Source organism: Lygodium microphyllum, chromosome 26 (genome assembly GCF_053477565.2).
Source record: "Lygodium microphyllum isolate KBCC chromosome 26, Lygodium_microphyllum_v1.1.10, whole genome shotgun sequence".
Taxonomy (NCBI): Eukaryota; Viridiplantae; Streptophyta; class Polypodiopsida; order Schizaeales; family Lygodiaceae; genus Lygodium; species Lygodium microphyllum.
In genome coordinates, this window is record NC_141160.1 from 94,791,989 (window position 1) to 95,080,346 (window position 288,358).

The 288,358-nt window shown below is 41.4% G+C and overlaps 2 protein-coding genes and 1 non-coding gene across 10 annotated transcripts; 1 reads left to right on the forward strand and 2 right to left on the reverse strand.

Moving 5' to 3' along the window:
• Positions 1–23,120: 23,120 nt before the first annotated feature.
• On the reverse strand, positions 23,121–189,080 carry LOC148013560 (proteasome activator subunit 4-like). Of its 8 annotated transcripts, XM_087667578.1 has the most exons (39): positions 188,470–189,074; positions 168,091–168,193; positions 160,893–161,005; positions 160,650–160,772; positions 129,040–129,153; positions 128,786–128,957; positions 128,427–128,546; positions 127,815–127,882; positions 127,606–127,707; positions 127,293–127,518; positions 126,581–126,796; positions 126,374–126,501; positions 122,636–122,741; positions 122,301–122,519; positions 122,068–122,217; positions 121,857–121,933; positions 95,071–95,285; positions 94,752–94,974; positions 94,560–94,639; positions 94,351–94,468; positions 94,031–94,204; positions 93,744–93,912; positions 93,309–93,352; positions 93,113–93,155; positions 92,726–92,880; positions 92,532–92,632; positions 91,558–92,450; positions 73,190–73,444; positions 72,999–73,094; positions 72,620–72,798; positions 72,360–72,441; positions 72,146–72,273; positions 71,961–72,056; positions 71,042–71,195; positions 70,846–70,888; positions 38,699–38,788; positions 38,492–38,616; positions 37,923–38,133; positions 23,121–23,971 (listed from the first exon to the last, which is right to left on the reverse strand). In XM_087667578.1, the coding sequence occupies exons 1-35, from the start codon at positions 188,685–188,687 to the stop codon at positions 70,847–70,849; spliced, it is 5,502 nt and encodes a 1,833-aa protein (XP_087523704.1). In that variant the 5' UTR covers positions 188,688–189,074; the 3' UTR covers positions 23,121–23,971; positions 37,923–38,133; positions 38,492–38,616; positions 38,699–38,788; position 70,846. The 8 variants fall into 8 exon arrangements, with proteins under 8 accessions (XP_087523704.1, XP_087523706.1, XP_087523708.1 ...); XM_087667580.1 differs by lacking the exon at positions 38,492–38,616 and having other exon boundaries at positions 23,121–23,885; XM_087667582.1 differs by lacking the exons at positions 37,923–38,133; positions 38,492–38,616 and having other exon boundaries at positions 23,122–23,971; positions 91,558–91,793; positions 91,926–92,450; positions 188,470–189,075.
• On the reverse strand, positions 75,619–75,721 carry LOC148013561 (U6 spliceosomal RNA). Its single transcript, XR_015688982.1, has one exon. It is a non-coding gene; the product is annotated as a U6 spliceosomal RNA (small nuclear RNA).
• On the forward strand, positions 76,248–78,238 carry LOC148013562 (uncharacterized). Its single transcript, XM_087668671.1, has 4 exons — positions 76,248–76,621; positions 76,874–77,196; positions 77,353–77,536; positions 78,104–78,238. The coding sequence occupies exons 1-4, from the start codon at positions 76,295–76,297 to the stop codon at positions 78,236–78,238; spliced, it is 969 nt and encodes a 322-aa protein (XP_087524797.1). The 5' UTR covers positions 76,248–76,294.
• Positions 189,081–288,358: the final 99,278 nt, after the last annotated feature.

Sequence of the window (288,358 nt, forward strand, 5' to 3'; positions counted from 1 at the left end):
CCAAGCAAAGTGCAGAAGGTCCTAAAAGAGATCGTCGATGATAGGCATCAAAGAAGGCAGAATCAAACGGATTATGTTTTGAAAGATAAGCTAAGAGATCCATCCTCAGTTGATTAGTACTATGGGCATAAGTAGAGGTTGTGTTTTGTCTTTGATTCAGGACCACAGAATCAATCATGGTATGCCATGAATTATCATGACAATCAGCCACTTTGGAGGAGTAACTCTGAAAGCCCCACTCCATCCATCCTCTGGAAGAGGTAAATCCATCGTAGAAAGCTTCATGTAGAAGGCCAACTTCTGTAATTGGTAGTGGACAAAGAAAGAATGGTCTGGTGGAACATATTCCTGAAACTGCTCAAATTTCAAACACCATCCTTACTACCACTGTCAGTAACTCAGCAGACCAAGCCCCACTCCATCCATCCTGTGGAAGAGGTAAATCCATCATGAAAAGCTTCATGTAGAATGCCAACTTCTGTAATTGGTAGTGGACAAAGAAAGAATGGTCTGGTGGAACATATTCCTGAAACTGCTCAAATGTAGACCATAACAAGTCCATTCTGGACTGCAATCTTTCCACTTTATCTTGGAATAGAGGGCACAAGGTAGCCTCTTTGAAGAGCAGCCAAGTCCTGCTGTGAGAGAGAAGGAATCAAGGGAACATTAGGGCTTGGAGGAACAGATCGTGACTTTGCCAGTTGATCTTGCAACTGCTTGATTTGGGAGGCTTCGGATTCCACTGTGTCATTAGCAGTCTGTAAGGCTGAAAGTTTATCATCTAAAAGAGTTTGGAACTCCTGCGCTTCTCTAGACATCCTCTCCTTCTCCTCTGAAAGGCTAGTAACCTCTGATTGAGCCTCTATTAACTGGATCTTTAAAGAAGAGATCTCATCTCTTTGGGTGGTAACCAGTTGGGTTTGTTGTTCCATCTGCTTAAACAAATCTGCTAGGGTATCCTTAGCAGAAGCTAACTCGGATGTTGCCTTATGCAACTGGTCCTTAGACTTCATGAGTTCTTCATAAAAGGAAGCGTACAGCTGTTGAACACAGGCTGTCACTGACAATTCAATGGAACTCTGAATATCTTTACAAAGGAAAGGAATTGCATCTCCTGAGACTAGACTGTTCAGTGAGGGAACTGATATGTCCAAGAAACCTTCGCGATGTGCTCTGAACAGGTTATTACAAGTGAGATACCCAGGGAAATCACTGCCAGAGGTAGCAGGAATGGGCACTGAAGGAAGTACTGAAGGAGCTTTATACGCTGCCCGCTTCAAGCGTTTGCGCTGTATGACCAGGGGAGACGGAGAATCATCATCCTCTATATCAATGGGTTCTGACTCATCTGAAGGGGGAGGAGGTACTGGATCTGATGGAGGAGGTGGAGGCACACTCTTCTGTAAACCTGAGTAGGTCAAGAAGGCAGACAAGTATGATCCATAGGTGACATTGGTAACATTACCCCTGGTGACTTTGACGAAATGTTGATCCATTTTAGTGAGGAGGTAAGTGATCCAATCAATAGCAACTCCTTTCAACACCATCCTGGAAGCTGTGAAAAGCTCTTTGGACAAGTACTGGGATGGCGTTTTGGCAGGCATAAACCTGTCCTGGAGAAATTGACAGACCATCTTTCATACGGGATCAGTGATCATGGAAAAGGAAACTCCTGAAGAGTTTATCACCTTCTTAACATCCAACATTTCCCTTGTCTGTTTTTGTAACAGCTTCAGAATCTCTTCATTAGAGAAAAGCTGACAAGTGGTAACAAAGGGTTCACCTTTGGAGAGAAGAGACAGAGCCTTCCCTAGACCTCAAGGTATCAAAGTCATAGAAATACCCTGGACTAGTCCCAACTTCTTGCTGTAGGAGGCCAAAATCTCATCACATAACGATGGATCCTCTGGAACCAATGGAAAGGAAGTAGCCACAAAAGCAGCGAGTCCCGCCTTCGTGAGAGGCTCAAAAGTGAGTAGGGAAGAGTAATCCCTACTAACTAGTGGGACATACTAGATAGGAGGAGGAGCATGAGAAGGCGCCATTCAGATGGTTACACACACACCACAAACACAGACAAGCAAGGAGAATGCCTGCAAAGCAACAGACAAAAAACCAAGGATAAGAGAACAACCAAAACAATAAAACGTGACTCGACCAACTAACCCCAAGCAAACCACAACCTAGAAAAAATTCGACATGATCTCTAGACATATGCGACCGAAAGCTTCATGCTATGTATCATACAAACACCCAAATCCCCGTATCAGGCAATAAAAGAAAAAACTACACACCGTACCCTTAACCGTAACAAAGAAGCGGAACCAAAACATCACAACCTACACACATCAAGACTACATCTTGGATAAATCGGTGTTTGACCATGGAAATAACTCCAATGACTGCGCATACCCATCCCACGAAACGGGTTCATTAAAAAAAGAAATTAAGTGCAGTGAGGGAGAATTAATTTAATGAAGGGTTCATTTTAATAAATTATTAAGAAATGGGTGAATTTTTATTAAGTGATAAACCTTAGCAAGAAAACGACGGTTCCTTCTTAAAAAATTTAATTACCAATTATTAGGTAAAAACGGTGCGTTAATTCGAATCCCGGACTTCGATACCCAGACTGGGTCTCTAAATGCAAGTTCATTGATTACAAATTAAGGTGATGTGGAGCGCTTTTTTGCTAGCGCGTGCTTTTGTGACGGCTGGTTCATTTTAATTAAAAATATTAAAGTGCCTCTTTAGCGCACTTAGCGCGTGCGAAGTGAACGTCAAGTTTATTTTTATTAAAAAAATAGTGTGTTTAGCGCGAATGTGCGTGCCATGGTGGTGTTTAGGTTTCATTTATTTTAATTATTTGGGTGTTTGTTTGGTTATTTTTTTCGTTTTTTTCTCTTTGTTATGTTTTATTTTTATATCAACCGTGGGTTTTGGGGTAGCTGAAAAAAATAACAAATAAAAGGAAAAATACCTGATAGTGGGTGTATGAAAATGCAAAGAATGCGCTCTCCTCAATCCAAAAATATCTGGATGTTTTGCTAGATGTTTAGTTTGTGTTTGGATGAAAAAGAATGTTTTTTTAAAAGGAATTTAGGTGGAAAATGAAATATTATGACATCTTAGAAAAATATGCCAAAAATAAGTAAAAATGTTAATGGAAGTGTTAGGAATTTTTGGGAAATTAATTTGGAATTTTTAAGCATTTTTAATGAATTTTTATCATATTTTTGGGTATTTTTTTAAAAAGAATATGGAATTTTAAAATGTTTTAAAGTTTTTTCTAAAAATTTACAGGTTTAAAAAAAAGGCAATTGGGTGCAGAAATAGTCGAAAATTTTCTAGATTTTTCTGGAATTTTTTCAGAATTTTAAAGTGTTTTTTAATGTTTTTTTGTATTTTTCAATGTTTTTGTTTTTTGTTTATTTGTTTTGAATTTTAAAAGGGTTTGCGGGTTTATGAATTAAAAATCTAGAAAAATACCTAGAAATAGGCTTCGTGGCAGCTGCATGTCAGCAACCGACGATCAAAGTCCCGCACCCGTGCACGATTTATCACGAACAATCACCCACATGCACGTACACACCCACACGCGTGTCGAAGGACAGAAAAGGTTATCGGCGTGTGTGGGGGGAACAGTGGCTGAGGAAGGGGTTCTGCGGTTCAGTGGGTGAACAGTGTGTTAGGAAGGGGGACGGTGGGTTCGGCTGGTGGGGTTTTGGCGCGGGAATAGGGGTTTGGGAAGGGGTACGGCGGAGGTGGATTTATGTGTGATGGGACGGGGGGCTTGCAGAGGGTAGAGGGGTGGGTGTGCTTAGTGGGGATGTGTGTGTGGTTGATGTGGGAATGAGGGCTAAGGAGGAGGTGGAGTGGGTGTGAATGTGCTGGGGGGAATGGGGGTTAAGGTAGAGAAATGGGGGATTTGGTGTGCCTGGGGGGAATGGGGGTTAATGTAGGGAAATGGGGGGTGGGAAGGGGGTTTAGTGGGGGGGTGGGTTTGAATGGGGGTGGGAAGGGGGATTAGTGGGGGGGTGGGTTTGAATGGGGGTGGGAAGGGGGATTAGCGGGGGGGGGGGGGGGGGGGGGGTGGGTTTGAATGGGGATGGAACGTGGACAGGCGGGAAGGGGCGGGGCTGGAGCGCTGCCGGCAAAGGAGCAGGGCGGCGCTGCGGTCGAAGACGAGGGCGGCTCGGGCGGAGGGCGGCGGGCGCGCAGGGCGACGTGGGCGCTGCACGAAGCCGCGGGCGGAGCTGCAGAGGCAGCGACGAGGGAGGACGAGGCGCTACAACGACGTGGCCGCGGCGTCAAGAGGCGAGCGCTGCAACAGGCATCCAGGAGGTGGAGCTGTGAGGCTGGCCGGGCGGTGCTGCAGGGCGACGCCAAGGAGGACGAGGGGAAGAAGGAGAGGAAGGAGGGGAAGGAGAGGGGAGGAACTGCAGGGCGGGAGGGGAAGAAGGTAGAAGAAAGAGGGGAGGGAGAATGGCGGGGAGGAAGGAGGAGAGAAGGAGGAGAAGAGAAGAGGAGGAGGGTGACAGGGAGGAGGGAGGAACAGAGGAGGAGGGGAGAGAAGGAGATGGTGATGGAGGGAGGGAGGAGGGACATGCAGAAGGAGCGGGAGAGAGAGAGAGGGAGTGAAGGTAGTTGGGGTAGGGAGGGGTCGGGGAGAGAGAAGGGTGGGGGGGGGGGGGATAAGGAAGGGTATGGGGAAGGGGCAGGGCCCATGGGGGGTGCCCATAGGGGGAATGGGGGTGGAAATGGACAGGGGCCCATGGGAAGGGGGGGCATAGGGAAGGGCAGGGCCCATTGGGGGGGTGCCCATAGGGGGATGGGGATAAGGGTTAGTGGGCAGGATGCCCACAAAGGAGGCGTACCCCCCTCGTCCCGCGCGCGTAAGTGGGACGGGGGTAAAAAAAATTGCCGTGACGGGATGAAAAGGGCGTCCGGATGCGGAGACGAGGCACGCGGATGCGATCGGGGCGCGTTAAGACGCGTAAAATCGAAAACGAATACGTTCACGCGCAAGACGGGGCGCGCAAAAACACAGAAAAATAAAGAAAATTTAATAACTCCCAATCCGAACATCAAAACGAAAGGACGTAAAAACAAAAAGTGGGCAGAACGGCAGGGGAAGACAGGAAAAATGTGCACCCGGAACCAATAAAAAAAACGCAATTAAAAATTAATATTAGAAGATCCGTGCATCGGAACGAGGTGTAGGAAAAAGGAAAACTATGCAGAAAGATGTGCCCGACAATCCTATCACATCAAAACATAGTTCCGACTGAGATAATATGCGTTCACGTGGGAAAAACCCAAAAAACAAACCCGAAAATGGAATCGAAAATTAATATTGGCCGAACCGGTCACCGGAATGACATGCAGAAGAAGGAAAAATGTCCGTAGGAAGGGGTGGCACAGGGTTGTCATGTTAAACCGCAGTTTCGGTGGACGTAGGAGGGGTTCACATGCCAAAAATACCAAAAATACACCCGAAAACACAGGTAAAAATTAATAATAATAAATCCAGAAGTCGAAAGAGGGGGGAGGAAAAAGGAAAAAGATGGGGAAAGGCACGGGAACACGGCTGTCAAATCAAACTAGAATTCCGATGCAAACAGGACAAGTCCACATGGAAAAATGTCAAAAAGACGCACGAAAAAGTCTTAAAAAATCGGAAAATTAATCATGGACAAACCGTGCATCGGAAGGCCTCGGAATAAAAAGAAAAAATGTCAAGGGAAAAGTGATTGTCAGGGCTATGATATCAGATCACGGTTCTGAAGCAAGCAAAGTGCGTTCATATGGAAAACCGACTAATTTGCGTAAAATGCTTCAAAACTTAATAACTCGAAAATCGTACACCGGAACAGGGGTAGGTAAAAAGAGAAAATGGTCAGTTCCGAGGGAGGAATAGGGCTATAAGATTAGATTTGGACTTCGGTGAGCGTAGGATGCGTTTACATGGCAGGACCTCAAAATCAGGGAATGAAGGAAAACTGCAAGGGAACAGCCCCAAGGGTGGGTGGAACATGAACGGTTGGGTGGGAAGGGATCCCATCAGGATAACAGCAAGGCATGGCATAGATACATTAGCAGGTTAAGGCATATGCAGAGGGGTATACAATGTAGACGCGCAGGGACGCGTCCCCACACTTAAGACCTTAACAGATAGGGTTAACAGAGCAACAGGGACCTAGGACCACGCCACAGACCATCTACTAACGTCCCCACACTTAAAACATGAACGTTACTAAGAAACAAAAGTTGTAGGGTTAGAAAAACTTGGCCCATGTTATTGAGGATCAAGGTTGAGTGTCGATGGCATGTCCTGTATTGTTGTCGGCTGCTGGAGGTACCAAGGCATATTCTCGGCACACATCCATCATGGAAGGGACCACGCGGCAACACCCAGGAAGGTAGCTGGTTGAAGGAATCGTAGAAAATTCGTCGATGATGAGGGATACTACACTCCACTCACAGTCACTCAAATGGAATGAAAGAACTGTTACTCGCCCCAGGACTAATATCACTCGAGGAATAAGGATTGAAACCCACATCTCATACCCGGTTTAGAAATCGACAAAGGGGAATGGTGCAGAGGGAGTATGGCAGGGTGCACAGTTGATGGTGCATTAGTGCGTCGAACCCATCTGGCATAAGTGCAAGGAGGAAGGCAAGGGAACCTTACAGTGCAGTGTACAGAACATGGTGACGTGTCCTGTGTTGACAGTAGAGACCCATCCCGTGGGTGCATAGGGAAACATAAACATACCTGACTCCAAGTGTCGTAACGTCCCTCAATCTTACCTCTCGGTAATTGATTGAAGAAACTCCAGTCACACTCAGCCCACCCTTTGTCTCACGCTCTGTTGATAGATACAGGAGGACAACCATGTCCTGAAACCCGTTGATGTAATCCTCACAGTTACTTGTGCAAAGGTTGTATGCCTTGTGCGCATTCGATGGTGCAACTGTGCATCTTGCCCCGTGCTAGCATACGGTGCGAGAAGGAAGGCCAGGGAGCCTTATAGTGCAGTGCACAAAAACAAATTGTGCTTTGTGCATTGAGAGACCCATCCCGTGCGTGCAACACTTCATTCACACTACTCACCTCTCATTTGATTTGAAGGCAAAAGACTGGTCACTCACCCCACCCTCTGTCGCACTCGTGGTTGATAATTACAGAGGGCAACCATGCTCACAACCCCATCCGGTTAGGATGAAAGCTCAAATCACTCGATTGTTTGTCGATGAAGATCGCATCGTTAGTTATTGAAGAGGCGTACCCAGGGAGGTAGCCATCAAATCGAACGTTGTGTTGGATAGGACATGTCGTCTGCTAGAGGTCAGTTAGCCACTCTACAGAGAGACCCAGGACATAGCGTACCAAGGGAGGTAGCTTCGGAATTGGATCCTGGAAATTTCAAGTGATCAATTCACTTTCTGGACTGCTGGGTGTTGCCACCTTTTCCACAGCCAGCTTCCCGCCCAAGGGTGTTTATCACCTTTTCTTGGAACGAGGCCTGCTATAACATGGAATTACTTCCTTTTCTCCCATAACAGATTTGTTTTTCTTGTTTTTTTTTTCTTTCTCTTTTTTTCCTACTCCCGAGGGTGTTTCCACCTTTTCTCGAAGAATAGGTTGGCATGACAGGGACCTAAGTCCTTTTCTCCCATGACCGATATGTATATTTTTCTTTTTTCTTTTTTTTCTCTTCGAATTAAGCAAGGGAATGGTAGAAAGACCATTTGTCAGAACAAACCTCGCCACTGTCGCTGGTGGAAAATAAAGGATAAGAGATCAAGGCTGGAAGGTAGGGTTGAGGGGACAGAGGGTTGCGTCCACCTCATCAGGAGTGGCTGAAGAACGGCTATCAAAAGTAGCATCATAAGAAGTACACTGCCATGCCAATGGGGGAAAGGTACTTGGACAGAGCCATTAGGGTTGACGGCAAGTACCTTATATGGGCCCATCCACCGCTGTTGGAGCTTGCCAAGAAACTTGCCAAATCGTGAATCATAGGCTAGGACCAAATCACCTTCTTTGAACTCCTTGTGCTTGATGAAGCTGTCATGGTAAGCCTTGCGTCGAGCTTGAGTGGCTTCCATGCACTACAGAGCCATCCTGCGAGTTTCGTCCAAACATTCCAGGTGCAGGAGACGGCGTTGTAGTGAATCATCGTCCCCCAAACGCTCTTTGATAGCCACTCTCAAAGAGGGTAATTCCAGTTCAACAGGGAAAACAGCTTATGTACCATACAAGCAGGGTGTAGGGGGTTGATTCTAACATGAGCTTCTTCCTTTCCCGACTAGAAATGCCAGGAGGGTACTGTTGGGTTGCCAGCAGATTGGCAATGTCTGCATACCAGGGGGTTACAGTTTCTACCAGGAAGAGGGAAGCATCAGGGAGGTCTGGATTATCCTACTCCTCGTCTGCAGTTTGTGGGATACACGACAGATGATCAGCCAAAATATGGGAACGACCAGGCTTAGTAATCACCTCAAAGTCCAACTCCTGAAATAGGAGTCATCTCATCATTCGTCCTTTCACATCCGCTTTGTTCATCAGGAAGGACAGGGCCTTTTGCAGTGTGGCCTTCTCCTTTGCATCGACTGCATAAGGGCTTATAATCCACTGACCTTCTGGGATTTGGACAATTTGGTGAAATGTGTCCCTTTTCGCCGCATCTGTAACACTCCACTTCTGATCTCTGACCACCGCCAGACTGTCTTCCTCTGTAACTTTGGGATGGAAATCTTCTGGGTTCGAAATTAGGACCAAACTCTCTAGGCTTGGGTCCAATATCCTATGTTGTCATTTTGGATTCCAGCAAGTTGAATCTTGCATCTTCTTCCTTTCTTCTCCTTTCATGCATCTTCTTCAGAGAGCACATGTCCTCTGTATGGTTCTTCCGCAAATAGTAGGAACAGAAGGCTCCAGGGATGGTTGGTTTGCGTGTACATTCAGTGGCTAAATGGTCTGCTTGATGACACTTACCACACCAAGTATTTGACCGCATCACATCTCTTCCTGCTCCTGCAACGTTGGATATGCTAGCGGTATTCACTTTCAGCGTCTGTACCTGTTCTGTAATCACATCCATCAACTTCTTTTTGATATTTGCAACTGAGTTGGATAAGTAATCCTTCAAGCTTTCTCCTCCTGAGGTACTGGCAGTAGGGTTTTGAGGAGTCTCTGTAATCACTCCATAAACAGGTTGGGCTGGTGCAAAGGGATCTCTGCTCTGGTTCTGATTCAGAGCTCCTGTTTGAACTGTTGGCTGTTGGCTCTAGTTGGTAGGGTTCCACTGTTGCTGCTGATTTGGCATTGGAAAAATTGGTTGGGACTATTGTTGTTGTGGTTGAACCATCATGTGAGGCATTGATTGTGGCCACTGTGGATTTGGTGCACTGTACTGTGATACTGGGGACATCTGTTGGTAGGGGTAGGGAACAGTCCCTGGGACTGCATTTGGTGGGTACATCATTCCTGGCATCAGAGGAGATAGGACTCCTCTTCCTGGATTCATCGCCAATCTAGCTTCCACTTCATCGTACAGTCTTGCACCTTCTGTTGCAGCTTGCAGTGTGGCTGGTCTTTGCAGCTCCACAAACTTACGGACTTCTGGTTGTAATCCTCTAAGAAACACCCCCTTCTGAATGCCATCATCTAGATTATGATTAGTCCATCTCTTCAGGATGGATTCCATTCGTGAGACATAAGCTTCTACTCTTTCTCTAGAGGACTAACTTAAGTTCATAAATTCCTCTCGCATATGCTCTTCAAAACCTTCACGCTGAATTTAGTGAGGAAGTCCAACTTCAGGTCGTCCCATGTGCCAAAAGTTCATGATGCTTGTCTCTCATACCACTGAAACGCCGCGCCCTTGAAAGTGGCGGGGAATATTGCTAACCAATGCTCAGGGGTTCTGGCATTATTAGCCACACATGCTACCATAAACTTTGCTACATGAAGATCGGGGTCTTCATTGTCCTCTCCCTTAAAAACTGGCAATGGAACTACATTCGCTGGCCTGTCATCAATATTTTCAGGACGGATCTGGCTTGGAAGTGGACCTCCAGCAGGAGGAAGGGCTTGATGTGCCATTGGGACTTCTGTAAATAGTTCCGCAAGGGTGTCAAAGGCGGCTTCTGCTACGAGCTCGTTCTCAGCCTTGATTTTTGCTTTCTCTCTTCTCACGTACCTCTGGACTCGTTCTAACGCTTGTCTCTTTATTGCATCATTCATCAGGGGGTTGGCTCCACTATGTTGTTAGTGCTCCACAGAGGGTTAACAGAAGGCTTCAGTCTCTGGAGGACTCTCTTGCCAATATTTCTTCTACTTCTTCCTTTTCAACATCTCTAAATTCTGCTTTCATGCCACTGCACAAAGGAAGGTATTCGGTTCTGAAGGTGTCAAAATGCATACGTCTGAGCATTGTGGTGGTGCCATCATCATAGTAATACCAACTTCTGATGGTTTCAACAGTGTATGTTGTAAAGAACACTCTGTCTACCAACTTCCAGTGGGTTACCAATTGAACAAACAGAAGGTTATCAGTGCACCAAGCATCCCACGTATCTTGCTGTTGAGCATCTACGAACAAATTCCAACTCTTTTCCTTCTTGTCTTTGTGAACCTCTACAGACCAAGACTCCTGAAGCTTCTTCACAATCTCCCACTTGATGATGTCTGGAAAGTTCTCAATGAATGCCAAATCTTCCATGTATGGTCATTCTCTCTGTTTCTGCTTTTCAGTTTGTCCCCAAACAGTTTGCCACCAAGATGCAAGTTTCTGCTGCTTCAACAGGAAGAGGAAACTATCCACTACATAGAGCATGCATCATGATGGTGATGTGTTTCCGTCATTGTGGGATGAACTTCTTGTGGAAAGTGGCTCTGATTATGAGAAATTCTAACTCTTCAGTGGAAGAATGAACTTTACAAACATCCATTGAATTCTTCTCTTCTTGGTAATGCCATTTCCTTCATTTTCAGCCTCTTCTGGTGCTTGTTAATGGCAAGCTTCCCCGGCTCCGCACCAAAAACATGGAGCCCCAAGAGGAACACCAAGGAAAAGGGAATTCTCTTGCAAGAAAATATATCTTGTATCATCAACAAGCTTGTTTATTATGTTTCATATGATCACAATGAAGAAAAGAACACCAGGCACAACAAATCTTCATACAGCATCATGTAGATCTCCCACGGATTTGATAGAATCAACCATATTCTTCAATATATTCATAAAATCCATCAATAGAACAAAGAAAGCAAAGGAATACACCATCTTTTAATGGAAATACATCACATAGTATTCATCTTCAATATCTTCATAGTCTTCTCTCTCAATCTTTCATATACAATCACTCTGTTTTTGTAGAATTGGCTATCTCTGACTCTCTCTCTCTCTCTCTATCAATAATATATCATATCCTCACTACAATATCTCTAAAATCACTCTCAATAATCCTTCTTAGGTCGTGGATACCCCTCCCAAGAGGTATGCCTGATATGAAGAGTCACCAGAGCCACTACAGTATCCTTTCATAGCTCACTACTGTCACTTCACTCCAGTCTTCACTTGAGTCTTCAGTAGCTACTTCTTTCACTTCTTTCAGTTCTTTTGCACTTGTATTCACTTCTCAAAAACAACAAAAATCAGCCAAAAAACAAGTCACTTCAACACTCAACATATCCCCACACTTAATAAGGAAGTGTCCTCGCGACCCAGAAAAAAGGGAATACAAGTTCAGGTAAAAGCTCAACTTTGATCTTCAATATCGCTTCAAAAATAGTCCATCCAACCACGACCCCAACTTACAACCTGTATCTGATATAAAAATACAATGAAAGGAAAACCCTTTATACATTAACACTTCTTATCAAACTAGAAAATCACAACAAACTTGTAAAGGATATAAGAGTTTTCTTCTTCTTCTTCTGCATCAGCTTCAACTCTGCAACCACGACCCCATCACCACAATTCTCCAAAATGTAGCTCACACGAAATCCAATCCAATAGGAAACCACCACGTTCTTTTTACATAAATGAACTCACAACACAAACACTACACACAACACAACCATCTGAATGACTCCTCCAAAAAGAGAGATTTTCATTAAAAAGCATCCACCATACATTGGAAAGGTATCAATGAAGATGATCCCTCTTGAAAGATTCATGATTTCGGAAACGATCCATAGACAAGGATTCATCTACAAATGTTTTGGGAGGATTTTGAAAAAACTAAAGACAGCACATTCTTTCCAACAAGACCAGGTATCTGCTAGGCAAACAAAGGGCATGAAAATACAATATATCTAGCTGCTGGGAATCAATGCTCACTTTGACATTCATGCACAACTTTGGAATAGGCTTGGAATCATTATGAGAGTGTCTATGCATATACGCCAGGTACCGAGCAAAGTGAGCAGTTAATCTCACTAAAGGATCTGCAGACCGTGAATACTGCTGAGCAAAATGAATATAGTTCTGATAAGCTTGACTGGCAGCTGTCCATTCTCCTGGAATTACTGGCCAATTGATCTGAGGTCCTGTAAGGGAATCATTCGAGCTCCATCCCCTTCTTCTAGAAATCTGATTATCAAACCCGTTATAGTCACTAACCAACTGAGGTGGTTGAGATATAGAAGTGTTAGGTGAGGGAAGTGGAATAAGGAAAAGTGGATGAAGTGAGGGATATGCAAAATCATAAAAGGAAGAATGATTTAAAGAAGGAGTGGCAGAAATTTATAGGGAATCACTAAGGAAGGGTGTTAACTGATAAATAGGAAATGTGAAAGATACATGAAGGGATGGAGAAGGACAGGGTGGAGAAGGGGAAAATACTCTATCCTCAATAAAGGAACAGTATGTAAAAATGGAAATTTGAGGGAAAGATGAAGGTTGGAAAAGAAGGGGCAAAATAGTTGTGGAATTAGATTGATAAAGGGAAAGATATAGATCATATCGGTGAGCCATTTGTTGGTAATATAGGAGGGTAGGAACAGAAGGTCCTAAGAGAGATCGTCGATGATAGGCATCAAAGAAGGCAGAATCAAACGGATTATATTTTGAAAGATAAGCTAAGAGATCCATCCTTAGTTGATTAGTACTCTGGGTATAAGTAGGGGTTGTGTTTTGTCTTTGATTTAGGACCACAGAATCAATCATGGTATGCCAGGAATTATCATGACAATCAGCCACTTTGGAGGAGTAACTCTGAAACATGTCAGCTATGCGCAACTCCAAATGGTTGACATACAAAACAGCTTGTAGAACCACGTCCCCCACATACCATGCCATATCCACCTCATCTGGAATTAACAAGTCTCCTCGTAGATACATGTATGACATCAACATGGTATCTGTCGTGACAGAATCTTCAAACACCATCCTTACTACCTCTGTCAGTAACTCAGCAGACCAAGCCCCACTCCATCCATCCTCTGGAAGAGGTAAATCCATCATGGAAAGCTTCATATAGAAGGCCAACTTCTGTAATTGGTAGTGGACAAAGAAAGAATGGTTTGGTGGAACATATTCCTGAAACTGCTCAAATGTAGACCATAACAAGTCTATTCTGGACTGTAATCTTTCCACTTTATCTTGGAATAGAGGGCACAAGGTAGCATCTCTGAAGAGCAGCCAAGTCCTGTTGTGAGAGAGAAGGAATCAAGGGAACATTAGGGCTTGGAGGAACAGACCGTGACTTTGCCAGTTGATCTTGCAACTGCTTGATTTGGGAGGCTTGGGATTCCATTGTGTCATTAGTAGTCTGTAAGGCTGAAAGTTTGTCATCTAAAAGAGTTTGGAACTCCTGCGCTTCTCTGGACATCCTCTCCTTCTCCTCTGAAAGGCTAGTAACCTCTGATTGAGCCTCTATTAACTGGATCTTCAAAGAAGAGATCTCATCTCTTTGGGTGGCAACCAGTTGGGTTTGTTGTTCCATCTGCTTAAACAAATCTGCTAGGGTATCCTTAGCAGAAGCTAACTCGGATGTTGCCTTATGCAACTGGTCCTTAGACTTCATGAGTTCTTCATAAAAGGAAGCGTACAGCTGTTGAACACAGGCTGTCACTGACAATTCAATGGAACTCTGAATATCTTTATAGAGGAAAGGAATTGCATCTCCTGAGACTAGACTGTTCAGTGAGGGAACTGATATGTCCAAGGAACCTTCGCGATGTGCTCTGAACAGGTTATTACAAGTGAGATACCCAGGGAAATCACTGCCAGAGGTAGCAGGAATGGGCACTGAAGGAAGTACTGAAGGAGCTTTATCCGCTACCCGCTTCAAGCGTTTGCATTGTATGACCAGGGAAGGCGGAGAATCATCATCCTCTATATCAATGGGTTCTAACTCATCTGAAGGGGGAGGAGGTACTGGATCTGATGGAGGAGGTGGAGGCACACTCTTCTGTAAACCTGAGTAGGTCAAGAAGGCAGACAAGTATGATCCATAGGTGACATTGGTAACATTACCCCTGGTGACTTTGACGAAATGTTGATCCATTTTAGTGAGGAGATAAGTGCTCCAATCAATAGCAACTCCTTTCAACACCATCTTGGAAGCTGTGAAAAGCTCTTTGGACAAGTACTGGGATGGCGTTTTGGCAGGCATAAACCTGTCCTGGAGAAACTGACAGACCATCTTCCATACGGGATCAGTGATCATGGAAAAGGAAACTCCTGAAGAGTTTATCACCTTCTTAACATCCAGCATTTTCCTTGTCTGTTTTTGTAACAGCTTCAGAATCTCTTTATTAGAGAAAAGCTGACGAGTGGTAACAAAGGGTTCACCTTTGGAGGGAAGAGACAGAACCTTCCCTAGACCTCGAGGTGTCAAAGTCATAGAAATACCTTGGACTAGTTCCGACTTCTTGCTGTAGGAGGCCAAAATCTCATCACATAATGATGGATCCTCTTGAACCAATGGAAAGGAAGTAGCCACAAAAGCAGCGAGTCTCGCCTTCGTGAGAGGCTCAAAAGTGAGTAGGGAAGAGCAATCCCTACTGACTAGTGGGACATACTGGATAGGAGGAGGAGCATGAGAAGGTGCCATTCAGATGGTTACACACACACCACAAACACAGACAAGCAAGGAGAATACCTGCAAAGCAACAGACAAAAAACCAAGGATAAGAGAACAACCAAAATAATAAAACGTGACTCGACCAACTAACCCCAAGCAAACCACAACCTAGAAAAAATTTCGACATGACCTCTAGACATATGCGACCAAAAGCTTCATGCTATGCATCATACAAACACCCACATCCCCGTATCAGGCAATAAAAGAAAAAACTACACACCGTACCCTTAACCGTAACAAAGAAGCGGAACCAAAACATCACAACAATCTACACACATCAAGACTATATCTTGGATAAACCGATGTTTGACCATAGAAATAATTCCAATGACTGCGCATACCCATCCCACGAAACGGGTTCATTAAAAAAAGGAATTAAGTGTAGTGAGAGGGAATTAATTTAATGAATGGTTTATTTTAACAAATTATTAAGAAATGGGTGAATTTTTATTAAGTGATAAACCTTAGCAAGAAAACGGCAGTTCTTTCTTAAAAAATTTAATTACCAATTATTAAGTGAAAACGGTGCGTTAATTCGAATCCCGAACTTCGATACCCAGACTGGGTCTCTAAATGCAAGTTCATTGATTACAAATTAAGGTGATGTGGAGCGCTTTTTTGCCAGCGCGTGCTTTTGTGACGGCTGGTTCATTTTAATTAAAAATATTAAAGTGCCTCTTTAGCTTGGATTTTGATTTTAACATGGATTTTGGAAATTTTCTTATGTTATTTTGATTTTAATTTGGATTTTAGTTATTATTTTAATCAAAATTTTCAACATTTAAACAGATTTTTTCAAAAGGTGTGTGTGCATGTGTGCACATAGACACATAAACAAAAATGCAAAAAAAAAAGAAGTTAAAAAAGAAAACATCCACCATAGACAATGTCAATTCGTTGATCCTTCCCCATTCATCCTTGTGGTGAGAAAAGACTCTTGAGAGTGAGTGAGTGAGGGGTTGAGAGTAACAAAGATAGGAAAATAGAAGTGACTGAAATTACATGAGGAGATAGTGGCCATTCACGTGTCATTGTTTTAACGTTCTTCTTAATGTCGTCATTCTAGTGTTCTTCTTCGACTATCATGGTCCATGACAAGTTCTGAAATAAATCAATTATTTAAAAATTTGCTTAATAATTTTTGTAAATTTATTCAAACCTAGCTCTTCTTGGCTAATTCTTAATTAAAGTTAGATTCATTAATTATTAAATCATTAGAAAGAAGTACATTTAAAATTATCAAAAGCTTACAATTTAAAATTGAAAGTGAATTTTAATTGATAAAGTTAGCACAAAATTTTTAGTAATAAATTAAATTTGAATTTGGATATTTAAAAAAATAAATGATAGCTAAATTTGATTAGAGTTGAAATTGAATATCTCTTAGGCTCTTAGTAACTAAATTAGCAAAAAAAGTCAAGAAATAAAGAAAATGAGATTTTAATTGGATACATCTATTAGAAAACTAAAAATTTACTTTGGAACTATTAGACTCTTAGGAAAATATTTTTATCCAAGTTGTCATTAAAATAGTTGGGTAATATTAATAGTTTTCACAATAGCTTAAAATTCAATTAGAAAAGTAATTCCTTTATGAACTCCACATGTTTTAATTTTCTTTTTCATAATTTAGTTGAATATAGTAAGTATATTATTTAGTGTTTTTTAATTAGTAAATAAAAATAATAATGGAAACACCTTAGATTTTAAATATATGTGTAAGCATGCATATAGACTAAAGTCAAACCATGAGTTGATTATTATTTTGAATTAAAGTTATTGAGATGCCATTGAAAATTTTACTTTAGATATTATCTAAAAATGATTATGAGGCAAAAAAAGATGAGAGACAATGGACTTCAAAAAAAAAGAAAGGAGATGAGAGGGAGAGAGAAGACACCCACACACTTATGAGACAACACCAATAGAAATACACATATTAAACAGACACACACATATATACATATGCATGTGTATGCGCGCGCACGTGCGCGTGTGCACACACACACACACATAGAAGAAGAAGAAGAATAATAATAATAATAATAATAATAAGAGTAAGATTATGAATAATAATAGAAAGGACTGGAAAGAAAAAAGATAATAGAGACAAGAGATTTAAAAAGACAGAGGGAAGAAAAAAATGATGAGCTTATGCGGCTAAACAAATGGATAGACACTTATAAATAAGGCATGTACATACATACACAATTGACTTCTTTGTGATTCAACCACCCATAAATCTTCCTACCACATGAAATGTGCATTAGGACATGAAGTCCCCTAACTGTTATCGACAAAAGTCCTTTGAACCCCAATGCCAAGCACTGAAAGAATCTAGGTGCAAAGCACCTAGTAAGGTATTAAAAAGGGTGGGCATTATTGAAAAACTTTTAAACAAGGAAAATTTAGAAAAGGGGAATTGTAGGGTATATACACCTTATCTAGGAATTATATACTGAAAAATTTGTCTTCATCTCTCTCTTTTTTCCTTTCTTTACTGTTACATTCCTAGTGTCTTCGTCCCTTCTTCTATACAAGGATTGCTCTCTCCATGCGCTACACCCACAGAAAAGGCTTGTAGGAGTCTCACTAAGCTTACATCCGCATTTATACATAGTTACACTCACTATACTTGCACACTTTTGAAGTTTCAATTGATTTCACTATACTGAGGTCATCCTTCCCCTCCCCTTTCTTTTCATATACACTACCTATACTGTTGAGGAAGCAATATCTTTCTTAATACCATCCTTCCATTCTCTTTTTCTTTCTTATGTCACTCATTAAATTGACAAACTATGGTTGTACAATTAATTTCAGCTCTTTCAAGATAAATGAATTGTTGCACTTTGCAAAGGGGGTGCTTGTTACTCATTTAACTACACACTCATTACTTGTACATAGCTAGATTACTACAATTAAGACCTTATTATTGATAATTCTCTCTATCTTATGAAGAAATTATACTTGGAAAGCTTGGGAACGAATTTGAAATCCACACTCTTACTACAACATGAAACAAAAAAGGTAATATTGTTTATTGTAGGTGAAGGGGATAGCAACCAAGAGGGGTTATCAACACCTAGAACACAAAATTGAATTAGTTCTCAGTTATGCTATTTCTTTTTAACTTTCAAGTAAGAAACATATTTCCTAGAGGACAACAACCTTAGTAATGATATGTGTTTGCATTATATAAGAGAAGTACCCTATCTTGTTGGTACATTATTGTTTTTGCAAAACTTTGTATGGAATGGAACAAATTTTTGTATTTAAGGTCTAGTTTGATCTTGATCTCATTTTGAGCTTATTTGTCATGTTAATATACATATACAAACATATCCAGATACAAAACACAAAAAAACTCGGTCTCTTTGTGTAGTTTGATTATTGTGATTATAAAGTAGTTTTTAGGTGAGTCTTGCACTCTTGGTATCTTGGATTGGATTGTATTCGCATATCTAAGACACATTGTGCTAATCCTCAACACCTATTGTAGGACGAAGATGGTCCCATCTCATAATAGTTGAGACAAAACATAACATAAAATTATTTATACATATTAATACCTTATATACTTTGATGCAAAAGGTGCATTCACCATAGGGCATGTATCATGAGATCAATGTGACTACATCAAGAATGAACTCTATTGCATAATGGTAAATTTTCAGATTAGGATGGTACATTTATCTATCGAGTGTAGAAAAAGTCAATCACAATAATTTCTTGCATACCTCAAATTTGGCTACTTAGAATGCTATGGAAATTATAAATTGAGTTAAATTTGTCCCAAACAATGGAATAAAAGAGGCTCCTAACAAACACTATACATAATTTCCTGTTTAAAAATGTGTTTCATGTGGCATTTATTTGGAACATCACTTGAAAGCCACAGGGGCAAGGGGAGGGACCCATCCCAGAGAATAGCAAATGTTGCAGAGTCAATTGCAGTAGCTAGAAGAAATTGATTCATATGTTGTCTAAAATGCACACGTCCACCTTCATGAATTGAGTTATGGCTTGTTGACTCATAACTTCCTTTTACAAAACTGGCTTCTTACAAAATCTATTCATATACATGCTTTTGTCACAAAGATTTGGCCTCAAATTTCTCTAATTTTCCATGTATATAGCATTTCTATATTATCTTCAATATCATTTTCACAATCGGCGAGATTCACGTTGCCATTATGATTGGAATGATATAATTGATGTATGGTTCACTTTGGCACAATGTTTACATGGGGTTTTGAGATAGCATTGCTTAGAAAAATGATTAGATTTACCGCAATGCCTACATTTTACTTTTTTGTTCATATTTGCTGCATACACCAATTCTCCTTGGAAGGTCATCATGCTTTGTTTTTCTTCCAAAAGCCAAATTTCTTAGTAGATTCCACTTCCTTATTTTCCTTAAGTTAATCATGCTCTTACAAGTGGGGAATATGGTCTTCCTTCTCAAGGATTTTAACATGATTATTACAATTTGAAGACATACCCGTGAAAAATGAGTGGCTTCACTTGATTCTTTAATGAGTTCATTTGTACTTACATGTCAAGTTTTTTGTATCTAAGGGCAATTGATCATAATAGCCCTTGATTATTTTGATTTTATTTCTAAACCATAAAGCTCAATATTTAAACTAGTGATAGAGTATTTAAATTGTATCCCAAAGAGGTTGCTTCATTAATTTGGTGTATAAACTACTTGCTAAACTTGTAATGATGATAACCCAATAGTTGATCATCTTTTCTTTGTTTCTTTAACATTATGATTAGGTTTGGACGTGACTTAGAGTCAAGCTTAATGCATATATTTATAAATTGAGAATAAATTGTGTATATGTGGACATGAGGAAGTGTATGCTAATATGTTCTAGTAAGGTCATGCAAAGCAAGGCTTAAAATGATTAAAACTTGAGGGAAAACAAACTTTAGCATGTACAAGGACGTTGATCCATGATGCCAATAAGGAAGAAGATTACATAGAAAACTATCTAATGAGGTCAATGGCATAAATGTTATGGTTATTATTGCAAGCTATTGATAGAGCTATGATGGGTGTTTAGGTGCTAGAGAACATGCTCTTTTGTTGGATCTTTTGTGCGAAGGCAACAACGTTGGACTCTATTATTAGAAAGTTGACATGGATTAGAAAAAATGGCAAATGTAGATGGTTATAGTGTGCAACTACCAATGCGGGGGGGGGGGGGGGGGGGGGGGGTAGGGGGGGGGGGGGGGGGGGGGGGGGGGGGGGGGGCGCAAGAAGACGAGGGTTTGCAAGTTGGATAGCCAACACAGACTGTGAGACGAGGAGCAACGATTGCTAGTTGTTGTAGAGGAGCATATCTAAGGTGAGCAATTGTGGGATCAAGTATGACATGTCATATGGAGAGGATAAGAGGAGATAAGATCCTACATCATATAGAGATGGGATATAATTGTATAAAGAGGAGATAAGATACATGGCAAGGGCTACGTCACACTTGATTTTTTGAAGACCAAGCAAAACGTTCAAGAGGGGTCATAGCCTATTCGAGGATCTTGTATCAAATATAGAGCTAAGATGAATGCCATCTGACAATAGATATGATGAGTGAGAACACAAGAAAAAATTATTCATGCGTAGTTGGACCTTATGTGGGCCGATACAAAAGGTGTACCCACCATAGGTGACATCAATGTGACTACATGGATTATCTTAATTATATAGGAGTTGTGCTTCAAATCACCGATTGTAAAGCCAATTTATTCCAACATTGATAAGATATATCTTAATGGACTCTCTCTCTCTCTCTCTCTCTCTCTCTCTCTCTCTCTCTCTCTCTCTCTCTCTCTCACCAAAAGTCATCTATCCAAGTTGCTAGTCTTAGTTCAAGTTCAAAATTGATAGTCTACTTCAAGTTGCTTCATTAGTTCCCTTCCTGCCAATTGACCACCTTAGTGTGCCCCTCTTGCTCCAATAGTTGTTTTAGCTTGTGTTTTGGCAATCTCTATGTTTTGCTAGTCTATTTCGACAAGGATACTAAACTTAGCACATTAGGCTAGCAATGAGGTGTACCAAAAGACTCTTAGAAGTTTTGATATCACAATTCAAGCTAGATCGAGATATCAGTCCATGGATTGAATGCATGTGTCAACAAATTTCAAAACTCCAAGAAGAGAATGTACCTATCAACATGTACAAAAGAACTCTCTCAATAGTTTTGATATGACCATTCAAGCTAGATTGAACACAATCCATTCAAGGCCTACATGTGTCAACAAATTTGAAAATTTGAAGCCGTGTGAATTTGAAAGTCTCACTTTCCAAAGTGCTTACACACTTTTGTGGAGCTTGAGGGAAAGTTAACAAAGGTGGCTATAGCTAATAGAAAGATTGAATATGAAATCAAGGCATGACAGCCAAGTGCAATAGAGAAGATACAAAAGGAAATTGAATACAATGCTAGATATGCAAGGTATAACATCACTAAGAGATGGAGCTACATTGCCAAAAAAAAAAACCATTGTATGTTTAGGTCTCCCTAGTAAATGGCATGAAAAAAAATAAGAACTAGAGAATAAAGATCATGAGAAAAGAGTGTTCAATTAGATAGTACGCCAAAGAATATGGCCTACAAAATCACCAAGGTGAAAGTAGCTAAAGAAGAGAGCAAATGGATAATTTATCATGGAAGCAAACCCATTGTCGAGGAGCTCAAAAGGTCTAAGCACTAACTTGCTTTAGGATCACAATATATTTAATAACTTTTATAACTTCAATAGTTAGTTCCTTTTAATGCAATAGCACCTTAGAGTGGATTTCTTTTAATGCAGGATGGCTCTAGGCCATTGTGCATAAACTCAACTCTCTTTTACAAAAGGTCAGATGACTAAAAGACTACAAAAGCCACATCAAAGAAGCAACAGAGATAGCCATATACCAAGGGACCAAATCCTAGAAAGGAGATCAACGTGCTGAATAAGGTCTAGCTATCAATGTGAAAAACCTTTCAACTTAGTGAGGTGTGTTTGCACCTTGGACAAAGGGCATTCAGAGTTATTATATTGTGCCAACAATCCCAAAAACAAAGCAATGGGAACAAAATCTTCATATGTGGTATTGGAGTAGTGTATTTGGGCGAGACAGACCCAATCAAAGGAGCACAATGACATGCCAACAATAACCCTCTAAATAACAAACATGAGCCAAATTTTCCACACCAAAGGATATGAAAGAAAATAGTGGCACAAAAACTATGCACTAGCAAGGCAAAAAAAAAAAAGGAAAAGGAGTCATTAGAAATGTGAAGTTTTGCAAATGTAGTGGCAAGAGGCAACCCACTAACCATGACATTCCAAGGAAAGACTTTACTTTTGTAGAGTGTCTTAATGAACCAACCCTCTAGGTCAATGATTTTCCACCAATCCTGATATTTATGTGAGCCCTAAACAATATTGGCCTTAGTGACCAACCGATGGTGATCCTTGATCATGAGATGATACACTTGGTTAGCTAAAGCCTTTTTCCAGATGGAGTCCACCTACAAGGTGCAAAAAAGCCTCCTTCCTGGTGGTGCGAAAAGCCATCAATCCGTGGCGACTCACTAGAGTGGCATTAGAAACTGAAGATAAGCCCAGCCGTGCCATTATTGAATTTAGGACGAGCCTCTCGCTTCCCATTCCACAACATCAGCTTGGATACTACGAGCAATTCCATCTGAAAAGAGTAAGTGGTCAACTGATCCTCCGCACGGAAGCCACAGCAGGAGTACTACAGCCTTGATCGGCCGTATCGCATCTGCAGCCCGTGCCACAAGGACAAGGAGAACTGCGTTGGCAGCTAGAGATGCACCCGCAAGTAGCCATTGCTGATGGATTGAAACAACAAGGATTAGGAGCAAGGTGCTGCAGAAGAAAAGACGAGAGAGAGAGAGAGAGAGATGCGGATACCACAGAGAGCTGAATCACAACGAACAGAATCACTAAAGAGAGTTGTCCTTTTTCCCCATAATGGATAATTGTATTAATTATGAAAAAAAGTACAAGATTACAAGATGCAGGATGGCCAAAGAGAGTCTCTCCTTTTTTTCCCGTGATGAGAGAAAGAGTCTCCCTCTCTCCCTGCCTCCCTCCAATGTGACCAAAAAATTCACAAGCTTGTAAATGGAGAAAAGACTGTTGTATCAGTAACTTTTCATATTTTTTTCCAATTTATGTGCCAACGAGATAAAAGTTCAACATCTTCAACATGGCATATATACCTTAGGGCAGGCCAGGAAATTTCTTTGATTGTGTATCACCCTTGAGAACAAACAAACAAATGAAGTTTCAAACCTTTTCCCCAATTAATCACGGCTCAAACAGGGCCTTTACAAAGCAATTCTACACAAGGTCTTACAGGATTGGCACTTGATGCTTCAAAATCATCTTCAAGAGCTGCAATTCTCTCATCTTTGGACACAAATACAGATACAGGTGTTGATTAAGATCAAGACAGGTTGCTGCTTTGATGAATGCATGGGCAATTTTGAGGCTTACATTAAGATCTGGTGTTATTGCTATCATCTATGTTACAAAAGCTTTTCTACAAGTGCCTTTCAATGAGCTCTGCAGGATGGAGAGAGGGAAATCTCAAAGATGGGTACAGGGACTTCAATCATCAATGTGATTCTCGCTGTAAGATGTGTTGATATCTAATATGAATACAATATACTTCATTCTCCACTATCCTTCAGCACTTCAGTTTTGCTTGCCGCATCAAATTTCATGTGCACTTTCGCCGCGACATTCTGGGAAAAAGAAAAAGGGGGGGAAAACAGGCCATCGACGGACTTCATTCACTACCACAGGAGAGACAGTGACCATTATACATTACCTACAAAACATTTCATAAAATGAGAAGCCCGTGGACAAACAATTCTTCATAATACAGGTGGGAAATCAATTCTTAGGAACACTTCTTTTTATGATAATACTATGAGTTGTCAGGAAACCTCAAAAGAGGTGGCATTGAAAATAGAAGCATTAGAAATTATTTGTAGAAATCTAAAACAGTCTTGGAAGAGTTGCAACAAAGATTGATGTGAATAAAGAGGACTTATTAAAATGAAAACCTGCAAATATACTGCCCTCACAACCAATATAACTTGACCACAAAGCCTAGTATCTTGTCCAAGAAAATGAAAGATCCACCAGGCTGTTGTGTTGTACTCAGTTACTCCTTATAGAGTTCCTTAGTATTTTGCCTCAGGTTTTTCTCTGAGGTGTTATGAAGAATCTTCTTTTCTTGAAAAAAGAAAAAAAGATCCACTAGGCATGCATGATATCTGCCAAATACTTGGATGTAATCTGTGAAAGGACACCCCTATCAATCTTAGTCAAAGAAAGCAGACAGTCGTCAGAAAAAGACTTTAGTGTCAGTGTTGCACTATTTCCATGGAACATCCGTGAGAATTAGTCAATCCCGTTCCATTTTAGAGGCACAACTTACTCCCTGAAATCTTTTTCAAGTTTAGATTCCACCATTTGGTTGCCTTTTTCAGTGTTCAAAGCTGATTAACATACTCCATTACCTGGCATCCAGGAATAATGAACTTACAAACTTGGCTCATTTATTCCTTGAGCACATTCTAGTAGATTCTCTTTAGTCCCATTTCTAATAAGAACATTTGTCTATCTGAAGAGGGTCATGAGGACCATTTGCAATTATTCAAATTGAAGACAAGTCAATTGCCATGTCTCCCAATAATATAAGCCTGAATTCCCATCTTGAGCTTGAAAGAAAGTCAAAGCATTGAACATTCCCTTCCTCTGAAAAATCATTGTGCTTTGGTCTTAAATCCCTTTCTGGATAAGAAATCAGCTCATTGCAGCTCGTAAAGTGCAAACTGCGTTTCCTCAGCTCAACTCAAGTGAGAATTTGGACATTTGGAAGCACATTTCAATCAGCTATTAGCCTCATATAGGGACAGCCAACAATTTCACTGGTCATATATTCAAACAATATCTTCCAATAAGAAAACTATCCTTGACCAAAGGAGTTCATGCCAAAGTTAGTACACAAAGGAGGCTCATATAATAGTCCAAGCTTGTTATTGCACGAAGAAAGCATGTAACACTTGCATAAATGTTCGAGTCAAGAACATTAAGGCCACCACGAATTCTCAGGGAACTGATATTTTCATTTTTCAGCAAACGCAGTGCCTTCGTTATTTGCTTTGTTTTCCAAAAGCCCACATACACTCTTTTTTTGGGGGGTAAAACCACAATTCAATATCTCATTAGTAGAAATTTAAAACAATAGTAGACTTCCTAGCGAAGTCTACCTAAAAGAAGTTAAAAACAATTGTCAACATAGCAGAAGCACCTAAATAATGACCATGGCAACAATCATGTAACTAGTAAAAGTGCATATAGAAAAAGAAACCAGCATAAGGCTTTAATCTAATTAGGAGAGATCCAAAGAGCTAGAAGAACTTGGAAAACCAAAAAGAAGGGAATTGGAGCTTGAAAGAAGACTGTGCATGCTAAATAAGCACCTATGCATATGGACTGTGTTAAACCTGATGGAATGAAAATAAGTGTACAACTCTGCCAAATTGATTTGCATAACCGCAAATGGCAAAAGAAAAATATCTCTTTCAGTGGCAATTGGTTGCTCCAAATTGTTGACATGCACTAACATTCAACACGTACTTCTTTTCTTTGTGCTCATTAACCTTAACAAGCTCTTCGACAGTCAAAGGTTCTTCCAAAAGTGCACTTCAATGAATGCTTTCTTTGCACATAGAATCACCTTATCTTGGGGGTCTATCAGACCATTCTATGTTGGACAGTACTGCCTTCCAATCCTATACCAATGGAGGATAGTACTTCCTTAAAGTGACCTAAAACCCTTTCCCAATGGGTTGACAGTTTTGGGTCCCAACATAATTGTCCAGGGCTATGTTTGCTATAACAAAGAAATCATAAAATATCCTTCTGTGCCAACATATGAAAGTGCATATTCAAGATATTTAGACCTCTATGCTTTTAGATTGCAGATCAACACCACATTTCAGTAACCTTACAAAATTGGGATCTGCATGAATTTTCCGTAGAAGTTCAATGGCTCCAGACATAAATGCATCGATATCTCTTTGGTCCACATCAAAAAAGGCTCATAGAATTGCACACAATATACAGTAATTGATTGCACTACTTGTGGTTGAACATGTGACAATCAAGTGGATAATTTATTAACTTAATTTATCAGACACAAAACAATTTGCTGCTTGAAAGTGGCTGCAAAATCTATGCTAAACAAATCGATCCATGCCAATCATGAGATTTTCAAGGTGGGAGGTTGAGTTTAGGAAAGTTAATTTGCAGGCCTACTACAAATTCCAAATGCAGGCAAAGTACCCATGAGGATTTGAACATCTTGAAGGTCATTTTTGGGCATGAAAAGAGATTCATTAGCATAGGCTTGTGCCAAAGAAGATTTGATGCCTGGTAATTCCAACCAATGCGTCAAACCAGCATCTACTCGTCTCTCCACATACAATAGTGATAGGTTTGTAGCAACAGCTGATAACAATGATCAAGTACAACCATATCTAACCGATCAACCCAAAGTCCATTGGACAACTGTCTACCAAGGATGCATTAGGCAGTAGAGTCAGAGTCACACTAAGACCCTCCTTATGATTCCTATTTTACAATTTAGCTCTAACAATGTGAGATTTATGAAGACTTATCATCATGATGAGGAGAGTTGTTAAAACGCCCACCTAGAATAGTATTATGAAACCCTGGAGAGTGTTCGACATATCCCCATATCAATGCATAATAATAGTAGCATAGGCCTCAAATTTGAAGGGTTGGCCTAACTTTCCATGTGGGAGCCACTTAGAGAAACTCTCCTTTACTTTTTGAAGAGATTTGAAGGGCGCATAATGATTCTCTAAATTTACCACCATTTATTTTGAGGGTTATATATCTGTAGTCCTTCCGTGGAAGGGTAAAAACCCCTTTGAAGGGTGTAAATACTAATGCCTTTCAATACTGAAAATTAATCTAATAATTATTTCGGTGCCCTAAAAAATAATATGGCTGGCCAATAATTAAAGTGGCTAGGCAGCTTTCATTCCGGAGCATCTTTGCGCCCACTTTGACCATCAGATTGACATTAGGTACCATTAAACGCCACTTCTATAGTGTCACCAACTGACACTTATGGCCAAATGAATGACCTAGGCCAACAACTAGCACCAAATACCACCAAGTACCTGTGCGACATAAGTTATAGCAACTTTTGCCTTTGACATCCCCTGATTTCCTTAGGTCTCGGGCTCGCAAATTTACTCTAATCCTTGTTACACCTCACATGTGCAATATTTACTTGACCATGTGATTAAAAATTAATTCACACGTTAAGTGAGGTTTCAAAAATACATGTCCTCATGACACGTGTCCCCCAAACACTTTCTTCGTAGTACAAAAAACATATTGTCAGCACAGTGACTAGTACACTAAGTAGTGACCTCATGGCAAATATATTGTCAGCAAAGTACCTTGGATGCATATTGAATACATCCGAGATCCACTATATACAAGAGCTGTCCATAACTAGAGGAGTAGAAGTGCTACCTCCCCGTGGAACATCAGGTAGTATTCCAAACCCTTGCTTTACTAAACCTGACGGAGTCTGAACTAAAGTTGGCTCTAACTAAAAGGCATTTGAATGAAGTTGCAACGACTGAGGATAGTCTGCTAAGTCATCCTCTTCCATCCATTTGGCATTCATTGGTGAATAATTGTGGAATTTCACTAAGTATCTCCTAGAAGCTTTACCTTTGACCTTTCTTTCCTTATATGTCAAAATCTGCTCGGTTACCAAAATCTCGTCTAGCTTCTCAACCTCGAGCTCAATTTCAGCAGACATATCCTCTAGCACATCACTATGAAAAGGCTCAACAAGCTGACATGAAAGGCATTTTGTATCCATCAATGTGGAGGTAATTTCAGCCGATATGCCACATTGTTGATCTTCTCCAACACTTGGAAGGGCCCATAATATCCCATAGTTAACTTCAGATACAATCTTTCTCTTCCTTTCATCTCTTTCAGCCTTGCCTTTTCAAAACACAGTAATACATAATCACCCTCTGCAAACTGAAAAAGCACGTCTGTGAAGATCAGCTGCCCTCTTTTGCTTTTCTTGCGATCTTTGAAGTGCATATTTTATCTTTGCATAGGTTATATCCAAGTTTTCAACATAATGATCAGCCTAAAAGATCTTATCGTTAGTTTGGAGAATAGGTGGTACCTTCTTGCCACCCTCAACCACCTTAAATGGAGCTTTGCCCCTTGAGCTATGCACTGCATTGTTGTAAGCAAACCCAACCAAGGGCAAATACTGCTTCCACTATGTCTTGTGGTCTAAAACATAGCATCTCAAAAGATCTAACACTAGAATTTGGTTCCTCAGATAGACCATTTGTCTACGGATGGAAGGATGATGAGAATTTCAACATAGTATCCATCTTCTCAAACAACCCCTTTCAAAATAAACTGGTCATTCGAGAGTCTCGATCACTAATGATCGACTCTCGCATACTATGATACCTAAAGATGTGCTACCAAAAAAAAATAAAAAAATCATAGTACCATATGATTAGCCTTGATTTTCTTCCTCAACGTCGTAAAATGAGCTTGTTTACTAAACTTGCAAATGACTGTCTATATCCAACATTCCTTGTAGATGTCTTAGAAACCTAAAAAATAAAGTCCATTCCAATGCTCTGCCAACACCCATCAGGAATAGGCAAGCGCTACAACAAACCCAACATCATTTGCCTAGCTACAACAAACCCAACATCATTTGCCTATCATAATTTACCTTCTGGCATACGATGTATGTCTCAACAGACTGTTCTTTATCATGCCTAAAAGTTGGCCAATAAAAGAAATACTCCACTGCCTTGACTGTGGCATTAATAGCTCTATGTCCTACATACGGAGCACCATGACTTTCAAGGATAACTTTGGGCCTTAATTGACACACAGTCATCCATACATCATCAGAAATTCGTCTCTTAGCACAACGTGTTCATACCTTGGCCGTTGCAAAGCTGATCATAAACATTACCAAAGTCCGAATCAACAACATATTGCTCTTTCATGGCATCCAACTCAGTGTGATAAACCATGCCGATGGCTGAAATTTGTGGCTTACGCGATAGTGCATTAGCCACAACATTCTTTTTACCATCAATATGTACAATCTGAAAGTAAAACATAGAGAGAAAATTTGCCCATCTCATATTCTTCTCTGACAACTTTGTCTACACCAGAAAGTATCTCAAAGTTTGATGGTCTGTCTGCACTGTAAAATCAACCCCCAACAAATAATGTTTCCATGTAGATAGTCCATGAATTACGACCAAGAGCTCTTTCTCATAAAAATTTGCCCATCTCATATTCTTCTTTGACAACTTTGTCTGCGTCAGAAAGTACCTCAAAGTTTGATGGTCTGTCTGCATTGTAAAATCAACCCCCAATAAATAATGTTTCCACGTAGATAGTGCATGAATTACGACCAAGAGCTCTTTCTCATAAACCTACAAATTCTTTTCTGCACCGTGGAGAATTCAGCTCTCATAAGCCACAACTCCATCATCCTGCATAAGAACAAGCCCAATGCTATTAGCACATGTATCACATTGAACTGTGAATGACTTTCGTAGATCCGGTAACACAACCACAAAATCTGAAGTCATCTTTTCCTTCGGCTTCTCAAATGCTGAAATTCCCGCTACTATCTATCTAAATGGCACATCCTTCTTTTGCAAAGCATGCAATGAAGATGCCATACTTCCTGTAGTAAAAACATAAACCTAAGAAGCAACTGATCTCAGGCTGATTTATCAAAGGTGGCCATGATCGTATTGCCTCAACCTTTGTAGGGTCAAAGAATACCATCAGCCGAAACAATATGCCTGAAAAAGTACATTTCATACAAGAAGAATTCACTTTTCTTGTCATTGATAACCAATCTATGCTCACACAGTTCATTGAACACAATGTCTAAGTATCTTTTATACTTTGTCTCGTTCTTTGAGTAGATAATCATGTCATCAAAGGAAGTACCCACAAATCCTCTATGTGGCCTGAAGATACGATTCATTATCCAATTAAAAGTGGTAGGAGCATTCGTAAGTTCAAAAGGCACAACAAGAAACTCATACAATCCAAAAGATGTCCTAAAAGCTATCTTAGGCACATCTTCTGGTCTAATGCGTGTCCGATGATACCTACTTTTCAAATCTATGCTGGCTACCCCATGCAATCTATAAATAACATCATCGATCTGAGTAATTGGAAAGTGATTCTTTATCGTGATCTTGTTCAAAGCACGATAATCAATGCACATATGCCATGAACCATCATTTTTCTGCACCAAAAGCATTGGAAAACAAAAGGAAGATGAATAGCTCATTCACCTGACTCATAATTTCCTCCTGTTGGGTTGTACTAACTCTATAAGGTGGCCTATTATATGGGCTACTTCCAAGGATGAGACCTATGCCACGATCTTCTGGCCTTTTGAGAGGTAACTTCCCTGGAAGTGATTGAGAAAAGCAATCAACATACATTTTCAAAAATGACATGCGATTTTTTTCTAATTTAGACATGTTCCCAACATTCTCATTATCATCTTTATCCTTAGTAAAAGTAAAAACCAAGTAGATTTGTTGTAGCAACAATCTCTATGAGTTGAGACATGCTAGAGACGATGGATTTAATGCAAAAATCTCTAATCTCTTTAGGTAGCCCACATACATATTTTTCCACTTGTTCATGAAGGGGTACGTGGTGATAAGTGACACGTAGCAATGCATCCCAAAACTTCTTATTGTATTGCTCCAAATTCTTGCATTTCTTAGCATCCAGCTTATTCCAAGCTGTCATGCTGTCCACCTCAAAGGTACTTCTCAATCAATTTCAAACATTTTCTTGAATTATACCCGTGTTAATAATGCTCTATAGCTTATATCAAAAGCAAGGATCACCACTGTAATGCATTCCCCTTCAAGAAAGTGGGTTGCCTTTCAAATCTTAGAGAATTCGGTGAAGTTTTCCCCCGAATAGGCTGCATCAAACTACTAAATGAATGTCAAAGCTTTCAACCTATCTTGTGTATCACTGAAGGACTCAAACTTCACTGCTTTTGCACCCTCACCATAGTCTTTTGCTGCCCATTTAGGTGTAAAGTTGTCATACATTAGCTATCGCAAAAAGGGGTGCATTTGCTGAATTTACATCAAAACCAACATTAAACGAAGCATTTCCATGACCAGCACTCATTCCTTGAGCCCCAAAGACATTCAAGGGTGCAGATGCATTACGAAACATGCTATTTTGTGCCCAAGTATCAAGCCAATGCTGCCATATGTAGGGTTTTGCACATTTCCAACCATACCCGAAAACATTGGGCCTTGCATACCCTGCATTGGCTACTACATACCATAGGGATTTGTGCCATACATTGCCGTATGTGGTCCTTGTCCACCATTGCATGAAAAATCATGCTACCAACAAAGTATCATGGCTGCCACATCATAGCATCCATACCCGGCTATCCAAAATCCATTGGATTGTTACTTCCATGTTGGCCTTATATGAACTGGTCATCAAATTCATCTTCACTTTACTGGTCATCAACCTCATTGTGCCTTGAAGGGCCTGCATTTTGCCCAATAGCAACATTTTTAGCTTGGTGTTCATGGTCTGAGCCTTATTCAACATCAAGCATTGCATTTTCTTCTTCCCCATGCGAGTGTCCATACTCAGAAGCATAATCACTGCTTGATTCCATCTCACTTTACAGAGACATCTTGCTGTAATTTCTCAAGTGAACACAAAAATCAACACTAGCACAAAGCTGTGGCTTGCAATTAGGTACATCGGGCCCACCAAATCAAAGCATTTAGTGGTATCCCAGCTATGGAACCATGAAACCAGCCTTCCATCTCAGATAGGGTGGTAATTCCTAATCAAGCACATAATTGCAGCAATCAGTACATAAACATAAACCGAAAATGCACAATTTACCTTAAAATTCTTGGAGAGTAGACACCTTGTCGGCCCCAAAAAATGGTGCTCCTCTCAGTATTTCTTTTAACTCTATTAACTAATGGCATAGTTGTCAGGTACGAAAAGTACGGTATGGTACAATAAGATAAAATATATGGTACCTTAAGATTTTATAAGGTACGGTGCAATATTAGTACGAAAAAAAAATTAACTTCATTATTTTGAACTATAGATGATAGAACATATGTTTAAAGTCTAAATAGCAATGCTATTGGAGTATATAAGATGAATACTTGAGGGTAACACGCCAAAACCTCTATGGCATATGCCGCATACGCAACATGCGCTATAACTTACAAGTACATACATAGGAGTGGATACATCATATATGAATGATCATACAAATAAGAGGCATGTATGCTTGAGAGAGAGAGAGAGAGAGAGAGAGAGAGAGAGAGAGAGAGAGATGAAATGACATGAGATGCTTTATTAACGTCTACAAGAGGCCAAAGTGACCTATGAGACCAACAGTTTACCAAACAAGCCACCAAAGGTTTTGGTAAAAGATTTATGAATTTTGTTATGGTTTTGTTTGGCATTGCTAAGGCTAAAGTAGCTACCGATGGTACATTTACAAATTCGTGTACTCTCAGAAGGTATAGTACGAACTAGTTCATACTACGTACGAGTGTAACTATGACTACTGGATTGGATACAAGCTGAGATCCACAATCTCCTTGGCTGATCCAAAAGCCCTTTGCTATAGATGCAATCAGCACACAAAATGGGCCGATTGCTCCTTGAATTTCACCTAGCCCTTGCCCTAGCTGGACCCAAAATGGCCAAATGCTGCTCCAAATTCACAATGGATGGGTTGACATCTTAAATCCCTGATAATTCCACAAATCTCAAATGCTGAATTCCATGTACAATGCCTTACCTACTGATGACACACATCTCGAGGTGGCAAGGGTTTAGCAATCCACAAATCTTGGCTGACATCTGCTCCAAATGGTTGAGATAAACTAAAATCTCCTAAGAATTGATTGAACGAGGTGTCATTCAGCCCAAAATATCAAGTTGGTTTAAGGATCACAGACCAAACTGTTAGTGTCATTGGTGAAGCTCATTGTGAGGGGTCTTCTTCCAAGTGTGAAGCACTGCAAGAAGTTATTGCTATCGAGACTAGAGACCATTACTCTTGCTCATTGGTAGCCCAACATTTTTAGATTTCTAGCAAATCACACCTATATGTTTAGGATTAGGTAGATTAATGTTCAATAGGCTAATCTGAAATACATCATGGACCTTGAGATGTACAAGAAACTTTAGATCTCAGCTTGCTTTCGTAAATATTTAGCAACCTCATAGGGGCCACAATACCTTAGACTGAGCTTTTCAATTTCCCCAAGGATAGTGAATTCCATTTGGGTTTAACTTTATCATCATAGAGTTTGGCAAGAGGTTTGAGGGTAAGATTTGTACCTGCTATTATTTGAGCCTCGGTGACATTAGACCTCCATCAGATTACTCTGGCCACTGTTGTAGAGAATACAAGACAACATCTTCACTTATTCATTAAGGATAGAGACAAGGCACACAATGGGATAGAGGACGTGTCTGTCTTAGGAAAGGTTATATACTAAGGTAGCTCCTATAATCGAGGAGTGGTTCGCTTTTCTAGATTTACCAGCTCAGATACAGAGACTTTAGAGCATCGGGAGGTCAAGAGCATTATAGAGACTATTTGGAGGGAGTACCCCCTGTTGAGCTAAAATATGCATTACTTGCTGATTAGCCTCTTAAACAACCCCAAAACACACTAAAAATGCTCTTTTAGAGTAAAACCCTAAAACGGGGAGCGGTTCGAGAGAGTTCAGTGGAAACCCTAAAACGGGGAGCGGTTCGAGAGAGTTTAGTGGAAACCCTAATTTTTGGGGCACCCCCCCACATCTATAAATAGATAGGCTGCCCCCATTCAGCCATCATCCTTGTTTGTAGGTTACACCAGCCCACACACCCTCTACTGTTGTTGGCGCCAAGTTTCGAGCCTGCCGCCCGCCTCCATCTGCTGTCCAGCCATCATCGATTGCAACCACATTATCTTCAGCCTGTCAATTGCTATAGGCGACAGCTCTCAGCTGCTGGCGGCTGCTCTAGACTGTCCCAGACTGCTATTCAGCTTGCTGTCCATCATTTCCAAGGTAAGCTAGCCTGCATTTTCAGCATTGCAGGCCCTGACACTCTCAGACACTGTTTAAGCTGGCTGTTTACAACAGACTGTGCACAGTTTCCAGCCTCTAATCAGTGGTACACTTCTGCGTTTACCACTTTCCTGCCTCCAGACTGCTGTGTTTTGGGTGACCAGCCTGCTGCCATTCACTATTCAGCACTCCTACACTCCGCCTGGTGGTCATAGACTTGGGATCCGTCTCCGGTGGACGTCACACTCCGACATTGCTCTGCCCTTGAGCACACTGTACACTCTTACATTCATTTGCAGCATTCATTCACTTCAGAGTTGTGTTCTCTCTCTCCCTTCTTTGTTTGTGATTGAGTTTCTGTGTTTGAGTTTTGAGTTTTGCATTTAGGGTTTGAGTTTCGCCCTCTGTGTCTGTCTCTTTGTGTTTCTGTCGTGGTCATACACACTGTGTGTCCTTAGTGCAAACCCTAGCAGTTTCCTTCACATGGTATCAGAGTCGGTGCTCTTGAAAAGAGTATCCTGCGGATATTGTGGAGAGCTAGTCTTTGTGCGAGGCACACAACACGACTCGTAACCAAATCACAATGTCCCAGACACCTTCTCTAGTTGCTATGATATCTTATCAGGCTTCTCCATCATTAGAGGCCCTCTCGACTCACATGCCTCTAGGTCCTTTTGAATACCCTAGGTCAATCTAGCATTCATTTTTCGCACTCTTAGAGTCGGGCCCATAGGATTCATTATCCTTAGTTTTTCCATTTTTTTGTCTTTCGCTGCATTAACTCACACACATACACATTTATTGCATTTATTTTGAGTTAGATTTTCTTTCTGTTCTGTTTTGCTTTGGAGCATCTCACCACTAACCTCTGTCTTTGTAGTTTCTCATCTCTTTTACAGGGTTTTGTCTTTCAGTGTAGGGCTAACTTGCAGATTGCTTTGGTCCTCCTTGGGCTAGAGACGTGGGGATACGCACCGTTCCTTTCACGGTTTCATCATCCTAGGAGTGCTTGCTCTTCTTCCAGCATGGCAGTTTCTCCTTCTGAGGCGAGTCGTGCAGCATCTCTCTCGATGCTATCATGGCGGTGACTTCTACCTTGCTCTTCTAGCGGGGTGCTTCATCCACTGCATCCACTTCATCTTCTTTCATTCCTTATGGTTCTCGGCACCATACCAAGACCGACATCAGGCTTCTCTTCCTTCTTCGGCATCTACATCTAGGTTGAGAGGGGATTCCTACCCTTGGTATTCTACAAGCTTTAGCACTTTGTCTTCAACATCGGCTTCTTCCCCTTGTTGTATCTTACCCTTTGCATTGCATGATTACATCATCTTTGTACTAGGGCGCTTGGGCAAGTGAACAATTTCCCCACGAGGGATACTGTCCAAGTGCCACCTGCTGCATGAGCATTCTTCAGCATGTAGCATACTTTGCATCTCATTGTGCAGAGCACCACTTGTGCGGATCCTAAGTTGTTTTCACCAACGGCTGTTGTTACCACACCACCCTCCTTCATCACATGGATACCTCATCACCTATTTTTCCTCGTCATCGACACCTTGAGTGGATGGGTTAGCTTGTACTGTTTTGTGATGTGTTGGGTGTACCCTCCCTACTCTCGTCTTCTAGGTCACTTTTACTCAATCAACCGCATCCCATCAAATTTACTTCACTTATTATTATTATTTTTTTAAAAAATCCATGAAGTTCTATCCGCCTTTGTAGGGGTTGGTAGGCCACTCGGCAGCCGACGTGCACCCTTTGTCTGATGTCCTGTCCTCTCTGGGATGACTACTTGGATTCCCTTGGTAAGATAATCATCGCCTTTGTAGTCTTGGTAGGCCACTGGGCAGCCGACGTGCACCCTTTGTCCGATGCCTTGGCTGCTTTGGGGTGGGACGACTTGGGACACATAAATATCACAATGGCTGGCCTAACCTTTCAGCTTAGTTTTGGGCCTGAGAGGGGGTGTTGAGCTAAAATATGCATTACTTTCAGATTAGCCTCTTAAACAACCCCAAAACACACTAAAAATGCTATTTTAGAGTAAAACCCTAAAACTGGGAGTGGTTCGAGAGAGTTCAGTGGAAACCCTAAAACAGGGAGCGGTTCGAGATAGTTTAGTGAAAACCCTAATTTCTGGGGCGCCCTTCCACATCTATAAATAGACAGGCTACCCCCATTCAGCCATCATCCTTGTTTGTAGGTTACACCAGCCCATACACCCTCTGCTGCTGTTGGCGCCTAGTTTCGAGCCTGCAGCCTGCCTCCATCTGCTGTCCAACCATCATCGACTGCAGCCACGTTATCTTCAGCCTATCCATTGCTGAATGCGACAGCTCTCAACTGCTTGCGACTGCTCCAGACTGTTGTTCAGCCTACTGTCCATCATTTCCAGGGTAAGCCAGCCTGCGTTTTCAGCATTGCAGGCCCTGACACTCTCAGACACTGTTTCAGCCGGCTGTTTACAGCAGACTGTGCACAGTTTCCAGCCTTTGATCGGTGGTACACTGCTGCGTTTACCACTTTCCAGCCTCCAGACTGCTGCGTTTTGGGTGACCAACCTGCTGCCGTTCACTATTCAGCACTCCTACACTACGACTGGTGGTCATAGACTTGGGATCCGTCTCCGGTGGACATCACACTCCGAATTGATCTACACTTGAGCACATTGTACACTCTTATATTCATTTACAGCATTCATTCACTTCAGAGTTGTGTTCTCTCTCTCCCTTCTTTTGTTTGTGTTTGAGTTTCTGTGTTTGAGTTTTGAGTTTTGCCCTTTGTGTCTGTGTCTTTCTCTTTGTGTTTTTGTCGTGGTCCTACATTCTGTGTGTCCTTAGTGCAAACCCTAGCAGTTTCCTTCACACCCCCAAAGCGGAGGACTTCTACGGACACCTCTCAAACCTGGATTGGTCTCTTTACCACAGAAGGTATTCTTAGCAATAGTCACCACCGATGGGGAGAGTCTTTATCATTTTAGTGCAAGAGGATGGTTGACTCATGAGGGGAGATTTCGATCAGTAGTGTTCACCGGATCCTCTAACTAGAGGGTTAGAGTGGTAGCTCATTGGGACACAAGTGAGTACTTAGACTTGGATCTAGGGAAGTGTGCATGATAGATGGTTTGAGATATTGGGCTTACCACAGTAGGCCTCTCCAAAGAACACAATGGGAGAGAGGGTAGCCCCACTGACTTTTTGAACTTAGACAAAATAATTCATTCCCTCTTTGAAGAAATGCAATGTAGACATCAAAACTTGTAAGCCTTACCAAGTATTCTTCAGAAGAATAAGAGCCATCACCTATAGTTTTGCAAGATAAAGTGTGGCTGATTATATTTTTCTTTTTAGAGAAAAGAAAAATTCAACTAATGACCCCTTGCATAAAAGCCCCCAAGGTAAAAATACAGAGTACAAAGAAAGGCCTGTAAACCGCAATTCAGTACATCAGAAGAAACTCCTTACAAGCACTTGCGAGGCTAGCAATAGTGAAAAGACCAAATACACATGAATCAGAAGACACTCAAAGAAGTACAAGTACCTAGCTGGAGCTGAAAGACCAAATCACAGGAGTCCAAGGACTCTCAAGGAGGCTACCTGCCCACCATAAGACCCCCATGGGCTACCAACCACAAGGAGACCCTCTGCGGTTGTCAGCTGTCCCATAGGCATCTCTACAGGATACATCTGAAAGGCTCTGTGATCCTCTACTCTCCCTACTGTCAGCTCTGTGAGGGCCCAGTCTTATCATCCTGCATTGATCCATAGCGAGAAGTCTTCTGTTATGGGAAGTGGAGACCATGTATTCCTTTCGCAATAATATTATCCATAGGAATAAGCATAAAAAAAGCAGCAATTACATACTGCAATGGAGTAAGTTGGTATCATTGGCACACCAACTTACCTAATGACCACAAATCACATAAATCTCTTTGCCAAAATACATTTGGCTCATCTACCTTTATACAGCCAGTGATAATATGGTGTTAGTTTTACCAAGCGTTATTCGTCTCCTTTTCAAATGACCTTAGATGAACCCACCTAAAAGTTTTCAAGGTGGGACTGAAATAACAGAGATCTCTGCCCCAGCAACAAGAGATCACCTTGTACCTTTATCAATGTTAGGACGCTCTAATCAGAGCACTTTTTTGATAGATTCTTCAGGCATTTTGAGAGATTCTTAAAGATAGGTGACTGAGAAGTAGAGGTGAGAAGGACAAGCCTGCACAATAGCTCTAGCACAAGCAAGATAATAAGAAGGCAGAACCCACTCAAAGATGGATCAATCATTGCAGGTAGTAAGTGTCTTGAAAATACCTGTTGTTCCAATAAAGGGAGATTGTTGGATCCAAGAAAAGCTTGGAGCTTGTATCAGCATGTGTATTTTTAGTAATATTGTAACCTCATCTGTGCACAACAATGTTCTCTAAAATTAGAAAACTCCAACTCATACAGAATTGACTTCTAGAATGTACTTGTTTGCTTATGTCATTTACACCAAAAAAAAAATTTTAAAGCAAAGAGAAAATAAAGACAAAAAGGTGAAGTTTTGCAAGTCTAAACCTCTAAAGTCGATCTTTAAACAAAATTAGGTACAACACAAAAGAACCTACATAGATTTATTTTATCTAGCATGCCAACTATTATTTTGGTAGATACACTTAACCTACAGTAAAATAGCAAGCGTAGTTATGGGAAATATTGAAATTAGAAACAGGAATGCAACACAGAATTATGTAGTGTTTCCAGTAACAATTAAGTGATGTGCCTAGGAAATGAAACCATAAGTGCAGATGAACCTAGAAACTGCAAATACTAGGTGTTTTGGGAACTTTCACACAACTGATATCCACAAATGTATTTCAAGGTTGTTTTGCACAACGACCCAGTGTTTTGGTACCCTTTATTCCAGACTTTTGCATTTACTACAATCTGATACAAGGTTAGGGTGTAGGCACTCTACTGAGACCGGCCTAGGTTTTGGTTTGTCATAGCGACAACTAGTGCCTGTTGAAGCACCCTCACTGGCATGCTACCACTATCACAACACACAGCTGCCCCAAGCCCCATGCCACCACTGCCAGTCTCTGCCTGCCTGCATACCGATTCAAACTTGCATGCTACGCCCCAGCCAGTCCCAAATCTGCACGCATCGCCCCAGCCAGCCCACAGGCCCATGCATGCCACCCCTGCATCCCCCCATCACCTCAGCTTCCCCACATCCTCTAACATTGCTGTTGCTAGTCCTTGCCACAACTGCTGCTGCTTCTGCCTCCTGCTGCAGTCCCATCAGTGTTGCCACATTCAGCCTCTTCCCCACACCATCCTCTCCCCTTTCTCTTCTTCTTCACTCTCAAGCCTTCAGCACACACCCCACACAACCACCCCTGCCCCCCCACCCCCCAAAAAGGGGGCACAGCCCAAGGATGCCAGTTATCACCTACTCTTTGAGGCAGAGATCCATGACACAACCTTGACAATTGAGGGCGGTTCATGTGCAGTAGCTGCCTGGAGGCTTTGTCCAACAGAGAGGTACTAGAACCAACTGCCTCATCATCAAAGGTGCAGCAGATTATTGGTAGCATCATAGGATGGCACATTTGAAAGGCCCGCTTCCAGTTGATATTTAACAGAGAGCCTTTCAGTATAGGCAACCTTGGGAGATGGGTAGTCGCCCATCTCTCTCCGCTGCTTTGGAAGCAACTTCAGGGCGACTATATCGACATCCATGGGAGTGTTGGCAGCAGTTCCTTCACAGATGGGTTTGACATTGCCAACTTTTCACTTTATGGGATAGCAAATCCTGGTGGTCCTTGTGTATATTTGATTTAAATAACATCCAGTTCCAGCTAGACTGTTCTGCACTTTTCCTTCATTGTATTCTCTTCTAAGTAATACAATTAGCCACACCATTTTTTACAACCAACTCCCCCCCCCCCCCGGCCCAAACAAAAAAAAGAAACAAAGAGAGGCACATAAAGCAGAGTGGCAGTGAGAAGTCGAGTTTTGTTCGGGAGCTCAAGCATCTCTTCAGAAACTTCATTGAGCATCGCATGAGGAACTTCCTCACAAACTTCACTTTTCTCAAAGGACCATAGTCTCGTACAGGTCCAGGCTTGCTACACTAGGATCCCCACTCTATTCCAACAGGCATCTAGCTACCCATTAGCTGCACCAGCCATCGAATCACTCAAGAATCCCCTAGGTCAAGAATATGCATCCACTGTGTGCCCAGTGATCCACTACTCACTCAAGACACCCCTGGGTCTTGACCACACATCCACTGTGTGCCCACTGATCCACTACTCACCGTACACACTTACACTGTGTTATGTGGTGTGTAGAGACATGTCATCAGTGTACAATACATTGCAAATTATGCAACCCCTCTCTTGGGAAGGATTTTCGAAAGTGTAATGATAATCCACTTCATAATTTAAGCCGAACAAGCTCATTTGCTTTAATTAATTACTCCACCATTTAATATTTTCATAGTCAATGACATAGGAAATCCCAATCCTAAAATACTGATGTGATTCCTGCAAAGCATAGAACATGTTCATCATGTATCCAAGCATGAATGCAACTACTGCAGCTAAGTGTCTCATACACCTCAACTCTAGCACAATACCTATCTTTGTAAGGGTACCAACATCAATCAACTGTTGAAAGAAAGCAAATTTTCAACGACTCAATATCCCTGTCTTTCCTAGACTTGATTGACTATTTGGCACCAATGTGGCTATAGAATTGATCATTCCAAATTGTATATTGCAGCTTTCTACAATAACGCATTCATGTAAGAACAATAAGAAACATCTACCCTCACATTCCTTTAAAAGTCATTTCTAGGATCAAAGTTATAAATCTCATCTAACTCTAAAAGACAGAACATGTTTAAAAAATGCAAATATGAAGCATAATAGTGTCAAAATGGCAGCAGGAATAAGGAACAAAGACATGAACTCAGAGGCTGAAGAATCTCCATAGATGGCACAAGCAATGAACAAGATACAAGATGATAGTCGCTTGGAAATGCACGAGTGAGGGTCCTGTTGGGAGGGACAAACCCACATTGTGGTCCCTGGGCCAAATAGCAGGAAACGGAGAGCATTAGGGTCCTCTATAAAAAGCCCAAAGTACGACCTACAATGTTTGGGCCTACTAAAAGTGACTGGCTACCACACAACTGACCACCATGGGAAAAGGGACCAAACCAAATACAAACAGACAATAAATATCAAACATCCATGACATCCCCATTGAATCAATTATGGAGTTGACAACCAAGAGATGACAAGAAACGTGTGTAGCTCACACCCCCTGTCAGATCTCGGATGGGGCATTAGACATACTACATCTAGAGCACAAACTAGAAACACCATCTCTACAAGGGATCAACCAAGGTTCAGTACTCTTCTCCCCAAGAAGTCCTCTAGATTGTCTCTGTAGAGTCTCTAGTTCCACCACAAAGTAGTTGCAAAGAGATCCTTGTAAATACAATTGAATGCTCAAGTACAGAAGTAAGGCTTGAGAAGACATGCCTCACTGCACTCGATCATTGTAAGATAATTAGCAGGAAGGGGACTCTGGAAAGAAGCTGGCAAAACAAATCACTGGAAGCCCTACATCTGGGATAAACCAGTTCAGTATGTGGAGCCCAAGAGAGTATGCCACAAAGCTTTCGATAAATGGCTAACCTCCTCTACACCAACAGAGAGAAGCACCATGCTTGAAAAGGACTGGAAGAACTACAAGTCAAGGGAGAAGTGCAATGATACAAGATCTATGTCTGGAACTTAGGAGATAGAACCTCACATTGAGACGAACTACAAGAACCTGCATAATGAAACGGTGGAGATCCCTCATGCAAGCGTGAATAAAAGCTGACCTCATTGCGCACTGTGGTATAGAGATAATCCATCAAAGAAGCAGCCTTTTGAATTCAGAACACACTCTTCAAACCAGTAACACAAGATCATGAGAACCTCAGGCCTGGGAAATAGAAGTTGGTAAGCCCACCAAGTGGTGGTAGATTGGTGGCAACAATTATACAAACCAAAGTGGTTGTCACAACCTTGGGAGACCCACAAGTAACACAACTTCTAGCAGCCATCCCAATCGGTGACCTTCTCAACTTCAAAAGGGATGTCTGACTGGCCAATGAACTTCAGAATTCAGGCTCATCTTGCCTCCTTTGAGAGTTTGTCCAATGCGAGCTTTATCCACATTCGTGACCTCACTCTCTACTCATTCCAACAAGTAGTTCCAGTAAGTTCCAATAGGGGAATCACCACTATTAGGGGAATCCAATGTGGCTTGCTACCCCGTGTAGCTTTAGCTAATTTCTTTCTGCCCGTTTGCTTCAGACACAAAGCTTGCTTTTACGGAGGACAAATTGACAGCCCTTAAGTTGTCACCTCTGGCTTGCAGATTTGTTGGAGTTCATCCCCCCATTCATTCCCTTGAGGAATCCATCCAGGCAGCTCTCATAAGCACCCCAGCCAGGGTTAGTCAAGTGATACCTTTGGAAAGGGATGCTTCCAGGTCCAAGTACAACTCACCTGAGCAAATAAAGGTGGCACTCACCACCAATCCGCTCAATGTCAAATCCTCAAAAGCAAATTTCGACACATGGGTCAAGGGCTAGGAATATTTCACACTTGAGAACAGCATCATTGCCACTACCTTTTTCTAGAACTCCATGAGTATTTCACTCCTTACCTGTGAGAGATTGGTAGTGCATTCTGCCATGTCATAGGGAGAGACAAAATTTTGCTGATGCAGGCTTGAGGGTTCCTCATTGATACCCATCAGGCAGAGTAACTGTCCCATAGATTCCCTTGACACCCATTTCATACTCGGGCCTCCTTGGCTAGTGCTTGGCTTGCAGAAGGATTGCCCACCTTGCAACAGAATGTCCCAGTACACACCAGCAACAAATCTCCTTATGTAACAAGGTGGTAGGCCTTAGCCTTGGAGGGGAACAAAAACCACCAGCCATTGGATAGTAGGCGGCAATTTCAACATAGTAGAGGCCCTGAAGGGTATGAGAAATAGATGTACAGAGATTATTAGAGAAGGAAGGTAAGCGACCTGAGAGTAGCTCATATTTTACATCTAAGGAAAAGATCCTTGCTTCACAGCAAAGTTTGGTAAACCCATAGGCTCACTATAGTTTTCTTGGAGAGACAACGCAATACGAGCTAGGATGCTCTATAGCATCGACAAGTTCTATGTGGATGAATGGACTTGCAACAAATGCAGCCTAGTTGGTATCATTCTTGTCATGATTTGTAAACGCCCTGAACAACGTAGTATGCTTAACAATTGTGATATTCGCTTGTTTTCGAGATTTAATATAAAAGAGAATGAACACTTAAGCTGAAAATGAAAATTACTCACAAAATTACAGCCATGAAAATGTAAAAGTAATGGAGACAAGATTGAGGGTTGAAGATGGGCAACCCCCCTCCCCGAAGGAATGTATTTCTGCTCAACCCAAGTCCCTTAGGGAAGAACTCAATTACAATCAACCTGAGAGTGAGGAGAAGTAATTCTCTCTCTCACAAGATCATGCAAAGATGTACAAACACACATGCATAATCTATTATGCAATGATAAGAACTGATTTCTTTACAGTTATGAGAGAAGAAGGAGGGGAAATCAGCCTTTCTCCATCGTTGAACAGTCGTACATGGATAGGGCTTGCTTCTTGTTGCTAAAATGGAAGAAAGAGCTTGAGAAGGAGGTGCTGTAATGAATTTACAGGCTTGCTGTCCTGTAAAACAGCAGTGATAGAAGAGGGAATGTGGAGGAATTTGATAATGGAGAAGTGGGGGATGATGATGGGGATGGGGATGGATGGGGCCAGTTTCTGGCTATCTGTGGGTATTGTACATGAGTTTACAGCAAAGAAAAATGATGCTGAATGAAGAAAAACGAGCTCTTATTTATAGGAGAGGGAAGAGCTAGTACAAAAGGGGAAAGTGGAGTAGCACAAGACACGTGTCCAGCCACATGTCATGAGATGTGACAAGTGGTGGGACACTTGGAAACTTGTGTGACAAGTGTCTTGACACTTGTCTCTTCTTTATGGCCTTCCTTTTTGGGCTGAATACTGTTAAACAACCAAATTTAGTAAGCACAGTCAGAGTACAGAACTTACTATTTTTAGAATGACATCCCTATTTTTTAGGACTAGCATTTTTAGGCTAATTTGAGGCTCCTAAAATTTAGGGACCTCCTAAAATTTAGGGATCTCCTAAAATTTAGGGACCCCCCAATATGGGTGTCATATGAAAGCTTTTTCCGTGTACATCGCAAAAACGGTATCAGAATCTTCATGTGACTTTCCTATGCAAAGAAATGTGCATTTCAAGCTTTCAACCCACACATGCACATTATACAAGTATTTCATGATCATGCCATCTTGTTGATTGTAACTGTCTGTTCTGGTGGATCTAGCCCACACTTCAAGGCATCAATCTTTTATGTGTGCGAGTCTAACCCTGATATGCGTGAGTTCTGGTCACAAGCGCCCAATCCAACCATATAGGTGGAAGTGTGAACTATCTTTTCTCTAACCTACCGCGTGGGTCCACCATAACCTGTGACCACTCATCAGTGGCCAGCTCCAATGCACTTTTCTTTATATCTAATTAGTGCAAAGGAAACAATTTTTTAATAAATCATTATATAGAAAAATTAGTCAAAAAGGATACAAATTCTGTTTCTATAGAGTTGTGACAGCCCTCTGGCTTTTATTCAGCTGTCCTCAGCTGAAAAGCTTCTTGATATGGCTGAAGAATGTCTGGGTAATCCTTCATGAATTTTTCATCTACCCATTGTGCATCTGTTGTGGGTAGATTCTTGAATTTTAGTAAGAATTTTCGTGTCACAAGGCCACTTCTCGTGGTTCGATCCTTGTGAAACAAAATCTGTTCAGGTTCCAAGAGTTGCTCTGTTTCTTCAACTTCTGGGGATTAGCAAACTTACATGAAAAGCATTGTGTATTTTCCAATGAGCAGGAAGCTCTAGTCGATAAGAAACTTCATTTATTTTCTCAATCACTTTGAAGGGTCCAAAGTATCTACTGGAGAGCTTTGGAAAAGATGAATTTTGACCGAAACCTTGTTTGAGCCTGCTTTTATCAAACTTTAGCAAGACATATTGACCTTTTTCAAAAGCCAAAGGTCTTCTTCGTTTATCTGCTTGCTTCTTTTGTCGCTCTTGGGCAACTTTGATAGTGGCTCGAACTTGATCCATTCCGGTTTTTAAATCTGAAGCAAACTCATCAACAGCAAAAATCTTATCTTTAGTGCGAATAATTGGAGGAGGAATCGCTTTACCTTGTACTATTTCATTTGGAGCTTTCCCTGTGGATGAGTGCACTGTATTGTTGTAAGCAAACTCCAATAATGGAAGATATTTTTGCCATTGTGACTTATGTTCACTAACATAAGCTTTCAACATATCCAAAAGAGTGACATTCATCACCTCTGTTTGGCCGTCAGTTTGAGGATGAAAAGCTGAGGAGAACTTTAAAGTGATTCCCAAATTCTCAAATAAAGTACGCCAAAAGTTATTTGTGAATTTGGAGTCTCTATCTGAAATGATCTCAGAAGGCATACCATGTAATCTGAAGATATGTTGAATGAAAAGTCTTGCAGCTTGTGCGGATTTCAATGTTTTATGACATGGAATAAAATGTGATTGTTTGCTGAATCTATCAATTATGACCGAAATCATATCATGACCTTGAGGTGTTCTTGGAATACCTGAGATGAAATCCATTGTGATAGATTTCCATGGATCTTTGGGCACTGGAAGAGGTTGCAACAATCTTGGAATCTTCTGTCTATCATACTTGGATTTTTGGCATACCAGACAAGCCTCAATGAAGTTATGTGTATCTCTTCGTAATGTTGGCCAATAAAAGTAGCGCTCAATTGCACACTGAGTGGCTGCCCTCCCTCTATGCCCTGCATAAGGGGGTTCATGACTTTCTTTAAGCACCTTTTGTCGAATAAGAACAGTGACACAAAGGCGATTGTTCATGAGAAGGTAACCGTCTTTGATGGAATAATCTGGATGAGAACCTCCTTGCTGTAAATTTGACCAAATTGCTGCAAAATCAATATCTTCATCATAAGTATTCTTCATCGTTTGAAAATCTTCATGATGAGCCACTGTAATAGTTGCAATGCGAGGCACTCTAGAAAGTGCATCACCAACTACATTTTGTTTCCCTGGAGTGTACATAATTTGAAAATGAAACATAGACAAGAAATTTTCCCATCTTGGATGTTTCTCTTACAAATGCTTTTGAGTCTTGAAATACTTCAAGCTCTGATAATCAGTTTTAATAAGGAATTCATTGTCTAAAAGATAATGTTTCCATATCTTCAAAGCATGAACCACTGCTAAGAGCTCCTTTTCATAAATGTCATACCTTTTCTCCACATCATTTAGACGGCGGCTTTCAAAGGCTATGGCATGGCCTTCTTGATTTAGCACTGCACCAATACAATCACCGCAAGCATCTGCTTCCACCACAAATGGTTTTACCAAATCTGGAATGATAAGAACAGGTCCAGAAGTAAGAGCTGTTTTCAGCCTTGTGAAGGCTGCCTTCTCTTTTTCCTTCCATTTGAAAGAAGTCTTCTTCTTTGTAAGGTCATGAAATGGAGAAGCCATTTGTGCAAAATGCTTGATGAAGCGGCGGTAATAAGAGCATAAGCCAAGAAACCATCGCACCTCATGTACATCATGAAGATGAGGCCATTCTTGGATTATCTTAATCTTTTCAGGATCCATCTGAATCCCTTCAGAAGAGATGACATGCCCAAGGTAATTTATTTTATGCATGAAAAATTCACTCTTTTTACCATTTACCAAGAGTTGATTTTGTTGAAGTAATTGTAGAACAATCTCCAAGTATTGATGATGCTCCTCTTCATTCTTGCTAAAGACAAGAATATCATCAAAGAAAGTACCGACATATTGTCGATGCTCTCTAAAGATGCGCTCCATCATTCGATTAAAGGTGGCTGGTGCATTGGTTAATCCGAAAGGAACCACCAAGAATTCATAAAGACCGTATGAAGTGCGGAAAGCAGTTTTGTGTACATCTTGTGGTATTACCCTAATTTGATGATAACCACTCTTTAGATCAATGCGGCTGAAAATCTTTGAGCCTCCTAGACGATCCAAAATGTCGTCAATTTTGGGAATAGGAAACCGATTTTTCACAGTGATTTTGTTGAGGACTCGATAATCAATGCACATCCTGAATGTGCCATCTTTCTTTTGAACAAGAAGAACCAGTGAACAAAATGGTGAGCTACTTGGCCTAATTAGCCCACGGTTGAGTAGGTCTTTGACTTTCTTTCTAATTTCTTCTTGTTGAGGACGGCTCACACGGTATGGTGCTATATTAGGAGGAGAACTGCCCGGTATAATATCAATATGATGGTCTTCTGGCCTTTCTGGAGGAAGCTGATAAGGAAGATCTTCCGAAAAACAGTCTTTATACTTTTCCAAGAGCTGAAGTCGCTCTTGGTTTTCAGCATTCATATTATCTTTTACATCAGTGACATAAAGCAAACAACATTGAACACAATCCTTAATTGCTCTAGAGACTTGCATATGGCTTACCATAGGTATGGTGTCTCCAGAAACTTCAGCTTGGATCTCGTACTTCTTGCCTTTGTTGGTAAGTTCTACCTTCTTTTTCTGAGAGAAGATGGTTGAATCTACTCTATGATTCCACGGCATGCCAAGAATCACATCGCAACCATCAAGGTCTCCGATACAGAACGTATCTTCGTCACTGTAGCCTTGAATTTCAAACTTGAGCTTGCCAATGTAGGGTGTCACAGTCTTCACTGCGTCACCTTCATCGGCATTTAAAGCTTGGCGAACTTCTGCCGGAGTGTCCATCTCTTCATTCTTTAATCCAAGCTCTTTAGCTAATTGCAAGGAAATGACATTTTCAGTCTCCCCAAGATCTATCAAGAATAGTGCTTGCTTACCTTGCAACTGTCCCCAAGCTTTTAATAATTTGCGCATCTCTGGAGTGTGAGTTGTGTTTGCAACTACATCACTGATAGCATTGATTTTCACTGGCGACTTAGGCTTGTTATCAGAAACCTTGCTTTGTCCCTTGTTTGGACATTGCTTCGATATGTGGCCTGTTTGTCCACATTTAAAGCACTTCCCTTCTTTCATGAAGCGTTGCTTTTCTTCTTCGGAAAGTTGCTTTGCTTGTGGGTATAGATTGGAGCGAAATTGAGGAGCATTAGGAGGCGCAAAGGGCTTCATCTTCTTTTGATTTAATGGCTGCTTTTGCCGTTGTTTTTGTCCTTCATTTGGGGCTGAGTACTCCTCATCATCAGCTACTCTCTTCTTATCATTTTTTTGGAATGATTTGTTGCCATTATGCTCCATTTCCCATGTCTCAGCATGGTCAATGAGTTCCATGAGACTAGAACAATGATAATGATTAAGAGCAATACGAAGTTTAAAATGCAAACCTCCTTGAAACTTCCTAAGCTTTTCCGAACTGCTGATCTTCTTGAAATGTTGGACCTTCAAAAGTAGCTCCCAAAATCTCTTGGTATAGTCACCAAGTGACTCATTTTTCCTTTGCCAAAGCCGATCCCATTCCATTTTTACATCTCTTTTGAAATGAACAGGAAGAAATTGGCTTTGTATCATGCGAACAAAGGACCGCCATGATTTTGGGCTGTATGATCATATTCCAACCCCGTCCACCAAGTATGGGCTAAGTCGGTTAAATGTAAAGCTGCAAACTTAATCCATACAAAATTTGAAATTGACGAATAAACTTCAAAAGAAGATCAGGATTTCGGGAACCATCATACATACTGAACTTGATCTTCTTTTCAAGTTGAGATAGTGACTTAGTCTTCTTCTTCTTCTTATGCCTTCGTCCATGCCCGGATCTTGAGATTGAAGATGATGAAGTGCTTGATGGGGATGAAGATGGAGATGAGGGTGAAGAATGTCGACGCCTTTGACGATGATGAGGTCTTCCACGAGAAGGGTGTGACTCTTCGTCACTAGAAGAGGGTCCATCAGAGTAGGCGCCAGATGACTTTGAAGAAAAGGATGAGCTTCGACGCGATCTCTTTCTTTGTCTTGAAGTAGAATGGGACTGCCTCTTAGAAGTAGTTGGACTTCTTGATCGGCTCCTTTCATTGGTATGGCTTTGTCTCCTTGAAGCAGATGGGCTTCTTTCCTTAAATTCTTTGGGATTCTCAACTTTTTCTAGTTTGAGAAGTTCGTCACGAATTTGCTGATTCTCCTCTCTAAGACTTTGAATGGCTTGAAGGATAGCACTCGACTGATCCATTGAGACTCTTAAGAAAAAAATATGCTCAAGCACTCAATGCAAGGGCTGAAAACAAACAAACTTATCATTGTAAGCACTACCAGTGTTGGGGTGAGGACCGAGTCAAAGCTCTGATACCACTGTAAACGCCCCGAACAACGTAGTATGCTTAACAATTGTGATATTCGCTTGTTTTCGAGATTTAATATAAAAGAGAATGAACACTTAAGCTGAAAATGAAAATTACTCACAAAATTACAGCCATGAAAATGTAAAAGTAATGGAGACAAGATTAAGGGTTCAAGATGGGTAAACCCCCCCCCCCCCCCCCCCCCCCCCCCCCCCCGCCCCCCGAAGGAATGTATTTCTGCTCAACCCAAGTCCCTTAGGGAAGAACTCAGTTACAATCAACCTAAAAGTGAGGAGAAGTAATTCTCTCTCTCACAAGATCATGCAAAGATGTACAAATACACATGCATAATCTATTATGCAATGATAAGAACTGATTTCTTTACAGTTATGAGAGAAGAAGGAGGGGAAATCAGCCTTTCTCCATCGTTGAACAGTAGTACATGGATAGGGCTTGCTTCTTGTTGCTAAAATGGAAGAAAGAGCTTGAGAAGGAGGTGCTGTAATGAATTTACAGGCTTGCTGTCCTGTAAAACAGCAGTGATAGAAGAGGGAATGTGGAGGAATTTGATAATGGAGAAGTGGGGGATGATGATGGGGATGGGGATGGATGGGGCCAGTTTCTGGCTATCTGTGGGTACTGTACATGAGTTTACAGCAAAGAAAAATGATGCTGAATGAAGAAAAACGAGCTCTTATTTATAGGAGAGGGAAGAGCTAGTACAAAAGAGGAAAGTGGAGTAGCACAAGACAAGTGTCCAGCCACATGTCATGAGATGTGACAAGTGGTGGGACACTTGGAAACTTGTGTGACAAGTGTCTTGACACTTGTCTCTTCTTTATGGCCTTCCTTTTTGGGCTGAAAAGTGTCAAACAACCAAATTTAGTAAGCACAGTCAGAGTACAAAACTTACTATTTTTAGAATGACATCCCTATTTTTTAGGACTAGCATTTTTAGGCTAATTTGAGGCTCCTAAAATTTAGGGATCTCCTAAAATTTAGGGACCCCCCCAATATGGGTGTCATATGAAAGCTTTTTCCGTGTACATCGCAAAAACAGTATCAGAATCTTCATGTGACTTTCCTATGCAAAGAAATGTGCATTTCAAGCTTTCAGTCCACACATGCACATTATACAAGCATTTCATGATCATGCCATCTTGTTGATTGTAACTCTCTGTTCTGGTGGATCTAGCCCACACTTCAAGGCATCAATCTTTTCTGTGTGCGAGTCTAACCCTGATATGCGTGAGTTCTGGTCACAGGCGCCCAATCGGGCCATATAGGTGGAAGTGTGAACTATCTTTTCTCTAACCTACCGCGTGGGTCCACCATAACCTGTGACCACTCATCAATGGCCAGCTCCAATGCAGTTTTCTTTATATCTAATTAGTGCAAAGGAAACAAATTTTTAATAAATCATTATATAGACAAATTAGTCAAAAAGGATACAAACTCTGTTTCTATAGAGTTGTGACATGATTCTCTTCAACTATTCTCAGCTCCAATAGGTTCTTTCTGAGTGAGTCAAAGAATCCCATTCTAGTATCAAGGTTCAAAAGCACCTATATAATGATGATGATCTTAGAGAGTCTATCGTGGGATTTAGGGACTAGACCTTTCTCAACTGGATAGAAAACTAGAGACTTGGATGAGAGCCTACAGGAAATCAACTCTGTCAAAGACAACATAAGGAGACATGGCAACCTACACACACACACTTTTTCTTTCGTAATTACACACACACACACACACACACACACACACACACACACACTCACTCACACTCACACACACACACACACACACACACACTCTCTCTCTCTCTCTCTCTCTCTCTCTCTCTCTCTCTCTCCCATGAAGATAATTGAATTAAATGGCAATATTTACATTCGATCATCAAGTCAGCTAAGAATAACAAAACAGACTTAAATCAAGCCGAAAGGCCTCTAAGACCATAACACAAATATCACGCAAAAAAAACAGCTCGAGTGGAGCAAACAATATCTAGCCAAGGAACAGCAATGTCAAGAAGAACCATGTTAGCTGAAACCATAGAGAAGATCTACCATAGCAATAAAACACGAACACAGGCCACGTGACCATGGATACCCGAGGCCGAATAAAAAATGACGGCATTTCGAGTACACCAAATATACCACGGAGCTATCCAACGAAGGAAATGGAAAAGGCAGGAGTAATCTGATTGCAAGGCAAACATAGAAGGCATCCTTACCATAATCCACGAACGAGCCAATATTCGTTGCTGAGTCACTGAGGACCACGCACAGGAAACAAAACTCCAAATCTATCGAGCAATAAGGCAAGAGATGAAGAGATGAAGCACTGTCTCATCACATGTAGTGCAAAATACATAGCAACCATGGGAGATCTTGCGAGCATGCAACACATCCCTAATTCGAAGACCCCCAATAAGCAAACTCCATATGAAAACTTTACCCTGATAAGGAATCTTACACTTCCAGGGTTGGAGAAATCTTTCCTACCACTCCTTTTTGCTGTCCTAAATATGCCATATTTTATTGGCCCTTCCAGTGACCCATCTCTTAATCTCGACCGGACGATAGATCTGATTAGCTAACCTGTTCTCAAAATCATCAAGTAGCACAAACATCCAATCCCGCCAAGAAGATGAGGGTTGTAAAGGAGGCAATGGAGAGTACCTCAAAAGTTGCTCCTATTAGGATGACCACATGTCATGATAGCCACGAGGCACCCGAAAGTACTGACAAATGTGCCATAAAGAATAAAGAAGGGGCTGCCTAGGAATGACACCATCATGGACTGTTTGCAACCCGAAGTGAGCCATCCAATTAAACTTATATCGTTGCAAGTCTTTATCAAGCCAGTCCAACAACCTCGAGGTAGCCAACACTTCTCCTTGCAATGAATTCTCCTCCTTACGAAGATCAGGAGGGCGCCAATCTACGAAACACAAAATCTCTTGCCAGGATGCAATCAACTGAGAAACGAAAAAAGGCAGGGAGACCTTAATAGGCCTCATGGAATTTAGCACATACCACCAACAAACTTGAATAACCGTGCAGCCATGCAAGATACTAATTTTTGCAATATCTATCCAAGGATCACTCTACACACATAGAGCCTGCAAAACTGCCAATCTCAAAGCAACCATATGGAAATTAACATCCAATAAAGTTGCTCCCCCTATCCTTTTAGAAATAGTCACATGCTACCAAGAAATCCATATCTAGCCCAAATGATTCCCTTTCTTTTTCCACAATATGGAGCCGATAGGCTGAACCAGTTCCAAAAGAGACTTCTTAGTCCAAGAAAGTAAGGAAAAAAAAAACTAGACCATACTAATCATGATGCATCTCTCTCTCTCTCTCTCTCTCTCTCTCTCTCTCTCTATATATATATATATATATATATATAGCATCACTAGTTGCACTCCTAAGCAATGAGAGGAGATCATGTTCTGGATTGCTAACTAAGAGGATGCATATTGCCATAGCAAAGGTTAATGCCACGAAGTAAGATCAGAGTATAGGATCTAGTGTATAGGATTCCTTTTGGACTCAGCCAAGAGACAAAATGGATAGAGATTCATTGGCCACACAAGGTTTAGAGACGCTAGAGAGGATTTATGGAGACTCAAAAAAGTTGACAGATCCATAACAATGGCTCTCAAGAGGCAGGATAGGTGGCTCACGAGGGTGGTCACTAACAACATGACAAGGTAATTGATCGCTCTTTTTATAGAGCAGCAACTAGAGAAGGCACTTCTAGCCTTGCCCTCACATGAGTATCTAAGAGAAGATGGATTGGACATGTCCTCATTGAGCTATTTGAACTATATCAGCACAGGCGTCATTCCAACTTTCCAAGAGATTATGATATCACGAGATATACCAAAAGACACTAAGGGATTGCTCCATCTCATTTGCAAGGATATCAGGACAAATAGGAGATTACACAATGGAGGTCAATCACTTTGCTTTAAACTGCCTACTAAAAGAACTTTGCAAAGACGATCAATCTCAAATTGGCCCCATTTATACCATAAATCTTGCACACCACTCAGGTAGTCTTTGTTTGAGAGCATAACACCTTGGACAATGTCTTCAACTTCTAACAATCCACTACTTTTGCCCACTCAAAGGACTAGGATCACATTCTGCTCCTTGATTTCAAGAAGATGAATTACCATATGTATGGGAGCTCTTGGAGGGGCATCATGATGAGGATGGGATTTCCAAAGCAATGGGTCAAAGGAATTGTAGTTCTCGATTCCTCAACACACAATCAAACTCTTGTCGACAGGGCTGGACAAGAGATTACATATCCATAGATCAGTGAGACACGAATGTTTATTGGTCCCCTTCCTACATCAATTTGTAGCACCCGCAATGCGCTCTTTTTGTACATATACCCACTAGTATCCGAGTTGCATCAAGTTGTCTTCCTTAGTTCAAGGAGCTCCTACAAGAGGAGTTTAAAGATGGCATGGCAATTTATGTAGACACGAATGAGAGAAACTTTAGGACCTTTGTAGCAACCGCAAAGACACTTTGCAAAGCATCAAGTGCTTTAATTAATTGGCACAAATCCTATGGTTCTTGCCTACGTGATCCTAGGGCCTATGCGGCCAAACTAGCAACCACCCATGGATTTCACTTGCCCTACAGAAGTGTGGTGAAACTAGCATTACCTCAAAACAACAATTCGTACCTTCTTGAGCATCACTCAAAGACTCCTTTATTGGAGCTTAGCAAGGCTTTCATTAGTAGATGGAATATTGCTCGCCAAATAGGTGCTTCTTGCAACGATATGATACATCACTTTCTATTGGGTGTTGAGCTAAAAATGCATGAGCTTCACTTAAAAAGCCCCAAAACATGTTTAATTTAGGAAGAAACCTTGTTTTTTTAAAAAGAAATGCATTCCTAGAGAGTGTCTATATCCCATAAGCACAAACCCACTTGGGAGGGCCCAAACTTTCTATAAATAGATATGCTGCCCTCCATTCAACCTTGCAGATTTTAGGTATTTCAGCTTGCTGCCCATACCCAGGATGCGGAGGTCATCATGGTCCAAATTGGTCATTGCTTTCTACAACAATCTAGCTCTTGTTTCCAGCCTACCACACACTTTCGGAGCTAACTTTCTACAACAGTACTCCCTCCTTTTCTTTTCATTCAAACAATTTTGTTTTCAAATGTCAAAATGAAGTAGGTGCATCTTCATCATTATTATTTCAATTTAATGTGTTTAATGAATAAAAGGAACCCACATTATTTCCCACATCTACATCTATCACAAATCCATTTAATCTCCCTCCCATCCCACCCTCTTATTCCGCTACCACATCCTTTCACCCTCCATTAAGTGCACCGCATGTTGCCTCTCATGTAGGATCACGCGTTTTCATTCACCACATTGGGGGTTCTTCAAACTTGGGCACAGCCATAAGGACCCCATCTCTTTCTCAACCGGGTGGTGTTCCACCTTTTCCTCGCATACTTTCGGAATCATTGCAGCTTGGGTATTCCCCTCAGTCTCTCCCGAGTGTGAATCAATTGGTGCCACAGTTTGCCTCCATGGCATTACCTAGTGGACCCTCTAGTCATTATGTTGTGTCCCAATAGACATTTAGACACGGTTTACGTGTCCCAGTGCCTCCATCTCCACCGGCACCTTATGGAAACAATCATGTTCTAGTGCCTTCGCATCAATCAGTACTCATAGGATACTCAATAGTCTTTCTGTCTACCCGCCTCTTCCCTCTCCTTCTTATCAGACACCTCCACCTCCACACCCACCACCACCACTATCTTATCCTCCACATCCATCTTACCCCACATTCCCGACACCTCATGGTTCTACCTCATCTTTCACCAAGTATGCATTCAATGACAAGACTCATTTTAACGGGTCAAACTTTACAACTTGGTCAAACTTGATGAGACATGTCCTTGACTAACAAAACCTATGGGATCTTGTGCAGGGTTGGAACCCCAACCCAATCCCGTACTTGTTCCATACGAGGTTGTCCGCTCATGGAAGGCTAGGAATGCCTCCACTATTATCAAGCTGATGCAAGGTTTATTGCCTGAGTTTCATTCTCAACTTCAGCATTTTGATTTAGTGTCAAAACGATGTGCACACTTGACTAACCACTATGTGGCTCAGGATAGGACCTGAATTCTCCACTACAAGTTCTCTTAAGTCCTCTGACAATCAAGTCACATTGTTTCTTAGCAAGCTGCCATGAAAATACTTCAATTTTGTGCAACAAGTGGTTTCTCTGCCCATTTTACCCATATTCTATGAATTTGAGTGTCAACAATTGCGTTATGCATGACTCATTGATCAGTTTCATATTAATAATCCCTTAATTTGAGTATCAACTATTGCGTTATGTACGACTCTTTGATCAGTTTCATATTAATAATCCCTTAAAGGGGACTCTTGTTACTCATTCTCAAAAGGGGCAGCAAGGGAAAGGGTAAACAAAATCAAACTTCAAATCAAAATCAAAATCAAAATCAAAATAAAAAACAAGCAGAGAAATCACAAGGAAACTCCCCGTCTCAACTAAAACCCAGGTGGCAAAATGTATCTACAAAGAATACGTATTGTCAACATTGTCAAAAGGCTAGGCATTTTGACGACACATGTCGATCAAATGCAAGAGGCACAGCACCAAATTCCAAGTCACAGACCCCCGCCCCTCAATGGAGCAACCGCCATCAGGGGAGGCAGGGTGATGGCAAGAGATAGTGGAAAGATCAGACTCACACTGCCACCAGTCAACCATCTCAGTCAACAACGTTCTCAACTTCAGAGGGCTTGTCTGAATGGTCTGCTAAGGCCCACATTGTCTCCGTCAAGACATTCGATGTGAGTCTCGTCTAAATCTGTGACTTGATTCCCAACGAGGTTACCCCAGAGGCCCACTCGTCACAGCCGACACATTAGCACCTATTTGGATTGTGGATAGTGAAGCTACACATCAAATGACTCCTATAGAGGACATCTTCTGTGCTCAAGCCTCTGCAGCAGAGTAGATCTGGATAGGAAACAACTCCTCAGTCAAGATCCACGCTCAAGGTTGTGTCAATTTTGCCACTGACAAGGGTTCATATCTGGCTTCACTAGACAATGTATACTATGTCCCTCAGCTTGGGATAAACTTGTTATCTGTTTAGCAGCTTTGCCAATTGGGGCGAGCAGTTTTCTTTACAACAACCACAGTTGAGGTCCTTGACTCTCAGACTGATTTAGTGATTACTCAAGGTGAGGCACAGCCTAATGACCTATATTACATGACCCATTTTCTTACCGAGTTGACAGCCGAGGGCTCCGTGTTCCATAGCTTCCAAGCATTAGCCATAACTTGAGAGTCTACAAATAATGAGCGTCTTTAGCATTTATGCCCGAGGCATCTTGGCTATGACTCTATTTATGTGTTTTCTCGCCGTGAGATGGTTGAGGGTCTCCCTCGCCTGGAGCTAGCTCGAGATGTCTGTAGAGCATGTCAGCTCGGAAAGTAGCACCATACCCCATTTCCTTAGCAGTCTACACATAGAGCTAAGGCACCTCTTACATTGATCCACGTTGATCTTTCTGGGCCCACATCCACTGCTGCCTTGAACAGCGTGTTGTACTTTTTTTATAGAGGATGATCCTTCAAGATACATGTGGATGTACTTCCTCAAGCATAAGTCCAATGCTTCCACATATTTATTTGCTTGGGTGCGATTGGTTCATAACCAAACAGGTCGTCGTATTGGTTGCATGAGGAGTGATAGCGGTGGTGAGTTCATCTCCCATGAATTTTCCAAGTTTCTGCAACAGCATGCCATCTCTTGCCAGCTCACCTCTACCAGCTTCCCCTCTCAGAATGGAGTCATAGAGCGTCAAAAATGGATAGTCATGTAGATGGCACGCTCTATGATGTTCGCAATAGAGCTCCTTGAGCGCCTTTGGGTTGAGGTTGCTAACACTGTAGTGTACATTCTCAACCATCGTTCGATTGCGGCTCTTCTTCAAAAGACCCCATACAAGGCATTCTTTGGCTCTTGCCTTGTCATATCCCACTTCAGAGTTCTCTGGTGTCATATATACATACGCATGCCTGATGATAAAATAGAGAAACTTCTTCAGTTAATTCATACTAGGCCAGACTTAACTTACTCAGTCAACATTCTCAGTTAGTATTTCACAGCACCTAGGATATCACATTGAATTGCATGTCTTCATGTGTTGTGTTATTTAAGATGTACTATTCTTATGGCCTCACTTATGGTTCTGGTTTATATTTGCAGGGCTACACTAATTTTGATTGGGCAGGAGATCTCAACATCCGACATTCCCATGGCGGCTAGCTCTTCACCCTGGGCATGGCTCCCATTTCTTGGTTCAATCGTAAGCAAGAGACCCTGGCAGCTTCCTTAGCCGAGGTTAAGTATAGGGTTCTCTTCAATGGCACCACCAAGGCCATCTACCTGAGAAGCTTACTGGTGACGCTTCACTTCCCTTGTGTCTCTTTCACCATTGTCAACTGCAACAACCAAAGTGCCATTGCCCTTGCGGGCAATCCGATCATCACACCACAGACGTGGCATGTGGGAGTCCACTTCCACTTTTCCAGATAGCAGGTTGAGCTAGGCACTATCTGCCAAGAGTTTGTGCCTTCGTCAGAAAATTTTGCAAACATTTTGACCAAAGCAGTCAACCGGCCGGTTTTTCAGTCCCTTTTATCTAGGATTGGCCTAGGTACACCCTCCCCTACTTCTTTAGATTGGCAGGGAGATAGTGCTTCCCTCTTGCTTTCCCTTCCAGTTTGAGAGGGGACGGCTACTTCTCTTGATAGTGATAGTGATGATGCTTACAATTTTTAGATATTCATTCATTCATTTATTCCTTTGTATTGTATGACATTCATTCATTCATTCATTTAATTCTTTGTATTGCACTACATTCATTCATTCATTCATTCATTTATTTCTTTGTATTGTACGACATTCATTCATTCATTCATTTACTCTTTTGTATTGTACGACATTTGTAACTTCATCTGCACTGTCAGGATGACATGACTGTAAAAGGCCACTTGGGCAAGTGAACAATTCCCTTGCAAGGGCACTGTCCAAGTGGCACCGTTGCATTGCATTTTGCGTTAGCATGACATATTGTATCTCCCTCTGCATTACCCCATGCATTGGCATTCTATTCATGTAAACATGCATCTGTGCACATTTATTCCTTTTCGGTCTTTTGGAGTGGTCGACTCTAGATCCACCATATTCGTGGCATTGCACATGGCAATCTCCAAGGCTGTTCTCCCTAGCATGCTTGCTTGCTTTGCTTGTCTTACTTACTTCACATCTTTGTCATAATTGTATCACCCACACCTTAGTCATTTTCATTTTTCACCGACACCCAATAATGGTAGGGATAGTACGCTTGTTTTCTAAAGGTCTTGGGTCTGACCATCCCTTATCACTTTCCCCCTTGGGAAACGGATACTCGATAGGACGAAAACTGATTTGAAACCCTCACTCAATGTTAAATCTATCAAAATTACAAACCCCTAAAATTTTAAAAAAAAGTCCATAGTTGATCCCATCCGCCTTTGCAGGACTTCATAGGCCACTGGGCAGCCAACATGCACCCTTTTTATCTGATGCCCTCCCCTCTCTCGGGTAATCACTTGGGCTCTCTTGGTAAGATAACCATCGCCTCTATAGTCTTAGTAGAACACTGGACAGCTAACGCACACCCTTTGTCCGATGCTCTGGTTGCTTTGGGATAGGACACCTTGGGATAAAAGTTTTTTTTTTTAAGACTTGGCTGGCCTACTTCTCGTGGCACTGTTGTTGGCCCTAAGAGAGGGTGTTGAGCTAAAAATACATTAGCTTCACTTAAACAACCCCAAAACATGCTTAAATCAAGAAGAAACCTTGTTTATTTAAAAAGAAATGCATTCCTAGAGAGTGTCTGTATCCCATAAGCACAAACCCACTTGGGAAGGCCCAAACTTTCTCTAAATAGATATACTGCCCTTCATTCAGCCTTAATATCGTTTTTGCAGATTTTAGGTATTTTAGCTTGATGCCCACACCCCAGACGCGGAGACATCGCAGTCCAAGCTGGCCATTGCTGTATACAACAGTCTCGCACCTATTTCCAGCCTACCACACATTGTTCGAAGCTGATTTCAGCATACTAACTGCTGCTGCTAGTTTTTCTGCGCTTTTAGTCATTCTCTCTCCTGCAGCCTGCGTTTGCTGTTTTCTCTCTCCTACAGCTTGCGTTTTTAGTCTTTCTCTCCCCTCACTTGCGTTTTTAGTCTTTCTCTCTCCTTGCCTACGTTTTTAGTCTTTCTCTCTCATGCATTGCTGTCTACGACAGCTCTAGCCTTCCTTGGCTGCATTTGCTTGTGTTCAACGTCCGGAGACTACTTTGCTAGGATTCAAGATCCGTTCACAATACGACACACTCCCTAGCTCATTACCCTTGCCCTAATCGTTGAGATACGGGAGTTCGAGGTACAGTATTCATTCACTACATAATGAGTTTGTTACATGGGCATTGTATATTCAATAGTCATATCATTTCATTCATTCTCTGTGTTCATTGTTTTTGAGTTACCCTAACCCTAACTGTGTTCTTCTATCAGTCTGTGCTTTGTCATACAGTGTTATTTGTGTTTCTATGTTAGGGTATTTCTTCACGTTGGGCACTCTATAGGTCGCATATTGGCCAAGTGAAGCACCTCATTAGGAACATTATTTGGTCAAGAGGAGACAAAAGCATAGATCTAGAGGAGGCTTGGAGATGTCATTATACAACATAGATCTAAAGAAGACTTGGGGATCATGGATCCAAATAGTTAGAGCAAGGTCTTAATACTTATTGATTAAGCTAATTGTCAAGGGTTTGCTTTTAGGCAAGGAGCCTTGGAAGAAGCTTTTGCTATGGAGGCTTCAATCTATAGCACCTACATATTGAGGACCACAGCAGCCTAGCATTCATTAGATATTTTAGGATGACACGTCCAAAGACCAAGGGAAGAGATTTGAGGCTAGATTCGCAATTACCATCATTAGACTATAGAGCTTGGGGGTTTGTTTCATCTCGCCTTCACCAACTACCACCGACCACACAACTTAAGGGAATAGAAAACGTCTTCTCTTCAATCACTACTTGCGATCAGAGTTGGGTCACACTCTTGGATAGAGTACTTATTTATCCTAGGGAAGGTTCTTCACATGCCTTGATACCAATGTAGCAAAGAAACACGTTTCTTTGAGCTTGAAACTTACAAAACGTTTCTCAAAGTAGAAACATTTCTGACAGTAAAAAACGGAGGGTGGAAGTTTGGAGGGGGACCCAAAAACATGGGTTTTTTGACAAAAACTGCTAGGCAATGTAAATATGATCATGATGATGAGTAATGACTCATGAGGACTCAAGATTTTGGAAGGCAGACTTACTTTTCTGGAATTTTGTTTAGTTATTGAACTCTGTTGATCTAGTACCTATTCATGTCTTGAGAGTTGATTATTATATGACTTTAGTCTCAGTAATGAGTTATTTATAATATATTACGATTCATTCTCGATTTTGACTTTTTATTGATTTGTTTTGAAATGAGAATTATGATGTTGCAACTTGACTCACTCCATATTGTACATGAGCTATTTACATGTTTATTTCAATTTTCTTTATGTGATATGTATGAATCATAATGTTTGAGGTCTAAACCATAATATAGCTTGTCTAAAGACTAACTTTGACATAACTCAATAATGGATCATGGATACATAATGTTCTATTCTCAGTTAACTCTCATGTATTATCATTCAAGCTCAATTGGCTCTTCTTTGTTTAAGAAAGAGTTCCATAAAGGTTTAACATCTTTCCCAAGTTAAAACTATTAAAAAATCCCTATATAAAAAACCCGTGTTTCTTATTTTACCCCCTCTTGTCAAAAACTTATGAAACACGTTTCTAATGTTTATAGCTGCTATACTTGGTACAGGGATTCCCTCTTGAGTTACAAGACAAATATCACCTCTCAAACCTAGACTAGTCTCTTCTCCAAAATAAACATCCTCCTTGGATCATCGTGGCTACCTTAAGTCCCGTTGTTATAACCTTGAACGTCAGGATGTGTGCTAGCAGCATTGGTCATAAAGTGACTTGGTGCGAAAGGACTAGCGGCACTTTAGGGTTGGTGGGGCATTGTCCACATGATAGTGTGATCAACACTCTTGGACGTTAGGCCCTTAGGCCAATACATCTCTACACTTGAATGGTGTGGGCTGGTGGTACATGATGCCAGCTCTTGGGATCTGCGAGTATTCAAGCACATTGCTGGCTCCCAACCTCAGGGGTATACGATGCCAACTCTTGGGATATGCTAGTATTCAAGTACGTTGCTGGCTCCCAACCTCAAGGGTACGCATGTTTGGCACTAGGGCTTGGAGGCGAGTATTATGTGTGTCACCTTTGTATTTCTTTATCTTCCGTACATTTTATGTTGTGTCTCATGTGCAAGTCAAATCCTAGGGGACATTTCATCGGTATCAAAGCATCAACTTGTTATCTAGTATGGAATATAACAACATGCACAAGCCCACTATTCAATTATGGGATGATGATGGTCTGTGTATCATAGGTACACCTTTGTCTTGAATAGGGCAATATGGGATGCTACTAGTGAGAGGAATATACATTAACGGCATACCTTGCAAGTGGTGGGTATAACGAGATGTGGCACTTGTCTAGTCCTTGTGCTTAAGATAAGCGTCAAATTATGTTTTGGCACAAAGTTGTTCAACAATTTGGTCCAGAGGAGTTGGCACTCCATGGCCATGGCAGACCATTGTTGATAATCAAGAGATCTCATGCACACAAGCAAGCATTAAAAGTCAATGGTTTGTTGAATTTTTAATGTCAATGTTAATATATGCTAGTGTAAGTGTTAGTATTATTGTTACTGTTACTCTTAAATGTTAGTTTGGATCAACATGAAGGAATCTTGGAGAATAAATGCTACGGGAAATGGAAGAGAGAGAAATAGTGAAGGCTAAGGAGAAGAAGAAGATCGAGTTTTTTTTTTTAAGGAAGGCAGGCGAGGAGAGAGAGATAGGTCTAATGTGTGTGTGTGTGTGTGTGTGTGTGTGAGGTCTAATGTACCGAGACACATTGCCCGGCTTAAAGGTCTCTTGCATTGGCAGATAGATCTCATTCGGCACTCGGACTTGCTCCCTCGGGAGGACTTGCTTCCCTGACATATGGCAATTTCCTTTGGGTCTTTGCCATGACTTGTGTATCTTTTTTGTGGCCTAGTACTGGGATTTTGCACACGTTGGCTTAGGGCCCTCGTGTATCTTGTAATCATGTAAACTTGTACCTTTTTTTCATAATTAATACAATTACCTTTTACAAAAAAAAAGAGAGAGGTCTAATGAGAGAGACAAAAGGAACATCCCGGCTTGTGCGGAGGAGGAGGTTTTTGATACAGAAGTACCGACTCACCAGATTCTTCGCTCCTTTTTGGCCTTTCATAAGCGAGGTGCATAGAAACAGGAAACGGCCGTTCCGGCCTGTATGAACGGCCTAACGCGTTCCAAACCCTCCAAGGAGGTGAAATGGCCAGGGAACGTTCCCTGCCGTTCCCTATTTGGAACGGCTGTTCCAGGGCTGTTTACTGAAAATTGACGTTTTTTCTTTTTTTTTTTTTTTTTTTTTTTTTGCTTGGGTCATAGTCCTACTACATATTCACCCATCTCCATTGCCTAATGTGCACACACTGATCTCTCTCTCTCTCTCTCTCTCTCTCTCTCTCTCTCTCTCTCTCTCTCTCTCTCTCTCGGGTTGAAGATTCAAAGTGTCAAGACAACCCACAAGCTCATTAGGAGTCCATGCAAAGTTCAAATTTGATGCATTATCAACTCTTGCAAATCAGAATCAAATTTCAGTCGATCCTCAATTCCAAGATATTCATCCATTTATATTGTCTAATTTCAAGGGAAATTGGGATAATTGGGGCAATTCAAGGCAATTTGGAGCTATGGGGGTAATCGAGTCAATTTTGGGGCATTTGGGTCAATTTCATGCATTGACGGGTATTGGGGCAATTAGAGGGACATTCTTTGGGGCAATTTGGGTCATGCAGGGCATATTTGGGGCACTTAAGACATGTGCCATTCCCCCCGTTCCCGTTCCCCGACCTTGGATGTTCCCCCCGTTCCAGGGCGTCCCGTTCCCGTTCCCGTTTCCCATTCCAGGTAACTATGGCGAGGTGTCATTCTTGCCTTCACGGGTCTAATTCCCATGCTTGCTAGGATCCACCAATGGCTGGCCTATATTCTTCAGATCAGTGGCATGGAGGAGATCTTTGCTGGTCCACATGGGTTTCATGAGATCCTTCTTCTTTCTACTTCGGCTTGCAATCTCCCCCTCTAATAGAAGCCCCTTCTCTTTGACAAGCAACTAATGCATATTGTCTTCGGGCATATACTCCCAGAATTCCAATCTTTGCTGAAGCAACAATGTCCAATAAACCGTCGGGCAATGTGTTGGTCCCCCCCAACATAAAGGCAGCCAACATGAAAAGATTGTGCATGCTCTAGGACACTGCCCCAAAGTGACCCAGCTGGTTGCACCTATATTGTACAAGCATGCGGCCTCTTTGGTTACAGCTCAAGTGGGGTACTTTTGCTGGCCACTGTTGCTCCTATGGTCAACTGGGTCATTTCATGGGCCAATGACCAGATTGTAAGAGTACCTTGGCAGATCAGCCCATAGACAGGGACCAAAACATGCCTCCTTACTCTGCTAAGCAACAAATTGCTCAGCAGCAAGCAACCTGCTCTTTCTTCAAACTTGAAAAATCAAGGGTGGACGAAAGCCCAATGCAACAAAGGAAAGGCAAAGGAGACTTCTATCCTTCCCACACCTACTATCCCTTCTTCGTAGGACCCCGTCTCCACTTATTCCAGTCACAGAGACAAATCCTTAGAAGCACCTACCGCTCAAGCCCCTACTGTTACCAAGGAACCGCCACCTCCCAAAGAGCAACAACCACATCAGTAACCATCCCAATCATTGTCGCATGCCTGCGACCCTCTTTCTCAGTTGGCTTTTGATGCTGGTGGTAGAGTCATCACTCCATGGGATCGAAGGTATCCAGGTTCTTCTTCCCTCCCACCAATATGCCTTCGTCTTCACCGGCTGAACGTCAGCGGCCCAACTCCTTTGCGGTGTTGGGGGACTTCTTTGAAGATGTTGTACTGGAGACTTTGGAAACTAAAGCCCACACCCATGTGGCTAAATCCCACCAAAACTCTTGACCATTTGTGTCTATCTAGTCTTGAGATGCCTTTTGCAATCTTGTCTTGTTTTGCTTACTAAATCCATTGTACTTGGTTCATACATGATGGCCTAGAGCCAACTTGCACTTGGTAATCTTGATATATTGTACTTTTTTCATAATCAATATAAAATAACCCATTCTGGGGGGGAAAAGAAAGAGAAGGACCACAACAGGTCCATCAATCTTCAAGCAACCCTCTGTCCATTCCTCCTGATCAATTTACCACGATCAAACAGAGATGGACCAGAGCTGATGCACAGCTGTGGGTGGGCGGTGTGTAGCCGAACAGTCCCACGCACTGCCATCCAGGCTACAATCTTATCAGGAGCAGGTTGGGGAGTAAACTTGCTGCAGGCACATGACTGACAGGAGGCAGATGCAGGACAATAGTTGGCTGTAGGTGCAAAGACAGGTAGCGGGTGCTATTCAGGTGATGATCTACAATCACACTCAAGGTCAGACCTGCACAGCCCTGAACAGATGTGACACACTCTAATGCAAACCCTAATCTGTCCTTCACACACAAAATTCTGTGACAATGCAACATCATGTACACCACCTCTGAAAACACAGTAACCTACAAAACAGTGATTAACTGACCCATGAATTAGCTCAACAGAGATGGAGACCTCCTGTGGTATCAATATGGATTTCACACACCAGCATGTGGCAGGCATGGAAGGTAAAATTGATTTGGATTCTGATGAAGAGTCTCAAGCAGAGGACATTCATGAAGATGCTGAAGCTGATGAAGCACACAAGGACCACAAGATAGTGGTGGATCCCATGGGCACGAGCACTTCAGAATTTTCACAGCAGGTTGGCTGCCCTCCTTTGCAAGATCACGGGGACATGTACCAAGGTATACTGGCTCAAGCCAAAAGCCTAATGAGTAAGTACGTTCATGCAAATGAGGGTAAGGCATCCACCTTACCTAACAGTGAGCATGTGGTGGCAGTTTTGAGTGACATTGTGCTGCAGCAAATTGCAGCCTTCCATGAGTAAGCTGCCATCTTCTACTTCATGGGTTGCTTTTCCATCATTGCTCCTATCCGAGCTTGGCCTGAGGGTATGCTTTCACCTGCTAATTTGTTTGAGGAAGCTTGAAATGGGCAGGGACAAGCTCCTCTCGAGGAGGACATTTATGATGGGCCGAAAGGATTCTTTAAGAGTTCTCTTTTGCACCTCACAAGCTTAGGCTCATATAATGCAAAGTATCCCTTAGTTTTTGGATGGTCAATTAGTTAGTGTTGTTCTATGGGGGCCCTTCAGGAATTTCAGGATGTACTTAAACAGGCGTGTCCTATTTGGGTGGAAGTTGTCAACTTTCCTCTGCATCTCCAGCGGCTTCTTCCATTGGTCTTGCACTCTCTTGGGCAAGTATTGGTGGAACCTCGCTTGGCTTCTCACAACAAAAATCGAGGCTACTTGCTTTGGGATACCAGTAAAGTTCGTCCAACTAAATGCATTTTCAAGATCCTAGTTTGCATCCCTTGTTTTAAGAGTTCAGATGGGGGACATATGCAAGCCATTGTTTTAGATGTGGACAACTAGGACACTTTATGTTTGAATGTAATCATGATCCTAAGGGATCACAGCATCGTATCGATTTAGAAGTGGAGATGCATATGCAAGTGCAAGAGCCTCAACCTCTATCTCAGGAGCAACATGTATCTCCTTTTCCACCTATTGGTCAAACAAGACTTGTGAATTTGTGTGATGCAGGCCTGTGGATGAGCCTCAAACCTCCTATCGTGATCAAGCTTCTAAGAAAGCTCCTTGGGTGATAGTGGTGAAGCATCATGCTCGCTAGAAATCTTGTTCGGTTCCTATGCATACCCCTCCACAGAATGGTACTCAAAGGTTTCAACGAACGGGAAAGGGATTTTATTCTAGGCCCTAATCATTTCCTTTGCCCACAACACGCATGGGGGTAAATAGATCTTTCAATTCTGCCCTGTGGCTTAATTATTGAGGAAGATTGCTTCCATTGAGGGATGACCTTCTAGATCTCATTCGCATAGAACTGGAGTAGTCTCAGGCAGGTAAAACTGAAATTACCAAACTCATCAGTTTTATGCTTGTCTTCACCAAAAATATGCACATGAGAATATTTTGAGCTTGCTAGATACGCAAGACGTTGTGGTCACTAAGCCTCGCTCTATAATCCACATGTGCCTTCACTACTATAAAATCTTTGGTGGGTCCACAAGAAATTCTCATTGATGTGGTTCATGCTGCCCACAATTATGTCTTAGGCATGGTGTGTGGCCAAGTAAAACCTGAATGGGCAGGTCTTATGGAGGCAAATATTATCGAGGAGGTCAACAAGGTGTTGTCCCATTTGCCCGACAAGAAAAGCCCTACTTGGAATGGCTTGCCTAATGAACTGTTCTCAGCATATGTTGACCAGCTTAAGGACCCACTGGCCCAACTTTGTCAACAAGTTTGGAGATCGGGCTCTATGCCTTTGCATTGCTTCATCTCTTACTGAAGATTCCCTCACCCCAAACTTTAAAGTAGTGGAGGTCCATTTCTATTATGGGATCATTGTATAAAATATTCTCCAAGATCATCAATACTAGACTGCAAAAAGTTTTCCAGCAGTTGATTCACCCGTGATAGTATGGTTTCATTAAGGGACACAATATCATGCACAACATTCTAAATGTTCACTTGGGGATATATTATGCCCAACAAGAAAAGCCCTACTTGGAATGGCCCATTTCCCCGACAAGCAAAGCCCTACTTGGAATGGCTTGCCTAATGAACTGTTCTCAGCATATGTTGATCAGCTTAAGGACCCACTGGCCCAACTTTGTCAACAAGTTTGGAGATCGGGCTCTATGCCTTTGCATTGCTTCATCTCTTACTGAAGATTCCCTCACCCCAAACTTTAAAGTAGTGGAGGTCCATTTCTATTATGGGATCATTGTATAAAATATTCTCCAAGATCATCAATACTAGACTGCAAAAAGTTTTCCAGCAGTTGATTCACCCATGATAGTATGGTTTCATTAAGGGACACAATATCATGCACAACATTCTAAATGTTCACTTGGGGATATATTATGCCAAAGCATCTGGTCAGCAAGTTGTTATGATTCAATTGGATATTGAAAAGGCTTTCGTCAATTAATGTCTGCCATGGGTTTCAGCCTAGAATGACATCTCTTACAAAGACTATCTGCACTGACGTAGTAGCCCGTATTGCAATAAATGGGGGAGTGACTGATGCAATCGCTCTTTCTAGCTCCATCATCAAGGATGTCCCCTTAGTCCCTTATTCTTTGCTTTGGTGACACATCTAATGCTCTCTCTGCTTAATAAGTTGGCTATTGCTGGTGAGATCATTGAATTAAGATTAACTCTTCCCAATTGAGAAAAACCTTTTGGGCTGTCTCTCACTGATGATTCCTTTATGTTCCTTAAGGCTAATAGATCTAATTTTTTAAAAACGATGACAATATGGAGCCTATTTGGTCCCGCTTTAGGCTTGCATATCAATGCATATCAAAGAGTGATTTGAGTAATTTGGGTTGGCAATGGGGCATGATTTTTCGAGAAGATAACTCGACACTTGGGTCATCCCATAGGGGTGGATGTGGATCTTCATCCTTTGCTCGACTGGATGTCTTCACGTATTCAAGATGAGTTTATGTATTGGAAGTCCCAATGTTGGCCTTGGCATGTGTGATTGAAAGTGGCTCAAACAATCATGATCACCATGATTTCTTACTTTTTGTTGTTGCTTCCATGGATGCAAAAGTCATTGCAAGAACTAGTGCAGCCTATCCACTTTATGCTCTAAAAGAAGCAAAGGAATCAATTGGGCCAAGAATGGGTACCTTGACAACATGTACTACAACAAAACTGTTGGGTGGTGCTACCTTGTTGGATATCAAAATTCATATGATGGCCTTGCAGTTTGCATCCTTGCAATCTTTATGTGTTCAGCATCACCCTTGGACAGATGTTGTTAAGGATTTTATAAAGGATTTTGGCATTTCATATGGTGGCACTCATTTCCACGCCTCATGGTGGAAAATTCTGAATTCCACTCAACCATTCAAAATTTTGAAGTCTTTTCTTCCTATCCACTTAATTGCATCATGGCAAGAGTCTCTTCGCCTTCTTGTTTGGTGTCCTAATTCTAGAAAGGAAGTGAATTCCTTGCAAGCAAAGGTTTTGGATACATCCACGTTGCTTGATTGGCTTGACAAGCAAGTGCAAAGGGATTATTTTATAGGATGGTGAGGCTAGACATGAAGACTATTCAGGATGCTGTTATTCCAAGTCAGGTGAGATTTTATTCTATCCACCATATTCCTGAGTACTTCCAAATACCTCGAGGTCACAAGCTGATCTGGTCAACCTTGGAGGACCAGCTTGATGGCATTCTCCCTTGCCTACTTCTCAACCCTTATCGCTGTGGTTGGATTGGCTACCACATAATGGTAGAGGATAAGAGATATAGCACAAAGAAAGCTAATAAAGATTGGTCTGCTCATCAGCTAAGTGGCACAATCACCTGCTTCATTTATGGAAATCAAAGCCTCCCTATCAAGGAAAAATTTTTATCTGGAGGCTCGCAAGATACCCGAGGCACAATATATTTTGTACTACTGATGATGAGACCCCTATTCATCTTTTCATTTCTTGCCTGATTGCCAGACAGATTTGGGACTTCATCTCCAAAGTGTGGACCTAGCTGACACTTCAAAGAATGCATATCCATTCTTGGGTCTTAGGCAAGATGTCTTGCAATCTCATCGTCCTTGCCTCTTTAAGTTCATGTGATGCACTAGTCTTTGGCACATTTGGCGGACTCACAATGCTTTTATCTTTGATTCAGCCTCGTGTATCCGTGGTAATGTGGATCATGTATGAGGCTTGCTTTTATGGCAGATTTCTTCCATGATTTCAGTTGGCCTCATGATTGGAGAACTAGCTGCTCCATGCATGGATACTATTCGGTCCACCCCTGTTGTGCTCTCTTTGAAACCCTTCTTTTGTTCCTGTAGAATGGTGTTTTAATAGCCAATTGGCTTCATGAGTCTTTGCGGGCTTGGCTGGCCTGAAGGCCTGATGTAAATATTTCTATGCATTAATTTAAACTTCACGAACAAAAAGGGAGGTGTAATAAAGAAGAAGAGCCACTCTTTGCATTTATAGGCATAACACAAGAAAAAAACTTCACGTGCAAATAAGCACTTCATACTGAGTACAAGAGCAAAAATTGTAAATATACAGGGTGCCACTAACAACAAAATCTTCCTTGGACATATGTTGTGACACCTACCAACCTGCATTTCTGATATATTGTCATGAATCAAACTTGCATTTAAAAAACCCCTGCTGGGTGCAATGTGATAATGTTATGGCTGTGGCATTATCAAGCCCATTGTCACAGAAAAACATCATTTATACTGGAATTGGAGAAATCTATAAGCATCAAAACACTTAAAGAACTAGCATAAAGATCATACATTATGCAAAGTAAGAGGCAGATGATGTCAAATTAAACATCATTTATACTGGAATTGGAGAATTCTATAAGCATCAAAACACTTAAAGAACTAGCATAAAGATCATACATTATGCAAAGTAAGAGGCAGATGATGTCAAATTTGATAAAACCTGCAAAAAAAAAAGAAGTTATAAACATCCTCCTCAGAGAGAGAATAAAAGTATGATTTAGAATTGACACAGGAACTATTGTCACAACATAGCGCACTCTAGGAACATAAGCACGCACAGCTTTTGCCAGTTTTTCTTGCACTGCAAACACACCTCAAGTTGTTGCTCTGTAAAAGAATCCTTTTGAAAGTCCCACATATCAGAATGTGTGTGCCTGAAGTCGCCTATGGTTTTGGTCACAGTTCCACGGATAGGCCAAGGCTCAGAGGAAAATTCAGCAAGCAGAGTGACTATTTCTGGCAGCCAGCTGACAATGTTCAACAATCAAAGATATGTCAATAATCAACTTCATGTAAGGATTTTCATGCCATCAATTTGATCAATCAACGCAAATCTCTATCAGATAGACTGCACGGATACAGCAATTTTGAAAACCACAAACCTGAGCTACTTAACAAACCATGAAGCATACACAAACCACTGTCAGATTCCTCCAGCTTTCATGGCAGCAGGCAACTACGCTACATCAACAGCTTGAGTTTGCTCAAGCCTAAGTTCTACAAGAGTCTAATGAAACACATCTTCAGTTCGACAAATAGGAGAACCTCCAAATCAGGAAGCCCATGGAACTTGGTAGGATTCTTAAGTAGACTGCTATCCATAAAAACTATGTGGACAACTACAAAATTTCTGCAGCTTTCATGGAAGCATGAAGCTATGCTATGTCGGCAGCTTCAGTTTGTGAAACCTCCTCAAAGACTGACAGGGCCCATGGGCCCTGAGTCAACAAACAGGAGAACCTCAAAATAAGGAGGCTCACAAACACCCAGGAATCTTATATTGGTCAATTTCCGGTGCATCCGTCTTGGTGTGTTCAAAACAGAGATCTTAAAGACTACACTAAAATCAAGTTATGCTGCATCACAACTACATAGATTACGTAGAATGACAATTATCTTGATGCCCGGAGACAAAACACCATAGAACCAGGTGCTATATGTTGCTCTAACTTGATTCACTAAATGGATATTCCCTTTTTACAGATTCTAAGTTTGAACCACACAAGAGGTACCTGGGCATGTCATAAGGTGTTGACAATATAATTGCAGATAGACTGAGAGCGATGCCATGTATGGTTGGCATTGATTGATTAGTTCCGGAAGATAACCTAAAAGAACATCCATTGAGTGCTTAATGAAGACAGGTAACATGTATCTCTAAGAATAGGTAAAGGATAGTACAGGCCATGCAACACACCGTTTGGATCTATGGTTTCTTTTAAGTGAATGTGCTTTCTCTGCAACTTGTAAGCGAAAAGGTTCAGCAAATTTTATCTCAGATCCCTTCATCATGCCTGAGAGAGTCATGGCAGCTGTTTCTCGCACCTATTTTTCAAGGAGGCACACATGAATAAACTGATGAATAATAATGCAACACAAAGATGCACTAACCAGTGAATATGACTACTTACCTCCAGCTGTGGATCAGATACTAGATCCACCACTTTATCCCAAATCAACTTCAGGTCAACACTGGACAGAATATAATTATGCCTGAATGAAAGAAATTACATCAGCAACTACAATCCAAATGCAGATAACAAGAGAGAAGTAAAACTGCTTGCATGATACCTTTAGGTCTTTCTGATTACAAAATTAAGCTATGAAAACTTGTGACTAAGTGCTCAGCTGATGTTGAATGTTTCAACTTGCCATTTGAGCATTATATTACCTATAAACAAACGGCTGTAAAAATGTTAAAAAGGCTACTCGTGTATGCCAATTACTATCATTTGCAGCAGTCAATGCTGTTTCAACCACTTGGGGAAGATGTGAAACCGCAAAAGGCTGCCACTGTAGGTATCTCATGACAGACCTTGCTAGAGCTGATAAATCCTTTTCAGAGGTTTCCTGTAATATCAAATAAAACAGAATTATATTCGCTAATTTTAAATGATATTTTCCTGTACTAAAACACAAAAGGAAAGGCTTATGGCTTCTGCATGTTTTAAAACATAGATACATTGCCATGCATCTCTCCAATTGTAGGATACAGCCAGCTATGTTTGTACAAAAGACAATTCAATACAGAGACTTAAATCAAAATGAACCTGCAGTGATAATGCTGGATAGATAAGTTTAATGACTGCATTCATCAAAGCATGTGCTCTTCCTGATCGGATGGCTGCAGATATGAAGTATAAAATCTGCAACAAAACACTCCCAATCTATGGTCAAAGAGAGACCAGAAAGTTGTCCAGTAAGGACAAAAAGGTAGATCTGCTAAATCTTTATCACATACCGATTCCATCAATTTCACTGATTCTTTATTTGCTTTGTTTTGTATACCGTATTCTTTGCCACTCAAGGCTACAGGATCTGTATTGCTATCTGCACTAATTATGGTTTTTGTCGAAGTCATTGCCTTGTCAATCAACAAAAAGCATGCCTGTTCTATGAAATTGTCAACATGAGAATCTTGATTTCCCTTTTGGTTGAAAAAGAGCTGGAGATTTGACAACAAAAGGCACAGCAAACTTCCCAAAGACCGCCGCACCTGATCCCAAACCATCCACTTTTAGATGTGAAACCTGTACGCATGACAAGCCCTCTAGATTTGACTTTCAACATCTCTAAGCCAATGAAAGCAAGTACACTGCATAACATTCTTGAAGTAAGTAGTTTTCAATTACAATTAATCTGAAGGACCACATATAGTCAGTCAATAGTGTCAATGCATACATGACAACGGGTTGCCATCCATGAGGTCAATAAGATAGCTACCACTGAAATCCATAACCAAAGAATTCCCAATCATATTTCAACAAGAGCTACTCTTGAGCATATAAACAAGAGATCTACTGGAAGACTCTGTAAACCCCCCAAACATGCTCAACAATTATAATACTCGTTTGTTTTCGAGACTTAATATTTCAAGAAATGGAGGAAACAAATACTTAAAGCTGAATATCATAATTATTCAGAAATTTACAGCCAAGGAAACATAAGAGTAATGGAGACAAGATTGAGGGCTAAAGATTGCACACCCCCCCCCCCCCCCAAATATATATATATATATATATATATATATATATATATATATATATATATATATATATATATATATATATATATATATATATATATATATATATATATATCATAGGGGAGGGGAAATGTATTTCTGCTAGACCCAAGCCCTTTAAGTGGTTCTTGCTTTCACAAGATCATGTAAAGATATCCACACACATGCATCACTGACCTCGCAATAAAGACAACAGATTTCCTTACAAAATGATAATAGAAAGAGGGAAAATCAGCCCTTCTCCATTGATGAATAGCAATGCATGGCTATGGCTTTCTTCTTGTTCTTTAAATGAAAGGATCTTGAGGAGGAGGGGCTACAAGGTATTTACAAGTCTATCACCCTGTAAACCAACTGCAAAAGAAGAGGGACAATGGAGCTATTTGATGATGCAGGAGTAGAGAATGATGATGTAGATGGCTGGAGCCAAGTTTAGGCTATCTTTAGTCGTTGTACAAGAGTTTATAGCCCGGGAAACTGATCTAGAATGAGGAAAAATGAGCTCTGGAGAGAGCTACTGCAAAAAGGGAAAGTGAAGTAACACAAGACAAGTGTCAAGGCACATGTCATGACGTGTGACAAGTGGTAGGACACTTGTCACTTCTCTATGCCCTTCGAAATGATTCAGCCCCCAAAACAATTCACCCTTGAAACATTGTGTTTCATTGTGAAACATTTCACCTTTGGGCAAGTCTCAAGCGAAACACCAAGCGAAACGGTTGAGTAATACATAGACATGGTTATCTTTATGAACAATGAGTTACAACTTACACATTTATACCATGTTAATCCTTTCATATCAACTAATGACATATATCCTACATATAGTGTCCAAAAACTTCAAAAAAAGTAAAAAATAAAATAAATTTTTTTCATTCAAAAATCATGTTTCAATCATGTGTTTCACTTGGGGCATTTCACATTTCAAGCGGTTATTATGCACATAAGCCAAACCCTAATTTGGGAGGACCGAGCATCTATAAATAGTCAGGCTGCCCACCAATTAGTCAGTTGTCTCCGTACGTCATACGATATTGTTCATACCGTACAATCCGTACGGATTCGTACGTTGAAACATGCCCTTTCTGGCCACCTCATCTGCACATCCAGCATCCTGAGTCCCACGTTCTAATGCCTTTAATCCCTTGTGTTTTGCCTGCCTGCATGGCACTTTTTGGGGGGTCGGAAGCCTTGGATACCTCATCCCACCCCCTTTTCCAGCTATGCACTCCCCCCCCCCCCCCAAAACAGCCCTCCTTGGATTCCATCCAACTGGCAGCCCTCTTTGAATGTTAACCCCTCTTTGACTATTTGAACTTTGATCCTTCTCTCATCCACAAAAGGCGCTCCTCTCCTCCATGCTTCCACACCAATTCAGCAAGCATTTACCATTCTCATCTTTCTCTCTTGGATCTTGAATGGACTTGTGATTTGTCATTCTCATCGCTCATCCCGTCTTTCCCACACTCTATCAAAGCATTTGCCATTCTCAAATCTCATCTCCCATCCCCTCTATCCCGCATCCTATCAAAGCATGTGCCATTCTCATCTCCCATCCCCTCTCTCTCACTCTTGCTCTTTCAACTTTACCCCAATCCTCGACCTCTCCCTCTCTTTCAACTCTCAAGACTCAAGTTTCAAGAATCAAAACTCAAGGATCTCTCTCGATTTGTGCGTGTCATCCTTGCACAAGGGCCATGCTAATCTTCTTTGTATCATTCCAATTTTATCAGATGTCTCCGAAGAGACCTCAAGGATCTCTCTCTCTCTCTCTCTCTCTCTCTCTCTCTCTCTCTCTCTCTCTCTCTCTCCCCTCTTTGTCCGTCATTCGTACCATGAATCGTGAGAACCACGAGGCCTTCAATTTGCACACAATCCATGTGGAGAGGGACACACAAAGAAGTCGCCGGGGGGGGGTGCAAGTTGCTCCATGCAAGGAGATTCCTCAAAACATAGCGGAGGAGATTCTCGCCAAGATAAGAGGGGGATCCACAAGAGAAGGAGAAAGTGGGTTATCGGTATCAACTCCTATGCCTACTAGTGAGGAAGCATCCAATGTAAGCGTATCTTTAACCGATGCGGGAGAGGCCTCAACGATTAGTGGCGGGGGCTCCACATCAACATCCGACTCCGGTAAAAGACAAAAAGTGGAGGCTCATGCGGTGCCAAAGAGACAATCCTCTCTCTCTCAAGCTCCCGGTCGTGTGTGGATCGATTGCCTTTCTTAGAGAAAGGCAACGACTTGCGGACATTGAAATTGCACGCACGGTGATTGAGTGCGAACTTGCATTCAATGTCCTAAAGCAAGAGCAGTGGAAGAAGATGGTAAAAGCCATTGCCAATGTGGGTCCGTGTAAAGGATGGACCGGTGCCACATACAATGACATGAGGACGAAAAAGATTGATCAAGAGAAGGAAAGGATTAATAGAGCCCTTGATCCTATTCAGGCTGCATGGATAAAATATGGTTGCTCGATTCTCACCGACGGATGGAGTGATCGTAAGAGACGGAGCATCATCAACATACTCGTCTCATGTCCACTCCGCACGCACTTTTTGCGGGCCGTAGATACCAACAAGAGGGGGAAGAAAACGACGAGCGCATTTATCTACTGCCACATTCAACAAGCTATCATTGAGATATACATTGCCTTTTAAATTTGTTTCACTTTCTTTCAATATGATAATTGATTTATGCATAACTATCTATCTCTCTATTCTAATTTCTCTCTAATATCTATCTTGATTCTCTCTTTCCCCTTGGACCCCAAGGTCCCCAACCCCCATCTCTTTTCATTCTTGAATCTTGAAAGTTGAAACTTGAAAGGCTCAACTCTCTCTTTCTCTCTCTAACCTCCAAGTATTGTTAGTAAACTTGTAATTTATAAATTGTGGTTGTAGGTGGGCCCCTTGAATGTGGTGCAAGTTGTTACGGACAATGCATCAAATTGTCAGCGTATGGGTTGTTTACTTGAGACTGACTTTCCCACAATTGTGTGGACTCCATATGCAAGTCATTGTTTAGACTTGCTCATGGAAAACATTAGGAAGCTCAAGTGGATGAAGAGGGTGGTCCGCAAAGCTACATCAATTGTCACCTTCTTCACAATAAAGGTAAAGGTGCTTGCGATATATCATGAGCATAGCACACTGGAGTTGAAGAAGCCTTATTCAACTCGCTTTGCTTACATGTGGTTATTCCTGGAGCGCCTTTATGAGGTGCGGTCTGCCGCCTTGCGCCAGACAATAGTGTCCACTCTATGCAATGAGCGGAATGAGCATGAGACAGAGAAGGCCAAAGCCATGCAACACTTGTGCCTTAATGAGCAATTTTGGCAAAAAGTCTGCGTCGTTGACATTGTGGTGACTCCCTTTTATAGGGTATTACATATAAATGATTGCGAGGAGTCCACCATGGGCTTTCTTATTCGCTTCTTTAGAGTGGCATCGCTGGAGGCACATGCTTATACAATGATCACAAAGACACAGCATGCACATGTTTTAGAGATAGCAAAGAGAATATGGAAATGGATACATAAGCCTATCTATGGTATTGGCGCATTGGTACATCTGGTCTACAAGTTGCCGGTGGTCATGGATAATAGAGAGTTCTGTTCGGACCAACTTGCTTATTTGACTCGTGTGGTCCCTGCGGATGACGACGATGCAGTGTTGGAGGAGCTAGGATGCTATGCAAATCAGAGAGGGCATGTGGCCTTTGCTTCTCCCACTTGTTTAAGGAGAGAGCTACTTGTAAAGCTTTTGTTTTGGTGGCAAAACTTTGGACACGCATTGGAGACCCTTCAGCCCTTAGCCATGAGGGTCCTTGCCCAAGATTGCTCTTCAGGTGCATGTGAGAGAAACTGAAGTGCCTAATCTCTCATTCACAATAAGATTCGCAATCGTCTTAGCACACGACAGTTAAAGTGGCTAGTCTATTGCCGCACTAACTTACGCATGAATTGTCGCACTAACTTACACATGATGAGGGCTATGATGAGCATGAGTAGTCCGAAGCAGGTAAAGTTTAAACACTTGACCATAAAATGTAAAATTTATTGTTTTAAACTTTGAACTTTGAAGTTTATACTTTAGCATTTACAACCTTACATGCATCACTGCATTGTGTAGGTAAATGTTGATACATTCAAGTTGACGGGTGACACTCTTCCAAGTGTACATCAGGAGTTGGACGAGGAGGAGATGATTTTTGTAGAGCTCTATAGAGAGCTTATAGTACTAGATACTCGTAACGCTCATAGTTAGTGTGCTCGTGGGCGAGAAGTTTGAGTAGGTGGTAGCAGGGGCATGGTCATTCAACACCCTCCAACATCCAGGAGGGGTGGTTCGAGTGGCTTGCAGACATATGTAAGGAGGGGCTCTAGTAGCTCACATCCTGTGCCTCATGATGACATCCCCCCCTTGCCTACACAGCCGCCATCTAGGGAGCTATCATTTGATATGATGGCAACCTCATCAGTGAGAATAAGTATGAGTGTGTCTCATCATTCGATGCCGAGGAGTCATCTTCAGACTCTCTTGATGAGCACTCAGATGGTTCAAAAGATGATGATAGTGATACCTCATCATAGATTCATAGGTCTCTCTCTTTTTTGTATCAGATATCTACTATCATCGTATCCACATGCATGATGCCACTATGATACACAAGACTATAGTTGTATCACATGTTTTATGCAGCCCATGCAACCACAATGGCCACCCTCATGTATTCATCTTATTTTGTAATGAAATGGCTATTTTCACTTTAAACATGTATTCTATCATTTAATGATTTATGGTTTTTGCTAGTTTTAAAAATCATCTTTTTTTTCGTACTAATATCGTACCGTACCTTATAAAATCAAAAGGTACCGTTTAGTACCGTATTTTAGCATACCGTACCGTATCGTACCTTTTGTACTTGACAACTATGAATTAGTCTTAATGTCCTTTTTGCAACTTGCTAGTAGCCAAACTCTAATTTAGGAGGACCGAAACATTGATCAATAGACAAGCTGCCCGCCACTCAATCATAATACCCTTTTTGCAGCTTGAAGGTGCCTTCTCTTTGTTGTCCACACCCCGTTCAATGAGGACATCTTAGTTCGAACTCCTGCCCATTGTTTCCTATCAGCAACTGCCTACTATCTAGCCTTTCAGCTGTTGTTCATTACTATTCTTAGCCTTCCAGCTTGCTGTCCAGCAAAGCAACTATTGTCTATACCCTTATCAGTTGTCACATGCTACCACGTGGATTGTCATCAGCGTTGGAAACTTGTGCAACCTACACCTGTGTTTATTTGTTCCTAGTGCCATCAACATGGCCACATCATTACACTGCTACATTCTATTGTTCCTAGAGCTTCCATCACATCATAATAGCAATGGAATAGCAACCGGAAAAGGGGGTCCTGAGGGAACGAGAACGGAGACCCAAGGGAAACAAGAACCTAGAGGGAACAACTTGTACTATACACATGATTTATATATTTCAGACTATTCATTTATAGTAACCATTCAATCATACATGGCTGCCACTGGCAACAAGACTATCCAAAACACTAGCATCCACATTGTCTGATAAAGCCATATCATCATCAAAGTCACCCTTTGCAAGTTTCAAAGCATCCTAATCATCAGCCATATTTGTAGTCATAGGTGTCTCCCCATCCTCATCATCCAATGGGGACTCTTCTTTATCAAGAGCTATAAGCTTTTTTGTCTTGAGAGAAGCCACATCTGCAAACAAGTGCAAGTTTGCACTCTTTAAGTATCAAGTCATTCAATCGTTTTGTCCCAAATCTATTCCTCTTTCTAGATACAATGAAACCAACCTTCCTTCCATGGATGGGTGGTGAATCCCTAATTACAGCAACAGCAAACAATTAATGTAAATCTGAAAATACAAATTTGCCTACTAATCTTGGACAATGCACGCCCGATTGGCCCCAAAATTGGTGCCCCTTTCGGTATTTCTTTAGCTTTATTGAAGAAGAAGTTGAATTACAATGGGATTCTCCCAATCCCTTTCAGTATTCCAACTCCCCTTGCTGTCCAAAGTGACCAGAAAGTCTTCAATCTATTTTACCCCTTGATTCAGGACCTTAATTGGCCTTCACTTCATAGACGATAGAAATGCCCCAAATTCAATGGCTGACTAGTCCTCCACCTGAATTTAGCTGAAATTCACCTTCAACCTTGTTGAAACCAAGTCTTGGAGCTTCCAATTTCTGGCACACTTCCTAAGGCTGCTACTAAACCCTAATTTCTCAGAGAAATTCGCAATTTACAGCAGAGAAATTCGCAATTTCTCAGCCTCCAAGGGTACAAATGCTGAGATCTTCGAAGCAAGGCTGTGCAATGGCTAGGAGATGAGAGTCAAAGCTATAGAGAGAGAAAATTCAGAGTTTTGTCACAAAGAATGACTGAAAATCAGTCAAGTGCAGCTACTGCCCTGCCACAACAGCATGTAGATGCAAAGAACTGAAGAAAATCAGTCATTTACTGCTGCTGCCCTGCCTACACGGCCCGTAGATGTTGTCTCCTGCTGTTGATTGGTCTTCTTTTTCCCCTCGCTGCATCAGAAGGTCCTCCAATGGCTGCCAATCAGACCGGCAGCCTCTCCTCCCTCTCCCTTGCAGGCTGAATTTATAGAAATGCTTCTCTCCAGCCTCTAACGACGTTTTTCACTCTTGCATGGGCATTTTCGACAAGTGGCAACCTTTCCAAATGGTTTTTTCAGCATTTTTCATAATTAAATATTAATTAATTTTCAGTCTTTGAATACTGAAAATTAATCTAATAATTATTTCGGTGCCATGAAAAATAATCTGACTAGCCAATAATTAAATTGGCTAGGCAACTTCCATTCTCGAGTGTCTCTGCGCTATCTTTGACCATCAGATTGGCGTTAGGTACCATTAAACGCCACTTCTCTAATGTCACCAACTGACACTTATGGCCAAATACATGACCTAGGCCAACAACTTGCACCAGATACCACCAAGTACCTGTGCGGCATAACTTATACCAACTTTTGGCTTTGACATCCCGTGATGTCTTTGGATTCCGAGCTCGTAAATTTACTTTATTCCCAGTTGCACCTAACATGTGTGACATTTACTTAATCATGTGATTAAAATTAATCCACATGTTAAGTGAGGTTTCAAAAATACATTTCCTTATGATAGCCCTCCCCCTTGAAATCCTTGCAATCATCCTCGATTGCACTGCCAAATGCATCAAAAGCAAAGTACTACATTGGAATTTCCATAGGGCATCATAGTCAACACAACATTGCGCACTGCTATTCAACCATTCCATATGCCCAACATATGCTGAAAATTACCAGCCAACATAGCATAGCATAAGACTCGCAAAGAATCTCAAAAACATTGCCAGATTATCATGTGACATGTCCATTTCTCATAAGCTCAACTCATTTGGCAAAACCAAACCATAGCATAGCATAACCAAGTATTAACCATAGCTAAAACATCAATGGCATTATAACATATATTGTTGTCCATGGAACTAGATGTAAACCATTGGAAACTGAGCATAATCTGATCATAAACTCATCACTTGCTCATCTGAGAACTGATCACAAACTGCTGCATATGTGACCCCCAAACTTATCACAAACTCATTGCAAAAACTGACCAGCAATTAGTGCAAAAACTAATGCACAACTGATCCAAAAAGTGACCATAAACAAATCGCAAGCTGATCAAAAACTAAGCTGAATACCATTGAATATTAATGATCATATGCTGAAAACCAACATTCGGTAATCAGCCCCTGATGATCATTAACTAATGCTACACCAAGCATAACCAATTACACCCCGAGCATAACGGATGCAAATGTACAGTTTCAGAGCTGCAGTGAAAACCAGACCGATCTGCATATCAAACATAGTGACTAGTACATTGAATAGTGATCTCCTGGCAAACATACTGTTCAGCTACAGTACCCTAAATGTATGCTGAATACATCCAAGATGCACTACATACGAGAGTTGTCCATAACTGGAGGAGTGAAAGTGCTACCTCCCCCTTGAGCATCAGGCAATACTTCGGACCCTTGCTCTGTTGAACCTCACGGAGCCCGAACTAAAGTCGGCTCTAACTGAAAGGCATCTAGGTAAAGCTGCAACAACTGAGGATGGTCTGCTAAGTCATCCTCTTCCATCCATTTGGCATCCATTGGTGAATAATTCTGAAACTTCACCAAGTACCTGTTGGAAACTTTACCTTTGACCTTTCTTTCCTTGTGTGCAAAAATCTGCTCAGGTACCAAAATCTCATCTAGCTCCTCAACCTCAAGCTGAATTTCAACAGAGACATCCTCTAGCACATCTCCATGAAAAGGTCTAAGCAAGCTCACATGAAAGGCATTGTGTATCCGCCTATGAGGAGGTAATTTCAGCCAATATGCCACATTGCTGATCTTCTCCAACACTTGGAAGCACCCACAATATCTCATACTCAACTTCGGATACAATCTTTCTCTTTCTTTCATCTTTTTCAACCTTGCCTTTTCAAAACGCAACAAAACAAAATTACCCTCTGCAAACTACAAAGCACATCTATGGCGATCAGCTGCCCTCTTTTACTTATCCTGTGATCTTTGAAGTGCATATACTTAACCTTCTGATAAGCTACATCCATGCTTTCCATATAGCGATCAAACTCAAAGATCGTATCTTTTGTGTGCAAAATAGGGGGTACTTTCTTACCACCCTCTACCACCTCAAATGGAGCTTTGCCCGTAGAACTATGCACTCTGTTGTTTAAGAAAACTCAACCAAGGGCAAATACTGCTCTCATTGTGTCTTGTGGTCTAGAACATAGCACCTCAAAAGATCTAACATTGTGGAATTTGCTGCCTCACACTAACCATCTATCTACGGATGGAAGGAGGATGAGAATCTTAGTATGGTACCCATATTCTCAAACAAGCCCTTCCAAAATAAACTGGTCATCCAAGGGTCTCAATCACTAATGATCGACTCTGGCATACCATGATACTTAAAGATATGCTGCAAAAACAATCATGCCATATGATCAGCCTTAATTTTTTTCCTCACCGGAATGAAATGGCCTTGCTTGCTAAACCTACAAATGATAGTCCATATCCCATCATTCCCTGTAGGTGTCTTAGGAAGCTCAAAAATAAAGTCCATTGCAATGCTCTGCCAAGGCTGATCTGGAATAAGCAAGGGCTACAATAAACCCGCCAACTTTTGCCTATCCTACTTTACCTTCTCGCACAAGAGAAAATGAGAGCTAGTTTTGGTCACACACAAGAATGATCTTCTCCATTCCCTTTTTGCCTTTTTATATATGCCCTCCTCCTCTTTGGGTGCCCATCCCTTTTTACATGATCGGCCATTTTGGCCAAGGTCTTCTTTCTTTGTTTCTTTACTCCTTCCATGGTTCCTTTACATGTGTCTTAACAAACTCTTCTACATCATGCCTCAAAGCTGGCCAATAAAAGAAATGCTCCACTGCCTTGACCGTGGCATCAATACCTCTGTGTCCTGCATACGGAGGAACATGACTTTCAGTGATAACTCTAGGTCTTAACTGCTTTGTGACACAGTCGTCCATGCATCATCAGAAATTCATCTCTTAGCACAAAGTGTTCATGCCTTTGACCATTGCAAAGCTGATCATAAACATTAGCAAAGTCCGAATCAGCAACATATTGCTCTTTCATGGCATTCAACTTAGTGTGATAAACGGTAAACCATATTGACAGTCGACAACTGAGGTTTACGTGACAGTGCATCACTTTTTCCACTCTTGCTCTGCGATGTGTTTCTCTTTCCAACCCTATTTTTCAGATCTGTCCCGATTTTTCACTTTATTTTCAGATTTACTCTTTTTCTCAAGCACCAAGAGAATGGTATCATAAGTTTGATACATTCATGCAGTCTCAAGGCTTTCATAGAAGTCAAGTGGATCAATGCTTATACATTAAGAAGGCAACAAATGGCAGCCTGATTATCTTAGTTTTCTATGTTGATGATATCCTGATTGCTAGCAGGGATACTCATGCCTTGGACTCACTAAAGCAAAGTCTTCATGGCGGCTTTGATATGAAGGATCTTGGTGATGCAAATCACATTCTTAGCATGCGAATACTCAAAGATAGATCAAAAGGCTTACTCTATCTATCTCAACAGGAGTATATCTCCAAGGTTTTGCAGCATTTCAATATGGAGGGGGAGAAAACAATTGGGGTTCCGTTGCCTCCATATGTGAAACTCAATGCAGAGGATAGCCCTACATCTGACGATGAAAAGGCTGAAATGCCCAAGATATTATATGCTTCAGTTGTTGACAGTTTGATGTATGCGATGATTGCTACACGTCTTGACATTGCCTTTGCAGTGGGAGTGGTTAGCAAATACATGGCAACCCCTAGTAAAAAGCATTGGGATGCAGTAAAAGGTATTATGAGATGCCTCAAAGGCACAAAGGAGTTGTGCATCTACTTTGGAAAGCAAAAGGCATCTGTTGTTGGCTTTACGGATGCAGACTATGTTGGTCATGCGAACTGCAGAAAGTCCACTTCTGGGTATGTGTTTACTTTCACAGGGGGAGCAGTCTCTTGGATCTCCAGGCTACAAAAGTGTGTTGCATTGTCTACTACAGAGGCAGAGTATGTGGCTGCCACTAAGGCATACAAAAAGGCTTTATGGCTTTCATGTCTCGTGGGAGAGCTTGGCATCACAGAGTTACCTGTTCTCCATTGTGATAGTCAGAGTGCTATCATACTAGCATGGAATCCTGTCTTTCATGCAAAGACAAAGCACATACAAGTGAAGTACCACTTCATTAGAAATGTACTTGACAGCCAGAGCATTGACCTTGTCAAAGTGCATACAGATGATAATCCTGTAGACCTTACGAAGGGTCTTCCAGCAGAGCGGTTTGCTCATTGCCGACAAATGATGGGAGTTGGATAGATATATGTATTTCAGCTTTGTACATACCTAGACTTAGTTGATTCTTTTCTCCTCTTAAGACACATTGCCTTTAGGTGGGAAGTTGTTGGGAATAAAGACCCTCGTGCCTTTAAATGTGCTCAGGTGTGAACACACTCTTAGCACTTGTACTTACACATATATATCTATCTAAAATAGAGGTACACACTCGTCATTGTACCTACAAACATGCACACTCTCTGATATGCACTCTCTCTCACTCTCTCCGTCTCTCCACTGCGCATAACGACTGACTATCTCGATCTTTGTGCCTCTCCTGTCACTACAGTTACCCCTTAAAGAGCATTTCCTTGTTCCCTTGGGTTTTTTTGCATGTGGAACGCATTCCCACATTCCCAAGGGGGTGGAGTGGCCTTCCCCTACTACTATGCCTAACCTACCACATCATCAAATTGTTCCATTTACCAATTTTGCTGCAGCGCCCAACTTCCATATCATCAGCACTTGCTACATTTGTTGTTCTTTGTATTGTCTACCTATCTAATACCAATCAAGCCTCCATCAAGGTTATGGTTGCTAATGCCAGACTTCCCGGAAGGTTGCCTCTTGCATTTCAGTATTTCACCTAACATAGTGTGTTTGCTACATTGAGCATTGTATTCATTCATTATTCAAATTTCTTTATCTCCTATGTTCATGGTCTCTCTATTAACCCTAGCCCTAACTATGTTTCTTTATCAATATGTGCATTTGTAATACAATTATATTCTATAGTCAAGCATTTCTTTACATCCCCCAGAAAAGAGGTCATGGGCAAAGGCACGTCTGGAACAACCAATGAAACCTTGTAGGTCTAACAACTCTAGAGCCACAAAAACGCAACACTAGGGACATGGCAACAGCTCTTGGCACCGATCACAACAGCAAGATGGCAAGGTGGCAGCTCTTGGAGATTATCATGATCATGGTGATGATGATGACGAGACGATAATGGCAAGTATAATAGCAACAACGAACAGATTTAGAATGAAAGAGTGATCTTTACCTTTATATACAAATTTGTGAGGCAGTTGTACTACAAAAAGCTAAAACTCTCAAGCTTCATACTTTGAATAAGTTTTATCTAAAGACTGTCTTAGGACTGTATGAGTGTCAAAAGAAATTAGATTGTATTTGCAAGCTTCTAGGCTAATCATGGGGTATCCTAATAGCTGCTTTTTCTAGGCACAAAAGCAAGATCCTAAGGGAGATGAGAAGCATGCTCTTAGTCAAACCCAAAAGGTCCACCCCAAAAAGACCAATGCATTCAACCATCAATGTTGAAACAACTACCTGAGGGCCCACCAAGATTGCAAGAACAATGAATATCTTCTTTAGAGTCACTCAAGAGGTCCAGCCCACACATTGAACCAAAGGTTACTAAGGACTGCCCTAGTGCCTCATGATCACAAAGGTGTTTTTCCTTCTTTTTCCTTTTCCTTTTTTGGTAAAGCTTTAATGCAGGAAATCATAGTGCAAAACGACCACCAAGGGTCACAAGGGTATCAGTATAGAAGACTCATAAGGAGTAGAACATGCATAGTGACCCATGGCCTATCCTAGATCCATTGTGAACAATGTATCCACAAGTATCCACTCAATAAGGCAAAAGCAAAGAATGTTACACAATGCACAAGTTTTCACTTACAAGGTCGCCAAAATTATTAACACAATACTAGCAAAGGAGAAAGCAAGGTGGTAATAAATGTTAGTGCAACACTGCCACTTGACCAGTGCCCTGATAGGGAATTTTCCACTTTCCCAAGCATCTTTTTACAATTAATAATGCATTGGTACAAGTAGAAAAGGATGCAATGCTAAACACAGTAAGAAACCAGCCAAAATTTGAATGTACAAAGAAGGGAAAGCAACCCCTCTTCAAACTATGCAGACCATGCCAGAGGAGAAGCTGGAGCCAATATGGGTGTAAAGAAATTGTATCAAAGTAAAAGAACCATCTCAGGTGGAAGAATTGTGAAAAGGAAAAACCACAATGGTATCAAAGGATACCTGAAAATCATGCTCAAGAGAGGACACTATAGAGCCAGTATATCAGTGCCATATTAGTCTTCAATTGGAACACAACCCCAGCTATGGGGAGACGTGAAAGCCTGCATATTGTTGTTTCCCACTGAGATGCCCTTTGGTGCAAAGTGAAAGATGCAACATAAATTTGAATGTATGTGTAGCAGAAGTAAGAAGCATGGAAGAAAGGTACTTAGTCATAAGTGTCGCATAAGAGGTGGTCTGTAATCCACCGCACCAGTAGCCAGCTGTTGATACACTAGGCAAAAAGGGGTGGAGACTCCAGATATTGTGCTAATTCCTTGGGGAGAATCCCCTATCAGCCTGCACGGAGTAGCATTACCATTGCAGATGGGGCTGAGGTGGATTGGGTGTGGAAATCTTAGATTTGGGTAAAATACCCTCACCTTTTGAATGACAATTGTCATCAAGCGGGCTCCATTTCTGGCAATAAGTGGCAAATCTTTTTTTAAGGCACATAATGTCAAATAGGTTCCTTTTTGGTGTCCCTACAACTCATGGTTCCCTTCATAGAGGCGGGTAGAATATCAGCAAAGGATGGACAACTCTAATCTGAGCAATCAGTGTAGTGCACTGCATATTAGTAGGATTCCGAACTTGGTACCACCATGGATCAGAGTGAGACTAACTTGCAGGTTGATAGGAGGTGCATAGTGCATATACAGCATTCCTGGCCAAAAAGCACAGAATGCAAAGTGGTACAGACCTAGAAGAGTACAAGATGACCTAAAACCTAAGTTAGAATCTAAAATTTACTTGAGGTAAAATAAATGAGTAAATGAGTTTATACAAGTGAATAGATCTATGTCTCAACTTAAGAATATGTGATGGAATTTATCTAAAAGAGTGCTATGAAGGAGGGATGGGTGGGCATTGAAATTGGAATTGTACCAATAATAAATGCATTTAAGGTGAAATGTAAACTTTGAGTTTACACGTGCAAAACATTTTGCATCTAAATACTCCTTCATTTAAGTTTGCATATCAATATAAGTGTGGGTATCCCAAAAACTTACACCCCCAGCTAAAAGGCAACCATCCTCAGCACAACTCATTATCCCAACTGAGACCCAACTTCGGAAAGAGGAATATTGAGAGGATCCATGGTTGCTAAAGGTGAGGTAGATGAAGAGTAACACTCCTTGAGAGCATCTAAAGCATAGTAACATGGGACAGCTTTTAGGAACGGTGATGGAAACAGGGACAAGGACCTGAATTGCCATCCTCAGTCACCATGAGAGAGGCTCTAACATGGGGACACGATTGGGACCACATGGGGACGGGTTGGGACTAGGACAGAAAGCTAGAAAATGGCTATCCCAAGGTACCATGCTCTAAAGATAGGGAAAATGGATGAGAGACTTCCGTTTTTGGAGTTGAACACTTTGTTGCAAAGAGTCAAGACTAAGACATCACAAGTTTAATTCGTGTCACTCTTTGTTGCAAAGATAGGGAAAATGGATGAGAGACTTCCATTTTGGAGTTGAACACTTTGTTGCAAAGAGTCAAGACTAAGACATCACAAGTTTAATTCGTGTCACTCTTGAAAAACACAAACGCAAAACATTAAATGCAAATGCACTCTATGGGTCCCAAGACTTTGGTTCCCAATGCTCACAATAGCTCAAGTAACTCATATAAGAGCAACCAGCTCTAAACTAAGTGAGGATGCACTAGGGTCTGCAAAGAAAACAAAGATTGTTGAACACAACTAAGAAAGTGATTCGAGGAAATGAAAGAAGGAAAACTGAAATGAAAATCAATGAGCAAACCAAAGATGGTAAGTGTCATACAACAGATGCTCAAGGTGCAAAGAGCTCTCCAACAGCCACTATCTTTCATGGGATTAGGCTAAGGAAAGCTGAAGGAGAGTGTCATCCCCAGGATTGGATCCTATGAACAACTAACCAACAAAGCTCGATGCCAATCTGATGCAGCCAGCCTAGCCAGTAGTAATGACAGAGTGAACTGTCAAAAGCAGCAGTCCCACAGCTAATGATGACCGGTCAAGCCAAACATAGCAGCACAAGGTGACATCTGTGAAGATATAAATACAGAATGTACGAACACAGCTGAAACACAAATTCTCTGACAGTATCCCTGGATAGGCTAGAAACAAAAATGCAGCAGCCTCAGGGGCTGGAACTGGTAAACACACAATGTAACTAACTAAAGATTATGGTAGCTGATCACCGGTAGCAGCGGGAGACTGAGCGACAGTTGTAGACCACGTAGCAGCAATCTGCTGGGTCTAGACAGCTAAGGCAAGAGGGCCAATGGCCAAAATCCAACAAGAAAAGGATCGATTAATGGTGGGCATCTTGTCTATTTATAGATGCTAAAGGATCCTCCCAAATTAGGGCTTTGCTTGTGGGACACAAAAACTCTCTACGACCGCACACCATTTAATGAAACTTTTGGTAATTTACATATTGTGGGACTGTTTTAAAGAGCTAATCAGTTTTTAATGCATTTTTAGCTCAACACATCCACCATGTGCAACTATGTGTGGCAACATGGCACAGCAGGCTGCAAACTCTTCTGATAGCTGGCAGCAGCATGGATGCAGAAACACAGATGTAAGTTGCATGCGGCAGGTCTAGGAGATGATGGCAATGGATGAAAATGATGTTAATGATCGCAAAGGATGGTGGCAAGAAAGGGGTTCAGCATGAACGAGTGGTCCTGCCTGCCCATGAACCCCTTATATAAAAATTTCTGAGCCAGTTGTCCCGCCAAAACTCTCAAGATTCATATTTTGAATAAGATGTTTTGGGGCTGTACAAAAGCTGAGAGAAATCAGCCCTTGATTCCAGATGGCAAGGATAGACTAAGATCCAAGGGATTGGATCTAGCAGCATCCTTTCTAGACAAAACCTTGGATCTTCCATTCTTTCGATGTACCATCAGGCTGGTCAGGAGGGTTCGAATGGGTATGATCAAAGTGATGCCAGGTGTTGCCCACCATTGGCCCAGATAGGACATCTCTTCACTTGTCTTGGCTAGCTTTCAAGGACACTACATGATAAAAGCTTCAAACCTAAGATCTCACTCTTCCCATGGTTAGAAGCACAGCTTGTGCTACATGGAGAAAGCCAAAGGAGGCACAAAAGCACTACCTATGGAATTGGCTTAAGGCCCACAAGGTTTAGAGGAAATCCCTCACGATGGTCTTTCATCATGATTGAGACAATCATAGTGACTTGGTCCAAAAAATGAGTACAAGGTCATCCCGGCCAACCCAATTGTTTCTGTGGGCAGAACTGAGCAGTATTCCCACACCAAACTTCTCATAAATAGAGTATAGTAAGGGACATTGTAAAGGGTAGGAAATAATTGTTGCTTTTATCAATGGTTCATATGGATGGTGAGATGCAATCGTGCCTTTGATATACAAAGCACATCTAAAATAGAAACCCTCTGTGATGTGAAAGAGATTATTCATACAGTGCAGATGCATATGACTACAGGGTGACTCCAAGGGCTTAAAGGGAAGAAAAGCTTTTCTAGATACGTGGAACTCCAGCACATTCTTTCATCTAGTTGGTGTTATACACAGCCTGATTGGCTTTTCCACACAGCCCTTCTATTAGACTCTGCTTGATTTTGTATCATTGTTGTCCTACACAGGGCTTATATGCTATTTTTCAATTGGTCCCTTTTGAATGAGGCTATTGTTAATGGACTTCCTCTTTTTTCAGTCTGGATGACCATGCAAATTTGGAAAAACCATCTGGTGAAGTCTCTGATGGCACCAACAAACTGTGATAGGTGGCATCTTGAATAAACAAAAACCCAAACATCGAAACCACAATGCAAACCTCCATTTTGAGGGACAAGTAGCACTGAATCCACCCATTTTAGGGAGAGTAGTCCCATTGCATCCCCTCCATTTTAGGGACAAGTAGTATTGCATCCCAATCACTTCTATTTGATTTGACTTTCCACACAACCCTTACACTATACTCTGCATTAGTATCTGATGTAGCATCGTTGTCCTGTACAGGGCTTTATGCTATCTTTCATTTCGTTCCTTTTGACTAAGGTCATTATTCATAGAATTCCCGTTTTCTTTGGTCTTGATGGTTACACAAATTAGCACAAAACAAGAAGTGAAGTGTGTAATGACACCAACAAAATCAGATGGTTCAGCTCAGGAATTAAAAAGAAAACCCAAACATTGAACCCATCATGCAACCCTCCATTCTATGGACAAAGAGCATCATATCCCCTCCATCAGAAAAATAGCATTATTGAAACAACCACTTCTATTTGGCCATTATACATGCTGCTATTCAGATGCTAACTGAAAAGCAAATTAAAAACAGAATAACCATAACACTCAGCACCTGAATGCCAAAACCAACACAACCCTATGTAAAAATGCATTGGAGCATAGGACCTAAATTTATCTTCCTGTACTCATAAGTTAGATCGTGTATTCCCCCGGTTTCAAAGTTATACCATCCTTATTAAAACATCACTGCACCTCAGACTTTAGGATACCCAGCCGAAATCACCAACAGTAAGGTGTGCATACCTGAGGTGCAGGATGGCCTAACAATTCCAGGCTCTCTCTTAAAAGATTGATTTGGAATGTGATCTCCTCTCCTGATGAGTAGAATGGAAGTAATTCAAGCAAAGCTGCTCGAAGAAACATAAACTTTCTTGCTAACAAAGTTGTGGATGATTTCTTTGGGAGACACTCAGCAATACATTCTAAAACTTTCTGGCGCAAAACAGGAGCCCGACTTCCACTCCTCCCTTTGCCACCTACTGCAAACCGAATGCATGCTGCCCATTCAGATGCTGAATCAAGAGTAGGAAGCAAAAGATATTTCAAGAACAATGGACGAACCCATTCATCCCAAGCAGAAATTACACACTCTGCGTCGGAATGCAAAAGACCTGCCATAATTTCAGCAGCGATGCACTGTTTTCCTCTATCATCAGTGGCACTAGAAACCTCCCTTAAAGGACCATACAATATGCTCAATACAGCTGAGCCAAATTTCTGCACAAGCCGTTTGAAAAGCTTCGCGAATGTTGCTGAAAACTGATCACCTTGCATGTCAGATTCCCAGGTCCTTGTATATGGCCATTCACGCATGTAACAGGGCATTAAAGATGTTAACAATCCAGCATCAGACATATGCTGGGGAGCATACCCATCCTCATCACCAGATTGCCGATCTATTGCTAATTTGTTAACGACACTTTCACCAAAATTCTGATCATGAAGCACCTCTGTCATGCTGTGCTCAGAAAAAAAATCACTCCCATCTAAGCAACAATTTTCATGATTTGAAAATCGCATAAAACATCCAGCTTTGGATTCTCCACAAGGATGTGCTTCAAGGAGGAACAGCAATGCAATCACCGAGAGAGGTCTCAAAGGAGGGAGCTCACTCTTCAGGTTACTCAAGAATCCCCCTGTTTATGAACAGCAGTATTGTAAGTAACAGATTGGATGATTATGCAAAGTCTCTGCCAACAGAGATAGAAGAGGTGTACCAGCAACTGTAGCTCTCAGATTGGTAACTGTCTCTTCCAATGGCTTGTCTGAAACCGGTAGCACCAGAAATAAAAGTATACCATGAGCCATTAGATTGTACCTGCATATATTGGAAACAAGCCTCTCAAAATTTACTGTGTATGTTCTGTATATTGTACCAAACACATGTCACATAATGTAGACCACAATTTACCGCCAATGTATGCTGATAGTGTCACCATCCAAGAGGCTTCTCACATGAGATACCATCTTGCTATATGTCAGACTGTCAGAACCATTACTGCCTCCTTGGTTACTATAGGCTTTTGCAGGTACTCCACCAAAAGAAGTATTGAACACAATGAAAAGCTGTTCATCAAAAGATGCGAAATAGCCAGGCAATGAAGAGTCTTTCTTATTAATTGCAAAACTATCATTTTTATTGCTGCAATACACAGGAACAATAACAATCTGACGAAGACAGTTAGGACAATCAATTTGGCATTCCTGTGCCTTGCCACTTATGAAAACTATCCATATTTTCATTTGTGACATACTTGTAGAAAGCTAGCAACATTACAGAAAAGGAAAAGAGAAGAACCTCATTTATAGCATCTTGAGCTTCAACAGATTCATGGTGAGCACTGCAAACAGCCAGAAACTGGATCAGATTTGCATATGCACAATAAGGATATAGCAAAAAAGGCTACCAATCTTCATCTGGTGTCTATCAGTGACCCTTTGTCGCATATCAATATTCATTCAGTGATCATAACACCTACGTGACAGTGTATTACCTGCCCAGAAGAGCCATTAGGAACGACGTCAATGCAGCCCAATCCTGAAAAGATTCAAATCACATAGATCATGGAGTACATTTACACACAACGAAGCATATTGTCACCAAGAACAAACAATGATGTGCTTTTAAGGGCAAACAAAACATGATGTATATAAACATTGATGCATTCACTGCAAGTATTGAACCGGCATTCATTGCTGACATATTTTTAATTCTGATGTAGGAAGATAATATCCACAACAGAAAAAAATATGATGGTAGAAAGTGAAACAAACTCACAAATAGAAAAGCCTGTATTACTTTAAACTGCTCACCTTTCCAGACCATAGAGTATGGCACATTATACACTCTCAGACATTCACTTAGCTGCCTGCTATTTGAGCTCTTTGACATAAGCAAATGGTATCACAGAAAAAAATGCCAAACCAACCTGCCTAAGATGTCGCATCACTGGCCTTGACATGAGTATTTCACATGATCCTAAAGCTGATTCCTTCGTAGCTTTGGGATCTTGTAGTGTATCAGTCAGCAATGGCATGCATTCATTTACTAATGCCGGATATCTTTGCAAGAGGTTCTTCAGGTTTCTTCCTGCATCTCTATATATAATTGCAATCAAATATTGCAACCAAAAACTTTTCAAAAAGGGACATCATAACCTCAGCTAAAATCAGTGGCAGCAACAAGTTCAACATCTAATGAGATGAGAGAGCTTACACACGAACACCATTATAGCTGTGTAAAGAAAGCCTTAAAAGATCTTGCAAAAGCACTGAAATGTGAACAGGGACTGAAAGATCTGGCTCTTTGCCATTGTAGCGGCGATATCCAGCTTGTGAGGCACGCCAAAGATTGTGTACAAAGGTTCTCTCAACTACTAACCACCACGGCCTGTGAAATAGAAACAAATCTTCTTACCCCTACCATCGTGAATTTTCAAAGAAACAGAACACCGTAGCCTTATAACTCAGACACACTGAATTGCAGGAAACCGTTTTTTCTTATTAAACTTTTGAGAAAAGCTAAGAAAAGCTAACCTTCGCTTTTCATCACAAAAAGAGTTAGTAACATAATTTGTGCATGGTTCAGTAAGTAATCGAGCACTTTCATCCCACACACCTTTCATATGGAGGTATGAGTGATACTCTATCGATCCTGCAAAGGAAACGATCAGAATGTATATCATTGAGACCAAGAGACACATGCACTAAGTATCTTAAACTACCAGTAGTCTTTCCCAGCTTACCATAATTCCCCAACATATCCATAATTGAGACAAGTATTTCCAATAGCACGTAGTCATCTCCTCGAGTTTTAAGAATATAGCTGCTAACAGTAAACAACTGCAATCATAAATAAAGAAATGCCCCAACCCTGGACAAGTTTCATGTGTCAAGACTTTTCATGTAAAAATTAGGAGATGAACTGAAGAACTTACTCACACACTTGATGAATTATCTCTGCTGTCTCCTCTCTTAGCTCTGTGCTTGCAATAGTTTCTCCAGCAGCCCCAGCAACAGTCAAAGGCAAACTGTGGTTATTACTATCAGATGGGCAATCCTGAGTATTAGGAGAACAGAAATCCGGCAAGCATGTCCCTAAACCCCATAAAACACCCTCCAGGCGTAGGAGCAACACCCTCAGGTGCTCCTTCTCTTGACCTGCCAACCAAATAGTAGATTTTAGATAAATGGATCTCTTGCATGTGAACTAGCTCAATCAAGTTTCCTAAAGAAAAGCTCTAGTTGGACAGGAACCTGAATACGTGGACTTGTAGCCTTCCACACAGATTTTGCGTAGAGTAGCTAGTGGTTTCCTTAGATGGCAATCAACAATTTCATTGACTAACATAAGCTCTTCCTGATCAGGAACATGCCACCAAGTGCCAGTAAAATGTCCATTCATTTTGTCCTCGCATTTTGTGCTGATCCACTCTTCACATCCTGTTGTATTGATGTGAAATGAAGATGTCCTGAATTAAAAGATAAAGTTGCATACAACATCAGTTCTTATAGGGTAACTATTTATTAACATTTATTGTTAGTAAACTGATCATGAAGGATTCTCAGCAATCAGGGGGACTTGTTACTACAAGATAAGTCAAACTAACAAAATGTTGCATAGCAGTTTGCCACCATTCCGTGTTACCAAATTACGACAACAGATCCAAATCACAAGTCAGCTACCTTCTGGCATCTAAGCGTTTGCAGAATGATGATGAAAATGTAACCTGCAAACCAGTTTGCAACTTGCTACAGGCACTTTCATGCAACAATGAGCTATCCTAGACAAGTCATGACTGCAACACAGTACTGGAACTTGGAAGGAAGGAGACAGAATCATGATATTGTGCCTTGAATTGTCAAAGATCGGAGATGTTTGACCAAAAGATAAAGTCCTGTGGAGAACCCACATACAGTATCTCAATTAACAGTCCTCTTGTGCCCTGACTGGAAAGATTGGAGATATCTGGCCAAAAGTATATGCATGGAGATGTACCAACACATGGTAACTGCCCAAATTGTCATGTCCTTCTGACTCTGACTTGAAAAAAACTATCGTGTGATGTGAGTAAACATCGGGATCTCACATATTCAGTTCAAATACACCACTGAAAAGTCTCTCTAATAGGAACCCCATTCATTCCTTGTCTGAGCTGAAAGTCGAAACTCTCAATTTCCAGGAGCATAAGATATTTAGTGCCATATGTCGTCCATTTATTTTTCATCCAGTGTATTGATTTATTTGCAACAAATGACAATGCTTTGGAGTGCAATACTTTTGTAAATGCATCATGATACAAAAAGCGCAGAAATGGTGAAGTTCTGCCAAAGCCATCATTGTCTCCTTCAAAATTTGTAAATTTAGTGCAATTGTACGTATCACCTAGGATGAACAGCTACATCTGTCAGCAAACTATGCAGGCCAGTACTCTCACAAGCACAGCTCCATCCAGAGAGCTATTATCACCTTGGTAATCTCCTTGGTAATCTATGGTCTACTTACACAAGACATGTACCAAAGAAAAAGATATCATGTCCCTGAACCAACCCTCCCCTCTTTGATGCATATTTTCTTTTTTTAGATGGTGCTTTTTGTGGCATTCTCCAGGTTCACAAAGGTTAAAAATTGGACATAGTTATCTCCTACAACAATAATTAACACATGCAGAAATCAAAACCACAAAAGAAAATATATCCACTTTTCTGTATACTTGCTTTTACACACATCTCGCTTGGTTAATTTTGGAATTTGGCTATCATATCAAGTGCCACCCACCCCCCCCACCCCCCGGCGCACGGCGGTGGGGGGCTCCATCCCAACCCCACACTCTCCCCCTACCCATCCTCTCACTTTTTTTTTCCTTGTAATTCAACAGGAATCTGATAAGTTGATCCATCCACTCCGCAATTGTATTAATCACATAAGAAATACAAGAGTCACAACAAAGAAGCATAAGAAACTGCTGTATGCCAAGCAACTAAATCCTCCCTAGGGAGAAGGCTACCATGCTGAATAAGTTCCAATTGCCAATGGAGAAGACCCTTGAACTTAGAAATATGACTTTGAACCCCAAAGGCCAAATCAAAGATGAAGGCATTCCAAGTGACTGAGTTTTGCCAGCAGCCCTAGAACCCAAGAAAATGAAACAAGATTTTCATATGTGGCTGCATGGAAGTGGGATATTCTTCCTTACCAAAGACCCAATCAGAGGGCGTATCAAAGGCCCCACTGCAGCTCTCTAAATGTCAAACAAAAGGGACTAGATCTTTCTGGCTAAGGGCACAAAATAAATCTGTGGCAGGAAGATTCCACACTAGTACTACACAAGAGACAGTTGGCATTTGAGATACGGTGCCTAGAAAGAGTCGAGGCAAGGGGCAGGCCACCTATCAGCATTTCCCAAAGAAAACTTTGCATTTAAATGGAATCTTATCGAGCCACCCTTCCATAACAGTCAATCTCCACCTTGTCATGCTTTGACGTAGTCCCCAGGTAGCATTGGCTTTAGTCACCAACCAATGGCGAACTCTAATCACAAGGTAATATATCTGGTAAACCAAAGCCCCTTCCAAACTCAACCAACCTAGAAGATTCCAATCCTACAAAGGATGATTGGAATCAAGGGTGGGAAGGGTTGTCAATCCTACAATTGCATTGAGATCTTGCCCCATAAATCACGGTATCCACAAGGGATTTGGAAAACCCATCTAGTTCTGCAAAAAGACATCATCACACTGGCAACTGCAAGCCAATAGAGTTACATCTACAAAAGAAACCAAGCCCAAACGCGCCATTTGATTAGACTTGGGGCGGTCATCTTCTTTTCCTTCCCAAGAGAGCAACCGAGACACAACCAACGATTTATTCTGCAAGGAATTAGTAGATTATCTATCCTTCACGGGATGCCAATTCACCTTCTAAATTAAAGCCCTCTACCATATCCATACCTTAAGCACATCCTTCTCTACTTATCCGTACCATATCGACCACAATTACCCACAAACTCCTCCTTGAGTTGTTTTTCGCGTTCTCTCTTTGGATTTTATAAGGAAGGAAGGAGAGGGGGAGAGAGAGACACACAACACACATGCTTGCACGTGCAGACATAAGGGGCATCGCAGCCATGGTACTTGCCATCACTCCATCTACCTTCATCATTGTAACCATCGTTTCATACGGATGCATACAAGAACATTTGCATGGATGGGAAGCTTCCGCCATCAATGGCTGGCGCGACAGGAGTAGCGCATGTCCACGCCAACGTCCTCGGCAATGTCCAGGATGTATTGGTTGCCAGGCGCATCCAACACCACATCAGCCCCCAGAGTCTTCAAGGTTAGCTTGTAGGCCGCCCTCACCCTTCCCATGGAAGGCAACACATCGAAACATCTTTCTTCCTGACACCCCGTAGGCTCCCGGAGACGGGCAGGGAGACAGGCTTTAGGGAGAGGGGCAAAGAGAGACATCGAGGCTTGTGTGGCGGCTATGGCATAGCATCTAGGTGAGGTTTCCTTGACTGCTACATAAACTTATTGATCAAACCAATTGCATAACTCAAGTTTGATCTAGTGATAGTTAGATAGATCAAACTACCAACCGTCTGTTTATACATAGTCACATTCTCTATCACATTTCATGTATCAACAATCAACTTTATATTTTGCTCCAATGGCGTGTCCATGGGTTTGTAGTCCAACATGCCATACTTCTCCAACATACTCTTTGCGTATTGTTTTTGAAGCATCTAAATGCCATGAGGTGTATACATAACTTCAATCTCTAAGAAAAATTTCAGCTTTCCCAATTCTGTAATCTAAAATTCTTTCTACAACACAATTTTTATGTCATCCAAAGTATGTCATCACCTATGATCACCAAATCATCTATATAGAGCACCAAAATCACATATCGTGTCTCTCTTTTCCTGGTAAATAGGTTGTGATCAACTTTTCTTAGTTGAAATCCAAGTGTTTACAAGTAGGAAGTAATCTTAGCATTCCATGCCTGTGGGGCTTGCTTTAAGCCATACAATGCTTTCTTTAAGCAAACGATACAGACCCAAGGCTGATGACCAATACACATAGTTTAAAATAACGACCAACGGAGAGCAACCCATGCTTTTCAAAGTACAGACATGGCTCCAAAAAATCCAAGAAATACCAACATGCACACAATCTTTTATCCATGGCATGAAACAGATATTCCTGGTACGGTTGTCTAAATTGCTCCTAGTCCAAGGCAAAAGCAACAAAAAATCGGTAAGCATGGGTAGTCTATGCCACTTTGAGTCGTACATGAGATGGCCAACAAACTTGAGATTTCCAATCAAGAAAGTTAGCTTCCAATTTTGAGGGATCCATTGCAACAATTGTTTAGGTCGAACATCAACACCCAAGGGTAACCTAGATGCCACGCTATATTGCCACATGGAACCACTTCACCCTACCACCCCAAGGCCTAAAAATATGATTCAATGCACTGATCACAGACAATTTAGTAGCATTAATATGGAGGCACGAACCATGACCAAACCCTCCCAAATCCAAAGGTACCACTCCCTGAGCTCCTTCCAGAAGACATAGGGGTCCAGTCGCCATGTCTTTCCCTGAAGGCCCACCACCCAAATCCTCCTCCACGAAAGAGCAACGATCCCCTCATCTTGCTTCCCTCTGTCAAGGGCTAGCCGCCCCCCCTCCTAAATGGTGAAGAAAGTCCCTTGCAACGCGCCGCCCACTCTACCTACTACCTGTAGGGAGATGCCTGCTGGTGAAAACCTAGCGGCCCATGTTGGGTATTTGACTCACGCCTCACTTACGCCTACGCTCATATGGGAGTGTCGGTGATCAGTAGGACACTGGGGCACTTTTTACTCTCGGTAGGGAGGTTTTTTCCCCCATACTTATAGTCTTATTGTCATATGTGCTTATGTGCTTATGTTACACACTTATGGGCACTTAGTGTGTGTCGGGTGTGAACACCCCCTACAACCCTAAGGTTTAAGGGTTGTACTTTGTACTTTCTGATTACACTCTTTCAGTCTATTCTCTTGGGTGTCGTGCTTCACTCTGTCTCTCACTCTCACACTGTCTACTGAATCTCAACTGCACCTCGATCCTTCCATCTCACATTTGGTATCAGAGCTCAGCTCTGAGCTCACCACCTGTCTGCAGTCTGCAGCCCACGCCAGTTCAGCCAGCCCCCTCCAGTTCTGCCCCAGCCGCCAGGTAAGCCCAGGTCGCCAGCTCTAGTCGTCAAGTCTGCAGCGCCGTCAGCTCCACCTGCCAGCGCGCAGCTCCACCAGTCGCCAGCGCACCACCTGTACCTACGCGCGCCCTGCCCAGCGCGCCACCTGTCAGCTGGAGGCGCCGCCAGTTCTGCACAGCGCGCCATCTACCTAGCACGCGCCAGTCCTGCCCAGGGCGCCATTGACCTGCACGAGACTTCTGTCTGAAGGTGCTGCTTCCTGAACCGGCGGCTGTCCGCCACCAGGTTCGCCAGTCTGTTCCTGTGCGCAGACATTGCCTCGGGATCCGTGCCCGTCGTCAGCCCGTCGTCAGTCAGCTGCAATCATTATGCAGAGGTCAAATTTTGCATTTTTTAATTCAAACACAGGAGTTCGTGCAGAAGCAGGGTCAGTTTTCTGCATTGGGACACGTGCTTGTGTCTGTGACAGACACATTGAATGCACATTCTGGGGTATTTGTGACAGAAATTTTGGCAAAAATTTTGGGGGTTTTGATATAACAGTGTTGCTGAGCACTGTTTGCACCTTGGGAAGCGTGCATTAAAAGACAATTTTTGACAGAGTACGCCCTTTCACATTAATTGCAGAAGTGTGTTTGCTGCAATTTCTGGAAATTTGCAGATTTCCAGTCCATGCTGCTTTGACATTGCTCATTTTGTCTTTGGAAATTTGTCATCATGGCAAATCAGGGAGGTAATGTCTTTACGTATGTATCCAAGGAAGACAGATTGGACAGAAACAATTATTCACTATGGTCATTCATGATGAAGAATATATATTAGTGGCCAAGAATTTATGGGATTATGTCAGTGGAGAGGAAACTCGACCGGGAGTTGTAGCTCCCGTTACTCCTCCCCATGGCGCACGTGGACAACGGGGACCTCAGCCCGCTCCACCTCAGCCACTTCCTGCAAGAACTGCAGCTCAAAAAGCTTGGGATACACGTGATGCACAGGCCTTGTCGCTGATTGCTCTAGCAGTTCAGCAGTCCATCATCCCTCACATTCGTTCGGCATCTTCTTCACGAGATGCATGGTGGACTTTGGAGCATATGTTTGCAGGAAAGAATGAGACTCGAATCCCTTTCTTGAAGAAAGAGTTGGAAACTTTGAAGATGCATGAGGGTGATTCTATGCAGGATCACTTAAATAAGATTCAGGACTTGAGGGAGCAACTCATGAATGTAGATGAGTATTTTTCGGATGCACAGTCGATATCCACCACCTTGAATTCCTTACCTCCTTTGTACTTGTCTTTTCATACTGCATTGAACCTCACCATGAGGATTGCTGAGCACCCACTCACTTTTATTCAGCTGGTTAGTTTGCTTCTAGAGGAGGAGCAAACACGAAAAAATAGTGGTGTGGATGCTATAGTCTCTGAGCAGGCTTTTGTGGCAAGACAGAAAGGCAAAAACAGCAAGGTGAAAAATGCTCCACAAAGTTCTGGCACTTCAGGCACATCGCAGAATTAGACACAAGGGGGGACGCAAGCTAAAAAAAGGAAAATGTCACTATTGTAAGAAGCCCGGCCACTATATCACTAAGTGCAGGAAGCGTATTGCCAAAGAGAAGAAGGAGTCGGGAATGTCTGTTTCTACTACTCCTTCCACTGCTAGTGAGTCCGCGTCCTTTGTTGTGGACAGGGACTATTGTTTTTACACTTGCAGTTATGACATCTCTTGGGCCGATAAAGCACTTAGCTCTACAGAGGATGCTGACACTTGGTTCTTTGACAGTGGTGCTTCTAGACATGTTACATCTCGCAGAGATTTGTTTGCTTCAGTTAGTGCACCTCCCGTTGGGAAATCGGTACAGTGTGCCAATAATGCATCATACCCTGTTCGTGGTATTGGGGAGATTCAGCTCACAGCCATTGATGGCTCTATTCTCCGCCTGCAGGATGCTTTGTTTGTGCCTGGAATCAAGAAGAATTTTCTGTCTATTTCTTCTTTGGCACGTTGTGATTTGCAGGTCACATTTGATGATGACCGTTGCATGGTTAGAGATAAAGAACGCATGACTTTGGTCTTGACAAGATCTTTGTGTCATGGTTTATATGAGTTGGATGCTCTTTCAGTAGATCAGTCGGCATACTTGACATCCACTCTTACTCTTGCTATGATACAGGCGGAGTTATGGCATGCTCGTTTGGGGCATGTAAACTTTGGCAGCTTGATGCTTTTGCAGCGTACTCAGATGCTGGATGGCTTACCTCTCTTGGAGAGACCTCCTGAGCACTTATGCGAGGGATGCATTTTAGGGAAAATGCATCGTTTCTCATTTCCTCGTGATGTTGCTTTCAAAGCAACAACCAGATTGCAGTTGGTGCATTCAGATGTTTGTGGGCCTATGCAAACCATGTCATTGGGCGGTTGTTATTATTTTGTGACATTCATTGATGACTTTACACGTTTTTGCTGGGTCTACTATTTGAAAAAGAAGTCAGAAGTGTATGATGCATTTTTGGCTTTTCAGTGCACTTGTTGAAAATCAATCTGGATGCAAGATTAAGACTCTCCGTTCGGACGGAGAGGGGGAATACATGTCCTCTATGCTGAATTTCTTTTTGCAGCAGAAGGGCATAGTCCATCAGTATCCTACAGCCTACACTCCACAGCAGAATGGGGTAGCAGAGAGGAAGAATCGGTCACTCATGGAGATGGCCAGATGTATGCTGAAGGCAAAAAGCTTGCCTCATAGTTTTTGGATGGAAGCAGTCATGTGTGCTAGCCATATTTTGAACAGATGCCCTACCAAAGCCTTGAAGACCATCACACCTTTTGAGGCTTGGAACAGCCGTAAACCTTATGTTGGTCACTTTCGTACCTTTGGGTGTCTTGCCTATGCCCATATTCCACAGGTACTTAGAAAAAAGTTGGACAACAAGGCTGTTAAGTGCATTTTTATGGGATATAGCAATGAGAGCAAGGGCTACAGACTCTATGATCCCGTTACAAAGAAGGTTTTTGTCAGCAGGGATGTTGTTTTTTATGAAAAATCAGAATTATCCTTGGCTGGTTTGGACACATATCCAGGCTGCCCGTGATGTTTTTGAAGGGCTACTGCCCATTACTTTTGGTGATTCAGCTAGAGCTTCAGAAAATGAACCTAATGTTCAGCCAGCTGCTCCTATGGAAAGTGCAGAAATTCAGCCATTGGCTGATCGGAATATTCAGCATCATGCTGAAACTGAAATTCAGCAAGAGCTTGCACACAATCAGGATGCTAGACAGTTACCTAGATGGTATTTGTAGACTATGCAAGATAGTCCTTTGGATGCACCCATGGCTGGTCGTACTAGAAGGCAAACTCGTTTGCATGATTCAGCACATACCATGGAGTTTATTATGGCAGCAAATACTTTTGATAATGAATAGGCTAAATGTTATGAGGATGCACAACACAGTGTGCATTGGATGGCAGCTATGCAAGCTGAATTAGATTCTATTACTAAGAATCAAACTTGGGATTTGGTGTCCTTGCCATTTGGGAAGAAAGCCATTGGAACGAAATGGGTCTACAAACTGAAAAGGAAAGCAGATGGATCCATTGATAAATACAAAGCACGGCTTGTAGCTAAAGGCTACGCACAGAAAAAGGGCATTGATTATGAGGAGACATTCGCTCCTACTTCTCGTATGACGACCATCAGGTCTATGATTGCTTTGGCTGCACATTATGGTTGGACAGTGCATCAGCTAGATATCAAGACTGCATTTTTACATGGGGAACTTCAGGAGGAAGTTTATGTACAGCAGCCCATTGGTTTTGCAGTTGAAGGCTCAGAACATTTGGTATGCAAGCTCAAAAAGGCACTATATGGTTTGAAACAAGCTCCTAGAGCTTGGCATGCAAAAATAGATGCTTTCTTGCTTAGTCAGGGGTTTCTAAACAGCTCATCTGAGTCTACCCTTTACGTATGTAAAGAAGGGGGATCTATGCTGATTATACGTCTTTATGTTGATGACCTTTTGCTCACTGGAGCACATGCTGATCAGATTTCAGCATTCAAACAAAATTTGCAGCAAACTTTTGACATGTCTGACTTGGGAGTTTCGCATTACTACTTGGGCATCCAGTTCATACATTATGCTCGAGGTATTGGGCTATCATAGTCAAGGTATATTGGGTAGCTTCTTGAGAAGTTTGGCTTACAGGATTGCAAGCCAGTTTGTACCCCCATGGAACCTGGACTGAAACTGTCATTACATGATGACAGTGATTTGTTTCATATACATACATATGCTCCTGCAGTTGGATGTCTTATCTATCTATGCAACACTAGGCCGGACATACAGTTTGCAGTTTCAGCTTTGAGCAGGTATATGCATTAGCCACGTATATCACATTGGCAAGCTGTCAAGCGTGTTTTTCGCTACTTGCAGGGTACTCGATCTCTTGGGTTGATTTATGCCAAGGAGGGACCACTGCAGTTACATGCTTACAGTGATTCTGATTGGGCTGGTGATTATGATACACGTCACTCCACTAGTGGCAATTGTTTCTTTCTTGGCTCTTCTTGCATTTCTTGGCTTAGCAAAGAAACAATCCACTGTTGCCACATCGTCATGTGAAGCTGAATACAAGGCAGCTTTCACTACCACAGTTGAATGCGTATGGCTTAGACGCTTGCTAGCTGATTTGGATGTATCTGTTACGGAGCCTACTCTTTTGTTCACTGACAGTCAAAGTGCCATTGCAGTGGCACGGAACCCAGTGTTTCATGCCCGCACGAAACACATTGAGATCCATTATCACTTTGTCAAAGAGAGGCTACATGCAGGTGATATCAGCCTTGTCTGTTGTTCTACCACCAGTAATGTGGCAGACATCTTCACCAAAGCTCTTCCTCGTGACAAATTTGAAGCATTTCGCGATGCTTTAAATTTGATATCCTTTGGTGGCGGATGATCCTTGTACTCTTGATCACTCTTCACTCCAGGCTCACACCTCACTTACGCCTACGCTCATATGGGAGTGTCGGTGATCAGTAGGACACTGGGGCACTTTTTACTCTCGGTAGGAGAGGTTTTTTCCCCCATACTTATAGTCTTATTGTCATATGTGCTTATGTGCTTATGTTACACACTTATGGGCACTTAGTGTGTGTCGGGTGTGAACACCCCCTACAACCCTAAGGTTTAAGGGTTGTACTTTGTACTTTCTGATTACACTCTTTCAGTCTATTCTCTTGGGTGTCGTGCTTCACTCTGTCTCTCACTCTCACACTGTCTACTGAATCTCAACTGCACCTCGATCCTTCCATCTCACAGCCCATACCTCCCCGAGCTCTATCTGCACTCGTATCGGGGGACCAAGCCACTCTAGAGGTATTGCTGCGTCTATCTCCCTTCGCCTCAACTCCACTCCTCTCTGGCAACCTGATACTCGCTGCAGCACCTCCTCGTCCACCATCCTGTACACCTCCTGCCATGTCCTCATGGTACGAGCCGGGCCAGCCTCCCAGCCAGCCCACTGATATAGGGACGCTCGCCAATCTGTGCCCCTTCCCGATCTTTGACCTAGGAGTTCCAGATCACTGGCTGACAGTCTATCTCCTCCTGGCAGCCTAGGGGGCTCTGAATTAGGGCCTTACGGAGGCCCTACCACACGTGGAGTAAGCTGCGTAGGAAAGGTGATTTGGGTGGGTGGGGGGGGGGGGTTTAATAATCTAAGCTGTCGTGAAGATCCATCTCAGGGACGGCCTCCACTCACCGCCAAGCCCCGGTCTACAATCCTGAAGACCCTCCTGCAATAGGACCTTCCAGGTCCGCCCTCCCGTTGTGAGGCCACGGACAACTAGCTTGCCCAAGAGGGCCATACTCTGAAACTCTGGATCTATGATCCCAAGCCCTCCCTCTGACCGATGTCATATGATAGTCGCCCATGCCACCTTGGCCCAAGAATCCCTAGAGCTGTCTGACCCGGACCAAAGGAAATTCCGCACTAGGCGGCCAAGCTACACTACGCACGATGAGGAGAAGCACCAACATGAGGCGATGTACCAGGCCATCGCTAGGAGGACATGGTTAACCACTAGGTCCGGCTGGCTAGTGAGAGGCAAGCCGTGCTCCAGTAGGTGAGCTTCCTTCAAATAGAATCAAGGACTGGAAGAAACTGATGGGTGGGAGTGATGTCGAGTCCCACCTAGCACCCTAGGTACCGGATGGTATGCCCTCTGCTCACCCATCTAAATCCTAGGTGGACGCCCCACTCCGTGCTAAAGTCCGGGTTTGTGAGGAAACCAACCAACTTTCGCAAGTTGATTTTCGCTCATGCTGCAGAACAGAACACCTCAAGAGCCAACCTCACTCTCTCCAGCATCAACTCATCGTCCTCTATGTAGAGTGTTGTATCATCTGCATACTCTGAGTCTAGCAACTCAATCTCCTCTCTCACAGGAAGTCGGAGACCGCGTAATCCGTTCACAAGGGACCTGAGGAAGTGAGAAACCGCCTCTGCAAAGAGTAGGAACAGGTACGGGTCCAGGGGGCAGCCCTGTCGGACCGATCTCTCCAACCGAAGCTCCTCCCCCCATCTACCACCTATGAGAACCCTGCTAGTGGTCGATCTGTAAAGTGCAGCGACCCCGCGAATCCAAGCCTGGGGGAGCCCAACCTCACCATAGTGCCCTCTAGGAAATCCCAGTCCACCGTGTCATAAGCTTTCTCGAAATCCAAGAGTAATACGACCAGTCTCTGCCCACTGTGATGAGCCTACTCTGTCGCCTCAAAGAAGGTGAATACATTGTCTAGGATACTCCTATCCTGGACAAAGCCTGTCTGTGTGTCATGGATGATGTCTGGCAGCATGAGGCATAGTCGCCCACCAATCATCTTTGCCAGTGCCTTAAAGGCCACTGACAATAAGGTGATCGGTCTCCACTAGGAAAGCTCCAATCGGTCTCCCCCTTTGGAAAGAAGACTGATAAGGCCTGCCAAAAAACACCCTGGCATCTGTCCTAAAGTGAAAATCTCCTGGAAGGCCATCAGTAAGGGGTCCTTCCCAGTAGGTAGTAAAGAAGGCCTTAGAGAGGCCATCCTCTCCCGGGAATTTCCGCCCGTCCTGTGCATGGAAAGTCTCCTCTAGTTCCTTCTCTGTGAAGGGGGCTAGGAGGAAGCGCCCCATCTCCTCTATGACGAGGGACGCGATGTGATCCCAAACCTGCTACCTACATCGTTGTCCTCTAGCTAAGGTTGTCTCTTGCTAGAAAAGGTGCCTATAGTAGTCAATGGCAATCTCCATCACCTCGTCTGGGCTAGAACGAGTCCTCCCATACAGATCTCGAAGGTTCCGTATCTGCTCTCCTGAGGTACGAGGCTGGTGCACCTGGAAAAACTCCCTGCACATCGTGTCCCCCTTCCGCGCCCAAAAAGCTGCTGAGGTGCGGAAAGAGAACTATAAGCACCTGTCCTCTAGGCCAGCAATGGCTGTACGCACTCGCACCTCCTGTGCATGGAGGGTGGGATCCCCTGGTGCCTCCTGTAGTAATCTCTACGTGGCTGCATGGTCCCGTCGGAGTGCTCTCTCCTCCTCCCAGCTCTGCTACCTGGCCTGTATAGCTGCCTCTTGGCATATTCTGCTCAACTCGGCTAGGACCTTTGCAACCTCCTCTGCGATCGGGTCCCTCCTACCCACTCCCTAGTCCAGAGCTGCTCTATCTATCTCATCATCTCCTCCCTCCTATAGATCGAGTCAGGGATCCGACAGGATCAAGTGTCCAGGGCAAACACTGGGGGATCTAGTGTCAGGAGAACCGGGCAATGATCGGACAACGTGGTACCTGCCAACTACCCAATCTGGCCTCCATGAGAGCCTCCCCACTCTCCCCCACAAAACCTATCCAACCGCTCCAACAAGACTCCACCTAGCCGCCTATATCCCCAAGAGAAGTCCAACGACCTCTCCCTCCTGTGCAAGGCAGGGTCTCTCCAAGCATCGCGTGCACCAACTGCTAATAGAAATGCCTCCCATACCTCCTACTCCTCGCCCATGCCCTGGTAGTTTCTACCTTTGCTCTACCGGTCCTCCAAAGCCTCCAAGTTGTTGAAGTCTCCTCCAACGATCTAGGAGTCCACCTCTAGGAGTCCATCCGCGATCTCCACCCAGAACCTGTTGCGTGCCCTAACCTCCGTAGGGGCATAGACATTAGAACTCCAAGGCACGAGTCCCCCATATCCAATCTGATCCATAGAACCCTCCCTGCCACTATCGTCCCGTAGTCTTGTACACAGGTGGTGAGACTCGGGCCAATAGAGGTGCATATGCCTCCACTTTTGCCCTGGGCGCCTATAGTATTGACAGATGACTCTGAAGAAGACCATAAAAGCCAGAGGAAAAGCAGTCGGGATGAATGAGCACGAGCAATCCTTTCACCTCCCAGCCTTGCCTAGCTTATTGCTGGCCAGACCCATCGTGATCCGATTGCCAGCCGTCAAACCTTCGTGAGTCCTACTATTCTTAGACTCTCTTTGATTCTAGACTCCCCTAAACCCCGTTCGAGCGCCCAAGAGCCTGGACGGTCATCCTCGTGCATGTTCCCCTTGATTTACCTTAATGTCACATTAAATGTCACTTTAATGTCACATTAATGTTTGTGACCTTAATGTCACATTAAATATCACTTTAATGTCACATTTCCTTCCCCTTAAGAATCGGTTTCGTCCTCGAAAACGATACTTGGAAGGTCTAACTGTAAATTGGGAAACCTTTTCTTTTAAGTACTTACTCGTTCCCAGGTTGAGCTTTCTTCTGAACAATCTTTCCACTTAACGAAACATTCTTGATAAATAGTATTCCTTGTTCGTCTATTACGAACATTTAATATTCTTTCTGGTTCATGTGGATTAGATTGGTCATTCAATAGCTCCTCAATATCATCATTTAAGATTAGATTATTAAAATCACCCAGCTTCTTCCTTAATTTACTTATATGAAAAACTGGATGCATTTTACTACCAGCAGGTAGTTGGAGCTTGTAAGCCAATTCTCCCACCTTTTTAACTATTATGAAAGCACCACAATACCTTGGTGAAACCTTTGGGCATTGTCCCTTTTTCATAGTTTTAGTTTGTTCAGGCACCTTAAGATAGACCAATTCTCCTTCTTCAAAGGAGATGTCTCTTCGGTGAGGATCTGCATATGCTCTAGCTCGATTTTGAGCCTTTTTAATATTTTCTTGAGCAAATTTTAACATACTATTCATATCCTCCAAAAAGTCTTTGGCTGCCTGAACCTTTTCCTTATGCAGTATGCAAGAGCTCTAGGTTGAAACCCATACATTAACATAAATGGACTATATCCAGTGGAAGAGTGCTTGGCACTATTATATGCAAACTCTGCTATGGGTAAATACTCTTCCCAATTAGTTTGCCTTTTACTTAGATATGCCCTAAGCATATCTTCAAGGATTTGGTTAATCCTTTCAGTTTGCCCATTAGTTTGCGGGTGATCCGCCGTACTCATACTAAGTTTAGTATCCAATTTCCTAAATACTGCACGCCAAAATTGGCTATCAAATTTTCTATCCCGATCAGAAACTATATTTGCCGGAAGGCCATACAATCGGTATATGTTCTCTACAAACAATCTAGCCAATTCTGGTGTTTTAACATCAGTTGAAGTTGGAATGAACCTAGCCATTTTGGTTAACCTATCCACAATCACCCACCCAGAGTCGTGCCCCCTCTGTGTTCTGGGTAAAGCAACAATACAGTCCATGGAGATACTCTCCCATTTTCCCGAAGGAATCTCTAGTGGATGGAGAAGTCCTCCCATTTTCAATCTTTCAGCTTTATTAACCTGGCATTTATTACATTTGACCACATAGTCAAGGACGTCCTTATTCATTCCAGGCCAATAGAACTGCCTTTTAATAAGACTATAAGTCTTATTAACTCCTGGATGTCCCGCGCTAGGGGTATCATGACACTCAAAGAGTATCTGGCGCCTTATTTCTGTATCTTTCGGGACACATATCCTACCCTTGTAGAGTAAATAACCATTATCAATGGTAAAATTCTTCCACTTGAATCCAGTTTGAGCAACCCCTGATGCTCCATTTCCTTGTTGAACATCCTCAGATATTCCTTCCTCAGTAGAAGCACTTTCATTTGGATCCCCATTTTTTATTGCTTCCCATATGTTGGCATATGCCGGATCAACCTGGCATTTCCCTTTTAAAGATTCAAGCAAGATGGAAGTGAACTGAGTAAAACTCAATTCATTAATGATGGGCATTCTGCTGAGTGCATCAGCTATTATATTATACTTTCCTTTTCTATATCTTATCTCATAGTCGAACTCTTGGAGGAGTTCGGCCCATCTGGCTTTACACCCGTGTAAATCCGGTTGATCATTAAGCCACTTAATGCTTTCATGATCCGATAAAATCAAAAGTTTGGCACCGTACAGATAGTGCCTCCATTTCTTCATTGCATGTACTATTGCATAAAGCTCCCTCTCATAAACAGAATAATTCTATTTTGCACGGTCTAATTTATTGCTTTCGAAAGCAACTGGTCGACCTTCTTGTAATAAGACCGCGCCTATCGCCTTATCACTGGCATCAGCTTCAACCACAAATGGTTTATTGGGATCCACTATTAATAATACTGGAGCTGTAGCAATAGCTACCTTAAGTTTTTGAAAACTTTCATTTTAGTCTGTTCCCCAATTAAAGCTCTTCCCTTTCTCTTTAAGTTGGTCTGTCATTGGAACAGCTATTTTGGCATAATCTTGAATAAATCTATGATAAAATCCAGATAAGCCTAGGAAGATCTGCAGCTCTTCCAGGTTCCTTGGAGATGGCCATTCAATAATTGCCCTTACTTTTTCTGGATCCATCTTGATTCCCTCTTTCGAGATAATATGCCCCAAATATTTGACCTCTTGTGCAAAGAATTCACATTTAGTTTTCTTCGCATAAAGGGAATGTGTTCTTAACAGTTGGAATACTAATTGTAAGTGTTCCAAATGTTCTTCTCTTGATTTACTAAAGATCAAGATATCATCCAAAAAGACTACTACAAAATGTCCTAGATAGGGCCGTAAAACACTATTCATCAGCTTCATAAAGGTAGTTGGTGCATTAGTGAGGCCAAAAGGTATCACCAAAAAATCATAATGCCCGTATCTAGTACGAAATGCTGTCTTAGGAACATCTTGTGCCTTAATTCTTACTTGGTGATAACCTGATCTTAAATCTATCTTTGTGAAGAATTTTTCCCCTTGCAATTGATCAAAAAGATCTTCTGTTCTGGGCATAGGAAATTTATTCTTCACCGTTATTTTATTAAGTGCTCTATAGTCAACACAAAGTCGCATAGAACCATCTTTTTTCTTTACTAATAAAATTGGTGAAGCCCAAGGTGAATTACTGGGTTGTATAAACCCTTTATCAAGGAAATCCTTAATTTGTCTTTCAACTTCTTGATGCTGTGTTTCACTTAATCTATACGGTGGTTTAGAAATAGGATGTGTGTCCTTATTTGTGTCAATTGGGTGATTTATATCACCCCTATCTAGTGGAAGGCCACTTGGTAAATCAAAAGGAAACACATCTTTAAAATCATCTAACAAACTACTTAATTCATTATTTACATTCAACTCACAAACATAAGAAAATTGTTGCTTTATATTACAGAAAGTGAAAGTGTTCTGTACAGGAAGAGACCATAACATGTATACCTCACAAACTTCCTTCTTTATCAGCTTCTGAACTTCAATAGAACACAGCAAAGGATTATCGGATACTTCATATTCACCTTGAATGACAAAAGTCTTACCATCCCTTTCAAATTCCAGTGTATTATGATGGTAACTACGTTTTAAGGATGGTTCCAATCCCCATAGCCACTCCCTCCCTAGAGTAATATCAGCTCTTTCCATGTTCATAATTTGGAAATCAAGTTTATCTTTATATCCTTGAATCTCAATTTCCAAATTGGATACCATTGTATCCCATACTTTATTGTCTTGGCCTTGCATCATACGAACAACATATTGATGCCCACTCTTTTGTTGGGGAAGTTTCAATTTTTTGACAAGTGCATAATTTATAAAATTATGTGTAGCAGAGTCATCAATCATGACTCTAACCCTCTTTCCAGCTATCAATCGATGTACTCTAACTAAATCATGTGGCCCAAAAGTAGGCTGCCACATAGAAGTTGACATACAACACTTGTGTTGTACATCCATGTGCAAGACCTCTAAAGATTTGTACTTTTCATGCCCCTTTAATTCTAAGGTCTGCACTACATGGATTTGTTTTTCTTTTCCCTTGCCCTTGTTCTTATCCTTTCCTTTGTCTTCCCCCTTTTTCTCTTGAGGGCAATTCCAAGCAGCATGGTTAGGAGATAGGCAGTTGAAACACAACTTTTCTTTTTTGGCCTTATCAAAGTCATCAGGACTTAACTTTGGCCTCACATATGGTTTCTTTTCAAAAGGTTGTTTTTTACCCTTTAAAAATGGCATTTTCCTTTTAAATTTGCCCACAAATTTTGAGGTTTCCAATTCCTTAGACTTGGGCTCCGTATCAGTGAGACTAGTGAGTCTACCTGGACGCACATTATCTTCATTGATTAATGCAAATTTAATTGCCTCTTCCAGCATCTTAGGTGAACTCCTTTTACTTCCTTTTTACAGGCTTTATCTAGTCCCCTAATGAACCCTCTTGTCTTTTGAAATTCATCTATTCCTTCCAATTTGAGGATTATCTCACGATATTCCTCCAAATATGTCAGCAGGGGTCTTCCCTTTTGTCTGACATAATCCCAATCTTCCCAATTTCTTTCCATTTCATTTTCAAAAAGGAATTCTTTTAAAAAGACGGATTCAAATTGAGCCCAAGTTTCAGGTATTTTATTTGCCTCCTTTAAAGTTCGCCACCACTTTGCTTTGGGCCCCAAAGTTAAACTAGCCTCCAGTGCTTGGAGATGTGGTGGAGTATTTTTAAGTTTATGTAAATCTTCCCATTTTTGGAGGAAATTAAAGATTGTATCTTTATTTCTATCTTTTTCCTCCCCGTGAAACTGAGGGGGTTTCATATCCTTTAGAACTGGATTATCCCTCAACTTGTGATAGGGTTTCTTAGGATCTCGCATAGTCACATCTAAATCTTTCAATGAAGATGGGACATCCGAGGTTTCTATCTTATTTTTATCTCTTTCTAACAATAAAGTTAATTGAGATTTTATTTCAGTGGAGTGTTTGAGTTAAAAATTCCATTTGAACCCCCTGAGCCTGTACACGAGCAATAAGATCATCAAATTGTTCTCGTGTAGCAAAAAATTCTTCCTACTGTTCTTCTTGCATCTCTGATTCATGGGGATCTACCATAGGGTGGTCTCCAGAACTAGAACCTTCCATTACTCTCTCTTTCCCTTTTTCTGCCATTAATACACTGGAATTGGAAAGCAAAGATAAGAAATTTGCATACAAAGTAAAGTACTTCCCTGGTTTTAATGGCAGGCAGCTGTTGCTGGTTTGTAAATAAACCCGAAGAGTAAGGAACAAATTTTGCCTTCCCGGACTAAAACCGTGAAGCAGTGATGCTGGAAATGAAGTTTCCTGACTTCAATCGTGTATCATCTGACGTTTTTTCCCGTCCGTCCCATGACATTTTCTGTCCGTCCCACAGCAGTCGCCTCACGCACAGCAGTCGTGTCACGTTTTTGGTGCCTTTTTCACATTTCGCATCCGTTGACCACCATCAGATCACGTTTCGCTTCACGCCTGGTCGTTTCGCCTCACACCTGGCTCTGTCCGCAAAGTGTCACACTTACGTGACATGGCACACCTCACGCCTTTCACTTTCCTTCACGGCCCGTCACACTTTCACGGCTCACGGCCCGTCACGCTTTCACGACATCCCTTTTCGGCCAGTACTAACCTATGACAGGTGACGCGCAACCTTAATCGACTGGCGACCTGGCGAATGACAAACAACCTGGCGAATGACGGGTCATGTTCGTTGAACCATAGGCTCTAATACCAATGACAGATGACACTGAAGAAGACCATAAAAGTCAGAGGAAAAGCAGTCGGGATGAATGAGCACGAGCGATCCTTTCACCTCCCAGCCTTGCCTAGCTTATTGCTGGCCAAACCCATCGTGGTCCGATTGCTAGCCGTCAAACCTTGGCGAGTCCTACTATTCTTGGACTCTCCTTGGTTCTAGGCTCCCCTAAACCCCGTTCGGGCGCCCAAGAGCCCGAACGGTCATCCTCGTGCATATTCCCCTTGATTTACCTTAATGTCACATTAAATGTCACTTTAATGTCACATTAATGTTTGTGACCTTAATGTCACATTAAATATCACTTTAATGTCACATTAATGTCACAAGTATGCTCCAAGTAAGTGTGCGAGCTGCCCGGGAGTACCTTCCCTACCTCTGGGCCTAGGAGGGAGTTAGCTTGTGCTCCTGTAGAAGTAAAATGTCGATCCGTCCGGCAAGGGCAGGCTACAGCTGCTGCCGAATAATCAACTTCTTGAAACCGTGTACCCCACTGTAGTGGAGACTATTCACATTCCGGGATGCAAGGTGTAAGCTCATGGGGAAACCTGAGACAGACCGAACAGACATCTGTTCGGTGTGGAGGCTGCTAATGAGGATGAGAAACTATGGGGCATGCAAGTATGCTTTGCTGCAGGTCTCGACGGCGAACTGCAATCCCCCATGGTGGCCCTCGGCCGGACCATAGGGGTGATAGATACTCCAGGTGGTACTATCAATGCATCTATCAGCCATGCTGAGTTTCGTGACTCCAAACACTAGTAGAAACGGGCCGCCTGTGCTAGGGGCCACTCGATCACATCCCTCAGAGCCCTCCACTATGGAGGAGCTCGAAAGATAATGCTCAAGTGTGGAACTTCGACCCCAGCCCCCCAGTTAATGTCCATCATGCAACCAGGCCACTGCTATGCAAACAGTGCTAGTCCTTCTCCCATCCACTGGGACATGTGGTCCACCACCTGACTCTTCAACTCCTCCTCTGTCTGTGCCGTCGTCCAATCCCCTAAGTGAAAGGAATGAAAGAAAAAGGAGTAGTTTGGTCCATCCGGTGGTGCTAGTAGATGGACCTTGCCCCTCCTTGACTTGCGAACCACGAAGATCCCCACCTCTAAAGATAGTGGGAACACTTCGCGCTCCGCAACTCTCAAGTAGGACCATGGGCCACTACGGAAGAACTCATGTAGCAACAGTTGTACCTGTCTTGGGAAGGTGTGACGGGCGGCAAGGGCAAATGAGCTGGTGGCTGTGTGGGAGGGGGAAGATTGCTCGTGAGAGGAGGATGTAGGCGTGTGTGGCTCATCACCTCCTATGGGAGGAGCGGGAGTGGGTCTCGGAGGGATCACTTGAAACGGGTGCAGATCAAGGGGGGTACTCAACAGGGGAGATGGTGGGGGGGAAGAGGGTCAAGGGATGGTGGGATGGTCGGAGATATGTGGCACGCGTGGGGGGGCCCTGGTGGCCCTGGAAGGGGGGGGTTGTGGGCCAGGGTCAGGAGGGGGGGAGGGGGGGGGAGGGACCTGGGAGGTAGGGAAGGATGGGTCTTGGCACTGTGGGATCTCAGGAAGGGTAGTCTGTGGCGCGGGTGGTGGTTGTGGGGGACTGCAATCCTGCCGGGTGGGACGGGCAAGGGGGGCTGCGGAGTGCTCTGCCAAGGGGGCGTCCCTCGCCCTCCTGCACCCTGTTGTCGAGGCTGCCGTCTCCTTCTCTATCGTCTCTGGACTCGTGTGAAGCCGTCAACGTCCACCTACATGCCTGTCGGTGGAGCTGCCTTGGCTCTGAAACGCGTGCAATCTACTGCCTAGTGTCCAAAGTCGTGGCAGCGCAGGCACTGCCCTAGTTGCCCACTCCGACTGGTGTTCACAGACTTGGGATCCGTCTTCGGTGGACATCACACTCCGACATTGCTCTGCCCTTGAGCACACTGTACACTCTTACATTCATTTACAGCATTCATTCACTTCAGAGTTGTGTTCTCTCTCTCCCTTCTTCTGTTTGTATTTGAGTTTTACGTTTAGGGTTTGAGTTTTGAGTATTGCGTCTTACCAGAGGTTTCCATTGCACGTCCTTGCTGGGAACTTACCTAAAACGCTGCTGCACTACTCGGGAGAGGGGGGGAGGGAGTTACTGCAGGGGGAGGGAGCAACTGCTGCGTTTACCAATTTCCAGACTCCAGACTACTGCGTTTTGGTAACCGGCTTGCTGCCATTCACTATTCAGCACTCCTACACTCCGACTAGTGTTCACAGACTTGGGATCTGTCTTCGGTGGACATCACACTCCGATATTGCTCTGCCCTTGAGCACACTGTACACTCTTACATTCATTTACAGCATTCATTCACTTCAAAGTTGTGTCTCTCTCTCCCTTCTTTTGTTTGTGTTTGAGTTTTACATTTAGGGTTTGAGTTTTGAGTATTGCGTTAGGGTTTGAGTTTTGCCCTCTATGTATGTGTCTGTGTCTTTGTGTTTCTGTCGCGGTCGTACACTCTATGTGTCCTCAGTGCAAACCCTAGCAGTCTTCTTAACATGGTACCAGAGCCGGTGCTCTTGTAAAGAGTATCCTGCGGATATTGTTGAGAGCTAGTCTCTATGCAAGGCACACAATACGACTCGTAACCGAATCACAATGTCCCATACACCTTCTTCTCCAGTTCCTATGATGTCTTATCAGGCTTCTCCATCATTGGAAGCCCTGAGATGGCATTATGGACTCGGTGAGGACGACGACACTCCACCTTCACCAGATTTCACTAACATGACACAGGAGGACTTTGAGGAGTACTATTGCAACAAGTACGGTGATGTTTACACCCCTCCTACAAGTTTTGCTACCACATTTGGACCGGTTGGTGAGGCTGGCCACCTCTCCGATCATGGAGGACATACGGCATTCGGAACGTCTGGCAATCTATCTTCATTATCTCCGCTAGGTCCAATGTCAAGTTTGTACAATTCTTTTGTGTTGCATGAATCAAAACCCTCGCCTCTTTCTTCTTTTGAGATACAGGATCCGGATGGCTTTGCATATGTGAACTTCAATAGAGGGGGCTCACGAAGCAAACGAAATTCAAGTACATCTACAGCTTCTATTTCATTTGAGCATATCACACACACTTCTCACTTCCCTCCCATCCCACCCTCTTCTATATCACACCTTGATCATCTCTCATCATCTTTCCAAAATCTTGAATTATACTCCGCATCTGCATCACACACCCTAGGGGTTGGATCTACCATCTCCGCTCCTAGCACCTTTTCCTTCTCCACCCCATTCTCTACCTCTTGCACCATGATACTTCGTTAGGGGGAATGCCACCCTTTAACACAGTGCCTCTCACCTTTCAGCAAATGAGCATACCCATCACTCCTGGGTCGATTGTGATGGGCATCCCCCTCACTATCCCCAGCTTCACATCTCCCAAGATCACTCATACGCAGGGGTTTCCATCCTCAGCTTATGGTGCGTCTTCACACTCTCCTTGGGTTACACCTACGCAGGGATTCCCATCTTCTACTCCCCGTGTTCCCATCCCACCTCCTTGGGTTCCTCATGTGGCTACCATGCCCATGCCTAGTCAGCCCATCCCTACCTATGGATCCACCTTGGACACTACCCGCGTGCCTAATGGGCACTCTGGGGCCCATTCCCAAGTGTACTCCACTCCCCCATCCTACCCCCACTACACTTTTTCACACTATCCCTCTCCGAGCACTACCACTCCTGTTGCAACGGCCAAGAATGCCTTCACGAATAAGACATGTTTTAACAGGTCAAATTTCACTACTTGGTCGAATTTCATGCAATGACAGTCTGCAATGCTACAGCCAATGTTGAGCTGATATAGGGATTGCTTCCTGAGTTTCACTCTCAGTTGCAACACTTCCCACTCGCGACAGAGCGTTGGAGTCACCTTCTCGACCGCTATGCGGCTCGTGATCGTACTCGACGCATCAATCTCGACTTTGAGCTTCAAGAGTTCTCTCTTAAGGAAGGGGATGATCTGAAAGTCAAGCTAGCTAACTATAGGTGGTTACTTGCCGAGTTCGCCACTACTGGCTCTCCAAAGTCAGATGACGATCAGGTTACATTCTTCTTGAATAAGTTGCCCGCAAAATACTTCAATTTCATTCAACACATCATCTCCCAACCTTGATTGCCAACCTTCTACGAGTTTGAGTGCCAGTTGTTACGTTACACAAGGCTGCATAATCAAGTCCACGAGAAATCCTCATCACAACCTTATTCAGAGTAGAGGGGGTTGGTTGCTTCTTCTTCATCAGGAGGGAAAACCACCACTGGCAAGAACTCGCTAGATGCAAAGGCAAGCCAATCAAAGGTGACTCCTCTTCCTCCAATGGAACCAAAGAATCAAGACCTATCTGGCAACAACTGCCTAAGAAAAACCGGTTTTGCACACACTGCCAGAGAGCACACCATGTGGACGAGGAGTGTCGCTCCAAGGCCCAAGGCCTTCCACCTAAAAAGCCTCAGCAGACCCCTGCGACTTCACAGTCCAATGGGGCTACGCCTTCCATTGTTGCCCCATCTACTCCTCCAGCCCCCACAATGACTACTGGACATGTGGCACCTGGACAGTCTGAACGGCCATCCTTCTCTACTCCTGAAGGATTGGTTGATTGGTCTCCAGGTTCCAATCCCGTTGCACTTCATGCATCTATCTCACCTTCCTCCCCATCTCGTCAGGCGTTCCCTTGGTAGAGCCCTGCTACTAGACATACGCAATGCTGGCCACCTTCTTAGACTAGCATGTCTCTAGGTCCTTTCGGATACCCTAGGTCAGTCTACCATTCATTTTTCGCACTCTTAGAGTCGGGCCCATAGGATTTTTGTCTCTACATTTTAAGTCTTCCGTTGCATTTACTCACACATACACATTCATTGCATTTCTATTGAGTTAGATTTTCTTTCTGCTATGTTTTGCTTTGGACCATCTCACCACTAATCTCTGTGTTTGCAGATTCTCATCTCTTTTGCAGGGTTTTGTCTTTCAGTGTAGGGCTAACTTGCAAATTGCTTTGGTCCCACCTAGGCTACAGACGTGGGAATGCGCACCATTCCTTTCATGGTTTCATCATCCTAGGAGTGCTTGCTTTCTTCCAGCATAGCGGTTTCCCCTCCCGAGGCAGATCGTGCAACATCTCTCTCGATGCTATCATGGCGGTGACTTCTACCTTGCTCTTCTAGCGGGGTGCTTCATCCACTTCCTCTTCTTTCATTCCTTATGGTTCTCGGCACCATACGAAGCGACATCAAGCTTCTTTTCCTTCTTCGGCATCTACATCCACGTTGAGAGGGGGTTCCTACCCTTCTTGGTATTCTACAGGCTTCAATACTTTGTCTTCGACATCGGCTTCTTCCCCCCTGTTGTACCTTACCCTTTGCATTGCATGATTTCATCATCTTTGTACTAGGGCACTTGGGCAAGTGAACAATTTCCCCATGAGGGACACTGTCCAAGTGGCACCTGCTGCATGAGCATTCTTCAGCATGTAGCATACTTTGCATCTCATTGTGCAGAGCACCACTTGAGTGGATCACTTGAGCAGATCCTAAGTTGTTTCCACCGGCGGCTGTTGTTACCACACCACCATCCTTTTTCATCATATAGATATCTCATCACCTATTTTTCCTCGTCATCGACACCTTGAGTGGCTGGGTTAGCTATATCCTACTATATGTTGATGACTTACTCATCACAGGTTCAAATTCTACTGCCATAGCGGAAATTAAGGCTAAGCTTAAAGCTACATTTGAAATGACAGACCTTGGTTTGTTGTCTTATTTTTTGGGAATGAAGGTAGTTTGTTCTGGAGGATGTATCTTTGTGTCATAGCAGAAGTACGCCCTTCAGCTTGTGGAACAGTACACTTCGGATCAGACACGGCTAGTGGCCACCCCTATTGATCCTACTATCCACTTGTCGAAGGATACCCTAGAACAGCCCTTCAATGCACACACCTATCGTTCTGTTGTAGGAAAACTTTTCTGATTAATTCACACTAGGCCAGATTTAGCTTACTCAGTCAGTATTTCACAACACCTAGGATGTCACATTGGATTGCATATCTTCGTGTGTTGCGTTATTTGCGGTGTACTTTTTCTTATGGCTTGACATATGGTTCTGGTTTATGTTTGCAAGGGTACACTGATTTTGATTGAGCAGGAGATCATAACACCCGGCGTTGCCATGGTGGCTACTGGCTACCTCTTTACCTTGGGCACGGCTCCCATTTCTTGGTCCAGCCGTAAGCAAGAGACGGTGGCGGCTTCCACGGCCGAGGCTAAGTACCGGGCTCTCTTCAATGGCACCATCGAGACCATCTATCTGAGGAGTTTTCTGGCGGCGCTTCATTTTCCATGTGACTCTCCCACAGTTATCTATTGCGACAACCAGAGTGCCATTGCCCTTGTGGGCAATCCGATCATCACACCACGGACACGACATTGGGAGTCCACTTCCACTTTTCTAGAGAGCGAGTTGAGCTAGACACTATTCGCCTAGAGTTTGTGCCTTCATCAGATAATTTTGCAGATATCTTGACCAAAGCGGTTAACCGGCTGGTTTTTCAGTACCTACTACCCAGGATTGTCTTGGGTACACCCTCCCCTACTTCTTCAACTTGACGGGGAGAGGGTGCTTCCCTCTTGCTTTCCCTTCCAGTTTGAGAGGAGGCGGCTCCTACTCTTGATCGTGACAGTGATGATACTTACAGTTTTTTAGACATTACATTCACTTATTCTTTTGTATTGTATTATGGGCATTTGTAACTTCATCCGCACTATCAGGATGACCTGATTGTAAAAGGGCACTTGGACAAGTAAACACTTCCCCTGCGAGGGCACTGTCCCAGTGGCACCGTTGCATAGCATATTGCATGAGCATGACATCTTGCATCTCCCTTTGCATTACCCTATGCATTGGCATTCTATTCATGTCAACATGCATCTGTGCGCATTTATCCCTTTTCGGTCTTTTGGAGTGATTGACTCTAGGATCCACCATATTCATAGCATAACACATGGCAGTTCTCCTAAAGGCAGTTTCCCTACCCTTGCTTGCTTGCTTTGCTTGTCTTGCTAAGCCCACCGTTTTCTTTTGCCTCTCACATATTCAACACATGATTGGCACATACACTCACTTTTATCATCCTTAGACACTTATCCTCGTCAGTGCGAGAACATCACTCCCAAGGGGGATTTGTCACCGTATTTTAGTAGCAATGTATGTGAACACACCTAGGACCATCAGGGTACCCTCTTTCCTCTTTAGAAGTTCTTTTCCCCTAGCATTGTATATATGTATATTCACTATAGGGCATACTAAGTCTCATAAATCTTCTCTATTGATACCTCTCAATACACTTTAAGTTGTGCTCTCTCAAACTTCTTCCACCAGCTATGTATGTGCATTCCTACAACCCTAAATCCAACAAAGGCTAGAAATCTAATCAGGACTTCCAGGAAACTATCTCAACTTACATGATAACCAGCTGCCTAAAAGAAATGATCAAATCATGCATAGGTTTAGGCATGATTGCTTTTGTGGGGAGTGCCCAGCAAACAAAGCAAGCAATGAAATTCAAATAGAAAATGGCCAATATGAAGACACTATTCTTTGAATAAACCAGCAGATACATACACAAACAGTAAACCATTCAAGAAAGTAGTAACAGGTGCTAGAAGTAAGGATGGCAGCAAGCTAATGTAATTAAAAGCAATGCTAGTCCCAATGCTTAACCATGTTGAGAATACCTGCAAACATTCACAGGATAGTACAAAGTCATGCTTCCCACTGCAGCAGTCAATAAGTTGCAACCAGCATCATTCACCTGCAGAAAAGCAAAAATTTTCTTCCTTCAACAAAAAGCTAGACCTATGCTAAGAACAGAATAAAAACAAATCAGTCAAGGAAACCGTGGTTAGAAGGAATCACAGTCCAGCTTCTCATATGAAATTTGATAACCTTAGAAGATGGTGCATCAAATGAGGCTGAGATCACTTGGTGAAGAAGAGATCTATAAGCAGGAAGCGCAGTGCCTCCATAGAAAATGGACTTTGACAGAACACCAAGGTAGTACCTTGTGGTCAGCTCTAGCGCAGGAGAAAGCCCCACCTTGTAACAGCCGATCTAAAAGTAAGTCCCTGCCCATGTCTTTTATAGTAGATACTTGGTTCAGAAAATGAAAGGGAATAAACCTTGAAGTCAACAGGAGGTAGCTGCTCATCATTTCCTCCAAACCCAGTTTTAGGAGAGTCTAATAGAGATGATATAAGAGACTTCATGATAGGAAAGAGTAGCTGAGCACTTGCTTCTGCAGGATTTGCTGAAACCACATTGCAGCACAGCAGACCAACTTCCTCAACAGCTCCAGGGAGAATATTCCCAGTAACAAATTTCGCAGTCCTTTTCAAGGCCTGTGTAAAGCAATTCATTTCACTGACTTGCAGGCAAGCATTTTAACACCACAAACTATGGCTTGCCTGTTTATACAATCCAAATCAAAGGCAGTATACATCATATATTGACTTGCCTGTTTGTACTGCGACTCATTTAGCTTCCCAAACAAAAGTTCAATCAGGCAAGAATATGGTGACCCCTTTTCAGTGAGAAATCCATTATCTGATGCAAAGTCATCCCTGTTACAGAAAAGCATCATTATAAGATGTTAACTACTCCTTAACAAAACAAAACAACTAGTACTTAGATCTGAATCACAGTGATGATTCTTCCTTTGTAACTTTCAGAATGAATTCCCTGACCTACGTACAGAAGACCAACACATGATGATGTATCACTTCCAGCTTAATATTAGATAGCATAGCACAGTCAATAAAACATCCATATACATGAAACTTGAACATCCTCCAATTTTCTATTCCAACCTTCTTTGGGCTCAAAAAAGTCAAGCATATTACTCTCACAAGGCAGTTCGGGCTTTCCTACAGTGACACTAAAACCATACAAGAAAACAGAGAGGGAATCCACATACCATCCTTAAGCCAGGAACAGGCAAATCTTCCAACACAACCATCTTCTTATCAGTTTCACAAATGAAGCTTCAAGCAAATGGCTAGACAAAAGAAATACAAACATAGATCAAGATTATCTACCACTCCCAGCTGGATCATACAATGCAGATAGGTTCAAGATTTATGGCGAAAGTCAGTAATGTGGTGCCATCAAATCATTGATGGAGAACACGCAAATCTTCCAACACATCTATCTTCTCATCAGTTTAACAAAGGAAGCAAATGGCTAGTCAAAAGAAATACAAACATAGATCAAGATTATCTAACACTCCCAGCTGGATCATACAATGCAGATAGGTTCAAGATTTATGGCAAAAGTCAGTAATGTGGTGCCATCAAATCATCAATGGACACCATCCCCAAGCAGATACTATCCACCATCTCTAAGCAAACGTGACACGCATTTTGCACGGACACTAGGGCACACAAAACTTCTCTTCTTTTCTTGAGTTTTGTAGCCCTCCAGCTTACATTCACCTGTCCTCAACTAAGAAGCTGCTTCATACAAACGAAAGATTTGCCAATCTCCATCATGAATCTCTCATTGCCCACTACTATTAGTCAATAGGTGCATCTGTGCAAAAAATTCAAGTCACAAGGCCAGAATTTCAATGTCTTATGACAAGGACTACAATGTGATGTGTTGTTGAACCTAGCAATAATGAGCTAATCCTGTCATGCCTTCATATGCCATTAAATACCTAAGAACAAATCCATGGAAGAGACTCGTTACATCCATTGACATCTAGGATACACGGCAGGTCACAGCCTTGGGCCTTAGTGACTATGTACAAACACAATGCCCTTGGGCTACAGTAGTTAATGAGCCCTATAAAAAGGACTAAGCCTCATATATCATTAACTGCAATCCAGGAGGGCATGGCTGGTGGCTGGTGGCTGGTGGCTGGTGGTATGGAGCGCCAGCCCTTCTTATGTGAGTCAAGGTCCTGATGCTACTCATCCTATGCTCAGGGGCATCCCATTTGGCTCCATAGCTGGGAAGTGAGTCCGATGTCCATTCTTTTAAGTTTCTTTCCTAAGGTGTGTATGGCTTTGTTGGCCGAGTAAAATTAAAGGCCTTGAATTTCAAATCAATTATTATGCATTTCAGCCTATTTCAACTCCACAAAACCAGCCCAAAAGGAATTATATGAAAGAAAAATATATTTTATCTGATGGCAGGATAAATTCCCGAAAATGTCCTATTTAAGGGCATGTTGTGGGCATTCCCCCTTTATCCTTCATGATTATCACTCATCACATAGCTTGCTACCCTCTTCATCAGTCCTCCATCAGAAAACTGTTGCCAGCCCTCCTACCCTCTCCAATAGCCATCACTATCATTCATTCCTGCAGTATTTGCTGCTTAGATGCCATCACCATGGGCAAACCTGATTGCAAGATTCTTCGCGACAAAATTTGTGTTTTCAGCATTCGAACGCTGAGACGAATAGGTGAAACATGAGGGAGGAGAGAAGTTTCTGTTTTTTGCAGGTTTTTGCTCTTGATGAAGGAGAAAAGGCTGCATTTTCAGCCTTTTGGAGCAAATTTTGAGTTTTCATTGCCTTTGGCGATTGGAACTCGTGGAGGACAAGCAGAGGAAGCCCTAGCAAGCATTGGCACTGTGTGTGAAGTCAAAGGGGGCTGCCCTTGTTTTTGTGCAGGTTATTCCAAAGACAATGTCTACCAAACTCAATGCGGAGTTTCAGGTTATTATCGACTATAAGGTCCCTATATTACCAGTTCTTCCTTCAGATCTAAAGCTCAAAGGGGAGAATTACCACATTTGACGCGAGATGATGCTTGCCATCATGGAGCCCTACGATTTGGCGATGCTCATGTGACTGAGGCTTTAGACCGTCCTACAGCCTGTGATGCCTCCAAGCTTTCTGCAAATGAGAAAGCCAAGTTGTTGAAGGGACAAGCACATTGGAACAAATTGAATGCCCGCATCCGTTCTTTCCTCTTTCTCTCTTGCACTCCAGTTATTATTGCTCACACCAAGCACTTGACCATGGCTCGGGATATATGGTTGGAGTTAGAACAAATGTACAATCAGATGTTCGTGATGAAGCAGGTGTCTCTCGAGGTTCAAAACAGGACTTTGAGTTCTTCTATCAAGCTTGTGCTAAACCTAGGCCATGATGCAGAGAGAAGTAATTTTTCTTGAAAAAATATGTGACATCTATTAAAAAGATTAGGCAAGCGAAATGCCCAAACGAAAAAAGAAATTAAACCAAAGGGTTGTATGGAAAAATAGATAAGCTTATTGCCTACCAGAGCACACATTGTACATAAGAAAGCTTGTGATCCGCCATCTTGATAGAATTGTAGAGACAGCTGTGAACTTCCACCAGAACAATAGAACCTACTGTAGATCCACTACTGAGAATATTTCAAACAAACCCCCACCCATCTTACAACAATGCCCTATCATCAGCAACAATCTTGACAAAGACTACAGTACACTCCAGCTTGTCAAAACCAGAACTATGTGATACTCAATCCCCTTTCGGGAAACTTGACCAATATGGCCTTAACTGTTACAAAAACTCTCATCTACGTTATAAAATACTTAAATATTTTGTGTGATGAACTCCACTTTGATGTCACGCTATACTACTTTAGGAACCCATTAAGACCAATACGTTTCTCTCAAAAGAGGAAATGTTTGTTGTTAGTCACAAAAATGGATGTCAATACTTCTAGTCCGGATGCATGCACAAGCCTTAAAAATAACTGGGTGCTTGGCTGCAGATTCAACCTTAGAAGACAGACTATCCAGAACAATCAGAAGATAGCCTAACAAAGATAAGAAGGGGACATTCCAGAGCTCCTCAAATTTCTCCGGTTCCAATTTCTGTGAGATTGATGCTGTTCCATGAGGCTTGTTTGAAAAGCTGGATTCACAGGCAAACTCAACTTGTGCCTAGCATGGACAGCAGATAAGCCTCTATATGTAAAAGAAGTCTAGATCCACTTGACTGCAAATCCAGAATTAGAAAGCCTCTGATTTGTGAACATGTAAAATTGGTCACATGCTGTTAATGAAAATCTTCTGCAAGAATGTATTAAATAACTTATTGTGCCTTTGACTATTTTGCATGTGTGATTTTGCTCATTGATAAACCAAAAGTTCTATAGAAGGTGATAAACTCTCATTCAAGTATATTTTCCCGTAAAATTTTCCCAGCCTGTCCTCCGGTTCCTATGGCATGCACAAAATACAAGAAACTTACGATGATTGCACGCTTGGCTCCAAGTTCACAAGAAGGGTGAAAAGTCGAGTGAGAAAATCATCCACCCACATACTCCAGTCAATAGGTAATGTCCTTGTGCATAAATCCTCATTATCGATTTTCCCAACCTATTCGAAACATAAGTTTTACTTCAGTGGGAAGAATAAGATATAAAAAGAAGCGACCACAGCAAAACTGCATACATACACTAGAAAGCACACAGCAATAGAGTTGCATAGTTGCTATGGTTTTTGGTGGGTCGTTGGCATCCAACCCAGGCAGTGTAAGAAACATGGCTTCTGCTAGACTTGTCCTGAAATCCATGTGTGTTTGTTCTGGAGCAGATAAATCGTGAAGCAGAAGAGCCCTTGTTGAGAGTGCAAGCATCTTCAAAGCAGATTCCAACTGATGAGTTGCCGTAACCTGTTTCAAACAATACAAATGTGGATCACTATCATTAATCCTTTATTCAACAGCAAACCTATTTGAGCTTTTTCATTCTAGTCCTCCAGCAGCAGACTTCCAAAAACTTTTACAGAGACCACAAAAATAGGGTAGGAAAGTTTTCATTCACAAAAGCATCAACATCTAGAAAGTTTCAAGATCTTTTCTCACAGTTCACAATTCCAAATGATTCATCCATGACACGTACGAATATGGTCTCATCTTCACTCAATGAGAAGTGTAAGATAGCTTAAACATTCAGAGGGAGAAAAATAAAAAATGAACACCATTACACCATCACAGCATGGTCTAATGGTTCACAATTCCAAATGACTCATCCATGGCATGTAGGAATATGGTCTCATCTTCACTCAACGAGAAGTATAAGATAGCTTAAACATTCAGAGGGATAAAAACAAAAAACAAACACCATTACAACATCACAGTATGTAGAACTGTCCAGACAGAAACTCACGGTTTCTAATGCTGTATGGAATCGAGAGATGACGACAGGAAGCACAATTGATGGTTCAATGTATGAGAGCATTGAAGCAGCTGCAGCTGCAGTCCACGCTAGAGCTCCATTCTTGCTATATTGGCCACGATCAATTAGCCTCATCACAGATGTGACAAAAGCTGTTCTTTGAGTTGATCCAAGAAGATGCCTAGTTTTTGTGGTGGCTTGACAGCTCTGGCTTTCACTATAAGCAGATTTCCCAAAACAAGGCATTCAGCATGCACAAAATATAAATTCTATAAAATCCATTGCTCTGAAAATAGATCATTACCGCCTCTCTCGCTCAAGTCGTTTAAGAAAGTAAAAAACAAGAAATCGTAAAAATCTCTGAAGAGAACCAGTCCAAGAGCCACCATTTGATGGATGATAATACCTACGCCAGAAGATGTTTCCATGTCTCAATCAAAAAGTAAAGACCCTCATGTATGCTCTTGTAAAAGAATATAAGTTTTTTGCAACTTTTGAGAAAAAGATATTAACTGCTCTAAAAAATCAACCATTGTGTTGAAGTGTTCCTGAGCTGAGCCATGAGGACTGAGTAGGTAGACCTGCATCAACATAAGAAAAGCTAATGGTTAATCGTTGAAAAACAAATTAAAGAAGTTCTCAACACAATACAAAAAGGTCAATTATGAAGACATCATAGCAGTATCTCCAAGGAAATTAATTTATCTAATACCAGAAAGACATAGTCCCCTAGTTCTCAGTAGTTCACAAAAGAAGCTACAAGATCCAAGGGCCAACCGTGGTCATTATATATTCTACTTCTAGATCTCAAGAAAAGTGAGAGACACAAACAATTACATGAGGTTTTTCACAATCATTCATATCTAGCAAAAATCAAGAAACTTTTATCAAGGTTTCGCATGCTTGATAAGGAATATAGAGGGGTATTTACAAAGGATGCAAGAGTGACACTAGTGTCTAATGCATCAAGACTAGGAAATAGTGTTTAGATCAAGTTGCAGTGCCTACATAGCCTAGTAATTACATAAATAGCATGAAGCAGTTCTAAGTTAGCTTTTTTACTTTCCTAGGTGCTAACAAATGGTAATATGTAAGTGTGAGAAAGGACAGATATCAAAAACATACAATTGATTTAGCAGTAAGCGTAGATAAGCCTGGAGACCAACTGGGCTGGAAGGCTCGCTTGACTTCCACAGGAACTCTTCTGTAAATTGGTGAGCGTACACCTGATTTGCCAACTGGAACCTGTGATGATACAAAGCCAAAAGTTTTGACATCTGTGCAAACTTTCCAAGACTCTATGCTGTTCACATACACAATTCACACGATGCACAAAAATACATATTCTGTCTCACCAAGCAGATTGCTTCAGGCACTCTTGTACAAGCATGCACTCTTAGACTTCCCAAATACCACAAGAACATTGTTTAAACAAGAATGATGAGGGAATTCCCCCTTCAAAACCCTCAAGCAGAGCAGGTTACCTCAAAAGCGTTTAGAAATTTCATAAACAGCATAGGCAAGAAAGGTTCCCAGTCTGTCAGGTCCAACACTTGATATTTTATACAGCGACTCAACAGTGAAGCCCATTGTAGGTTCCAATAATGGCATGTTGGTATTGCTGACCATAGCTCAAGGCACTCTGCTAACCAAGCCCTGTTCAGAACAATTCTTGAATGTCAACTGTCTCATGGCATTTATTATACAGCCAAATAGATAGAGAAAACAACAACTATACCTGGTAAAGAACTTTTGCCCAGTCTGTGATTTTTCTGATTTAGGGGACAGAAAAAGAGAAAGAAATCCTGCAGCTTCCAGTGATGAATTATGTGAAATCTCTTCAAGCCTAGGCCTGCATCAAAGTTGAAACTGTTAGATATTCTTTTTTAAAAACAAGAAAAACCAAGATCGCTTAAATTTTTGAAATGAAAGACTAAGCTATCTAGATATTCTTTCTTGAAAACAGCAACAACTAAGATTGCTTAAATTTTCCAGGTATCATAATCACTACACCTATTATTTCTTTACTAGAGTCTAGAACATAAAATTTTATGAATTCATGCTCAGTCTTCAAGCCCAATCTCGCCACCCTATTAAATGTATCCCTTTGCACTTGCTTGTCAAGCCAATCAAGCAACTTATATGTAGCCAAAACCTTTGCTTGTTCGCTTCCTTCCGTAAATCAATAGGGGACCAAATGGTAACGCAAAGAATCTGTTGCCATGATGCAATCAAGTATGTAAGAAGAAAAGGCTTTGAAGCTTTGAATGGTTGAGTTGAATTCAAAATATTCCACCATGAGCCTTGGAAAGTAATGTGCCCATACGAAATGCTAATATCCTCTACAAAAAACATGGCAATATCTATCCAAGGGTGATGCTAAACATACACAGATTCCCAAAGGGCAAACCACAAGGCTGTCATATGAATATTGATATCCAACAAGGCAGCACCACCCAAACGTTTTGGCGTAGTAACGTGTTATTAAGATACTCACACTTGGCCCAATCGATTCCCTTGCTTCTTCCAAAGCATAAAGTGGATTGGTTGCACTAGTTCTTGCAATGACTTTTGTGTCCATGGAAGCAATGGGTAAAAATAAGAAATCATGTTGATCATGATTGTTTGAGTCACTTACAATTGCACATGCAAAGGCCAACCTTGGGACTTCCAATACATAAACTTATCATGAATACATGAAGACATCCACTCAAACAAAGCATGAGGATCCACATCCACCCCTATAGGATAACCCAAGTGTCGAGTTATCTCTCCACAAGGAACCACACCGCCTTGCCAACCCAAATTATTCAAATATCTCTCTATACAACTAATCATAGTAGAATTTTGTGCATTGATATGCAAACCCGAAGCGAGACCAAATAGGGCCCAAATTAGATCTCTCAACTTTAAGGAACATAAACGAATCATCAGCTAAAGACTATCTCAGAAGATTTTCTCCATTGGAAAGAGTCAATCCAAGATCTCACCATCAATAGCCAACTTATCCAGCAAAGAGAGCATCAAATGTGTCACCAAAGCAAACAGCAAGGGACTAAGGGGGCATCCTTGAAAAAGGAAGCAGGAAAGAACAATCTCATCAGACACTCCCCCATTTAGCATGATACGTGCCATTGCATCAGTGTTAATAGTGTCTATAAGAGATGTTATTTTAGGACCAAAACCCATGGTAGACATTAATTGTCGAAGAAAGGACCAGCTAACATAATCAAAAGCCTTCTCAATATCCTATTGAATCATAACAACCTGCTGATCAAAGGACTTTGGCATAATCTATCCCCAATTGAGCTTTCAAAATATTGTGCGTAATATTCCATCCCTTAATGAAACCATATTGTACTAGGTGAATCAATTGCGGGAAAACTCTTTGCAATCTATTAGCAATGATCTTAGAGAAAATTTTCTATTATGACCCCATAACAAAAATGGGCCTCCACTGCTTTAAAGTTTGTGTGGACAGAATCTTCAGTAATAAATAGCACTGCAATCTTCCCATCTGAAGATATTCAACCCGATGTCGAAACTTGCTGACAAAGGTGGACCAATGGGTCCTTAAGCTAATCAACATACGCTAAGAACAAATAGTTAGTCAAGCCATCCTAACCAGGGCTTTTCCTACACGGGCAGATGGGATAACATCTCCTCTTTAATATCTGCCTACATAAGATTTGCCCATTCAAGCTTCACCTAGTCACGCACCATGCTTAAAATACAATTGCATGTAGCATGAACCTCATCGCTGAGAAGTTCTTGTGGACCCAACAAAGATTTACAGTATTGAAGGCACATTTGGATTATAGAGTGAGGCTCAATAACAACAACATCCTACATATCCAACAAGTGCACAATATTCTCACGAGCATATTTTAGGCAAGGATCAGCAAAAAACTATTGAGTTTGGTAATTGTTATTATATAAAGCATCCAAACATGCCAACAATTTATATTTTGCGTATTCCTCATCATGGAAGGCATGTATACTTCATTTCAACCATTCTAAATAAGTGGTCCATTCATCAAATGAATTCCAAGCCTACTGCAACATGACAGATTGTTCCAACGAAGATTCAAATGTTGTAATTCTGCTCTCAATGGAGATGTTTGTTGGATCCCATAAGCTTTAAAAAACACATGCATTAACCCAAAAGATTAACCATGCTTCCATACCCTCAAATAGAACATGTCTTCCTAATGAGGCAATCAATTGTGGCATGTATCCTAAGAATTGATCATGCAACAATCTCTCAAGGGCAAATGTCCATTCGGGGATCGTTGGCCTATCGTTGTGAATTAATTGTCTTGCATAACACATGCACCTCACATTTGCACATTTGATGTACCAACTAAATCAAATGCTAAGCAAAACATCAAAAAGTCACATCTCCGTGACAAACCTAGTGAGTAATTCTTGAACTTCACCAAGTATCTCCTACAATCTTTACCTCTGATCTCCTCAACCTCTCACTAAAATTTCAGCAGATACATCCTCTAGGACATCATAATGAACATGCCTAAACAAGCTCACATGAAAGGCATTATGTATCCGTCAGTGTGGAGTAAATTTTAGCCTATAACCAACATTATTGATCTTCTCCAATATCTGAAAGGGCCCATAATAATGCATATTCAGCTTAAAATACAATCTCTCCTTACCCTTCATCTTTATTAGTCTTGACTTTTCAAAACACGGCAATACAATCAATCTTTGCAAATTGCAAAGCATGTCTATGGCAACCAGCTGCCCTCTTTTGATTCTCTTGTGATCTCTAAAGTGCTTGCTTAATCTTGATTCTTCTCATAAGGCACATCCATGTGCTTGTCAGAGTGCAGCGGTGCGGAAGCGTAGGACTGAGAGAGAGAGAACGCAGAGAGAGAAGAGAGAAAGAGACAATGGAAGATGAAGATCTGCTGTATAAAGTGTGCTGTATACAAAGATATGCAGATATGTACACGGGCGCAGTGCGCTGGACTGCGTGTCTCCACCTCGACGATGCAACCTGCTGTTCACCTCGAAGTCCGCTGCAATCTGCACTGTCTCTTGTCTGAAATCTGCGAACAGAGACGGAATCTGCGCGTGCCACCAGTCTGTAATCTGCGAGCAGAGAACTGCGGGAGACTGCAGAAAACCTCGGCTATCAAGAGCCAGAATATGGGCGAAAAAACCAGGCAGGTCGACTGCATTAAATGCAGTCGACTGGACTGCAGTCAATCGGACTGCCACGTGGCAGTCCGATTGGACTGTGCAGTCCTGGTCAGGCGATGATCTCTAACACCCCCTCTCAGAGCCTGGGCAGGGCAGAAGCCTAAGGGATCTGGAATGTCGCCAAAGTAGAGCCTAGGGAAGTGCCTTCGTAAACAAATCTGCAAGATTGTCCTCCGTCTTGCAGTACTCCACAATGATGGTCTCATCCAGAAGCTTCTCTTTGATGAAGTGGTACTGAATCTCTATGTGCTTCGTCCGGGCATGAAAAACAGGATTCCATGCCAAGGCAATGCAACTCTCATTGTCACATTGCAGCAAAGTAGGACGAGTCTGGGGGCAGCCAAGCTCCTCCAACAATCTCCGAAGCCACACAGCCTCACATGTGGTGGAAGACGCGGCCCGATACTCCGCCTCAGTAGACGAAAGGGCTACCGTGGGCTACTTCTTGCTACTCCATGAGATAACACCTGCACCCAAGGTAAAACAGTAACCTGTGGTAGACCGCCTGTGGTCCATATCACCGGCCCAATCCGAGTCGCTCCAACCTGCAAGTACAAGATCTGAACCATCTGTCCCTGTGGGATAATGAATCCCTAAATCAGACGTCCCCCTCAAATACCGAAGGATCCTCTGAGCAGCCTGCCAATGCACCGTCTGAGGTTCACTCATAAACCCTGTCAAGAGCCCAACAGCAAAACAAAGATCAACACGAGTGTTGAGAAGCCAAATCAAGGAGCCAATCAACTGACGATAGCGGGAAGCATCCGCCATGGGAGAAGCTGAATGGGAAGTGGCCTTCCAGTGCGGATCCATAGGAGTAGAAAGGGTTCGACAATCCTCCATCGCAAAAGACACCAAGAGCTCTCGTACATATCTCTGCTGAGAGATGAAGATCCCCCTCTAAGACTGATAAATCTCATGGCCCAAAAAGAAATGGAGTAGACCCAAGTCCGTCATCTCGAACACCCGATGTAAAGCTGCCTTCGTCTCTTGGACCTTTTGTGCATGATCACCTGTGACAATCAAATCATCAACATACAACACAAAAAGCACACAACCATCCTCGAAAGTGTGAACATAAAGCTGCGGATCGGCCTTAGAACGCCGATATCCCAACTGTGACTGAAGAAACGAATCAATCTTCTCGTTCCATGCACGCGGAGCCTGCTTGAGGCCATACAAGGCCTTCTTCAACCTGTAGACTTTCCCATCTAAAGATCCAAAGCCAGGAGGCTGCTCGACATAGATCTCCTCCTTCAAATCACCATTGAGGAAGGCCGACTTCACATCCAACTGATAGACAGGCCATCTCCTATGGCCAGCCAACGCAAGAACAGCTCGAATAGTCGCCATACGAGCAGTGGGGGCAAAAGTATCATGACAATCAATCCCTGGGCGTTGTGCAAAACCTTTAGCAACAAGGCGAGCCTTGTGCTTGTCCAAAGAACCATCGCTAAGGTACTTGGTCTTGAAGACCCATTTGACGCCAATCACCTTCTTATTCAGGGGGCGGGGCACGAGTGACCAAGTGCCATTCCTCTCAATAGCCTCCAACTCGGCTTCCATAGCTTTCTTCCATGGTGCGGACTGTAAAGCCTCCTTCACAGAGGTGGGCTCTCGATCCTGCATAACATGGGTCATCAAACAATAGTTAGAGCAAACAAGCTCCGTACAATGTGCCTGGTGCCTCCGTGACCGCCGCGGACCATCCTGTGGTCCCCATTCCTCAGGAACCCCCTCGATCCCTGAATCACGGATGTTGGAGCGCGCGGGTAGCGGAAGCGTGAAGATTTGCAGCAGAGGAAGTGAACAGGTGAGTGAGAGTGAGAGTAAGAGTGACGAACAGATTTGGGTGTACCAACAATGTGTTGGTACACAAAGAATAAAATGTATTTATACTTCGGGCCCGTAAGGGTGCATTCACATCTACAACATAACAATACACGTGTAAAATACACGGAGGTGAATAAAGGACCTTTACATCCCAACAACCTTCCACTTAAAGGTCCGGTGTGAACCTTTAACCAACTCCCACTAGTCGTATGCAATGCTCATGCTGAGCCTTGCCTAGACTTTTAGTGAGAACATCTGCAGGGTTGTCCTGTGTTTTGATCTTGGTCAATGTGATTAGACCATCCTCCAGAATCTGTCTGATAAAGTGATATCGCACATCAATATGCTTTGTGCGTGAATGATACATGGCATTTTTAGCCAGATTGTTAGATTACGGGAACAGATTTCTTGAATCTCATGGAAGCACGAGTCTCCTTCACCTCCCAGCCACGCCTAGATAAGTGCTGGCCTTCAAACTTATCTCTTTGCCAGCCGTCAACCAGCTGGAGTCCTACTATTTCTGGACTCCCTTACTCTCTAGGCTCCCCTTGACCCCGTTCGGGCGCCCAAGAGCCCGGACAGTCATTCTCGTGCATGTTCCCCTAAATTTACCTTAATGTAACATTAAATATCCCTATTAATGTCACATTTCACACTTATGACCTTAATGTAACATTAAATATTACTTTTAATGTCACATTAATGTCACATTTCCTTCCCCTTAAGAATCGGTTTCGTCCTCGAAAACGATATTTGGAAGGTCTAACTGTAAATCGGGAAACCTTTTCTTTAAAGTACTTACTCGCTCCCATGTTGAGCTTTCTTCTGAACAATCTTTCCACTTAACCAAATATTCTTGATAAATAGTATTCCTCGTTCGTCTATTACGAACATTTAATATTTTTTTTGGTTCATGTGGATTAGATTGGTCATAGAATAACTCCTCAATATCATCATTTAAAACTAAATTATCCAAATCACCCAGCTTCTTCCTTAATTTGCTTACATGAAAAACTGGATGTATTTTACTACCAATAGGTAGTTGGAGCTTGTAAGCCAATTCTCCCACCCTTTTAAGTATTATGAAAGGACCACAATACCTTGGTGAAAGCTTTGGACAATGTCCCTTTTTCATAGTTAGTTTGTTCAGGCACCTTAAGATAGACCAATTCTCCTTCTTCAAAGGAGATGTCTCTATGGTGAGGATCTGCATATGCTCTAGCTCGATTTTGAGCTTTTTTAATATTTTCTTGAGCAAATTTTAACATACTATTCATATCCTCCAAAAAGTCTTTAGCTGCCTGAACCTTTTCCTTATGCAGTCCTACTGCAAAAGGAGCTCTGGGCTGAAACCCATACATCAACATAAATGGACTATATCCAGTGGAAGAGTGTTTCGCACTGTTATATGCAAACTCTGCTATCGATAAATACTCTTCCCAATTAGTTTGCCTTTTACTTACATATGCCCTAAGCATATCTTCAAGAATTTGGTTAACCCTTTCAGTTTGCCCATCTGTTTGCGGGTGATCCGCCGTACTCATGCTAAGTTTAGTATCCAATTTCCTAAATACCGCACGCCAAAAATGGCTATCAAATTTTCTATCCCGATCAGAAACTATATTTGCCGGAAGGCCATACAATCGGTATATGTTCTCTACGAACAATCTAGCCAATTCTGGTGTTTTAACATCAGTTGAAGTTGGAATAAACCTAGCCATTTTGGTTAACCTATCCACAATTACCCACACAGAGTCGTGCCCCCTCTGTATTCTAGGTAGAGCAACAATAAAATCCATGGAGATACTCTCCCATTTTCCCGAAGGAATTTCTAATGGATGGAGAAGTCCTCCCATTTTTAATTTTTCAGCTTTATTAACCTGGCATTTATTACATTTGACCACATAGTCAAGGACGTCCTTATTCATTCCAGGCCAATAGAACTGCCTTTTAATAAGACTATAAGTCTTATTAACTCCTGGATGTCCCGCACTAGAGGTATCATGACACTCAAAGAGTATCTGGCGCCTTATTTCTATATCTTTCGGGACACATACCCTACCCTTGTAGAGTAAATAACCATTATCAATGGTAAAATTCTTCCACTTGAATCCAGTTTGAGCAACCCCTGATGCTCCATTTCCTAGTTGAACATCCTCAGATATTCCTTCCTCAGTAGAAGCACTTTCATTTGGATCCCCATTTTTTATTGCTTCCCATATGTTGGAATATGCCGGATCAACCTGACATTTCCCTTTTAAAGATTCAAGCAAATTAGAAGTGAACTGAGTAAAACTCAATTCATTAATGATGGGCATTCTGCTGACTGCATCAGCTACTATATTATACTTTCCTTTCCTATATCTTATTTCATAGTCGAACTCTTGGAGGAGTTCGGCCCATCTAGCTTTACGCCCATGTAAATCTGGTTGATCATTAAGCCACTTAATGCTTTCATGATCCGATAAGATCAAAAGTTTGGCACCATACAAATAGTGCCTCCATTTCTTCATTGCATGTACTATTGCATACAGCTCCCTCTCATAAACAGAATAATTCTATTTTGCACGATCTAATTTCTTGCTTTCAAAAGCAATTGGTCGACCTTCTTGTAATAAGACCGCGCCTATTGCCTTGTCACGGGCATCAGCTTCAACCACAAATGGTTTATTGGGATCCACTATTAATAATATTGGAGCTGTAGCAATAGCTACCTTAAGTTTTTGAAAACTTTCATTTTGGTCTGTTCCCCAATTAAAACTTTTCCCTTTCCCTTTAAGTTGGTCTGTCATTGGAACAGCTATTTTGGCATAATCTCGAATGAATCTACGATAAAATCCAGATAAACCTAGGAAGATCTGCAGCTCTTCCAGGTTCCGTGGAGGTGGCCATTCAATAATTGCCCTTACTTTTTCTGGATCCAAGTTGATTCCCTCTTTCGAGATTATATGCCCTAAATATTTGACCTCTTGTGCAAAGAATTCACATTTAGTTTTCTTCGCATAAAGAGAATGTGTTCTTAACAGTTGGAATACTAATTGTAAGTGTTCCAAATGTTCTTCTCTTAATTTACTAAAGATCAAGATATCATCCAAAAAGACTACTACAAAATGTCCTAGATAGGGCCGTAAAACACTATTCATCAGCTTCATAAAGGTAGCTGGTGCATTAGTGAGACCAAAAGGCATCACCAAGAAATCATAATGCCTGTATCTAGTACGAAATGCCGTTTTGGAAATATCTTGTGCCTTAATTCTTATTTGGTGATAACCTAATCTTAAGTCTATCTTTGTGAAGAATTTTGCCCCTTGCAATTGATCAAAAAGATCTTCCATTCTGGGCATAGGAAATTTATTCTTCACCGTTATTTTATTAAGTGCTCTATAGTCAACACAAAGTCGCATAGAACCATCTTTTTTCTTTACCAATAAAATTGGTGAAGCCCAAGGTGAATTACTGGGTTGAATAAACCCTTTATCCAGGTAATCCTTAATTTGTCTCTCAACTTCTTGATGCTGTGTTTCACTTAACCTATATGGTGGTTTTGAAATTGGGTGTGTATCCTTATTTATATCAATTGGGTGATTTATTTCACCCCTATCTGGTGGAAGGCCACTAGGTAAATCAGAAGGAAACACATCTTTAAAATCATCTAACAAACTGTTCAATTCATTATTTACATTCAATTCGCAAACATAAGAAAATTGTTGCTTTATATTACAGGAAGTAAAAGTATTCTGTACAGGAAGAGACCATAGCATATATACCTCACAAACTTCCTTCTTTATCAGCTTCTGAACTTCAGTAGAACACAGCAAAGGATTATCAGATACTTCATGTTCACCTTGAATGACAAAAGTCTTACCATCCCTTTCAAATTCCAGTGTATTATGGTGATAACTACGTTTTAAGGATGGTTCCAATCCCCATAGCCACTCCCTCCCTAGAGCAATGTCAGCTCTTTCCATGTTCATTATTTGGAAATCAAGCTTATCTTTATATCCTTGAATCTCGATTTCCAAATTGGATACCATTGTATCCCATATTTTATTGTCTTGACCTTGCATCATACGCACAACGTATTGATGCTCACTGTTTTGTTGGGGAAGTTTTAATTTTTTGACAAGTGCATAATTTATAAAATTATGTGTGGCAGAGTCATCAATCATGACTCTAACCCGTTTTCCAGCTATCAATCCATGTACTCTAAGTAAATCATGTGGCCCAAAAGTAGGCTGCCACAAAGAAGTTGACATACAACACTTATGTTGTACATCCATGTGCAAGACCTTTAAAGATTTATATTTTTCATGGCCCTTTAATTCTAAGGTCTGCACTACATGGATTTGTTTTTCTTTTCCCTTGCCCTTGTCCTTTTCTTTGTCTTCCCCCTTTTTCTTTTGAGGGCAATTCCAAGCAGCATGGTTAGGGGAAAGGCAATTAAAACACAATTTTTGTTTTTTGGCCTTATCAAAGTCATTAGGACTTAGCTTTGGCCTCATATATGGTTTCTTTTCAAAGGGTTGTTTTTTACCTTTGAAAAATGGCATTTTTCTTTTAAATTTGCCCACAAATTTTGAGGTTTCTAATTCCTTAGACTTGGGCTCCATATCAGTGAGACTGGTGAGTGTACCTGGACGCGTACTATCTTCATAAATTAATGCAAATTTAATTGCCTCTTCAAGCGTCTTAGGTAAACTCCGTTTTACTTCCTTTTTACAGGCTTTATCCAGTCCCCTAATGAATCCTCTTGTTTTTTGGAATTCATCAATTCCTTCTAGTTTGAGAATTATCTCACGATATTCCTCCAGATATGTCAGTAGGGGCCGTCCTTTTTGTCTGACATAATCCCAATCTTCCCAATTTCTTTCCATTTCATTTTCAGGAAGAAATTCTTTTAAAAAGACAGATTCAAATTGAGCCCAAGTTTCAGGTATTTTATTCGCCTCCTTTAAAGTTCGCCACCACTTATATGCTTTGGGTCCCAAAGTTAAACTGGCCTCCAGTGCTTGGAGATGTGGTGGTGTATTTTTTAATTTATGTAAATCTTCCCATTTTTGGAGGAAATTAAAGATTGTATCTTTATTCCTATCTTTTTCCTCCCCGTAAAATTGAGGTGGTTTCATATCTTTTAAAACCAGATTATCCCTCAATTTATGATAGGTTTGGGGTTCTTTAGAATCTCGAATGGTCGCATCTAAATCTTTTGATGAAGATGGGACATCTGAGATTTCTATCTTATTTTTATCTTTTTCCAACAATAAAGTTAGCTGAGATTTTATTTCAGTAAGTGTTTGAGTTAAAAACTCCATTTGAACCCCTTGAGTTTGCACACGAGCAGAAAGATCATCAAATTGCTCTCTCGTGGCAAAAAATTCTTCCCATTGTTCTTCTTGTATGTATGGTTCATGGGGATCTACCATAGGTTGATCCCCGGAGCTAGAACTTTCCATTACCCTTTCTTTTCCTTTTTCTGCCATTAATACACTGGAATTGGAAAGCAAAAATAAGAGATTTGCATACAAGATAAAATACTTCCCTGATTTTTTATGGCAAGCTGTGGCTTCAGTTATGTATGAAGTTTTTCTGCCTGTCTCACAGCAGTCGCAGTCCAATCCAACTCAGCAATCTGATACTGGCGGCTCCCCTCTGATCTAGTTCTCGCGGATGCTGGCAGCTTCACATCAGATCTGGTTGGTCTTCACGAATGCTAACAGCTCCACGCTTGGTCTAGTTGGTCTTCGCGCTGGTCTTCACGATCATGATCCTTACGTTTTTTTTTTTTAATTCTGCCCGTTACGTTTTCTGCCACGGGTCCCGTAACGTTAGACCAATGATAAAGGTCACTTACGTGACGTGGCGCTGTATTACTAATGTAATAAGTCTTCTCCGTTTTCCTCACGGTCCGTCGATTCCCACGCGACGAGACGGTTCTTCACGGCCCGTTTTTTGACTGAGGATCCGTCGACTATTATCGACGTCTTGATGACTAGCAACCCCAGCAATTATTTCCGTGATGAATCACTTCACGTCTTCACAGTTCCTGATTCCGGCTGCTCACGCGATATGACCAAAAACTGACGACCTGACGGATTCTTGTTTTTTTAAATGATCAGAAACATAGGCTCTGATACCAATGTTAGATTACGAGAACAGATTTCTTGAATCTCACGGAAGCACGAGTCTCCTTCACCTCCCAGCCACGCCTAGATAAGTGCTGGCCTTCAAACTTATCTCTTTGCCAGCCGTCAACCAGCTGGAGTCCTACTATTTCTGGACTCCCTTACTCTCTAGGCTCCCCTTGACCCCATTCGGGCGCCCAAGAGCCCGGACGGTCATTCTCGTGCATATTCCCCTAAATTTACCTTAATGTAACATTAAATATCCCTATTAATGTCACATCACACTTATGACCTTAATGTAACATTAAATATTACTTTTAATGTCACATTAATGTCACACAGATACACAGTACTCTGGCTATCACATCCCAACACTGGAGTACTCATAGACACGCCGAGATCCTCTGCAAGTCTGCTCAACCATATAGCTTCCTTAGAAGCTTCAGTAGCTGATATGTATTCAGCTTCAGTAGTACTCAGTGCGACAATGTTCTGCAACCTAGAGCACCAAGAGACGACCCCTCCAGCAACTGTAAAGACATACCCGCTAGTGGACCTGCGAGTGTCTAAGTCACCTGCCATGTCTGCATCACAATAACCCTGCAAATTAAGTGCACCCTGCCCATAGCAAATACACTTTCTTTGTGCACCCTTCAGGTATCTAAGAATACTCTTGACAGCCTCCCAATGTGGTTTGCCAGGATTTGACATAAACCTGCTGACAACTCCCACTGCATGAGCAATGTCTGGACGAGTAGCAACCATAGCATACATAAGAGAGCCACAAGCTGATGCATAAGGGACTCCCTTCATAGCATTGGCTTCCATGTCACCTTTTGGGCTGTTGGCTTTACTAAGCTTAAGGTATGGAGGTAAGGGTACTTCGAGAGGCTTAGCTTCAGCCATGTTAAATCTGTCCAGTACCTTTTCAATGTACTTTTCTTGAGATAAGAACAGCAATTTCTGCGTTCTATCCCTACAAATCCTCATGCCCAATATATGCTCTGCATTCCCCAAATCTTTCATGGAAAAAGCTGATTTCAGCTGATCTTTGAGAGCATCCAAGCTAGTCTCTCTCTTCCCAGCTAGCAACATATCATCCACATACAAAACAAGTATGATAGGGCTGCCATCTGTATCCTTTTTCATATACAAACAATGGTCTGCATGGCTGCGCGTAAACCCATGAGAGAGCATAAAAGTGTCAAAGTTTTTGTACCACTGCCGTGGTGCTTGTTTCAGCCCATATAAGCTGCGTTTTTGTTTACACACCAACTGCTCTTTTCCAGGAACTACAAAACCCTCGGGCTGTTTCATGTAGATCTCCTCATCAATGTCACCATGCAGAAAAGTTGTTTTCACATCCATTTGGTACAGCTCTAAATCCAATACAGCAGTGAGAGCAAAAAGCACACGTAGTGTGGTCATCTTCACAACAGGTGAGAAGACCTCCTAGAAGTCAATCCCTTCCTTCTATGCATAACCTTTGGCAACCAATCTTGCCTTGTACTTGGATTTCCCATCAACTGTCTTTACTTTGTAAACCCATTTGTTTGGAAGAGGCTTTCTTCCTTTGGGCAACGACACAAGATCCCAAGTATCATTAGCATATAGAGATTTAATCTCTTCCTACATAGCTAGCTCCCACTTATTGCTGAATTTGCATGACTTAGCCTCTTTATATGTCAGAGGCTCACCCTCATCAGTAAGCATCACATAATGCAAAGAGGGGTCATACCTATGTGGCTGCCTTCTTGGGCATGTAGACCTGCGTACCCAATGATCTACATTCTCAGGAATCGGATCTACATCTGGAGGCATGTTATTTTCAGCATTTATTGGCTGCTGTAAGCCATTTTCAGCATGCTGCTCATGCTGTACAGCACCTTCATTTTCATTTCCAGCACCTGCATTTTCATAATCAGCAAGTCTATCTTGCTGTCCATAACCTCCCTGTGCTTCTATTTGCTGTCCATCATCATCTGGCTCAAAGATAACCGGCTGATCATCAGTTTCAGCCTGTGGTACAGCACCATGAGGCTCATCATTTGAAGTAATAGGTGGCTGCAAATTCTGAAATTTGACCTTTTTCATGTCTTCATCAGAGGCTAAAGTACCTTTCAGTAACTTTGCCTCATTAAACACAACATTACGGCTGCGAACAATTTTCTTGGACTGAGGTAGCCACACTCTATAGCCAAATTCACCCTCATCACCATAGCCCATGAAAATGCCTTTGGTGGATTTCGGGTCAAGTTTATTCCTCAGCTCATTTCTGACATGCACAAAAGCATCACAGCCAAATATTCGTAAATGGTCATATGAGGCCGGTTTGCCAGACCAAACCTCCTCAGGAATGCCATTATTTAGGAACCTGTTTGGAGAGCGGTTGCAAATGTGAACCACGGTTTTAAGTGCCTCTCCCCAAAATTCATGAGGGAGATTAGCAGTGGACAGCATGCACCGCACTCTCTCACATAGAGTCCTATTGTATCTTTCAGCCACACCATTTGAAGAAGGGCTGTAAGGGGCTGTAAGCTCCCTCTTGATCCCATGCAAGTCACAAAAGGACTTAAATTCATTAGACGTGAACTCACCCCCATTATCAGTTCTCAAGCATTTCAACTTTCTACCTGTCTCAGTGGTCACGAATGCATGAAAAGTTTTAAAAACAGCAAACACTTCACTTTTCTTTTTCAACAAATAAACCCAAATCTTCCTAGAACAGTCATCAATAAAAGAGGCAAAGTATGCAGCACCACCCAACGATTTCAAAGGCATGCTACATACATCAGAATGCACTAAGTCCAATACCTTTGACTTACGGGAGACACCAGAGTAAAAGGAATTTTTCATTTGCTTTCCAAACTGACAGTCGTTACAAAAATCAAGTTTAGAGCCTTTTCCATCAACCCTCTTCAAAGAGGTAAGAACATCAAGACCTTTCTGGCTCATATGGCCTAATCTCTTATGCCATAACTCCAAATGACAGCCAATTTCAGCAACTGCAAGAAACTTGCCATTCAAAGCTTTACAGTGCAGACAATACAGAGTGCCCTTCTTGGTTCCTTTAGCAATCAGCATGGAACCCCTTTTTAATTTCCACAAACCACCACCAAACAGTGTGGTGTAACCATGCAAGTCAAGCTGTCCAACAGATAGTAAACTCTTCTTGATGCCAGGCACATATCTGACATCTTTCAACACAAGTTCTTGCCCATTGTCCAAAGACAAGTGTATGGTGCCAATCCCATCAATGCTGCAAGCATGATTATTTCCAAGGTAAACCTTGCCATAACAGCCTGCATCAAAAGTAGCAAAACACTCCAAGCATGGAGTCACATGGAAAGAGGCACCTAAGTCTACAATCCAAGTCTGAGTGACACAATCATCAACTGACAAAAGTGCATCAATCACATCAGCCTTGGTGATCTGCATATCCTGCATGTGACATACAAGGGCATCATAATCTACTGCACATAATACATCAGCCTCTGCATCTGAGAGCTCCTCTGTGACAACACTAGAGGCCACATTGGCCTTTTCCTTGCCTTTGCCTCCCTCAGATGCATCTGTCTTTTCCTCTTTCTTCTTTTTGTCTCCTGCATTCTTCTTTCTCTCTTGTTCCTTCTTGTAATACCTGCAATCAGGCTTCTTGTGGCCCTTCCAACCACACTGATAGCATGTAACATCACTCTTTTCTTTTCCTTTGCTCTTGCTCCTGCTTCTCTCTCCAACATTTGCATTTTTCTTTTCAGCCCTGCCTCTAACATTATAAACTGAGTTGCTGCCTTCTCCACTAGACTTACGTCTAATTCCTTCATTTAAGATCGAACCCCTCACACCATCATATGTGAGATTGGGGTTATTGCTGAGAGAAACAACCAAAGTCTCCCAAGAGTCAGGCAATGTCATGATCAAAAAGATCGCCCTTAACTTATCATCAAAATCCAAACTTGCATCCTTGAGCTGATTTAAAATGCCAGTAAATGCACTCAAGTGCTCAGCTGCAGGCTTGGACTCATCCAGCCGCATATTCACCAACTTGCACATTAAATGCACCTGATTAACAGGTGTAGTGATCTCATAGGTAGTCTTCAACTTCTCCCATATTGCATGACCAGTGTCTAAACCCTTAATGTCTGTCAAAATGTCATCAGTGACACCCATCTTTATATAAGCCACAGCCCTTTTATTGACTTTGGCCCAATCCGCCTCAAACATTTGTGCGGGTTTATCCATTTGCAAAGCATCCTCACAATCCTTTAGGAACAGTATGCTCTGCATACGATCTTTCCAAAGATCAAAGCCCTGACCATCAAATCGCTTGATTTCCATCAAACTTTTAATGTCAGAACTGGAAGAAGTTGCAGCCATTTTTCACAAGTACAAGTGTAAAAGCACTGAACTGCAAGAGAACAAGCTAAATCAGCAAATACACTGCTGTTCTTGCATAACCAGCAATAATCCTCTGCTGTTTTGACATAAGCCAGCCACTGCACAGGCAAATAATGCAGAAATTTATCAAATTCTGCACTAAATCCCAAATTTCCAGGTCCAAATGTGCGCAAATGTCAGCCAAACTGACTCAGCTGAGCAAAATTGCATCAATACATGAAAAGCCCTAATTTTCCTTGGTCCAATGCCAAGAAATTTTACTCGGATGTGCAAAATTCCAACAAATTTTGAAAAATCCCCAAATTAATTGAGGTCAATGCGCACAATGTCTGCAATTTCTGACACAGATGTCACTGTCAAGCATAAACAGCATCAAACCTGGGAAAAGCCCCAAATTTCTAGGTTCAAATTTGACCAAATCTGAGAATTGTGCTTGCGCGCGCGAACTCCCGTCAGTAGCAAAGAGGTTGCTTGCAGTAAATCTTAGAAAAAAAATTTAAAACTTTCTGAAAGAAAAAAAAAACGTGTTGAACTGCAGCCGTTGACCTGCGCTGCCTGCGGCAGCCTTGCGTGAGCTGTCGCCTGCTCAAAAACGCGACGAAGACAGCATCGCGTGACCTGTCCAGCCTGCGCCTGATGCTCGTGACCTGTCCAGCCTGCGCCTGATGCTTGTGACCTGTTCGTGACCTGTTCGACTGCCGCCTGTCCTGGCTGCTCGTGACCTGTTTGACTACCGCCTGATCAAAAAACGACCTGTCCCTGCCTGCCAGGTCAAAAACGACCTGTCACCTATCTATCAGGCTGTCGCTTGCACAAAACGTGACCTGCAACACTGTCGCCTGACTGTCCAGCACATACACGTGCCTGGAAACAGTGACGACCTGACCTGTATGAGTGACGACTTACTGATTTCTCGCGAGCGAAGAGCTGGTGTTGTCTCACACGAACTTCGAGGAGCACGAGCACCTTAACCTCAGCTCTGATACCAGTTGTTGGAGCGCGCGGGTAGCGGAAGCGTGAAGATTTGCAGCAGAGGAAGTGAACAAGTGAGTGAGAGTGAGAGTAAGAGTGACGAACAGATTTGAGTGTACCAACAATGTGTTGGTACACAAAGAATAAATTGTATTTATACTTCGGGCCCGTAAGGGTGCATTCACATGTACAACATAACAATACACGTGTAAAATACACGGAGGTGAATAAAGGACCTTTACATCCCAACAACGGAGTGTGTCACAGGCCCATCGAGGAGGAGGCCGAACCTCCCCTCGTCTCGCTCCATCAGCTGAAGACTCTGGAATATCCACCGGTGGTAACTCCTCAGGGGTGACCAGTGGAACAGTAGACTCTGTGTCACAAACAGAATCATAATCAAAAGGCACGGGCTCCAAAGGAACTGTAGCAGGAGCCCAACTGTCCCCTGGATCTCCAAGAACGGGATGCTCCTCACCCGTTGATATGGCCGGAACCTCCACAAACCGCACATCACGACTAGTGTACACATCCCGCTTGATGGGATCATACAATCGATAGCCTTGGGACTGGGAGCTGTAGCCAACAAATACCTGACTTCGGGAAGCTGCTTCAAATTTATCACGGTGAGCCTTGGGAATGTGAACATAGGCATCACACCCAAAGACCCTAAAGTAAGAAACATCGGGCTTAGTCCCAAAGAAAGCCTCAAAAGGTGTCATCCCATCAACGGCCAAAGTGGGGGATCGATTAAGGATGTGGACTGCAGTAGCCACAGCCTCGGCCCACAAAACCTAAGGGGTCTGTCGGTGCTCCATCATGGTGCGCGCCATCTCGATCACACTGCGGTTTTTCCGTTCAAGAATGCCATTTTCTTGAGGAGTGTTGGTATTAGCAAACTCTTGGTGAATACCTTTATCTGCACAAAAACGAGCAAACTCATTAGAAACAAATTCACCACCCTTGTTGGAGCGCAAGGTCTTCAATCTCCGGCCTGATCGGTTCTCCTCAAAGAGAAGCCAATCCTTGAAGTGGGAGAAAGCTTTTGACTTCAATGCCAAGAAATAGGCCCATGTCATCCTGCTATAATCATCTACGATCAGCATGAAGTACGAGCTCCCACGCAAGGACTCGTCCCTCATAGGGCCACATAGATCCGTAGATACAAGCTCCATCGGTGAAGTAGACCGCCGCGAAGCTGTGTGGGGAATGGCATCCCTATGCTGCTTCCCACGAATGCAAGAGACACATGGCTGCTGGCTCACCACTATATCTGGCAACCCTCGAACAAGCTGTCCACGTGACGCCCTCCGAAGATAATCATAGTTGAGGTGACCAAACCGAGCATGCCATAACTCTGATTGTGTCTGAGAGGTAAGAAGAAGAGTAGAGAGAGCGGTGGAAGACTTCAATTTATAGATGCCGTTCTCCTCATAGCCGGATGATAGAACCTTTCTTGACCCACGATCAAGGCCTCGCACCGAATTACTGTCAAACTCCACCAAAAGTCCAAGGAAGCAAATCTTATGAACTGACAGGAGATGATACCCTAAACCTGGTACATGCAAGACCTCTGAGGTATGGGTACCACCACGTCCATCTGGAATAAGCTGCATCTTACCCCGTCCTGCAATAGACACGGAAGAGCTATCTCCAATGAGAATCTGCCCACGTGAGGGTCGCAACTGGGCAACACCATCTGATGAAGGAGTCATGTGCCGGGAGGCACCACTATCAACGATCCACTCTCGAGCCTAGGGAGCCGTCATCGCAGCATTAGAAGCATTCGGTAAAGAGTCCTCAATGACAGCTAGATGAAGAAATGCAGTTGATGAGGGTGCAGCCACCGCTCCAGAATCCTTCGTGTCCTTCTTGGTGGTGTCCTTCTTGTCTTTGTCAGGGCAATCCTTCTTCCAATGGCCAGTCTTGCCACAAATATGACATGTGGATTCTTTGTCCTTGTCCTTGTCCTTCTTTGACTTGTTATCCCCCTTCTTCTTCTTTTGGTCCTTCCCCTTCTTCTGAGAGGCTTGACCTGTCAGTGCCTCCGACTTGGAAACATTCTGTCCCTTTAATTGTTCCTCTTGGTCCAAGACCATAGGAACCAACTCTTCCCACCGAAGAGTAGACTCTCGCCCCGAAGCAATAAGGGCGGAGTAGAAAGTACGGAATCGTGGCGGCAACTGGGACAATAGTGTGATCGCCATGTCTTCGCAGGAAATCGGCTTCCCCGCATTCTGAACCTGCATCTAAAGCTGTCTAAGCTTGTTGATATGCTCCCGCAACGAAGAAGACTTGTTTACGGACAAGGTCCGCATCTGAACCTCCAAAGAAACCCGCTTCATTAGGGTCATCCGGTCATACGTCTGATCAAGCTCCAGCCATATCTCCCGAGCCACCGTCAAGTGCTCGATGTGAGCTATCACGGCTGTAGTACAAGACAGAAAAAGAAAGGAACGAATCCTGGCATTCAGTTTGTCCCAGTGAGACTAAGCCTTGGCCAACTCCGCACGAGCATCGGAAGAGAGTTTGGACTCATCTTTTACCGAGGGCCGGTCGATCTCCTCCTATACAAGCTCCGCCAAATCATAGGACTCAAGGATGGCCAACATCATGACGCACCAGATACGGTAGTTGTCGCCATCGAGCTTCTGATCTGCGGGAAGAGCCGGTAAGACAAGCACCTTCCGGTCCATAATCGTCTGGAACTCCAAGTCAATCTCTGTAGACATCTTCACCTGTAATGCCTTCACAAACACAAAAGCAGCCCCCTCTGACTGTGAAAACTCAGCCTGCTAAGGCTCTTCCGCGTCCTGAAACTTCTTCACCCGCCGGAGGCGATGAAAAAGCAAAACCTGCACTTGAAAGCTGAAAACTCAAACTTCCTCCTCGTCAACCAGCAGTAAACAGCAGCAAATCCACCACCTGGACTCCTTTCCTGCGCCCCCACGCTCGCTTCAGCCTTGTTCCGAGGCGCAGCCCTCCTGCCTGCCCTCAAACCCTAAAAACGCAACCTTGTGTCGCGATAGAAACTCCTCTTCAGGTTGGTTCTGCGCTCAGTCAGCCCTTTAACACTGCTCTGATACCATGTCAGAGTGCAACGGTGCGGAAGCGTAGGACTGAGAGAGAGAACGCAGAGAGAGAAAGAGACAGTGGAAGATAAAGATCTGCTGTATAAAGTGTGCTGTATACAAAGATATGCAGATATGTACACGGGCGCAGTGTGCTGGACTGCGTGTCTCCACCTCGACGATGCAACCTGCTGTTCACCTCGAAGTCTGCTGCAGTCTGCACTGTCTCCTGTCTGAAATCTGCGAACAGAGACGGAATCTGCGCGTGCCACCAGTCTGTAATCTGCGAGCAGAGAAGTGCGGGAGACTGCAGAAAACGTCGGCTATAAATAGCCAGAATCTGGGCGAAAAAACCAGGCAGGTCGGACTGGACTGCAATCAGTCGGACTGGACTGCAGTCAGTCGGACTGCCACGTGGCAGTCCGACTGGACTGTGCAGTCCTAGTCAGGCGATGATCTCTAACAGTTCTCTACATAGCACTCAACCTCAAAGATCTTACCTTTAGTATGTAGAATAGGAGCCACTTTCTTGCTACCCTCTACAACTTCAAATGGAGCCTTACCAATGGGAACTATACATTGTATTATTATGTGCAAACTCAAACCAAAGGCAAGTATTGCTCCCATTGTAACTCATGCTTGGACACAGTACCTCAAAGGATCCAAAACTATAGAGTTTGCCTCTTCGAATTGACCATCTGTCTATGGATGAAAGGACAAAGAAAATTTCACGTTGGTATCCATATTCTCAAACAACCCCTTATAAAATAAACTCGGTCATCTGCGGGTCTCAATCACTATCAATCTACTCAAGCATATCATGATACTTAAAGTTGTGCCACAAAAACAACTGTGCCATATGATCAGCCTTTGTTTTCTTCCTCATTGGAATGCAATGGGTCTACTTAATGAACCTACAAATGAAAGCCCATATCACATCATTCCCTATAGGTATCCTTGGAAGACCAAAGATAAAATCCATAGCAATGCTTTGTCAAGGCCTATCAAGTATAGGCAAGAGCTCCAATAAACCTGACACTTTTTTCCTATCATACTTGACCTTCTACCATATGATGCATGTACGAACAATCCTACACCATGCATCAAAGCATGCCAACACAAAAAGTGCTCCACTACCTTAACTGCAGCATCAATACAATATGCCCTACATAGGGAGGAGCGTGACTCTCTATCACCACTTTTCGTCTCAACTACTCCGTGACACACAGCCGCCCATGCATCATCAAAAAGCCATCTCTTAACATGCAATGCTCATGCCTCGGGCCATTGCTAAGCTAATCATAAACATTAGTAACGCCAGAATTAGTAACATATTGATCCTTTATGGCATCCAACTCTATGTGATAAATAAGACTGACAATTGAAATTTAAGCCTTTCAAGACAATGCATCAGCCACTATATTCTTTTTGCCACTTTTATGCACACTCTGAAAATGAAACATTGAGAGGAAATGAGCTCATCTCATATGCTTCTCAGAGAAATTAGTCCAAGTCAAAAACTAGCGCAATCTCTAATGTCCTATTTGCACCGTAAAATCAGCCCCAAAAGATAGTGTTTCTAGGTCCAAAGTGCACGAATAAGTGCTAGCACTTCCTTCTTATACATTTGCAGATTCTTCTTTGCACCATGGAGAACAAGGCTCTCATATGCCACTACACAACTATGCTAGATGAAAATAGCCCCAATGCTATTTCCACATGCATCACATTGAATAACAAATGACTTCCTTAGATCAAGCAACGCGAGTATAAGTGCCAAGATTCCATTGCTGTCTACTTAAATGGCACACCCTTTTTTTGCAACACATGCAATAATGATGCTATTTCAGCAAAGTGACGAACAATTTTCTATAATAGAAACACAAGCCCAAAAACCGCAAATCTCCCACACATTCTTTAAATATGGCCATGAACATATTGCTTCGTCCATACATACCATCAACCCAATACTATATTTCTTAGAAAGTGGATTTCATGCAAAATGGACTCATGTTTCTTGTCATTGATCACCAAACGATGCTTATATACCTCATTGACACAATGTCCAAATGCTTTCTATGCTTCCCTTCATTTTTTTAGCGCAAAACATAGTTACACGAAACGGCCTAAAACAGCAATCGAGAAGGGGCGAAACGCCAAAACAAGGTCAAAATCTCCTGAAACGCATTTCCTAGATTGAAACGTTTCCTACTTGAGAAACGGTGCCACATGGTGTTTTAGGCTAAACATGAAACGTTTCGGAAAACATTTCGAGACATAAAAAGTCTACATGGAATCGGATGCAACATATATGGTCAAAAATTGAAGGTTTTAGACCTTTTAAGAAAACATAATATATTTTAAGTCACAAATGTGCCGTTTTGAGTATTGATCAAGCATAATCAAATGAGCCATTTCAATACAACTTGTTACACGTAAAAAGGGATCAAGCTCACTATGCAACAAAGAGCCAGAGACAAAGGAATACTACATCTACCGATGCATGGTATATTATGTTATACAAGGCAAATACCACTGTCTATTTCGAGAGGGGTTTGGACCCTTGAGACAAATCACGCAATTTGAGAATCAAAGATGCTTGGGTTTCTTCCTCTTGGAGCTCCAGAGGCACAGAGCAAATATTCTACGGAGTAAACGGCCCCTACAACTCGACTCACATAGACAGAGAGCAGTCACTAACTTTTTCAGTGCTACACAACCGAGTATGGCACATACCACTACTACTGTCACACAGCCTACAGGAGTACATCATCATTGGACCTCATCTTATGTAGGTATCCCTTTGGAAAGAGCAGTGGCACTCCACCAATCTAGGCAACCACGTCCACCCAGACGAAGGCCTAGACATCCACACCACAAACATACTAGAGCCATCATTGAGCACCACAAGAGACAAATACCAAGACACCACAGCCATGCACAGATGCATCTCCTTAGAGCACAAGCATTTCATTGATGGAGAGTTTTTTTTTTCTACTTTTACTTTTAGATCATCAACATGTTTTATTTTTATAGAAAACTATTTCACTTTTCAGTCTTATATGCATGTTTTTCATCTTTTCTTGTTCCAGATGAGAAACACATCATCATTGAATATATTGCTTTGGTCTCATAGGCCACATTGGCCTTTTAGAGACATTAATACTCTCTCTCTCTCTCTCTCTCTCTCTCTCTCTCTCTCTCTCTCTGTGAAACTTATAGCCCATTCCAGATTATAACTATTGGGTTTGACTCACACCTATGCTCACGGAGGAATATTGATGATCCGCGGTAAGACACTAGGGCACATTTTACTCTCCTTATGAGAGGTTTTTTTTCCCCCACTTATATAATCTTTTATTTTATGTGCTTATGTTACACAATTTGGGCACTTATCATGTTTTGCACCTTTCGGGTGTGAACACACATTAGCAACCCTTAGGTGTGAGGGTTGTACTTTGTACTTCCATTACACTCCTTGGATATTGAATTGGGAGTCGTATCTTCACTCTCTCACTCTCTTCACTGTCAACTCTATACTCTCAACTCAACTTCGATCTTCCCCATCTCACATTTAGTATCAGAGCTCAGATTCAGTTTATCCTCTTTCTATGCCTAGTTCTGCACCACGCATCACCTTTGCCATCTCCAAGCTCAACTAAGCTGCCCCCGGGCCAACTACCACCTCCTCCAACCCCCGATTGCAAGCTCGCCAGGTCGAGCAGGTAGCGCTGATAGCGCGCAACCTGCAGCTTGTCCGCCAGTGTCGCCTACTCCAGCTCCTACGCCACCTACGCTTGGCCGTATGTGCCGCTGCACCCTGGTCCTGCACTGTCGCCACCAACTAGTGTCACCTGCAGTTGCACCACCTACTCTAGCTTCTGCAGACATATGCTCCAACAACTCACCACCCCCGCTAGCGTCATAGCCTCCTACATCACCAGGCCCGTTGGCTCTCAAAGCCAGCATTAGAGGTAAAGGAGACATTTCTCTATTTTTTAATTCAAAAATTTGAATCCCAACAGGAAATGTTTTTCTATTCGCGCAGTCTCGTGTCTTGGACACATTTATTGAAGAGATTTCTTGGAAAGCAAACCAAGAATTTTGGGGCTTTGGGGTCTAGTGCAAACATTGGTACATTGTAACGTGTCCCCCTATCCACTTGTAGGACACGTCTTAGCAGCCCATCGGAAAGAGAGTCTAGAAAGCGCCCCCTGGCACTCACAAGGAATGTCACGGGGTTTGCGATCAAGGTCTTCCCGAGTCTGCCACCACGAAGTGGAAGCATCTGGCCGTTCCCACTTAGGACCGACCTGAATCAGGGGTTTCCTAATAGTCAAGTTCCTAGGAGGTAGCTAGCGTCGAGCCCCAGACGAACCACTTTGCGTAGAACATGAGGGTCGAAGCGGATTTATACTGCACTTGGTTCGAGGAGAATGGGAAACGAGAGGGATGCGAAGCTCGACCTCTCTGCCCGTAGGGCAAAGTCCCATTCCGTTCCCCTAAAACAGCATAAATCGGGACTCTAGCTCTATTGATTCTCAGTCATTGTTACCTTGCTGTCAAATCCTTTGAGAAAAGTTTCCGGCCAACCGGGACCACCCTTCCGTAGGACAGACCCAGAGTCACGTCCACCGCACTATCCTCGGGTTGCTTAGTTATCTAATTACCTACCACATTTAGTTTGACAAGTAAAAACAGCCTCCTTAATTAACCAATTAATCACTGGTTCCTTCACGTAACTTAGGCACTAACACAGAAAAACAATGTCAAGCAAGTTCCTTTTTCAACATTTGATCTTTATTTATCATAGTCTTTGGAATACATCAAATAACCTGCCCGAAGGCTATCCCAGCAATCCTCAGGGATCGCTATTCCAAGTTCCGCCCGTTGACTAGTATACAGGCCTCGAGATCCCATCTCGAGTCACGTCGGCCTCTTGTGCAAGGTCCGGAGGCAAGGAATTTACGGCCAGAGCCTCCCCTGGTACCCAAGCGTCCTCCTGCTCCAAGTAGCACCCACGGAGAGATCTCTTGCGGCGGGTTTGGTCCACATATCCGGCGCGGCTAACAACCCCCTTGGATAGGGTCAGACAAACAGTCGGAGGTAACTGATACTGTCTCTCCCTCCAGGCTTTTAACTTGAAGCATTAGTTGTTTTTCCTGAATTAGTTCCTTGAGCAAAGAAGTACAAACAGTGCACCTAAGTGTACAATCACGAGCATTCCAGTGGTCGTTCGTACGACCAACTGCTAAGGTGTGATTCCTTCTCCCCGAATACTTCCAGCATTCGATCCCGGATCAATCGTGACTTGGAAAGATCCCAAGGGTTTCGTAAGCCGAGTTGCTTGTTTACCCTTTTTCCTTGGGTTAGGGTTTATACCCTGTTGACCTAGATTGTCACTACTTTAGGTTTCCTTATATTATGGTCAATAAATCTTGAACAACCTCGTCGCCCTACCTTGGTTGGTCAATTGCTTTCTTGGCAATTCATAACTACCCTAGCTTGGCAAATCAATCCCAAGGAAGAGTGTTGTAGCAGGATGACTACTCAACTTCTAGAAAATTAGACTTGTAATTAGAACTCGCCAAACTTGGTCTAAGGTGTAGCAGTACCATTTTGTGATTTAGACACAAGAGCATATGACGTTGCAGCTTGTAGCACGTGATAGGTGTCAATATCTAACTTGTGGGATTATATCTCTCATCGTACGGTATTTCTTAATCAAGAATACCTTTGATCAAGATATAGGGTTTGGGAGTCCTATTAACCCAATCCAAAACCCTAACCCTACTAGGCTGATAAACGTTTTGACCCTAGGGTCCCTAAATTCCTTGTGGAAGTCTAGCATTTGGTCAACTGATCCTTAGGGTGAGAATCCTAGATCATTCTTACACGGGCAATTTGATAACCTTAACATTTCGTGAATGTGGGTAGAACTTTTAAGATCGAAAATATTAAATCGGTATCCCAAGTGCGATACTAAGCAGAATTTTATCATAGCTTAACCCTACCTAGCACATTGAGGTGACCGTCATATGCTAACTAATCATATCTTTATGAATTTCATGTAAGTTACTCAATTACACGCGAATTACTTAGTTGATCTAACCAACCCACGATTAAAGATGATCTTCCCTTTAAATATGCAAATACTTTCTTTTAAACTTGCAAGTACTTTCCCTAAAAGATGTAAGTAACTGCAAGATGTGTGAGATGTATCATTCCATGCAATTTCAAGACCATAGACCTTTTTGCCTTTATGCCACTATAGGATCTATAGTGATCTTTCTTTTCCTTGCCCTATGCGATATTGATTGACACTCAGAGCTATTTCTTATAAATCCTACGTTTTATACATCGAATTCAAGCTTTAGTATTTTAATAAAGATGCATCCTTTCCCAAATTCAAACTTTGATAAAAGAACTCCATGCATGGATGTATCATTCTTTCATGATCAAATGCCAATGAATACATCATTAATTTAATCCTTCCTTTATCACTGAACCCAACCTAGAATGTAACTATCATCGCATGTGATTTGCATACTATATGTTTTTTGTCAAGTTCATAAATCTTTTCCTTACATTGCACTATTCAGACATCATTTAATGACCGTCTACGATTATCTTATACAGAGTCACAACCAGGAAATTATTACGTAAGTGCATTATGTGTTATATGCCCTAACCTTTGCGTGATGCAATAAGGACGCCTTTGCGCAATTTCATCTTTTAACTTATGCATCATACGTTCAAAAATGTGACTACTCTTAACCATGGAAGTGCAAGCAATTGCAAGTACTCGTCATGCAACTGAACTTTGTAAATCGATCAAGTATATAAATTTTCCAATAAATTTAAGTTTCCCTACGTGAATTAAAACATGCTTTATGTATCCTTTCCATGCGGGAATATTTTTCGGAACCTGGGCATTCAATATCGGGGCGTTGTCTACTCTCGTACTTTGGGTGGAAGCTCCCGCGTGTGCTTCTCTCGACTTTTGCTTAGGAGCCATTGATGAAGTAAACTTCGACTCAGTAAACTCTCCCTTGGTCCCCTTTTTCGATTTCCGAAATTGCCTACTGCCCGAGATCTCCCTCGTGGCATAGGAAATAGGCCTTGGGGAACACGGTTTAAAAACCCCGGGAGACGCGGGTGAACTTGGCCTAGAGAAGCTTCAATAGAAGCTTCTCAAGCTTCTGGATGAACAGGGAGATGACATGGAGATGTGATAGGGAGATGATTGGAGTGATGATGGTAAGGATGACAATGGAGAGGATAACGATGAGGATGATGATGATGATGATGGCGTTGGCGGCGGCAGTAGCCCATGGCGCAGACTGGCAACGGCAGCAGATCGACGGCGTGGCGCAGGCTATTGACGATGGGCAGCTCCCTCACGATACCCCCCTCCAAGCTTGGGAGGGGGGGGGTTTATAGGGTGAAGGTTGGGGAGGGGGGAGAGGGATGGGTGTGGGTGTGGGTGTGGGTGTGGGTGTGGGTGTGGGTGTGGGGGTGGCCACACAGGTGGCAAGTTGCATGCCCTCCACAAGCTCCTACACATACTCCCTCTCCCCACCATGCAACGGGTGAAGAGGAGGGAGTTTATAAAAAAAAATTGCAAATAATTCATTATCTTTTTTCCCTTGAAGGGGAGTTCCCGTGGTGGGTTACAGTTTTGGGCCACGATTTCCTATGCACAATGCGGGGCTGGTATCATTAATGCCCGAGGATGGAGCACTTAGGCCAGTGTTTCTTTGTTGCGGGAGATTACTTCGGATTGCTTTTGCGCAGGGTCTAGGGTCTTTAATACTTTGTTGTAGAAATATTACATACATGTACTACAAGTTCAGTCTGAAACAAACTGAAATTCTTTCACATATGTATTCAAGGTGGATAGATTGGATGGCAACACAAAAGGCTTGGGACACACGGGATGCTCAAGCATTGTCACTGATTGCATTGGTAATTTAGTGGTCTATAATCCCGCACATATGATCTGCAGCTTCTTCATGTGAAGCATGGCTTACACATGAGCAAACATTTGCTGGAAAAAATGAGACACGTATCTCTTTCTTGAAGAGAGAGCTTAAAAATGTGAAGATCGATAAAGGTGATTCCATGTAGAATCATCTTAACAAAATTTAGGACTTGCATGAGCAGTTAATGAATGTAGATGAGTATTATTCGGATGCATAGTTGATCTCTATTACTTTGAATTCTTTGCCACCCTCTTATTTGGCCTTTCATACAGCCCTAAATCTCACCATGAGAATTTCTACGTAGCCACTTACTTTTCTTCAGTTGGTTAGTTTGCTCCTAGAAGAAGAGCAAACAAGAAAGAAGAGTGGTATGGATATAATGGCCTCTGAACAAGCTTTTATGGCAAGACAAAAAGGCAGGCCAGCCAATCAAAAAATGTTCTGCAAAGTTCTGAAAGTTCAAGTACTTCACAAAGCAACAAGAAACAGGGGGGCACACAAGCCAAGAAGGGCAAGTGCCACTATTGTAAAAAGCCAGGTCATTACATCACAGAATGTAAGAAGCACATTGCCAAGAAAAAGGAGGAGTCAGGGATGTCTATTTCTGATGCATCTTCTACTACTACAGAGTCTGTTTTTTGTTGTAGACCGTGACTACTATTTTTACACTTGCAATTACGACTCTTCTTGGGCTAATAGAGTATTTAGCTCTACTAAGGATGCTAGCACTTGGTTCTTTGACAGTGGTGCTTCTAAGCACATTACATCCCACAAGGATTTATTTTCCTTTGTTATTGTAGCTCCTGTTGGCAACTCTGTGCAGTGTGCCAACAGTGCATTTTACCCGATTAGAGGTGTTAGGGAGATTGTCATGACAGCCATTGATGGCTCTACTCTTCGTTTGCAAAATGCATTATATGTGCCAAGCATAAAGAAGTAAATCATGTCATCAAAGAATGTGCCCACAAATACTCTATGTGGTCCAAAAATCATATCCATCATACGATTAAATGTGTAACATTGGCACCTTTTGGTCCATGATCGCCTGAAACTCCATCTTGGCCTCAGAAGACATCTTCATCTACAATGCTTGCACAAAACACAAAAAGTAGCCCCCTCTAACTGTGTGAATGCAACCTGCTAGGGCTCTTCGCCACTCGTCATGCTCCTTCAACCACCAAAGGCGATGAAAAGGTAAAATCTACACTTAAAGGCCCAAAACGCAGCCTTCTTCCTTCTCTAACAACAAAAATCAGTAGCAACTTCAGCAAATCTGCTCCTTTCTCACACACCCACACTCGCCCCAGCCTTGTTCTGATACACAGCCCTCCTACTTGCCCTTGAACGCTGAAAACGTAGCCTTGTGTTGCGCTTAAATCTCCTCTTCAAGTAGGTCTAACCTTGATCAATCCTTCAATGCTTTGATACCATGTTAGAGTGAAGCTGCGGAAGCATATGACCAAGACAAAGAGTGAACAGAGAGAGAGAGAGAGAGAGAGAGAGAGAGAGTGTGTGTGTGTGTGTGTGTGTGTGTGTGAAACGCAGAAAATCTACAATGAAAAATGTTGTATAAGGATGCAGTCAGCAGCTTGGAAACCTGAGAACTGAACCGAACAAGAGTGTGGAGACTGGGGCCAATAAATAGGCCACAAATAATACAAGAAATAATGCAGGTTGACTGCATTAAATGCAGCCAACCGGATAAAAACTCTCCGACCTGCACAGTCCGACCTGCTGCAGCCTGTCCGACCTACCATGTGTCTCTTGGCCTGCCTGCTACCTGCTGCCTGCTGATGTCTGCTGCCTGCCACGTGGACTACCTGGTACAGCTGCTGGAAACTGCTCGAATCTGCACCTGCCTGTCCAGGGAATGCCAATCTCTAACAACAACATGTCCATCTAGAACCCACACATCTGAGATCATGACAAGATGGCTAGGAGGTGGGAGTTTGATGCAGCAATCCCCTAGCATTGGCTAGCCCTTCCTCACTAAGAACCTATGCAGCCAAGACATTGGCCGGCAGCACAATTTACACCTATGGGCATCCCAATGCTAGTTGCAAGTTAAGTGAGAGGTGCTTCACCAAACATCTTTTTGTTCACAAGGGTGGCCAGTTAGCTCTAGATGGAGGGCAGCAGGGTCTTACCTTACCCAACATCCGTTGGAGGAGCATTAGAGTCATAGGCTTCCAAGAGAAATTGTGGCAGTTGGATCCATCAATATTGGACATCCACAACTAGCGACTTTGGATTTGATAGGGCAGGCCCCTCGGCGACATGGACTTGGAGCCAAGAGAGTGGCACTGTCTTGCTTTAGCACTCACCCAAAAGCCAATGAGCTTCTTTGCTTACACAATGAATTGGCAAACGAATCTTTATGTAAGATGACAATGGGCCCCACCACATAGCAAACATTGGAGCATATCATCATAGATGTCTCCTAGGGTATATGGGCCAATAGAGTGTCATCTAACATTTTTTCCCCAAGTGAGTTATATAAATTTTTTAAATAGTTCAACTATATACATCATATGGCACTCAAATAGAAAAACTTGGGGTATTATGATAGTTTTATCAAATAGACCTGACAAGGAGGGGGCCAGGGCCAATATAGTGACACTTGAGGAGACATCGTTTAAGGTTTTACAAAATTCAAAATATTAAAATATATACATGGCTCAATTGTTTGACTCACATTCAGCTTATATGTAATACATAAGAATTTGCAATATAGCTTTGAGTGACTTCAACAAAAGCATGTTTTCAGCAGAACTATCACTAAATTGTAGTGAGGTGCCTTCTTCTTTTGGGTGTCCTTGCATCCTATCGCTTGTGGCACACGGGATCTAGCAATCCACTGTTGGCTGGCCTGGATGCACCAAGGAGTCTATAAACGCTGTCCACTGCAGTGCCTGGAGACTCCAAAGCATTGCCTATGCTCATGGGAGGTGGCACAATATGAGAGGTGCCTGCCATCTACTTCATTGAGCAATGCCTAGCTTGGGTGTACCTCACGGGGGGGGGGGGGGGGGGGGGGGGGGGGGGGGGGGGGGGGGGGCGGGGTGTGGTTTGGCAATCAGTCAGCCACAGCTGCCACCCACCATATGAGACAAAGATATCAGAAATGATCTCCATCATTGAGGCTCGTTCATGTGCCATGGATGGCCCAAAAGCCTTGCCCAGCTGCTAGTTACCGGAACCCACTGCATTGCAAACAAAGGTGTGGGGGCTCATCAGAAGCCTCACAGGGTGGCACATTTGGAAAGGCACAATGCCAAATGCTTTCAAGGGTGAGAGCCTCTTAGTGTACGCCACCTTGACAAAGCTCAGCTCATCCATCATCCACTCCCTCCACAGACACTAGAAGCAGATAAAGGGATACTCTCACCATCAACAGGATCTTTGGCAACAGTTTCTTCACACTTAGCATGGTCATGGTCTGTCCTTCACTTTATAGAATGGCCACCCTTGGTAGTGCTATACCCCTCCTTTGTGGCTTCTATTCCCCATCCCCCCAGGCCATCCTGAGAGGCTTGTGTATGTGAGTGGATTTTGATTTGTAGACAGCTCTAGCTAGAGTGTTGAGCATTTGTACTTGATTGTGTTTTTCCTTCAGAGTAATACAACTAGCCACATCTGATTTTGCCAAAAAATATCCCTACCGCTATTTTGAAATAATAGAATTATGAAGCATTATCTTTGACACTTTCATGTTAGCTTGACACTACTGGAATTTTCCCTGACCTGAATTCAAGCCATATTTCTGCACAAGATCCAGCTTTGAAAAATTGCCTGCAATTCTCTATCAGGTACACAATATTCTGAAGGTGACTGTATTTCAGACTCAGTCCTTCATAACTGGAACGCCTGTGATCCAATTCAAAAGTTGAATTAATGGTAACCCATCAATGCTGCATAATTGAGTTATTAAAATCACAATACCACTGTACTCTTCTATGGTTGAAATAATAGCTCTTGGTAGTATACCTGTCAAAATGAGCATTTAAAAGAAGAGTGTAGAGTGGTCTCCACTCTATTTCCAGACTTAGTTCTTTACGGTATTTTGACAATACCCGAGATAAGCAGTTAGCCCATCTAGTCTGCATCAAAACAAAGATATGACCTTAAAAAGTCACAGTTTTAAAATACATGTTGATTTCAAAACTGTCAAACAAGTAATACATTTATGTAGACAGACTTTGAACGTGTGCACACTAGATTTGTGAAACACCCCATGGAAACTTACAAGCCAACCAAATGGTGGAGGCATAATTTAAGTGAATTATGTGCATATAAATGGCCGTGCAAGAAGATAGTTTTTATGGAGATGCATTTCAGGTATGCTAGTAATAGGCGAAACATTGGTAAACAGAAAGATAGCTACTGCAGATTGCCTCAGGTGTACTTGTTCTTTCAGATCAATACAACACTTGTTTTGGAATTGCCTTGATACCAAGTTTTTGTAAATCTTTGGGTCTAGGTTTGACCTGATAACCATTTGTTGATTAGGCAATGCTTTTCACATGGACCAGACATTGGGCTCTTTCAAACATTTGGATTGGCCTTGCACAGTTGTTTCAGACTAGAGCTGACTGAACAGTCTCATTTAAATCGGCTTTCCCATTATTTTTATTCAATGTGTGCACAGAGGATTCCTGACATTGAGAGTCCTCCATAGTGTATATTGCCATAAAGAGTGGGTTTTTACCTCTTCTAAGGTCTCCTCCTAGTATTTCTGATCTGAAAACTTGGCATGCTGCTGATTGGAAAGTTTTTACTGCTATGATGATTGGACAATAACAAAGTAACTGAGAACTATCCCTATAGAGCCTACAAACATCACAAACGGTGAACAAGTCAATTAGTATTTGCTATGGTTTTTGTCCAACTGATAAACACTCCAACCATACGTCTCTGGAGTCTGAGAGAGATGACTTTCATTTCTCTAGTGCACCTGCTGACAAGGACTGCCACAAGCAAACAGCTGCTGAGAAAGACAGCAAGTCATACCTGACAAGGAACAGCAGATTGCATGTGCAAGTCTTCAGCAAGATCAAGTGCAGGAGTGTGACTGACAGGTTTGAGGAGTACAACCAGGGATATTCATTGCTGTTCAAGACCAAGCCACAGCTGATCGTGATAGATCATGGGCTATCCTGGATGGGCAGTAGACATGCTCTGCGGTTAAGAGTGGAGGAGTGCATTGGATAGGGTGCATGGGCTGAAGCACAGCCCAGATATATATCAACACCCTATACCCTGTAACGATTGAAGCATCATATCCCCCTTTGGGTTCTCTCGCCATTTTCTTGAGTTGTGCATTTAGGACTTACTTTCTTACGATTTCAACTGAAAGTTGATTATTCCAATTTGCAAAATTTGCTAAGGTTTTATCTCTTACCAATCTAGTGACTTGTCCAAATGCCAGAGAGCATAACATGCTTGTCCACCCATGGTGTGGTTAAACCCACTTGTAAACTTTAAGGGAAGAGAGTCCTTGCAAGGATGGAATCTGGATCTTGGCATCCTGTAGTGCTACTTTGATTTTCCTGTCTTTGAGTTTAATTGTTTCCTTGAGAGGAGGGATGGCATGAAAATATCCAACATGACTTCTTAATCTTGCTAAGGCCTTTTGTCATTTCGAGAACAACCAGAAGGTGGCACCTTGGGAGATGGTTAGCTGCATTACCATGACAAAATAAAAGTTCCTACAGGGCTCTAGATCATTTCAAGAGATTCAATAATGTGGCTTTGTCTAGTTCACCTATAATGGAGTTTGTATAGCGTTCCATATGAGAGAGTTCTGTGTGTTTTAATGGAGAAGCTTGAACCTAGTTTTAGAGGCACTTCTTAGAGCCCCTTGCGCTGGAGCCAAAAACTACTGTAGTGGAAGCTTGCAAGACTTTTTAAAGATTGAAGTACATACCATTAGATTATCTGTATTGGAGATGGTATTCCCAGCTTTTGCTCTCCATCTAGCATGTTTAGTTCCTACCAAGGGGCAATGATTTAACTCTGGAGCTCTCTTATCATGGGTCCAGACATTGCATGAGTTGTGCTTGACATGGTAGGTCCATTAGTTGCTAAGGTCCTATGAATCAACCATAAGTTAATCAATGTGTAAATTCATGCGCACATTTAATTAATTCAATTTAATGAACCTTGATATAAAAGTTTCATTTAATTATTAAATTTGGCATGGGCCAAAGTTTTGGGTTGGGAGACTTAAATTTTAATAAATTAATGGCCGTTTGATTAAATGTTGATGTTAAAGTGATATTTAGTTGAAATGCTAACAAAACATAGGAACAGCAGGAGAAACACACAAAAGGTATAAGTGCAAAGCTTTCTCCAAACATAGGGCAATACTTGGGCACAATATGGCCGCTATCATCTCGAACCTACATCTGCTGGTCATGCCCACTCTCATGCTGATTGTGTTGACCTTCAAGCTAGCAATGTTGTGCTTAATGTTTGCAAAGCTATCCGCTATGCTAGCAATATTGTTCTCCTAGCTGGCAATGCTCTTTTAAGGCTGGCAAAGGCATCTATGGGCACACGATGGCTGTTCAATTCAGGAATAAAAGAAAAGGCTGATCTAATTCAAGAGATGCTGTCCAAGGCTAGCCAATCCAGTTCTGGAGTTCCCTCAGTGTTTCTCGAGCTGTCCTCAGCTTTCCGGAGCTTTTGTGCTATTCTGTTGCAATTTGTGGCATCTAGGAGAGATCTATAACAAATTTTGTCAAAAGAGAACATGACAAGATCTTGTATTCAGGCAGATTGGTCTTGTGCCTCTATGGAAATAGCTTGTGTAGGCACCATCGGAACTGACCATTGTTACTTGATTACTACAAAAGTAAAAAACTATTTTTCAATGGTTGAAGATGTTGTGCATGGCCACGGGAACAACCTCTAGATCAATATAAAATTAGGGATAAATAAACTTTTTCAGATCAGCATTTTGTTGTAAATAGTGTATGCACAATCAGGGTTTACTGCCCTTTGAGATCTTAATTAGAATCCATAACCCTAATCGTGTGGTGCATAGTGCCACAGACTAAGATGTGATGTTGCACTATCACCCATGGTGTGGTACGAAAGAGTATGATGTGACCAGGCTGGAACAGAATGTTTTGACGGTGAAAGATTTCATGGTTACCCTGATTTCAGATTTGGGACGCAATTGGTTGAAATATTGAAGGTTTGCTTATTGGTATCTCCATAATCTCTCTTTCATATTAACCAAAACCTGCAACCCTAACCATGCAATGCATTGTGCCACTAAGTGAGATTTGATGCTGCATTGTTACCAGTGGGATGTGTTGTACACAAAAAGTATGCTGTGACCAGGCTGAAATAAAACGTTTCAGGGGTGAAACATTTCATGATGACCCTGATTCGAAATCTAAGATGCAGGTAGCTGAGATGTTGGAGGGTTGCATAACTTGTTTTTATACCTATCAGAACGTGACCCGTCAAGTTCTAGAATACAGTACACATTTCTATTTTGGTTCAACTCACTCTTTACAACATGTCCCGTCTAGCCAGTCAAATGAATACATACAATCAAAGAGCCCAATTCCTTGCCATGGAGTTTTTTAAAACTTGCAGAATTTTAATTTAGTATAGATGAACAATGGTGAAATTCTTACAATCTGCAGATGACACAAATTTGCTACTTAAATGCATCATACCACTCAGTTGGGACAACTCCAAGGCTGGAAACATCAAAAAAAACCTTAACAAAAATATGGCAAGCACATAGGAACTTGTTTTTTCACCTACTTGGCATAGACAATATGTTAGGAAGACATCATATTAGCTCTTATGTGAGTTGAGTAATGGCGCACATGCAATTAGGTCTTCAATTACTAGTAAGCTATGTGTGAAGCAAGGTCCTACTGCTCTATGGGGAAAAACATCTTTTTAATGAAAAATCCAAGTGTTTCAAGGCAAGCATGAAACACTTCAGTCATGAAACATTTGCACTTCATAACCTCTGAAATGTATTTTTCAGGTTGCACAAACTTGTCCAATGTGGAGACCAGCTATAGACAAACAAATCCATTTATCATGAGTTTGGTGCCTCCTACAAACTCAAAAGGCTTCCATTATATTAACAAGCATACAAAACTATGGTATCATCTATAAGGTTCTATCATTCAAGCAATGTTGTCTGCAAAGTAAAGTTTCATGAGAATTGTAATTCATTAGAATTAATAAGAATGTGAAAGTATATTGAGAGTAGAATAAAGAGACTCAGTTTTAGAAATGCCATGGTGCACCGCCAATACTCCTATGACGTAAACCTACACCAAATCTAAGAATAAGCATTCCAGTATCATCAATCACACTACATATCGAGCACATGCCAAGATTTGCCAAAGTATAGGTTCATGGATAATCAAGATGTCCAATTAGCTTCACAAGCTCAATCCTTGAACCCTACCACCTAGTTCCTCACCTTTTTGCTCTTCAAACCTCTTAGTAAAGAAGAAAGATGGATCTTGTCGCATGTGCGGATTACACACCCTTGAACAAATACTACCAGGAACATGTTCTTCATACCAAGAATTGATGATATCTTGGATAGGTTGGATGGATCCAAAATATTCAGTTGGATTGACGTAAAGAGTGGCCACCATCAGGATAAGAATTGCTCCTAAAGTTATACATAAAACAGCACTCACGCTAGTTACATCCGCAGACATTTGGATGGGTGCTAGTAGCATTGGTCACAATAGTCATGAAGTGCCCCTAGCACAATTTGCACTACGTCACTTCATGACCACTGTCACCAAAGCTACTAGAATCCATCCAAATGTTTGAGGATGTAACAATGACAACCTTGGCTTGTATGAGTTTCTTGTGCTACCCCATTTGATCTCATCAACACTCCTACAACCTTCGACCGAAAGATGGAAAGAATCTTCAAAGCAGACCGGAATAGTACCACCAACTAGCAAAATCGAACTTACCAGTCCCATCACCATTCAAGTAGACTCAATACAATTATGAGCTCACATAAAACTTTTTCATCAACAAAAGGCAAGAAGAAAGCGTAATCTACATAGGCTTCTGCAACAAAATGCAACCCATCCAACTTCATCCTGCAAATGTCCTATGTCTCCAAGTACGTCTATATGTGTAGCAATAATATACAGAAAAACACTTTAAAGGTACATACAGACTTGCCTAATAAGCATCATTCAGACATTGAATTTCAAAATATGTGTTGTATTAACCATAGTTATACATCCAATACATGACATTCAACATTTTCAAACCGATCAGTCACTCATGCTATGTAGTGCCATTGAACCATATCAAGAGCTTTTATGGTCCTTCCATGAAATGCACCTAACTTTTTATTGCTTTGCTAATAGATCACCAACTCCTGTAAAGATGGCCACTCTCTTGAAAGTGGAAGCATTGCTCTTTGTCAAAGTACTGGCAGTCCATTCTAGGCCGCTTGACCGTTTTTAAGGGTGTTGACAGCCCATCATCTCATGAAAAACCTATTTTTTCTTTGCCTTTGCTCTTATGCATCGTACTTCATTTTCCCTTTACCCAAATTCACATTTGTAGCTTCACTACACCTTTAATAATTCTTCTTTTGAGTCTGTATCATTCTAAACCATTTGCACTTCTATCTTAAAACTTTAAGAAAGTAGGCAAAGGAGGATGCAACAAAGAAGGGTATTGTGTTACATGCGTCAAATTGGTGACAATGTACACCTCCTCCTACAGAATTACAGAACTTCAATCAGAATGTCTTAAGTCAAGAAGCTCAATGTTGGTCTCTATGGCTGTATCCATTGGGTCATCTTCTTCATGTGCATACACAAAACTTGTGGATGTTCCCTACTGGTTTTGCTTTGACAAATACTGCAGCAAAGAGGGCATTCTGATTGTACATGGCTAAATTTGTGACAATGTACACATGCTCGTGAAAGATTACAGCACTTCAACTCAAACAATCTTAAACCAAGAATCTACTATGGCTATATGCATGGATTCGGCTGCGTCACATCTCTGGGCGTGCATAACTTGTTAATAATCCCTAGTGGTTTTGCAGGGCAGACCACTTTTGCTGCAACCACCAGCGCCTCCATGTCCCTGAAAAATTAGCCATCGAAACCCATACCAGTCATTTGCATTCAATAGGAATTTGATTACCATTTATAAGGGACCAAGGAAGCTCACATACTAGCCATCAACCAAATTCTAGATGTTATTGTTCCGATAGTGTCTTTCGATGTGATCACTGTCAGTAGAAACCACTTCTTTCAAATCTCTGTGCTCGTACTGAGAACGACCCTTTCAGAGCCTAAATGCTAATTTCTATAAGCATGCATGTGGTCCATAATATCTACATGATGCAAAGCCTTCAAACATATATGTAGCCACACATGCACACGCATAACCAGGGGACCAAAACACTTGAGAAATAGAGCAAAGGAGACTACCAGCTACTTCAAAAATGGATTGCTTTGGCTAGAAGAGATTTATTGAGAGAGAGAGAGAGAGAGAGAGAGAGCACTGCTGACCAAATTCTAGACGTTATTGTTCCAAAGGTGTCTTTCAATGATCATTGTCATTAGAAACCACTTCTTTCAAACCCTTGTGCACCAAAAGAAACCCCTTTATTGAAGTTTTCATGCAACAAGAATTTCGAGCATTGAATCATATCAAAAGTCTGACAACATTGCTCACAAAGGCTCTTGTAAGCTCTGGAATTTTGATGCTGTTATTTGTATCAGTGGGAAAAGGGCCAGCTAATAGATTAGTTCCTTAATGTACCTGAGGGGAATAAGTCTTCATGACAAAGTCTATTCGAAAAAGTACATAAACAGACACACAAACACACATGTGCATGCATGCGCACACGCACAGAGATACACACAAACATTTTTATTGTTTATTAACTCATAAGGGCAGAAAGGGTATAGTCCTCAAAGCAAGGGTTAAACAAAAAGAATTGCCAAAAAAAGATAGTACAGCACATCCATGGAACAAATTTGCTTATCACCAACATAGTAGCTAGCTATTTTATTGTTGCTGCAATGATCTAAAATATCAAAAGCCCTCCAAGGAATGCACATTCATACACACACACACACCCCCCCAAAAAAACCCAAAAAAATTTTTAAAAACACCTGCAAAGAAGTGTGAATTTATTTACCTGGATGTATAAGCTGTCACATGACTTCAGTAAAATGTCCAAAGACACCTTTGCCAAGTTTTCCACATCATCTACAACTAGTGTGCTCTTGGCCTTCAAGAACCTGCCAAAATTTGTGTGTTTGAGCACTCAAACAAACCCAACCTCCTTCAAGAACAACTAAACCGAAGAGTTTCTTTTCCAATAAAGCCAACACATTTTCCAAGAAAAAAAGCATTAAAAACATCTATAAAATTTGGTAAAAGAGACAAGATTGCTACAGATATATACTTGTTAGAAACGGAAAACTGTGTCACCCTTCTTCATTGCTTTGCAAAAATCTTGCCAACTATGAGATGCGGGGACAATAGCATTTGCCATTACCTTTCCATAAGAAATCCAGTCTGGTTATGGCATTCCCTGACCAAGGACCTTCATGAGGTCACAAACACCAAGATTCACTAACCCAACCTCACGCAATAGTAGCCAGTGCGCAAGGCATTTTTGCCAAGTGACAACCGTATAAACCCATTTTTCTGCATTATCTAGCCATTTAATTAATTTTCAAAAGTAAATAATCTTGAAAATTAATCTCAACCCTTGTGACCCTATCCAAAATTAAATTTGCCCATCCATAATTAAATTGGCTAGGCCATTTGCAACCTACAGTGGTCCCCAATCTCTGTTGAGATTAGTCTACAGTGGCATGCTTTTGAGATTCAATCAAACTCTGTCTCAGTTGGCATTTGATTGACATTAGTCTATAGTGGCATGCCTTGTGACAGTCATTATGCCTATGGTCTATGCTTGACCCTTCAGTACATGCTTTGATGCATATGTCAAAAATGCATACTCCTTACATTGTCTGTGTTTGATTGCCACTTGGAGCTTAAGTTGGGCTTTCATTTGCATACTTTGGAGCTCTTGGATGCTTCTTTAGGTTATCAAAGATTTGACATTGACTATTACATAATGTACTGGATGTTGTAGGTGATGCTTGACTGATCCCTTCCTTTGGATGCTCTGTTGATATATGGTCTTGGCTCCATGATGCCTTATGTATTCACATGCTATCTTTGAGCTTGGTTGCTAAATTGACATCGATCTTTCTGCCAGTGGGAGCTTCATGCTATCTCTAGATATTGTGGAGCTTGGGGGTTATGCAGTTGAGCTTCTTGAGTAGATGAGACTGGGATCTCTTACATGTCTATGCTCTTGATAGATACTTGTCTGCATTGGATGCTTTTGGGCTAATTTGATCCGTCTTCTTTTTGAGCATACACCAACCTTAGTCAGGTCCTATCAATTAGGCATGCACTTAGCTTGGCTTACTCTTTGAGTTCTTGGCTCATGGTCCTACTGACATCGATTGCTCTAATACATTTGGATGTTTGGCTCCTGGTTCTTGGCTGCTACAATGTTTCTTGCATGCCCACTTCATGCAGGATCTGACATGGCAATCATACTTGACTTTGGATCACTGTTAGCTCATTGTTTGCTCTTTTTTTCTCACTGCTATGATTTATTACAGCAAGCTGTTTTATGCGGACTGTGATGTATTTACTAAGCTTAATCATGTCATCTTGATGTACTTTTGGTACTATTTGTTGGACAACTGGTCATTTTAGCAGTTTCTCTTATTTTCAGCTTGTTTTGGCAATGGTTTTGGCCTGTTTACTCCTAATTCCAGCAAGCTGCTTTCTGCATAGTCTGCCTTTGTTTGACTCATTATGGCTGGTCGTCTCAAAGACACGGCTTTGTTTAACATTGCCAAGTTGGGTAGCACCAACTATGGCTACTGAAAGTCTCAAATATGGCAAGTTTTGGTGCAGAAATTGCAAATTAAGCCACTAAAAAACAAAGGTCTTAAACCCAAGAACATGGATGATGATGACTGGGCTGATTTAGATGCATTATGCAAGTCCAGTATCATTTTATCACTCTCTGAAGAGGTCCACAATAAAGATGAAGATCACAGTGCATGAAATCTATGGGAAAACATTTAGAAACTTTATGCAAAGCAAAGCCCTACTACGCAAATGTATTGGCTTAAATAGTTTATGGATCTCCGCATGAAGGAGGGGACCCCATTGTCTGCTCACTTTAGCCAATTTCATTGTATCATGAAGAATCTATTTCAACAGGGTATTGAGTTTCAGGATAATCTGCATCCGTTGTTTCTCCTTGGCACTTTACCTGAGTCTTGGGATATATTTTGCACTGCAATCTGTACCAACAAACTTGATGGGCTGAAATTGAAAGATGTAGAGAGTGCTCTTTTAACTGAAAAAATCAACAAGAAAAACAACGATGCTTCCCGCAGTTCACATGCTTTATCCGTTAGAGGTGACAAAAGTGGCAAGAAAGATAATGATCGTCATGGGAAGGACTCTCAAAAGTCCCAGTCTAAGTCGCGTAGATGCAACAAGTCCCGTGGACATAAGTATGATCTTACAAGCCATTATTGTGGGAAAGCAGAGGACACATACGGCTGCAGTGCCATAAGATGCACGATAACAAGCGCAAAGAAAAGGGAAAAGAAAAATTGCAAGAGAATTCCAATGATCGCAGAATTATGCCTACAAAGTCCAGCGTAAAGATTGAGGAGAAAAATGTCATGCAGCCTGAGGAGTCCGATGGCGACTACACCTTAGCAGCCTCTTCATGTGATGTCTCTCAGTTGACTAAGGCTCAATCTATGCATGCACAGTGTTGGCTCTTGGATTCGGGTGCGTCTTTTCATATGACCCCCTATCGTGAGTGGTTTCATACCTATCGCAATGTATCTAGTACTGTGTGCTTAGGTGATGATCAGTCTCTTGCTATTGTTGGCATTAGCAATGTCACTCTACAATTTTCCTCTAGTAGCACTTTTTTCCGCATAATATACGTCATGTGCCCACACTAACTAAAAGCCTTATGTCTACTGGGCAACTTAATGATGCACGTTATTATATATGCTTTGGTGATTCTGCATGGAAGATAACTCCTGGCAAGCTTGTTCTTGCAAGAGGTGTCAAGTCTGGCAACCTCTATCCCTCGGTTGTATCTCCTACTATTGACCATGTTTTGTTGGTAGGCTCTATCCCACATGTATCTCTCCGGCATGCTCGTCTTGGAGATATGCTGCTTAAGGGAATGAAAATGCTTAGTGCTTTGCAGTATCTTCCACCTTTTGACGACTCGTATTTTGAGTCGTGTGATCATTGTTTATATGGCAAGCAGACTAGGAATTCGCATAAAAAGTCTGGTATTCTACGCATGGGTGAGTCTTTAGCTCTTGTGCATTCAAATGTATGCGGGCCCATGCCCTGTCAATCATCAGGGGGTGCGATGTATTTTGTCACATTTATTGACGATTATTCACATAAGGTTTGGGCTTATCCCATAAAAGTAAAAATCTAATGTCTTGGCAGTCTTTCAGCATTGGCTTGCTTAAGCAGAGAACCAGTCTAGGCATAGACTGAAATGCCTAAGGACCCATAATGGGGGTGAGTACGTCTCACGTGTCTTTGAGCAGTTTTGTGACAAGTAGGATATTAAGCGTCAATTGACCGCCCCTTACACCCCTCCCGAAAATGGTATCGCTAAGCATATGAATAGGACTATCCAGGAGAGGGTCCACAATATGCTTAGCCAAGCAGGCTTACCATAGCATTTTTGGGCTGAGGCAATCTCTACTGCCGTGCATCTCATTAATAGGTCACCTTGCAGTGGTATTGACTTCCAGGTTGTAGAGGTATGGACAAGAAAGCCTTCCTCATATGCTCGTTTGCATGTGGATGTAAAGCCTTCTGCCATGTGCCCAAGGACAAACGCAATAAGCTAGATCTTAAAAGTGTGAAATGAATTTTCCTTGGCTATGGAGATGCAAGTAAAATGGAATATCGTCTTTGGAATCCACTGGCGTGAAAAGTGATCCGTCGCCATGATGATGTGTTCCATGAGGACAAAATGCATATGCAACCTGAGAAAGTTGTTGAGATACATAGGGTTATCTTTCAGGAGGAGCCCCTACTTCCACACAATCAACTAGACAATCTGTACCAGCAACCGATCCTCATGGCCAGGATGTTGGACAGATAGCACAACCTGCATTGAATCGTTCTACTAGAGATAGACGACCTCCAAACTGCTATGAGCCCTCCATAAATTATGTCTTCATTACAGATGCAGGAGAGACTCTCACCTATGATAAGACTATACACGGGTGTGACAATTACTCCTAGGAGAGGGCTATGCAGTCTGAGATTGACTCGTTGCATAAGAATCGTACATGGGATTTGGTTTCGTGGCAAGGGGGCTTTGCCTTGCAAGTGGGTGTACAAGTTGAAAAGTATCCCTCAACACCCCAAGCCACCATAGAAGGCCGAATTGGTAGCAAAGGTTTTTAAACAACAGCATGGTATTGACTCTAATGAGATCTTCTCTCCTGTGGTTAAGATGACCACCCTATGCTTAGTCTCTTGGCTTTGGCTACACAGCTTGACTTGGACTTTGACTTGGACTTGTATCAACTGGATATCAAGACGGCTTTCTTACATGGGGACTTGCATGATGAGATATACATGGAGTAGCCTAAGGGCTTTGCAAAGCCTAGCATGGAACACCTAGTGTGCATACTGAGGAAGAGTCTTTAAGGCTTGAAGCAAGCACCTAGGGAATGGTACCACAAAATCGATGCATTCATGCAATCACAAGGCTACAGCTGTAGTGCTTTGGATCCGTGCTTGTACAAGAAGAAAGCCTGTGATGGTTCATTACTGATTTTGGTACTCTATGTGGATAACATGCTTTAAGTAGGGAAAGCTCATGACGAGCTAGACGCTCTTAAGGCTCAACTCAAGAAGAGCTTTGAGATGAAATATCTAGGACAAGCCTCTCATATACTTGGTATGCGCATTACGCGTGACAGGTCTCAAGGACTACTCAATCTATCACAAAAGGTATATAACCATGAAGTCCTTGAGGCTTGAGCACTTGTGTATGCAAGATGTGAAGCCTATTGGCTGTCCGTTGTCTTCTCATGTGAAGGTATCACAGGCCAATTGTCTGCAGACAGATAAGTAGAGGGCCGAGATGGCTAAGATTCCCTATGCGTCTGCAGTGGACAACCTTATGTATGCCATCATAGCCACCCGTCCAGATATTGCATTTGCAATTGGTGTTATGGCACGTTATATGGCTATACCTGGCAAGAGACATTGGGATGCCGTGAAGGATATCATGAGGTACCTGAAGGACATTACTAATATGAGCATATGTTATGGCAACCAGGATATACAAGTCGTGGGATACACTGACTCTGACTATGCAGGACATGCAGATAGTGGGAAGTCCACTTTTGGCTATGTGTTCACTTTTGCTAGAGGTGGTATTTCATGGATGTCCAGGGTGCAAAAATGCATAGCCCTTTCTACTACAAAGGCCGAGTATATTGCAACCACTGAGGCTTGCAAGAAGGCCATTTGATTGGGTCGTTTGGTTGTTGACCTTGGTATTGTAGATGTTATCCCTACACTGCATTCGGATTCTATGAGTGCTATCCAGTTAGCCAAGAATCCGGTCTTCCATGCAAAGACAAAACACATTGAGGTGAGATATCACTTCATTCGTAAGGTCATTGAGAACAAGTCTATTGACTTTGTCAATATCTCAACTAACCAGAATCTTACAAACTTGCTCACAAAAAGCCTCTCTATAAAGCACTTTGCCTTCCTTAGGAGGTTGATGGGCGTTGGATGAGATGATATCTTTCCTCATCCTGTTGTATTTATGTATATGTTGTATTGTCTTTTCTTTTTTTCTTTTCACTCCTCATTAAGGCAGATTCGCCTTTAAGTGGGAGGAGGTTGGGGATAAAGGCACCTCTACCTAGCCACCTGTATATTACTACACTAATAGTACCCGTGCATGCACACTGTAAGCGGCGGGCATCCATCACTGTCACTTCATTCTTTATTCTTTTACTGACATTTGAATAAAGGGAAGGCCGATCACACATTGTGACTATTGGAGTTCCCACATTCTCTCTCTCTCTCTCTCTCTCTCTCTCTCTCTCTCTCTCTCTCTCTCTCTCTCTCTCTCTCTCTCCTTCCACCATAGCTCTTGCTCCCACTCATGCTTCCACTTCAAGGCTCACCTCCCTTCAAGCAGCAAATGGCAGCCTTATTATACTAATTTTGTATGTGGATGACATATTGATTGGTGGTAGTGATGTTCATGCGTTAGATACATTGAAGCAGAACCTACATACCGGTTGTTATATAAAAGAACTTGGTAAAGCAAATCGTACTCTTGGCATGCATATACTCAAGGACAGATCGAAAGGTCTTCTTTATCTATCACAACACGAGTATGTATCCAAGATTTTACAATGTTTCAATATGGAGGGAGGGAAAGCAATTGGTATACCATTGCCTCCATGTGTGAAACTCAGTGTAGAGAACAGCCCTACATTAGATGATGAAAAGGCTGAAATGGCCAAGATTTCGTATGCTTCAATTGTGGGTAGCTTGATGTATGCTATGGTGGCTACACGTCTTGACATAGCATTTACAGTGGGAGTGGTTAGTATGTACATGGCACATCCTAGTAAAAAGCACTCGGAAGTAGTGAAAGGTATCATAAGATATCTCAAGGGCACAAAGGATTTGTGCATCTACTATGGAAAGCAGAAGGCATCTATTGTTGGCTTTACGAATGCAAACTATGCTCGTCATGTTGACTGCAGGAAGTCTACTTTAAGGTAATGCTGAAATGAAGAGGGCAGATATACAAGGGCTATAGACGTATCTCCTCCAACCGAATCTCTTTTATCAAAACCTAGAAAACACATGTGCGGGGAAGGCTACCAAGTGGGCTAAATAGGAGAAATGAATGCAATAAAATAATGCAGTCGGCCAATAAAAAACTGGCTACCCTAACAGAAAACTACCGACTACATCATAAATGAATAAAATAATCAGCAATCAGTCCTCCCATTGCCACATGGCACCATCGTCTACCTAACAAACTACCCATACACATTGTTTCTTGAAAATGCCAACTGACTGACAAGAATAATGAATAATGCCCTCCGAGAGTACCTCCAAGAGAACGGACTGCACCAATGGTAATGTGAGAAATACTAGTCCAGCAGATGAATAATCTCTAACACGGAGAACCTATAGCAAATCACCTCAGGGAATCATAGGACTCAAGACACCACAAGCAATGAGCCAAGGCTGCTCAGAGGAAGAGATAGTCAAAGAAGACGACTCCACCTAAAAAATGTGTAGAAACACTGAGTCAATTGAAATAGCAAGTGACAAAGTAGAGGTAGACGAAGGCTCCAATGTGAATCCACCCTTCGCTCCCAAACGAAGGTGAGGGTATATCCTCCAACACTTCTCCTCAGGGTGCGAGGTCTTCCCACAATGAGGACACATGGGATATCCTCTACGCTTCCCCACAAGACTTGTATTAGAGTTGAAAGATGGCTCCATCTTCTTCCTCTTCCCTTTCTTCTGCTTGGCTCGTCCTGTACCTGATAAAACCGCATAAGCATGGCCATGTGCATGAGCTCCACAGGAATTTGGCTCACTGTAACACACATCCTACTCAAGCAACAATGGGACTAGCTCCTCCCAAGGGAGTCTCCCGGCTATGAGAAGTGAGAAGACTCATGTAGAACACATACATATATCAGTGATGGAAGATGTAAGAGAGAAGTGTCACGGCTAGGTCCTCCGAAGAAATATATGTACCAAGGAATGAAAGCTCATTCTGAATCTCCTCCATCCTATGGATGTGATCTCTCCTCGTAGCGGAATCTACAACAAAGAGCTTTCACAGCTTCAACTCGAGATAAGAGATGCCTAAATGTCTAAATCCAGAAGAGAGGTACCAAACTCCTCCAAATCTCTGCAACAGTGCAAATATGTGTAGCATGCATGAGCACAAAATCTGTACATTTATTACATTTGGCCACATAGTCAAGGACGTCCTTATTCATTCCAGGCCAATAGAACTGTCTTTTAATAAGACTATAAGTCTTATTAACTCCTAGATGTCCCACACTAGGGGTATCATGACACTCAAAGAGTATATGGTGCCTTATTTCTTTATCTTTCGGGACACATATCCTACCCTTGTAGAGTAAATAACCATTATCAATGGTAAAATTCTTCCACTTGAATCCCATTTGCACAACCCCTAATGCTCCATTTCCTTGTTTAACATCCTCAGATGTTCCTTCCTCGATGGAGGCTCTTTCATTTGGATCCCCATTTTATATTGCTTCCCATATGTTGGAATATACCGAATCAACCTGGCATTTCCCTTTTAAGGATTCAAGCAAATCGAAAGTGAACTCAGTAAAACTCAATTCATTTATGATGGGCATTCTGCTGAGCGCATCAGCCACTATATTATACTTTCCTTTTCTATACCTTATCTCATAGTCGAACTCTTGGAGGAGTTTGCCCCATCTGGCTTTACGTCCTTGTAGATCCGGTTGGTCATTAAGCCACTTAATGCTTTCATGATCCGACAAGATCAAAAGTTTGACACTATACAGATAGTGCCTCCATTTCTTCATTGCATGTACTATTGCATACAACTCTCTCTCATAAATAGAATAATTCCGTTTTGCACGGTCTAATTTCTTGCTTTCAAAAGCAACCAATCGACCCTCTTGTAATAAGACCGCGCCTACTGCCTTATCACTAGCATCAGCTTCAACCACGAATGGTTTATTGGGATCCACAATTAATAGTACTGGAGCTGTAGCAATAGCTACCTTAAGTTTTTTAAAACTTTCGTTTTGGTCTGTTCCCCAATTAAAGCTCTTCCCTTTCCCTTTAAGTTGGTCCGTCATTGGAACAGCTATCTTGGCATAGTCTCCAATGAATCTACGATAAAATCCAAATAAGCCTAGGAAAATCTGCAGCTCTTCCAGGTTCCTTGGAGATGGCCATTCAATAATTGCCCTTACTTTTTCTGGATCCATCTTGATTCCCTCTTTCGAGATAATATACCCCAAATATTTGACCTCTTGTGTGAAAAATTCACATTTAGTTTTTTTCGCATAAAGGGAATGGGTTCTTAACAATTGGAATACTAATCATAAGTGTTTCAAATGTTCCTCTCTTGATTTACTAAAGATCAAGATATTATCCAAGAAGACTACTACAAAGTATCCTAGACAGGGCCGTAACACACTTCATCAACTTCATAAAAGTAGCTGGTACATTAGTGAGACCAAAAGGTATCACCAAAAAATCATAATGCCCGTATCTAGTACGAAATGCCGTCTTAGGAACATCCTAGGCCTTAATTCTTACTTGGTGATAGCCTGATCTTAAGTCAATCTTTGTGAAGAATTTTGCCCCTTGTAATTGATCAAAAAGATCTTCCATTCTGGGCATAGGAAATTTATTCTTCACCATTATCTTATTAAGTGCTCTATAATCAACACACTCGCATAGAACCATCTTTTTTCTTCACCAATAAAATTGGCGAAGCCCAAGGTGAATTGTTGGGTTGTATAAACCCCTTATCAAGGTAATCCTTAATTTGTCTTTCGACTTCTTGGTATTGTGTTTCACTTAGCCTGTAAGGTGGTTTAAAAACAGGGCCTGTATCCTTATCTATGTCAATTGGGTGATTTACATCACCCCTATTTGGTGGAAGGCCACTAGGTAAGTCAAATGGAAACACATCTTTAAATTCATCTAACAAACCACTTGATTCATTATTTACATTCAACTCACAAGCATAAGAAAATTGTTGCTTTATATTACAAAAAGTAAAAGACTAAAGTATCATGTACAGGAAGGGACCATAACATATATACCTCACAAGCTTCCTTCTTAGTCAGCTTCCGAACTTCAAGGGAACGCATCAAAGGGTTATCATATGCTTCATGTTCACCTTGAATCACAAAACTCTTACCATCCCTTTCAAATTCCAGTGTATTACGATGATAACTACACTTTAAGGATGGTTCCAATCCCCATAGCCACTCCCTCCCAAAAGCAATATTGGCTCTTTCCATATTCATAATCTAGAAATCAAGCTTATCTTTATATCCTTGAATCTCGATTTCCAAATTGGATACCATTGTATGCCATATTTTGTTATCCTAACCTTGCATCATGCAAACAATGTATTGATGCTCACTCTTTTATTGGGGAAGTTTCAACTTTTTGGCAAGTGCATAACTTATGAAGTTGTGGGTGGCAGAGTCATTAATCATGACTCTAACCCTCTTTCCAGCTATCAGATATCCATGTACTCTAACTAAATCATGTGGCCCAAAGGTAGGTTGCCACATAGAAGTTGACATACAACACTTGTGTTGTACGTCCTTGTGCAAGACCTCTAAAGATTTATACTTTTCATGCCCCTTTAATTCCAAGGTCTGCACTATGTGGATTTGTTTCTCTTTTCCCTTGCCCTTGTCCTCATCCTTTCCTTTATCTTTCCCCTTTTTCCTTTGAGGGCAATTCCAAGCACCATGGTTACGGAGGTAGGACAGATGTCGATGGCCTTTATAGTTCAGTAGTAGAAAGAACGCGAGGAACAGTGCGGCTTTCCTCCGATCTGTAGTGGTTGTGTGCAGGTCGCGTAGGAACAAAGCCTGTTGGCTAGTGTGACCAACCCAGTCGTGTTTTCTCCCAAGAGAGAAAAAACACCCCTGGCCACGTTTTACAGGGTCGCCTAAAGAGGAGACGGGCGAAAAATTAAAAACGCTACTGGCCACATGTCACGGGTCGCCTGAAGAGGGACGACAGCCCAGACGTATTACGGATCGCCTAAAGTCGAGCAACGACCCAAACAAATTGCGGGTCATTTAGTGTCAAGCGCCGGCCCCATTCAAATTACGAGGTCGCCTAGCCCCTAAACACCAACCACGTCGACCGTCTTCGATCACAGGAGTCATGATTTAAAGCTTCCCGTTTTTTAGTGCAGCGGGACAGGACATGGCCAAAGTGGTAGTTAGCATGGCTCGGCTTCAGATCGCGTGGCTCTGATACCAGTATTAAATGGTTATTCCCTAGTGTCGACACTCTTTGATATGTGTCTACTGTTCTTATGAAGCACGAGAGATCTCTCGACTCTCCACCCAGTCACGCCTAGGAAGTTGCTGGCCAGAACGAAATCGTGACTCCCCCGCCAGCCATCAACTTCAAGTGAGTTGTACTATTTTTAAACTCGCTTACTTCCTAGGCTCCCCTTGACCCCGTTCGCGCGCCCAAGGCCCCCGGACGGTCATCCCTCGCGCTTGTTTCCCAACAAGTTACACAATAAATATAACACGTGGGTTGCTTGTTGCTGCTCCATGAAACAACACCAACACCCAAGGTAATGCAATAACCAGTCATGGACCTCCGATGATCCACATCGCCAGCCTGATCTAAATCACTCCATCCTATAAGTACCAAGTCTGTAGCACCTATACCAATGGGATAATAGATCCCAAGATCAAGAGTCCCCCGTAGAAAATGCAAAATCCTCTGAACAGCCTGCCAATGCACCACCTTGGGTTCACTCATGAACCCGGTTAGCATACCTACAACATAACATAAGTCAACACAAGTATTAAGAAGCCAGATCAAAGAGCCAACCAACTGCCTATAACAGGTAGCATCTGCCAAAGAAGAATCAAAATAAGCGGTAGCCTTCCAATTCGGGTCCATAGGAGTTGTAAGAGACTTACATCCCTCCATCTCACGCGTAGTTAAGAGCTCCTGTATATACCGCTAATGGGAAATAAAGATCCGCCTCGGAGTCTAATAGATCTCATGACCGAGAAAGAAGTGAAGAAGTCCCATATCCATCATCTCAAACTTCTCATGAAGTGCTATCTTCGTTTGTTCGACAATCTAAGTATGGTCACCTGTCACAATCAAGTAGTCCACATAAAAGACAAACAACACACGACCTCCACCTAAGGTGTGTACATACAACTAGGGGTCGGCTTTGGAACCCCGATATCCCAATTTCTCCTAGAGGAATGAGTCAATCTTCTCATTCTAAGCACGGAGAGCCTGCTTAAGGCCATAGAGAGCCTTCCTCAACCTATACACCTTGCCATCAAAAAGAACCGAAACCTCAAGGCTGCTCAACATAGATATCATAATTCAACTCTCCATTCAAGAAGGCAAACTTCACATCTAGCTAATAGACCGGCCATCTCCTATAGCTAGCCAAGGCAAGAACTACACGAATAGTAGCCATAAGAGTTATAGGGGCAAAAGTATCATGGAAATTAATGCCTAGGCACTATGCAAAACCTCTAGTAACAAGGCTGGCCTTTGTGCTTGTCCAACATGTCATCACTACGGTACTTGGACTTGAAGATCCATTTGACTCCAATGATCTTCTTATGAGGAGGCTTAGGCACAAGATACCAAGTGTCATTCCTCTCAATCGACTCTAGCTCTTGCTCTATCGCTTTCCGCCAATGATCATGTTATAAAGCCTCCTTCACGGAGATGGGCTCCCAATCCTGCATGACACGAGTCATCAAACAATAATTAATGTAAACAAGCTTGGTGTGGTGTGCTTGGTTCCTCTGAGAACGCCGTGGGCCATCCTGCAACTGCCACTCCTCAAGGACCCCCTCAATCCCTGCATCACAAAGAGTGTCGCGAGCCCAACAAGGAGGCTGGATCTTGCCTCATCAGTCTCCATCTACTGAGGTTTCTGGAAGGTCCACCGACAGCGGGGGAGCAATCGGTGAATCCGAGGGCTGAAAACTAAGTTTCTCATCCAAAGCAAAGTCCTCAAGAGGCACAGGCTCCAAAGGAACTGTCGTCGGCACCCAGCTATCACCGAGATCTCCAAGAACATAGTGTTCCTCACCCCCCTCTAAGGCTAGAACTTCCATGAATTGAACATCACGGCTTGTGTAGACATCCCACTTACAATCATAAATCGATAGCCTTGAGACTGCGAGCTATAGCCCACAAACACCTGTCTTTTGGAAGCCGCTTCAAATTTGTCACGCTGTGTCTTCGAGATGTGAAGATAGGCATCACACCCAAAAACCCTGAAATAAGAAACATCTGGCTTAGACCCAAAGTACGCCTCATATGGAGTCATAACAACAACAGAAGTAGGGAAATGATTAAGGATATAGATGGCAGTAGCCATAGCCTCAGTCCAAAGACACTGAGGTGTCTAATGGTGCTCCATCATGGTACCGGCCATCTCGATCACACTACAATTCTTCCGCTCCAAAATGCCATTCTCCTGAGGGGTGTTTGTATTGGCAAACTCCTGGTAAATACCACAATCTGCACAAAAATGAGCCAGCTCAATAGAAACAAATTCTCCATCCTCATCCGATTGTAAGGTCTTCAGTTTCTAGCCCAATTGGTTCTCCTCAAAGAGCAACCAATCCTTAAAGTTGGAGAAAGCCTCCAACTTCAACTTCAAGAAATAAGCCCAGGTCATCCTGCTGTAATCATCCACAATTAGCATGAAATACAAGCTCCCTCGAAGGAACTCCATCCTCATCGGTCCACAAAGATCAATAGAAATAAGCTCCAAGGGTACTAAAGACCACCTCGAAGCCTTGTTGGGAACAACATCATGAGACTCCTTCCCATGGATGCAAGATACACAAGGCTACTGGATCACCACAATATCCAGCAAACCTCGGACAAGCTATCCCTTGGATGCCTTCCGAAGATAATCATAATTGAGATGGCCAAACCGAGCATGCTAAAGCTTGGACTAAGTTTGTGAGGTAAAAAGAGGAGAAGTCGAGGCAGAAGAAGACTGCAACTTGTAGGCTCCATTTTCCTCATAACCTGAAGAAAGAACATGTATCGATCCACAATCAAGAATCCACATCAAATTTAACCAAGAAGTCAAGGGCTCAAATCTTGTGCATTGAAAGTAGATGGTACCCCAAGGCCGGCACATAAAGCACCTCGAATGTATGGGCACCACCTCGTACATCTAGAATAAGATGCATGTCTTCCCGTCCTTGTATAGGAATAGACAAACTGTCACCAACGAGAATCTAGCCATGCAAAGGCCGCAAATGAGTAACACCTGTTGAAGAAGGAGTCATGTGCTGTGAGGCACCACTATCAACAATCCACTCCCGAGTATATGGGGCTATTGCCACAGCATCAGAAGCTGTCAGGGTCAAATCCTCAACCACCTCCAAGTGAAGAAAAGCAACTTATGAGGGAGCAGCTATTGCTCTGAAATCCTTTAAAGATTTCTCCTTCTTCTCCTTCTCCTTATTCTCCTTGTTGGGGCAATCCTTCTTCCAGTGACCTGTTTTGCCATAGATGTGACAAGTAGACTCCTTTTCTTTGACCTTCTTAGATTTGTCCTCCTCCTCCTTTTGGTCCTTCCCCTTCTTTTAAGAGGACTGACCAACCAAAGCCTCTAATTTAGAAGCATTGGTCCCTTTCAATTGCTCCTCTTGGTCCAAGACCATAGGAACCAACTCTTCCCACCGAAGAGCCTCAGACCACCCTAATGCAATCAAGGCGAAATAAAACCACTGAAACAAGGTAGTAACTATGAAAGAAGAGTTATCGCCATGTCTTCAGAAGAAATCACCTCCCCTGCATTTTGGACCTGCATATAAAGCTGTCTCAACTTGTCAATATGCTCCCGCATGGAAGATGACTTGTTGACACTCATGGTCCGTATCTGCACTTCCAAAGAATCTCGCTTCATGGCGGTCATACAATTGTCCATCTAATCAAGCTCCAGTCGTATCTCCTAGACCACCATCAAATGCTCAATATAAGAGAGAACAGTTGTAGTACATGAGAGATATAAAAATAAATGGATGCGAGCATTGAGTTTATCCCAATGTACCTGAGCCTTTGCCAACTCCATCTTATCACTAGAAGAGAGTCTGGACTTGTCTTGTGAAGAATGATGATAAATAACCTCCATAACAAACTCTGCCAAATTATAGGGCTCTAGAATGCCAATCATCATGACCCGCCAGATGCAATAATTCTCGCCATCGAGCTTTTGATCCGATGGAAGAGCCGATAAGACCAGCACCTTCCGGTCCATGATTACCTAAAACTCTGTCTCGGCCTCAAAAGACATCTTCACCTACAATGCCTGCACAAAACACAAAAAACAACCCCCTCTGACTGTGAGAATGCAGCCTGCTAGGGCTCTTGACTGCTCGTCCCACTCCTTCACCCACCAGAGGCGATGAAAAGGTAAAATCTGCACTTGAAAGCCCAAAACATAACCTTCTTTCTTCTCTAACATCAAAAATCAGCAGCAGCAACATCAGCTTTTCTCGCATGCCCACACTCGCCTCAACCTTGTTCTGATGCGCCTGATGTGCAACCCTCCTGCTCGCCCTTGAATGTTGAAAACCCTTGAACACTGAAAACGCAGCCTCGTGTCACATTGAAATCTCCTCGGTCAGTCCAATGCTTTGATACCATGTCAAAGTGAAGCAATGCGGAAGCAAATGACCAAAACAAAGACTAAACAAAGAGAGAGAGAGAGAGAGAGAGAGAGAGAGAGAGAGAGACAATGAAACACAAAAAATCTAAAGTGAAAAATGTTGCATAAGGATGTAGAAATATACACAAGTGCAAAGAGAATATCTACATATGTCTCCACCTCGAAGATCTCAGTCTCCATCAGCCCCGAGGGCAGTCTCCACGATCTACATCCTGAAATCTGGAAGCACAAATATGTAGGACTGCAAAAATCAGGGCCAATAAATAGGCTAGCAAGAAATGATGAAAAATACCATGTCGGCTGCATTAAATGCAGCCGACTGACAGCAGTGTTGTTCGACCAGCCTGTCTGACCTGAAAAACTGATGTTGCTTGCCACGTGTCACTTGCTCCAATCGCTCCTGTGGCTCCTGCCTGTCTAGGGAATGTCCAGCTGTCCAACTCTAACAAGAAGACCCTCAACATATATTCATGAGAATTTATGAATCTTTTTCATAAAATGAAGACCCTATAGGATCCACGAGCATTACTCTATATGCACTATCTCTTTAGATTGCTACCAAACTACCAAAATTGGATGCTCTGCACCCCTCTACATTCTTTGGAGGACGTCTATAGGTATGCCAAGAACACTTTGGCTACAAGTAGGGATGGTCAATCAACGGATGGATGCCATCAAGTTGCCTATACTTTCAAGTCAAAGAAACCCTCTATTCTAGCAATGTTCCATCAATAGCCTTTAGAGTTGCACAAGAAAAAGAATGGTAAGTGTAAATCACCTTGTAGTGAGGATCACTCTAAAGTACATTGTTTTACATGACATCAAGCTAGGCACTTTCACAGAGACAAAGAGTGTTCGTAAAACAAGAAGGTGAAATTAACTTTTAGGGTTCAATAAATCTCTAGAGACTCCAATTATTTTTTTCAATTTTTTATAGAGAATTGCTTTCTAAATGCTAGTAGTTCCAATGGTGGTTCTGTGAATAAAATTGTGTTTGGCTCGCATGACCTTTTGAACTTTACTGGCAATATTAACTACTAAATAGTTGCAATCTTATTTGATAGTAATTCTGCTCACAATTTTCTTTCTTCTTGACTAGCACAAGAAATTTAACTCCACATAGCACCCCTTGACGAAGAATATCATGTTCGTCATACGATGGCCCGACTATGGATCATTGGGATCGGACAATGCTAAGATTGGATATTTCGATCCAACACCATGAGTCTCTAAAATTTTGATTGATGAGCTTGGACCATATCAATGTCATCTTTGGCATGACATGGTTCTTTGATAGATCCTTCTCTTCGTGCATTGATTATAAAACTCATATACTTTCTTTTGAGCTTGATGGTCACTTATATATGATCAAGGGCTATTCAGCTTCTGAGATCACCGAATCTAATGTACATATGCAACGAACTCTAGAATTTAAATACACATTCTCATGATCCAAATATCGTTACCTACATTTATTTTATATGCAACTTCAATCTCAATCATCTATGGTACAATGTAATTCTCTCTCCTTTAAGAATAATATTGATACTAATTCAAATGTAAGTGAGTATTTGGATTTGATTCTACTCATAAATACATTGATGTCTTTCTCTCCAAATCACCTAACAAACTTCCATCATCTCAATCATATAGGTCCTTTGGTGTGAAAACGAGGGCCTCTTTGGGTTTAGTAGCATTGGCGTTGTAGATCCATGGAAAGTCATACTAGTTGTGGATGCTTGGGTTAAAATCCACTCCCACCCTTCTCCGATATGGCATGGAGGTTGGATTATTTCTCTCGAAAGGTAGGGTGTTACAAAAAGCCCTCCATGTTTACATAAAAAATGTGCCTCCTCCATGTGGGTTGGCACTCATAGCCCTTCACAGCCCTAGGCACTTCAAAAACTTTATCTTGCCAAAATTTTGCCTCCTCCATAGGGTGGGATTCTACTCTCTCCGAGGTCCATTTGTCTCTCAACCGGCTTCCCACATTAATCACCTCTTCCACCACCTTGACTCTATGCAAGTTGGCGAGGAATCAAAAATTAAGGTCGAAGGGCCTTCTAGTGGTCTCCTGCTGCTCCCAAAACACAAGTGCCACATTAAAGCTTGCTGGGCTGTCATCTTGGCTTGCTAGGATAGGCGTGGTTGGCACCATTGCTAGCTTGGCATTCAATCTTTGCCTTGCTTGCTTCACCATCCGTTGTCTCTTCCTCTTAAGCTCCGCTTTTCTTTCAATAGAGGTGTCTACTTGCTGCTGCTATTCTTCTGGGAGTAGGAAAGGAGGCTATGGAATGGGTTATTCTTCGTGAGTTCCCATATTATGGCTTGTGCTAGCCTCTTCTCCTCTGGCCTGCCTGTTGTGCCCCCTCAACAAACCCTAGTGCATCGACTTCTTGTGGGGTCAAGCTTGCTTGCAATAGATAGTTTTGTTGCTCCTCAAGGCTAAGACTGACACCCACGGGTTGCAGCGGCATCTGCAAGCCTACTCTTAGGGCCCTGCATGCAATTCCTAGCTTCTTATTTATGAAGTCAATGGCCTCCCCTTCCTCCATTTGAGTGACATCTAGCAGCGTGTTCAGGAAGGTGCATTGTTGGGCTTCGAAACTCACTTGGGCGGCCTCTGTTGCTCTCAGCTAGCACTTTGTCATTTTCCACTTGAGCCAGATGGCGCACCAAAGCTTTGAATTTTCTCTCATTATGATTCGCCCAATCCTCTGCTCTCTTCTCCATTTCCTCAAGGCTTTCTCCTTGCCTTTGATCCAATATCATCAACCTCTGCTCTTAATCTTTGATCTCTCTTTTTAGCCTCTGTTGCTCCTCCTACTCCGAGGTTGCCTCTTGCTTCAATTTCTCTATCTCCTCTCGATACCTATCTGCCCTTTCCTCTCTCATGAACTCTAACTCTTCTATGGATTTATAGAACTTTTCCATCTCCCCTTGTTGCAGGTTTTCATAGAGCCCTACGAGCTTGTCATTATGGCATGGCAGGCTCACTAGGGCTTGAGTCTCTTCATTCAGCCTTGCTTGCAAAATCAGTTTCTACTTGATCCTTGGCTTACAGCTACTCCTTCAACTCACTTATCTCCCTTTGGCATGTGGCTACTTAACGAGTTTTCTCTAATTGTGATGCAGCCATGGCATTAGATCATAGGATCAAGATGTTGCTAGATAGCCATCCCATCACTCAACAACCATATCAGTTTAGCCCGAAAGAGCGGAACAAGATACGTAGACAACTTCGCAATTACCTAGCAAGGGGCTTTATTAAACCTAGTAAATCTCCGTGGGGTATACATGTCCTTCTCACGAAAAAGAAGGATGGCACAATACACTTCCGTAAAGATCATTAAGGTCTTAATGAAGAGACTGTCAAGAACAAGTATACATTACCTCGAATGGATTATCTTATAGATCAACTCTATGGTATAAATTATTCCATTAATATTGATCTTAGGTCCGGATACCATTAGATATAGATAGCTCTTAAGAATACCTCGGAGATTGTTTTGAGCACAATATGGACAATATCAATTTTTGGTCCTACCTTTGGATTAACTAATACTTCCACAACTTTCCAACATATGATAAATGATTTATTTTGTCCGTATCTCAAAAAATGGATAATTGTTCTCCTCAATGACGTACTTATTTATAGTAAGTCATCGAAGGAGCATGCAAACCACCTATTATCATCTTACGTCTCTTCAGGCGGGAATGCTTGTTTGTAAAGGTACCCAAGGGCGAATTTTTTCACATGAAGCTTTTATATATCAAGCATGTCATCTCAAATGATGGCATCCGAAATTATTCCAAAAAGATTCGCTCGATTGACCTATTCCGTGGACCATAAGACAAGTAAAATCTTTTTTGGGTTTTCTTTGATTGTTTTCCGAGTTTATTAAGGACTATGCTTGCTTAAGGGTATCTCAAGCAAGAAAAAGCATGTTACTCCACCATTTATTTTGATCAATGAGCTCAATCAATGTTTTCAAACATTGAAACAATTGGTTAGTATTACACTCATGTTGCAAATTATCGATTTGAATAAACCCTTTTTAGCGGTGATCCATGCACTTAAAATTTGGTGACATTATTTGTACGGTGCTTGGTTCGTTATTTGGATCGACCACCATTCATTAAAGTACCTTTGCGATAAGTCCGATCTCCATGCCAAAAAATGACTGGTCAACCAATTACAACTCGCGAACAGCTCCCAATTGTTGGAGACTGCATCAAACTGAATAAAATAATACAAGAATGCAACAAATAACTAGCCAGTAATTTGATTGCCGAGACAAGCATACTCTCCAAAGCTCTCAAGCATATACCACTTATAGGTTGATTGGCTAGACAACCATGCCCATCTATTATGAATTTCTTTTTACACCACATAAAGGCCATTGCCCTTCCTTCTGTACTGAGCTATGAGCTGTGGAGTATGCTAAGGTAAATATCTCAGTGTATGGTAATTGAAATCTAGAGAAGGTACCAGAGTAAGGCAGAACTGTACTTTTAGTACCTGCCCTCCGCAGATATACAGCCAATGACTCGAGTGAGAGATTAACGCAACTTCATATTGCTTGATTACAGTGGTGCACGATCAAGACTTGACGTAATATTTGTAGAACTGCATTCTTTTTGCTCATTCACAAAGTGCAAGCATTTTTTCTTTCAAACTATTTGCCCTCTTTAACTACTGGTGAACCCCAGTCAGAAAACATCGTTTGCCCTCTTTGACTGCTGGTGAATCCCGGTCAGCAAACTTTGATATTATTGAAGTGGAGACACCAGGAAGGGTACCTACTTCGATATGATTGAACTTTGATATTATTGAAGTGAAGACACCAGGAAGGGTACCTACTTCGATATGATTGAAGTAGAAACACCATTCAGGAAACCTTGATATGATTGAAATAGAGAACACCAGGAAGGGGCACTTACATGTTAACAACTGACGTCCATCTCAAAGAGGAAAGCCTGGAGGCGAGGCTATCAGATTGGGAAGCGTCCTGAAGCAGCTGGACCACGGTGTGAAATCTCTGGTATTCTGTGTTCAACTCTCTTGCAACAGCTGGTGGCAGCCACCTGTTGTAATAATGGGCGGTTACAGAGGGAGCACCCGGGCCGTCTTCAACGCAATTCCGTCCATCTTCTTCCATGGATGGGATCGAGATGGACAGCAAAACGACGATGGGTTCCTGGATCGAGTTACCCAGACAATGAATGCGGAAAATTTTGGACCGGGCCACTGAGAGTGGAAGCGAAATAGGGGCGGGGCGCGCGCTCTCTCTCTCTCTCCTTTTCCTAGCTTCTGGGTCAAGACCCAAGATACCCTCTTTTACTTTCGGCCCGAAAAGACTTTGAGCTGGAAAAGCACGAGTATAAGCAGGCTCTCTGGAGAGAGAGGCTTACGGTTATGCTCCCTCCTATTCCATCGGCTCCAGGCTTGAGATTCAACAGCAACAGCAAAAGAGAAAGAAAAATGCACACGCTTTAGGAAAAGTGGAAGATTCTGGGTGGTCTCTCCACCTTCACAAACACGGGTTCTGGTGGTATTTCCCTTCTCGTTCAAGATTGATTGGGTGAGCTTACGCTATGTTAACCTTGCATGCCAACATAGGAGGACCCATCACAATAGAAATCCCATGATTGCTTCTATATCACGCGTATATATGTGTGTACATACGTATATTCTATGTTTGCCTAAGTGAATTAGCCTCAGCATGTGTATATACCTTGGAGAAGTTTGAACTATGTTCTTGCACTTCAATCATCTCCAAAGGTTCTTTGTATGTGACAACAAGCATGATAGAGTGACAAGGAATTGAAAAGCATGTGTAAAAGTAGCAGACAATCAAGCTAAGTAGTATCTTTGCTTTGCACATGAGTCGATTGCATGTAGGTATATGGCTTGTTACTTGGAGATAACTTGCCTTTAAAAAGGATCACACTGAGTATCACGGATTTTGCTTTGTCATGGATTCGAAGTCTAGGCATAAGCACATCCCCATTCAAGCAAAACATAATTGAGCTAGTGATGTTACATATTTACTATGGTCCTAAACATTACTCTATCTACTCATAAGTAAAAAGCCAAACTTTACAAGCTCTCAAGTGTTGTCAATTGGCAAAGTGGGTGTGCCTTTTTATACATATAAGCATTATTGAACATATGGTTAAAAGGAGAACATGTGAAAACAATGCATTCCATCAATATTCACTTTTTGTTTCATTCAATTAGACATTGCAATACATGTTGTGTAGCAATTGCTTTCATATTTGTTTAGGAGGTAAGGATGTCACTTGAGAAATAAGAAACATCGCTATCACAATAGCTGTATCTCACTTTTTCAAATGTGTACTCAAATCAAAAGTCTTCTCACTTCTTACAATATTGCTAAGAAAGTCCTACCTAAACATAATTAAGTTTGTTGCAACTTTGAAAATACCAAATCACCAAAATATATATTAAGAGGCATAATTTTCAATAGTCAAATGTCTATTTGCTTCAATAAGTATATAATTTGACACTTTAATTGCATATTTGCAAATAGGTCCATGGGGTCTAACAAGGCTATTAACTTTCTAGTCCCATTGATTAGTGACTTTGATGATTCTAACAACCTTAACTAGTAGGTGAATTCCCTAATAAAACAATATAAATAAATACAATGCTTGTTACAAACCAATTCGCAACTGACCTACAAAGACAACACAAAGTCATGATCGAAAAGTATAAACATCTTGACTGGGTCTAAGTGAATAATAGGGCGGTTTATACATAACAACACATATAGTATTTTGTGATCTCCATTCTTATAGCGTGTTCATGTGTTTCAATCATGTTGCAATTCTAGAGTACTTGTTACAAATGAAAATTTAACCTATCTTTTTGGGACACTTGCAAGCCTCATGTCAAAAGTCACCTCTTATCTACTACACTTACTATGACAACCTTACTTCGTATGTACCATCATATCAATATTTTCATTTGAATTTTTCTAAATCCAAGCACATATTTGAAACCTTCAATTATCGCCAATTTTAATTGGAAGTGAAATGTGAAGTTTGTCATGATAGAGACCTAGACAACCATTATATAGATAACATTCTTCAACTTGTGGTTCATGGAATATCACATGCAACCATTCATTCCATGCTTCATGTGTAACATTATATATATTTTGTTTGAGTTTCCATGAAAGCAAGCAATTATTTGAAAGCTTGTGGGTTGTGGGCAAGTATCATAGGAAATTGATCGTGCAAAGTTTATTATGATTATGAAACACAAACATCTATCGTAAAGTAGATTCTTCAAATTGTGGCTTATATAATATCACATACTTTGCTCATCGAGAAGTGCAATGACGTGAAAAGGTAATGCATACTTGGGATTTGATGCATTTTCCATTGAGTGTCAATTACTTATACTTGTGAGAAATTAGCAATACACAAGTGTTTGCTTGATCTTTATTTAGCATTTTAACATTCCAAGTATTTTTGACATTCAATAATACTTAGTTGTTAATTGTAGTATTACTAGTGGAAAGTGCGTAAACCTTCTATTTATTAAACAAATCTCAAAAATCCGTTGATTCGACAATTAGAAGATGCCGTTTACATGAGGTGCATAGCTCTCAAAACTTGTAGTAGTAATCGTAAATGCCACCTTAAATATTTATTAAGAAGATGTCAATTCCTTCATACATAGAGTGCATAACTCTTACAGCTTATAGCATTACCATAAGCATATATCAAAAAGGGATTGTTTTCTTAACACACATAGGTGTAGAATGGTGTTGTTTCATTATAAAGTTTTCTTGATATCGTGAAACTTCTTCTATCATGTGTCTTCCCTTCATGCTAAAAATATGTGTTGAGTCATACTCGTGTGTATGATGAAACAATAACAGTGAGCTTTCCTTGGAGGAACTCTAAGCCATTTCATGGTAGCTTTGTGTGATTTGTAAAACAGGCAAAGTTGTTGTGCTTCCCTTGCTTCTTCTTCCCTCCCCTCCCCCCAATACCAATATATGCAAGCTTGGGATGATAGGATTCTCTCTCTCTCTCTCTCTCTCTCTCTCTCTCTCTCTCTCTCTCTCTCTCTCTCTCTCTCTCTCTCTCTCTCTCTCTCTCTCTCTCTCTCTCTCTCTCTCTCTCTCTCTCTCTCTCTCTCTCTCTCTCTCTCTCTCTCTCTCTCTCTCTCTCTCTCTCTCTCTCTCTCTCTCTCTCTCTCTCTCTCTCTCTCTCTCTCTCTCTCTCTATACCATTTACATGAGATAGATATCAAAACTTGCAATAATAATTGTGAATGCCAACTTAAATATCTATAGAGAAGTGTTAATTTCTATATACATAGAGGTATAGAGTGCGTAGCTACCAAAGCTTGCAACAGTACCAACCTTAAGCAAGTAGCAAGATAAGGGTCTCCACTTTGAACCTTTTATTTTTTCTCCCACACCTATCTTTTAGCAACATTTTCAACATATAATAGGCAATCTCGCTTAGATCCACAAAGAATTTGGAGATGATGTTTGTTTATTAAACATGCATCACATTGTGTGTCACATTAACGTGTATAATTTGTGCACAAATTCTCTTTAAAGATCATGTACTAGTGTGTGTGCTCATGTATCCTAAAACTCAACCAAAAGCAAACATGGATAGGTCCCCTGCCCTTAGGTACACATCAGTTTGATCATGTATTTTCTTCCTCTTCGTTGCTACATGTAAATGTAAGCTTTCCACAACCTACTACTTTTTGGGTCAACCTTGCTCCCCATGGTTCAGGCCTAATTCATGTCGGGGTATCTCCTAGTAGTCTACTCTATAATGTACAAGCCATGGATCCTACACTCATTGGTCTTGTACCAAAAAATCCACCTTTGTTATGAATAATGACAAGTCCCCCCTCAAGTTTGCACTATATTTTATAGTCCTCCTCCCTTCCATGGCATTGACCAAGAATCTCGTGGCTTCCAAGGGGGACTCACCTTGGGCCTTAGAATGCCTCTAACCAACTATAAAAGAAAGCCATCTCCCCTCTGCCCCAACCCCGAAGCGCCCCCCCCTCCGGCCAAGAGCTTCTAGAACACCATACCCTAAGAAGGATGTCAGGAACAAGACAACATGGGAAGCCACCCCCCCCCCCCCCCCGACAAAGTGCGTGTCCTCCTAGCAAATATTAGGGAGTCAACCCACAAGGCAATGTAGAACTAGCTCCTAGTGGAAACCAAGAAGAAGGAGGTTAAGCTCTAGAATTTGAAGGAGAAGGTATGTGTTCTGTTTGTTTCTATGACAATTTCCTAGGTAGGATTTTTTCTATTTATCAAGAAAAAGTGCTTATAGGCGTGTGCCATGGCCCTTGTCCTCCTACCAAAATTCTTAGAACTTGATTCATAGACAACTGGGCCCCTATTGGCATCAGGGTCCTCTTTGCGAGATACCTCTCGAACAATTATTCATATCCCTCTTTGAATCTAAGGAGATCATCATCAACCTTCTCTCTTGGGGGCTTTGGATGTTGTGTAACTCCTCACTCACTCTCTTTCAATGGACCCTAGACTTTTTACCTCATGGAGTGAAGCTCGGACCCACCAACATCCTAGTTTGGTTGAATTCATTGACCTACCAAACTTGCTTTACTAGTGCTTCAGCTCCATTGCATCCCCATTAGATAAGGTGCTAGGTCAGAGACCCTAATATGATATTAACCCCTATTGACACCCTCAAGTATTAGTTGAGATAGATGTTAACAAGAAGCTTAGAGAGGTCATTACAATTATGAACCCTAGAGGTCAAATCATCCATATGCAAAAAGTGATCTACAAGAATCTCCTAAATGTGCGCTTCAAATGCCTCAAACAAAGGGCCTTCCATGAGAGATTTCCTAGACTAGGGAAAATAGGAACAAAGACCTGAGTCCCTAGAAAGCCCTCCTACTAGCTAGACCAAAGAGGATCAGAAGGCTTTCAGAAACTTCAATCTAAGATTTCTACATATAAAAAAAGGAAACCCTTCAAGTTTAAGTCCAACCAAGATAGATATACTGCCCTCCTGATCAATCTAGATTCAGAAAATTCTCAAACTCCACTTAAAGAATAACCATCAAAGGTCCTTAGTAAGTTAGACAAGGGGGATGAATAGGAATTTGTAGACGGAACCCAATTATTTGATGATGCAAAGATGCAAGAGGCCAAATTTGAAATAGAAATCAACAATCGTGACCTCCGCCATCCAGCAATAGATGTTGCAACCCAAGGATCCCCAAAAAATATCATACATAGGAGGAATCCCTTCCTCTTGTGGTAACAACCCCACACATATGGAGATTCTAGAATCTGCCAATGGGTCTACTATGCCACACATAGGTTCTTTGGGGGGAAACAAAAGGAGATAGTCCAAAGCTAACATGACTCATGCTAGCCCCATTAGCACAAGGAGGGACCAAAAAGGAAAAGGGAGTGCTAAAAAAGCAAGAAATAATGCCTAGACCCTACAAAAATTCTCTCCTACAACACGAAGGGGCTGATTGGCCCACTTCCCACAAAGATAATCCATGACTAGCACTACCAAGAGGCCTTGACACTAGCTTTTCTTTGCCTACAAGACACCAAGACGCAAGGAGCCTATTTAGGCAAAAACCTCATGGCAATTTCTAAGCACTATTATTGGCACTCTACCAACCATGAGGGGGGTAGTGGAGGCACAACCTTAAGGGTGCATAATAGACTTAAGGGGAAAATTATGGAGATTGTAAGGGATAATGACCATAAATGGGTGGGAGTAGTGATCAAGGGTGATGAGGAAATTGCAATCACCTTTGTTTATGCCATGGGATTTGCCTCAACTAGGGCTAGCTTGTGGAATTCATTGAAAGCCTTGCAATACCCCCTTATATTAACATGAGATTTCAACATGGTCAAGTCATTGGATGATTGATTTGAGGAAAGAGGGCTGGTAATCTCTAGAAAGGAAAAGGAGTGGACCAGTTTGAAAGGCTTTCATGGTCTAGTTGACATAGGATCTTATTTCAGATTCATGTGAAAAACAACCAAAGGCATCCCCATCTCTACAAGGCTTGATTAGATCATTGATATATCTTGGTAGGGCTACTTGGGTCTTACATTGATGCGAACAAAGGATCTACTGGTCCATCATCCCATCGAATCACTGCCCTATCCTCACCACCCTTAATTTGAGTCCTGTTGAGGATAGTATTTGAGCTAGATGCATTCATGCAAATCTGACCCTTTTCCAATTCCAGTATACTCAAAAAGGTATAGCAAATATTTGGAGGAAGTACTTCCCTTCCTAAGGGAGCCTTGTCAGAGCATGGACTCCAGCGGTTAAGGAATCCCTAAACTTATTGAGGAGTTTAAAAAAAGCCATTACCACTATAAGACAACATAGGACTAAGCCATATTAGGAGGTGACCGAACTAGAGGCATGCATTACAGCTAGGGATTCTCATTTGCAAGGGTCCTCGCCACACCGTAGGTAGGCCTGCATTGAGAGGATATGATAGAAGTTAAGAGCCTGAAGAGGTTTTTTGAGGATTGGTGATCTGACAAACTAAATAGACCTTCCAATGAAAATTTTCATTTGCTTGAGACAAAAACACACTATACAAAAAATCCCCCTCCTTAAAAGAAGTACATGTCACATGCTTAATCATAGGATGAAAAATTGACCCTTGTCCATGATCACTTTTATTCCATTTTTTGCCAACCCAAACCAACTCCACCCCATTTGATAGACGCCAAAGCCAAAACTTCCAGATGTCACAAAAAGATGGTTATTGCAAAGTTGACAATCTCTCTAGACTACTCAAATCTACTCGAGTCGTAACTTGAGGACACAATCAAATCCTTGGTTAAAGGAAACTCCTTATGGCCTTATGGGCTCCCTAATAAATTTTGCTAGACCTTCCACAAAGTCCTTATGCCCCCTCTTCTAGAAGTTTGGAAAGAAGCAGTACATTTCAAAGCCCTCCTTGCCTTCATTAATGAAGGATTAGCAAAACTAATTCACAAGAAATAGGAAAATAACATTCTCATCAGTAATTGGAGACTGATCACATGCTTGAACATAGCCTATAACATATTTTCCAAAGCCCTTTCATGAAGACTCAACCTACATATGGATCAATGGATACGTAAGGAATAAAAAGGGTTTAGGACCACATCTCCATGAAGATTGACTTTGACAAGGTGGCATATGATTGGCTTGAGTGGGAATTATCCTTCAATCCCTTTTGGATATGGGCCTAAGCAGACACTTCATTAAGTTTGTCTTAGTACTCTTTGGAAATGCCTCGACTAGTATTTCTATCAATGGAGTGATTATAGTCCCCCTTCCCTCTCCACAGGTCCATTCGACAAGGCTGCCCCCTTGCACCATTACTGTTTGCAATCGCAACAAATGGACTAGATTGCTTCATTAAGGATTAGGTAAGACTAGGAAGAATCAAGGGTATAAACCTTCCCAATGGGGCCAAATAAATGATCCTCAACATGTTTGACGATGACACCAATGCCACTCTAAACAATGACCCTAGCCCTTTGCCTATCTTTTGGGAATACCTTTAGATATTCCATGGCATTTAGTTCAAAATTCAGTCACAATAAAATAGTAGTCAAAACCCTCCTAGGTGACCCATTGGATTGGTTGTTAAAAGACAAGTGCCAACTGATTAAAGAGGGCAAAATATTTAGACTACTTGATATTCCAATGGGGTTCGAAGTCACAACAAAATAGAGATGGGAATGGGCTACGAACAAAATTCGTGGTAAAATTAATAAATGGAACAATTTGAGGTTGAATCTAGCATCACAAGCTATCATACTCCACCACATAATATTTTCCTTATGTACCTACTTTTTGGCATGTTGTTGCTGGCAACCATCCCCTGCCCTCCCCAACCCCAATAAAGCCTTAATCAACTAGAATCCCTTGGAAGAAGCTATCTATGGGGTAGGGGCTTGACACAATTCATAGTCCCAAAAGTTGCTTGGTAGACTTGCACAGTACCAAAGCAGCAAGGAGGCTTGGGCATTATGGACCTTCACAAAATGGTTGACAAGCTAGCATCCAAATGGGTGCTGAGATGCTGGGAACATCCTGAAGAAACATGGGCCATCCTTTTCCTTTACAATATTTCCAACTTTAGAGCCTGTAAATGTCCCAAACCAACCAAACTACCTATTCACACTATCATCTTCTCCAAAACTTACTTCTCCCCTAAGGGAGCTCTCCCCCCCTCATAAAATGCACTAGGAGTCATGGTAGAAATACAAGCCCTAGCTTAAATTCCCTAGTAAACTCAAGGACATGGAGTGGTTAGCAAAAGACTTAATGCGGTGCAGCATCATAGTGGCATGAATTGAAGCATCACAATGGTGCCAATAGAAGAGGAGACTATAAAGGCATCAACTCGATTAAACTAGAAAGGCATCAACTCAATGTGGTGCAGCATCATAATGGCATGAATTGAAGCATCACAATGGTGCCAATAGAAGAGGAGACTATAAAGGCATCAACTCAATGTTGTGCAGCATCATAGTGGCATGAATTGAAGCATCACAATGGTGCCAATAGAAGAGGAGACTATAAAGGCATCAACTTGATTAAACTAGAAAGGTGTAAGTGCTTGGGGGGATTTGTGGGACTTTAAAAAAATTGATGGCTTTAGGATGATACAATCATAGTTATTTATGAACTCAATGATATAGACCTTCAAGTGATTAATTCAATAAAAGATTGCTAGACTGAGTCCAACCCCAAAATAATTTGATGCAATCTGGAGATTAATACTAACAAATTATGTTGGTCAATGCACATAAACTCTTCCCTTTGCCTACTCTCCCTTCTAGCAACTCAACTAGGACTATGAAATTGAACAATAGGTTGCATATCCAATAGGATGGAAGGGAGTGGGAATACATATTTCAACAAGTCTCCCTTGTGTGTAGCCAAATATATATTGTCTCCTTTGGCTTCTTCTACACAAAAGCCTATGGACTCAAGAGAAAGTAGCTAGCTTGGACCTACAGGGCTTCAGGCTGTGACCTTGTTGTGAAAAAGAAAAAGAGACAATTCCCCACCTATTCATTGGATGCCTTGATAATAAAACCTATTTAACCTAGTTGCACACTGTCACTTGGATATATCACCTCCTACCATTTCAGTTGGAAAGAGCTGATACTGGGGGAAGCTAATGGCTTACCACCCCTAATTTGGGCATGCATCCAAGGCCTCTATCTTTGGCATATTTGGACTAAAAGGAATGAAAAAGTTTTTTTAGGTGAGTTTTGTTCTCACATTGCTAAGCGGATTGCCAAGAAAGTTGTGGAAATTGAAATCAAAGGGCTTCGACAAGCTGAGTAAGGCCAAGAAAGACTCCCTCCTGAAGCCAAAAGTCAAGGAGGTGGCCCAATTTTTGACCAACATGTAGAAATACATCTTTATAGGTCCATGTGGCACAATTCTAATGGAGTTTTAAACATTTATATTTTAATATAAACATCCTCCAAATTTAACCTTCCAATATTAGAAATGTTGGACTATGGTTATATTTTTATTTAAATAACAAAATTCATTAATTAAATAGAAAATTATATGAAACGTAGTGAAAAGTACACTTGGTTATGCTCTACCTACAAAAGAGATTTGGTAAATTTGGATACCATAAGTATGATTTACATCCCTAAGAAGATGAATCCTCTCTTTTGGGATTAGAGCCTTCTCTCCCCGATCTAGGTCTACATTTGGTGGTAGGCTTGGATGATGATGTGGCAACCCACCTCATTAGCTTTCCCTCTCCCCTAGGCAACTCTTGCCATATCATTCTCGTGAATATGCCATGTCAGTAAATGCCACCTCATCACACCAACTTGGCATTCTCCATTATTGGTTGGCCATGTTTCATGGTGACATGTCATCCTTCTCATCTATGCCACATTATCATATGCCATGTTACATGGCCAACTCACCTTGACACCCCACTATTTATAGCCAAGTCACCAATGAGATGGCATTCTTGTCATCCTTGCCATATCATCAAAAAGTCTTATCACATTGGTGACATGGCAGTGATGTGGCATGACCTCAAACCACATAAGCATGCCATGCACGGTAGATCATCACCTCATACGTGTATGCATGCCACATGGCATATATGCCAAGTGGCGAACATGCATGCATGGCCATCCACCTAATAGGTTGAATATCGATGGATGAAAATTCATCAATCATGCTTTTGTATCCTAAGGTCAAACCTTATATTAACATGTGAGGATATGTTACATTGTTATACTATTTATAATTAAACAAGCAGAGTAGATAATTTATGATGAGGACCTACCAATGGTGTAAAAGGGTGAGCAAGAGTGAGAATAAGAGAGAAGCACAAGCTAAAGCAAGAGAGCAATGGCTATGGAGGTTTGAATTCAATATAATAAGACCAATATATGTGGGAACTCCAACAGTCACAATGTGTGACTTGCCTTCCCTTTATTGTTTCATAGTAAAGAATAAAGAATAAAATTGATAATGATGGGTGGCCATTGTTGCTTACAGTGTACATATGTGCGGATATTAAGTACATGATAAATATAGGTGGCCCTTAATTCCCAACAACCTCCTACTAAAAGGTGGATGTGCTTGGAGTGAGCAAAATAACATACAAAATGTACATATGAGTATAATTGGATATGAGGAAAGACATCATCTTATCCTACGCCTATCATCTTCCTAAGGAAGGCATAACATTCCACTGGGAGACTTTTAGTGAGCAGATCAATAGGATTCTCATTTCTGGAGATCTTGACAAGCTCTACTTACTTGTCCTTAATCACCTCCTTGATGAAGTGATAATGGATCTCAATGTGGTTGGTCTTCATATGAAAGATTGGATTATGTCCTAGCTAGATGGCACTCATAGAGTTGCAATGCAATGTAGGAGTCATAGAAGTGGTATTAAGTTGTGCAACAAAACAGCCTAACCATAGGGCCTCCTTGCAAGGCTCAATGGCTGCAATGTAATTAGCCTCGGTAGAAGGTTGTGCATTTCTACACCCTATGACATCCAAAAAACATAAACTGTAGCAAAGGTGAAGACTTGACTTCCTACTATCTACATGTCTTACATAATCAGAGTCAATGTAGCTCATGACGCTGATATCTTGCCCACCATAGCAAAGGCATAAGTCAACAATGCCCTTAATTTATCTCATAATACCCTTCATAGAGTCACAATGTCACCTACTATGTGTCACCATATAACGAGCCACAACTCCCACTATAAATGCTATGTTAGGTCTAATGGCTATCTATAATGAAAGCAGTTAGCCTTGAACAAGAATTACACAAAATGTAATAGAAAAGCCATAACCAAGGTGGCCATAACTCATAGTCATATTATCATGTAAAAGAAGTACAATAGAGAAAATGAAGATGGCAACAAGATAACCCACCTCTTGCTATGGTGGAGCAAGATGCCCACCTCCCGCTATGGCAGAGCAATGTATGCACCCTCTTGCTATGGTGGGAGGTCCAAACTTAGAATCCTCAATGAGTGAAAGTTGACTAATGAGCAAAAAATGTGCATAATTTACATTTTCTGCCTTTTATACTCCATTCTAACCCCTCACGAATATTTTCACCCATACTAATATTACAAGACACTTATTAGCTTTATTATAAGCCATCTTGTCTAGAGAAGCTTTGTCCTCAAAGCTTGCAAGAATTGTAGAGAATTTACAATGAAATTCAAAGGATAACTCAATGGCCTATAAATCCATGTTGAAATAGAAAGCTTTATTGTTGGGGTTAAAGGCCACATGTGCCTAGCTACCTATATTTACTTGTATACAGTACATGCACAAGTACACTATAGGTGGTAGTTGTTATGGCCTTTCAACATGCCATAACAACCACGAAACATCATTCTGCCTGAATACATAACAGTGATGTAAAGGAACTTCCTAAGTTTATTTCTAGCCATCAACACTGCATTATGTTCAAGAAATACATTCAAACCCAAAGCAAACATCATACTTAGCAACATAGAATTGTTGTTCATCAATTGCGACCTTGTTTTCTATCACCATAATCATTGTTGATTAAACAACGTGGAAGAGAATAACACCAACACACAAGAGACAATCAGAAGATAATGGGATCAAACATCAGCAGCCATTTCTGGGCGCTGCACATAGTCATATTCCATTCGTGATCAAGAACCAACTGCTCGAATACAACTACATGACGTTTTGACCTGCACCCTGACTTTCAAGCAACACATCATATGAAGTATAAGGATTTCTTTACATATGCTGATCTAGAAGACTACATGCATACTAATACTAAGGTATGAAATAATACTAAATAGAAGGTAAAGTTCAAGTCCTAACACCTGGCACAGCCTGGTGGGCCCACAAGCATGTAGATAGCTAACTGAACATATGGAAACTAAATATGATGAGGAACTACTCAGAGAACACAATTATGCCTTGCCAGAGGCCTTGCACCCCTTGACAAGCCACACTGAGCTATCATGAGTAGAGAGCCCCTCTAGGATACTCATAATCCTCTTATGCAATTGCATAATTGGTTCTAAGAGTTAGTGGGATGAACAAAATATATCATGAACAAAACAAAACTACATCCAAAGTAATAGCTAGAAAGATCTAGGAGTATAGGGAATGATGTTTGTGCATGAAGATATCTGACATGCCACAGCACCAACATCATGATTCTGAACTATCCCATGATCCATGACAGAAAAATCCTGATAAAGTGTATGAACCACCTCTTGAATGACAAAATCATGCTCATCAGACCGAAAACCTCTATGCTGCAACAAAGAAGCTACATGCTCTTCACTTGCTCTCTTTGCATCCAAAGCCTTCTCCAATTTTGCATTGACATCCATGCATATTGTCTCCAATTCCTCCACTTTCAATTTCAAAGCATCTCTCTCATGCATGACATCCTCATAGTCAGCGGACACAAAGACATTCTTAAGCATATGATAGGGCCGAGAAATCATGCCTTCAAACCTATCTACAACCATTTGCCATGCAAGTTTGACATCATGCACCAATGCATTTCTAATATCCTCAAAGTCAGATTTCAATATCATTGAAGCATACACTTCAACTTCAACATTGCTCAAAATTTGCTTTTCAACTTCCTTCAATGGCTGAAATCTCTCCAACAACATTTGATAATCAACCTAAAGTTGAACATGTTTCCCCATAAAAGATTGCATCTCCTCCAAGCATTTAATCTTAAGTTCACTAGTCCATTTTTCAAAAAGTGCAGTAGACATTTTGTTTTCATCCAACATTTGTTGCATATATGCAAATTTACCCCTAAGATCCAATTCTATTGCATCATATGCTGACTGCTTGTGTTGCAGCTTCTGACTCAAGTCTGCAATTGCCTTCTACCTGGCAGCCAACTGAACTTGCATATTAGTAATCCGAATAGCAGTCCAGGCAGTCTGCTTATCATAATCCTGAAAGTATCCCATGAGTTTCTGCATAACTCCAACAGCATAAAAAAGACTATCAAACTGATCATCATGCATCCTAGAACCAGGTAAAACTGAAGGTATTTCTGATGAACCTTCATTCACCTGTGTTGATCACCAAATACATTGTCAAGATGATTCCGAGCATCAAGATTAGCATCTTGCTTCTTCTCCTGTGATACAGACCTACTCCTCAACCATATTTTCCCAATTTTCTACTTTTTCTTTGCATAAAGATTGCCATCCACTTTAAAAGCATCCCCGTCACCCTACTAACCAACATGAAGTGCATCTTTAATACCTACATCTTTATGATCTCCCTTAACAAATTTGGAAGCAACCTACTTGGCACATGCCTCATCATATCCAACCTGTTTCAAGTCACAATAAATAGCCTACTTTGTAGCATCACCATCAAACATATCATGAGAATCATTGACATTTTAACCTCATGAGAAACATCAACCTTATGATCCATTTCCACTGTATCTTTGGCCAAAGAAGTAACATCCATTTTCAGCAAATACTCAGCCGTAAGCTTTGGATACAAGACCCGTGCATGCTCATACAAACTTGCTAGAAAGCAACCCATCTGAGATTTTTGAAAGATCTTTTTAGTTTTGGAAATCTTTATCTCAGTCTTTAGCCTATCAAACATAAGGCATGCCCAATTTGGCATCCCCAAATGCTCTGCATAGTAAAGAATGCCATAAGTATCTCGAGCAATACTATCGGTCTTAATGAACATCATGAAGCGCTCCATGAACCAACACAATTGCAATTTCTTGACACCATCAATGCGCTTTAGCACATAGACATTCCTGGATCCAGTTGGTTCATCGAAAACATATTGCATTTGGTCTTCCGTACATTGATATGCAATCGGATTATCATTCATAGGGAGTGCAAACACTTGACTGACAATGGCATGATTTAACTCAAGACGACGTGCAATTTTGCAATTTGAGTGCCTCAAAATATCCATCTGTATGGAGGCATGCACATTCGATGTCCAACGATCCCATGGCAAATGAGCATAATAATACAACCTGATTTTTTGCAACCATAACCAGTGAACTTCTGTCTCAACATTCAAATATAAGTTGGAGTCCACGAAGCGAGTACCAATAGCACTAGGGCTAGAAAGAGATGAAGCATTCGGCAATGTTACCTCTTCGTCTCCCTACGGCCCCGACCTGTCGTCATCATTGACAACATAGAGCTCATTATCGTCATCTTCTTGGCAGCCATGCTTGGTCAGGGAGAGCTTCCGGGCTGAGGAGCGATGAGTATGTGTCATGGCGGTGAGAGTTGCAGGCCGAGAATGAGTCGAAAGTGGAGAAGGAGAGAAACCCCCAAAAGAATACATGGCCTTTTCCATTTGCATGCCAAAGTCCAAGTCCTCTCTCAGTCCACCCTGGTTTGTGCTAAGTGTCACCTCAACATCATGGTATTTAGACCATCTACACATGTAACTATCGATAACTTTGAATGATAACATGAACATTCGAATAATAAGGTTATACTAACCTCTTAAGCCTAAATCCATTCACTGCAGGGTGTAAAACCTTCCCTTGCAAGTCCTGTAGTAAAAAAGTACCTTGACCCATGTATTTGAAAATGACAAAGGGACCTGCATACCTGAGTTTCAACTTACCAGGAAACTTGCCAAGGCGAGAGTTATAAACTACAACCCAGTCTCCCTCCTGGAAAATTTTAACATGTCTATTAACCCATGCATGTCTCCTCTGTTGTGTGACACTCGTAATATAAGCTGCTAATAGTTGGTCCTCTTCCAATTTCAAAAGTTGTTCTAATATATGCTGCACTGATTCTTCAGGATCCATCTTGCTCATAACAGCAACTCTCAGACTTGGAACTACAAATTCCATTGGAACTATCGCTTCTAAACCATAAACCAGACTAAAAGGTGTAAGCCCTATTGCAGCTTTATATGCTGTCCTGAAAGCCCACAATGCTGAATCAAGTTTAATATCCCAATCTTTCCAATTATCTTCAACAATTTTTTTCAAGATACGAAGCAAAATCTTGTTGGAACTTTCAGCTTGACCATTAGCCTAAGGATGATAAGGAGTAGACTTGATTCTTTGATTTAGAAAATGCTTACCCCGATCACACTGATCAACTCAATAGGACAGCCAAATCTGGTCCTAACATTAGAATACAAAAACTTTGCCACACTTGTTGCTTTATTATCCTTTAATGCATGGGCTTCTACCCACTTAGTAGCATAATTAGTGCAAACCAAAATGTATTTGTTACTTGTCCTTTTTGCAGCTGGTTTGATGGGATCGACGAAGTCCATCCCCCACTTTTGAAATGGCTCAAGTGGCAACACAGGATGATCTTGCATCCTATCCCTGTCAAGTGGTTGGCCTTTCTTGAGACATTGCAAACACTCTTTAGCATACTGATGAGCATCTTTCAACACAGTAGTCCACCATAACCCTGCTTGCAGTATTTTCCTACATGTAACCTCTCCTAAAAAATGACCTCTTGACAATCCGGCATGAGCTTCATGTAACATTGCTGGTTGCTCAAACTTAGGAACACACCTTCTCAAGACATTATCAACTTCCCTCTTGTACAGTGTGTTCATAATAACCTGGAACATTCTCCTCTTTAGTGCCAACCTTCTTCTTTGGTTTGCTGAAAGGTGTGTAGGCATAATTCCTGACTTTAGGAAATGCAGCATCTGGTCATAATATGAATAAGGATCAAAGACCTGAAACTCAAAAAGTTCAGCATCATGTAACTGATCAGAAACTCCAACTTTAGACTCATCATTTTTCAATCTACTTAAATAATCAGCTATAGCATGCTCTTTCCCAGGGGTATGCACAACCTTGAAGTCAAACTCCTGTAACAGCAACATTCATCTTGCCAATCTACCTGTCAATTGAGGCTTATTTATCAAGAACAAGAGTGCTTGATGGTCGACATGAAAAATGACTTGATTTCCCAGCAAATAATGTCTAAATTTCTGCACTGAAAAAACCATTCCAAGTGCTTCTCTTTCTGATCTTCCCTCCACACAAAGTATATCCCTTTCTTAGTGAGAGTCGTAAGAGGAGAATAGATATGTGACAGGTACCTTAAATACATGCTATGCCACTTAACTTGGCCCACAAACCGCATGACTTCCTGCACATTACTTGGAGCTTTAGCTTTCTGAACATCTACAATCTTTTTGGAATCAATACTCATGCCTTCTTCTGATAAGATATGACCTAACAGCACACCCCTTTTGGCTGCAAACATTGAATTAAAAGGATTTAAAGACATGCCAAACATTCTGCATCTTTGAAAGCATAGTCTAAGGTGTTTTAAATGTTCTCTCCTGCTGCCAAACACACAAAAATCATCAATAAAGACCCTCATAAAAGTTTTTAGATAAGGCTCAAATGTCTTATGAGTAGCTCCCTGAAACTCAAGCGGTCCATTTTTCAATCCAAAGTTCATAACTGTGCTAACATAAGCTCCCCACTCTGTGATAAAAGCTGTCTTATCCATGTCTTCTGAATGCATCCTAATTTGATTGTATCCTGAAAACTCATCCAAAAAATTGTATATCTCATGACCTGCCACATCATCTAGGAGAGAATCAGTAAAAGGAATTGGGAAAGGATCAGTAATAGTAGCTGCAATTAATTTCCTGTAATCCACACAAACTCTGATCTTCCCATTCTTCTTTGGCACTACAACAATAGGAGATAATTGTTGGGGGTAAAGGCGCCTCCGCCTAATCACTCGTGTATTACTACACTAACAGTACTTGCCACTGCACACTGCAGGTGGCGGGTGCATGGCACAGTCACTTATTCTTTATTCTTTTAGTAACAATTTGAATAAAGGAAGGCCCAGCCGCACATTGTGGTTGTTGGAGTTCCCATTTCTTGTCTCTCTCTTTCTTGGTCTTGCTCTCCCGCCATAGCTCTTGCGTGCAAACTTCGATCCTTCTCACCTTTCAACTAGTATCATAGCTCGGCTTCTTGACTCTTGAGCTTGGCTTGTGGCATTCTCAGCTTCCCATCGACTCCCTACTCGCATTGGGTCTCCGTCCCGGCAGCCATAGCCGACTCCCTTGAGCTCCTGTCACTCCTCGGCTTCCCAAGCTTCCTCCCGGCCTATTGAGGCACCCTTAGGCCCTTCATTCAAAGGTATTCAAGCATTCTTTTGAGGGTTTACTTCAGTTCATATGTTTCAAAAAACAGGACAGCCATTGTTGAGCTTCCCCATGGAGGTTTGAAGCTCTCTCTCTCCACTTGGTTTGCCGAGGATTGTTAAGGCCTATTGTAGGCCACCCTTGGCACCCATTTGAGCCCCCCTTCCACCTCATTAAGCCCATGTGGTTCAACAACATCTATAGGAGAAAATGCACTAGTTTTCAGCATGTTCTTGATAGGAGCCCCACACTTTTCATCTCCAGCTTCTTCCCCAAGCCATTGGTCACTTCAAAAGGGTCTCATTTGATGCCTATACACATGCTTGGAGCTTGATATTGAAGCCTTGAGCACTGACATTGACTTGGGTCTGATTTGGCACTGTTTTGGGACTATCATAATAGTCCACATGCAGTTTATAATAGTGCTATAGTGACATTTGATGTTTATGCTTGCCCAACATTGCTATTTGATGCCCTATTGGTCCCGGTTGATGCCTATTGATTCGGGGATGCATGCCTATTGATTTGCCACCATTTTGGAGCTGATTTTAATGCTAAAATATTTAGTTTTTCACAATGAATCTCTGTTGTACATAGTTGAGCTGAAGCTATTTAACTCATACTTGGTTATGCCTATGCTATTCAGGCTATGTTTCAGGCATACATAGTGATGTATTGACATTTGGAGACCGACTTTCAGCTTGGCTTACACTCTGGATCATTGATTGAGCTTGAGCTTGGCTTTGGAAATCATTTGGATGCTATGTCTTTGATGCACTTATGGCATGCTTTGGTCTATGCTTTACTGCCTTGACCGCCATTATGGGTTATGTCACCTATGCATGCTAGTTACATTGTTTGGAGCCTTTTGCTACTAGAGCTTTGTCTTGGCTTGACTTTGGATTCCCGAAGCTTACTTGGGCTATTTATTGGCTTGCCAGAGTTACATTTGGGATGTGCATGATATCTATGGATGCTACATATGGATGCTCTACCACCTACATGTTCGGGATGTATCATTGATGCTTGATCTTGGACACTTGTCACTAGTGCTTGTACATGCTTTGTTCAAGCTTTGTTGCTTGATATTTATGGCTTTTGTGCCAGTGGGAGCATCTTTGGATGCTTGAAAGACATTGAGTAGGCGGTCTATGCTATTTGAGCTTTTGAGACTATTCGGGATTTCTTACCCTTTGGGATAATGCATGGTTCATATGTTTTGGTTCCTTACAATGCTTATTAGCTTATTCTTTGACTTGGGTCCCTTTCCTTGTGAGTTGACACCTACTTGTGTCAAGTCTTGGTAGTGGTAGGCACACTTTGCGTTGTTGATTGGGGGGTGTGCCTACTCACTGGCAGATATTTCATGACATGTTTGGGCGATGTTCATGCTTATCGATTGTCATATGCCTATGTTATGCTCGCACGATGCTGGTTATGGTCTTGGTAGTATATGATTGACTTGGGATCCGCTTCTGGCACAGTTAGCTCTCATTTACTAAAATCTATCATTTATTATAACAAGCTGAAATCTACAGATTTTGAGCACTTCTATGAGGGTAATGTTTACTATTTGATGTTATCTTGGTCATATTTGGTGGATAGATACTTTTCTTGGTAAAATCCACTCTTTCAGCTAGTTTTAATAGCGGTTTTAGTGCATTTTCTGCTAATTATACCAACCTGAAATTTTGCCTTTTTGCATTGATTTGGGACAGTATGGCTAGTCATCTGAAAGACACAACTCTCTTTAACATTGCCAAGTTGGATGGTACCAACTATGGGTATTGGAAGTCCCAAATATGGTAGGTTTTGGTACAGAAGTTGTAGATTAAACCCTTGTGTTTCAAAGGTGTCAAACCTAAGGATATGGATGATGATGTTTGGATGGAAGTTGATGAGCTATGCAAGTCTACCATTATTTTGTCACTCTCAGAAGAGGTCCATCATAATGTTGTTGAAGATGAGAATCAGAGTGCATGGGATTTATGGGAGAAGATTTAGGAGCTCTATGCGTAGCAGAGTCCTACGTCACAGATGTATTGGTTGAAGTAATTAATGGACCTTTGCATGAAGGAGGGGACCTCCCTTTCATCTCATTTCAGTCAGTTTCATACTATCATGAAGAGTGTGTTGTCATAGGGTATTGAGTTCAAAGATAACTTGCACCCATTGTTTCTGCTTGGCACCTTGCTTGAATCATGGAATGTCTTCCATACTACCATATGCATGAACAAGCTTGATGGACTGAAAATCAAAGATGTTGAGAGTGCTTTATTGACTGAGGAAATCAACAAGAGAAACAATGATGCTTCCCGCTCTTCACATGCATTGACCATTAGAGGTGGCAAACATGGCAGGCATGATAATGATCATAAGGGTAGGGACTCTCAGAAGTCCAGGTCCAAGTCATGTGGTTGCAGTAAGTCCCGTGGACAGAAGTTTGATCTTACCTTTCATTATTGTGGGAAAGCAAGACATATTAGGCCGTAGAGCCATAAAATGTGCGATGATAAGTGGAAGGAAAAGGGAAAAGAAAAAGTGCATGAAAAGTCTTCTGAGTGCAGCATTGTACCTACAAAGTCCAGTGTGAAGATAGAAGAGGTTAATGTCATGCAGGCCACTGATTCAGATGATGATTATATACTTGTAGCTTCTTCATGTGATGTCTTATAGACTTCTGAGATATATTTTGTGTATACACAGTGCTGGCTCTTGGATTCGGGTGTGTCCTTTCATGTGATACCCTGTCGAGATTGGTTTCATACCTATCGTACCATGTTTGGTTCTATGTGTCTTGGTGATGGCAAATCTCTTGACATTGTGGGCATTGGATATGTTCGACTCCAGTTTCCTTCTAGCAGTTCTTTTGTTTTGCATGATGTGTGCCATGTACCTGCATTGACTCGCAGCCTTGGTCAACTGGACAGCTTGATGATGCAGGGTATTTTGTGTCTTTTGGAGACTCTGCAAGGAAGATTACTCGTGGTAGGCTTGTACTTGCAAGAGGTGCCAAGTCTGGCAGCCTCTATCCCTTACTTGTATTAGGAGCTACATTGGATCATGTTTTGTCTGTGGGTTCTATTCCCCATGTATCCCTTTGGCATGCTCGTTTGGGGGATATGTCTCTTAAAGGAATGAAAATGCTCTATGCTTTGCAGTATCTTTCGCCTTTTGAATCATCACATTTTGATTCTTGTGATCATTATTTGTATGGCAGGCATACTAGAAATACGCATAAAAAGTTTGGTAAGAAACGCATGGGTGAGCCCTTTGCTCTTGTGCACTCAGATATATATGGGCACATGCCCTGTCAGTCACTTGGTGGGACAAAGTACTTTGTTACTTTCATAGATGATTACCCATCTAAGCTTTGGGCTTATTCCATAAAGAGAAAATCCAATGTCTTAGACACATTTCAGCATTGGCTTGCATTGATAGAAAACCAGTCTGGGAATAGGCTGAAATGCCTAAGATCAGATAATGGGGGTGAGTATGTATCACGTGCTTTTGAGCAGTTTTGTGATGAGCAAGATATTAAGCATCGGTTGACTTCCCCTTACACCCCACCCCAGAATAGTATGGCTGAATGCATGAATAGGACCATTCAGGAAAGGGTCCGTAGCATGCTTAGCCAGGATGGCTTACCGCAGCAATTTTGGGCTGAGGCAGTTACTACTGCAGTGCATCTCATTAATAGGTCACCTAGCAGTGGCATTGACTTTCAGGTTGCAGAGGAGGTATGGGTAGGCAAACCCCCTCTTATGATCATTTGTGTGTCTTTGGCTGTGAGGCATTTTGCCATGTGCCCAAGGACAAATGCAATAAGCTAGATCCTAAGAGTGTCAAATGCATTTTCATTGGCTATGGAGATGTAGGAGAGATGGGTTACCATCTATGGGATCCATAGGTGCGGAAAGTGATCCGCAGCCATGATGTTATCTTTCATGAGGACAAAATGCGGCCAGCTAGACAACGTGCAACATCACCTGATGCTCATGGCCCAGATGTTAGACAGGATGTCGGTCAGGCAGCAGAGCCTGGATTGCGGCGTTCTACTAGAGATAGATGACCTTCTGACCGTTTTGCACCCTCTATGGATTATGTACTGGTTACAGATGCAGGAGAGCCTCTTACTTATGATGAGGCTATGTGTTGAGGTGATTGTCACTCTTTGGAGAGGGCTATGCAGTTTGAGCTTGACTCATTGCATAAGAATCAGACTTGGGATTTGGTTTCCTTGCCTCAAGGCAAGAAGGCTTTGCCATGCAAGTGGGTGTACAAGCTGAAAAGTACCCTTGGATACCCCAAGCCGGCATACAAGGCTCGATTAGTTGCTAAGGGTTTTAAGCAGGAGCATGGTGTTGACTTTGATGAAGTCTTTTCTCCTGTGGTCAAGATGACTACCCTATGCTTAGTCTATGCCTTGGTTGCACAGCTTGACCTGGACTTGTACCAAATGGATATCAAGATGGCTTTTCTACATGGGGACTTGCATGATGAGATTTACATGGAGCAGCCTAAGGGCTTTGCAGACCCTGGCAGGGAACACCTAGTGTGCAAACTAAATAAGAGTCTATATGGCTTGAAATAGGCACCTAGGGAATGGTACCATAAGTTTGATGCATTCATACAGTCATAGGGCTATAGCCGTAGTGCTATGGATCTGTGCTTGTACACGAAGAAAGCCTGTGACGATTCTTTACTGATTTTGGTACTCTATGTGGATGACATGCTTATAGCAGGGACAATTCATGAGGAGCTAGATGCTCTTAAGGCTCAGCTCAAGAAGAGCTTTGAGATGAAAGATCTGGGATAGGCCTCTCATATACTTGGTATGCACATTACCCGCGATAGATCTCAGGGACTACTCTATTTGTCACAGAGGGAGTACATTCATAAAGTCCTTGAGCGCTTCCGCATGCAGGATGTTAAGCTCATTGGTTGTCTATTACCTTCTCATGTGAAGGTTTCACAGGCCGATTGTCTATAGATAGATGAGCAGAGGGCCGAGATGGCCAAGATTCCCTATGCATCAGTCGTGGGCAGTCTTATGTATGCCATGATAGCCACCCGTTTAGATATTGCTTTTGCAGTTGGGGTTATGGCACATTATATGGCTACACCTGGCAAGAAACATTGGGATGCCGTGAAGGGTATCATGAGATACCTAAAAGGCACAACAGATATGTGTCTTTGTTATGGTAGCTAGGATATAGGAGTCATGGGGTACACTGACTCTGATTATGCAAGATATGCAGATAGTAGGAATTCCACTTCTGGCTATGTGTTCACTTATGCTGGAGGGGCTATTTCTTGGATGTCCAGGGCGCAGAAGTACACGGCCCTTTCTACTACAGAGGCTTGCAAAGAGGCTATCTGGTTAGGCCATTTGATTGCAGACCTTGGTATGACATATGTTATGCCTACACTGCATTCAGATTCTATGAGTGCCATTCAGTTGGCCAAGAATCTGGTCTTCCATGCGAAGACGAAACATATTGAGGTGAGGTATCACTTCATTCCCGAGGTTGTTGAGGACAAGTCTGTTGACCTTGTTAAGATTTCGACTGAGCAGAATCCTGCAGACTTGCTCACGAAGAGCCTCACTACTGAGCGCTTTGCCTTCCTTAGGAGATTGATGGGCATTGGATGAGATGACATCTTTTTCCTCATCCTGCTATAGATATGTAGGTGTTGTACTGTCTTTTCTTTTCTCTCTCTCTCACTGGGGCAGATTCACCTTTAAGTGGGAGGTTGTTGGGGGTAAAGGCGCCTCCACCTAGTCGCCTGTGTATTACTATACTGATAGTACCTGCCGCTGCACACTGCAGGTGGCGGGCGCTCGTCACAATCACTTATTCTTTATTCTTTTAGTGATAGTTTGAATAAAGGAAGGCCCTGCCACACATTGTGGTTGTTGGAGTTCCCATTTCTTATCTCTCTCTTTCTTGCTCTTGCTCTCCTACCATAGCTCTTGCATGCAAGCTTCGATCCTTCTCACCTTTCAATAACCAAGTAACCTCATTGACTAATTTAATAAACCCCACTCTCAAGAGCTTGTCAATTTCTTCCTTGACCTGTTTGGCATAATTGGGATTCATTCTATATCTCTTCTGAATAATAGGCTTAGCATCTTTCTTCAAGTTTATCCTGTACTGACACACAGCTGGATCAAATCCTTTCATATATGTATAATCCCAGGCAAAAATATATTGAAACTCTCTGCACAACTGAATTAGATCCTACTTGAAATTGTCCTCAACAAAAATATTGACGTTGATAGGTTTAAGCTCTCCTCCAATATTCACGTTAAGCTCTTGAACCTCATCTTCAACAACTCTTACAGATCTTCTCATTGTATGCTCATACCTTAATTCAACCTATACAATGGCTTTCTACCCTTCATCATCCAGTACACTTGAACTACCTATGAAACTGTCCATACCAGTTTGTTGTTTTTCACGTCCTTCTTGCTGCAAAACTTCAGGATGAGTATTGCCTTGGTCTTGAAATAATTTATCATGTTCATTCCCTTATCTGTCTTGAAATTTAGGATGCTCCTGACCTTCAGGAAGACCCTTTGATTGCTGTCCAGATTGATTTTGACCTATAGTCTCAATAGGTTGATGCTCCAAAAGTGCATTTCTAGCCACATTGGGCTGCTCTTGATACCCTTGTATAATACCATCAAGATCTATGTCAAAAACTGGAACTACGGAAGGATTTACCTGAAGAAATAATTCATCCTCATCATCTTCTACTTCATCTGCAAGGTTAATAGTCTAAGCTACTAAAGGTCTAGCTGAACTTTTCAAGATAACCTTATTAACTATAGATAACTTGATTTCCTTGAGTCCTCTTGAAATACACACATAATCATTTCCCTAATCCTACTTGAGTTTGGCCAATCTAAACCACGGTCTCCCCAAAAGCATTGCATAAGAGTCTCCGATTTTTTGACATTCTTAGCACAACAAAGCTCACCCTGAACTTCAGACCAGCCACTAAAATTTGTTGATTCATTAAGATACCCAAAGGCTGTAACCTCCTTTGATCAGCCATCCGGACCTAAAATGGGGCTGGTAAAAGCTCCTCTTGCTTAGTTGCCAAATATGTATGTTCAGGAAGTATATTAACTCCGGAACCCCCATCCAACATGACATCATCATGTTTTCTTCCTACATACTCAACTTGAATGGTGGGTACTTGCTAATCCACAACCTCATGTTGAGTTGGTATGACTGCCTGACAATGAGGAATTGCTTGATCTTGAATTGTTGTACTTTCAAGGACTTCCTATTGCTTCTGCCTAATCTTCAGGAATAACTTCTCCTTAAATCCTAGTATCAAATCCAATATTTGCTCCAAGGTCAATTGCAAAGAACACTTGGACAAAGCTTGAAAAAGCTCTTCTGAACCTCCTTGCTATATTTGTCGAGCAATTCTGCTATCAAGAAACTAATTCTGTTGTTCAGGAACATACTCCTGATGTTCGAAAAGTTAGTCCTAGAGTTCAAGCTACTGTATGAAGTCCCTACATCATCAACTTGATCAAATTCAAATTCTTTAGCAAGTTTTTGCAACTTTCTAACATGTTTTGCTGCCTTTTTTCTTATCTTTTCTTGTTCCTGCCAATCAAGCTTCTTACCAGCTTGGGTTCTAGTTACTGTGAATACCATTGGTTCCTCTTGACATTCCTCTACTTCAATACAATTAGAACAATCACAATGAACATGCATACTTACAGCATTAGTGTTATCTGACACCTCCTTTGCCTCTTCATGAACCTTCTCTTGCTGAATTTCCATATAGTCAACAGTTCCTGTACCTTCGGGAGTTTGCCCTTTCTCATCTTGATCAGGTAACTCTATAAGGACTGCTGCAATTGGGGTAGGTGGATGCTGTTGATGAGATGCTCCTGCAGGTCTCCCATCATTGCGGGACCTTGCTACTGGCATTTCTCTCTCAATCCTATGCCTTGCCCAAAGCTCATAGTTTGGTCCAACAAAGCATCCTTGACCTCCACAATAGTGGCATGCTCTTGTTTGTGGAGTTTACTGATGTGCCCTGAAAATTTTCTGAAGGCTGTCTAGCCTGCATTCTTCTAGGTCCTCTGAAGGGTTGATGTGGTATGGTGTTTGGGGTAATCTGATTTACTGTAGGTGGTTGAATAGGTCTCGGTCTAGCTTGCATCACTGGCATTTGCTGTGCCATCCTGACATTAGGATTATACTAGAAAGTCCTAGTTTCATGGCCCTTTCTCTGGCATATCTCACAATGTTTTTCCTTCCTCTTACTTTTAGAAATACCCAAATCTTTTAACTTCTATTTTATCATTTTATCTAACTTGCTGTCTTGGTGACTTCTTCTTATCTTTGTCCTTTGCTTTCCTCTTTTTGGTCTTGGTTGATCCCGATTTCTTCTTCTTCTTCTTATGCCTCCTCCGGCTAGAATTATCTTCATTAGAGTCACTAGAATCATCATTAGAATCTGAACTGTAATCACTGCCCTCATCATCACTATCTATATTTGAATCTGATCCTGAATCTGCATCAGAATCTTAATCCGAAGAGTCCTCATCTTTACTGTTCTTAGATCTAGAGGTACCAAGTCTTTTTTCCACTCTCATAGCTGCCTTGATCATTGTGTCCAATGTATCATTCTGGCCCATCTCAACATTGGCAATGGGATTTCGAATCTTACCTCTCAAGCCCTTCATAAAGTAGGTAATCTACATTTCAACTGAAGGTATATCATCAACATGTAGCCTATTTAACAGATTCCCAAATTTCTAGGCATAGTCCTCCACCAACATAGCCTTTTGCTTGATCTTCTTGATCTTCCTGAGAATGTCTCCCGGAGTTTTATGTTTATGGAACCTACCTAAAAATGCTATTTTTAAAGCATCATATGAATTAAAGGCTGCCATACCAAAACTGGCAAACCAGTCCATAGCCTTTCCCTGGAAGGTGGCAGCAAACTGTTGCATTTTAACTTGATCCCCGTACATTTGATTGAAACCACTTGCTATCCATCTGGTCTCAAATTGTGCCACATGGCAATCAGGGTCTTCTTTCTTCTTGCCTGAAAATTTAGATGCACGAACCTTTGGATTAACCAACTGATTTGGATTCATTTTGGGTCTCTTCTTGGGCTTCCTTGGAGGTGGTAATGGATTAAAATTCAAAACCCTCTAAGGTGTAATTCTATCACATCTTAACAAAAATGTTCTCCCAAGCACTGCATGCTGTAACCTCTCAAATGCCTGCCTAGGAGGAGTATCCTGCTGGTTAAGAGGTAATATTCCCTCATCATTTGAAAAATTTGGAGAGTTTGATGAAGTGGCAGGAGAATGATAGACTGTTGAGGTACTTGCAGAGGTATCCCCTTTCAAAGAGGTCTGCCCAACATCAATAAACTGCTCCTCATCTAGCTTGTCCAAACCTTCTGATCCACCCCTATCATCTAGCCCTGCAACTTGGTGTTGCTGTCTTGCTAAAGCCTCCTTGATTTCCCGGTACCTACTCCTAGTAAGGATAGGATTGGATAAATAAGGGTAATTGGTGGACATAAATACGGCCCATAGAAGGCACTTCACCCAATCCCAATGCCATCAGCATTCTTGTCACCTAAATCTCTTAGGACCCGATTCCAGAACTGCACCTAAATCAAGAAATTATTTTCCTGAACCTGGAAGGGATCGCCAAAGTGTTATGGCCTTTCAACATGCCATAACAGCCACGAAACATCATTCTACTTGAATACATAATAGTGTTGTAAAGGAACTTCCTGAATGTATTTCTAGCCATCAACACTATATTATGTTCAAGAAATACATTCAAACCCAAAGCAAACATCATACTCAGCAACATAGAGTTTCTGTTCATCAATTGCGACCCTGTTTTCTATCATCATAATCATTATTGATTAAACAATGTGGAAGAGAATAACACCAACACACAAGAGACAATCAGAAGATAATGGGATCAAACATCAACAGCCATTTCTTGGCACTGCACACAGTCATATTCCATTCGTGATCAAGAATCAACTGCTCGAATACAACTACATGACGTTTTGACCTGTGCCCTGACTTTCAGGCGACACATCATATGAAGTATAAGGACTACTTTACATATGCTGATCTAGAAGACTACATGCATACTAATACTAAGGTATGAAATAGTACTAAATAGATAGTGAAGTTCAAGTCCTAACAGTAGTCATCCATCACTGTCACTCTATTCTTTATTCTTTTAGTGGCAATACAATAAGGGAAGGTAAATCACACATTGTGACTATTGGACTTTCCACACACTAGTCTCTCTCTTCTTGCTTGAACCTTTGTATCTCTTGCTCCCTTCTTACTTCTGCTTGTGCTTCCACTTTCACACTACCTTTCAATTGATATTACAAAAGGCATTCAAGGAGTATTATCCATCATTTGCTTTACCCTATGAAGGAGCTTCATTCCTTGTTTTCATGGCTGTCATTGCTTCATTCATTCAAGGTATACATTGACATTCCACCTTCAATGGCTTGCTCCACTTGTTCTCGGCTTGTCAAGGAGCTTTCCCAAGTCCCTTTGAGCATCTCTATGTGAGCTTTGGCCTCGACAACATTAGACAGAGAGTAGCATCAAGCTCCGTGAATTGCATATGATCTATTGCCCTCTCTCCTAGCTTAGACAATCTATCTTAGCTCTTGCTTGAGCTCTCATCACTTGGGAAACCCCTTGGTAATCTGTCGGGCATTAAAGGGCTTCATCTTGAGCTCCATTTGGAGACTTCTTGAACAGACTATACACTCACAATTTGGTATAGACTTGCTATATACACTATGGACAACAAACATTGAGTTCAATAATGCTTATGTAATGCTTTAGTGATGCTATTTTGATACTTGGATATTATGGGATTCTTTGAGATGCTATTTGGATTGAATAGAGCTCATTGAGATCGGTTTTAGTAGGGTTTATTGTTATAATAATAGTTTGGACATCAAGAATCTAACATTGAAGCTTTATGCTTTGAATGCCTATAAGAGCTTCGTGTGTTCTAAATGGTTATATGGATGTTTGAAATTACTTGGATATGTTTTTGATGCACTTTAAGCTTTGCATTTGAGATCCATTGGATGTATTTCTGCTTTGGACATGTGCTTCAATGATCCTTTACTTTTGAGTTAGACATAATGGATGTATATATTCTCGAATATACTTATCACGTAACTTGGTTGCCTAGATGTTGTGAGCATTATGTATTGAGATTTCCTTGGCTCTTGGACATCCTAGACTCACTTTTAGTGGGAGATCAATTGTACTTTTGTTATAGAGCTTGGTTCTTTAGAGACAATGGGAGTCTCTTGTCTTATGTATGTGCTCACTTGATATACACATCAATTGTTCTTGCAGATATTAACTCTTGTGGGCTGATTTGCTTTTAAGAATTTGGATACCTTGTACTTGTCATTGTCAATTGTTTTTCAACAATCGATGCTTGACACACATTGGTTGTATGCATCTATGTGTTTGACACTCTATATGCTTTGACATCTCTTGGTACTTGCTTGTGACAATGCTAGTTACATTCTATATATCCCGGATCGCTACCCGAATATCCATAACAATGGAAGATTATTCCATTGGTCATTTGCCTATTGATGTATGGTTATTTATTGTAGTTTTATGGATAATAATGCTAAATAATATTTATGAGTATTAGTGTTTAGTGTTCCATAAGATAGGACCACCTACTAGAGTAATAATAAAACGTATGAGAGATCTTCAGGTAGCAAGATTGCCACCCCAATTTGCATCCAAATATGCCTTTAAAAGAAAGTCATTGTTGTCTTTAGAAAAACATAGCCCCACATGAGATGTGGCCTTAAGGGATCTCAAGACATGCTTCAGCTGCTTCCAATATTTGTATGTGGGTTGATGCATGGCCTTGGAAAGAATATGTTCTGTATAAGACAAATTTGGACAGGTACAAGTAATTAAATACTTGAGATATTTGAGTGCTTCCATATAGGGAATTGTTTCCATTTCACAAGCTTGCTCATTGGAAGAAGAATGAGATGAAGATGGATTGAGTTGGAGATTTTGGGCAAGAGGAGTGACCATGGGATTACAATTTTGCATGGAATAGCAAGAGAGAATAGACATAATGTATGTGTGTTGGTGCATTTTTATGGATGTGGGTGTCTGTTCAATTCCAATCCCAATACAGTATTGCATAGGGCCATAATCTATTATAGCAATTTGGGAGGATATAATGGATTTGGCCTTGGACATTGTTAAATGAGAGTTAGTGAGGATAGGGATATCATCAACATAGAGACCTAGGAGGATAATTGTGTTGCCTTGAATGAGAATATAGATATTATGATCTGTATCTAGCCTTCTAAGACCATGGTGTACTATGTGAGTATGAATGCCAGTGTACCATTGCCTTGCTACTTGTTTCAAGCCATAAAGAGCTTTATGCAAAAGGCAAACATGGGTAGGAAATTTGGGATTGACAAAATTTGGAGGTTGGGACATATAGATTTGCTCATCTAAGTGACCATGCAAGAAGGTAGTTTTGACATCAACATGATGTAGAAGTAATTTGAAATGAGCAGCCATAGAAACTAATACTCATAAGGAAGTCATGGACAGTATGGGAGGGAATGTACTTTAGTGGTGGAGGCCTTCAATTTCTTTGAGACCACAAGCTATTAGTTGAGCTTTGTACTTATCAATGGTGCCATTTGGTTAAAGCTTTTTACAAAGTGCCCATTTGCCTGATTGCTAATTCCCAAGAGAAAGCAAAACTAATGTCCGGGTATGGTTTTGAAGAAGAGCCTTGTATTCCTCGAGCATTATAGCTTGTCATTGAGAAGCTTCATGACTCCATAGTGCTTGATTGATGGAAGGGAAATTGGGTGGTTCAAGAATGTTGTTAGGAGGTGGATGTTGGGCTTGTCCAATGGAAATGTTGGCTTGGACATGGAGGCCATGCAAGCGCTAATAGCATGGATTTGGTAGTGACATAGCTTCATCATAGTTGGAGTTGGAAGAGCCAAAGAGAGTGATGGCATGGAAGGGGAAATTGGAGACGGAGGTTTAAGGGTAGTTACAATAAGAGCAGTAGGAGGAGAGTTGCTTGAAGTGGAAGACATTGTAGCTATTTGTACAAACCTTGAAGGGTGGAAATGTAGTTGGATTGTACTTTTCCTCTTGGAGTTGTTGGGTTGAGCTAATCGAGAGGAGATTGTTGAGGAGCTGAGGCAACTGGGAGTGGATTGAAGGATTCTGTAATTGCTATAATAATGTTGCCTTTTAGACCTATAGTGGTGGTAGTGTGGGGTAGCTGAGATGGATATAGCTATGAGGGGGCATTTAGGCAACTTGGATTGTGTGGTTGAGATGGATTAGGAGTTGGATTAGAGCATGCTTGAGGGAAGGAGGAGGTGTTAATGGTGCTGAAAATTTATTGAGTTTGGGAACATAGTAGATTTTATGTATCTTGATTACATGATTGGAAGGAAGCTCCACCTGAATGGTGCCCTAGCCTTGAGCATGCTGGATGTTGTTGTCCCCCATTGCAACAATGAGTGGAGTAGACATCTTTTTGAAATTGACCCAACCATTCTTTATGAAAAGTCATATGATGAGTAGCTCCAGAGTTTAGGAACCACGTATATTCCTCTTTGGAGTTTGAATGAGGTACTTAGACACTTGTAGCTAAGCTGATGATAGTTTTTTGTTGATCTTCTATGCCATGATTTCCAATGCTAACAAAATGAGCTTACCCCTTTGAGTGATGTTTGTTGAATCTATTTTTCAAATCAATAAGCCTTTTCTATATGAACTTGTTGTTTGCACACATTACATATGAGATGATAGTGAGGATTTCTCGAGATGGATAAGGATTGGAATGACTGATGAGAGTTGGGCTTGTAATGAGGATTAATAAGGATTCCTTTGAAGTTGGACCAAGGAGAAAACTTGGGATTTTGGTGAAGGGAGGGAGCTCTTTTGTGAAGATGTTTTGGGTTGCAGGTAGTTACAGGTAAGACATTGGAATCTTGAGGAGAAGAGGTGGAAAGAGTATCTCTCATGACTTGCTCTTGCTTGATTCTATTGATTAGAGACTGAAGCTTGAGCTTATTAGTGGAGGTTTGAGTGGTAATAAAAGCTCTCTAGGATAGAGGCAAAGAGGAGAGAAGAAACATAGCTTGTAGTTCTTGAGAGATGACTAAACCAGATATTATGGTTTCATCTAGCAGGGACTGCCACTGTTCTAAGAACTTCATGGTAGATTGATCTTCGTGCATAGTGGCAATGAATAGTTTTTTGAACATGGTCATTTGATATACAATATCTGTGTGTTCATAGGTATTGTTGAAGAAATCTCAAATACCTTTTGCAGTGGGTACTGTTCTTACTAGTTGTACTTGTTGATATCCATAATGGACAAGTATCTCCATTCTTACAGCTACATCTCTTTGCATCCAATCTTCCTTGTCTACTCCTTCTTGTTCAAGGATCTTTTTTTTTCCATTGATGATATTCTAGAGGTTAGCTTGAGATAGGTAAAGTTCCATCCTCAGCTTCTAGACTTGATAGTTACTGCCATTGAGTTTGTCGATCTTGATGTGTCTGTTGTAAGAGGTAGTGGCATTGATGAGAGCCATTGGAATAATGAGAGTAAAGATGGATTAGTGATTTGTGAATTTGGGAAATATTTGATAAGCTAGAGAACTAAACCTAGGACTCTGATACCATGTAGTGAAAATGAGAGATTAGAGGATTAGTAGATGAGAAGACATTGTGCATAATAAGAGAAAGAGATAGACACAATGTGGTAAGTAGAGTGAACTATAGTTGTTGATCTCATTGCTAGTAGCTATATGTATACATGTACATTAAATGACGTAGGTGAACTCCTACTCTAAATATCTAAGATATTTACAAAGAGAGTAACTATGGGATCCTTTTGTCCACATGTTTTCCCATCCTTATCTTATCCAGACTTTTATCCTAACAAAGTCTTTGTTCTTGCTTGTTAGAGTCACGGGATATATTTTGTATTGCTATAAGTGTTAATCATTCTAAGGATGGTTTTAAATGCAATGATGTAGAGAGCGCTTTACATACAAAATAAGTAAACATGAAAAATATTAATGCAGTCCGCACTTTTCATGCACTTACAATTAGAGGTAGAAATGGTAATAATAATTGTGGTAGAGACTCATAGCCCAACACAGACAAGTCTCAGTCTCATCAGAAATCCTATAGTAAGTTTGGTAGTCTCCTCTTTTGTGGGAGCTTCTCGCTCAACCGCCACAACCCACAGACCGCTTATTGTTTCAAGTGTTTCAAGCCAAGTGCAATGGCTACCTCTCGCATAGCCGTGTGCACTCTCATGCCTATAAGTGTAGTGAGCTTACCTTCATGCTTGATCGAGTTGCCTTCTCCCTCAAGTTCTTTGGTAGCTCCACGATCCAAGGTACAAGCTCAAACCTCGAGCTCCAAGTTCCAATCTTCATTGCCACATGCGAGAGGAGAGAAATGAAGAGAAGAAGAAGAGAGGAGAAAATGGAGAGCTTCTCCACCGCAGTCCCTCACCCTCACGCTCAATACCGCGATGGATACCCAAAGCATTGCTACATGCTCAAGGGTATTAAGCAGGTAACCGATAGATTTGGGTGCCAAAACTCCCTACTAAACCTCCTTTGTCCATTGAAGGCAAGATCGTATCAAGAGCAAAGAAGCGTAGGAGGAGATCTAAACGAAAAACCAAGTCTCGAGTCAACAACAATGGAGTGACCGAGCCCCTCATGGTCGAAATCAAGAAACCAAACGGGACCAATCAGAGGGTAGATCCTCAGCCTAGCGTGCTTGATAAGTAGATAGCAGATGTAATCGTTGAGGATACACAAAAGCCACTAGTGCATAAGGAGCCTTTGATTCCCCAAGAGGATAGCAGGCATCATAGGCTCAACATTGCTCATGGCAAGGTTAAATGCTCAACAAAGCAAATAGCAAAATCATCTAACAGCCACGAGCAAATCTCCTAGCCAGTGTCAGAGCCACTTAAGAGTCCCAAGTCTCCTACACCCTCTTTCCCTAAACTGACACAGGAAGCATAATGGTCGTCAAGTGCGGCTACTCAATCCCAATCTCTACCTACATCAGAGCTTCCAAATGTCCAAGTGGTAGGACATGATACCACCCTTAGCTATCAACCTAAGGATATGCCTATGCAATCCACCGTGGCTAGATCAACTGATACTCAATCTACGCAAGTGAATGCTCTAAGGGCAACAAAAGACACGACCACTTCCAATCGACTTAAGGACTTGACACCGCAATCCACCAATAGTAGCAAGTCCATTGAACTCGTTGCTACTACTTCCAATTAGGGATCACAGTAGTCATAGCCCTTGGCCGTGACAATGCCTCTCGTGGAACGTGTCCTTAGTAGTTTACCTGTGGAGGAGGTGTCGCAACCAACTTCATTGACAAATCCAACACTTCCAAAGCGCCTAAAGTCTAGGCTGGAGGAGTTAAACAGAAGGGAAGAGCTAGACTCTCCAAAAAGGGAGGCAGTTGTACCCTCACAACCTAGCGAGGCTATTTAGTAGGCCACGGCTATGTCCCATAAGGACACACTAGAGAAAGAGAATGCTAAGGCCCAACCAAACACATCAACAGTCGACCTGGTCCAGGGCCGTGAGTCATTGAGAGATACACCTTCACTGACCAAGAAAAAGAGGAGAAAATAATGAAAACAACATTAGTTACAAGTGGTTGTGGACCCCAAGAACATTGAGACCAAGAGCGCTGGAGAGTTGAGGAATAAAGCATCAAGTCCATCCACCAATGAATCCATTGATGCCTCTCCTAATAGCGGTGAAACCTCAGACACATCCGTGTGCTCTGAAAAATCAAAGCAGTCGTTACCATCAACCGTTGCTTGCAACACTCAATCCACCAACAACAAAACTCGCATTGACCAATCAAGAGTGGATGCAACGTTGTCACAACAGGGTGACAAATTTATACCAGTCACATCCAAGGAGAACCATGGCGCAATAACAAAGCCTCAGGAGAAATATGGAAACCCCAAGAGCATAAGAAATCCTAGCGTTGACCAATCTTGCTCGTCTAGGCTAGAGCCCCCAGCTATGCTAAAGCCTAGGCAAACTCCTAAAACCTTGCATGAGATGGCAACCGAGCAAGACCTCGTTGAACATAAAACTGTCGCAGAATGCTTAACCGACTTGGATGCTAAGCTCAAAGTGTTCACACGTGTCTATGTCCTGGTAGACATGGGTGCATTCCCTAAAGAGCAGCTTGAAGAATACTTACCATTTCCCTTATCCTGGGAAGAGCAAGAATATCTTGACGAGCACTATAACAGGCTCCTGTATGAACGCATGCGACTCATCTTTAACGAGGAAGCCGACAAACTATGCTTAGCTGTAACATTCAATGATGTGCTATATGCCAATCAAACCTCTTAGAGATAGAGCAACTAAAGCGAAAATCAGAGGGTTGAAGTCAATTCGAACAACATTGATGTGAAAACCGCATTACAATGGCCGAGCTAGGAGCCCAGATCATGACAGTCTCAGAGGAGTGATTGGCCAAATGGCGGTCTCAAAGAGACCCAACCTATGTGGCACCAACTTCCTTTCGAGTGCTGACTGCCATTTGGGGTACGGACTTAGCTGAAACTAGCCAAGAGAACTCTCTGTCTGATAAGGTTCTCACTGAGGAGGAGTTACATGTTGCCAGTAGACTCGGACAAGGTTCCATGCTACTCGATGTTGCAAAATATCTATCAGTATTGAGTAAGTTGCCATGAGTATTAGATGCATGTGCCACACTCCAGTACAATCCGGAGTTCTACAATTGGCTTTTATCCTCGTGAAGTGACATGGATTCATAAATATGTACATAAATAAACAATGAATTTTGTGACCCTATATAGACAATATCAATACACACAAGCAATGATAGTCAAGTGCAGGGAGAAGAGTTGGGTTTGACAGGTTAAGCTCGTGAGGTCCTCCTCTCACCACACATTTAGAAGTTGTGTGACCATCCCTGCCTCCAAGGGGAGGGCATGCAACCCTCATTACCGACATAGGAAGCCTTGACCAACATCTCTTATGGTGTAGATAGGGTACCATCCCTTTCTATACACCTTTCCCCCTTTCCAGTCTATCCTTCCGAGGATGAGCCCTACCCCACTCCATGACAACCAATCCACGCAACTTCGCATGAGCCAAGATCTGCTAATGGCTGGAGGCCAAATGAACATCATCATGGGGGCCATCCCTCTACAACAAACACTGCATGCCTCACCTCTCCCCTTCTTGTTATGTGCACTTGATAACCCACTGTATAATCCCTTCCATGCGAACAGTTTTATCCTACCTCAAGGCCTAATCCTCGGTTCGCATATTGTAGGTCCCCCTATGGTAGCCGACATGGAGCACCCAATGCAGCTAGCTTGCAAGGATGCTATTCGCTGTCGAAGGGAGCATGCAGCACAAGCGCCCTCACCAAAACGCTACGTGCCTACTCTAAAGAGGTACACACCGAAAAGAGGCCCTAAACGACACCGCCCAGGACACAGGCCAAAAACCCCCCAGGCCAAGAGGACGAGGGCTCAAGGGAGCACACAGGGTGTGGCAACACCAAGCGTGCAGGCTCCCACTAGAAGCTCAGGCACCAGGTGGTCGAAAGACGAGAGGGCAGCTCGAGACAAGGAGGAATTTGACGCATTGTTTAAAAGCATTTTGGAAACAGTTGCAGCCAGGGACTACACCATTCATGTCCCAGAGCCGACATTTTTCCCACCCAGCCTCATAGGAGCCCCTCACTAGCACAACCTCAGTCGCCCGACCACCCAGACTCGCCCCATCTTGTACAAATAGAGTAGCCCTATGTTGTATAAAAGGCTTATCAAATGCTACCTGGCCATGACTTTTTGTCTTTAAATGGTTAAGTGCTGACATTTTCCCCGATTGTACAAATTTTTCATATTTGCATTTAGTATACTTTACGTCTTTAGCAAAAGAAAAAGCTAATCAAGCGCAGGTGATAAGTATCTAAGCCAACACCATGGAATTTCAGATAAGTGATGTCTCCTTGCATTGTACTGGCTTATTCTAGTTGTGGCATATGTCGTGTATGTACTCTCATGAAGTGACAAGTGGATATAGGATGACACAGGTCTTTGTGTGAAAGTGTTCAATGCCCAAGTCGTCGCAAAACCATCGACCCCACAAAGAGCCGCGACAAAGCCACGTTGCCGAAAGCAAAAATCACCCGTGCGAGTGCCCACATCGCATGGCCCAAAGCATGATCTTAACCACTTCCTCTTTTTGGGTTACACTTTGCGCCGGGCACTCACGGCAGATGTTACCCCAATTGTACCAACATTACACGTTTCAAAGAGGGTTGCAATATCTCAAGTGTATCTTCCCATCTCAACGACTACTTCTCTAGCTTCATCCACACATTGTTACGAGAAACCAGCCCGCGGTTTTCTAACTACGTAATATCTAAGTATGCACGAGCACTCACATAATATCTGCATCGAAATATATACACAATTTGGGTCCTCAAGTGCAGGACAATACTCTTAGCTCGCTTAGAGTTTGACCTGTCTCCCAAACTAATTGAACGATGTCTTGTGCATGATAGAGAAGACTAGCACTACCCCTAGGAAGAGACTACCTATGAGAGGTTTTCAATTGCAGGTATTGAAGACTCCAACGAAAGTGTCATTCGCTCTTCATCGACACCCAACTCTGAATTCTTATCCTTTATCATCATGCAAGCCTGCCAAGAATCGTCATGTGCAGAATCCCCAACAAACCAACACTTGTGATGGCCATCAGTGCAATCCCCAACAAATAAGAGCCCTACCACCAACTCCAATAACTCTACCACCAGCCACCTAGGCCACCAACATGCCCCCAACGACCCCAAATAAGGAAAAAAGGCGCACAAGGAAAAGCACAAGGAAATACTTTTGTAAAAGAGCGCAAGCGCATCATGATTTAATTTAAGGAGTGTCGGGCTCTGACCCGTGCAATTTGTAAAGGTAGATGGGCGGTAGGAAGGAAGCTAGGAAGATAGGAGGACAATGGGAAAAAGAGCCTAGGCCACGGCCGACCATGTAAAAAAGGGGATAAGGCTATGACCGCCAAAAAGGGATTTAGGGTTTTGTATATAAAGTTGAAAAGTAAATGAGAAGCTCATTCTTGTGTGTGGCCAAAAGTGGCTCTCCTCTTCTTCTTCTTCTTCTTCTTGCTTGCTTGCTTGCTTGAGCTTGTGCTTGAGAGGGAGAGTGTGAGAGTGTGAGGGAGTGAGTGTGTGAGGGTGAGGGACCAGGGAGGAGAAGCTCTCCATCTTCTCCTCTCTTCTTCTCTTTCTCTTCTCTTCTCTTGTCTTGCTCGCGGCTATGGAGCTTGGATTGTGGAGCTACCGGAGTGCGCGGGAGAGGAGGTAACTCGATTGGCATAGAGGTAAGCTCACTACACCCGTAGATATGGATGGCGCATCGGCTATGTGAGAGGTAGCCATTAGTGCTCGGCTTGGAACATTTGAAACAATAAGCGATCTGTGGGTCTTGGTGGTTGAGCGAAAGCTCCCACAAGTAGTTAGAGGACAAACTCATGAACTCAAAAGCGGATATAATATATATGCACTACCAACTCAAACACAAGCCACCCAAAAATAGAAGAGTCCAACGACAAGATAGATGAGGTATGGCTATGTAAAACCCTTAATTAATGCTGAAATGGCTATATTGCATGACTACATTGTTAAGTTTCACTACCACCTTTGGATTGCAACCTTATGATTCACCATCACCTTTGTGGTTCTCAAGGATGACAAATATGATGCTATCATTGGACATTTACGGATGAGAGAAGTTTTCTTATTGCATGAGTGGGAGGTTGAAAACGAATATATTACAAATGGAGATAAGAAAATCAACTTTGACCTCTTAGCATGTCCCATGCTGGTCCAATCTATTAGGACCACAAGTTAGTCAATTGGAGTAATTGAGTTTGAGTTTGAGAATCCCTCTAGGGTTGTTCATACCTCTTTCTTTCCTAGCTAAGAAAAAGACTCTCAATATATGTAGGTGCATGTACTTGGCATGCTTGACCTTCCTTGGGTGGATGAGGAGAAGAGTATAAAGGAAACTAGATATGATCATTTGTATACTTCCATATACACCGGAATGTAGAAAAGTCCATCATCTTGCTAGATATTAACAAAAAGAGCTTAGAAACAACTACCTATGAAATCCAAGACAATCTTAGTGACTTCAAGTACAAATGCTATGAAGGAATAGTGTCAAAAGATAAGGAAAATATTTAACAAGTTACTAAGTACCTTTGTTATTAATAGTGGAGCATAAAGAGGAAAAACTTTACCCCTTAATAGAAATCCCACATGTAACATACCCAAATTTTCTTAATAAACACATGTTCTTACCAAAAATTTCCCTCCTCACTTGTAAACTATCAAATTTTATATGTGTACTTATGTTTGAATACCTACACACAAGCTTAAACTAATTTATTTTACTCTATTTAATGTTTTTTTTGATTAATTTGAATTGATATTAATTATTATAATTTCATTTAGATTTATTCTAATTGATTTTCATTTTATTTTAAATATAATGATTTATCCTAATTTTCTCTTAACTTATTATCAACTTTTCTCATTATTTATTAACTTATTATTAAATTTCTTAATTTATTTTGATTTATTACTAGTTTTTTCAACTTATTATTGATTTTCTTGAATGATTGTGAATTATTATTGATTATCTCACTTTATCTTAATTTTTTATCAATTAACTTATTTTAATGATAAATTTACAAATTTTTTACATGGAAAATTTTCTTATGTTATTTTGATTTTAACTTGGATTTTAGTTAATATTTTAATCAAAGTTTCCAACATTTTTTTTTCTTTCAAAAGGGGTGTGTGCGTGTGTGTGCGTGCGTGTGTGCACACAGACACATAAACAATAATGCAAAAAAAAAGAAAAAAATTACCATAGACAAGGTCAACCTTCCCCGTTCATCCTTGTGGTGAGAAAAGACTCTTGAGAGTGAGTTAGTGAGGGGGTGAGAGTAACAAATATAGGAAAATAGAAGTGACTGAAATTACATGAGGGGATAGTGGCCATTCACGTGTCATTGTTCTAACGTTCTTCTTAATGTCATCATTCTAGTGTTCTTCTTCGACTACCATGGTCCATGAGAAGTTCTGAAATAAATCAATTATTTAAAATTTTGCTTAATAATTTTTGTAAATTTCTTCAAACCTAGCTCATCCTGGCTAATTCATAATTAAAGTTAGATTCATTAATTATTAAATCATTAGAAAGAAGTACATTTAAAATGATCAAAAGCTTACAATTTAAAATTGAAAATGAATTTTAATTGATAAAGTTAGCACAAAATTTTCAATAATAAATTAAATTTGAATTTGGATATTAAAAAAATAAAATAAATGATAGCCAAATTAGATTAGAGTTTAAATTTAATATCTCTTAGGCTCTTAGTAACTAAATTAGCAAAAAAAGTCAAGAAATAAAGAAAATGAGATTTTAATTGGATACATCTATCAGAAAACTAAAAAATTACTTTGGAACTATTAGACTCTTAGGAAAATATTTTATCCAAGATGTCATTAAAATAGTTGGGTAATATTAATAGTTTTCATAATAGCTTAAAAATTAATTAGAAAAGTAATTCCTTTATGAACTCCACATGTTTTAATTTCCTTTTTAATAATTTAGTTGAATATACTAAGTATATTGTTTAGTGTTAAAAAAAAACTTTAGTAAATAAAAAATTAATGAAAACACCTTAGATTTTAAATATATGTGTAAGCATGCATATAGACTAAAGTCAAACCATGAGTTGATTATTATTTTGAATTGAAGTTATTGAGATGCCATTAAAAATTTTACTTTAGATATTATCTAAAAATTATTTTTAAAATTTAATTATTTTCTATGATTGATTTTGGTTGAAAGAAAATATTGTACATGATACTAATGACATTCGTACCTTCAACAATCGAATGAGATTAAGCGTTGTGTCATCCCCATGGCCACACCCAAAAACTCTTCACTAGTAAAAATAAGCTACTTAAGGCAGCCAACCACTACTTAGATTTGTAAGGTCATCCATATAGGAAGGTTCTTTCTTATGGTAGTTGAGAACTACTAAGGCTCTAGTCAAAGGAAATAATCTTGTGCCTAGTCCTTTGATAGGGAAGGAAATCTATATGATCCCAACATGGTTTAGTGTTGGAAGGCCTAAGATGAGTAGGGCAAGGTAGCAACCTTGTTTTGGGTTAGTTTTGCTCTTTAGAGTGATTATGACTATTATAATAATGTAAACACCTTGTTTTTCAAACGAATGTTTTTATATTCATCCTTAAGTCAAGATGTAGATAATGAAAGTGACATGGAATAAGCTATCCAATCGGAAGAGAATAGAAATGAGAAGGAAGTCCCATGAGGCTTCCAAAAAGCTAAAGACTCCATGTTGTTGGATAGAATGACTATGGTATCCTTTGGATTGGTAAATGAATATTATCATATGCAAAGGATTTATAAGAGATGTATTACGAAAAATAAGCCTTATCTTGGCAATGACTCTTATCACCCTAATTTTTCATTCTCAAGAAAGAATGATGATAATGCACCTTGCCAAGAAGCACTAGCATTGGAGTCTAAATAGAATGCAGATGCTCCATGTTATGTGACATTCTTTGATGCATCCTGAGTCCTCAAGTCAAGAGGTAACTAGCTCTCAAACAAAATAAAAAATAGTATTGATACAAATTCAGCATCCCAAAGAGCAAAATGAGCCACCATTGAAGGAAGAAGTTGCTTCCAATGGATCATCTGATGAGGAGGCCACACCCTTGAAGGAGCCGATTGAAATGATCCATTGGACCTTCAGTTACGAAGTGAAAGGTGAAAAGCAATTAACTTTTGTGGATGTAAATGGCATTGAATGTCACTTGAAGGTGGGTGTACTAGCCTTCTAAAAGAGGAGTTGTTGGTCTTGTATGACCCACTGAATGAAAATTTAGATGTATGTGCATGGTCGTATAAAGATTTGAAAGGGATTATCCCACATTGTGTCAACATTACATCAACCTAGAACCTGATGCTAAGCTTGTAAGGCAAAGACAGAGGCGTAGGAATCCGACTTACTCAACCTTGGTGAAAGCAAAATTACTGAAGCTCTTAGAAGCTGAGTTTTTCTATCCAGTGACCAATAGTGAATAAGTCTCACCCATTGTAGTAGTACCCAAGAAGAACGGAAAGCTACGAATATGTGTAGACTTTCGCAAGTTGAACTCCAAAACAAAGAAGGATCATTTTCTTATCCCTTTCATAGACCAACTGTTGGATATAATGGTGGGACATGAGCCCTATTCCCTACTGGATAGATTCAATGGATACAACAAAGCCTAGATTGCAAAAGAAGACACCTTCACAATAGAATGAGATACCTATGCCTACAGAGTGATGCCTTTTTGGGCTCTACAATGTCCATGCCACATTCCAAAGAGTAATGATGGATGCATTCTAAAATCACATGCATGATTTCATTGAGGTATATGTGGATGATTTATGTGTCTTCAGTCCACGCTCTGTAAGCATTGGGGACACTTGGAGCAGTGCTTTGACCGATGTCGGGAGTATGGGATCTCCCTTAACCCTAACAAATGAATCTTTGGAGTCTCTTCAAGAGTTCTTTTAGGCCACATTGTCTCTACACAAGGAATAGCAATAAACCGTGCCAAGGTATTGAGAAGATTGTAGCTCTAACCACACCAACCCACCTCAAATAGTTGAGTGGATTTCTTGGCCATGTGAGCTATTACAGACAGTTCATCATACATTTTGTAACAAAGGCAGCCCCCTTGCACAAGCTCCTAAGGAAAGATGTAGAGTTTATTTGGGTGAAGAAGCTTTCAATACTCTGAAGCAATGTCTGATTGAAGCACCCATCCTGCAACCTCTTGATTGGACGAAAGAGTTTCATGTACATACCGATGCATCTATAGAAGGTTTAGGCATAGTCTTATGCCAGAAAGCCTCCTCCAAGTTAGATCCACCCATCTATTATGCAAGGTGTAAGGTCACTGATCGGGAAAGGAACTACACATTGATTGAGCTAGAGTGCCTAGCAATGGTGTTTGCCTTGGAGAAGTTTTGACACTACCTGCTATTGATGTACTTCAAGTTTTATATGGATCATGAGGCACTATCCTTCTCGATGAATAAAGCTAATGTGAAAGGCCGAATGATGAGATGGCTCCTTCTATTCCAGGAGTTTGACTTTGAAGTGGTTACCAAGCCCGGTCACTCCTGTGTTTTGGCTGATCATCTATCGTGGATCCCTCAAATTGAAGAAGAGAAAAAATGATATGAACCTCCCTAATGCTTTACTGTTTTTGATCAAAATAGTAATCCCATGGTATGTAGACATTGCCAATCTCTTGCCCATACAACAGTACACCCTTAGCATCTCTAGCAGAGAGAAGAAGAAGCTTCTATTGGAATCAATCCCCTACACCTTGGTGCTTTGTACAAGTGAGGAAAATATGAAGTGATGCAGAGATGTGTTGCAGGAGATGAGATCAAGATCATACTAAAGCCATGCCATGACGAGCTGTGTGGCGGATACTTTGCGGGAGAAATGACAGCCAGAAAGGCTTTGCTTGCAAGTTATTGGTGGCCTATACTAAATAAAGATGCCTAGTATTCCAAACATTGTAATGCTTGTCAGCAGATGGGAAAGCCTACCAAAACCAATACCATGCCATTGTAGCCCATCCTTTCCCTAAAGCCGTTTGAGAAGCGGGGCATCAACTTCGTGGGCCCCATCAACTCTCCAATTCGAAGGAAGTAGAACCAATACATCTTGGTATGTAAGGGGACTATGTGACAAAGTGGTGTGAAGCCAAAGCTCTCAAATGAGATAATGGCAACAACGGGGCCCTGTTCATGTACGAGAATAAGATTATGGAAGAACTGATAGATCTTTACAAGATGCACCACCACAAGTCCACACCCTACTACCCTAGAGCTAATGTCCAAGTTGAAGTTACCAATCACATCATCTATTCTATCCTAACAAGGATAATTGCTACACACCATCGCAACTACTACCCTAGAGTCAAAGGTCAAGTTGAAGTTACCAATCACATCATATGTTCAATCTTGACAATGATGATTGATGTACATCATCAACATGACTAGGACAGTCGCCTTATAGAGGTCCCTCTCGGCATACAAAACCTCGCATAAGGCTGCTATAGAAAAGATAACTTTCTAACTGGTTTATGGCATGTAAGCCATCTTCTTTGTTGAGCTAGAACTACCCTCTTTGCAAGTAGCTATCAAAGAGCAGCTAGCAGATGCCAAGTCTCTGTAGCACCACCTCTTATACTTGAAATGTTTGGATGAGACTCATAGGATGGCCTTACAATGTATGGAAGCCACACGGGCTCCAATGAAAGGTTTACCATGACAACTTCATCAAGCACAAATAATTCAAGAAAGGTAACATAGTCCTCGCCTATGATTCACACTTTGGAAAGTTTCCAAGAAAGCTCCAATAGCACTAGATGGGACCTTACAAGGTACTCGCTGTCAACCCTAATGGCTTTGTCCAAGTATAGGCCGTTGATGTCCTTGATGATCCCTTCATGATTAATGGTAACCACCTAAAGAAGTATTTCCCTCCCTAGGGATTCTAACAATCATAACTGACATCCCCTCTCCCTCTTGGGCATCACTCCTTACTACTTCTCATGTTGTTGTTGATATCCATCATTCTTATCCTGATGAGGTGGTAGCATTCTTTTGGCCCCTCACCTCCACCTTCTCGCCCATATTCTATTTTACCTTCCTATTTGATCCAACATATGTGGTAAGGATGGTTATGATATATGGTGTTTCTACCCTTTACCTGAAGGAAAAAAATAAAAAAGAGGTCATGAGAGAAAAGGACTTTAATCCATGTCATACTGACCTAGTCTTCAAGAAAATGTAGAAATACCCTTGGAATAGGAAGAAAAGAAAAAGAAAGCAAAAAAAAAAAGTTATGGGAGAAAAGGTAGAAATTTCTTGTCATAACAACCCTCACTCCAAGAAAGGTGGCAACCACCCTTGGACAGGAAGCTACCTGTGGAAAAGGTGGCAACACCCCGCAATCTAGAATAGCTGACTCCTTAGTTGAAATTCCTAGGATGTAATTTTGAAGCCGCCTCTCTTGGTGTGCTATGTCTTGTGCTTTTGTAGTTGTCTCTGACCCCTATAGCAGACGATCTCTTCTATATGCCATTCAAGTTCCTGATCTATTGGTTGCCTCCTTGGGTATGCCTCTTCATCAGTCAATACTATTTGACATCATCAACAAGACGAAGTTTCTTTTTATCAACAAATTCTGAGTGATGTGAGCTTTCATCCTAATCAGATAGGGATGTAAGTATGGGCTACCCTCTGTATCTATCAATAGAGTATGAGATAGAAGGGGAGCTGAGTGTAATTGGATTTCCCTTCAATCAACTTTGAGAGGTGAGGATTGACAAATGTTATAACATTGGCACTAGGTAGGTTTCCATTTTCCTATGCATACATGGGATGGGCCTCTATCATCACCATAGGACACGTCCCTCTGCTCTGTGCACTACACTGTAAGGCTCCCTGGCCTACCTTCTTCCACGTATACCAGATGGGTTGGAATGCACTGATATACCATCAACTATGCACATTGAATACTCCCTTTGGGCCATTCCTCTTATCGATCTCTCAACCAAGTGTGAGATATGGATTCTCCTTTCTTCTTATCTAAGTGATGTGAGCCATGGGGCAAGAGACTGATCTATCATCACAACATGAGCGCTTCTTGAGCTAAGTGTTGTATTCTTCGTCATCATTGATAACTCAACGACTCTTCATCACCAATGCTACCTCCCTAGGTACTATTTGCATGGTCCCTACCATGATGGAAGTGTGTTGTGGCGAGAGCTATGGTACCTCGTGCAAACAAAACGAGTCCGATACCCAATGCATCAACGATGGTCCACCTCGACCATCTCAATGGGCCAAGTATTTCTAACCCTATCTCTTGCATGTGTGTGTGTGTGTATGTGTGTGTGTGTATGTGTGTGATATATCTTAAGTGTGGGGATGCAAGTGTTTGTTTCATGGTCAAGTGCTAGGTCCCTGCTGTGCTGATAAGACAAACTAGTCCGTTAAGGTTTTTAGTGTGGGGATGTATCCCTACATGTATCGTCTACATACACTCATAAACATGCTACTATATGATCTTTAAATGATGTAATGTATTCTCTATTTATTATTGTTCGAGTCTCTTCCCCACCCAACCATCCTATTCCACCTCGCACCTAGGGTCTTTTCTTGCCCATTTAGCCATTTTTCTCATATTGCCATTCTTTCATGTGAACACATCCTACATTCACCAAAATTGGCATCTAACTTTGCAACCTTGTTTATCCCTTTAAACCCAACACCTTTCCTTTTTATTGCTCAATGTTCCATGCAATGGTTCCTTAGTCATTAATTTTTGAAGAACTTTTTGTGAATTGGACGTGTTTCCATGTGAACGTGTTTTTCTCATGTCGAAACTATGGTTTGACCTCATAACTCTAATCCTTCCCTTTTTCCAAGCATTTTTCCTTTTTATAACCTATCATTCTAATGCACGGATTGCTCTTATTCATTTTTGCGTGTTTGTAGGTATTTTCTTACGTATTTTTTGTTATTTTTGCATGTAAGCATGCTTTCTTCTCGTCACAATGTTGTGTTGCTAGGACAACCTTGATCATGCATCCAACTTGACATTTTTCATTTTTCTCCCCTTCATTTCGATACACAGATTTCATATTATTAAATTTTTATTGTGTTTCCATACATATTTTTATCATTTTTTCCATGTGAATACAAATTTCATACTATTAATTTTTTATTGTGTTTTCATACACATTCATATTGGTATCGTTTTTTCCATGTGAATATGTCCTCTTGCCACCGGAACTGTGTTTTGACATGATAGCCTTTTCAAGCACCGTTACCTTGACACTTTTTCTTTTTATTGCCCTCTATTTTGACTAATGGATCTTCTCGAATTTATTTATGTTTCACTTTTCGTGTGTATTTTTATCATTTTTCCATGTGAACACCCTTGTTTTTCACTGAACCTATGTTCTAATTTGATAATCATAACCATATTGTCACAGCATACATTTTTTCCTTTTATTGCAATCTGCTCGACAAATGGATTTTTTGTTATTAATTTTTATCACCTTTTCAGGTATTATTTTTATAAATTTTCAATGTGAACTCCTATTTTTCATGCTAGATGTATTGTTCATGTTGTCCATCCTATTTTTCCTATTGTCCTATCCACTTTTTCTTTTTACTGTACATTAATCCGATGCTTGGATCTTTTCAAATTAAATTTTCCATGGCTTTTCAGTCTCGTTGCCCTACATGTCCGCACGCGACCACCCAAATTTCACCTCGAACTATGTGCCATCGATTCTGAAGTCTTGTGGTCAACCTACTCACACTCCTCCCCCTTCCATTTTCTCTTGGCAACACAAGTTTTTTTTACCCGGCCTTGTGCTTATGCGTGGGACAGGGAGCGTTTTTCAAATTCTTCCTTTATTTAAAAAAAAAAAACTACACTTCCCCTACCCGTTTGTGTCCCTTCCTCCCTCCCCTCTCTCTTCTTTTTTTTTTCTTCTTATTCTCTTTTCTTCCTCCTTTCACTCTCCTTATCTTTGTCCCTCCTCCCCCCACCTCCCCTTTTCTTCCCCCCACCCTACCGCTCCACCCTACTCCCTCTATCCCCACCACCCCCAGCACCTCCCTCACTCCTCATCCTACTCCCCTACCCACCCCCAGTGCCCTCCACTTCCCCCATTCTTCCCCCCACCATGCCGCCTCGCCATACTCCCTCTATTTGCCTCCCTCCCTGGCTCCTCCTACCCCACCCCGCCCCGCCCACCTCCATCCCCCCTTCCCCTTCCCCCTCCCCCTCCCCCTCCCCCAGCCTCAGCCCTAGGCCCCCCCCATCCCTCATCCCTTCCCCCCCCCCCCCCCCCCCCCCCCCTGCCCCCCCTCGCCCGCGTGCCCAACCATCCTTCTCCTCCCCCACCCCTTCCTAAATCCCCATTCCCACTCACATCTCCCATCACCCCACCTCCTAAACAACCCACATGCTACCCCTTGTGTTGCTCCTTATCTCGTGCAACGACACACACACACAGCCACACATGCTTTTTCTTTTTGTCCCTTTGAGTGTTATTCACACACGGATTATCATGTTCATACATATGTGGTTGATTGGTTAATGTTCATACGTGAGAACGCGTGTTTCATCTTGACCATGCCGCGGCACTTGCAGAGCCTTTGTTCATGACTAACGTAGCGGGTTTATGTACATTCCTTCCCGCATTCAAAATTTACTTTTTGTAAAATGTTGAAAATCCTTTTAAAAAAACCCTTAAAATTTGTAGAAAGTTTTAGAAAATCATTCCACATAAAGCTAAAACTTTTAGAATATCTAATTTTCATTAAAAATTTCCAAAAAAATAAAAATCTAAAGTAAAATCAAGTAAAAAACTTATAAAATTCATAAAATATTAAAGACAAAAGAAAAAAACTAAAACAAAAAATTAAAAAAACTAAAATAAATTGAACCAACCCAAATATATATCCATACATATCCCAATATTATTTATTTAACACACACACACACACACACACACACACACACACACACACACACACACACACACACACACACACACACACACACACACACACACACACACACACACACACAAAATTATTGATTGATCACATCTCAAAATCCCTCTTTTTCATTGGTTTTTTAAATAAAAAATCCAAAATCTAATAAATTGAGAAAAATTCCATAAAAATCCAAAAATAAATCATGAAAAAATAAGTGTCGTATTTTTCTTTTTCTCTTTATATTGTCCATTTTCAGCTTGATTGGATTGCATTTTAGGATTACTTTTCAAGATCGTGGTTTCCTCTCCATTATAATTTGTAATAGAATAAACCAACCGTCACTCTTACATGTGCCAGCAGAAAAAGTGCTCTATACACAATAATTTGTAAAAATGAATATGCATTTAGAGACCCTCTAAGTTGGTTTGAATCTAGGATTCATTTAATGTATCGTGAATACATAATAATTATCTTTAATTGATAAAAAGGAACCACTATTTTTTTAAAAGTTTGATCACCTAATAAAATAATTCAACCATTGATAATAATTTGTAAAATTCACCTGTCATTAAATATAAATCTTTGTATGCTACACATCCATCATATCATCAATGAATGTGATACATGGGTATGACGGTGACACAATCTACTAATCAGTCCCTGTCATTAGGTGCAGTCCACTGGTCTTGGTTATATCATATCAATGTGGTGAAGTTTGTTGTATTTCTGGTATTTTAATAGTCATGTTGATATAGTCGAGGGTACAGTGTGTATGTATTTTTTATTTTTTATGCTTAATACAAGGGATCAAGGTGCCTATATGTTTACATCTCATGAAGCTATTGATGATCGCATGTGTGGGTAGGTCACGCCAAATTTTTTCTAAGATGTGGTTTGTTTGGGGTGGTCTTTCATGTTGTGAACAAGTTGATGCTTTGTCCAAATCTTATCTGTCTTTTATTATACTATTTTATACAAGCCTCCTTTGTGTTGTGTATTGTTTCCTTTTCACCTAAATGGCACCTCGAACTCCTCTCCCAGTCCAATATGTTCATTTGGTAAGTTTACAACTATTCTCAATTGTTGGAATTGGACCTTATTACTAAGGCCTGTCTATCCCATTTTGTGGCTCTCTCATTGCCACTCATTCTTGAGGATCCGACCTTGTGTGATGAGTTCTTAACCTCTTATAACAAGCAGTCTAGTTCTATCCATGGTACCACTATTCTGATGACATCTTGAGGCTTGGGGAAGGCTTTGTCTCTTCCATGTTGTGGAGAAACCTTTCCAGCGACCCACCAATTCTTTTCCAATGTGGTAGTTATGAAGCTCCTATAGAGATAGACCAAGGACTGATTGGATGCTAAACAGGTTATCACTACATCCGGTGTTTGCATTTCCATGATCTCTTATCCCTTTTAGAAATAGTTGTGTCGGTTCCTTCAGGATAGGTTCATGCCTACCAAGACTCCATCTAATTACATGTCCAAGGAATTATTCATTGCTTCTAAAATAATGCTCAAGGGTATGACCATTGATTGGAGTTCTTATCTCCTTTGCCAAAATGGATTAACACTTTATTGGGGTCACTAGGGGTAATATGACTAATATCACATGTGGTTCTTAGTTATATGTTTTTTTGACATACTCTACCCCTACAAAGGAAATTCCACCACCCCCTGAAAATCTTACAGTGATTCCCTCTCCTCCTATTGATGATTCTAAATCTATCCCTGAAAATCATGACTCCCCTTCTCCTCCGGTCATTCAGAGGAAGCACTTAAAGCGTGTGGCTAAAATAGTTCATGCCCTAGTTCCTCCAATGTCAATCTCCCTGTTACATCAGGCAGTACCCTTCCTGCATGCCTTATATCCTTCTCTCTGCATTGCCTAGTGATTGGACACATCACTCCTTTCTTAGGTAAGGACATTTAGAGTTCCATAGAAATATCAGTTTACCGCCATGTTCAGTAGTTGTACTCTTCTTTCTATGAGGAGTGGCAACAATCTAAGGAGGAGTTATATAAGGTTAATATTGACCTTGCCTCTACTTAAGGAAACCCTTTATGATCTTTTCAAACAAATGGAGTCATAGACTAAAATGCTAGAAGCTCAGAAAGTGGAAACATCGTCTTTGCAGGCCCAATTGATTGAAGCAAAGACTCAAGTAGCTACTATCATTGAGGATAAATATTGTCTTTTAAAGGAAACCCAGGAACTTAATGCTTTAATTATTGCCTAGATAATAGAGTTACAATCAACAAACTGTATAGTTAAGCATCAAAATACCAAGATTGAGGGGTTAAAAGAATAGTTGGTTCAGTCATGCTCAATTCCTCCAAGTCCTAATGTACCATCAGTACCTTCTTTATCAACTAGAGACATGGCTACTCTCCTGTGTAATGCAAGCTTGTGTCCCTTATTCCAAGTTAAGGTGGAAAAACTTCAATCTAGGATGGACCTTTTGTAGTCATGTTTTGAGCAATTTATGGAATACACTTTGCCAGATTATTCTTTCTTTGTGTACTATCAACAACAACAAAAGCTTTCCTTTTATATGAAGCAATCCACTATGGATCTACATCCTCTAGAGGATGGATGATTGGTCCTTGGTTCTCATATCTCCTAGTAGAGATTGTCCAAATGGTCTTTGTGGATTCAGTTCTACCTGATACCATGTTGATGTCTTACATGTATCTTAGAGGTGATCTTCTGATTTCGGATGATGAGGATCTATCTTAGTATGTGGGGGACATTATTTTGCAAGCTGTTCTTTATGTCTAACATTTAGAGTTGCAGATGGATGAGACTTTTCAAGCCTATTCCTCCAAATTGTTTGTGTGACCCTGAAGTTTTTTGGCAATTCATAATAGATTCTGTTGTATTAAATCAACAACAATTGAAATCCTTTGCACGTTTACAAAATCCTAACCAACTGAGAGAGGATCTTTTAGTCCACGTTTCTAAACAATCCCCTTTTGACACCTCCTTCTTTGAAGCTTACAATCACCGATCTGTTCTAGGTCCATTAGTATCTTCCCTCGTTTATTATCAACTCCCCATGTTATTTCTCCTCTTCTTTTTTAACCACAAGGTGCTCCCCACAGATTTGATTTTTATTTATCCATACTTCAATCAACTCCCCATGTTATTTCTCCTCTTCTTTTTTAACCACAAGGTGCTCCCGAAATTCTTGTTTTTACTTATTGCCCATTCATTGTGGATTGTGTTTTCTCCCCTGCTCCTCCTTGTCCTCCACCATCTACCACACTACTTTCTACTTTTTCAGCATATTTCTTAACTCCTTTCTTATCCAATTCAGTTAAATTACTAGAGCCTCCATCTTTAACCCTTTCTTCTTTTTATGCTTTTGCCTATCCCTCACTTTGTCCCTTGATGCTTGTTCCTCTTCTTCATCCATAACTTTTATTCCTAGTCTCCCTGAGTTGGTTAGTAGCCACTTTGGTTTTGACTTGCAGATACCTAGACATAGAGGGTGGAGTCAAAGTGATTCATTGACACGATCTCAAATTAATTGGCACGTGATTCTAGGGGATTGGAAAACTCCTATACAAGCTTATCAAAATTATTTGTAGTTTGCCTAGATCTATCATCAATCTACTAATCCTTTAGTTAGATTAACTACTCATTTTTCTTGGTACTTAGTGTACATGCATCATCATTCTTATAATGATTAGAAGCCAATACCAAAGTTGTGCATTAATGTCAATGTGGATATTGATCCCAATCAGTTGGATATCTTGTATTTGCATGCTCTTTGTCTTCCAAGTAGATATCTTGTCCTTGTGGAGGGAATGTGTTGTTTGCAATTCTTTCAAAATCCTCCCAATATGTTTGTGGATGAATCATTTTCCATGGATAGGTTCCAAAATCATCAGGCTTTTAAAAGAGAATATCTTCATTGATGGTTTCTTTCTGGATGTGTAATTGGCAGTTGAGCTTTAATGGAATCTCATTTCCTTATTCCTTATTGGGGTGTCATTTAGATTTCCATGTGTTGTGTGTTTGTGTGTGGGTGTGTTTGATTTGTGTCCTTCTGGAGACCTAGGTCAAGAAAGCTGAAAAGATTCAAAGATGATAATTTATTGATATGGCTCAAGTTTTGAAAACTTATGCTGGACTTGAAAAACCTCTTATATCCTTTACTAGTTTGTTTGGTTGTATTTTGTAAGCTCTGAGTTGGTTTATGCTTCAAGGTGTTTTCCTTTCGTCGATCTTTTTGATAGATCCAAGTTATTTTGGAGCTTGATGGGGTGTTGAGGTTGGTTTGTGGAAATTGATTGATCGATGTTTGAGATAGCAGTGTTGAGCTAGTTTTTGAGCTTTTATTATCTTTTTCAAAGGTTGTGAGGCCACTCTCTAATTAAGTGTGGGGATATGTTAAGGGATGAAATGACATTTTTTTTGGCAGATTTTTATTATTTTAATGAGCTAAATGGTTGATTTTGTGATGGAATGATTGGTTTTTGTTGAGTTTGGAAGAATTTTGGAGTGTTTTTTATTAGGTTGGGTAGGTTTAAGAAGCTCATTATGGTTTTTGATTGAGATGTAATGTGATGATTGGTTTTGTGAATTGTTTATTTGGTTCTGATAGGGTTTGTTTTGCCTTTGATTTGATCTATTTTCTTTCTATTTGAGAGGTTGAGATTTTGAATGAATGAGTTTAGGAATGATTGAGGGTGTGTTAAAAGATTTTGATGGTTTGACTTGTTTTTGGTTTGAGCTATATGGTTTTTATGATTTTTTTTGACCTTTTATAGTGTCTTGTAAAGCTTCTATATGTGCTCTGTAAGCCTTTGTTTGCTTTTGTATGTATTTTGAGAGATGGATGTTTTACAATCTTGGGAAGAGGAAGAATACATGCTCAAAATAGCTCGAAGAAGTAGCTGATGAAGACTTGAATTGAGACTGAAGTGACAGTGACACTCATGAGCTTCCAAGGGACATTGTAGTGGCTCTAGTGACTCTTTATATCAGGCATACCTCTTGGGAGGGGTATCCATGACCAAGAGAGGATTATTGAGAGTTACTCATTATTATTCCAAGGTACTGTTAAGAGAGAGAATATTTGAGAGAGATAGTGTATGAGAGATAGCCAAATTTCTATGAAAAACATTATATCAATATGAGAGAGATTGAGAGAGACACTATGGACTGTAAAGATGATGAAATATGAATACTATGTGATGAAGTATTCAAAATTTATTATTATTATTTATTCTTTTGGTTATTTGGTGGTTTCTAAGAAGAATATGAAGGATATATTGAAGATTTGTGTGATAAATCCATGGGAGATTCACTACATGATGCTTAGTGAAGATTTGTGGTTCTTGGTGTTCTTTTTCTTCTTATGGTTGGTTAAATTATAGAAAATATGATTGTTTGTGTGACAAGATAGATTTTCTCGTAGTAGTTTTCCCATTTTCTTGGTGTTCCTCTTGGGGCTTTAGAAATCCATCAAGACATAAAGACAACCCAGGACTAGCAAAAGGCCCATACAGACCCAAAGAAAATAAATCAAATCTTTAAGGAAGAAGACATGTTCTTATAAAGGTTTGTCATAAAAAGAGTTAATTATCTCTTGGGAAATTCAAAAAGCTCAGTCGAGATATTTGTTGGAATATGGCCCTCTAATAGGTTCACATGAACCAACCCTTAGAAGAAGAATCTTTAGATGACATCATTGCTTATGCAAAAGATAAATCAATTATGGTATTCTCACCTACCAACCCACTTGCACTTCCCTATAAGAAAGACCCATGTGCCTCACTTGCACTTCCCTATAAGAAAGACCCATGTGCCTCATTTGTATCAAGTAAGAGAGTGTGAGAAGACTTTTATCATTCTAGTTCTTTCATGATGCAATTTCTTTTTTGTAAGAATTTCTTAATCACATCTCTTCTTGTTCATTTATCTTGTGTGTCTCATGTCAACATTCTCTTCACAATGTCTCACTTCTTTCCACCATAGCTTATCTAGTGTGTTTAGTTTAAACACCATGTTTCTAACATGGTATCAGAGTAGGAATTATCCTTAGGCATATCTTCTTCATTAATTTAAGTTCACATGTAGCTTGACAAGTTGTATATCATCTTCATCTCATTTATTCTTCCTTGAAGTTCAACAATCCACTAAGATAGGATTCATGAATATAAAAATGATCACTTGCACACCTTACTAAGTCCGCTTGCATTCTACATCAAGATTAAGTTTAGTAGTTATGTCAAAGCTAGTACACTACCTTCATTTATAGTCTCTTCTCTCTCATCATCATTTCTGGCGTATGTATCTACCCAACTTGGAGGGCCCATATCTTGAGGTTTTTCTAGATTTAGTGAAAATTTTGCTGCTTCAAAATTGGCCATTAATACTCCCTAAAGTGAGCTTTATTGAAGGGGCTTCATAGGTCCTTTTAAGGTCTCATACTAGGCTAAATCCTCCATTCTATCTTTATAGCTCGTAGTAGTGATCAAAATACACAAAGAAGGTGTTATGGTAACCATGTCCAAAACTCTTCAAAGCTCACTATCATTCTTCCTTCTCACCTCTAGATGATTTAAAAGTTATTGAAAGCTACTTTAAATTCTTTTTCAAACTCTTTCTCATCTTGCCAAAACCTCAACATGGATTCCAAGACCATTGAGTTTGATGAAACTACCATCCACACGTGGCAAGCAAAGATGAAGGGTTATTTCAAGAGGAAGAAACTTTGGCATGCTATCACTTCAGCTCAAAGTTAACTAGTTGTATCAAGTTCTTTTGAAGTTACCACAAGATCTACAAGTTAAGAAACCCAACAAACTCTTGAGAAAAAGGAGAAAGATGAACAAGTGCTAGTGGAAATCATTGTGACCAATCTTATAGATGAGATTTTTCATCATGTAGAAGGAGCAAAGATAGCATATGAAGCTTGGCATACATTATTGGAGACTACATTTGGAACAAAGGTAAACATTCCATTACTAGTCTTAAGATTGATTTTTATGGTTTAAAAATGGAAGATGGAGAAAGTGTTGCCTCTGTAGTCAACAAAATGAAAAACTTGAAGACCCAACTTTTCAATATTGGAGAAGCAATCAAAGATATTGATGTTGTAGCACTGATATTGAAGAGTATGCCATCCAAATTTCACCAAAGAGTCTTAATCCTAAAATAAAAAGAACGAGTACCAAACTTAGAGAGTGTGATAATCTCTCTTCTAAAAGAAAAAAAGAGCGTTGGACTCTCATCCTATACTAGAGAGGTGGCCTATGCAATCAAAGTGAAAAAGTTAGACCCATGCAAGCATTGCAAGAACACCAACCACGAGTCAGAGTTTTTCTTCCAAAGATAACCTTGTAATAATTGTAGAAGACTGGGACATGGAGTAAAGAAATGAAAACTTGCAAAAGAATCTACTACAACAAACTTGGTAGAAAGAAAAGTCGAAGAAAGTATATCATATGCACAAGTATTTGAAGACTATGCAGTTTGATCTTTAAGTGACTAGCTTTTGTTTCTCTTGGTATCTCCTCCATATTTTGTATCCCTGGACTTTGTAAATATTAGAAGCATTTTGTTTTCTATACTAGAGAGATATGGCCTATGCAATCAAAGTGAAAAAGTCAGACCCATGCAAGCATTGCAAGAAGACCAACCACAAGTCAGAGTTCTGCTTCCAAAAATAACCTTGTAATAATTGTGGAAGACTGGGACATGGAGTAAAGAATTGCAAACTTGCAAAAGAATCTACTACAACAAACTTGGTAGAAAGCAAAGCCAAAGAAAGTATATCATATGCACAAGTATTTAAAGACTATGCATTTTGATCTTTAAGTGTATCTCTATGATGTAAGACAAGAATTTATTTTGTCAAAGCTCTAAATGTTTCTTTTATTGTAATCCTAGACTCTAATTCAAATGGTTTATTCTACTTTGTATTCTTGGACATTGATCTAGACATTCTTATGTCCTTCATCTATCCTTTATCCAAGGAGTAAGAACTGCCTAGTCCATCTTATTATCATTTCCAGGTATTTTATCTCTAGAGGAGTTATAGAGCCAAGGAGGAGGGTGTTGGAATATGGCCCTCTAATAGGGTCATAGAAACCAACCCTTGAAGAAGAATTTTTAGATGACATTACTACTTATGTAGAAGATAAATCACTTATGGTATTCTCACCTACCAACCTACTTGCACTTCCCTATAAGAAAGACCTTTATGCCTCATTTGCATCAAGCAAGAAAGTGTGAGAAGACTTCTATCATTCTAGTCCTTTCATCATACAGTTTCTTTTTGCAACCATTTCTATTTAATCAGATTCCTTCTTGTTCATTTATCTTGTGAGTCTTATGTCAACATTCACTTGACAATGCATCACTTCTTCCCACCATAGCTTAGCCAGTGTGTTTAGTTTAAACACCATGTTTCTAACAATATTATGGGCTATACAAAATCTTAAAATGCCTTATGACACATGTTTACAAGTTAACCCTAGCTCTGCATCTAAAGATTCATAATGTATTACATGTGAATTTGCTAAAACCTTATGTTTCCAACCCTAAACATGTCCTTGATGATGAACAAATTGTAATGTCAATTTAGGAATCCTTGATGTCCAATCGGAAAGAGTCTTGGAAATCAAAAAACTCAGTTAGAGATATAAAATCTTAAAATATCTTAGGATACATATTTACAAGTTAACCCTAGCTTCTCATTTAAAGATTCATAATGTATTTCATGTGAGTTTGCTAAAACCTTATGTTTCCAACCCTAACCATGTCCTTGATGATGATGAACATCATTCTTCCCCAATAGCTAGCAAGTTTGTCAATAAGAACCTTGATTGCTTGAGCCCTTACTAGCCATACATACTCATCTTTGTAGTAATCCTCAATTAATTTTAAGAATTACACCAAGAATGTTATAAGGGATAATTAAAAAATATTTTTATATGGGAAAGAAATAAGCGAATCACTTACAATACTTCTCTTGTCTTCAAGCATGAACTTTTCTTGAAGAGTCCCCAAGAATTTTGCAATGCCCCTCCATCCATAGGAAGAGGTGTCCAATTGGTGAGGGAGTTGAAGGCTACAGATGAAAATTCCAATGTCCCTCTTCAATTTGAGGGAAACTTTCCTTCAAGAGCAGCATAAACTCTCTTTGAAAATATGTTAAATCTTATAATGTCAATCACTATTGGAATTCTTATAGTCTCACATCTCCATGAAAACCGTGGAGGCAGTTTATTAAACAAATTTTCATGAACTTTAAATCCAGAATTGAAGTACTCAAATGTGACCTACAGGGCTTCAAATATAGAGGTGAGTAAGGTATTGTGAACCACAATGCTTGCATTAGCAAAGCATGTTGTGAACTCAACTTACCCCTCACAATAAGGAAGAAGGACATATTGGACTTCATTAAGCTTTCAACTCTTGTAAGAAAAAGTCTAGACTATTTGCAATTGCCTTTGCAAAGACTAGGGGATCCATAAGAAAAACCTTTTTCAACTAGTTAGATGGTAATGTAAGCATCAAACACCTTCAAAAATATAAAAATAACATTAGGTGGAACTTAAGGCTTGCAAACTCCCATTCCAGGCTTGCAAACTCCCATTCAAAATTTCTTTATCTTTGCCAATAGGAAGGCTCAAAAATAGCAAAAAATGCATTAGAAAGTGTGCAAAATACGATCTAGACCCCATGACATATAGTAAGGGGTTCTAGTAGTGTCAAAATTTGTGTGCACCATGGGGTTTGCATATAATTTTGCACACATTTGGTTCATTATGTACTTCCCTAGGGTTCAAACAACATTATAGGTGCATTGCTATTTAGGAACACTTTAGAAGTTGTTGGGGGTAAAGGCGCCTCTACCTAGCCGCCCGTGTATTACTACACTGACAGTACTCGCCACTCCACACTGCAGGTGATGGGCGCCCATCACCGTCACTTTATTCTTTATTCTTTTAGTGAAAATTTGAATAAAGGAAGGCCTGGTCACACATTGTGACTGTTGGAGTTCCCGTTTGTGTCTCTCTCTCTTCTTGCTCTTGCTCTCCACCATAGCTCACTTCCAAGCAAGCTTCGATCCTTCTCACCTTTCAACTGGTATCAGAGAAAGGCTTCCCGACTTCCCGAGCTTGGTTTGTGACATTCTTCACTTCCATTCAAGTACCTACAACATTGGGTCTCCTTCTCGATAGCCATAGTTGACCTTCCCGAGCTCCTATCATTCCCCGGCTTCCCGAGCACCTTCCCAGCTGGGTCTCCTTCCCGACAGCCATGGTCGACCTTCCCAAGCTCCTGTCATTCCCCGGCTTCCCGAGCACCTTCTCGGCCTATTGAGGCACCCTCAGGGCATTGCTATAGAGGTATTGTTCTTCCAGCGGTAATAAATTTATAGATATTTTATTGAAGTGTTCTTTCAGTGCTTTTATTCAGTTCTTAGGTTGCAGTCAATTAGGGCAGCCATAGCTCAAACCCTTGGAGCTTGGATCTTGCTCCCTCTTGCATTTGGGCACTTGAGGCTTGTTGTGGGCCTCCGTGGGCACCCCCTGGAGCCTCTAACCACTACCATTGAGGCCAGGTGGATGCACAGGAGTAGAAGAAGGGATCAAAAAATTTGAGCCACTTTTTTGGATGTTTTGGATAGCACACTACAGTAGCTCACCTACTCTTCATTGATGGCTATGTCATGCTTCTTCGGGCTTGGCAATGCACTTGGCAATGGTCTCTAACTTTGATTGAAGCCTCCTTGATCATTGGCATGAGATTTGGGTCTGATCTATACATTCAGAGGACTATTTACAGCAGTCCCACAGTCATGTTATGCAGAAGTAACATTGGCATCTAATGCTATGCTTGTTTGGGCACTTATACTTAACCGGTTTGGTACCTATTGATGCCCAATTGTTTGGGGGATGCAAGGCACATGTTATGCCATCATTTTGGACTGATTTTCTTGCAGAAAATACTCAATTTTGAACAGTAGATCACTGCTTTACCATAGTGGACTGAAGCCTATTATCTCATGTTTGGTTATGGCTATTGGTTTCGGGCTATGTCTTTGGGATATGCAATGAAGTATTGACCTTTGGGGTACGACATCGAGCTTGTCTTTGGTTCTAGATATTTATTTGCACTTGAGCTTGGCTTTGGAATGCATTTGATGCTGCGTCTTGGATGTACATATGGCATGTATGTTACCTATGTCTGACCGGTCTTGACATGCTTGGCCTATGCCACTACTATATGCTAGTTAGATTGTTTGGAGCCGATTGCTACTAGTGCCTTGTCTTGGCTTGCATCTGGCTTCCCAAAACTTACTTGGGATATTTCTTGGCTTGACAGAGTTGTATTTGGGATACAATTGATGTCTATGGATGCTCTACTTGGAGGCTACAAAGCCTATATGCTCATGATGTCTTATTGATGTTTGGTCTTGGATCTTTCATCATGGTGATCTCATATGCCTTTTTTGAGCTTCTTGGCTTGATCCATATGGGTTTTGTGCCAGTGGGAGCATCGTTGGATGTTTGACAGACATTGAGCAGGTGGTTTATGCTATCGAGCTTTGAGTCTTCTGAGACTGGGATCTTCTTCACTTGGATGTTATATGGTTGATATGCCGTGGTCCATATATATGTACTTGGGCTGATTTGGGCTTTGCACTCCCTGAGCATACACTTCTTTGTGTTAGGTCTTGCCAGTGTTGTGTGCACACGTTGCCCTATTACACAGGGGGTGTGTCGGCTTACTGATGGATTCGTTTGACATGCTTGGGGTGTTTGCTCAATGTCTGTATAACTGTCATATGCTGATTTATGCCCACTTGATGCTGGTTATGCTTTGACAGTCTGTCGTTGCCTTGGTGCATTGATTTTGCCTACAATTTGCTCTCATTGTACATGGCTATAATTTATTACAGCAAGCAGTTATGTATGGATTGATGTGGAATTTTCATGATGAATCATCATGATTTTATGTACTTTTGATGGTACTTGGTGGACAACATCATTAGCTATCAGTTCGTGGTCATTTTGCCTTGTTTTTTGTGGTCTTTTGGCTGTTTACATCAAAAAACAGCAAGCAGTTTTGAACTATCTGCACTGTTTTGGACTACATTATGGGTTCTTCTTCCACTGATAGTACTATCTTCAACATCACTAAGCTTGATGGTACAAATTATGCCTATTGGAAGAGCCAAGTTTGGCAGGTATTGGTGCAGAAATAGCAGATAAAACCACTAAGGATGCATGACGAGTAGCCTGAAACTATGACTGATGACGAATGGGATGAGCTTGATGAGTTATGCAAGTCCACCCTCATCTTGTCTCTCACTGAATAGAATGCTTGGCATCTTTGGGATAAAATTAAGAACCTCTATGACAAGAAAAGTCTAGCAAGTCAAATGTATTGTGACTGTAGCAGCTTATGGACCTGCGCATGAAGGAGAATATGATAATTTCTACTCATTTGAGCTAGTTCCATGCTATTCTCAAGAACTTGACTTCGCAGGATATTACCTTTAATGATGAGGTTACTCCATTGTTTTTGCTTGGGACTCTAAGTGAGTCAAGGGATGTATTTTGCACTGCCTTATGTGCTCTTGCTACTATTTTGAACTTGCATGATGTAGAGAGTGCTCTTCTGCCAGCAGGAAGAGATCAATCGTAAGAACTTGGATGCCTCTCGTGTGTCACATGCTTTGACTATTACAGGCAAAGATTGTAATGGCAAGAATGACTGTGGCAGAGACTCGCAGAAGTCTAGGTCTAAGTCTTGTGGTAAGTCGCGCAGCAAGTCTTGTGGGAGAAATGCTAATGTGACATGTCATCATTGTGGTAAGAAGGGTCATATACGCCCACAGTGTCATGAGTTACGCAATGAGAAGCGCAAAGAGAAGGGGAAAGACAAAGTACATGAAAAGTTCTCTGATCGTAGCATTATACCTGCGAAATCTAGTGTGAAAATCGAGGAGATAAATGTCATGCAGATTGATGACTCTTATGAGGAGTACATACTTGCAGCTAGTTCTTGTGATGCTACGTCATTGACTGATGTTTACTCTATGTATGCGCAGTACTGGCTTTTGGATTTTGGTGCTTCATTTCATGTTACTCCATGCCGTGAGTGGTTCCACTCCTACTGCACTTTCTCTGGTTCAGTTTGCTTGGGTGATGACATGTCACTTGCTATTGTTGGCATTGGAGATGTACGACTGCAGTTCTCTACTGGCAGTACTTTTCTCTTATAGGATGTACGTCATGTATGTAATATTTCCACTCGAAATATTAAGTCAACTATAAAACCCACACATCTTGCGCAAAAGTAGTATAAAATAACCCCCCCGGTCGAATAATGTCGGTGGCCAAGTGTTCCCTCTGTGCACCATGTTAAATTCCGGCTCCGCATTGTGTAAACTAAGGCCGAGCTTGAAGACCGCAAAGCCACATGAGAACACCCACCTAGAAAAAGGGAAAATTGGATAATGGGTAAGATTAAGGAAAAAAAATTATAATTATCCCTCCCCTCAGCCGATGCATGGCAGGGGGAGAGGGAGTGGGAGAAGAATGTGTAGAGGTGGAGTGCATGGGGAGAAGGGAGAAGGCATGAAAGCTCCACGTGTGTGGAGTCCCACCCTCCCCCCCCCCCCCCCCCCCCATGGCTATATAACCTCCCCCTTAGGCATTGGGGGGAGGCATGAACAAGGAGAGAGAAGGAAGGCAGTGTACTGCCACCTCCACGCCGTAAAGACTGCCAGGGTGCCGCCACAGCCACACTACTGCCGCCACTCCATCACCATCATCGTCATCACTATCATCGCCATCATCCTTATCCCCATCATCATCACGTTTCCCTTCACGCTTTCTGTCTGAGACAGAAGTATAGAAGCTTCTAAAAACAAGGCTTCTATAAGCCTTGTTCACCCTCACCATCATCTTGACTAAACATACTTCTTGACCAAGGAACGTCATTGATGGGAGATTGATCCCACAAGTTAGATGCGACACTTGTGCAACAAGTTGCAACGTCGCATGGCTTTGTGGTTTAACCAGAAGATAAATTTGCCACTCCTTGGAATAAGGTTGGCAGGTTCTAGCGCAAGTCTAACTTGCAAGAGGATGAGTAGACATCCTGCTATATCCCCCTTCTTGGGATGATTTGCCAAGTTAAGGGAAGTTATGTATTGCTTAGTAAGCAAAGGATCAATCAAGTTAGGGTGACATGGTCGCCAGGATTTACTATCTTAACTTAAGAAACCTAAGGTGTTGATTAATTTGGGTTGACAGGGTATGACCATAACCCAAGGATAAAAGGGTAAATAAACAAACCCTTGGGGATCTTGCCAACTTGCAATTGATTCCGGATCGAATGCTGGATGCATTCGGAGAAAAGAATTCACTCCTTAGTAGTTGGCCAAATAAAATGACCACTGGATTGTTTGTGTTTGTACAGTTTAGGAGCAATGTTTGTATTGCTTTGCTCAAGGAACTAAGGATGGAAAAATAAATAATGCTTCAGGTTGAAGGCCTGGAGGGAGAGGCAGCATCAGTTACCCCTGACTGTCTGCCTGACCCTAACCAAGGGGGTTGTTAGCCGTGCCGGGAACATGGATCGAACCCCTCGCGAGAGGCCTCTCCATTGGGCGCTACTTGGAGCAGGAGGACGCTTGGGTGCCACAGGGGCTCTGGGTGTAAATCCCTTACCTTTTGGGCCTTGCATAAGAGGTCGACGTGTGGGATTGGATCTCGAGGCCCGCATACTAGTCTACGACGGGCGAAAACTTGGATTAGTAATCCCTGTGGATTGCTGGATTGCCTTCGAGCAGATTATGGATTAGCCTTCGGGTTGGATTATTATATGATGTATTCTAAAGATAAATAAGATAACTTGTTCAAAAAGAACTTGTTTGACATTGTTTTTCTATGTCAAGTGCTAAGATTACGTGAAGGAACCGGTGACTAATTGGCTAATTAAGGAAGGTGTTTTATGCATGTCCAACTAAATGTGATAGGTAATTAGACAACTAAAGCAACCCTGAGGAAAGTGCGGTGGATGTAGCCATGGGTCCGTCCTACGGATGGGTGGTCCCGATTGGCCAGGAACTTTTCTCAAACGAAATCGACAGCATGGAACTTTTCTCGAAGGAAATGAACAGCAAGGAATGTTGACCTAGAGTCTAGGTTATTAGAATCTCGATTTATGCTGTTTTAGGGGAACGGAATGGGACTATGCCTTATGGGCAGAGAGGTCGAGCTTTGTATCCCTCTCGTTTCCCATTCTCCTTGAACCAAGTGCAGCATGAATCCGCTTCGACCCTGACGTTTTTGCGTAAAGTAGTTCACCTGGGGTTCGACGCTAGCTGCTGTTTTAGGAATTTGACCACTAGGAAAACCCTGATTCAGGCCGGTCCTAAGTGGGAACGGTCGGAATGCTTCTACTTCATGGCAGACTCAGGAGGACCTAGATCACAAACCCCGTGACATTTCGTGGGAGTGCCGGGTGGCGATTTCTAGACTCTCTTCCTGATGGGCTGCTAAGACATGTCCTGCAAGTGAACAGGTGGACATGTTACAATATACATGTACTTACATACAATCTTATGTCTGTAGGGCAACTTGATGATGCTGGGTTTCATGTTTCATTTGGAGATTCTACCTTGAAGATCACCCATGGCAGACTTGTGCTTGCTAGAGGTGCCAAAGCTAACAGGCTCTATCCTCTTGTAGTTGATGGATCCTCTGTTGACCATGTTTTGTCAGTGGGTTTCATCCCACATGTATCTCTTTGGCATGCCCTTTTGGGCCATATGTCCTTGAAGGGAATGAAAATGCTTTCTGGTTTGCAGTACTTGATTAGGATGGCATGCAAAAAGAAAGTTGCTTTTTCAGTCAGTTATGAGATTTTTCACAAAAAATACAGCTTGACAAAATCGTGCATCGCGATTGTTGTTAACAAGTTGAAAACTGCACTTTGAACTGGAAGAAGAAGAAGAAGAAGTGATCTGGGAGATCCTTGAGCATGTGTCCTAGAGTTTTACCCCCCTTACGAAGCCAACGGAGCCATCAGATGTGGATTCCGAGTAGTAGAGAAGGAGCTGTTATTTTGATACACGTTTTTGGTCTACGAAGGAGCTCCATGAGATCTAATGCCTCGAGAGTGCTTCTGAGTAGTGCCAAACAAAGGATTTCAGGTTTTGTCAATACATATTGATTTGATTCATTGTGCTTTGTCATTATTGTGTTTAGCTCTTGTCTATTCATCTCCTATCTCTACTTCCTTCTACCTTTGATCCCCGGTGGATTCGACCTTTCGATAAAAACCCCTCCAACAATGCTATATGGCTACACCTGGCAAGAAAAATTGGGATGCCATGAAGGATATCATGAGGTACTTGAAGGGAACTACAGATATGTGCATATGCTATGGCAACTAGGATACAGGAATCATGGGGTACACTAACTTTGATTATGTAGGACATGCAGATAGTAGGAAGTCCACTTCTGTGGCTATGTGTTCACCTATGTTGGAGGTGCTATCTCTTGGATCTCCAAGGTGCAAAAGTGTACGGCTCTTTCCACCACTAAGGTCGAATATGTTGCATCCACTGAGGCTTGCAAGGAGGCCATATGGTTAGGCAATTTGGTTCATGACGTGTGTATTGATGCTATCCCTACATTGCATTCGAATTCTATGAGTGCTATTTAGTTAGCCAAGAAACCGATTTTCCATGTGAAGACGAAACACATTGAGGTGAGGTATCACTTCATATGTGGGGTCATTGAGGAAAAGTCTATTGACCTTGTCAAGATTTTGACTAACCAGAATCCTGCAAATCAGCTCACCAAAAGCCTCTATATGGAGCGCTTTGCCTTCCTCAAGAGATTGATGGGCATGGGATGAGATGGTATTTCCTCATCCTATTGTACATGTGTACATGTTGTAGTGTCTTTTCTTTTTCTTATTTTTTCACTCCTCATTGGGGAAGATTCACCTTTAAGTGGAAGGTTGTTGCGTGTAAAGGCACCTCGACCTAACTGCTCATGTATTACTACACTGACAGTACCCGCACCTGCACATTGCAGGAAGTGGGTGCCCGTCACACTGTCACTTTATTATTTATTCTTTTACTGACAGATGAATAAAGGGAAGGCTGGTCACACATTGTGACTATTGGAGTTCCCACATTGTGAGTCTCTCTCTCTCTCTTGCTCTTGCTTTCCCACCATAGCTCTCTCGTGCAAGCTTCGATCCTTCTCACCTTTCACCATCTTGCAACCTCCTTATCAGATGAAGGAGTTCCATGTACATACCGATGCATTAGTCGAAGGCTTGGGTGCAGTCCTATGCCAAAAAGGCCCCTCAAAGTTAAATCAACCTATCTATTATGCAAGCCGGAAAGTGACCAATAGATAAAGGACCTATACAGTGACAGAGCTTGAGTGTTTGGCAATGGTGTTTGCCTTGGAGAAATTCCAATACTACCTACAATTCAAGTTCTATGTGGATCATGAGGCATTGTCCTTCTTGATGAACAAGGCCGATGTGAAGGGAAGAATGATGAGATGGGTTCATTGAGAGTGAGAATCGAGGGGGAGTATTACAATGTTACATGTCACAAATAAGGATCACATAGCCAAAAGGAAGCATAGAAAGATCGAGGAAGCCCAAGTCAAAAAGTGAATGCAGAAGCTCATTCTACCCAAGTAGAAAAAGTGGAGGAGAAGGCAAGCTCAGAAAAAACATGGGAGACCACTGAATATTCTAGCAAGGTGCTCTCAAGGATAAAGGAAAGCACCAAAGATTCTAGCAAGGTGCTCTCAAGGATGAAGGAAAGCACCGAAGATTCTAGTAAGGTGCTCTTAAGGATGAAGGGGAGCACTGAACATTCTAGCAAGGTGCTAAAAAAGAACATGGAAAAGCACTGAATATTCTAGCAAGGCTCTCTCAAGGATGAGGGAGAACCTCCAAGGGCTCTCGCAAGGAAAGTGCAAGATGCAATGTAATTCATTTTATAAGACCGCCAGGCTCCCTCCTATGCAAGTTGTAAGGTCTAAATGGACATGGGTGAAGGGATAAGGCAACTAGAAGGGAATGGGGAAAAAGGGAATATTCTAACAAGGTTCTCTCAAGGATAAAGGAAAGCACCAAATATTCTAGCAAGGTGCTCTCAAGCATGAAGGAGAGCACCGAATATTCTAGCAAGGTGCTTAGAAAGAACGTGGAAAAGAACTGAATATTCTAGCAAGGCTCTCTCAAGGATAAGGGAGAACCTCCAAAGGCTCTCGCAAGGAAAGTGCGGGGCGTAATGTAATTCATTTTATAAGAGCACTAGGATCTTTTCTATGCAAGTTGTAAGGTCTAACCGGACATGGGTGAAGGGATAATGCACTTAGAAGGGAATGGAGGAAGAGGACCTTGGCAAGTTGCCCGATCATGTAAAAAAGGGGATGGGTACCCAAGGGATTTAGGGTTTTGTATATAAACTCAAAAAGTGAATGAAAAGCTCATTCTTTGGTATGTGGCAAAAGTGATCTCTTTTCCTCTTATTCTCTCCTTCTTGCTTGCTTGTATGTGCTTGAGAGAGGGAGTGTGAGAGTGTGAGGGAGTGAGTGTGTGAGGGTGAGGGATCAAGGAGAAGAAGCTCTCCATCATCTTCTCTCTTCTTCTCTTCTCTTCTCTTCTCTTGTCTCGCAAACGGCTGTGGAGGATGGAGCTTGAAGGTGGAGGCTTGAGGTTGCTTGAGCTTGCATCTTGAATCGTGGAGCTATCGGGTTGCTTGAGGGAGGAGGCTACTCGTTTGGGCATCAAGGTAAGCTCACTACACCCTCCTAGAATCGAAGGCGTGCTGGCTAAGTGAGAGATAGCCATTTGTGCTTGCTTGAAATGCTTGAAGCAATAAGTGGTTCATGGGTATTAGCGATTGAGCGTGAGCTCCCACTACATTTTAGTTCTGTTGTCGGGACAACAGATTCAAGCTTGAGCACTTGTGCACCTCAAATCAAGCATCGAAGTAGGGTTGCATCTTCGAATCGGTGCTTGCGATAGGTAGGAGATTTGGGCTTTTAATCTTCAAAACAAGTAAGTATTTTGGGTTTTTGATGAGTAGAGTAGGAGGAGGATTCATTTCAATATTTGTGTTTTGATTCTTGTTGCATTTAGAGTAGGATAAGAGCAAGAAATCGAAGCAAAAAGCTTTAGGGTTTTTTTTTATAAAACAAGCCAAAACAGGGAAAAATCAACAGAAAAATGGGCTTGTACTCCATTGACAAGACTTGAGCACTAATGGGACAACACTTGAACATTAGGACAAGGGCTTAAGACCCAAGGAAGGGGGGTGGAAGGCTCATTTTCAGTTTTTGCAATAGAGAGAGATAGAGAGAGCTTGAGAGCTTGAGAGAGACTTGGAGCTTAGGGGGAATCGATTGGCTACCACAAGTGTTTTCTGTGCCTATCAGGTATATAGAACCCTCCATCTGTGTGCACTCTTGCATTCTAGAGCTCCTTGCTTGAGGGCACGGCCAAAATCATGGCCACGAATCAAATTTTTGTTATTGTTTGCATGCCAGCAAAATTGGACATAGTCCACAGGGGTCCGATTCCTAGAATTGGACACTCAGACATCCGATTCCTGGAATTCAGACATTCGGACTAACTTGATTTGTCGGATCAAGTGTTGTTCATCCCATCTTGGAAATTGGATTATCCATCACTTGTCCAATCAGACATTCACCTCGTCCTATTGGGATGATCAGACTCATTAGAATTCAGACTCGAACAATCTGCCACCAGTCACTTAGACAGACAAAAATCGAATGTTGTTAAAATTAGACGCTTTGGCACTCGGACACACCAGAATCAGATAGTCCAAAATCAGACAATTAATATTGGATGTTTGACTCTGAGAATGGGACACTATATAATCAGACATTGTCAAATCAAACCAGAATTCTGACAGGAGAGACTGACAAATCTAGCTGTCCTGAGGAAGACAGAATATCTCCTTCAATTGGGAAAGGCTTCGAAGTTCTTATAGACAAAATTGACCCTAGAAATCATAGCTAGACAACTAGACATGACCACTGACAGTCATGTAAGCTTTTAGTCCCTATTGGAGCCATGAGACGGAACCCAGATCCTCATTTGACCTTGATCAAGGTGAACCACGTAGCATAGACCCTAGAGACCAGAGAGAGCGGCCAACGGCTGAGCGTAAAGCCCTATTTGACCTAGAACTTAGACCAAAGTGTGGAAGTTACACTTATTATCCTGTGTTCACACCCACATTGTTTTCTCATTGTTTTCAACACTTAAAGTGCACTTGAAAAAGCTAAAAGCCTAATTGCGTAATGTACATAAAAGAGTAACACACGTGCATTGAGTGAACTAAAATTGAGGGTTGCCTGTCAATAAAAAGGAACACACTCAGACCTAATTAACAGAATGAACCCACCAATAGGAGGTGACACTCAAACCTAGACAAGAGATCAAGTGATCTTGATCGGTAGAGCTAAGTGACAGACAACATGAAAGGCCAGATGCATCAAAGGAGCAATACCCTTGGGAGCGCAACATTGTTCGACCCGATCAGCCTCATCGACAACTTGCTGGAGCAAAAAACCGTAGACATGGCAGAACTTGATGTAAATTGCGAAAATGAGGAGCTCGACCTAGGAGATTTCTTGGTTGAAATGCATTGGATGGTGAATGCATACAACACACAAACTAGGGTAGACCACCATGGCACACCATTGGAAGACATCATAGCGGACCTTGAAGAGGAACAAAAGCTGACGTAGAAGGTCTTGCAAGGCATAGTAGAATACCACCAGTGCAACAAGCTAGGAGATTGTGATAGGACATAGAAATGCAAGAAGTCCAGCGCATACTAGCCCTAGCCAGTAGAAACCAAACATGACCAAATATAGAAAGGGAGAGAGCACTAGATGCAGAATTAACTCTGAGTGAGCTTCTCATGAAGCAACTAATAGACAACAGCAGAGCAAAGTGCTATAGTGCTAGCAACATTGTTGTTAGCAAGATTAGGAGTTAACCAAGGCTCCAAGAGCCAATTGAGAATCACGGTAGTTCCAAAACAACTAGACAAGCACCAGTCAAGTAATGCCCCATATAGTTTTGTGGAGTAGTTTGAGCAGGTCTGTGAGGCTAACGGCCTTATGGATCTTGCCCAGTACTCGCAGGCTTTTGGCCTATGCCTAGGCGACAAAGGACGGATGTGGTACGCCAATTTGGACAATGTTGAATGCAATGACTTCAACACCCTCAAGAGTCTCTTCATCAAGAGGTTCTCTGAGGTGGAATACTCTGACAACCTCATAGCTAGATTGATGAATGTCAAGCAGAAGGACAAGGAAGATATTCGAGACTACATCACCCATGTGCGGAGTCTTTTCAAGAGAATCCCAATTTTAGAGAGACCTAGCAAATGAGCGGTCTCCATTGCATTCATAAGTGGAACCCAAAGTGAAGAGCTTTACAAGGCCTTGGTGAGCAACTCAACCTTGCAAATGGACATGCTAGCTAATGTCTTCGAAGAAGCCATACGAGTGGATGATCTACTCAAAGAGAGGAGTTCAAGACCCACAAATCGAGATATCATTGCTCCTGGAACCTCAAGAAAAACTCTGATCCCTATTGACGGATCCAGCCAAGGCACCCAAGACAAAGGAAAGAATGTCAATCAAAGCTAGGAGTTGGCAAACGTGAAGCTAGAGTTGGCCAAGCTACAGGAGATGATGAGAAGGCCTACTTAGTCACATGTCCAATGTGTGTATTGTAGTGGAAATCACCTCCCAACTGAGTGTCAAGATCCAAGATCTCGACCTCGTGCCAACTACGGTAGATTCAACCATGATGCCATGCATTGCAGACTGCTGCAAAGACTCCCATATTAGGATCCTTACAACCGGCCTTACCTGTTGAGAGTATAGGCATATGAACTCTCCCTATGCAGGAGCGAATAAGGGTAGGTAGGTATAAATGGTCTCGAAGGGGAAGGGGAAACCCTAACCCTGGCCAGTTGGGGCTATATAAACAATCCATGCATCTACATCAATTGATGAGTGAGAGTGACCCAAGTTGTACTTTCATGAGCAACTCAATAAGCAAGACTTGTTCTTGTACTTTTGAGCTCTTCTCTCCTTCTTGTGCACACTTCAATGTTCGCTTGCACTCTGATTTCTCACATGGTATTAGAGCCACCTCTAATCCTTAGCTTTCCTCAGCCTCATTACACCATTAAGTGCACATGAGCCTTCATCTTCTTCATCTTACCTCTTGACCTCCATAGCCACAGCTTGCTTCCTTGACCTTGGAGGAACTGGTGCGGGCAAAGGAGGCAATATTAGCTCTTGAGTTCTTCTCAAGACTTCACCCCCAGCTCAAGGCGCTCTAGTGTACGGCACGTCAGAAGCAAACATCAGGCATTGTGGAGGGAAACATTGCTAAAATAGCAGAAAATGGCACATCCTGGGTAGTGTGGCGTCTTTGAGCTTGGCGTGATCAGTAGGTGATGCAATCTCTCTGGCTACCATAGGGCTTTCATAGCCCCCTAGTGGGCCATCCCCCTCCAAGAGGGTTTGACCTCATTCCCTCTCTACTGCCCATAATCAGCAAAACCCTAATTGTGGGTCTCCTGACAGCCATAGCCAAGAAACTTCAAGCTTTCTTATTCTCATAAGTCATATTATCAGGAGGAGCCAGAACTGTAGTCTAAGTTCACTTCACTAAATCCAAGGAAAATAGTCAAACATAAAAAAAGGGTTGGTTGAAGGCAAGGACCACCTAAGTCCTATTTTGAAATACTCCATATGTATGCTTTTCAACCATAGTTTTAATTGTAAAATCTACATTGTTGTTGTTCTTGCACTAGTGGCCCTTTGTAAAGGATTAGACACTGCTGCTTGCACTAAGCAAGTAGTAAGACCTTCCTATGGCCTCATCCTATGCCGACCTTCATCCTCAAATTTGTAAATTTGATGGCAGAGACTTTCACCCTTGACAAGCACTCATTAAGTACAAAATGATGGAGAGAGGTTATCGGCCTCTCTTTCAAGGGACTAGAGTTGTTGATCCTACAAATCTTTTTGATATGGAGGATGATCAACGTGCTCAAGAAATAATCACGTTACACTTAGATGAATCCTTGACTCATCATGTTGATCATCTCTCCACTGTCAAGGAGAAATGGGATGAGCTTGAAAAGCTCTATGGTGCTACACGTAAAAACACTAAGATTTTCCTTAAGATTGAATTCTTTAGCTTTTGGAATATAGAGAAGGAGAAGACTTGGAAAAATTTATTTCTCATATGAAGGGCCTCATGACATAGCTTTCTTTCGTGCAAGCACCAATCCATGATGAGAATGCTATTGCCATTCTTTTAAAAGCAGTCAAAAAGGTCTTTCCCACACTTGTAACAACTCTTACTAATATTCCCAATCCTACCTTGGCAAGTACCATCCAATCCTATTTGGATGAGGAAAAAAGGAATCACAAAGAAGGAAGCACCAGTCAAACATCTACTCCAACATCACGTGACCAAGTCTTGGTGCATACACTTGTCAATAAGTGTACCTTTTGTAATAAGAAAGGGCATATTGCAAACAACTGTTGGAAAAAATACCCAAAAAATATTGAATGTAATAAATGTAAGAGGACACAACATATTACCAATAAATGTCCTAACCATCCTAAAGTACCTAAGGAATTGGAGGCCAATTGTGCCTCCCAATCCACCGATGATCGACTCTTTTGAGTCCTATATCATTTCGGCCTATAACTATCCTTGTAGCCTGATCTATAAAGGCATCCTAGTTTGGGTTAAGGGGGGGCATTCTCTTACTCTTTGTATTCCAATGCCACCTAGCATTGAGAGGGGGTGTTGAGAGTATTGGCATATAAACTCTCCTTATGTAGGAGTGGATAAGGGTAGGCAGGTGTAAATGGTCCTGAGGGGAAGGGAAAACCCTAACCCTAGCCTATTAGGGCTATATAAATAGTCAATTTGTCTACATCAAACAACTGATGAGTAAGAGTGACCCAAGTTGTACTTTCATGAGCAACTCAATAAGCAAGACTTACTCTTGTACTTTTGAGCTCTTCTCTCCCTCTTGTGCACACTTCAATGTTGGCTTGCACTCTACTCCTTATGCAAGAGTGGATAAGGCCAGGCAAGTGTGAATGGTCCTAAGGGGAAGGGGAAACCCTAACCCTAGTCAGTTGGGATAAACAGCCCATGCATCTACATGAACTGATAAGTGAGAGTGACCCAAGTTGTACTTTCATGAGCAACTCAATAAGCAAGACTTGTTCTTGTACTTTTGAGCTCTTCTATCCCTCTTGTGCACACTTCAATGTTAGCTTGCACTCTGTTTTCTCACATTACCTAGGGAGTAGACCCCTGAATTTCTTCAGGAGAGGAGCCCCATTGGCCCTCCCAACACCTAATGATATAAAACCACCCATCCTTAGGATAGAGATCAATCCCACAAGCATACCTAGGCCACTTGGACCTATATAACCGATCCACGGAGTGATGCTCTAGTCTCATATGACAAAGACGGCAATCTAGTCTTGATGGACTATCGACCAGTGCCAGTGATGGCATTAGGAAGGGGGAGAGGCAGAGGCTTAGGAGAGTGGACCCAAGAACCAATTTCTTGTTGGACTTGTGGTCACCTAGGACACATCTCTTCGCGTTGCCTCAAGAGGGAGCAAGCTAACCGAGATAAGGTTGATCTAAGATGCGATGAGTGTGGAATCACTCACCTTTTTGTCGATTGCCCTAGCCAGAAGCTATCCTCTAGTTCAGCAATTGTGCCATCAGTATCACTCTGCATGATAGCTAGGAACTCTAGTAATCGACCAACATAAGTGCACCTACCATAAGCACATCCAATGCTAGAACCCCCTACAAATGTAAGAGTAGCCACCATCACTGAGTTTGAGGAAGAGGGCGAGGAGGTGGTGGCACTTGCCTACCTACATATATCAGTGACTGCCCAAAAGACGCATGTCTTTGATGAACTCATTGATGAGGGAGCTAACTACATGATCATTGGACCCTCATTGGTTAGTCGCAAATGCAGCCGACCAACACTAAACTCAATCCATTTAGAGGACATCCCTACTCATTTATGAGAAAGTGCAAAATAATGATCTCTATTGAGACTGAAAGCCTACATATGATCTTCTACATGATGCCTAACACCAAGGCCACTGGTAAGGAACTACTGCTAGGACGCACATTCAAGAAACAAGTACACCGTAATGTCGACTATGACTCATAATTCATTCACCTTTCCATTGGCAATGTTCAGATAGTGACGGATTTTAGCAAAGGCAGCACGACTCCGTTGAAGAAGCTTGCAATCTCACTGGTGGAGGAACCTAATGCAAGGTCTAAGGAGGGGGATCGTAACTTGGCCCATCCTCCAAAGTCAAGTCGGATGTAGCCTAAGGGAGACACACCAAAGATCATTGAGAAGGAGCTCAAATGGGTGCCCAAACAACAACAACCGCAGTCGCCTAGAAGCCAACCCGCACAAATCCGTGACCATAGAATATCATGTCCTAGGCCTAGGAAGCAAAGTTGGTGCTATCAAAGTAGACGAACGGTCGAGCCATGATGGGTGCCCAAAGCCCTATTGCATGCTCAAGGCTACTACAAAGGAAAAAACTAGATTTGGATGCCCAAGTCTAGAAATGGTACATGTGCTTCTCAAACTAGGCCCTCTAGCCCATCTCCACAAAGCAGTGAGCCAACTAGGGATGAGAAAGCCATTGCCTCAAAAAGCACCAAATCCATAGAACCTATCAACCAAAGTTGAGATCATCCGGTCCTAGGCCAACTCAACCTAACACATCCAATGTCCCAATTGCTCCACAAGCCAGGAACAACACATGAACTAAACTGCAAGACCAAGTTATTGCACGAGTGGTTGACAAACCCCCATTGAGCGGCCCATGAGGTAGGCATCAGTATAGTCGAGCCAAACAACTCAATCAAACCCCAACCTCCTATAGGCCTTAGACCCTCCATAGGCATCAATCTATCCTTACATTGGCCATGGACGTAGCCATGAATACAGGGGACGACTTAGTCACCTACATCAGGTGTTTGGATGCCACATTTAGCACGCCAACCAAGAACTATGAATGGATGACTTAGGCCTCCTTGATGAGACATTAGTAAGGGAAGTACGCTCCTTGCCATGCACTTGGGAAAACTATGAGTTTGTGTTCTTTAAGATTCTTGAGGTAGCCAATGAATTGTTTGACAATGAGATCTCTCAAGAGCAAGCGTGCACACAACGACTGATCACATCATATCGCAAGGGCAAAATCCTTGCTATAGGCCAAGAACTAGGAGAGCTAACAAAGCTAGCCGACTCTGATTCTTCCTTTCTGCGGAAGTGGTATGATTTGCGTCTCCAATGGAAACAAGTGGGTTGCCAAATCATGACCAACGCTGAGTATAGAGGTGCATCAAAACCGTTGAGTACGACCCTACCTATGTGGCTCCTACCTCGCTCCAAGTATTGGACATCACGTGCAAACGACCTCTAGAGGAATATGTCATGGCTCACACCTATTTCGATCAAATCCTAACTGAGGAAGAACTGCATATAGCTAGCAGGGTGAACTCTAGTGACTTCCTCACTGATGTCCTAACCGACATTACGCACGTAGGTATTAGACCTCATGACATGGACTATCACGCCCACTTGGAGTATAACCCAAACTTCTACGATTGGCTCATGATGAAGTAAAGCACGGCAAGCAAGCACTTAAATGCCCTTAACCCTTCATCCTCCAATCCTAAAAGGATTCTTATCATTCCTGGGGGGGAGGGGTAAGATGGAAAAGAAAAAGGAAACGTGACTTGAACTTCAAACCTTCAAACTGAATGCCAAAAGCAAGTGTGAATGGTATGAAACATCATAGAATATAAAATGTGAGCAACATAATAACAAACCCTAAAACCTCAATCAACACTCAAAAGCAGAAAAAAATGCGTAAAATTGAACTCATGATTGAGTAAAAGTGTCAGAACTTTTTTAGGAATACATGGACTGTTTAAAGGAAAAAATTCTCTTCCTATTTAAGCATTTCAGTGTATATAAGTATTTCTTCCTTTGCCTACATGTCTTCCCGCAAAAATGATCTGAAGAATACTGATGGCGAGCTGTGGTGTTGTGATAGGCACCCACAATGGCATGACAAGAGAAGAGCAACAAACTCCCATTCTTAGAAGACGAACAGACTAAATATGGTCTCTCGGTGGAGACAAGAGCCTTCAACCAGTTCATGTTTAGGATGGTTCCTAAACTTGGAGGGTAAGGAACCGGCCATAAAATAGCTTGTAGAGCAATGTAATCTGCAGAAGTACATGGACAAAGTTGGCCGAACTGTGGAGTATAAGAATGCATAGAATTCCTCCGAACTTTCCACAGGAATCATATCATTGTAATGATGCATGACAAAAATGAAACTCACCAGGTGGAGATGAGCTGAGCCCCGAATTGGTGCAGAGAGCGTTGGACCTACCCAAAAAGGTCGAGAGACGGCCCAAAAGAGACATATATGATATGCTAGGGATGGACAAGAACTTAGTCCACACCAACAATGGAATTAGTCTCACAGACATCGCGGATCTAGAAGTCTAGCTGCAGGTAAAGATGGTCCATGCGTTGTTCTCCAGTATCACAAGTGCAATGTACTGATGAGCCAAATCAACATGCCTATGTTGGAGAGCATCACCGCCAAATCCTAGATGAAGTAAACTTGAATGGATTTGTGTAAAAAACAATAGAAACTTCAACAAAAGCACTAGCCACAGGAGGAAGACCTGCGGGGATAGTCCCCGGCTTCCAAAGCTAGGAAGTCCTCATAGTCAAAGGCCTCTACCATTGGCTTTGGAGGGGTCTTGATGGCCATCATAAGAGAGGCATTGGAGGAAGCACAAGAAGATGATGAAGTAAGTGAAACACCAAACACGTCTCCTCCAGGCCAAGAATAGGAGAAGTTGAGCGAGAGGATAGAGAGCAATGAAGAAGAAGGGTGAAAAGTGCAATGGGCCAAGAAAGCAAAGAAAGAGACTCCATAAAAGAAGGCTGAAAAGGAGAGTAGGAAGAAAGAGGAAGCAGACCTACAAAGAGCCTAAAGGGAGTCCAAAAGCATTGAAGAATGAAGAAAGAGAAAAGAAAAGAACGAAGCAAAAAGAATAAAAGAGGAATCTAGGAAAGTCGAAGAGGAGAGAAATAGAAAAACTGAGGAAGAGGAGGAGGAGCTCAAGAAGAAAGAGGAAGAAGACATAGCCCTAGCCATCTGCCTCTCTATGGGCAACCTCTAGAGAGGAGGACTTGGCTGCCATGAACCCTCATAAAGAAGAATGCCCAAGCACAAGCTCCCAGGTGCCCAAAAGCTTGCCACCCCTAGTAGCAGAAGGCAAGAGCAAGGGTCCATTGATCCCCCTCCCACCTATCCTAGTGCCCACCACCCTAGTCTCTACACCTACCCAAGAATCTTCCACCACAGTGGATGCTAGTGGTTAATAAAGAGACAACTCAAGGTGCAAGTGGAGGAAACCCCCATGATAGGAGCAAAAAGACACAGTTGATGTGGATGTGGAATCCAAATAAGACCCTAAGGGGTAGAAGATAGAAGTATCCACAAATACATGCTCCACTGCACTATATACAAATATAATGAGTATGTGCAGGAACTCTTGTCATAGGTGGAGTGAGCAAAAGAAGACAAGAAAATAGCCATAATTGAGCTCGAGGCCAAAAAGGAGACAATGGTAGCCTTTCAATTAGAAATAACCTATCAAGTGGCCATGTATCAAAGAGAGATCAAGGAGCTAAAGGAGAAGCTCAAGGCCAAGGGAGGAGAAGAGAGGTGGCAAGAAAAGCTCACGGCAAAAACACAAAGCCTCATGAGCCTACAACGCCATTATGATAAGTTGGTAGTGCTGTATAAAGACTTGCAAAAGGAAAATGAAAATATACAAAATGCTACAAAACAGCTAGCAGCAATAGAAAAAGAGAGAGGCCCGTGACACCAAAAGCACATAGAAGATCTAGAAAAGAGGATGGCCTCGGAACTTGAAGAGCAACAACGCTTGGAAAGAGAAATCGAGAAACAGGAGAGGAGGCTAAGGGCATTAGCCTATAGGCACAACAAAATCTTGGAAGAAATGAAGAAAAAAGTAAATGAATGGGTGAATAGGAGCGAAGAAAGGGTGAGAGACTTAGTGTGCTGGCTAGCCCTTGTAGAAGGCGACATGGTGTTAGCAGAGAGCAACATAGAGGCTGCACAAGTGACTTTGGAAGCCCAACAACATGCCTTTCTCTACACTCTCTTGGACACCGTGCAATCTAAGGATGAGGAGGCTATTGAATCATTGAGAAGAAAGCTAGAGATCACCCACATGGCTCTAAGACACGGGCTGCATATCCAACTACAAACTACAGGGACCAAAGAAGTAGAGCCACTAGAGCACAAGGGAGAAGAGAGGCAAAGTCCGACAAAAAACACAGGGCCAAGTTTTGAAAGGGGGCAGCAAGACATGGCTCCTTAGTAGAAGGTTCTTAAGACAAGACCCTACTTCACAAGAATACCACCTCTCGCCACTCCTTTTTTATCTCAATCGGCAAAGATATATGTGAAATAGCTAGGTCAATGATGTGTGTGGCTGTCTTGCCATCCTCTTTGCAGGGCCAAAAAGAAAAAAGGGGGACCGCAAATGAATAAGAGATCACAAGAAGAAAATCACAAGGAGAGCAACCAAACGATCTCGCTCCATGTAGGCTACACTCACTGCACCTAGGGGTCCTTAAGTTAGAAACGTCCAGTGGCTTCGATTAGCCGGCTCTGTCTCTAACCTCCTAGCCCATTTTGCTTTCCCACATCACACTTAGGGCACATCAAGGACCTATCTTCCTAAGTCACATTCATTGCACCACCCTTATGCACGAATTGGGTCCTCAAGTATGGGACAACAACCAGGTTTGCCTTTGTTCAACCCAACTCCTAGTTCCACTAGCATGAGAATAAGGTACCAAACAATCACATAGACACACTCCTAGACAATGCACCTTCTTTTCTTTACATGTAACTCCAAACAATGCAAGCCACCAACTTCGGAGGCCCCCTCATCATCGACACACACGGCTACCTGTCAACTCACCAAATCTTCCACGATTCAAATTTGCAAGAGCCATGGGATTGGCACTTTTCTAGGAGGGGGTAATGTTACAACATTACAAGACATATCATGGACAAGGATCACACAATCAAAAGAAAGCAGAGAAAGACTGAGGAAGCCCGAGTCAAAAAGTGAATGGAGAAGCTCATTCTACCTAGGTAGGAAAAGTGGAGGAGAAGGAAAGCTTAGGAAAAACATAGGAGACTATCGAATATTCTAACAAGGTGCTCTCAAGGATGAAGGAAAGCACCGAAGATTCTAGCAAGGTGCTCTCAAGGACGAAGGAGATCATCGAATATTCCAGCAAGGTGCTCAGAAAGAACATGGAAAAGCATTGAATATTCTAGCAAGGCTCTCTCAAGGATGAGGAAGAACCTTTGAGGGTTCTTGCAAGGAAAGTGTGGGGCACAATGTACACATTTTATAAGAGCACTAAGCTTCCCTCCTGTGCAAGTTGTATGGTCTAAACCAGACATGGGTGAAGGGATAAGGCAACTAGAAGGGAATGGAGAAAGAGAATCTTAGCAAGATGCCCGGTCATATAAAAAAGGGGATGGGTGTCCAAGGGATTTAGGGTTTTGTATATAAACTCAAAAAGTGGATGAAAAGCTCATTCTTTGGTGTGTGGCAAAAGGGATCTCTCCTTCTTGCTTGCTTATGTGTGCTTGAGAGAGGGAGTGTGAGAGTGTAAGGGAGTGAGTGTGTGAGGGTGTGAGGATGAGGGATCAAGGAGAAGAAGCTCTCCATCATCTCCTCTCTTCTTCTATTCTCTTCTCTTCTCTTGTCTTGCATGTGGCTATGGAGGATGGAGCTTGAAGGTGGAGGCTTTATGTTTCCTGAGCTTGAACCTCGAATCGTGGAGCTACCGGGTTGCTTGAGGGAGGAGGCTACTCACTTGGGCATCAAGGTAATCTCATTGCACCCCCATAGGATCGAAGGCGTGTCGGCTAGGTGAGAGATAGCCATTTGTGCCCACTTGAAACACTTGAAGCAATAAGCAGTCTGTGGGTCTTGGCGGTTGAGTGTGAGCCCCCATTACAAGGAGTTAGACATCAATCCCTATGCTCATAAGGCAAAATCTCACAATGGCCCCCTAAAATGGTGCTTTACTAGTTTTAGTATTGACTCATAAGAAGGTCTTCATTTAATGGTTCTTATTTTAGGATTTGGGAAAAGCCAACTCACTAATTGAGTCCACCTAGCCTAGGTGAATTTGGCTTCCCTCTAAGTGTATTCTAGTGTTCTAAACAAATTATGCTACCATATTGTTTCTAACATATAAAAATAGCTTCCTTAATTAATATTCGCACTTGGTTCCTTCTCATGTCCTTAGTTTGCATAACTAAGAAATCCATTGAAAAAAATAGTTACTCATTGATTTTTCTTATTGTCCATATATACAATCACTCTAAGAATGAATAAATCAATAAACAGAGTTTTACACTTGTTCTTATTGAGCCTTCGACACTAAATCACATTGGGCTCGTAGAGATTTCCAAACCTATTTTAGGACCTATTTTAGGACTGCAGTTATAATTTATACCAGAGCCCCATTGGTTCTTGTCTACCATAAGGGTGAACCTTCCTATATGCAAGACCAAAACATACTTAATAGTAGCCAGTTGCATTATTGAGATGGTAAGCTCAACAGTGTGGATATTCTGCACGTTTGCACTTAGTATGTTGGTGGCCATTATGATCATCACTTGGCCATTGACTTATCACTTGTTATATTTAGTTTGTTGCACCTACCAACAACTTGCATAGTTATAGTGCCAACCAATTAGTATAGTCAATTATGCACTATCTAACTTAGTACACCACTTTCCTTTATGTTGTATCTTATCTATACTTTGTGTACATTGTATAGTGTGTCAAAGAAGAAGAAAAAAACTAGCAAGAAAACGTTTTGGCCTCCATCTCCCTTCTTGTGTTCTTGAGTGAGCTTCCTCTTGTGTGTACATTGTGTGTTTGGCACAGCAGCTTAAGCAAATCTCCCTACCACGCAATTCTTAAAGTGATGCCGCTAAGAGAGGCTGGATTTGAAGGCTAAATTGAAGGAGAAGAAGCAAGGATTTGAGCAAGCAAGCAACAAGTAATAAGCTCTCCCATTCTTCCAATCTCTGTCTTAGATAGTGCATGTGGAGGCACAAGAAGCAAGGTTAAGTGAAAATCTCATATTGTTGTGAGATTAGTGTGCAAGCAAAGCACTGTATATTCTTCAAATAAGCCCTTTAGGGCTTACTCATTACTTTTTTGGACATCAGAGGCTATTTTGGGGGCCCCATTTTAGAGCTATGAAGTTGTAGAGACAACAATTTCAGAGTATACTATGATTTTGGCTGTATCGTCCAAAAGTGGATGCACAAGTTGTAGATTTCGAATCTATAATTTTTAAGGTGTTTGTTAGGAAGCAAACATAAGTTTTATTTGCAAATAGGTTGCAGATTACATTACTGTTGAGTAACCAGTGAAAAAAGATTGCTTGATGTATTGCTATGCACTTGTTTGAAAGGTTGCAGAAGACTTGCTTGTTGTTTTGTATCATTTTTGTGATAATGGCAGAGAAGAGTGAAAATCCCATCATTGAGAAGCTAGACAAGAATAACTACCCTTCATGAAAATTCCATGTGACGAACTTCCTCATTGAAAAGGGACTTTATAAGTTCATTTCAGGTGAAGAAAAGGAGCCAAAGCTGAGTATCACTACGACTCCAAATGAATAAAAGGCATGAAAATAATGGAATGCAAAAGACAAAAAGGTGATGTATTGGATATCTGCATACTATGTTGGGACATATCTGGAAATGCACAAACTTCACATATAGCTTAGAAAATTTTTGAGAACATGTTTTCAGTAAATACAAAGGCACGAAAGCTTCAACTCAAGCAAGAGTTGAATACCTTGAAGAAAGGAAAAATGTCTCTCAATGAGTATATTTTGAAGGTGAGTAGATGCTTCAACAGCAATTGATGAAATGCTTGATGATGATGATTTGGTTTCATCTACTTTGAGTGGCCTTAACAATGAGAAGACTTGGAAATCATTTGTCACTTCTGTATATATATAGAAGCCATTTCCATATTTTGATGAGTTGTTCTCTCTCATGATTACCGAAGAGATCAATATTCAGGGTGACTCATTTGAAAGAAATGTGAACAGGTCCAAGCATTTTGCTCAAGTTTAGGAAGGGGACATGGAAGATCCTCTTCAAGAGGCCATGGTATGGGACCTGCTGGTGATAACCAACAAAGTAGGTTAGATTAGCAATTTGGTGAAATGTAGGTTTTAGGAGGCCATGGAAACTTTAGAGGTAGGGGGAGCTCTAGAGGAAGAGGTGGATGGTAGAAGTTATATGGGCATTGACGGTGGCTGAAAAGAATATGCCAAACATTTTTTGTTTGAATCTATTCATACTAATGTTTATATTATGAATAGAACTCCCACAACTACAATTCATTGGATGACCCTTGAAGAATGCTTTACAAGCAAGAAACCCGATGATGTGTTACACTTAGAAGTGTTGATTTTATTGCATATGTTCATGTGCCAGATGAGATGCAAAAGAAACTTGATCTGAAGGCTTAAAAATGTATTTTTATTGGATACTCTTTAGAGAAAAAAGAATATCATTGTTATAACCTTATCAGAGGTGAGTTTAGAGTGAGTAGGGATATTATTTTTTATGAGATGAGTTGTTGGTATGTATCTACTGGTGATGTATTAGATGATAATGATTATAATAGCTATGTACAAAAAGAAACAGAAAAATCACTGAGCCTTAGTGGACCAGAAACATCATCTGATACTACACCTACAATTATCCCTTGGAATGGGAGACTAAGGAGTAGCCCTACATCTTCAGGTGGATCTACAAGTGTTGTAGATAAAGACAAAGGAAAGAAGAAAGTGTTGGATGGTAGATGCATCTACTAGTCATTTGGGATTTGATGGAGATTCTAGTGGTTCAAAGAGTTTGGATGATGAGCTTATTGTCCCTTTAGTCAGGACACAAGGTGTACAAAGAGCACATAGTAATGTAAAGGCTCCACTAAGTGATCTAGTGGTACGCAAGTCTAGCAGGCTCAAATATATTGTTAAAAGATTTGGTTTTGAAGGTTATGCAACTCACCATTATGTTTATATGGTGAAGGTAATTGAGGATGTTGACCCCACTTGTTTTGAGGATGCTATTGGTCATGCTCATTGGAATGCAACAATGGATAAGGAGATGGCTACATGAGAAGCTAATAAGACTTGGGATTTGGTACCCTTGCCTAAGGGCAAGAAAGTTGTTAGTTGTAAGTGGGTTTACAAAGCCAAGCTTAATGCAGATGATTCGGTTAGCAAGTATAAGGCTAGATTGGTTGCAAAAGGCCATGCTTAAACATATGGCATACATTATGAAGAGACATTTAATCCAGTTGCTAGGATAGTAACTATTAGATGCATGATTGCCTTGGCAGTAGCCAAAGTTTGGAGTTTGCAGTAAATGGATATTAAGAATACCTTCTTGCATGGTGAATTGCAGGAAGAGGTGTATATGGAGCAATGAGTAGGTTATGAGAATTTAGAGCATCCCACATATGTGTGCAAGTTAAAGAAGGTGCTCTATGGATTGAAGCAAGCACCTAGAGCACGGTCTAACAAGATCGGAGAGTATTTTATCAATATTAACTTTTATATTTCCGATGTACTGATCACTCACTTTATGTGAGAAGGGGAGATGCAGGTTTGGTCATCATAGTCATCTATGTGGATGACTTGATTATTACAGGTGATAGTGGCAATGGGATTGCTAAAGTTAATGACTTCTTGAAGAAAAAGTTTGAGATGAAGGATTTGGGTGAGCTAAGAAACTTTCTTGGTACCGAGGTGATAAGATGTGATGATGGTATATGGTTATCCCAAAGGCAATATGGCTTGGATATGTTATCAAGTATGGTATGATTATGCAATATTACAATATCTTTTAGTAATTTAACTAATTTTTTCTAATTAAAAATTTATAAAATTAATCTTTTCAATTGTGTTTAATGCCCTAATTTTTAATTTGATATATTTTAATTATTTTAATTTTCTTAGATATTTTGATATTATTATTATTATTACTATTAAGATATAAAAAATAAAATTAGATTGTTTATTAATATTTAAAGAATTCTTATTAATTTAAATAAATAAAAATATATTTAATTATTATTTTAATATTTTAAAAAATTAATATTTTTATAATTAAGATATCAAAAATGTAAATTATTATCTTAATTTTGTTTTAAAAATGAGAATTATTTTGATTATTTAATTATAATGAAAAATAAATAATATATCTCAATTGTATTAATGGTCGAAATTTTAACATCATGGTAGGTTACTCAAGGGTCCTCTTATGTGGATACGTCGGCAAGGGACCAACCATCATGGATAAGAAGGATAAGAAGAAAAAGGGTTTGAAGAAGGGGACAATGCCCAAATTGCCTTTAGCTTCCTTGTGCAAAATTTCTTCACCTCTACTCAAGATTATTGCCCCCTCACTCACTCACCACAAGAGTTGACTCTTTATCATTGTGTGTTAAAAATGACTAATTTTTTTAATTAATTTTTCAAATAAAATTAATTTATTAAAGTTTATTTTAATATTAAAAACACTAATTATCTTAATTTAATAATTTTTTAGATGACAACTAAGTATATTCTCTTTTTTAAAAATCAAGTATGTTACATTCACTTCCCCTTAGAGAAATCAGGAGTAGTAGAACCATAACTAAGCTTCAATGACTTGGAAAAGACTAGTCCAGAACTTGGAGGTGAAGAGGGTGTCATAGTCATTGATACTCCTTTTTGGGAGCCCATGAAGATGGAATATATCCTTAAGGAAGATCCTTGCAATATCAAAGGCTTTACGGGTTGTCTTTACTGGAATAGCATGAGCTACTTTGGTAAGTATGTCTATTATACCAAGATAGAATCATAGCCTCCTTGAATAGTGGATAAGCCAATTATAAAATCTACTGTTATATTCTCATTTCATTTGTGGAATATCAAGAGGATGTAGCTCATCAAGAAGGTTGACCTACTTAACTTTTATCCTTTCCCAGCTTAAACATCGAGTTACATATCTGACATCCGCTTTCATTTCACCTTAATAGTAACTTCTTCTGACTCCATTTAGGGTTTTGGCATACCTCAGATGCCGAGCTATCAGGGTGTCGTGGGCTTTCCACAAAATTCTTTTTTAGCTACTAGTTTTTTGGCACATAAAGCCTTTGCTGATAATAGAGTAGTAAATTTTGTAGGACGTAATCCTTGAATTTGGCTTTCTCCCTCTAGGGGTTTTCCCTTCTAAGCATACAATCTTTTCTATTTCCAAAAAGTTTGGATCTTTAGGTACTTCGATAGCTACTGCTTCCAAAATTGGATTATTGGGCATTAAGATGAGGCTTGGTAAGATTATCCTGTATGGAAGGGTCTTTCATAATCAGGAGGTTTAGGAAGGCCTTGCGAATGAGAACATCAGCACAACACTCTCCTTGCCAAGGTGATAGCGGATCTCGAAGTCAAATTCTTGTAGGACTTCAATCCATCTTCTTTGCCTCATATTGAATTTTGGTTAGGTGAAGATCCATTTAAGACTTTTGTGGTAGGTGATGCGGGTGAATTTTCATCTAAATAGATAGTGACATCATAGTTTAAGGATGTGAACGATTGCCAAAAGTTTAAGATCATGTGTATCATAATTCTTCTCATAAGGTTTGAGCTTTTGAGAAGAATATGCTATGGGCCTGCCTTCTTGAGAAAGAACACAAGCTACTGCAATGATGTTGGTATTCGTGACTACCTCAAATTTGTGAGAGAAGTCAAAAAGTTTAGAATTGGCATAGTAGTGAGGAATTTTTCAGTTTTTCAAAGCTTTCGTGCTCCATAGGAGTCTATACTATCCTTTTGAGGTAATCTATTGAAAGTGGCTAGTATATTAGTCAATCAAAGGGACATTAGAGTCAATTCAAAATGACCATACCTTGTATTGGAAGCCATTTTTGGAATATCCTTGTCCTTAATCCATATTTGATAGGAGCCTGATCAAATTTAGAGAATAGTTTTGCTCCTTGAAGCCTGCCAAGCAACTCATCAATTGGTGGTATCAAGTATTTATTTTTAATGGTTACTTGGTTTAGCCCACGATAATCGATGCAAAGACTTAAGATTCCATTCTTCTTTTGAAAAAGTACAAAAGTACCCCATGGCGAATTACTTGGTCAGAGGGATCCTTGTACTAAAAGTTGTTTAAGTTATTCCTTTGATTCAATGGCTTCAGGAATCAACATTTTGTAAGGGCTTTTTGCTATAGGTTCAGCTCCTAGAGTTAATTTAATTTTGTGGTCTACTTCATGACTAGGTGGTAATTCACTTAGATCTTTTGGAAACATATCTACATAGTTGCTAAGCCATGAGGGTTCTTTGGAATCTCTGAGTAGATCTACATTGTTCAATTTGATTAAATAAATGGGTAATCCCTTTCTTAGGCCCTATATCAATCTACTTGCTTTTGTTAATTGAAGTCTAGACTTCCTTATATTTCCCTAGGCTTTAACTAAGGTTCCATTTAAGTAATTACAAGTATTTGTCACTTGCTCACAATGGATACTAGCTTGGTTAGGGCCTAGAAAATCCATGCTTAGAAGACAATCGTAGGTTCCTATGGATAGTACCCTAAAATTTTCCTCAATGTACTAATTTCCTAAGTATAAATTAATGTTTCCAATTATTTTATTTGAGTATACCTCTTTCTCGTTTGCTAGCTCAACTATGAGTTTTCTACCGGGTTCAAGATTCAATTATAGCTTCATAATACACTTAGGAGACATAAATGAACTAATAACACCACAATCAATAAGGATTTGAAAGGTTTTGCCTTGGTGCTCTATAGGCATTTGCAAGATAGGGACTCTTGATTATTAATGGCCACATGAATAGTTCCTCTTTCCATTTCCTCATAGAGGGTAGGATCCTCTTCATCTTCTTATTCACAAGGAAACAAACATGGCCACGTGCTCCTCATCCTACTCCATGTCCTTGCCCTTGGTTGTTGAAGTTACCCCTTGTTGGTAGGTTGTGAGGACAGTTAGTATTATTTGTACGAATGGGATAGTGAGCCTTGAAGTGGCCTAATTGGTTACATTTGAAATATCATGGCTAGGGGCTCTAGGATTGGGATTTGTGGGATGGAGATTGTTGTTGTTGTTGTTGTTTTGACAATTGAGCCCATTGTTGATTGAGGTGGCTCCAATTTTGATTTCCCAATCGAAGACTAACTCAAGCACTCTTTGGATAGGGAAATCCACAGTTTGGGTAGTAGGGGTAGGGTAAAAGTTTCCCCTTGGAAGAGATTCCGTCGAGGGTTGATCTCTTAGCAATACATCTTCTAGGTCAAAGGGTTTCATGGCCTTAAGTTGCCCATTCAAATGTGGCTTTAGGTCTTAACAAAGACATGCTACTTGTTATGTCATAGGCATCTTAGGGGCATACTTTAGAAGGGAAATGAAGTGGGAGTAATGCCCCTCTATTGTTAGACTTTGTTGCCTTAGACTAAAAAACTCATCCATTTTGTGGATTGGATAAGCCAGAGACATGTATCTTCCCTAGATAGCTGCCTTGATTTATTCCCAATTTTGGATGACTCAAAGTAGCTTTGTCTTTACACCATTGTTTCCGCCGTAACAGGCTTCATTAGCGAGACATAACCAAGCCGTCATAGCTCGATTAACTAAACTTGTTTTGACTACATAAAAATTATCTTCCATTTGTTCAATCTAGGTTTCAACATTAGTTTCTACCCTTAAGCCTTTGCTGTTAATTTTGGTGGTTTAACATGTTTTAATAGAAATTCATTTTCTTGTCAATTGACCTAAGAATTTGGTAGAGGGGGGTACCTAAAATATGTAGAATATTCTTAAACACAAGGTTATTCACAATAAGATATATTTACAATATCCAAAGCTCGAGTTTTATTACTTTAATATATATAATATGTAGCTTATGAAAGGAGCTTTGATACATTTAAAAAGATGCTTTAGTCATGAATTTTGGACATCGATATCTCTCTGTCCATAGGTGGGTTTTCATGAACTAAGAGAAGGAAATAATGGCTTGGTTGCTCAAGAAATTGTTTGACGATGAATTCATTCCATTTAAGTCTTCCTAGGTGAGCTATCCTATTTGGGGGTAGAACATTAGTAATTCAATTGTAAATGTAGCGGTTTTGATGGATACTTTTATTTTCCACTGTTATAATAGTTTTTAATGTGGCTCTTCAAATAAAAATATATTGACAAGCTTGAGCTCTTCCATTCACCATCGAATTCTTTTGAGGTTAGTATTGAGATAAGCTAATCTTTTAGCATCAATAAAAACAATAGTCACCATGATGAGTCCATTGCCTTTCTTGATAGTATCTAGGGGGACAATATAACCTTTCCAGGATTTTCATGAAATCTTCTTGCCAAACTTAATCCAATGAGTGAATGGTGGATTATTATATTGTGCGAAAGACTAAAAAGTCATGCGAGGTTTTGCTTTGAACCTATATGTGACAAGGTGGATTAATTTAACACAAAATGCAAGGAAAGTGAAGAAAAATACAAAAATATATATATATATGCAATGCTTCATTTGACTAAAAAGTCACATGATATAAGGACGTACAATCAACCATGGTATCATTGAAGATAGATAGTCTCAAATTTGGGTGGCTCACTAAGGATATGCAAGCTAGATACTCAATGGGAAGATCAAGAAATCCCTCCACCTGGTAACTGGAAGAACGAGATTTATGTGCAAATACAATATGGTTGGGTTGTATGACCCTAGTAATCCTATGATATACCCACTAGGCTCGAGTCATCTCCTTGCTTTCATGAAGCTCAACAGGTCTTGGAAAATGAACGTAAAAGGTAAAAAGTCAAGCTATGCTAAGTATCTTGGCCCAGTGTATCCTCCACAACTCTTACTCTAGGTTGTCAATGTGGTCAATGTACATGCAATAGTTGGTAGATGTTATGTGCCAATCCATATATTGCATCCACTATCACGTTGCTAAGTCTCTTGAACCGTTGTATCGTCCACAACTCTTACTCTAGGTTGTCAATGCGATCAATGTGCATGCAACAGTTGGTAGATGTTCGGTACCAATCCATATATTACATCCATAGTTGCACATGCAATAGTTGGTAGATATTTGGTACCAATCCATATAGTGCATCCACTATCACGCATGAAATAACTTGTATTGTGGGGTTGTAAAAATCTAGTCCATTAGGCAAAAGATATGCTCTCTCAAAGGTAGGCTGTGCACTATGAGCCAACCTAGTAGACCAAAGGAAACATCATATGGAAGCTCTCCTACACAAGATAACACAAGGGTAAGAGTGTGACCTATTTTTTTCATGTTCCTTATAACTTTTAATGAGTATAGTGTTTGTGAAATAATTGAAGACAATTCCCTTATTGGATGAAAGCCATAGAAATCTCTTAGATTGTCTATAAGTTTTTTTAATATTTAGTTTATAAAAAGTTGGTTGGTTTAAATTTATATTTGGCTAGCAATGGTCTCACTTTACTTGACTATATATGTTTCATAAGCCAATCTGTAATACCAAAAGCATCAAATGGCTAGGAATGCATACACATAACAAGTCTATAGAGTCATGGTGTCCAACACCCTTGTAAAATCTACCCTGCTAGTTTGTTTTAAAAGAAGGAACTAATCATCAACACATTCATCCATAATACTAGCCATTCCAACCAAGTTCATATTAATGTCTACTAAGCTTACTTATGCAACCATTTCTAAGCTCAATCCTAAGAAAACCCATCCATATATGTATCACACCTATTAAGATATAGATTAATTACACATTACTGCATGCAAGTTCAGTAAGGATTTTAATACTCAATATTTGAAAAAATTCTATATTTATTTACAAATACCCTTCTACTCCTCAATTTAAACAACTTGATATCAACTAGTCAAACTTCAATGAACCATTTACGCTTTTCAAATATCTTGTCCTTGAAGTGATCCATGTTGATGAATCATTGATATCATTGAACTAATGCATTAAATTTTCCTTGCAAATCCTTAGTCCAAATCACATGTGTAGCTAGATACCTCTTGGTTAGAAACAATTCATTATAGATTTGGACTTGTCTATAGTATTATTGCATCTAGTTATTCATGGAATTATGTTGCTATTCTCCTTTATATTGCCAACAAGTATAGACATAGTTTGTAAATTCAGGCCATATTCAACATGTAGCATAGTTTTACCTACTGAGGATCTTTGTTCTTACTATTGTATGTCTGTTAGTGAGCTATTTCATCTACCCTATAAGTATCCCAATAATCATGAGTCAAGATACCTATTGCTTAAAATATCATTGCAACTGGTTACCCATGTCTTGGCATACAACAATGTTCCTCCTACTAAGGATGCTAATAAATGGATTGGCACTCATAAACTGCAGCATGGATGGCAATGTGCTGATTCATGCCATGCACTATAATCATTAATCCTTAATAGGCAAGGTCGCCATTGTTCCTATGAGAATTTGCCAATATTTTAAATAGACCATCTATATCAATTATTTATTTCTAATGTTTTGACACCAGAAGTGCTCAATATCCAAATGACAGGGTAACCATTAATTATACATGAATAGTAGTCTAGATGAATCCTTTTATGGTAGTTTTGCATCTATTTAGAGTACAATTGTAGTTTGTCCATGCATTGTCTTGTATTATTCATTTATAAGCATTGTGCTACTCCTTAGCTAGATATCTACTACTTTAGACTTAGGATTAGACTTAGGATGAACCATTTATGTTTTATAAATACCATGTCATTGGGTTGATTCATGTCACTGCATCATAGATGTCATTGAACTAATTTATGTCTAGTTCTATAAGCATTAAGTTCACCTTGCCAATCCTCAATCACAATAGCATGTATAGCTAGATACCTAATAGTTAAACTTGGATAAACGATTTATTATAGTTTTCACTTGCCCATTACATCTAGTTAGTCATGATTTTATGTCACTGCTCTATTTTTCAATACCAACATGTCTAAATGTAGTTTGCACTGTCAATCCACATTCAACATAGTTCACCTACTAAGGATCATTGTTCTTACTATTGCATGGTTGTAAGCAAGTTGCTTCATTTGTATTATAGCTGCACCTCTCACTGATTTGCTAAAAAAGCAAACTACTATTGTGTGGATGCCCATTGAGCAAGCCAATTTTGAGTAGCTCAAGAAAATTTTGGTAACAACACCCATTTTAAAGCTACCTGACCTAAGTCAAGAGTTTGAGGTCATAACAGACACAAGTTCTCTTGCACTAGGTTGTGTGCTTATGCAACAAGGTCATCCGATAGCCTATTCCTCAAATAAACTGAAAATCCATGAGAGGAATTACGCCACCCATGATCTCGAGCTGTTAGCTGTGATCCATGCTCTCAAATTGTGGTGACACTATCTGCTTGGAAGCAAGATACTTTGGTCATTCACTGACCACAAAAGTCTCAAATGGATCTTTACTCAACTAGACCTCAACATGAGGCAACGTCGGTGGAATGAAGTCTTGCAAGAATTTGATTTTGAAATCAAGTTCAAACCTGGGAAAGAGAATGTGATTGCTGATGCATTAACTCGTAAAGCTTTTATGAATGCACTTATCATGGAAGAAGAGCCATCTTAAGGAGAGACTTTAGCTACCATGATATCAATGCCTAGCAATCTAGTCATTGAGCTAGCCAAAGAAGAGGCAAACAAGGATCCTAAGTATCAGCTAATGCTTAGAGAAATCCTAGTTAAGGACATTGATCATAAGCTCAAATTCAAATACCAAAATTTCACTATGGATGATGGACTTGTCTATTTCAGGATAAGGCTCTACATTCCCCTCAATCAAATGTTGAAAAAGAATATATTATGGGAAGCCCATGACTCCCCATTCTTAGGACACCTTGGCTATACAAAAACTCTTAATCCAATCAAAAAAAGTTACTACTGGGAAAGATTGAAGCATAATGTACTCAGATATGTTATTGAATACCTAAGTTGCCAGTGGGTGAAAGCTGAGCGTGTCAAAATGCCAACGAAGCTCCAACCACTTGACATTCCACATATGAAATAGGAGTTCATCAGCATGGATTTTGTAGTTGGCTTACCTTCTGTTCAAGGAGGGTATAATACAATCATGGTAATTGTGGATATGCTGACTAAGGTCGCTCATCTTATCCGAGTCAAGACCAACTACAAAGCTTCAGATATTGCATGATTATTTGTGAAAGAAATCTTTAGGCTTCATGGATTGCCTAAACAAATCGTTAGTGATCGCGACTCTCTATTTACGTCACATTTCTGGAGAAGCCTATTTGAAGCAATTGGAACCCAACTTTGCTTTAGCATAGCTTATCATCCCCAAACTGATGGTCAAACAGAGTGGGTTAATCACGTCATTGAGGATATACTAAGAGCTTACTGTTCCAGAGAACCGACAAGGTGGATACACTATTTGCCCTTAGTAGAATTTTCCTACAATCCGTCCTATCACCATAGTATTCAAATGACTCCATTTCAAGCATTGTATGGGCAAGATTGTTTCACACCACTGAATTTCTCTGATCCAACCCTAAAGGTTGAGGCTTCTAAGAAAAATCTAGAAGACATGGATGATTAGGTCAAAACTATTAGACAAGACATCCAAGCTGCCCAAAGACCGCGAGAAAGCTTATGCTCATCTAGGACGACAAGAGCGTATCTTCCAAGGAGGGAGACATGGTTTTCATCCGTGTTTGCCTAAAGAAGAGTTCTATATCATTAGGAAAGTTCAAAAAGTTGAGTCCAAGGTATTGTGGACCATACAAGGTTCTCAAATGCGTAGGAGATAATGCCTACAAAACTGCAACTTCCTGATCATGTGAAAGTCCACAACGTATTTCACAGTAGTCTTCTGAAAGCTTATGTGGCCAATCAAGATCACATTCTTGATAACCAACAAATTGTAATGCCTAGTCAAGGAGCCCTTGAACTCCAGCTTGATAAGATCCTAGATCTAAAAGAGAAACCTCAAAGAAACAAAACCATTAAAGAGTATCTTATCCAGTGGAAAGACTATCCTGAGCACGATGCCACTTGGATAGAAAAGACAGCTCTAGAATAAACAGTTTTCCCAATTCTTTTCAAGATGAGGACATCTCGATTCCTCTAAGGAGGAGATGATGTAATATTCCTGCCATAACACTTCATATCAAGAAACAAATTCGGGCTTGAAATGTTTTAAAAATTACTGGTTGAGCTATCACATAAGTGACCGCACTTATTTTTTTAAAATATCAAGTCTTGCATTAAATCAGTTTCACAATCCAACATGAGAAGATGCCTCAATGTTCCTAGCCAACAAGAAGCAAAGACGCCTCATAAATAATATTACGACAGTTTGATCATAATTTTTCCCGCATTATATTTGAAGTTAGTATTCCCGATTCCATTTAATGCATCAAAGATCGCATTGATTTTGTAACCGCAAGACAAATCACAAAAGCCTTAATCGGTAGACAAAGAACGCGCAAGAATGAGCATGATATTGAGTAAGTTAAATATCAATGATGACTGGAAAATTAGTGCAAATAATGGCACCAAAATGTGCTCACATGGAAACAACTTTTTGTAAAATGACTCATTGAAAATGTACCTCTTAGCAAAAAAATTCAAATATGAAGCAATGTAACAATGTGGGTCCTTAGGCTCACATCTTAAAATATAGAAAGGAAAAGAATGGTCAATACCTTTTGTCTCATTCCAAAAATAAAGGGTCTTTAGACCTTAGCCAAGATGTATGCAATTCAATCTTATAATATCAAGAAAGGGAAAGGAGGAGGCTTGTCGGGTGATTTGGAGAGGTGGGAGGTTGAGGTGGCTGCAACCTCTCTCTTCCTTTATCTTCTCCTCTCACGCTTCATTTCTTCCTCTCTCATTTTGGCACAGCACTTGCCTTCTTGTTCTTGCTTCTTTCTCTTGTGCTTCATTGCCTAATCTAATGGAGAGTGAGGAAGAGGAAGAAGGTGAGGATGGAAGAATTTCCTGATTTCTTGTGTGTCATCTCTCTTGTGTGTTTTGAGAGCATGGATTCCTGGTGAGAAGAAGAGGGCTTTCTTGCATGTTTTCATGGCCAGCAATGTATTTGCATCCTCTCTTGGCTAGGTTCGTGGTTTGATTTGTGCCCCGTGGTAGGGTATTGTTCAATCAAAGAGTATGGCATGACTTTAAAGACTAAATAAGTCACGAGGTAACTTGGCCAAAAACCACCATATGAAATCATTTTGAAGAAAAAAAGATGGTTTTGAAAAAATAGGCTACACTTGCCTCTTGACAAGTAGCCAAAAGAATGACTCGATTGCATGCTCCCCCTCATGGCTACAAATACACCCCCTTTCCTTCACAAAGAAAGCAAGAAGGAAGACCTCTTGATGATGGAAAATTTTCTCCACTTCTCTTTTTCATTGTAGCTTGAGCCTTGAAGGAGGAAAATACCCAACTTCCACCTCATTTGCATTTTCTCTATCCCTTATCACGCCTTCCTTCCTCCATATAGCCATATCGCTAAGCAAAACGCTAGCAAAAAAAATTTGGACGACCACCAACTCTCCTTGAACTACCACGTCAATTTCGCCTAACATGCATGGCTCCACGAGGTCGCAAAAATTCAAGAAGACTATTCAAAGCAAGAGAAGCAAGAAACGCAGCTAATGAAGAAAATGACACAGTAGGAATTGGCAAAACCCCCATTACTACAAACATGATAGAGGTAACATATTGTCGGTTTGGAAAAAAATAATATTTTATAAGCTTATCGATATATTTGGCTTTAAATTATTATAAATGCATTTTAAAGAAAATGCATATGCATTGCCACTTAGAAAAATAGCCTAAGTAATATAATACTTAACTATTCAATGAAAATACTCTTTCACTTGGAAAAATATTATATGCACGTCATTAAGAAAATATTGTAATTATAGTTTATTGCATGATATTTATTGTTATTTTGTTAATGACACATGTGATCATAATAATAGAAAAAAGGTAGACTACTATGTTAGGGAAGGGAATATTTTATAATTTTTCCCTGAAAGTGACTATCTCTATTTCATTTTTCTAACGATAAACAGATGCATATGAGTTTTATAATAATTTATAGAAAATCATTTAGACAATATCATGAAATAATCAATGCATTAAATCAATAGAAAATTGTATAAGAAAAATATATACTAGATGCGCATAAATTAAGTGTTTAGTAATATAATTCGATGTCTGAAATATGAAAGAAAATTTACACTTATTATTTTTGCATTTCCTAGAATAAAGTTTTCAGAAAAACAATCAGCATTGCACTTAGGACCATAACTAAGGATATAACTAAATGAAAATTGATATTTCTAGATAACGTTGAAAGTTCGACAAATGGTCAAAAATCATCGATTAAACTATAGAATAGGAGTAGAATAAAATAGAAATATCTTGCGGATCCCAAAAAAAGAGTCGCAAGTAGAAAGTGAAACCCTAAGAATAAGGTGGGACCTTAAAAGAGAAACCCTAGATTTGGGTAGGCCTGCTTCCTATGCTAAAAACTCTTGCTATTGTTTCTTTTTTTATTTGTGCATGCATTGATGGTTGTACAGGAAAGATTGATTGTGCTTGTAGCTATTAGATCTGATTGTAAGTATATAATCATGATAATAAGAGAAAAGATCACGTTATGCCTCCCCCACCGCTGGACACGGAACCTTGCTCCAAGGGGGATTGTTTTGTACCACCGCGAGGAGCTTCAGCCCCGACGATGAGAGGTCGCTTGGTGAGGAACCCCTTAGGCAGGAGGAGGCAGAGTGCCAGGGGGCGCTGGCCGTAAATCTCTCGATCGCTCCTAGGAACTCCCTGACCCTCACGCGAATTAGGATGGGATCCTGGAGTTCCCAGTACTAGTGAAGGGATGGAAATCTTGGAGGGTTTGTTTTCTTCAACATAGACAGAAGGGATTTTTCGGTGAACGGAGGTTTGTCTTTTGCGTAGACAGAAGGGGGAAAAGCATTGTAAATAACTTTGTGAAATATGTTTTGCCAAAAGATTGTTTTCTCTTTGTGTTGTACCGTAAAATTATATGAATGAACATGTGATAATGAGTTAGTTAACGAAGTTGCTTTCATATGTCATAACGTAATGTGATAGGTGATTAGAAAACTAAAGAAAACCATTTGTGGGAAGTGGGTGGACGAGATCTCTGATGGATTTGTCTTACAGTTAGGTGGTCCCAGTAAGTTGGAAGCTTCTCTTAAGAGATTGAACGAAATGTTAATTAGGAAAAATTAGGTAAAGCCAAGGTTGACTTACCTAGGGTCAGGTATTAAAACCTTGATCAGTAATTATCTTAGGAAAAAGGTGTGGCAGCTGTGCCAGAACTCTATTAACATTCCCTGAATCCTAACCAGTTGGCTAGAAAAAAGCGTTGCACTCCATGAACCAAGGGTAACCACAATTGCTCCAATCGGATGAGAAGCCCTTGTGGGACACCTCCAATGGAGCTAGTTGATGCATCGAGACCTCAGTTATCAAATTAGGACCTGAAGCTTGTAGGTTGATCCTCGTGGGGATGGTCGGTACCTTCCATTACGCGGTGGACTCTGGGAAACCTAAATGATAGACCCCATGCATTCTCGCGAGTGCCTAGTGTTGCCATCTAGGATAGCTCCGAGATGGATCACTAAAACGTGCTGCCATGGAATTATTAGGTAGGCATGTGACAAGACCTCTCATATCTGGGGCTAGGTCCTAGCCTCTAGCATGGTCAAATAGCCCCTTGGTAAAGGGCTCCCTCCACTAACCTTGAGGGAGGTTTAGTGCGTAACCAGAGATCCACCCTTGAGGGCACATGAACCTTGTTCAAAATTACAATCAAGCAATCAATTTGTCATTAACGGCTAGAAAAACATCCGTTTTCATAATATCGACTAATTAATCACTTTGAATATTTTGGTAAACGACTTCTATTGACTAGCGAGGCCATCTCTTTTCAAAACAAACAATATTTTCTTAAAAAAGACAAATTCAACAAACCAAAACTATGTCCTTTGGATACTTTGCCAAAAGAGATGCAATCCATAACAACTCATTCTTTCTTTCCTAGAAATGCAATCACATAAGGTTCCTCTTCAAGTAAATTGTAATGTTCAAGTAGTTCGTGCTACTAGTTTAATCATTCATTTTACCAAGGTCTTAAACTACTAGATCACTCGTCCTTCTAAGGAAGTCCAACTTTATAAAAGGCCCCTTGACGGCTTCCAACATGTATGGAATGGACATCACAACCACATTTTAGTGTTTTATGTTTGAATTGTTCCATTTGGGGCCATCATGCATCCCAAGCTCCTTGTGCTCTTTCTCAAACCTTGACAATGCTTATGCTTATCTTCAAGGTTTGAGGTTGTGCTTCTTCCCATATGCTTTGAGTCTCGATGACCTACTTCGGTTTGATGGAGTTCAGAATCAAGGATTCGATGTTTGCTAGAGTATAAGCAATACCATACTTTCACAAATTCTCTCTTTCCTTCCATCTCTCTCAATCCCTCTTTCTCACTCTCTCTCCCTCTAGCTCCTCTATCCTTCTTTCTATTTTTATATTCCTCTCTCTTTCTATTTCTGCCTCCCTCTCTCTATCTCTCTTCACTCTCTACCTCTCTCTCTTCATCTTCATTCCTATCTATTTTTATTTTTCCCTATCCTCTCTCTCTCTCTCTCTCTCTCTCTCTCTCTCATATTTAGTGCAATGATTTAAAAAATACCACCCTCGTAGCCTTAGACTAAGATTTGTTATAAGCCTCCCTCTCCTCGTTATTATTACCCTTCTCCCTATGTCTCAATGTGTCATCAATTATGAGGGTTGGCCATGTGTACAAATTTCATGGTAGAGAGTCTATTGACTTGGATTGAATGGTGGATGGAGGATTTTGAGCTTGTAGACGGCCTATATAGCAATGGACAAGAGTGGGTGACATCAGACTACATTACAATGTTGGCTATGAGACTAGGTGTGATGGCAATAGGGACAGCACATCAACAATAGTTGAGAATAAAGGTAAGTTTTTTCTAATTATCAATCTTTTAAACTCCCCACCAAGCCCCTTTCACATGCAAGGAGGGGCACGAATATGACATGTCCCTTGTCAAAAAATATATATGTAAAAGCATTTTCACAAGAAGACATGAATTGAGGATTGCCAACCTAACAATGTATCAAAGACCAATAAAGTCCTAGATCTTGTCAAGGAAGTGGATATCACTAATGCCTCCCTAGATCTTGGCACCCCAGAGATAAGTTTATGGATTCAAGGGTATTTCATTGCTAATGCATTGATTGATTGTTTATAGAGGCTCCTCTATAAACATAATGAAAAAGGTGATGGATGAAAGACTTGGGATTGTAGGGAATACATCCTACCCAATGGCTCATCCAATTGGTGAATCACAATAAAATAAAGCCCTTGGGCATCCTCAACTATGTTAAAACAATGCTTGCTATAAGAGATTATTGGTTGACCTCTTTGGTGGTGAAACCTAACTCTTGTGGAACTACTTATGCACTATCATTGGGAAGATCATAGCAATTCAAAGCAAGGGTGACAATTGAATTGTCTAAAGGAACCCTAATCCTCACTAGGGTACCAAATAAAGTTTTCTTGCAATCTTATGGCTCTCAAAAAGGAAATGGATCCACCTCCCTAGAAGTCTTTTTTGACTTTCACAAAGAAATCCTATAAGAAACCTTAGGTGAAGAAGAAGCTATAAAATCAATTTTTCCTATGAAGATAGAAGTACAATTGTTGACAATTGGCACTGTATTTCAATTACAAAAAGAGAAAAGATATAAACAACCCCTAAACCAAGATAACAACATGGAGGAGAAAAATGAGAAGAATCTAGGTTGGCACTCCTTCCCTTCAAGGAGGCAAAATCTCATCCTATGGAGACCCTCATGAACAAGTTTTGTACGAGACAGATCAAAGGCTTAGCAAATCTTCCCAATGTCTGCTTTGTAAAAGGCATGTCACAATGAGACATTACAATGCTTAATCTAGGAACAATAAGCTTTTTGCAACAATCTCTAAGATTACATCTTTGAACAGATAGCCTTATAACTTTGTAAGACAGCGGCTTCAATAGCATTAAAAGGTTTAATAAAAATCTTCTCTCTAACCATGGGTGAATACCTCTTGCTAGATCCAATAGTTAACTCTAAAATCAATTCCGATACTAAAATTGAAGCTTAAACGTATTGTGCCTCCTGCTATATGGCCATTTTGGGTCAAAGACAAAAGAAGAGTTTGAAACAAAAAGCCTATTCTTCGCTTATAGAGTCCCTACCAAAGCAAAAGAGAAGTTTGAAGAGGACTATTCCCAAAGTGAAGAGAAAGAGTCCATACAAGTAGAAGATGTCACTGATAATTATGAAGTTATAGGGACCTCATTGTGGTTGAAGATTCTATTATGATGGATGGATTGACAATGGTCCCTCTCAAATTGATTAATGGTCCTCAAACAAAGCATGCAAATGGTGTACAAGGAATGGATGAAAGAATCTAATATTACTGTTAGCAAGGGTTACTTTGTCCTTCATAATAAACAAGGTAGATGTGAAGGGACACATCATGCAATGGTTACTTCTCTTCTAGGAGTTTGATTTCAAAGTGGTAACCGAGCCTATCACTCTCATATACTTTTCCACTATCTTGTAAAAATTCTTTAAGGTGAAGAAGAGAAGAAGGATGGTTTGGGTCTTCTAGATGCATCCTTGTTTCTATTGGAGACTACCACCCCATGATATGTGAATAATGCCAACTTGTAGTCTATATAGCAATATCATCATGGACTCTCCAGCAAAGCAAA

Coding starts and splice junctions, on each gene's coding strand:
- LOC148013562 (XM_087668671.1), top strand. CDS start 76,295: ATGGTAAAAGCCATTGCCAATGTGGGTCCGTGTAAAGGATGGACCGGT. Junction 76,622..76,873: donor CTATCATTGAGATATACATT/GCCTTTTAAATT, acceptor TTGTGGTTGTAG/GTGGGCCCCTTGAATGTGGT. Junction 77,197..77,352: donor GAGCGCCTTTATGAGGTGCG/GTCTGCCGCCTT, acceptor TCCCTTTTATAG/GGTATTACATATAAATGATT.
- LOC148013560 (XM_087667580.1), bottom strand. CDS start 188,687: ATGGAAGAAGATGGACGGAATTGCGTTGAAGACGGCCCGGGTGCTCCC. Junction 92,633..92,725: donor ACTATCAGCATACATTGGCG/GTAAATTGTGGT, acceptor CAATATATGCAG/GTACAATCTAATGGCTCATG. Junction 70,889..71,041: donor TTACAGAGCAACAACTTGAG/GTGTGTTTGCAG, acceptor TTTTTTTTGCAG/GTTTTATCAAATTTGACATC.